General features: G+C 38.4%; 4 protein-coding genes and 1 long non-coding RNA gene across 10 annotated transcripts; 3 read left to right on the top strand and 2 right to left on the bottom strand.

The window, feature by feature from the left end:
- Positions 1–80,960: 80,960 nt before the first annotated feature.
- Positions 80,961–185,771, bottom strand: LOC128851318 (uncharacterized). Its single transcript, XR_008448656.1, has 4 exons — positions 185,685–185,771; positions 101,759–101,959; positions 100,194–100,314; positions 80,961–86,348 (listed from the first exon to the last, which is right to left on the bottom strand). It is a non-coding gene; the product is annotated as an uncharacterized LOC128851318 (long non-coding RNA).
- Positions 185,432–215,492, top strand: SNX16 (sorting nexin 16). Of its 5 annotated transcripts, none has more exons than XM_054059327.1 (8): positions 185,432–185,540; positions 190,444–190,906; positions 194,591–194,677; positions 199,193–199,341; positions 204,925–204,994; positions 209,604–209,740; positions 212,433–212,549; positions 212,834–215,492. In XM_054059327.1, the coding sequence occupies exons 2-8, from the start codon at positions 190,535–190,537 to the stop codon at positions 212,940–212,942; spliced, it is 1,041 nt and encodes a 346-aa protein (XP_053915302.1). In that variant the 5' UTR covers positions 185,432–185,540; positions 190,444–190,534; the 3' UTR covers positions 212,943–215,492. The 5 variants fall into 5 exon arrangements, with proteins under 5 accessions (XP_053915302.1, XP_053915301.1, XP_053915305.1 ...); XM_054059326.1 differs by lacking the exon at positions 185,432–185,540 and adding an exon at positions 185,548–185,755; XM_054059328.1 differs by lacking the exon at positions 185,432–185,540 and adding an exon at positions 185,554–185,703.
- An 8,930-nt stretch (positions 215,493–224,422) lies between these two features.
- On the bottom strand, positions 224,423–240,704 carry CHMP4C (charged multivesicular body protein 4C). The gene is made up of 5 exons (XM_054059897.1): positions 240,456–240,704; positions 232,978–233,155; positions 232,034–232,148; positions 229,124–229,232; positions 224,423–226,954 (listed from the first exon to the last, which is right to left on the bottom strand). The coding sequence occupies exons 1-5, from the start codon at positions 240,649–240,651 to the stop codon at positions 226,890–226,892; spliced, it is 663 nt and encodes a 220-aa protein (XP_053915872.1). The 5' UTR covers positions 240,652–240,704; the 3' UTR covers positions 224,423–226,889.
- A 968-nt stretch (positions 240,705–241,672) lies between these two features.
- On the top strand, positions 241,673–254,692 carry ZFAND1 (zinc finger AN1-type containing 1). 2 transcript variants are annotated; one of them, XM_054060081.1, is made up of 8 exons: positions 241,673–241,782; positions 244,164–244,206; positions 245,960–245,999; positions 246,359–246,486; positions 246,573–246,664; positions 247,479–247,603; positions 251,883–252,038; positions 252,185–254,664. In XM_054060081.1, exons 1-8 carry the CDS (start codon positions 241,728–241,730, stop codon positions 252,353–252,355), a joined length of 810 nt encoding a protein of 269 aa, XP_053916056.1. In that variant the 5' UTR covers positions 241,673–241,727; the 3' UTR covers positions 252,356–254,664. The 2 variants fall into 2 exon arrangements, with proteins under 2 accessions (XP_053916056.1, XP_053916057.1); XM_054060082.1 differs by lacking the exons at positions 241,673–241,782; positions 246,359–246,486 and adding an exon at positions 241,898–242,083 and having other exon boundaries at positions 252,185–254,692.
- Positions 254,693–260,887: 6,195 nt separating this feature from the next.
- IMPA1 (inositol monophosphatase 1) lies at positions 260,888–271,038 on the top strand. Its single transcript, XM_009570938.2, has 8 exons — positions 260,888–260,965; positions 261,945–262,078; positions 264,319–264,423; positions 265,723–265,768; positions 265,908–266,016; positions 266,565–266,673; positions 268,162–268,313; positions 268,721–271,038. The coding sequence occupies exons 1-8, from the start codon at positions 260,903–260,905 to the stop codon at positions 268,837–268,839; spliced, it is 837 nt and encodes a 278-aa protein (XP_009569233.1). The 5' UTR covers positions 260,888–260,902; the 3' UTR covers positions 268,840–271,038.
- The last annotated feature ends 17,320 nt before the right edge of the window (positions 271,039–288,358 follow it).

The following is a 288,358-nucleotide window of genomic DNA, read 5'->3' on the forward strand; positions in this document are numbered from 1 at the left end:
GTATAGTTAGGGTTGGAAGGGACCTTAGAGATCATCTAGTTCCAGCCCCCCTGCCATGGGCAGGGACATCCCACTATATCAGGCTGTCCAAGGCCCCATCCAGCCTGGCCTTGAACACCTCCAGGGGTGGGGCAGCCACAATCTCCCTGGACAATCTGTTCCAGTGTTTCACTGCTCTCATGGTGAAGAAATTCTTCCTAACGCCCTGTCTAAATCTGCCCCTCCCCAGTTTATACCCATTCCTCCTGGTGCTATCCCCACAAGCCTTTATGAATAGTCCCTCTCCAGCTATCCTGTAGCCCCTTCAGGTACTGGAAGGTCGCTGTAAGATCTCCTCTGAGCCTTCCCTTCTCCAGGCTGAACAGGCCCAACTCTCTCAGCCTGTCCTCATATGGGAAGTGCTCCAGCCCTCTGATCATCTTTGTAGCCCTGCTCTGGACCCATTCCAACAGCTCCATATCCTTCTTACATTGAGGATTCCCGAACTGGACATAGTATTACAGATGAGGTCTCACAAGAGAAGAATAGAGGGGCAGAATCACCTCCCTCGACCTGCTGGCCACCCTTCTTTTGATGCAGCCTAGGATACGGTTGGACTTCTGGGCTGTGAGTGCACATTGCTGGCTTGTGTGGAGCTTCTCATCGACCAGCACCCCCAAGTCCTTTTCTGCAGGGCTGCTCTCAATCACGTCATCCCCCATCATGTACTGAAAAGGGGGATTGCCCCAACCCAGGTACAAGACCTTACACTTGGCCTTGTTGAACCTCATGAGGTTCTCAGAGGCCCATTTTTCCAGCCTGTCCAGGTCCATCTGGATGACATCCCGTCCTTCCGGTATCGCAACTACACCATTCAGCTTGGTGCAAACTTGCTGAAGGTGCACTCAATCTCGCTGTCAGTATCATTGATAAAGATATTGAACAGAACCAGTCCTGGTATAGACCCCTGAAGGACACCACTCATCACAGATCTCCATCTGGACTTTGAGCCATTGACCACTACTCTCTGAATGCAACCATCCAACCAGTTTCATATCCACCTTATTATCCACCCATCAAATCCATATCTCTCTAATTTAGAGAGAAGGATGTTGTGGGGGACTGTCTCAAAGGCTTTAGGAAAGTTCAGACACTCAAAGATTACACCCATCAGTTTATCCATGTCCACTGCTGCAGTTACCCCATCATAGAAAGCCGCTATTTTGGTCAGACAGGATTTGCCCCTTGTGAAGCCATGCTGGCTGCCATTAATCACCTCCCTGTCCTCTGTGTGCTTTAGCATAGCTTCTAGGAGGATCTGTTCCATGATTTTCCCAGGCACAGAGGTGAGGCTGACAGGTAGGTAGTTTACACCCATTGAATACCTTAGCATTCTTTTATGAATTGTTTCTAAAGTAACTAAGAGTAGAATTTCCCTTAAAATATTCAGTTAACTGCCTTTACTATTGCTTTAGAAAAACAGGGGTTTGTTTTTATAACTGTAGGATTGTTTTAAATTAATATGCACAGATGCATTGGCTGATTTGCATCATTAAGTCTTGAAAATATTAATTTTTTATATCTTCTTATCTAGTCTTACTATCTTTCTCAGTAAGAAAACTTTACTTTTAGTGGATTAAGCATTTCAGCAAAATTATGGAATGAACTTTGAAACTGTAGAATAAAATTTAAATGTATAAATAATAATAGTTAACACAAGTCATTCCAGTGAGGCTGCTATACATATTGTAACATTTCACAACTGAAATGAAAAAATATGGAACACACACTGTAAAAAACATGTTTTTAATTGAGTACATTTACAGGTGATTCTGCCCTTCTATTCCTCTCTTGTGAGAGTCCACCTGGAGTATTGTGTCCAGTTCTGGAATCTTCAACATACGAAGGATATAGAACTGTTGGAACAGGTCCGGAGGAGGGCTACAAGGATGAGCAGAGGGCTGGAAGACCTTTGGTACAAGGACAGGCTGAGAGAGTTGGGGTTGTTCAGTCTGGAGAAGAGAACACTCAGCAGCCTGGAGAAGAGAAGGGTCCGATGAGACCTTACAGCAACCTTCCAGTACCCGAAGGGGCTACAGGAAAGCTGGGGAAGGACTGTTTAAAAAGACATGGAGATATAGGACTAGTGGCAATGGGTATAAACTGGAGAAGAGCAGATTTAGACTAGGTATTAGGAAGAATTTCTTCACTATGAGAGTGGTGAGGCACCAGCACAGGTTGCTCATGGAAGTTGTGGATGCCCCATCCCTGGAGGTGCTCAAGGCCAGGCTGGATGGAGCCTTGGGCAGCCTGATCTAGTGGGAGGTGTCCCTGCCCATGGCAGGGAGGTTGGAACTGAATGAACTTTAAGGTCCCTTCCAACCCAGACTATTCTATGATTCTATGATTTAGTATAACTTCCATTTGACTAATAAATATACAAACTCACCATAATGAATAGGAGTGATTGGGTCACAGTAGTGATAAATTAAACTGCAAAACTCGGTCCTGAATCTGAAAGTAGATTCTGACCTTTTCTTGAGTTCTGAGCAATGTGGCAATGTAGAGAATCACATTCACTATTCTGTGAGGACTTTCTCTCCTTATCTTCAGTAACAGCAAAGGGTGGGAGGAAACAAAAGGAAAAATACTCCAGGGTCAGTACTAAAATCGGTATATATTGGTATATATATTTTAAAATAATATGATAATCATGTTTTCTCAACAATAGAGTTAAGGATGTACAGTTTGAAAAGGAAAATGTATTTTGTAAACACCCCCAAACTGTTTAGGAGGTCTTCCTACTTTAAAAACTTCTTGGCAGAATATTAATATTTTTCCAGTAGTTTAACAGGATATGCTTCTGTAGCTTTTCTACTTGCAGAATGATACCCCTTCAGGACAATTCACCTGTTAAAATCAGAGCCTAAAGAATGCTACACCATCTAGAGCCATGGAAAGCTTCTGAGGATGTGGTAAAAATGTTTATATAGCAATTTAAAGGTTAACTCACAGTACTTTAATCTTTTGGAAGACTCTGGTTTTACTGAGTGTTTGCCACTGTATTGGTGGATAAAACTACCCAGGGAGTAAATTGTTGATCACCTTGCAGAATAATTTCATTTTGTAAAGATTGCCTCTCACTGTTTCACAGAAAATGCTATTTTAGAATAATATCTGTAAATGATTCCCAAAATGCAGCATCTCCGTGTTGGGGTACAGTAAATTTTTCCCTATCGCTGCAATAACATAGAAATAACTATATTACAGAAATGGAATAACATTCTATTGCTTGCTTTTGCTTTATGGACAGCAATTCAGCCACTGCATAGGTTCATTTTGTGACTGTTCAGCACAGTAGGTTAGATGAGGTATTAGCAGTTTAAAATAGACACGTACACTTTCAATTTCAGTGCAGCCCAATGATTTTTCCTATCTTGTCTGTTGGCATCATTATGCAATCAAAACAGCACTCTCGACATTAACCTCCTTGGAAGTTTTGTTTTGGCTCAAGGACATTTTGAGTGGCTAAACCTTGATCTTGTTCCCATTAAAATCAAAGCTTCCTTTGATTTCAACAGCATAGGCAGAGATCTTAGTGGAACAGCAGGATCTGCCTGGTAAATTACAACAATAACAAGTAGAGATACATTTATGAGACTACAAATGTCTTCTGCACTGTGCTTTGAGTGTTGTGAAAGTATACTACTTGCAAAATGTAATGACCTTACACAGATGAATTGACCCACTGTTTTATTTGAATGGCAGAATAATTCTTTTCTAAATTATTTGTTCTAGGTATAATTATATTGCTCAGTCATTCATCAGTTTGTATTCACTGCTTCTGTCTGTATTCAGTCTACAAACAGGAGTAGTCATTTCACCTTTTATAAGTGTTTCCTTCCTACTGCAAAGAAGAATTTAATAATTTATAGTAATTATCTTTTTTCTCTGTGGGGGGAAATAAGGACTTTGAAAGTTTCATGGATTTCTTTAAAAACTAATGAATCAAAACACTTTTGTCAATTGTGAATATTCACAGTTTGCACAGCGATAAGTTGCTTTAAATTGCATTATTTTTTTTTCTCTCTATTGAGCTAAGAAACTACCATTGCATGGACTCTATGTTGTGCAATCAAATACCCCATTAAAAAAAAATCTTGTTATAATTACTCAGGATTTAAGTTTTAAACTTGTTTTCCAGGGTGTATTTGTGCAAACGACATGTGATTGTGCCAGTGTTTAGAGCCAAAATGGAAAGAATGTGAATACAGATGAGTCAGGGAAGAAGAAGGAAGAAGAAATGACATTTGTCTCAAAAAATAATAAAAAAAAAGAAGTGGGAAAACATCTTAGAAAATGTTGAATTCCCTGTTCAATTCAAGGTAACCATTCTCCTTCTTTCTCTTAAAACTTTCAGCTCAGCTGGTGCCTCATCCATGCCATGCTGCTTTTGCTCCCTGCAAGATTAAAACCAGCTGGAGTTCCCTTTCTCTTTGCCAGTTTCCAGCTCCTGCTTGCCACTGGCTGCCTGAAAAAGAGGCAAGAAATGGAAATATATTCTTTTCACTACACATACAGCCAAAAATTCAGGGATCAAAGGTAACTGCTTCACTTTTTTGGAAAGTACTTGCAGTTGTGTCCTTGCAAACAGGTCCCCTGCGTGCAGTCAGTGAGGATGTTTATAGCTGCTGACACTATCACCCTAACTCTGTACACAGAGAAACAAACTAATGGGCTTTGTCAATGAAATATCTAACAGGTTCATGAACTTCACCTGCAGTTTGGGACATAAGGTTCCTTTTGGTTTCAAGCAAACATGATTATTTTCTTCAGACAGCTTAGGCTTCTGAGGATTGAATCCTCAGTAAAGGTAATGTAATTGTAATTATAATAAAATGAACATAATAAATGCTGCTGTAATACAGTGTTAAGTGACAGAAAATTGCCAAGCACTATAGATATATTTTTCCCTTTAATTAGAGAGAAGCAATCATCTCATTTATTCTAGTTAAATCAGAGATGTAATTTTTTACATTAGCATCAGAGACCTCATGATTTAACCTTACCAAGCACATTAGTAATAATAATTTTAAGTGTACTTACATTAAGCAATAATAATAATGCCTTTTCATTTTATTACAGGATAATAATTTGGTTTTAGGGTAGATAACCAGGAGATGGAAGGCCAAATCAGTGAACTGCAAGGTGCCACAATACTATTATTAGCCCTTTGCTACTCCAGTCATGGTTGAAACTGAAGTTACTGAAGAGAAAAAGAATGTACCTGTAAAGTTTTAAAAGAAATATTTCTGAGGCATAAGGGAGTGGGAGCTGAGCTTCTAATTAAATTTTCTGTATGCAGTAGTAAAACATCCAGGTTCTCTGAAAGAAGCCACTGCCACTGTAATCAGTAGGCACTTGCATGCACAGAATAATTTCCCAAAGTTAGACCATGTTTCTAAACAGATAAATTAAGCGTTACTTACTTTACTTTTCCTGATGGTACCACGATGACTCTCATGGGAGTAAGGAAAGAGGAATATGGACTTTTTCTATTTTTCCTGTGGTGGTTTGAATATAATGGCGTTGTTTCTTTGTTTATTCACTAGAAATTACAATGGACATATAAAAAGATGTGTAATATTTTCTGTCACTTGCTAACTTTGTGCTATAGTATAATAGTGCTATTCCTGGTAAATCTGATTTGAAATCACTCAAGACGTGGAGATTCCATTAAGTAAATCATATCACAATGTATTAGACTCCCTCCTGTCCATTACTAATTATTCATTTCCATTTGCTTCATACAGTGTTTCTCTGTCTGAAAATACCTTTATTCACAACCTACCATCCTCCTTAAAACATTTATTCTGTCAGTCTAGCCCTTGCATCTGTCTTTTAATCAAAGCTTTACTCCGAAGTACAAATAAAGTAAAACTTTACAATGAACTCTCATTATTACCAAGGTCTTAAAGGACTTCTACACGGCAGATGATGAAGAATCTTAGACATACATTTAACATCAGCACTCAAAGCAGTTTTCCTTTCAAGTATTCTGATCACTGTGAAAAAACGAACTATTGCTTTGTACATTATGGTACACAAATGAGCTTCAGTTCAACTCAGGCTGGTTAATCAGATCTTCCAATAGTATGTGTCTCTGCATTCTCCCTATTATTTTCCTAGATCCCCCAAGACTGAAATCTAAGCCTGAAAAATAATATGCGACAGGTTTGGTTTGGGTTGAGATTTAGGTTAGGAGCAGAGATGGAGGAGAACATTAGAGGGATAAAATCTGACATGAATGAAGTTGTGACCTCTAATCTGAGTGGAACTAACCCATGACATTCCTGGTACCTATACCTTTCTCTTTCAGAAACAAAAACACTTTTCCAGAAGTAGGAATTCTCTCAAAAAAAATCACCACTAGCAATTTTCATTTTCATTTTGTGAGTCAGCTGCCAAAAACAATGGTCATCCCAATTGTTGGGAAAGAACAGAAAATTTTTCCAATTCATGCTTTTAGTTCAATTGCTTTTCTCTGCAAAGTAAATGTTCCGTCTGGTAAGCTTCCTTCATTCCATATTATTTTACGAATATATGAATGAAAATATTATTTTATGTAGTTTTTTTTTTCTTAGGAGTAAAGAGGCAGGAATAGAAAATATGAACTTTCCAGTATTAGAACCCTTGGAAATAATGAAGAAACAAAGTAGTTTGGGCAAGAGAAAAATATTTCCATAGAAACCTCTAGATTTCTCAGAAATGCAAACTTATTTCAGAAATTAAAGCATATCTAGTTTCCAGGAACACTGGAAGGAATAGAAATTGCAAGAGAGAGTTCAACCAGTCATGACTCTGCTCTCTCGAGACAGAATGAAGTGGAGATGGTGTATACCTCTGTTATTCATGCAATCCTCATGAGAAAGAAGGAGGCAGACTTATACAAAGAGACACAACTCAGCTGAGCTGCCTACACAGGTATGTAGAGGTTGCTTGGTCACTCTCCTACTTCTCACTTGAGCCATCCAGAAGGGTGGAGATCGTCTCTCTGTTCAGTGTTGTCACATACAACAGTTCTCCAGGCTCCACTGATTCTATTAATTAGAACTCCACTAAATATAATGAGAGCTTAGACACATATGAACATAAAGATACTTGAATGTACGTGCCTACATTTTGACATCTTACTCCCAAAATAAATCCTGTGTGGAAACAAAATCAGCAGAACTAAAGATCTCAGTTTTCTACTGTTTTAGTATCCCTACGCATCCAAATGCCTGTGCTGTCCAGTCATTTCTGGCTTATTTGTACTGTTCCAATTCTATCAGATTTATTGCTTCAATTCTACTTCTTTCTACGTTTCTCTGTCCTTCTGCTTGGTTTCTTCTCTCCCTTGATCTGTCTAATCCTTTTAGCTCATAAAACCAAAAGCAGATGCTATAAGAACTTGCTACCCTTCATGGCAAGGGTACTACCTTGTTGCATGCTTTTACTATCATCCTGGAATACATGCAAGCTGCAGCACCAGAAGCATTTACCTGCTGCCTCACTCAGAAATGCACTGTACTTTGCGCTCATTTAGGGTGGGAGATCCTATGCTCATAGTTTCCTAAAGAAGCTATTTGTCATGTAACAAAGGTAAAATCAATAAATGTGCTGAACCAAATCATTCCCAGTGCATTCTTGCAAGGTACTTCACTGCAGATATCAATTCTCGCATTCATTCATATGTTTTTTTCAAAAAATGCTTTACCTAGTTTTGAATCCAGAAGGAGTCTTGCTATATATTTCTTCTGAAACTGTACATAAGGAGATACATTAATTTGTGTGAACAGAAGCAATCTATCCTAGTGTGCAGGATTTTAAAATCTGAGCTTCAGATAGAAAGTACAGTTTTCATGTTATTTATATTCCTTTTAAACGAAGATACAATATATATTGAATTCCACTCCATTACTTTGAAGGCAGTGAGTCCATGAAGTCTGCACTGGTGAACTGGTAAATTAGAAAATCAGAACACAACTATTTTTTATCTTATACTCCAACTGCATTAAATGAACTTGAGGACTGAAAAGGGAAAATGGGTGAAATAATGAGATCTAGCCCTGCCATACAAATCCTCAGGTGTTATTGCAGGAGTTTATTTTTTTATTTTAAATTACAAGCCTCATTAATTTTCTTTTTGTTTTGGTAGTAAAACACAACTCACAAATGCATGGAAGAAAAAGGCAGTATTTTTATGAAAATCACTTAAGTGACTTAGGAGCTGAATTTGCATTTAAACAAGTAGAGAGAAATTGCATTTAAACTGAGACTTACAACTTCACATAACTCAAGACAATTTTGAAACTTTTATGTAAATTCTCATTTGAGAAGGAGGAGAGGACAAATTGCCAAGACAGAAAAGTAATATGAAGTTTGAAAGCAATCTCTGCTAAAGCTATGCACGTGGTATATTTAGTAAGTTCCAGTCCAATATGCGGAGTCCTCTGTGTTCTATGTCTCTCTGGACTCACATTCCAAACATAGTGAAATATTTAATATAAAAACAATTGAATAATATATTATTAATTTAATGAGATAATGTAATAATTGAACAATCCAAATATTTAATAAAATGGGCTACCACAGTGTTGATGCTCTCTGTGGGCAATGTGAGCAGGCATGAGCTGTTGGTAGTGTCCCCCTCACCTGTTGCTGAGGAAGAACCCAGCCATCATCTGCTAGAAACACAATGAAGTAACAGTTTCTTCTGGAAGAAATAAATAATTATCTCTTGGTCAGCTAAACTTAACAGAGCAGAGGATATCTGTTTAAGATTGTGAATTGATGACAATTTTCTTACATGCAAATGCTTGCACGTACAATCAGTTTAAATTCGTAAATGCCATGAGCCAGCTGTAGCTGAACTACCAAGGGATTTTTTTTAGTTTTGTCTCCCTCAGATTCTCGTTTCCTCATATCTTTTCTATCTTGCCTCGTAACAAGGTCTCTTACTTTGGTCTGAATACCTCTTGGCACTGCATCTGAGGTTTCTTTTTTTGTTTTTCTTGCACATTAAAAGTGGCCAAAGATTACTTTCCTATACAAGAAAACTGTTTTTTAAATTGGGGTTGAATTTGTTCGATAATTTTATCTGGAGAACTGTTTTGAAAGATAAATTTGAAGAACCATAGACAAAGGTGGTGTAGGTCACTTGTATTCAGTGCCTTAGAAGTGAGCTGGTTACATAGACTTAGGCAAAATTCCACACATGCTGAAAGCGTATTCAGGCCCACACTTCAACTTTGTAGAGGATGGAGTGGTACAAATGAAAAAAGTAACGAGCTGTCCCTTTCTACAAATGGGATAGTTTGTTGAATAGAAATTCACACAGGGAAAAAAACTCACAAGGTTTAAATCCCCTGCTTGAAACAAGACCAGAATTTGAACTCTCTACTTCTTTTATGAATGTCTTAATCACTAGCTATTTAGATATTCCAAGGCAAAGCTTTCCATCCTCTGCTTTAAAATATCCTCTTTGTATAAAAATACTTAAATAGCTATTGTGCCAGATTACATAACTGATTTCACCCTAGATGTTTGGGCATTTGCCTCCTTGATGGATTCCACTTGATGTGCTAAGAAATATCTAACAATTTATCCAAAGTGTGATGGATTCTGTAGGAGGGACTGAAAGCACTTCCCTAGGATATCCCTGCCACTTAGAAATCTTGAGCACTCTGTTGAAAGAGTAATTTTTGCACCCCCATTTATGGGTTTTCTCACTAATTTCTTTAGAGATGGTTTATTTTGTGTCAGATAGAACATTTCTGAAGCAAAAGAAATATTTTTATTCATTTTTGCAATGTAGAGCATAATAAAGAATTCTAAAATTTTTTATATGTACTTTTGATTGTTTTATATTCTGAGCACAGTTCAAACAAAGAAAGAAGGAACTTCCACAGCCAGCACCCTGGTATCTTATGTCCCTTCTGCAAGGGCTCATGGTTCAAATGAAAATTTATGGGGAAAGAGCAGAGAGAAGCATTTGCAAGAAATGATGTCTTCACAGCAGACAGTTGATTTCAAACAGAAAATTTGAATTCAATAAGCATGTTGTGGAAGAAAAAAACAACAAACAAAAGACTAATCAATTTCCTTGGCTGAAGTAAGATTTTAGAAATGTGTAACATTTTCCTGAATTAATAAATGTTTTAGTAGGTTGAAAAGCCTTGGTTTACAAAGGCTTTGCACATTATCTGCAGCAACAGCAACTTTATGCATGCATGAACTTAATGAACCAACCAACAAAACCAAAGAACTAAGATTATTAATGAGACATTTGCAAAAGGCAGGATAAATGAGTTGCTTCTGCCAACATCAGAGAGAGTTCTCTAATGGCAGGCAGAGAGGCACAGCTGCTGACTTGTTTTTGTACAAAAATAGTGGTCAGTGGATTTATTGCTGGGTAACAAAAGAAAATTATTTGGTAGGAGTTTGGGTATAAATCTTGAAGTATATCATTCATCTCCTCTCTTTTTACTTTCTTTTTGTGCCCTTTCCATTCTCTTTCATTTCATTATTCATATGATTTTTCTTGGGTTTTGTTCCCTCAAATTTATTTTATTCACTCTTTCTGAAATGTTTGAACTTACTTCTTAAAAACTACTCAGTCAGTGTAATCAGAACTGAGCTCCATCCTTTTGAATCTTAGTTATCATCTTGAGCCACTTTTTTCCAAGGCTGTTCTTTGGTTTTACTGTACTTATGGGGCCATGAGTCTTCCATGTGAAGTGAAATTCCCTACCTCAGAGACAAGCAGGAAAAGACCAAACTTTAACCCTTGGGTCACCGTGTTTCACAAAAACCGTCATTTTCAATGAGACAACATTTCTTTGCAAGACATGGTGACCATGAATTTATTCCTTTTGAAGCCGACCAACATTCTTTCATGCCTGGCCTGCAGAGGTCTTATGTCACTAGTTAGGTTTAAATTAAATGTTTGCCCTCTCTTGCTCAAAAGCTTAATCTTATATAACGGTAATCTTTCAGTCCTGTAGAAAGAATCTTATATTACAGCATAAATAGATTATAAACTAGGTATACTGCACACCTAGAACTTGGAACAGAAATATTCTTCATTAAAGTTCAAAATTACTCATGCAAAATACAAAATTTTACCAGTCTAATTTTGTTCCAATGCGAAATTAAAAGTAAAGTATGCATTATCACTGATCAAAACCAATGAAAAAGAAAATCCTGAGCGAATGCTTTCCTCAGTTTTCTAGCTCAGCTATTGAATGGGCCTTAGAACAGAAAACAAATTCTCCAAAAAATTATCAAATGTCTTACATAATTTATCTGAAGAAGATTATGTGGAAGTTAGTGCAAAAGCTCTTTAAATGATGTCTGTGATAACTATGTTTAATTGTTTTCAGCAATTAAAAAGAGATAAGTATTAAGGGAAGACTCTCCCCAAAGAAATGCTTCCTGGAAGGCAAATCTCAATTGGCAAGAAATCTGAGGAAATACAGAAGAAGAAATTAAAGTGGATACTTTATGCAGATATGTATAGAAATTATTATATTAAGAAGAAAAGTCACAGTGACATTCATAGAAATTATATCCACAGAATCAGTAGCTCACTGGAAACTAAAAATTTACTTTGGAATTTATGTTATTTCAGAATCTCATGTAAATATCAGCAAACAGGAAAATCATCATAAGACCTTAGTTGCGTATGTGGAAATATAAGTCATTTTGCTTCATGACATGCTTAGTCTTCTTCAGATTGTGACCAAAATATAAAACAAATATTGACATGAAATCAAAATCCATAACTGTTTCAAGATTAGAGAGTAAAATACTTTTGTTTTTATATGACAGAGTTAGATGAGCTTGAAAGAAATCATACTATTATACCTCTGATTTGTTACTCCAGGAACTTTCTCTTAGTATTTTTAGTCACTGCACAGAGCTCGGTAATTAAGTTCTTCAGTCTCTCTACAGGTAAGTTAAACAGGTGGTTTTGTAGCTGCTGTTTATGAAAGTTTCTTTAAGGGAATAAGCTTTTGGAGTTTCCGCCACTCTTTATCTCTCTACCATGTTTTTCACTCTGCGGACATTTGGTTACTCAGAACAAGATCTGGCTTTCTACTTTACAGTTTCATCAACCCAATAGTATATCTCTCTGTAACGTGATTCCACCTGTGATTTATATCACCAGAACTAAAGCTTAACAGTCTGTGAAATTTATTACATATTGTTTGATTCATTTGTTTCAAGCTGCACAGAACACAAGTTAAACTGTAAATTTATCTCATATTGTTTTCAGACAATGATTGGTCATAGTTCACATGCAAATCTGGAGCTGCAGTGAGAATTTTAACTGCTTCATAAAAGTTAATGTCAGAGATTTTCTGATGACAGCACCCATCTTCTTTAATGGCCTTATATATATATTTATTTATATTTCTAGAACAAGCTTTGTGCACTTTATTCTTTCTTACACATTTTCTGTAGCTCTACTACAGCAGTTTATTTTTAGACCTTTTCTTCTTGTGGTTTGAGGAACTAACAATAAAAATGAGATTTTTTTTCTGCTTAATAATATTAAATATTATGCTTTAGTTTTCTGCCCATTTTGCCATCTGTATATGTCAGAGGGACTGAGAAATAAAAGGGAATAAAAGGGAAAAGAGGGAAATTAGTGTGAAGACAACCAAGAGAAACCTACCAAAACTAAGTACTTTACTTGCTGAAGCTACATATATTTGATACTGAGATATTAGAGGATAGAACTCTTGTTAATGACATGCATACAGTATTGAGCAGACACTAGTCTTTACATCCCAACATAAATGAGTTGAACTGGTTCAATCATTTCAGCTGAAGTGAAAGAACAGAGGGAAAAAAATATTCTAAATGTGTTTGTATCAATGCAAACATCATCTTTTAGGCAATTAATGTTTCTTTAACACTGGAAACATGAAGAAGGGGCCTGGCCTTAAGAGAAGGAATTAGCTGAGCTGGACTGAGCTTTTCCTCACCACACACTCTTGGGAATGTCTCTTAGGGAAAGACAAGCAAATCATATGTTGATGTCTAAAGAGAGATTTCTGTGTAATTTTGATGTTCAAGCATAAGGAGCAGAAAACTCTTTTACCCATAGCCCTTGTCCCCTGGATGTTGCTACCAAAGAGTGGAGGTCCCAAATCTCACTACATCTGAAAGATCCCTAGGACTGATATTCTACAGAGATTTATAACTAATCCCTAAATATAACTGGTAGAAATTAATGTGCAGAAAGTGTAGAAGGCTAAACTCTGCCTGCAGATTCTTAGGGATGCTCTCAGCATGCTGTAGGCTCCTTTACAGCACAAAGAGACTGCACAGATTTCCATTCCGAAAGCATAGTATCACCATAATCCATCTTCTGCACACAGGTTCTGTTAAAAATCATTTAAATTAGACACAGAACACCGAGGCTATAATGAAGCCTGAGCAGGAATACTAACTGTATACTGCTCAAATATGCAGCCAAAAAATAGTAGTCGTGGATCTGGAAGAAAATCAAATAGGCTGATACTGTAAACAGTTGTCAGGATATGCTAACCAGTTGTCAGCTATGCTAAAGCACATGGAGGACAGGGAGGTGATTAGTGGCAGCCAGCATGGCTTCACCAGGGGAAAATCCTGTCTGACCAACTTGGTGGCTTTCTATGACGGGGTAACCTCAGCAGTGGACATGAGTAAACCAACAGATATGATCTACCTGGAGTTCCGTAAAGCCTTTTTGATTGAACTATAGAGACTTGACTATGTTTTGATATTTTGATATTTCATTTGAGGGTAGCAGAAACTAAAATAAGGAAAACATTTAATTTAAAATTGTTCATTTCTAAGGGTATAGTGTGTGTTCATGAAATGAATGGATAGAGAAATTTATTAACCAAAATCAAATTGGCAACTAATGTTTGCAGTATTATTTGGTGCAAATTACCATTAATATTTTATTGAAGTAATTAAAGCTGATATTTAAGTAAATATAAACTCATTTACTTTTGTTATCATGGAAGAGAAGTTTAAGACAAAAGAGCTAATAAATTAAATAGTTGCAACAGTCTGCTATGTCTCATATAAAAACTGCTTTTTGGTTTCTAGGAGCAGGCAGAGCTGTGTTATAAAAGCCTCCTTTCAGAATTTCACTGTAGTACTGTTTGAGCATTTAAAGATGGACGAATGCTGTATGTCTTATAACATGGTTATAAATCTCTGTTCTCAAATGCATACAATTTAACTCTTGCTTTACAGAAAACTAGTTAGAAATGCTGAGAAAATTTAAGTTCACAAACACGTAGTTCTGAGACATGAAGCATCCTACTGAGTTAAAACAAAGGTACCAGAAGACCTGCAATGCAATGTAGTTCAAGGTAAGAAGTAATATCTTAATAAAACCAGTAATGTTATTTAAGAATCTTGGGAGAAAAGGAGCAGTAAATACCTTCAAAGAGTAACCAAGCCTTATGAACAAGAGGCAACTCTGTACACTAAACAGTCAAAGGAAATTTGTGACTCTAGTTGAGACAAAGAAAAAATGTACTCTCTGCTCTGTCTTAGAGTGGAGGAGGCAGCTGGGACCATTTTAGAAGAGGAAAGATTCCTTTTGAAGACTTATAGTAGCCAACTCTTAAAAGGTAATTTCAACCCTAGACCACTGTGGAGACAACTATCTACAGGAACAGATTGTTTCCTACTTCCGAAAACTACACAAGGGTACAAGGCCAATACCCAATCTTCTGGTTTAGTTTGGACAAGGAAACAACTAGGGATAATTCTTGGTGAAATATATAAAATGAAACAAGAGAGAGAGATAGACAGATACATACATACGTACACACACACGTATATACATAGACAAACCAACACCAAGATTGGCTGGGTTTGCCTTAGACTCATATTTGTACCTCTGTTCATTATAGCTATCCCAATATAACTGATTTGTATTTATCATTTGTCAGTTAAATAACCAACAATGGAATTAGAAATAGTAGCATTTTGTTTGGGCTACCTTTACAAAGCTATGCTATAACTCAAACAGTGTCACTTCCTTTCTTCCACAAAATTCCCATCATTTAGAACCAGAAAAATGACTTTTTAGGCAGGCAGAGGATAAAATGACATGCAAATCCACCGCAAATCCACCACAAATCAATACCTCCATCAAAGTCATAACTTTTGTTTTTCTCTGTGAACATCTTTGCAATATACCCTAGCCAATGGTCCCTAGCCATTTCTACTACAGAATGTATTGATTTCTGGCCAAAATACTTCAGGTTTTGACCTCTTCAGGGGACGAATCTGCCCAAGATATGCTTCAGGCAGTGTTACACACATGCACATTCTTCATGCCCTGTTAGAGGTCTGCCACTGTTTGTCTTGTTCATGCTTTTTAAAAAACATTTGGAAAGCGATCATCCATTAAAAAATGTTATCTGCAGAAACAAATTCAAATTGGCTGAAGCTTGAGTTGTACACTAAGGTCTGTGGAACTTGCGGTTTCATTTCTTTAGAAGAACAATTATGATTTTAAAAAGCATGCATTAACTTCCAAAAATGCTTTTTTATTCATTCAAATGCATCTGGATTTTAAATAACCTTCATGCAGCCATGACCTAATATGGCCCTAATGAATACTTGCATTTTCCAAACTGAATGCCCATTCTGTTTCATGATGTAGTTTTGTATTTTATAATCTTTTCTATTCCAATGAACTTCTGATGAGAAACGACTATGAGCTAGCATTTAGTTTTAGTTAATTGTGTGGGTTAATCAGATATAGCTAAATGACCGTGTGGTGTTGACAAAGTTTTTTATATATACATATATATGTGTGTGTCTCCTTTTTTGTATTCTTAAGGTGAAGTAAGTGTACAATAAACAGAAAAGGGCTCAACTCTAATAAACGGCTATGTTAGTAAAGATCTCATTAATGACCTGGTACGGAAAATAAGGCATTTATTATTCTATAGGTGACCACGTTTTTTTGATGTTTTTTACTTCAGAATGCAGCCTTCTGAAGATAGCTTAAAAACTAGCATAGCGAATTGACATAGATCTATTTCCATTTATCACATTTCAGTGAGAACAGATCTATAGGAAATCATATATCTAATTAGATTTGCTTTTGGCAACATCTGTGGTGTGTATCTAGAACATTAAATGAACTCTTGCCGTCAAGCTTCATTAACAGGACACCAGTGCTTTATTTCATGTATTTTCATGTTCGCATTTCAGCTTCAGATAAGATCAAGTTCCCTTATAAACAGATTCAGCTTAATTTAGCTCAATAGAATTGTACTAAATAATATCGCTTTGAATGTGGCCTGTTGCGCCTTTTGAGGTTAGATACTATTTTAAAGTCCAAGTATAATTTTCACTAAACAACCTTTGTAATGAATACTATGAGATATTAATTCTTATTTATAATAAATCCTCAACATTTGATCTAAACATAAAGAGACAGTATTGTTCATGGATTGTTTGAAATTCCAAGAGAGAAGGAATGAGTCTCATGGCAATGAGCAGTATGAAATAGTAATAAAAGATTTCTTAGTACCATTTTAATATATGCTAATCAAAGTGAGAGATCTGGAGAAAAGTGTCTTTAAAGCTATGAACCATATGTGGGAATTCAAAGAGAACTGATGAATGAAGGGATAATAGGAAGAGAAAATGAGGAAACTTGAAAAGAACTGAAAAATACATAATTGTGAAATACAGTAAAATCAATTAAAAAGATATAACCTAAAGTACAATAAGCTTTTCAGTTATAACATTCAAAGTTTATCTGAGATGGAAGTGTCCTGAGCTGGATAGTGGCAGAGCTAGAATATTGCATTTTATCTTAGCTCATTCAAAAAAATGTATGGAACATTACATTTGGCTTCAAAATGATAAAATGTCATAACAGAGCAGTTTATATATGCAGCCTTGTAATCAATGTGAACTGATACCAAGCTACAGGAATATAGATTTACCTGTTCCTGATTTCCTCTATTCCCTCCTGTATCCCACAGAAAAAGGAAGACATAAGTAAGTCTCCACAAGTAATACCTAATACTGTGTTCTGGAAATACTATGTCCATTTAAGACAGAAGAAATTATTTATCTGCTGATTTGATGTCACTTGAGCTGCTGAACTGGTATTTTAAGACATGAGTGTCCAATACCATGAGGAGGGCACACAGGAAATAGAATCATTGTCCTATTTCCCCAGCTAGCTGGTAATTTTTTACCAGAAACAGGTGAAAACCTCTCCTGTTTGTGACTAAAGCTAACTACAGCTGATAGTCATTTTGCAAATAACAGGTATCCCTTCAGAGTAGATTTTTAACATTCTCATTATACTTAACACTTACCATATGTATTTGTTGGGATAGGATGGAGACTTTACAATTCAGAATATATATAATGGGACTCTGCTTGAAGTGGTTTCCCAAAAATAGAGAAAATTGAAATCTGTAAGCTACAAAGAGTAATAATTTTCTCTTTTTTTTTTTTCTCTCTCTCTTCTTTTAGCAATGTATCTCTACAGGTCCACTGCTGAAAAAGTGATACAGGAAGTTTCACTGGAGATTGCCCTTGATGATAGCAAAAATGTTATTTTTATTGCCTAAAACTGTAAATCTGATATCAACATTCACAACTGAACTGAAATTTCATTACACATTTGCAGCCAATAACAAATAATGCAACTGCTTAAACATTTTGCATGAGGCCAAAGCATGTTTGAAACTAATAGCATTCTACAACTTCTCTGAGCAAAAATGCACAAGAGCAAAAGGATTGCTTGATTAAGACCATTTGATTTTAAATATATCTCTTCAATTCCTAGGTAAACTGCATTTTAAAAGCATTAGAGTATGTACACAGCAAACCATTATGGATGGTCATTTTATATCCAGAGACCATGTTACTTCATAACAGATTTCAGTGGTGGAGTTTTTGTTTCTAGAGTGGTCACGATGCTTTTCTCAAGTGGAGTAACTGAACAATGGAATCCTTTTTAACTGAAAGCAAGTGAGAAACCACAATTACAGGTAGAGTGAATTCCACAGCAGAATGTTTAAATGATCGATGTTGAGTAATTTAGCAACAGACCAAGATGTGTTGTCAGGGCTGGCCATAGCACCTTTTTTTCACTCCCATGTAAGACAAGCCTGTTATTTAAGGAAATAAATGGACAGGGAAACAGAGAGGTTATACACCTCAATTAATAATACCTTCTAGGTCCCTTGACGTATTGTGTTGCGTGCTTTTAACTTGCAGAACTTTGTGCTTTTAGGAAAAAACATTTATAATTGCAAGGCATCCTATGAGAAAAGACATTTGTGTAAATATTGAATGTGCTCCCCTACTATTGCTATGAGTAGTTTTCTGAGATATAGCTAAAACTCCTTGTTAGCTAAAAATACTGCAAAAAACTAATGTACAAAAAAATAGGATATGCTGCGGGCTACCACAACCACAATATAAATAGCAATCATCAGAGTATTCAGCAATTGATCTTTGACCATTGAGACTTACCTGGACTCCATTGTTTTGATATTTGAATAACATCCAGATATTATGTGCTTATCTTCACAATCACCCTGGAATTCTGGTATGTCTTCTCATATTCCTTTTAGAAACTGAAACACTGAAGACTGGTTCCATTATTTTAAATAGCAGAGGAAGGCAGGATTAGACCTTAGGATTCTACTTGTCGAAACACTACCCAGTCCTTAGATTCATTCTTCTTTTTAGGCAACAAAAACACCCTTATGAGTATATTCCTGCTATATTATGAGTGTTAAATGATAAAAGCCCATCTGCACACTGACAAAGGAGCACAGAGAGACAATGAGGGAGATGGGGAGACCCCAAATGATACCCTACCCCAGCTGCTCTCAGGTCCATCATAGGAGCCATAAGCCCATCAACAGCCCATCTTGACAAGCCCAGAGAAGCACAGGAGCATGATAGCAGGTAAGAACCTCAAATAAAGACCTCAAAGGAATGAATACTTTTTCTGAGCCCCTTTCAGGGCTGCCCCAGGAGATACTCAGCCCTACTGTTCATGTATAGAATCCACTACCATGAGTCATTTGGAACAGCTGCCCAGATGACCTTTCAGAACAGTGGGAGCTGCTACCTGGTGAGGGATACATGATGGGATGTAAGGGAAGAGCATTTTAGAATTGCACAGAATTCCTCATGGGATATTTTTGGGAGGAACTCAAGGCAGGAAAAGGAAGAGGTTTAGGATATTTGGGAAAGAACAAGTGTAGGAAATAGAGGGGAAAAGAAATAAAAGAAAGAGAGATTTTTTTTTTTTAGTGTGGTCTGTAATGACAGGAGTAACAGTCTTTAACTGAAAAAGGTGGATTTAGGTTGGATTTCTACAACTACCTGAAAGGATGTTGTAGCAAAGTGGGCGTCAGTCTCTTCCCCCAAGAAACAAGTGATAGTACAAGAGGAAATGATCTCAAATTGTGCCATAAAAAGTTTAGATTGGATAATAGGAATAATTTCTTCACCAAAAGGATTATCAAGCACTGGAATATGCTTCCCAGCAAAGCTGTTGAGCCACCACCTCACAAGTATTTAAAAGATGTGTAGCTGTGATGTTTCAAGACATGTTTTAGTGGTGGACTTCGCAGAGTTTGGCTAAGGGTTAGACTCGGTGATCTTTAAAGTCCTTTCCAATCTAAATAACTCTATGATTCTATAGACAGGAGGAAGAATCTTTTTGCAATAAGCAGAGTAGGACGCTGGAATGGATTGCCCAGAGAAGTTGTGGAGGGCCCAACACTGTTCAAGGTCACATTGTATGGGTCTTTGAGCAACCTGATCTAGTGAAAAGGTGCTCCTGCCCACAGCCAAGGGTGTAGATTTTTCAATGGTCTTTTCCAATTTAAACGTTCCCATGATCCTATGATTCTATGAATAAGCATATCTGCATCTGGATGGGATGGATTTTCCCAAGTAACAAGACATTATGTAAAATACTAATCACAGATGTGATATAAGAAATCTTAGTTTCCAATTAGACTAAACTTTGCAGTCTTTAAGTATAGATTGACTGATGTCTTCGTCAAAGCAGACTTCATTATAACTATACCATATTAGATATTTAAATAAGCCACGTAGTTTCTCAGTTTAGAAGTTAAAATCATTTTAGCATGCAAGTGGCAGACTTAAAAGTATATCATTAGTTTCTCCAAATAAGTAAAACTTGCTTTCATGCCTGAGATACTGAAATGAGCTCTACTACTTACAGAGCAAAAACTAATGTCAAGTAGGATCAGAATCACATCCACAATCTTCATATAAACAATGAGTCAGAGAGTATTCAGATGTCTACTTGGCACTTTCAAGCACCGTTGGCCATTTATTCCTTTTTATGAGAAATATTAATCATATGTTTTTTCTTCAGTTATTCCAGCACAACTCCCCTGAAGTAAATGCATTTGTATAGACACAATACAGATGAGAATTATGGAATGACATAAATCAAAATATGCATCACCCCACTGAGATCACCTTACTGAGATCATCAGAGACATATTGGACAGCATCATTAGCTAAGATTTTCATTTTATAGTGCCCTAGTAAATCAATATAAATAATAGTGTGATCAATAATACCCTCTGCTAATTGGTCATATTTTAATATCAAGAAGGACATCATCTGTGGCCAAACACTATGCAGTCTAAAATGTGTTTATTTAATGGTAAATTATACAAACCACAATACAACTGTCACAGTTTCATCAGCAAAGGAAGCTGCATATTGTTTGTTTCTTAAAAACTGCTGAATTATCAGGCTAGTCCAGGCAACAATATTTAAACTGGAAAAGCAAGAATATTAAACTTTAGTACTGATTCAGATGAAGAAGTACAGACTTCTTTGGGGAAATTCCCTAAATATCCCTGGGACTGGACCCTACAGGAGTTAAGATAAATTTAACAAAAATAATTAGCATATACAGAAAAAGAATTGCCAAGACTCATTTTGGATTCATATCAATTAACCATTTCACATAGACTGAAGACAGAAAAGTAAAATTCTTGTGATATGTTATGATGAGAAGCCTTGAATTACAAGCAGTACCGCATAGGGTTGCAGAGACACTGCAGTAAATCAAGGCAGCTTAATGTCATAAAAACTCCGAGGTTTATTTATAATCTTACTCTAAGTTTCTCTTTATACAAGGTAAGTTACATGAATCCTGTGAGATAGTTCTTGTTTAATTTAAAATAATAGATATTTGAGACGGGCATGAGGATCCCAACATTAAATCATGTAGTCAATGCCAATGTCAGCACAAGATTGTTTTCTGCAGTATATCCTCCAGAGTCTGAACTCCAATGGTGGGTGTCTCACTATTTTCCTGTAAAGGTTATTGTTCAGAATAATAGATCTTACAATTTGAAAATATTTTCTGGAATTATTTTGGCTGTTTTCTTTCCATTGCTTCAGGCCTGACTCTCTTTGAAAAACAGAAGCAAAACAAAACAAACCCTTAAGTTCTACATGGATTGTCTAAAGACATGTTGAGTGACATTAAATAACTCTGGAATTGCTTATAACTGCTTAAGCCGTCCTCAGCTCTAAAGAGGGGTATCTTTCTTTTTCACTTTCCCATGTTGATATCATAAGGTTTAATTCATTATAAAGGTGTTGGTGTACAAAACAGTGTTACTAATTGCTGTCTGGTGCAGTGATTTTTATACTCTTTTTGTCAGTATTAATAGTCCCTTGCATTGTTTCATGTTTTACTATCAAATTACTTGGAGACTCTTGCCTTAGCCTTCTAAATTATCTGACCAAGCTATCAACATTCAGCTCCTTTAACAACACCTTATAAGTCAATCATATAATTCAAGTGAGAAGACTCACATTAAGGGTTTATTAATCAATGATTAAATGTTTGAATAGTGTATTTCAAGAAAGTCGTACTGTTGACTTTACCAAACCATGGAAGTGGTGTTTACCAACCTGCTCTCTCCTTCAAGCTAAGAAAAATATAGAATTCAAAGAAGCACGAAAACAGAGGTTTAGGTTTACCTTCTAAGGATATTATCTGGTTCAGCTACTCACTCAAACCAAAGTTTCTTTCTTTTTGTGTTTCTTTTAATTTAAGAGTAAAAGCAATGAGCTAATACACTAGGTGATTTCATTGGACATATGTCAAGTTACACCAGTAAAGGATGTGTCCTTATTGCTGCTGATGCAGACCCTTGACAGACATCAAAGGAAGAGTTCTCATGCTATTTCCAAAATGCATAAATAGCTGAGTGAGTAGTATGCAGGCCCTGCAAGAGAGATGAAAGGTAGTTTGGGTTAGAGAACAAATGTTAAGAGAATAAACGTTTCCCTTCTGATTTTCTGTAAGGTGGTTCAAATGTCTTGTCAACACTAGGAAACACAGATCAATGAACTTTAGAATCTGTTCACTTTTGAAGAGCTAATAATGGTGATAAAAGGAGATGGATCCATCACCATCAAATGCTTAGAGCAGTACTCTGCCTTGCGTAGTTCTTTGTAAATTAAATGAGTTCTTCGATGATTTTTGCAACTTAAGTAGTAAGGCACCTTAGCAGAAGAAGAAGACTGGAAGCTTACAGTCAGCAGATCTAAGGTGAAACATTCCCTTAGTCATCTAGTGTCATTTGTGATGTAGTCCACCTGGTCAAGTTGTTGCTAGTCCAGGAGGCATAGACCCCACTACGTCCTGTGACATACGTACCAGCCCTGTTTGGATGCCTCAGATACCATACAGCATTTTAAATATCACTATTGACAATTGAATATTGTCAATATATGCAGGCAATTGAATCACCAAATGGATGGAGAACAGACCTGCAAATTGGCTTGAAGACTGCGAATATTCATGTTGCATAGAGGAATACATCATGTTCATTTAGGCAAATCAAGCTATAGTGTTCCTATTGCAGACAATCACAATGTTCCCATTGATTAAACTGGAGGAAAATCTTGCTCTCAGGTGTGCTATGAATATTTAATCAAACAAATTGAACAACAATGAACACCTTCATGCCTTTTGATCCACTCAGGAAAGATCTCCAGCTAAAGGCAGCTTCCATATTCTGTGAATTTCAAAAGAAGGCTGTCTTCCTAGCAAATCTATTTATCTTTATTATCTCCTTCTTTCTTTTCAGCTCATGGCATTTCCTACTCTTACCCTTTTAATCAGTTTTACTGGCCCTTAAGCTAAAAGCACGTACTATAGATACTCAGTCTCATTTTTCTTAGCTGCCTACTAGTAAAATGGCAAAAAGACTTTATAAAGCTCACAATTTTATCTTCTCATGATGGTTCTAGTTAAGAAAAACCTGCTGTTTGGGAGCAGTAATCTTTAGAATTCTCTGTTATTTTTCCTCACTTCTATTACTGTGTATCTGAGAGTAACAAAAATTCAGAAATAATAACAATAATAATAGTAATAGCAATGTAATAGTAGTGGTAGTAGCAGTAGTAATATCAATACTACTTCTACAAGTAATAAGTACTACTAGTAGTAATGCTAATGTTGATTTCTGTCTGCTTCTGGAATCCTGAAGAGCACATTTAGACATCATATTTGAAGAAAGCAAAAGATGTTGAACGAAGGGAAGAGGCAGAAATTATTGCCTTCTTTTTTAAGGACTGCAGTGGAACAAATTAGAAACAGTTTGGAAATACAGAGATTATTTCATCATCCAGCACTGATAAATGGGACTCGAAGTCAAAGCCAATCAAAGACAACTAGCAATGTTTAAATCGGGGTTTTGCTGACCTTTATTTTGATGTGTTATGCTCTGCTAACTTTATGGAGGAAGGGTATTTCAGACAGAATTTTCAGCAGGTTCAATGATTCATATTTTTTTTCTGGATTTATATATTACTGGCTATATTAATTGTCTAGTGCCACAAGTACGACTGTTATCTGCAAGAGCAAGAAGGTGACAACATGCAGACTAGTAAATCATTATGTGCCTTGAGGCTTAGCAATATAAAACGCTATACAATGTATTTCAGCCTTCACTTAAACCATCCTTATTTTGACCAGTATCTTCTGTTATTCTGAAGACACAAAGCACATGGAATACTTGTTTTTCATAGGATAAAGATATTGTTCATATCTCAGATCAAAATGACAACATATGGAGCTATGAGCAATGACATTATGGAGACAATTTGATGAAACTGGCAGTACTCCCACATATTGAACCTGACAATGGATAATCAGTGGGTCATTTTTTTACCATTACTCGGATTTGTCTTAGTCACTATCAAAACTCTTCCTAATGGAAACCTATTTTGTACATTTTTCTTAACCTCCTAAGCCTTTGAAATATAGCACAGATATCTGTAGAAGGAGGCACACAGAGTGAAGAGCACAGGAAGAATTTTTGTTGAGTTTATTTAACAGACAAAAGTGCTGAATTCTAAAGCTGAATCTGTTGAGATCTTTAGATTGTGATAAAACCTTGCTTATGGGAGACTCAGTGAAATAAACCTATAACTGACAGAACAACCGTTTCTGAAACTTCCACTATGGAAAAATTCTGTCTCCTGTAGTTCAAATTTCATATTTTGGAACCAGTTTTAATTATGTTTCTGCCATGTTGAATTACATGGAATAATTCAGAAAATTAAGAGTAGATTTAACACTGCACACTAGACTGAATCCATAAGTATAGTCACTCCTACAGAAGTCTATTTCTTTGCAAGACAGGTTAACCTATATTAAATTGCATAGATGAGTTAAAGCCCAAATAATTTCCAGATGTTTTTCTATTCGTGTCTAATATGAAATTGAATTGTTCAAATCATTTTACTGGCAACTGGAATTTGTATGTCTGACTGAGAGAGCAAAGTTCCCTCCCACTGTATGAGAAGATCAGGGTTGAGAGCACCTGAGGAACCTGAATATATGTAAGTCTATGGGACCTGACAAGATGCAGCCTGAGAGAACTGGCTACTCTAGTTGCCATGATACTTGAAAGGTCATAGCAGCAAAGTGAAGCCCATGGTGACCGGAAATAAGGGAAATATTTCACCCATTTTTAAAAGGAGTGGAAAGGAGGAGCGTAGGAACTACTGAGCTTTCAGCATCACTTCTCTGTCTGGGAAGATCATGGTATACATCCTCCTAGAAACTATGCTGAGGCAGATGGAGGACAGGGAGGTGATTTGAGACAGCCAGCAGCGAGGGCAAGTCCTGCCTGACCAACCTAGCCTTCTATGATGGAGTGAATATGTCAGTGGACCAGGGAAGAGATATGGATGGCATCTGTCTAAACTTTTGTAAGGCCTTTGACGTGGTCCTCCACAACATTTTTCTGTCTAAGTTGGAGAGGTATGGATTTGATGGATGGACTGTTTGGTGGATGAGGAATGAGTTGGATGCTCAGATCCAGAGGGCAGTGGTCAACAACTCAATGTCCAGATGTAGATCACCAATGAGTTGTGCCCCTCAGGTACTGGGACCAGTACTTTTTAATACCTTCATCAATAAAATAGGCAGTGGGAGTGAGTGTACCCTCAGCAAATTTTGCAGACGACACCAAGCTGAGTGGTGCGGTTGACACACTTGAGGGATGGGATGCCATTCAGATGAACCTGGACAAGATTGAGAAGTGGACTCAGGTGAATGTCATGAGGTTTGACCAAGTGCAAGGTACTGCATCTGATTTAGGGTAATCCCTGATATCAGTACAAAATAGGGGATGAAGGGATTGAGAGCCGCTCTGCAGAGAAGGACTTGAGGGTACTGGGAGATAAAAAGATTAACATGAGCTGACAATGTGTGCTTCTAGCCCAGAAGGCCAACTGCATCTTGGGCTGCACCAAAAGAAGCGTGGCCAGCTTGTTGAGGAAGATGATTCTGCCTTTCTACTTCATTTTAGTCAGTTTCCACTTGGCGTACTGCATCCCACTCTGGAGCCCTCAGCACAGGAAAGACATGGGCCTTTTGGAGCAGGTCCATGAATACGATCAGAGGGCATGAACACCTATCCTATGAAGAAAGGCTGAGAGAATTGGAGTTGTTCATACATGTACACCAACTTCAAAGGAGACATTAGTTCAAAAGTGAAGACAATTTCTGAGGTCATCTGTCATAAACCTACAGAAACATTCACATTTTTCACATTAAAGTCCTTTAATTGTCTAAGATAACTGCATATCAAAGCTCGGAGTCATATGCAAGCATTAGAAAGAAAAAAAGATGAGCCTTCAGAGGGAGATGCAGAGACAAAATTTATATTTCTAAAATTAGGTCATGTAAATGCCTCTGACAGTATTTGGTTTTTCTCTGATTTTCTTTGTCTGAACATAATGTAATGTAGAATAACCTAACAGCAAGGACTCAGGTAAGTAGGGACAAACATGACAATTATAGTTTCACCGTATCACTACAGTCAAATAAATACCAGAAGATCTCAATGTATGATACAAGATTTGGCCCGCCATCCACAGACAGCTGATGACTGGAGCCTGAGCTGACCTGGACGAACACAAGAGTATGATTCTCCATGCTGAATGAGAGACCTGCTTCTTCAAAGGTGCAGAAGTATCCTTGTATTTTGGCAAAATATCTTGCGAAAACCACAACTGTGGTGAACAGGAAAGGTAAGCACAAAACAGAATCACTCCCATGAAAATGTTTCCTGGATCATTTGTAAAAAGACAGTACAGCGATTCCGAAATTATAAATAAAAATGAAACTGACTTTTACTGGAATTAAGTTGTTCTCTTCTAACTCAAAATTGCAGCACTAATACTCATTATGTGCAGGAATATCATTACATACAAATGCCAGAAACCACAACTGCAGTATTTTTGTTAGGCTTCTTTTCTCAGCATTTCCTACAAAAAAGTTAGAATGAAGTTCTGCACTTTAACTTGGATTGTGCAAATTCCATGTGATGTGAGTATGATAACTGCTAGAAATCCTTGTTTAAAACTCGAGAAGCAAATCAAACCCAAATCCCTTTAGAGTTAAATTGTATCTAATAATATCTAATAAGGAAAAATTTAAAGTGGCTCAGGAAAGGAACAAGGATACAAAATTGGCAAGATCTTTAATCCTTTGTGTGTAGTACCATTCCAAAACAGATTTAACCCAGAGAATTAATACCATTTGGCTTCCAGCCTTTTTTTTTCTGGGTGAAACTTAGTCAGGATATTCAAAAACTGTGATATGAACCAAACACTGGAGGTCCTATTTCAAAATCAGAAGACACATGTACCTGCAGCAGGATTATTTGTGATCATCTCATAATCCCCAAAGGCAGTAATTCTCACTGAAGTATTTGTAGCCTGATCGGGGATATTGCCTCAGTGTAAAACTAACATTCAAGGAGTAAATTATATTCTGTAAATTGCTTATCCACTTTCACTCTGTAACCAGTGTCACATGGATTTTTAAAGAACTTGTTCAAGTGACCTATTCATCTATTAGCTAATAGCATTTTTGTTGTAAGAAAATTCCCTTCTCAAAAGTACCTTCACCTTTCCTACCTTTCTTATCTTTTTCGTGGTTGTTGTGGGTTTTTTTTTTCTTTAGTGCAAGGGTGTTTCAAAAACAATAAGCAGATAAACCCATTTTCTTTATTTTCTTATTGTCCAAGAAGGCATTTTAATTTGATCAACTCTTTATGCCAGTAGCCTACAGTTTCAGATCTGAAAGCTTATACAATCAAATTAAATGAGAGCATCTATCCCAACTGCCTGGGTTGCCAGCAGCATCACATCTCAACCAGTTCTCATCCTACATCACAAGTGGGGCGACATAACAGCAGCAATTAGTTTTTCTAAAGTGGAATACGCTATCTGTAAAAATATTCTTATAATATTGAGCACATATCCCTTCATATAGTCTGTATTTTCTTATCCCATCATATTATAAATGTACTTCACTCTTTCTCTTACAGAAGAGAAATGGAATGAAAGGTAATACTTCAAAACAATAGAAAATATTTTGTCTTCCTATCTTGAAAGAAATACTAGAGCTTTCTTATAGCTATAGTTTTGTTATAAAGAAGGAAGATAGTAAAAAAATATTAAAAGTCTGTCATGTGTCATTAACATTTTGCATAATATGATAATCTACTCCTTAGATTACTACAGATAAGGAACGATTGTACTTAGAGCAAAGACTTTGCAGGTCATCAGTTCTGAATTTCATTTTTCTTTATTTGTTCCTACAAATCTATTTATTTTTTTAATAAGCTTTGGAAAATTAAACTCGAAGCAGTTTCTACTATTCCTTGCTATTTTAGCCTGCAACGTAGGCCATTCCTTTCATATGCAATATGAAGGTGTCCCTACTTAATCTGTAGGTCGGGTCTTTAATCAGGTTGTAAAAGGCATGATGCCGTATTTGCATAATGCACATTGCCAAGCCATATCTAATGGCAGAGGCCGAGCTAGAGACCTTAATCTTTTTTTTGGAGCCCAAACTTCTCTCATTTTTGCCTTCTTTGCAGTTTTAAAATATACTAATGTACAACTTCATTTTTAAGAAAAACAAAACTTGAAAACCTAAAAAAATAACTATGTTTGCTGCTTTTGTTTTTAAAGAAGGAAATTTTTCTATATTCCTAATGCATTTTCATAGATTCAACTATTGAAGGAATCAATTTTCTACAGAGATGGCAACACCTTTCAATAAGAAACAAAACCTCTACATCTTTTTGCTCAGCACTTGCTTCATGCTACTGCATTTTGCACAGAGTTGACTGCAACAGCCAGCGTTTCCTTGGCCATCACTGCTCGAGGTTCATACAATTCATAACACAACAGAAATTAGCCTCAGAGCATTTCCATCACACAGAAAAATAAATCAAACCAAAACATTCTACTAATTTTGGTTTCAAAGCCTTGCCTTCCTTTTTGCCCCAGTAGAGTTGGAAGGCATGAGGCTTTCCTTCTTTTCTGGAAACCTTTTTAACAGAGGATGGTGCAGAATGTCAGTTGGTTTGCTGCTGGACAGAAGGAAGAACAGCTTCACAAGCAAGAGGGCTGCAGTTCTGAATGTAAATCTAGCTCCTAATTTTAGAGAGGAAATATGGTGCAGGAAAAAAACCCGCACAAACTCCCCACCCACTCAGCTCCACACTCACCAAAAAAGCACAAACCAATATTGTAAGAAAGAAAAAGAAGGTCCAGGGTTATGAAATGTGACACTGATGTTTTATGGTAAGATCTCCATATGGTTTCTCAAGGCAGAAATTGGTCCCACTGCAGGGATAAGTAAGAAGAGATAGTGATAGTGATAGTGATAGTGATAGTGATAGTGATAGTGATAGTGATAGTGATAGATAGTGAAGGTTGCCTTTGCCAAAATTGACAGCACTCGGGACTCTTGGGTTCTCAGACAGCCATTGTTTCTGTAGGATGAAATTATAGTCTCTTCCAATAAAAACACCCAAAAAAACACAAAGCCAAAAAAGCTTTGGTGTTGTAATCTTTCTTCCAACTCTGCCTCTCTGGTAGCACAGCTGTAGCAGTGGGGAGGGAAGGGTAAGTCCTCCCTTGCCACTTTTATCTGTATCTTATTGGGCCGGGAGGTTCTCAAAGGACACAAAGGACATCATTGGGCCAAAAGGGGGTGAAGTTATGTCATGTGTGTACTCCCCCCCTTTCCCTATTTCTGCTATGAAAAGGCAAGTGGTGGCATCACCAGGAAACATTTGTTTGTGTTCTAAGACAGGCACACAGCATCTAATAGGGCTTCTTCACCACAGGGACAGCAACTTCTCAAAGCTCAGAGCCAGAATTCAACATACTCTCCAGGGTAAGCATTTCCTTTAAGTAGCTGCTCTAATTATGTTACCATTTAGAGGAGCTGAAGCCTCGTGATGAGCACAGAGAATGCAGGCTTCTTGCCTAGGCTGCTGGATTTCACCATGTCAGCCATGTACACCAGAGATCGGTTCTGCAGCTCTGAAAGTATTTTCTGAGCTATAGTCTCAATGTCCCCATGCTTCCATTTCTTCACAGCAAAACAGAAAGCATATTCCAGTATATTTGCAAAATTTGCAACAACACTCAAGAAATTAAACAAATAGGTCTTCAAGGTGAGCTGCTGTGATAGCTTCCATAAAGAAACAATTACTCTTTTATTTGTTTTGGAGGGTCCAGTTGTGATTTATAGTAAGAATCTATGAAAGAACACCACCTCTACTACCCATTAAAGTAAATGTTTAAGATGTTACCTGAGAGAAGATGAAATTAACACAATAATGCTTTAAAAAAACAGTGATTATATTTCTTCTTGTACTTCCATGGCTGGTTTTGAACATGCAGAGTGGTTGCAAGCACATCTCAAGTGAACTTTGTCAGCCTGCATTTCAAGTGATGTAATTGTTCTCTTGAACACAGGCAGTAAGAATTCAGGTCACTGTTCTGGCCTTGAAACAGCTAATGTAGAGTCTGTCTCACAATCCAGACCAAGGAGCTATAAGGGTTTGCTGCCTCCACCTGGCCACTGATCCTTTTGTCAGATATCACAGCTCCCATTGCAGAACTGGATGGATAAGACTCCTGTTCAACCCTGACTTGCCACAACACATAAACTGCTGTATTTATAGAGACCACTAATGAGTTCAGTTTATTTGCAAGCATCCGTAATTTTGTCAGAGGTGGGGCAGGACCTTGACTCACAAGCACCCAGTAGAGCTGCCTGAGGAACTGGAAGGAGTTAATACTCCCAAGATGAGGACAGTAAAAAGTGAAGTCCATTGCAACTAAAATCAGTAGAGAATATTAATCCAACCAACTTCTCCATATCCGTTGATATTTAAGCTGAAATACTTTAAAGCAGCAAAAAGACCTAAAGGATGAAATGACTCTCTGGAAGTCTGAACCCTGGGATACCAGGAATTGTTTCATTTAAGATAAGATTTCATTTTCAATTCAGTTTAGCACAGATTTACTCCAGGTCTATAAACTGGCTTAGGACCCTAACAATAGTCTAGGTGCACTACAAAATGTATACGTCTTGTTGCTTGGATGTTTACAGAAAACTAGTCAAGTTAGTTCAAAATTCCCAAATGTAGAGATGTTTGTGACCAAGCTCATGTAGTCTTGAAGCAAACACCTGATAACTGTAGTGCTCAGAAAATGTGTGTATACAAACACGTTGGCCTGCATATGGACTACATTCCCCTGGAACTTCATACTGTAGGGGCAAGAACACTATGAACTTTGCCATGACTTTGGCTTCTTTGTGTTTGTAGCTATGCTTTGCTATCTCTGACAATTGTCTTTGATTAATCAAAGCTAACACTCCAAGCTGCTTTGTAGAAAAACAATTTCTATCAATTTGGTATCACTGCAAATTGTACTCCAGGGCCCACATTCAGCTGAAGTGGTTTGAGAGCCATCTAGTTCACCGGATTCTGTCAAAGCTCAGTATACTTCACCAGATTTATCTTTCAGGGTTTCCCTTCACCTTGGCTCTTATTACTTATCCTATTCAATCTCTCCTTTTCCAAATTTTTATTAAGTTCTTTTCAAGTTATCAGCAGAATCCACAGGAGCTTTTGAGTGAAAACAGCCAAAAAATTATTTACTTTAGTGTCCTTCTTTCCTCATTTCCAAGAATACACAGGAAAAAATAATATTTTACTCTGGTTACTGTGCAGTACAAGAATACCATATTGCAAGATGTTTACCTACTACTTGCAATAATGTGAAGATTAGTTGCTTGCCAGATTGTGCACAGACCATAAGCCATGTAATTTGAATAGTCAAGATTGCAGAGTATAAATAATTATTTATAATTTTTGCCATTCTAACTAATTAAATCCTATCTGAAAAAAACAATAGGCATATTTCAATATTGGTCTGTTCTCTGACTATAATTGTAAACAATATTATTCACTGCATACTTCCAGTTAGTGAGATTTACATCATCTGAAACCTGAAATATTTTCAGCTGTGAGTCAAAATGAATGCATAGAAGCTAAAAATAGGCAGGAGATAGTTCTGTGCCTCCTGTGATGGAGCTGGCCTTACTTGGTAAAGCACCTGAGCATAGATCAAGATGTTAGCTTAATATAGCATCCACAGCTCCCTGTTACTCTGGCAGTCCGCATTCTTGTCCTTAATATGGACTTTAAATAGTGTGATGTATCATTTCCCTATAATATGAAAATGCATCATAATACAAAACATGTCAGTGTTTCTAAGTGTTAACCACAAGTAGCTGATACATTTTCTAATATGATGTATTTTCCTCATGTATAAGAGATTCCTGACATGTAAGACCATACTGCTCTGGAAAAACTCATATCAGGGCAGTGGTTTAGGACATAAAATATTTGCAGCCTCATAAATTAACACTGCCTAAACCATTATTTTAACCACAGACCATCACCCACCAAGTTTTGGAAAATGCGCTCAGCAAGAACAATGATATGTGTTCAGATAAAATCCCCAAACAGCTAAAGTTATTGCTATAGCTGCACCATGAGTATACCATCAAAAGACCTGTCAAGGATGGAACCAGACTGTGGCTGAGGACTGAGAGAGGACTATTGTATGCACATAATTCAAAAGGACTTGTGAAGTTTGAAAGCGTATGACAGGTTTAAAAATATTTTCTCAATGGATACTCTTTGAGAAGTTAATTCTTTGGGGGAAAAAAGGGATTAGATATTGCAGTAAGCTTCAGTCTCTGTCAAGAATTACTTTACTAATCAAAAATAACTTACAAAAAAGCCTATGGGAATTGTGAACTTGCAATCTATGCTTGTGCTGCATGTGTGCGATTGACTGTCTGTAAAAGTTCGGAGGATTGTTCTTCAATGTTTTTCTAGAGCTTTACGATTCAAATGCAATCTTCATCCTCAGGCTGAGAAATCACAAAACTTTTCTCCAAAAATGCTAACATTACACTTTTTAAACATCTTGCAGTCTTCCAAACACTTTGTCATCAAGAGTCCACTGAACTATTTGTGACTTTATGCACAGCGATGTAGACTCTTGCACAGTAGCAATGTATATAACAAGGGAAGAAGAGAAATACAGCTGAAAAGGAAGTAGAGCAGTTTTTCCAATGAATTCTGCTTAAAAATACAAAATATTTGCTTAAAAATATGAAACTTGGGACAACACTTTAACATCAAAAATCTGTTTTTTCAAAAATTAAAATTGAAAATGTATTGCAAATTTTGCTGCCCTGAAAGGAGAAGCAGATCAAAAGTATTGAAAAGATTAATGGACCCAAAATACCATTAACAAGGGTTATTTCAGATAACCAGCCACTTGTACAGAAACTTAGGAAGGAGAATTTCTAAGATATGTTTCTTTCTCTTGATTTTTTACCCAATATCAAACTGAATGGGAACATCACCTCAAAGCTTGCCCAGGTGTGACAATAGGGAATTTACATAAAGCAATAGATTCTGTAGATAACTGTGAGCATCTTTGTCTTATCTGTATCTTCCTCACCAGAAGGAGTGAATAAGATGTCTCATTTCATCTTATAGGATGTGGCAACTCATGATAAGTTCCTTGTTTGTTCTTTTTTTTATGTAGTAGAAATAAAAAAGGATGAAGAGCTAGATATCTGGGTACCTATGAGGGGAATATCTGAAACTCGGCTTTAGTTTCACTTGGATAAGTGAACAGTAGTCCCCGGACCAATACCTTGAAGCATGGTGTTCACATTCTGAATTCCTATTCCTCCCTTGAGTAAAGCACAAACCTAGTCAGCAGATTAGAAAGATTTATGAAGAAAATGTATTTAATAACCATTTCTGTAGGCTTAAAACTTATCCCAGGAAACACCAGTTCCTAGGCTTTGATACTGTCATATAAATTATATAAATAACTAGTTTTGTAACATTTTAGTTAAATTTTTCTTCTCTCCAGAAGTTTTTAAAACCCATGGCAGGGCTTCACTTTGGTAATCTGCAAATTTTTCCAGCAAAACTTTTAATCTCTCTTGCCAAAGCAAGAAATAACACAATTCAAATCTGAAGAGCCGGCTTAGCAGTTTTATTAAATTTCTGGTTGTTTTTAAGTGAAAACAAAAAGTTGTGTATATTAAAGATTTAAAAGGAGATAACAATGTGAAATTCTTGCAAATCTGCACACAATTATCCTGCTGCACTGAGATAATCAAAATTTAATCATGTGGAAAGAGCTCAAGAACCATATTACAAAGTACTAATACCTAGGAAGTTTGGGAATAGGAAAGCAGGAGCAATCTTCCTAATTTGCATTTTGTTGGTTTTCTGGGGTGTGTATGTTTTACAGTTGCTTTCCTTTTGCATCTGTAACCTGTCCTTGTAGAATCTATTTTGATGATTATTATTCAGTACCTGCAAAAGGATGTGCTTTCTTATTTTTATCTTTTTTGTGTATATTCTTCTACTGCTTGCCCTCTACACTGTTATCCATGCTGAGCTGATTTACCTTCCTAGATTAATTCTGCACATAGCACTTGAGATACTGAATGTTTAATTACATCCCTACCCTGATGCTTCTCCTTATGGAGCAGCAGAAGCTATAAAGGTTGTATTTTTCTGGTGTAGATTTTCACAGTAATCATAGAATCATTGGATCACTGGATCATTGAGTCCAACCATTCCTAACACTCCCTAAACCATGCCCCTCAGCACCTCATCCACCCATCCCTTAAACACTTCCAGGGAAGGTGACTCAACCACCTCCCTGGGCAGCCTGTTCCAGTGCCCAATGACCCTTTCCGTGAAAATATTTTTCCTAATGTCCAGCCTAATAAACCCTTGCTTATGTTATACTGTGATAGCTATTTCAAAGCGCCAGAAATCACTCCAGAGCTGGGCTGGCACTTTAAAGGCAAGACTAGAATGAGTCCTGTTCCAGGAACTGAGCATAACCCAAGCTACATCTCGAGAAGCAGGTCTGAGGCAGTGACTCTCATGCTCAGTTCAAGATTTTCTTTGCTTTTGTTCATTTGTAGCTAAGTAGGTAGCATCTATTTTCTCAGGCAGAAATTTTTGTTCAATTAGCTTTGTTTAGGTGCTGGGTTTCTAAATTTTGTAATCCAAGTAGTTTCTGTAGCAAAATAAAGGAGGGAGGGGAGCCTTCTTGTTCTCACTTTCCTCTGTTTATAGGTTATAAGGCTTTCAACTTCTAAGTCACTATGAAATCTGAAGAGCTCTTGTGATGCCTATGTTGTATTTTGATTTCCTACCTCATTTAGTTTTTACCCTCCTACTTGTGTCTCCATTACATGTCCAGCTCTCAATCTTATTTGGTTTTAGTGATGTAAGAGCAGCTCTCACCTTCATTCACCTTACATATTAATTTGTTTCAGGAATTATGCGGTAGGTATTACCCTCCTTCCCTGGGTTTTACTTCAGTAAAATTGGCCAAATCAGTAAGAAAATAAAATCTAAGTCCCTAATTAGTATGTAATTTTTAAAAAAAAATATGTGAAATAACACAACTTTCACAATATGTTAAAAGTTATACTAGTTGAGAATTTATTTAATTAATTTATCCATGTTTATTATTTTGAATGTAGGCCTCACAATGAAAACTTAAAAAAATACATAATTTTAGCCTCAGAAAACAGGTGAGTTTCCTTCTGTATTATAAAGAATTTAGATTCCTCTTCAGATTGATAAAAAGCACACATGAACTGAGCAGCATGGCAGGAGGAAATTAAATTCCTTCCATGCGAATTTATTTTTGGTGACATTTTTGACAATATATTTTCTGATGCTGCCAAAAAACAGCAGGAATTAATAAGAGTGAGGTGCCCATAGGTAAAAGGTTTCTTCTTCCATTTCAGTTTTATTTGTCAGGAAGGAAATATAGTCATAAGTAACTGCTCCTGAACTAAGAGAGAAATTCCATTTTCCTATCAGATAGATATCAGGAAGGTATAGTAATGACAAGGTCATATTGCCTTCCCAAGTCCCAAATGGTTGCAATAAATTCTGTATTTTTTTAGTCCAACTTCCTGCTAGACTGCATATATTACTACTAAGCATTCATGGAATCAATTTTTATTTCCGTATTGTAAAATGCACATTGTCTAGCACATGGCATGCCTATAGCCTCTTTGTGCATTGCCAGCAATATATCTGTATCATATTTTTCCAAATAGATTTAATGTGGCTGAAAGTCTGCATAATAATATGTCCTTTACTACTCTCTTAAATGTCTGCATCTCAGAAATAAACAGCCTTCAAACAGACTGTGTGTCTCTCTGTATTTTGTGATATGCAGCACCCAGCTAGGACAGTGGCATGTGTCACTGATAAATTCAGTGGCAAAATGTACATTACCTACACTCTCATCAGCTACAAAATCATTCTAAAGTATATCTCTTTAATAGGAAAATGTATTATTCAACCAGCACACGTGTAGAAGCTAACCTTTGCCATGGGAAACTATTGAACAGCACCATTTTCACAAAGTTTTCAGATCCTTCAGGTTGAAAAAGTTTATCACCTGCTCCATGTGGTGTACCAAAAGATTATGCCTCTTTAGCTTCCAGGCAGAGCAGCAGGGTATGCAGAAAGCCTTCTTTGTCAACTCACTCCTGGTATCTGAAATGAAAATAATATTTTCTTTACAACCCATTTACCAAAGAAAGAGTAATGCTAGGGAGAAAAATATGAAACATTGATGCACACCTCACATCAGGAAAAAATATGTTATTGCCAGAGCAGCAATGTTGGACGGGGAGGGGGGAAGAAAAAGCAGTCAGATTTATATAATAAAGGGGTGGGGGAAAGATACACAAAGAGTGACAAACTGAAAAGCTAATGGCCATAAGCAAATGTTTTTACAGGTCTAAGCAGAGAAAAGAAATAATATTCTTCAACTTCCCTTAACTGTGTCTGCAGTTGTAACCACTCAGGAGACAGGAATGGGAAAAAGAAAGAAAGAAATGTCCTAGATACATGGGAAGAAATACCAGTGACAGACTTGCAGTTTAATCAGATTTTGCTAACCTGGGTCACTTGGATCATAAATTATTTTTAAAAACCTTCTCACAAGTCCTTCCTTAATTACTTTCATTTGAAGGGCTGTCCCTAATCTGCCGCCCTCCCCCACGTATTTGCTATGATGACATTTTCCCATAGCCTTTAGAGTCTAGGGAAATCGAGTTGTTGCTTTAAAGCACTAGATTTAGGACTCCCAGTCCCATTCTCAGCTCCTTCAGGAACTCTCTCTCTCTTTTGTCATTCCCAGCAATCAGACCCCCACAGAAAGAATATCTGTACTTAACAGCTGTCATTGAAAAGGAATCAACAATTACTCTACCTGAATTCCCATCACCACTAATGCCCACATCCCCTGATCTTCAATATTCCCTAACTCCACTGAAATACATTTCTAAACTCCAGCCCCTAAAACACACCACAAAGGATAATCACAGGAATGTTTCTGAGCCTCATGCAGAATAATTAGAAGTTTCCCATGGCATTTGTAAACATTATCATACAATAATTATCATTCAAACAATAATGGGAATTTGGAGTTAGATTTCTGCATGTTTCATCTCTAACGATGTAATTTATGGAGTTCCACACAAAACAGTAAAGCAACAAAACAGGTGAGGAATTTCCTCTCTCCGTGTAAATTCGGAGGATCCTTCACACAGACGTTCCAGTCATGCAGTCTCATGTCAATCCCAAACACCTGAGTCAGGAGATCAGTGTGTGTCAGCAGGGTCTTCTTTGACCACAATGGAGCATTTTAGCTACAGCAGGTGTAATTAGTTAAAATTAGTCTTGTAGTCTCTTCATTGCTATAAATACAACATATGACTACTGCATCGTAGGAGATGACATGCAATTGCCATAAACAGCCTGTTTGCTATCCTTTCAAGTTAAAGGATTCTTCTCAGAACAGTGATTTCCAGAGATGCAGAGATTTTCAACAGAGGAAAGTTGAACTGCTTTTGCATTTACTCTTTTATATTGACAGGAAGTTTAGGAAATGATGGACTCAGTTGCTCGCCCACTAAAGTTGTCCCTTTAATAGGAGATGGTATTTCAAAAAGATGAGTTCTCAGATGAATGGAGTGGAACAGAAAACATTGCAGAGTCATGGTACTAGTTTTAGAATTGAAGCATAATCTGAAATACCTTGCTTTGCACTGCCCCAAAAGATAGAATATTGTGGAATAAAAGTTGACTCAGGGAAGAATGACAGTAGTTAAGGGCACAAAAACATACAAGCAATTTCTCTGAAGAAGGATTGAAAATATGCGGATTTTTCCTTTGAAAGAAAATGTGTAAGAAATAATGGATAAAAATACCTAAAACAGTAACAGCATGTTGGAAGGTCTCTCTCCCCTAATTCTTTTCCCCATTTCTAAAATATGGTAAATATACTCAAGACAATTTATCTGGAGTATCACATCAAGAAATAAGGCATGACAAAAGCCATCAAAGCCTTCACAAATATGCTCTCTAAAAAGATTATGGATCCAGCAGAACAGTTACATTCATGACAAAGTTTTGATAACCTTTGAAATAGCCCATTGATGCTGCAAGTTAGTATACGTCTGAGTGACATAATAACAAGAAGCAAGGAAGATCTATCCATTTCTATCCACGCATTTACTTGCATCGCAGTTAGTGCAGTCATGTGCCCTGATCACCTTATTGCAGATTATCTTCAGCCAGTAAGGTGATTGTCCTTCAGGATTACACTTGTATGCCACATTAATTTCAACGGTCTTCACTATTATTAATGTTGTTATCATGGGAATGAGGAAAAAGCTGTTGCCAGTGGAGTCTGGCACACATGCAGTGTTTGTACCAGTACTATTTCTGTTAGGAATGTGATTTCCTACTGAAATAGTTACACTGTTACCCTTCTCAGTGTGAGCACAGCTGTAATACATCTATGTATGCATATCTACTGGAGAAGACTATGGTTTCCTCCCCTGTGGGGAAACAGACTAAGATGGGACCTTTATCCTTTTGTATCTACATCTCCATAAGAATGTGATCAAGCAGTGTAATCTTTCTGCAATGAATTGTATGTCAATATCTGAACTTATTAACTACTGCAGAACCAGAAAGGTGTTGTTATTATCCAACACAGGTTAACAGGCACAAATGTATTTCAACTAGAAAATAATTTAATAGTATGTCACACTGATATAAGAGCTTAGCATTAGAATTAGTGATAACATGGTACCTCATGGCACTGCATATACAATTTAGAAAGGGCTCTGAGGACTTAAATAAACAGGATTTGCATATAACATTCACTTTCCATATCCAGAATAGGAAAAAAAAAACCTACATATTAAATTTGAGTTATTTTTTTCCTTAGGGTACCAAAGTGGTTCATTTACTAATAAGGTACTTCCAGGTTTTCCCTTGCTGCTGTCAGCAACAGGCTAATAAGCTGCTCAGCATCTTAGTTTGCACCATTTATTTTGTTTGAGGTGTGCTGGCACTGCTGCTCCATATTCTTTCTAATACATGCCCTTATTTTGAAAATAATATCTACCTCAAGTGCATAGATGCCCTTGACTGACAATTAGCATTGCAGTTTGGTAGAAATATAGAAAAAAAAAAAAGAACAAATAACTGCCAACTTTCCCATTTAGGAGAAAAGTTTTAGGAAGGTAAAAACACGGTCTTATGCTTCCCACGCTGAGGCTAAAGACACCAGATATCGCTTCCTGGGTTTACAGCATTTGTTTTGCACAACCTTGAGAAAAACATTAAATCGCTTTGGTAGGTTAGTGGTCAACCTTCATGCTATTCCCTTATGAGTTACGTGGTTCAAATATCTGTTGTTCACATAGAAACAGCATGTCCTGAAATGGAAGGGCCCTAGAAGGACCATCAAGTACAACTCCCTGACTCATGGGAATAATTACAAGTCAGGCGGGTCACCAGGGCAAAACTGAAACCTTGAGACAGGATTTAACTCTTCTGTCTGGAGGGTGTGATGGTCATTTTCCCTTTTTTTTAATCCCCCATCTATAAAATTAGACAAAAATATTTTTTTTTCTGCTAACATTTGCTTGCCTTTACTAGGCCCTATTTACAGGTTCAGAGGTTAATGCTGCGGTATAAGACTTAACCCAAGATAATAGTAGTTAAAATTGTCTGAAAGCTTTATCTACGTAACACGTTGCTTCTAATTTTTATTTTTACATAGTTTGCAGCATAAGATAATCATTAACTAGTTCTGTTACTTAATCCATTTGGTACATGCAGTGCCCACCTGCAAAGGGAGTTAAACCTTTTGTATTTTCTGCACAAAGGTAAAGAGCTAATCAGCTCTTCCCTCTTCCAGATTCCATTTGCCTCATTGCTGCTTCCATAGATGAAGCCAAAACAGGTCAAAATTAAAAAGTTTGTACCATTCTAATTTAGGGAAACAAGATAAATCTTCTCAGCTTTGAATTTTAGCTCAGCCTTCATCCTCACGCCTTTGATGTTTTTTAATAGAAATAAGAAAGTACTATACCTAATCTTACTCTTTAATCTGATTGTGCAAGATTGACCACTCACCTGTTTCCTCAGCCCGCTTAAATTTGGAGGCAGCAGTACAGACTTTAACATATGAGGATTTGCGAAGGAAGTAACAATGCAACAATACTGGTATAGAAGCTCAGCTCCTTCCAAGATGTGTGACTTCAAGAAGATAACTGAGAACAGGTGACTTCTCAGTAGAATCTGAAGTATGTAAAGCAGAACTGGGAGGGAGAGAGAGGGGATTTCTATGTTGCGATAAACTTTTATTTCCGACATAACTTTCATTTCAAGAGTACCAAAAACAAACAAACAAACAAAAGTCCAATGTAATGGGGTTGAAATTCTACAGCCTTTCATTTCAGAGGAATTAAAAAACAAAACCAAAAACAAAAAAAAATCAAAAACAAAAACAAAAACAAAGAAAACAAGATGGGTTGGGGGACCCAGAACTGCTGTTGTTATGGGAGTATCACATTTGGCACCACTGAACTTGACTGACATGTTGTTTAGAGCAGCACTGTTGCCCCCAACATTGTCCAAAGATCTGCAGACTCCAATGCTGCCGCACACGACCACAAGCTGCTTGGCTTAATACAGCCCTGCCCTTTGCCTGAGCTGTGGCTCTCTGGGTTGCTAACTTTTCTGTCCTGTATCATGATGTACCATTAATATTTCACTGGTGTTGCCTTTTGTATTTAATGTTAGTCAGAAATTCTTTAAATACACACAAAAATGCAGTTATCTGAACAGTACTTTGAAAACCAATAGTGAGCTAACAGAAATATAATTGCATGAAAAAAATTAATTGCTTTAATGTTACAGTCAAAGGATTACCGTAGCAATAAGCATCAAGGTCTAAGATTTGCTGGGCAATTAGCAGTCTGGCTACATTAACCAAATTTTCCAGCTGGTCATAAAACCATAAATCCTAAGCTATGATTTCTGTTTTTCCACAGGAAATGTCTTTGGGTAATTTTCAATATAAATAGTAAAATAAAAAAAGTCTGAAGACTTTGTCTATATATCACATTGCTTTGTCACTTTAAATTTTTGTGGTTTGTAACATAAGGTAAGCATTAAACTGCCTCACATCACCTACAAATTTGAGATGACTATAGAGCTAAGGACCAAAATCTGTTTTGAGTGTTTCCCAATGGATTATACAGTTGCATATGATCTTCAATAAATATTTTTTCACATTTTAATGGCTATTTAGAATCCTCAGAAATATCAGGCATCTTACTAGTTGCCCTTCAAATAAAGACGTAAGTCCTGAGAAGTTTTACATCTGGATGCACAGACTGATAATGAATGTGGAAGTGCTCATTCTACAATTGCCAGTAATTATGTACATAAAGTCCAGTTGCAGTGTATAGAATTTTGAGTTCAACAGCTAAAAATACAGTCTGCTTGTTGACTGGCAGAGATTTTCCTGTCACTGCAGACTAGTTAATAAAGTCATCAGTTACTTGAAAGTGTAGCAGAATACTAGCAATTTCCCTCTTGTTAAAGAAGTGGGAGAAATAGGAAACACAACAGATGGCAAATTAAATAAAATAAATACCTGACATACCTCATTTGGATTATGATTTGAGATATTTTAGTCATAATTTAAAAAAATCAAGCAAACAAAAAAAAACCAACATACCACAAAGTTTGTCCGGAGGAACAATGAGCAAACTTTAATAATCCCTATTAAAATATTTAGCAGATAGGTTACATTCATAGCAAAATAATGATAAATGAAGAGATTGTTCTTTGTAAACTAGAGAGACTAGGATAGATCACTTGTCGGTTGAAACAGAAATGGGAATTAGTCAATATTGCAAAACAGAGAATATTAGACACTTCTCATAACAATTATGGAGAAACCATTTCAACTGGCTGCAATGGAATAATGAAAGAGATGACTGAAAAAAAGTCCTGACTCTGTAAATATTTACACATAGCCCAGCTTTAAGCATGACAATATTCAGTGGACTTAAAGTTCAATGGATGCCTTAGTGGCCAAATCTCGGGCCAAATATATACAAGAATAAATGAATAGGGAACTGCTTATGCAACTGAAATGTATTCAGACAACTCATAAAAGGGGTGAAGGAAATCAGCTAGAAGAAAGGGAAGTAATTCTTTCATTTGGACGTCGGAACTTGGATACAGAAGACTTCTCTTCTTCTCTCTTGTCCCCCCTACCTTCTTTCCTCAGTGCACGGTGTATTCAGGCTGCAGCCCTGTCAGGCAAGTGATCTGTCTTCTCGCTTGCAAGGCAGCAAATGTAATTTGCTGTAAATTTGTTTGCTACATAAATAACAACAGCTAAGGATTACCCAGCAGAGAAAAAGATGAATAATTAGGTGGTGACTGCTTCAGATTCACAGGGAAATTTACCTATTTCGAATAGCAGCAACTTCAGTACTGAACTGTCTATGGAAAAGAGCTATTATTATTAAGATTAGTAAACGTTTCTCCTTCGCTCTATTTTGTTGTTGTTCTATGGTATTTCTATGAAGTTTTTTGTTCTCTTTCTTGAAAGGAACAAAAGTCTAGTGTGCTACTGAATAGCACATACAAACTTGATAACTCACAGGATGTGTGTGTACAGCTTTAGGAGTGTGCATTTACAGAAAAGACCACAGTCACTGCACTTAAATGCCATTTCAAGGAGGGGCAAAGTTCACACCACAATTTCAGTGTCTCTTTTTCCATGCCTTCCTTTCAAGCCACTGACTTAGGTTCTCAGGTGGCTCTTGTTTTTTTATCGCTCTTTCTGCTATAACAGGAGATTCTGAATAGAGATGAGACTGAACTATTTTTAGATAGTAAGTAGATCTGTGCAAAACTCAGTTATTTCATGTCATAGGGTTTCATGCAGTCTTCTGGCTTTTGATTTATTTGATCTCACACATTCTGAGTTATGCTTTGAATTTATGTTCAGATAAATCCAAAAATTCAAAGCAAAATCCATCTGAAAGTGCCAACACCCTCTTGCCGTTGCAGACAGGCTGCATGAAAGAGGTAGCTGTAACTGATTTCAGCATTTGAACATAAAAGCATAGTCCAGACTTGGTTCACTATAAAATTTCACCAAATGTTACTCTAACCCATAATGTGAGGGCTTGGCTCCAGGACATATTGACCGTTGCACATAAGATACAATGTGCAGCTTTTTTGCTTACTTTAAAACCTACTGAGTTTTATAATGAAAATCCTACATTATTTAAATTCTCAAATTAAATAAAACAGAGATCATGGTTTGCACTTTTTAAGCATAAGCAGATACTTAGCAGCACACTTATGGAGGAGGTCCACATGGCTTAAAAAATTAATTATGAAAATGACATGATTGTGGAATCCTGAAGATTTCCTTTGTACTCCACACGATAACACTCTCCTTCCTCTTCCCTCTGTTGTTCTCTCCTTATTTTGTGAGATCTAATGTTACCATTTTTCTTGAGTCTCTTTGAAGAAGAGACAAGCTTTTTGCTGTTCTATCACTGCATTGTTCAGCATAAGAGGTTCGGTGTGAAAGCAGCCTTTAGCTTTCATACCACAGCACAAATAACAGACATCTCCAGAAATACATGATGGGGCTGAACCTGCTGAATGTCCTATATTTAAAAGGAAAGTATTCAAACCTGAAAAGAATTCCCTGTTTCCTTACAGAGTTTTGCACTTAACCAAGACGTGCCAGTATCTCTCTGTATTTGGCATTTCCATTTGTTTTTCCTGGCACTGCATAAAATTCAAACTCTATCCCTCAGTATTCAGCCCTAAGAAAAATCCTGAAGCAGTGAAATTACTCTGCTTGGATTCTCTAAGCAGAGCTTTTAACTGAATACCACATTTCCCTTCCAGACACCACAGCTACTCTTTGTCTTTGGCCTCAGGTGAAGTACTTATTGATTTTTTTTCATGCATGCTTGCAAGTGGGTCAGCTCCAGCTAGTCTGATGCCTTTCCATGTCTCCTCCAGTGCTACAGCTCTTATTTTGCTGTATGCTGCTTTGTCAGGCTATGGAGATTAAATACATGCTAAACAGCCAGATGTTTTGAATGCTGACAAGAGCCTTCATTTGTTTGGAAGCAATACACGCTCTCCTTTCCACACAAGTTCAGTGGCAGGCTAGTGCCAGGGGTCTCAAATGTTTCTGGAGTTCACTCTTGGCTCTGGGGACACGTTCCTAATAGCACTCTTTGGGTCTCAGGAAGTCTGAGTGTGCTGTCACAGTAAGGCAGTCATTCCCTATAGAGTACGGTGAATTACAGCAGCAGTTATTAAGTACAATTTTTGGAGTAACATCCATTTCCCAGGTCAGGGCACCAACAAATGAATGAAAATAACAGATATGAAGTAAACGTTTTTATCTGAAAGGCTGAGCTAAAGCTCAAGCCAGCTTTCCTCCTTACAGTAGATATTGTAATTTAAGAGCATAGTCCAATTATATTTTGGAAGGATTCTCTGAACAAAGGATGTTCTCCAGCAGAGCTGCCTCAGAGGCTTGGAGAGTTCAACTGAGTTTGACTCTGTTCTGTTCCCAGCACCAAATATTCTCTAGGTGCCTCATGACAAGTCAATACGATCTACAGCGCAGTGCTTGGTGACTCCTAATGGAAAAGCCCCACCCAATTCAAGTCTGTACAAACTTCCTGCAATTTAAAGAGAATATTAGGATATATTAGGATAATATAGGATAATAATAGGATAAGAATTGATAATATTACACGTTTTCATAGAAAACATTGAGTTTACAAAAAATTCTGTGCTCTTGAGAAATCAGAACTTTAAGACCAAGTGTATAACTATTCAACGTTCAGAAAGAAAAAGTCAAAATCATGCACACTCCTCAGGAAATTTGTCATTTATTTTAACCTGTAAAGATGCACTGATCATCTGTTTCATTTATCCTGCAGTAAATTCATCCTGCTGCTTAACAAACAGTGCCATATGGAGCCCCATAAAAAAAAGCAGAAAATTCTAGGCTAATATCAAATCTGTGAACCTCTATTACTTTCCAGAAATCTAGCCATAGCATGCTAGATTTTTTAAAGATAAAATTAAAGTAGACAATCCTTTGAAAATATGCATGCCTACAGATAACGCGTTACTTTAACCTTACACTTAGAGAAACACCAGCCTGCTGGTTTCTACTCTTCGCACAGGGAAAACTCACAGGAAAAAAAGTCTATTTCATTTATACATAACATAGAAATCCTCTTGGCTTGTAAGAAATTCCAGAAAAAACATCCCCAATGAAGTCTAAACTTCATGTTTCATGTAGTAAATAATACAGTTATAACTATCATATTCTATGCATACATATTCAGAATTCTGATCTTTTTCTGTGTAGATTGTCATAGTTCTAAGTAAAAAAGAAATTATCTGCTGAAGCTTCTATATTCTGCACCTAACTGGAGATAACCATAGCTACAGTGCCAAGTGCTAAGCATGAAATTGTGGGCTTTAGATGCAGCAAAAATGATGTATTGGTGCTCTGGCATACACCGACACATTGCACCAGATCCTGTATTTGTGTACTAAGAACAGACTGTTTACAAGATAAGGTGACTGACATTATTAATTACAGATGCATACTTCTAGATAAAAGAAGATTATTATTTGCATAAATTGATTGCTTACTCGAACATTATCCAGTGCTAGAGTTAATAAAAAGGCTTTAATAACTTTGAGACTTTTCTTTTGTGGAAGACATAGGATATAATTTCTTGCAAGAGGGATCTGTCCCAGTCTCTCTATACTTATATTATTTTACAATAACTGAGTATTCATATATAAACACCCACACTCTGGGAAAGGAGAAAATGCAAGACATAGTCAGGTACAGAACTTGAAGCAGAAAGGATTCTCAGATTTTTTTATCGTCACTTGAGAGAGAGACTGTCATACTGTGATTTATGATTGGTTTGTTGTCCTATCACTTACATACTAATGCTTTGCATCTGACAATTCTATATCAAAAAAAAAAAAGAGTAGGAAGATAGTACCAGGATTGGTTTAGGTTCTTTTCCCTAATTCTTTCCTGCAGCATTTTGCTAATGAGATACAAAGTAAAATTACATCACTCATGCATTATTTAACAACATGCCCCCTGGAATTTCTACAGCTTGAGCTTAGATGACTCATGAGCTTGAAATCAGGGCAGCTCTAGGCAATTTAGGTTTCAGAACACACGGAAATCATGCACATGTTTTTCTATATCCATTATTTCTCTATAACTAGATATTATTTTTTAACTTGAGATAGCTGGAGAAATTAACATGTCCTTGGAATGACAGTTGCAGAAAAGTGATATGCACATGGTGACTGATTTTCCACATTAAGATGTGGTGTTCAAGTAAACTCCTGAAAATTAGATGCAGAAATCTTCACACTGGCAACAATTACTATGATTCAATAAGTAAGAAAACTTGACAATTTAAGAGAGAAAATTTGCCCAGCTAGACTGAAAAACGACGATGTCAAACATGTATGTAATTGTGTTTACAGAATCAGAAGTCCACTTATTAGCCCCTGTCCTCCAAAATGTAGACATGTGTCAGTATTACGTTACTAGCAGCTAATGGACAAAGAGCAGTGAGTTTGCTACTGCTAGAAGTCTTTAACTCACCATTTTCCTGTTAGTTATATTCTCCAGGGCAAGCCTGAATGCTTTTTCAATGAAACTAACTATGAAAGACACATCTGAAGTAAATGTCAAATCCAGATTCTCCCAGCTGGCAGTCTTTAAGTTTGGAACCTAACAAAACTGATGATTAAATGCAGCATAACATTTAGTGAGGTCTTTGCCTCGTAATAATATCTCAGATGATTCACCAGCAAGCAGAAGGGCAGCTTGATAAAGATTAGTGACTCACAAAGAAAGCAAAAAAGATTTAAAAAAAAATAAGCACTGTAGGTTGCCCTCGCTCTGTTCAGCATCAGAGCACATTTAAAGGTCACGTTTTCTTTCCATGAACCAACCTGCAAAAGGTGATTGATCCACTACAAGGAAATTTCTTTCTGACAGTTCCGGTCATTGGGAAACCATTCAAATAGAAGGTGACAGTACCTGTGAAGGGCAAAGACCCTCATGCAAGCAGGGACAGGTTCTGCAAGGCGCAGTTTCTTTCTACTGTCTGAAGTCTGACTGTGCAGTGAGTGGGGGGAAATTGTGTAGCCTTCTTCCCTCCACTCACTACTGTTCATGTTCACCGGGAATTGTAGAGGGCAGCAATAAAATTGTCATGAACTGGTTTGACGGTTTGTTCATCCTTCGGCTCAACTAAGACTGCAAGAGGCTGTGCCCTGAATATCAACTGAAGTGTGACATTATAAGACATATATACATGCCTTTCTAATATCAGCAAGCACATTTGTGGCATTAAATACTGAGTAAATCCCTTCACCTTCAGGGACACTGATGTGACATGGAATCCACTTGATCAGCAGAGGAAGCCTTTTATGTAGGTGAGGGTCAGATGCTGGCCTCATGATAATTCAATCCAGAGATTGCTCCCTCAGCAAGCAATCTCAAATGCTGCAGTATTACACAGGAAAGGTGTCTTCTCAGATAGCTATGACCTAAACTAGACAGACCACTTGTCTTTATAGACAAACTTGAAGTGAAAAGGGAAGCAGAGAAGCCACAGAGAAGCAAGTATAACGTTTCTTCTGTTCCAAATCCCCACTGACATGGACAGCTGTGAGCTGCGCACTTGCTTTTCCAGTAATTTTAAAAGTCATGGCAGACAGCAATCATGCAACCTAGAATGCTCCAAAGTACACATGCAGGAGTTTCATGGGGATATTTTTTTTCCTGTAGAGAAAAAAAACATTTAGTATTCTCCATGATTTCATGTTTGTTTACTCAAAGATAGGCATCTCGCATAGCCAGAGGGGTTGCAGCACCAAGGCTCTCTTGACTAGGGAAACAGGGAGACATTGCCAGGGACAAGGCTCTGTGACGCAGACAGTTATCTGTAGCTCAGCACTCCTTTAATGAGGCAATGTTAAAATCTAGCTTATTTTGCTTTCTAAAGTCGTTAAAACCATTACCTTCTTAAACTCTCAACACCTCACTATGTCAGCATTGAATTTGTCTTTATTACAATAAAACCAATTGGGCTTTATCCTGCCATTTGTTTGCGTAGGGTTGTTCATCCTATTTACCTGTTCTAACAGTTGTTTTTCTGGCAGACTCTTCTCTCAGATTTTATCCATCCAGCTGGACATTTGCACGGGGTCCAGCTCGCTGGCTGAATAGTCATCACCTCGAGGCACGACTGCAATGTAAACAATACATAATCATTCATCCTACTCAAGGCCAAGGGGTGACTGTAAATACAAAATCAATACGATAAACAAAGTAGGAACAATGGAGAGTAAAGCTGCAAAGATATATGTGAATAATTGCCAGACTCTCAAACCTCAAAGCTGCCTTATGAGGCACTGAAGTTATGTGTACACAGGATGACAGACGACTGCAGGCTCTGGAACAATAAATACCTCAGAGTACCAGCAGATCAATAAGAAATAATTAGAGGGAAATATGCAAGTTAAACGGAAAAAATTCCATATTACTCCAAGTTGTGCTTACAAAGAGAAATACACATGCTTCCAGAATTTTAAATGGACATATGAAATGCCTGTTTTCCTATCATGAATTACAAAAAAAGAAATTGAAGCACTGTCTTTCTTCTCATGCTTCTGAACCCTTTGACAGAGACAGTGACAGACTAGTGACACAACTGAGATCTGGAATACAAAGATCTGGAATTGCCGCTACCTTAGCCTAGCCTAATCTAACCCCAACACTAAGTATTGGCCAGGATTCACGCTGTACCACAAACTTTCCCAAAGGCTACAACAGTACAGTGAGATCACAAAGATGAACAGATAGGCTTTTCATGTAATTGTCACTAAGGAAGACACACTTCTGACAGAGACAGAACCAGTGCAGCCAGTTCTCTGGTCCCTCTCAGGGAGCAATGCCTTAGGCATGTCAGATGCAAGCTCCAGGCAGGCAGGAAAGATTTGTCACACAAAGAGTTTAGGCTAGGACCACAATCAAGAACCACAGAAATGCCTAGACTTCTCTTCTGGGGCAGGAAGCAGATTTGCCTGTAAAAGATGTGCTTAGATAGAGGATGTCCCACAGCAGGTGGCTGAGCTGCAAGAGGTGGTGAAAGCTCTGTATAGCATCAGGGAGGTTGAGAAAGAGCAAGACAGTTGGTTCCAAGTGCTGTCTGCACTTGGACCCACAGCCCATGACCAAACAAACAAAACCTTCTCCACCATCACACACAGAAGGCTTTATGCTTCATCCTTCTGCAGACCAAAGAGGAAACACCCACCACATCAGGAGAGACGCTGGAGCCCAATAAGGCAGCACAATGTACTCCCCAGCTAACAACCAGTGCAACTAAGGATACGTGATAGGTGCTACTAGCAGGAGACTCTCTTCTAAGTGGTAGAGGCACACATTTGTCAACCTGATCCACTCTCTAGAGAGGTATGCTGCTTACCGGAGGTTTGTATTAGAGATACCACCAAGAGGCTAGCAACCCTCACCACAGGAAGGACATGGATCTGTTAGAGTCAAGAGGAGAGCCACAAAGATGACCAGAGGGCTGGAGCACCTCCCATACGAGGACAGGCTGAGAGACTTGATCTTGTTTAGCTTAGAGAAGAGAAGGCTCCAGGGAGCCCTTATAGCAGCCTTCCAGTTCTTAAAGGCGGTCTACAGGAAAAATGGGGAAGGGGTCTTTATCACAGAGTGCAGTTATAGGATAGGGGGCAACAATTTTAAGCTGAGAGAGGGTAGATATAGATTAGATATTAGGAAGAAATTTTTTACCCTGAGGGAGGTGAAGCACTGGAACAGGTTGCCCAGAGAAATTGTGCATGTCCCATCCCTGGAGGTGTTCAAGGCCAGGTTGGATGAGGCTTTGAGCAACCTAATCTAGTGGAAGGTGTCACTGCTTATGGTGAGGGGTTGGAACCAGACGATCTTTAAAGCATCTTCCAACCAAAACCACTCTATTATTCTGTGAACTGATGAATTAACATTTTGCCATTTACTTTCTTTCAGTCCTTCTCCTGTAACCATAGTTTCAGTTCTGCTGACTCTCAGATATCTTTATTGACTTCTCAAGCCATCTTACAATGAAATAAGAGCTGATCAGACTCTCGGTACCCCAAGAGTAAGTGCCCACTCCATCTCTCCTTGCAATTCATGTTTTCCTATCATCCCCACATCACTGACAAGGTCCCAGAAACACAAGCAGAGGAGTTTGCTGGAGGCATAGTCACCTTGGAAAGGAACCCACACACTAGGTTGATCTGTGGATTGCATTGTAGGAAGGGTATTTTAAAAAGGCATATTTAATACAAGCATCTCAGTGGTAACTCAGAACCTACCAACTCTGCAGTGCCAAAACGTAGCTCCGTTAACACATGCAGATCACAAAACTTGTCTTCCTTTTTCCCTTTCCATGACTATCTTCCTTTACCTCTTCCACATTCTCTTTCTCTTCTTCTGGATAACTCGACCGTGAGTAACCCAAAAATTTAGCTTTGTTGCATTTTTCATATAACATATCTCAAGACCCGTCTCCCCTTCTGATGAGTTCCTGTCTCACAATCTTCTTGCTCCTTCTCCAGCTTGTTGTTCATCATGTGTCCTCTTTCCAGCTTCATCACCTCTCTACAAAGACAACCAAGGTCCAAGCAACAGAGGATATTTTTATCTACCTGTGTTATGTTTCTCATGTGTGAACTCCAGACCATTTCTCCTTGTTTCTGCTCCTATTTCTTCTTACGCTGAGCATTATTAAGCATTGCATAAATTGCAGAGAAACTTACCTCTTTCACATGCAAATGTAAAAGAGCTGTAAATTATAGGCTCTGAGGCAAAACAGAGTTTCACTGCTATGACATAAGTGGACACAAAAAGTCTATGTCCAGTTTCTCACCCTGGCAGAGAAAGTCCCAGACTTTTCCAAGTTATATGAAAAATATCACACTTTGCTTTTCAGGTCAGCTTCTATAGTGGATGCACTGGCTCATCCTAAAAGGGAAGAAAGTAACCAGACAGGGCGGGGACATTGAGAAGACTGCAGGGAGATTGCCTTCAATTAAAGAGTGGCAAGGGGATATTTTCAAAGAGAACTATACTTCTAACAGAGTTAGTTTTTTTTTAACTATGTCACAGGACCACTATGTTTTTTCTGTCTTTTTTTCTCTCTCTTTTTTCTTCTTCTACACCATCCTTAAAGCTCATTGGTAATTATAAGTCTATTTATCATTTTAGTTTTCTTTTCACCACATTCCTGCCATGGAACAAAACATTGCTAGGCAAACACATAACAAAATTATAGTGTCTGTCTTCAGAAGCTTATCATCTTCTGCACATGTTAAAGAAAAATAGCCAATAGATACCAAAAAGGCAAAACATCTGCTGTCAATGTTTTAAGCAAAAGTCTCAGCTGAGAAGCGGACACATTTTTCACTATGTTTTCCAGGGTGTCACTGCCAGGTAACATTTAAAGATAAATTTAAAGAAGAAGCTTTTAAACTATATTTATAAGCAGCTCTTTCAAATCACAAGTAAATTAGGAGAAAGCAGGAAAATGCTTGTCTGAAAATGTAACTACTCAATGACAGTAGCTGATATCCTAGGCCAGTGAAAGGTAGGAGACGACTTCCTGGTACTACCCAGGAAGTGATAGATTGGATGTGGATAGACCATGAAGTCTTTCAGATTTGAGGATTCACGTCACATCCATCAACTAGCCTTAAAGCACTTTCCCTCTTCAGCTGTGCCTGTATACTTGACCATTTGTGCTGTTTTGTCTATTTAAATTACTTTATTAGCTCCTAAGTATCCTTCCACACATTTGCAAAGCTTTATGGATACCTCTGATGCCATATAAATAATAAATAAAAATAAAATACTAAGGTGTTTACTTTTTTAACACTACAAGTGCTTTCGTCAGGTCATATTATAAGTACTTCCATTCCACAATGCTTCATCCTGATTCCATAGTAGATCAATAAACAAAAATATTGCCTGGAATCATTTTCAGTTGAGAAAATTATCAATGTGATTAAAAGTAGTAAACTGATTTTTTCTAGCTTTCATCGTTCTGAGATGTGTTTCTTGAAAACTGAGATATTTTTTAAAAGACTTCAAACAAAGAAACAAATAAACCCTACACAAAATTCTTTTCCTGATGCCAGTTACATGTATACGTCTGTGAAAAAAAAAGCTCAGTGACAAAGCAATATTTCCTTCACTGAAGGGAGAAACTGTTTGGCTTGCTTTATATATTCAGTGATTATTCTCCATTTGTGCAGTGTTCTGTTGCAAGTGGCCCTGCAGAACACTCACATCAATACCCAGGATTTCCATTTTTTACTTCCATGAAAAAGGTTTCACTGAGTTTTATGTTTCTACTCTGTAAGGGGCATCTATTGCCACTGACTTTTCAACAAAATTCAGGATTAGTTTTCACCGTTTTTCTCTTTGATCAATGGTAGACTATGGCCATAGGTATATATATAGGATATAGGTATTGACGGGAAGCAGCTGAGCCAATTTATTGCTTCCTCATGGTCAGCGCTGTGCTGCGGAACTTCACAACCTCCACTGTTAAACCAGTTCATCCTGAAAAGGAGGATAGCTCTTCCCTCAGGAGATGAATCAGAACCATTTAGTGTAAATGGTTATTTTTCCTGTCCTCTCTGTAGAGGTGAAGTTTCACTTGTATGATATCATTATCTGTGTACTTAACCATCTTTCTTCTTCCATTTCCCCTAAGAGAGCAACATGCCCAAAAGTGTGTATAGTCTTCTTCTATGGTTCAACCAGTTACAGAAACACTGGAAAACATTGCCTTTTATGTGTTCAGTTCAGGGAAGGGAGAGGAGAGGAGAGGAGAGGAGAGGAGAGGAGAGGAGAGGAGAGGAGAGGAGAGGAGAGGAGAGGAGAGGAGAGGAGAGGAGAGGAGAGGAGAGGAGAGGAGAGGAGAGGAGAGGAGAGGAGAGGAAAGGAAAGGAAAGGAAAGGAAAGGAAAGGAAAGGAAAGGAAAGGAAAGGAAAGGAAAGGAAAGGAAAGGAAAGGAAAGGAAAGGAAAGGAAAGGAAAGGAAAGGAAAGGAAAGGAAAGGAAAGGAAAGGAAAGGAAAGGAAAGGAAAGGAAAGGAAAGGAAAGGAAAGGAAAGGAAAGGAAAAGGATTTTTATCCATGAGTTCATTTCACATCCTCTCTTCACAGCAAGTAAGTACCCGTTCATCATAAAATATTGTTCTGAATTCAGTTATGAAGTTGAGAGACATTTTGGTGCCTTAAGATAGTGTATTGAGCTTTTCTCTCTTTCCTTCTCAGTATACCCTAGTGGGCCTTAAGACTAACACACACGTACATTGATTACAAACAAATCAAAAGACTTGTGTTTTCATGGGGAAAGGTTTGCTAACCAATCAATACAGGCTTTCAGATTTATGATTCTGTTTTATACGGTAATAGAATCTTTAGCAGTCACATTAAGTAGATTCCTTTAAGTATGTACTAAAGATGTACATTAAAGTTAACAGAACAGGGTTTTCTCCAAATACAGAGGAAAAAGATCATGATAAATTGGAAAAAAAGTCAGGAAAATTTTGTTTCCTTTTATCTGTTCTGGCTTGAAGACTTTCATTATTAGTGCTCAGGCTTGACTACAATTCATATTGACTATAATATTTTTAATTATATATGTATATATATATTAATATAATATTCAAGAAGCATGTGCTATGCATGTTGGTATGTAGCTAAATTCAAATTGTTATAACAAATCAAGAATCCTGGACTTCTAGTAATCGATTTTAAAAGAACCTGGGAATATTTTTTCACTTAATTCACCAGTTACCTAATATTATTACACATAAATAACTACAGTCGAATTCTTCATTTTTTAGAAAAATATATTCTATGCAGCATACTGAAATATTTAGAGCAGTCTCTTAAATGCACTTCAGTCCTCAGCAACCTAATGTTTAATTTTCATCTCACAATGATGTAAATAAAGAGAAAATCAAGTGTAGTCAAAATGAAATTACACATAAGCATACATTATGTGTCAAGGTCACTTACAAGACTAGAAAAAAAAAAGAGAAACCTCAAAGCAATTGTCCAAAATTCTCTTGCAGAAAATTTGATAGAAATATTTCAAAGAGATGTATTCTTCTGAGTTCTTAAACTCCCTTATATTTAGGCAAATTAAAACTTACACTAAAAGAGCTTGAAATCTGTACTCCACTAAAGAAAAATTAAATACGATGCTATTGTCTGTGTTCTTCTTTATGTGAATCAATGCCAAAAGTGACCAGAAGTTCTCTCAGGTGAGCCACTGCAAACATGAAACACTGCACACAGACCTTTGGGAAGTGCATATGAAAGTTAACCAAACTGCAGACCAATAGGAACATCAGCAGAACCCTTGCTGGTTTTCAAAATGTGAAGAATAGCACTGCAATAATAAAAGTTTAAGGATAGAGTATAGGGGTTGATTTGCCACATAGCTTTTTTTGGCTATTTTACCATGAATTATGAAGTAAGGTGCTCCTTAATTCATCCAAACCATTCATGCACACACAGCATGAACTTTTTTGCTGGTACAAGCATGCAGATGTTTGAGGGGTATCCCACAGTGCTGTGTCCTGTTGGTGCAGTGATGCATTGTGGGGTGTTCTGTTAGCACACTGGTTGCGTTCATGGCAAGGACTCCTTGAAACCGTTAGAATTAAGTGATTTATTTACAAGATTCACTTTCTGAGCATGCAGACAAGATTGATCTGTCCTTTAATGCTGGCAGTCATTGATCCATGCAAGGTACGTAGCTGATGTATCAACATTGGCCGCTCTGCCTTGGTTGGCACATTCTGGCAGGTATGAAGGAACATCAAAATGAAGAGCCCATTGCAATGAAGATTTTTGTGAGGCTAAAGGAAAAGCATGCCGTGATGCAGGAGAGCTTTGAGTGGGCAGGATAGCAACTGCCTTTATACCTCTGCAGGAAAATCATTCTTACATTGGAGAACATCAGGCTGAGACAGGTGACCAGGAAACAAGGGAAGACTTATTCAAACAGGCTAAAGTCAAATCAGGAATTATCTGAAGATTAGCACTACAGTATGTTGAAAGAACAGATAAACTGTGATGCCTGTGTATTCATTGTTCTGTTTTGGAAAACCAACCCCTACCAAGCATTCTGAGCATGAATTTTATTTATGCCTTCCTGTTATAAATACACCTGGCCAGAGCTACAGCTGGCATAAATCATCTTGACTTCAATGACGCAATACGAAATTGCAGCAAGTGAGGATCTGGCCCCATGGAAATATTGTATGTCCCTTTTGTGGCATTCTGCTCCTTCCTAAATCAATACTTCATTTATCTTCTGTCCCTGGTACAATACCACTCCTGCTGTAATTGTGTTGCTTTGAGCCTGCTGGACGTAGTAGTATTATGTAACTGAGGCATACTTTCATTTGCCAGAAAGCACTCATTTTTCAAAGCACTTCTCAAAAAGCTTTTATTTGTTTCAAGCTCCACTTAATATTCTTCCAGTTTCCTCCCACAAGCAAGTTGGTCCCATTAAAGGTAGCAGAGGTCTGAGACCTGGCCCTGCTCTATTCCCTAGCTGACACATCTTCATTTTCACATGCAGAGTGTCTAATTTCAAACAGCTGTTTATCTATTCCTATGCCCTACCCTCTGTCACTGTTTCAATAGGCAAAGTCAAATGCTGTCACTTACTCTTCCCATTTATCCTGTACTAATAAGAAAAGGGATATGCACAGGATCCAGTTTGCCAATAAAAAAAGAAGCAAAAACAATCACATAAAAAAATAATGAATAATGTTTAAAGCTAGGAGCACTCTTACTCTTTGGGCTACACTGACATAATCAATGATGATACTAAGCACAAAATACAGGAAAGAGAAGTGGGAATATAAAAGCCCTAAGTAAATATTAGTAGAGTTAAAGGCATAGGAACACATTAATACTAACAAAGGAACTGACAGTGTATACTAATGAAGGAAATGGTAACGTATCATTCATCTCAGGAAAAACATCCCCACACCTCCTTTTGAAAGACACTTTAACTCTGAGGGAAGAACAACCTCTAATACCACATGAGCTCTGAGTCACCTTCCAGAATTCTACATTTACCACTTTTTAAGGGATTTAATTTCTACTTTTTTTTTTCTTATAGCTGTGTATAAGTTTAGGTGACACATGAATATTCCTTTGCAATGTTAGACTACCAGCCATAGAGAACTTAATATGTTCCTACTGCTCTTTCAATTTTTTTTAATTCTTCTTCTTAACAGGACTGCAAAGAGAAAATAAGTCATAAAGCGAGGCTAGGGTACACTTATTTGAGCAGTTTGGGAAAGAATAAGAGCTCTAGACCATCTGCATATCTACCAAAGTACTAAGTCTTGTATAGATATAAGTTGGATGTGTAGGCTTTAAGTTGGAGGGAAGAAGATTTAGACTAGATATTAGGAAGAAATTCTTCATGATGAGGGCAGTGAGACAGTAGAACAAATTGCCCAGGGAAGTTGTGGATGTCCCTCCCTGGAAGTGTTCAAGGACAGGTTGGACGGGGCCTTGAGTAGTGTGGTCTAGCGGGAGATATCCCTTCCCATGGCAGGCAGGTTGGAACTAGGTGATCTTTAAGGTCTCTTCCAACCTGAAACATTCTATAATTCTATGATTCTAAGAACATGAAATAAAATATATACATGAAATAAAATATAACCAATAAACACAGATTTTCTAAATGCTATTTATACAGAAAAATTCCATCAGAGATACAATTAAATTAGCCAGAAAGGGATCTGAATGTCCAATTTACAGCTACACTATTGATCTATTTTGTGCAAATGTCTGTGACTGTGGTGACACAAAATTACATATTAATAAATCCAACATATCTGATGCACTTCTCATATGCTACAAAGCTGTTAATGCAAACTGGAGGAAGTGTCTCCTGTTCCCTGAAATACCTTCAGGGAATTCCTCTTAGTGTTCTACAGGCAGTAATCCTAAAATATCCTAATGCTCTGAAGTGCCAGCCACTGGAAATATTAATACTTGTTTGCTTATGCTCCAGCCCAGAATACACAGTAATATAGTCTGCCTCTCAAAAAAGGAAACTAAATAATTTCTGCTAGCTGAGCCATGTTTGAAATAAAAGGGAATTTTGCTGTTCTACTTCATCTCATTTTATTTCGAGAAGCTTCCTTTTCTCATCCTTTCAGGTCCTATCTGAAACAAGATGCCAACTTATGCGCTTTCCATTCAAGACTCAGGACAATGTCCTGGGCAACTTCATCCCTGGCTGAAACTGACCCTGCTTTGAGAAGACAGTTGGATTAGAAGACATCTCTCCACTAAAGTCCCCTTCCAATCTTAATTTCCTTGATCCTATGTATGTTTTACATCAACACTATTATTTCGCAAAAGTCATGAGTACAGATGAACATAGTTGGCACAATAGCTTTTCAGAGGGTTTTGTTGATGATATACTAGTATGTCCTTTCTCTCCAGCTCTCAGATACCTTTAATTTTGGACTGAAGTATCCTAGCTTCAAGAACTCTATATTTTTGCCAGAATAGCTTCAACCAATGATTAATTTCTAAGTTAATAATTTCAAATATGTACTTGTTGCAGTCAACAGACTTTATATACCCTATGATGTGAGTAGCTATGCTAGTTTGCCTTTTCTATGATCTAGCATTTCTGTCTGAGGAATTTCTACCCTAGTAGGCCTTTGTTTAATAATATCTTGATACATGTGACAAGTAGTGTTGACCTTTTATTGAGGTAACACAGATAAATGTTAAAACTCTGCTGATGCCACAAATTTGCATGTTCATACTAGCCAACATAAATAACACCATTTATTGTTATTAAAGATCTTGGGTACTCCATGCTGAACAAATTAACTTTGCAGCAATCATTCATCAGATCTCCTTCTTTTGTGGAATATCTGCTTCCCTAGTTTATACACCAAAAACTGTTATGAAATATTTATTTCCCAGTAATTCCTGGTTAGTCTATGCCTTCATCTTTCCAAGGCCAAGCACTATAAATTCATTGGAAATATGTTGTTGATTCTGTCCTACTTTATGGACATACTGGAGAATGCAATATTTCTGGACCTTGCTGTAGTATCAGCGTGGTTTGAATGCATATGGTTTACCACTTCAAGATGCCTAGGTTTGGTATTCTTATTTCTTTCCTTATAAAAGCACTATTTCAAATATTCGTTATTTGCCTATGCACACAATATTCATAAGCAGAACTTTTCAATGTATAGTCTGAACACAAACATGCTGAAAACATAGTTTTGGAGGAACAAAACTGACGTTGATAGTATTTGACTTATAGTCTCAGGCAGAAAAAAGAGGGATTAGAAGTGGGAAAATACAAAATGTCTCATTTCAGTTTTGACAAAAGGAAAGATAGAAGCGTAATTTAAACAGACAATTAGAATTATGTTCAGTACACCCCAAGAAATTTTATGTATATGTATGTCTGAAAGGCCACTGAACCAAAAGATCTATTATTGGTACAAGTATATTCATGAATATTAAGAGTCAAATCTTCCTTTTTACTTTATCCTTTCTTTCCTTCAGATGCTTGAAGTAAGATATGTTCTTGGGTGTGTTTGTTTGTCTTTCTATTTCAAAATAATTCTGCCTGATACATTCAAGTACCTGGTGTTTTTCTTGTTCCTATACACTGAGGATTTAATAAACAGGACTTTTCAGCAGGCACTGCTACCCTAGACAAAGAGACTGGCATAGATGCCAGATATCCTCATCTTTATTACACAGACAGGTGACGTTTGGGATTTTCAACATCGCATAGCCTTTTCAAAACTTTTAACAAATACATTTTGAAAACAGATTTGACGGATGTGTTATCTATGTGAGCTGTAAGTCAAACCTGGTATTCAAAAAGGATATTCAAAAAGGATACGTAAACCCAGGTTTGCTCTACTGAAATGCCTAAAGGCAAGTGCTTAAGGCTCGCTCATCAGTAAAGCATTGTTCCCACTTCGTATTCATCAGCTTTGCAGTTTCTTCATCTTTGATGTGTTCAGTATTTCAGAACAAGGTAATGAGTCACTAATTTAGATTCCATGGAATTCCACACATGTTCAATGACAGATCCAGGCAATCCCTTGAATCCACTGCCCAGAAAAAGTTTTGACATTGAGCTACGCATAATTGATGGTTGATTCCATTTGTCCCATAGAAAGAATAAGTCTAAAATCACCCAAATTCTCTTAACATCTCATTAAAGTACTCATTTGTTAGAATCTAACTCATACAAAGCATCACACAGAGACAAGGATTTCTTTTGGATTTTGACATTTGAGAATCCTTTGAGCAGTAATATAGTATTTCATATGTAACGTGGCTTTTTGATGTGATTAGCATTAAGATGATCAAAGGAATTGCCAACATTAAGATGTTACCTGCAGTTATCCTAGCAACTTCAAATACCTTGTATAGCCAATATTCTCCTGGTTTGGAAAAAAAAAAAGTAAAAACTGACAAAAGACACCTATACCTGCTTTTTGTGTACTATCACAGAGGCAATTAAGCTTTTTTTCTAAATTTTACCTGCCAAATATGTCTTTGCCGTTAGAGTTTGGCTTCCATGTTCCTAGTAAAAATTTAGCAATTCATAAAATATAGTGTAAGAAGCCATTGGTACAGTTTACCCTTTTTTTCTTGCATACTGAATAAGACCAACAGTCAATATTGATCATAAATTCATCATAATCCAGCCAAAAGCATGGAGTTCAAACATAAGGTATCAAGTACTTCAACTGGTCCATTTCATGCTCAAAACTTCATATACATACTAAGTATATAGCAACATTAATCATGAGGAAATCCGAAGAAATTATGATTAACTTCCTGACAGTTGGCAGAGAGGTAAGTTGAATGTTTTTATCCCCTCACATTAAAAGGTTTGTCTGTGAATTTCAATTCAACAAGTTAGAGGGAAATTTGAAATCAATTACCTAATAAGAATAAAACTCAAAAGATACCTGGGCTGCCTAATATTTTTAGGTTGTCTGCACTTTGGGTAATTTCCATCACTCCAGCGAACATGATTTTTTCTACCCGTCCTTCAGTACAGCACTGACTATTCAGAGGATCTTTGTTGTATACTACAGAAAAGCTTCACAATTCTGTGTCAGAACTTCAGGGGAAAGCTTGTAAAAGGCTAAGTAGATCCTTCAAATTACTTGCTCTGGAAGTAAATCTCAAGTGAAGCAAAGGCAGATTCAGAAATTAGTATAAACACAGTTAAAATGGAAATGGAAAACAGAGCCATTTTAAATTGCCAGTTAATTAGTAAAGTCAAAAGAATTTTTTCTACTATTCTTTAAAGAACATCTGTTGCCCCTGGTTAGTTTAGATATGCCAGAATAACAATGTGTTTTCTCTGCACTCAACCACAGTCCAGGTAGCATATGTGCAGCAGAGAAAAAGGAACTGTCTTGTCAAAGATTGAACATGAGGAGGTTTGGAAACTTAAACTACAGGTGTGGAGAAGTCTTTTGACCTTGAGTTATAAAATGCAAAACAAGGAAGGTAAACAGGATACTACAAGAGCTTTCCATTTAAGTTTTTATATTAGCTGACATATTGAGGTGCATATCTAGCTGAAAGAGGCTAAAAATGAGCATCTCATTCTTTACAGTTGAGGCCAGGGAGATTGTCCATGCCATTTCTACAATCTGGCATCTGGGGACAATCCAATGCACTGCTTATTGTGCACCTTGTGAGGCTTAGACTTTGTAAGAGGTTAGCATAAACCTGAAGAGACTGTCACATTTTAGAGCACAATGGAGTCTGCAACTGAGTTTTGGAGGACACAGTAGACAGTGTGGTCATTGAGATGACTGACAAAAGTAAAATATGTGTGGACTAAGAGGCCACTAATCTTGCTTGCAGTTGTAATCAGCCAGTACCAGTGGGCAAGAATGGGGTTGAGGCTGAAGACAACGTCCTTTAAATAGATCATAAAGAGTGAAAAGGGCACGATAACCTATACTGCGTAAGTTACTGCCAGAACAGTTCCCAGACGGATGAAGTTAATAAAGTTTTAGACTAATTAAACCATATCCCCTGTGCTTTGTCATTCTTTCTGCATGTCCAGCACAATGAATAATTTAAAACAAGACTGCAATATAGTGCTGTTTAACTAGCCTTTTAATCCTTTCTCAAATTAGTAGCACCAATAGTTTTTCATTTCTCTTTATTTCCCTTCTAGCATTATTTAAAGCACATTTGTGGCTTCCAGGTAAGGTTTGCAGTTGGTGGTCAAATGAGATTGCCATTTCAGCTAATAAAGTATTAGTATCTCTCCCTAGCAGTCTGTCTTTTGATATGTGTATTCAGCAGGATGGTCATCAGGGACCATATTTGAATGAATGCTTTTCCACTATATAAATACCAAGCTGTATTTATGCACATTGATTTTTTTATCCTGTGTAGAATTCCCACCACTCATTTTACATGTTTCTCTTTCTAAAGAGACAACCAAATGTACTAAATGAACATAAAAGTCATCCATCTTACCGAAAAATCGGTTTATAAATGGAGATATTTAGGCAGATGTATCGTCTAGGAGGAAGGTTTGTATACAGAAATATCCTTTTTTCTCTAGAACCTGTATAATACAGATAACAGCAATGAAAACTCCTGCAGAGAGCTGAGACAGAAAGTTTAATGCCCACAAAGTTCTTTTTAGCCTGTGTTCCAGAGCCCTCTACCAGCTTGTGAACTATTTTTAATGAGTCCATGAAAGGTAAGCAACGAAGAAAAAGTTCTTCTTCTTATGAGACTTCAGTTCAGTCCACAGATCTGTTCTTCTGCCAGAGAACATTTATGGATCTGCAAATCAGGAAGAAAAAATAAGATCTGCTCTAGACCAATGTAATGTGTCACATGGCTGCCAGGGTGACCAAGAAAGGTGATGCTAGTGACTGCTCTTAAAATATAACACATCCTCTGAGAAAAAGACAAAGCCCACTGATCCATTTCATCTGCAGCACAAAATTACTAGGAGTCAGAATAATCATTTTTATCCACCCATATGAAAGAAACTGAGACAGATTAAATAATACTAGCTTTATTCCTACCGGTAAGAATACACAGAACAGAACAATAAAATCCAAACTAGGACATGATTTTTCAAATCACTTTAATATTATATAGAATGTTTAGATGTTCAAATATCAGTTCAGATAACTTTTAATTGCACTGGACACATTCAGCTTTGTGCATATCAGCCCTTGGAATGTAGAGTCAAATATCCAGAAACGAAAGACTACACAGCAAATGAAAAGTTTGGTTTTAATTTCTTGATTAGTTGAAAGTTTCAGTTAACAAAGCTGGGAACAAAACCCCACATTTTCAGATCATCATTCAATTGATTCAAATAACTGCTATTCCTTCTTTTTCTGCTGTGTGTTTTCTAATTTTTGAACGACTAAATGGGCTTTGAAGGTCAAAGGTGTAAAATGACCATCTGACAATACAGAATTAAATTGTCTATTAATGCTCAAGTAATGAATACAGAGGCTTTAGAGTACTTGTTTACCAAGGGTTTTGTTTATAATTGTATCCCTTATTACCTTGGTTTTACTGTAAGGAGTTTTTCAAAATAAAATTTCCTGCTTTATCAATTTATAGAAATATTATTCTTTATTAGCCGGAAAGAAAAAAAAAGAAAAATAATATTGTTGTTTCTAGAAAGGAGAAGAATAACAGACACAGAAGAGGAAAGAAATAAAGACACAAAGTGTTTTCAGTTGGAGCTGCAGACTCACCGCTAGAGAAAGGTAAACACTTCACACAGCCTTATCAGCCCCCTCAAGACCTGGCAGGTGCCAAAACCAGGTTCTTTTCATCAGTGCTGTTAGCTGCCCTTCTGGTCATGGGTCACAGTATTGTTACAAAAGATGAAATCTTAGCTAGCTAAATCAGTCTCTGTATTTAAACAGGAGGCAAAAGAATAAAATAGAAAAAAAAGAGAAACAACACTGAGAAGACAAAGGAATCATGAAAGAATCATCAAATGAAAATAAACTATTTTTTTCTTGTTCATTATTAGGTCTTATAAGAAATCTTACAATTGCTTTAGATAGATTTTTAGCTTCAGCTTCATTTTAAACAGCAGTCGTAATGTTGCCTCAGGTTTTGGATGACATTAGGAGGTATAGTTTGCTTTCAGTTTGCTACATAACTTATTTGGATTGCAAGATTCTGCACAACTTGTGCGGTATTTGTGTGTTTCCAGCTTATGCAAAAAAAAATACATAGATAAAGTCAGGAGATTACATCTTGCAAACAAGACTGTTCTTCACTGAAAGGAACTGCACAATGTCACGGAGAGATCCCTTCTGCACAATGAATGACACTGGGATGATCACTCAGCGAAACCTCACAAGACAGTGTTTATGCTGAATCCCAGTTGCCATGTTGTCAACACCATAATGAGTTTCTCAGGAATCCTCAGGCTCTTCCTATCTCAGAATTCTTGCCTAAACACCCTACTTCTCAGCTGCCTCTCTGTAAATACTTACTTAGGCAATCTCAGGTCTATTTGTCCAGGATTCTCCTTGACCCATTCCATTTCACCCCTTTCCTTAGTCCAGCTTCACACCCACACTCCTTACCAGCCTGATATACTTTTGTGGGACTCCACATTCCAAAATCTGGTAAACCTGATCCAATAGATTTCTACAGGAAGCAAAAATTCATATCTCGCATATTGCAATCTTTCCTTCTGCTTCTTCCTCATTTCTTCCTTTTCCTCCAAATAAAATGTAATTGAGTATTTTAAAGAAAACCTTTTGAATCATATGGCCAAAAAAAAAACTATTTTCTTCCAGCATTATTTTCAGAGAAGCTTGAAACATTACTATGCAAAGATTTAGCTGGAAGCAGAAATTGGCATGAAAATATTCCATCATGAACAGCTAGAGTCTGGCTGAGTTATGAGTAAGTGGGAAAAGTCATGTATCAAGGAGAATGTTTGGCAGCCTCGGTAATAGGCAAGGCTACTCAGTTTTTCCTAAAATATGAACAGTCCTGACAAAAAAAAAAAAAAAATGAAAAAAATGGTGAAAGATAACTAAGAAATTCTAAAGATGTTGGCATAAAAATGCAGAGGGGAAGAGACATTGAAAACAGCAGCTGCTGTACATTAATATGCAAAGCCACTTTTACAATATTAGATGTGGAAAAAAAACCAAAACCAAACCACCATCTGTGGTTACTCGCAAGTCTGCACACTGGAGCAATGACCGTGTTCTAACTTGGATGGAAGGGGACCTGCAGATTATAGGTGACAGGCATGCCCCCCGCACCCTCCCAATATTCAGCTTCAGATGTACCCTCTCTTTGGGTCAAGACAAAACCACAGGCAGCGATGTCCTCCCCACAAATCCCTGCTTCCAGTGGGAGGAAGGCTGGAAAGGATACTCCATGGCATTCCCTTCAATCTAGATGGTAGACATATCAGAATGGCTAAATATTACCATGAGGTATATCTGTTCACTATGCTTCACTTTTCTTAGTTTTTGCCTCCTAAACTGGCCCCAATTTCGATAACAGATATTATCACAAGCAACAAGGGTAAGTGGCAAGGAGGAAGATCGGAGCTATGACCTGCTGATGACCGAGAGGGAGGTCTACACATCAGTCTCCCCCTTTCCTAAGTCCTCAGGTCTTGGTGGTCCAAGGCCTGTTTTAGTGTGACCTTGCTGTGCGGTCTTGGCTCTGACCTCTGAGAAGACTGCTAAGTTGTGAGGGAGTGTTGTAGAGGTGCATGATGCCCAGGGCTGGGGCTGCCCCAGCTGCCCTGCTGCAGTGGTGAAAGACACTGGCCCCCACAGCACAGTAACAAGCCCAAGGACTCAAAAGGTAAAAATGTTACATGAAAAGGCAAAAAATCCTAAAAAAAAATCAGGGAATTGCAGATGGCAACTCAACAAACTCAGGGAGCAGTAGGCATGGACTCTTCCACACCCGGCTGATGATCTGGCTGGCAAAAGCACAACATGCCCCTTAGGCAGGTCGGCATCGCTTACTTTACCAGTTCACTAACTCCAGGTCTCCATGATGTGTGTTATCTGCAATATCTGCTTTATTCTTATAAACTGTGCAGAATTTCTCTGTACTTGACCAAAGTGCTCAGAAAAAACAGTCAAAGAAGGAATGGTGATAGTGTAAGTATGAAAGCAGTCACATAAATAAGAATTCATAGATCTAAATGCAGGAAAAAATATTTTGATGGCGCAGGCAAAACTTAAAATATTCATGTAAACAATGGTTAGAAGACCAGAATTTAGGATAAAATTTCACAGTTACTCAAGTGATTGCTTTTTTCCTCTTTCCTATCTCAATTTATTTACTTGGTTCTTGACAAATGGCATCCCAAAGAAACCTTGACAAAACTGAATTGTAGTATTCAAGCTGACAGAAATAGAGATAACGCAATGCATGCAGAGGTCCAGCAAATGCAGAGCTAATCAATTCAGCTGCATGATTTTTCCAGGTTAAATTAAATCAACAGTCAGTTCATAGCGCAGAAAACTGTAGTAAGATCCAACAGTGTATATTCATTTTGGGTATTGTGCATTCTCTGCATATCTGCTTGTACAGAAGTCATTAGACATTTTGGTACATAAAGAAATTGGGATTAGGTCTTCTACAAACTCCATAGGAGCAAGAATAATTAAAATTTATGACTTCACAGTCTGGCCATCCAGACAGCTGATCCAAAGAGTCACATTTCAAGCAGAAACTTTTTATTCTATCTCTGAACAAATTAACCTTGCCAATTCCTCTGTATTTTGCAACAGCAATGGTATGTTTAGGGAATCAAAATCTGCCATTGGATCCAAAAGCCATTGCTGATCCATCTCTGCATGTATTTAATCCCCTTTTCAAATCAAGTTCACATACACGTCCTCAGAAACTCCTCACCTGTTTATTAATATTTGCCCACAAGCATTTTAGGTATGCAATTTATTACACAAAGGCATGAAAATACCCTCTAAGCGACAAGTCTCTTTCTCCCAGAAAGAAAAATGAAGGACTTAAACCTTTCCAAACCTCCCTTCATCTTGATCTACTCTGACCTCCATCTACATTACTCCCATGATACTATCTAGGCCAGATTACTTGCCAGATAACTAATACTTCATTTTTCACTGGCAGAGCAGACATTGTACCTTCTGTTCTAACCTGTGGCAAAACATTGTGAAGCTGTGTTGTTCAAACACCATCTGAAATGAGAAGACCCTGAGTGCTTCGTTTGCATTTATTCATCACTGCTCCTTCACTAGATATAACAGTAAGTCTAAATAAAACCTCACACTTCACCCTGGAATCCAGAGGAAGACCAGGACTGCCATGAAATTTATAGCATTCTTATGGGGATTGAACCCATTTGCCTGCAGTGCAGGACTTCCTACATTACACGTTATCTACGATATTCACTCTCCAAAAGCTGATAACTCTGGTATTGGTCCAGTAGCACATATCTCACGGTAAAATGAAGTTTTAAGGATGAAACTAAAACCTCTTTGAACAAGTTTCTCTCTTCATATTACACAAAGCAAACCCTTTCAAACAACAGCAATAAAGACAAGGCATTTCACAGTAGCTAAGGTTTGACTCTCTGCGTTTATTTTCTGCACATACTTTGACATAAAACTTACCTTCAGAATTCACTGCCTTTGTGAATTATCAGCAAGTCTCTGATTCAGAGAAACTGCTCCCTGAACTGCAAACTCGAATCTTCCTTCTTCTATTAACATACTGCATTCTGACTGGTGTTATGTAACAGATATCCTATTTCGTAATATAACATCAATGACAAATCACAATGGAAATAGAAAAGAGCAAAAGAAACCTAAGGTTCTGCCTCACATGAGGCAAGACATAAAAATAAAGCAGCAGATAGTTCTGTGAGAATGCTTATGGGCTTTTTACAGTTTTTTAAATCAGCCCCTTTATGTTAGAGAAGAAATATCTTAAGTGCAGGTCATTTGTCAGGAGACAATACAATTGTATATACATGTATCACAGGCACATCACGACATTTCATTACACATATGTAAATGAGACACAAGATAAAGCTTTTCCAAATGTAAGCACTGGCAACAACTGTAATAACAGTGACATTGCTTTAGACAAATTCCTTTGCTATCACTGCTAAATAACTGCAAAGGACAACCAAACAACCAAACCAGACAGAATAGCATAAACCAGGAAAGTAAGGGAACACAACATGTTATTTGTGGCGTGAGATTAAATACCTCATTTTAAGGAAGTTCTAAATTATAGCTTTCAATAGCCTATATTAGAACACAATTTAAATAGGAATTGGAATGTCTGTTTAAAATATGGCAGAAAGCTAAACACTGATCTAAGGTAAACTTTTCTGTAACAAATATCTGTTGGAATTATTCGTAGAGAAAATTACACTTTTCAATATATTTGGTTACAGACAAAGGTACACTAATGTCAGTAACAGTTTGCAATAAGATAATTCTTAACACACACGGAAATATCTAGATCTTGTTTGATTATCATTTTCAGGTTCTGACTGAGGACTGTTCCACACCATTATGGAGATATTTGAAAATTGCTCTTTGTTGCATCAGCTATGGGATCTGCTTATCCTCCTCAGCTCAGCTTGAAAATAGATTATTGCTAATGAAAATGGGGCTAAATCCATTACCAGCACTACTGAAGAACCAGAATAGATGTGATTTTCCATCAAAACTCCAATGATTTTTCTATGTTATGGTTGAAAGTGGTCTATTTAAGATTCCATTGGAGAAAAATCAATTTCAGTACTAGCTGACTTGGCTCCAAGAGAAATTTCTGATGAACATCATCATCACTCAGGCATATTTCAGTGTACCATCTCAGTATTTTCCACTGGTTCTTTGTACTTCCTAATATCCTGGACACTGCGGTCTCTTCAATCTGTCAGATTTGTCTTTGTCACTTCTGTTTTCTCCCTATCGCATTTAGATTGGATGGAGTTTGAAGATCCTTATTGTCTCTAACTTACTTGGGAAAGCAGAATATTAATAGGATGCAAGAAAAGGAAATCAAATGCCAGAAAAAAAAGTGTTCCAATAAAGAAAGACAAAATCAGAAAAACACAAGGACACAAGAAATAAAGAGTAAATGAAATTCAAAACTACGAAGAATGATAGCTGGCAGAATGAGATTTGGAACATGAATCTGCAGGGAGTAGTAAACTTAATTTTCTGGATTGCGGAAGAATGAAATCTGACAGGATTTTTCAGCACTGCCAAAAGAGTAGCACCAGTACTGGGGATGGGAAACACAGCGAGGGAGATACTATGAGGCCAACAAGGACTGGAGTCCTTTCTTGGGGAAGTCAGGACTTCCAAAGACAAGTCTGAGCAAACCTGGAGGCAACACTCGTGGGAATAACTCACAAGATGCATCATTCCCAAAAGAAGCAAGACTTTCTGGTGGCAAATTTAATGGCCAAAAAAGTGGCTGCAAAGCAAACAATTAGTTTAATTAACTAGCTTCACCTAAGAATGATGTAGATCACGACAGGAACAGAAGAAAAAGAAATATCTGATGTGCTTGAGAAATGAAATTATTAGAAATGAGGAGTAAAAATATGAGGAAAAATCAAAATTTGAGAAGCTTATCTGATCTCACAACCTTTTGTCAGATCATCTTAGTTTTAAAGAGGCCTGTCTGCTCCCTATTCCTTGACATTGACCAGTAGTACTTATTGAAAATGTCAACTGAATATTAATCCGGTTATTACTGAAAGAATGAATATACATTTTCCTCTACATATCTTAATTATAGCTATATTAAAGGGTGCCTGCAGGCTTACTGCATATTTAAGTAGCCACCATTTACAGATGAACTTTCCAATTTTCTGTGGAACCTTTATTTCCCATTTAGCACAGAGGTTTGAAATGCTACCATTAGTTTTACCATTTAATCTACTTGATACATTTCTGTTTGGCTTTGGGCCAGACTAAAGCAAAATTCCTTTGGGAAACTACTCCGACAACCTACTTAATGTGCCCTGCCCTTGCTATTGATACTTTTGGACATATCTGTACGGATCAACAGCTTAGATTTTAAAATGAAGTCAACACAATGTTTTGCCAAAAGTCCTTATTTATGTAATTCTACTTCTTGGTAGAATTTATTTTTCTAAGAATATGGAATTAAAAAACTATAAAACTTAATAAATTTTATATGTCAGTTTTCAGGCTTAGCAGCCTGATTTTCACTTTTAAAATATTTATTTAAAAGAAAAGTGTCATAAATAGCAGTCATATAAAACTACCTTTCTTGACAATTTCAAATGAAAGGAAACACAGTACTAATGTTTTACTAGTACATTTCCAATTGAATTTCCTGAAGCACTTTTTTTTTAATGGAAAATGTCCAGGCATCACAGAATTAGATGTGACCTCAGCAGGCAACCTGGTGCAATAGCCCCTCACTTTTTGTAACCAGAACTCACCGCTCCTGCTTTGTTTTTTTAGCCTAAGCCTGTCTCAACTGTTGTAGCACACTGGCAGTTTCTACCTATCCTCAGGTTCACTGTGGTCTCTGTGCTTCCTCTCCTTCCCCAAGCATTACTGCAGCATCACTTAACTAACAGCCCAGCCAGTGACAGCTGAATCTGCCGAAATGTGGCCTGACTCAAAACCATATTGCTTTTCATCTTGAGCTCTACGTAGATGTAGAGCCTACACCTATATGTCATTTGGGGGAGAAAACTGCTATTTCACACCTTGTCCCCCAGTTATATACCCAACACATTCCTGAGGGACTTATATCCAGCTTGTCTCTAAAAACCTTAAACGGCAGAACATTCCACAACTTTCCCGGTCAATTTATTTTAATATTTAAGTACCTTTGTAATTTCTTAATTTATAACCTCTGTTGTGTTTTCTTAAAATTGACTATTATGTGTCCAAAGTTCTGCATGTGGAAACTTTCTTTCACTTTCATTTATTCTGCATTTACATTTGGAAAGTTGTTGCTATGCCTTCCTGACATGTTCTATGAAATGAACCATCCCATTTCTTCTAATGTGTCTTCACACACAATTTTTTGAGGCCTCAAAATTTATTTTGCAACTTGCCGAAATGGCCCACGCCTCATGGAAAAATGTGCTAAAACTGGACACATTGCCCCAGCTGTACTTGTACTAGAGCTGTCAAAAGCAGAATAATTATTGATTTTTAAGCACATGTCTGTTCCTATGCCCCGATGTGAAGGAGAATGATTGATAAATTACACTTGCCCGTGGCAGTAGAATGGGTTTTCATGTGAACTGTGGAAGTGAAGCAAACTTAACTTTAATACCGTACACTCATACCTTGAAGCCCTGAAGCCTTGATATGTATAATTTTTTTCTAAACCAAGGTACCAGTGTTGCATGATTTAGGAGGAGTTTTTAATAAGTGTGCACAGAATTCTTGATTATGCATGACAAAGCTCTGAATCCTGAAAGGTAAACATGTAGTTACATCCTTTCCTAGATGAGGTACATTGTATTTAACATAAAGACTGAAACAGAGCTCCTTTGTATTTATAAGAAAAAGGTCTTAACAGCCACATTGACATTGCTAGTGATCAGCTGCTAAATTTATGCAAAGAAGAATTCCTCCATTTAATCTCAGCAATATTTGGTGACACATGGAATAAAAATACTTACAAAACTCTATTGCTGTGACTTCTCTCAAGAGATGCTACTACTTAGCTACTATGAAAATCTTCACTTTCATTTGTCTTTCATTACTATAGCTGCAACCCCAGTGCTACTCAAAAACATTGAAGACAAAGACACAAGGTCCTCAGTAATCTTTGTCACTGGTGAGTGCAATTTAGTAGTCTTAGTAAAAATACTGAGATGCTGGATTCATTCTTCTTAAATTCAAAACCTTGGAATTACTATGATAACCATTTCCAAATCCCTTTCTTTTAAAACTGGGACATCATGCTGGTCTTTGAGCTCTAATTTAAAGTGAATTTTGTTCCGCCTATAGTGTAATTTTCTTTCATTAGAGTCACATGTAGACTATCTATAAATAATATTGTGGTTTGTGATTGTTTTTTAGGATAAGTTTAATCTCCATGAGTTTATAATGTATTATAAATCTCATCTTCTGAATTTCTGCCTAGACTGTAGATTTTCATCACATTGAAACATGGATGTGAGATACAAGATAAGTTGATGCAAGTCTGAATACTGTGGTCAGCACAGACTGTTTGCATCATCATGACAGATAGTTACAATAAAATTTTCTGCATTCTACACAAATTATCATTTTTCCTATGTTGATCACAATGAAAACCATTCCATAGTTCCACTTCTATATCTGTTTTACTTTAATCACTGTATCTGCTATGCTTTGTTTTAAACCCTGATGCAGGTCTTGTGTGATCTCAGGAAAATATGAGCTTTTGCTTAAAAAAGTTATTCAGATTATCCTAAATCAGCTGATCTCTGTCAGTTAAGTCACCTAAGTGTTCTCAGTTGCTGAACATTGAAACTGGCCTTATATATCTGTGTGCTGAGGAACTATCTTTCCTGACATATCCAAGATAGTGGTTCTGAGACATCCGAAGCAAACTGGCTAAGACGTAGCACATACCAGTCCTGGGCTTTGAGAAATGTCTACATGAAATGTTGGCCTCCAGCCTTTAAGTCATGGCATATTACTTTTTAACTTGAATACTACAGAGTACATGAGAAGGTGATGAGGGCAGAGCAGAGCTCTACCACCTGCGCAGATAGTAGCTCTGGTGCTTCCCCACAGGCATGTTAACGCTTACGAAACTGCAACATTTCCATATAGTCAGCAATCTACTTCTATTTATTAGGAATATGGAAACATACTTAGTCAATAAAGAAAGGAAACAAACAACAAAAGAAAAGGATAATTTGCAATACATGGGTTTGTTTTTCAGAATTTTTTTTCAGAAATTGTGTTACAAAAATAATTACGTTTCCTCAATACTTCAGAAAAAGATCAGAATGATATAATAGAGTTTTGTGTGTCTCCACAGTGTAAGGATGAAGAATTCTCAATCACAGCCTCAATCTACTCACCACTTTAAAAAACATCCTCAAGCTGGACAGAATTAAATAAAAAAGAAATATGAGGTCTGCTGCTTTTATTTGAAATGTTCTTAAAAATCCCATGAAGCATGAGGCAGAAAAATCTTTAAAAGTGCTTTGAAAAAAATAAAACCAACAAGGATTTCCTATATAGCATCAAAGAAAATATAGTATGGTATAAGAAGCCAAATAAAAGCTGATGTGTGCTGTACAGTAAAGGTAGTGCACATTTTAAATTTTATGTAATGAAATATTCCAGAGGCAGAAAAAGATAAAAGGAAAAAATAAGAGAAGTTAAAAAGAATACAAAACAGAACTACTAGAGTAGATTGCTCTACAAAAATCCTAAAATACTTGAGAAAAACAACTAGTTTGTTCTAATAAATATGAAACATTATTAAAAAAGTTTATGCAGTGTCTAATAAAGTTTTCAATATCATTATTGCAAATATAATAGAAAGAGTAAAGGCTGAGACAGAATATGAGCTATGAGTGCCTATGAGTTAAATGACAGAGAAAGTAGGTCACTACTAAAAGTAGAAAAACGCAAAATCCAATCTAGTTGTATTTAGCGTCTTTAGGTATTGACAGCACATACTGATATTTGGAACATCATAGAGGCTGAGTCCCTGATGTAGTTATGTATCTTTAACAAATATACCAAACTTCCTTGTCAACAGGGTGATGTTCTCTGTTTCCACATCACCATAAAGGATTTATCTCTAAAATCAATCAGAAAAAATTATATGGGAAAGCTTTTTGATAGGGTGATTCTTATCCTGTACCTAATGCTGGAAACTTACAGCATGTAGCCACAGAATTTGTGTGAAATATATACAGAAAGCAAAGGATTTGCTGCAGCATATTGAGAAAAATTAGAGCCCAATCATGATAAGGCACATTTAGATTTAATAACCTAACTAAAGCTATCATACTATGCAACTTTTAAATTACTAAACATTACAGACTGGGGTAGGTTAAAGGCACTGATACTGAGGGAAGTATAGCTTTTCTTTCAACATATGTGCTGCTATGTTCCCAGGTTTTATCCTTTTCTATTAACTCATCAATCTTCATGCATAAGTGAGCTGCAAAAAGGAAGCATTACAGTAGGAAAGCAATCAAGAAGTAAAATAAGGCTGTTCAAGAACTAATATTGTAACATGGGTGCTATTGGAATGCATTAATAACATGATGTTGCCTGATACATTGTATGATACACTAACAATGGGAAAAAAAATCAACATAGCCTTTTTATGAACATGAAATACAAAATAAATAATGTTTTGAAACAAAAATTCCACAGTAAAAAACCCTTTGGATTTAATTATTTTTGTAAGCAGCAGCTAAACCTTGACTTGCTATTTCATTTTGAACACGATCAATGCAGCTCCTTCCATTGATGGGTATTGGATCCGAACTTTTTGTTTTCCAGGGCAAAATAGTGTCCTTATAAAAAATTAATGACCAAAATCCCATTAATTTCGTTGGGACTGAGACTGTCAGCTTTCTTTGTGCCTACTATTAAATTCACTTCTAAAGCCTTTGTTTAGCGTATCTTTTGAGAGGTACATTCAATACTGCAAGGCTCTTTGAAGAGGTAGAGCAGATACAGTGAATTCATCTTCAAGATAATAGTTGATGCTTTTCTTGGAAAAGCTGCAGAGGAAATTGAGAAAGGGTAGGAAGTCCAACATGGAAAAAAAAATATCCCAACATTCATTTTAGAAAGGAACAGAATGGAAAGGAAATCAGAAAGTAAAAGTGACATTGATTGACTTTTAAAAATCCATCAAAAGACAAGAAAGACAGCAAAAGAGCAGTAAGAAATATTAAATTCAGGTTTCTAGCCAGCTAAAAAACTTATATTAACGGACCTGAGTAACAGTGTGTCAAGATGGAAAGGGCGAGTGATTTCACTTACAGTAATTGTTCAATGACTTACAAGACACTCTGTTTAGTGGAGATCATCTGTTTCTCCACCAAGTGTGTTCCTGGGATCCTTGTGTTGATGACTTATATGGATCAAAGCATTCTCTTGCTCTGTTTACTTAGTCCTTTTTTGGTGGTGTATCAGGAAACAATATGCAATCTATTGAGTGGCAGAGTGGGGCATTGGCAAAGGTTGAGAGTGGTGGGATAAGGGGAAAGAGGCAGAAAGTCTCCTGGGAAACAGGATGAGAATAGCAGGATTATCAGCTGACACAAAGCAGAATAACACTATCGCTTACTAATCATGGGGTCTTTAGGAATCCTTAGCATTTGGCACATAGTTTTGTGTCAGGATCAGATATAGAAAGAAGATGACACAATCCTCTTCCTGACAAGCCTTGTTGTGTCAAGAACGATCTACCATTGTCAGCATACCATACTCCTTGTCTCTCAGATGAGTGTACCATTACCCAAGGGCCAGGAGCACCTAGTAAACATTTATTAAGATGCAGACATTTTAATGCTTTGATTGCTCATCATATCCCAGTTTTGAAAGGCTATGAATGAGAGTTTTGTACCATTTGCAAGAGGGGGAATCTGTCCATTAAGAGAAACATATCACAAATTCAGGCTAATGCATGTCTTAGTACTAGACCACACTTAAGTACATTACACAACGACATAATAGATATTCAGAAGTGGCAGAGATGTTGAAGCAGCATGGTTAGGGGTGCTCTCGTTCTACCTACTTCAGCTGTGTTATAGTGACCTGGATGAGATCACTGAAGTGGTACATCCATGGCAGCTCAGCATTCACAGCTAGTTGCAAAGTTGACAAGGGGTGAAGTAAATCCACTGCAATATTTTCATATTCCATGCATCTGCTATCAGTGCTGAAGACTGCAGTCGCAGTGTGTCAGGAAGAGATGACAAAGCCTCAGTTAGATAATACATCACCTAAGAATTATGTCATATATTTTTTTGTCAACTCAAAGTGTTGATGGAAATAGTAAACCTTACTGCATTTTTTAAACTTAGTCTCACACAAAATGTTTCCGTGTTCTCAGCAAACTATACAAGATATAAAGAACTCATTTAAAATTAATGCTTCTGTTCCCATGAGCCCATTGTGAAAACGTTAGAGCATCTCTAGATCTTCAAGTACTCTGAAGTTATCAAAAAGCCTGATCTATTCTACTTTATGTTTGTTCTGCCTATAGGGCATTTCTATAATACTACCTGAAGCAGAGTACTTTTTCACATAGCCAGCATTTCTGTACAGTTTATTTGAAACTTTTTAAAAGAATAATGGCTGACAAAGTATGCTTATTGAATTATAATTTATGAGTAACACATTACCCAGGTGTTTTGGAAAAGATAGTGAAAGGGTAAATCAGGAAATATGACACACTGCTTTCCATTAACCCCCTGGCACTTGCAATTTGAAGATCCCTTTGCTAAAGGCTAATCCATTTTGCTGTAGTGCTTAGCATTTTAAAATCTCTGCTCCTTGTGTCAAAATATTTATATACTTTTAGATATTAGAAGGGCAGGTAGTGGGTTTGATCCCCTTACAATCTGCACATTGTCAAACCCATTGAAAACAAACAGCAATGCAAAACATACTTGCTGAAAAATACAGCTCTCTAGTCTATAAGAATGAATTCTTTTGATCCTTATTTTCAAACAAATGCTTTTGTCCACTCTCCAGAATTCTATAACAAATAATAAGTACTCACTGCAAAGCTGAAGTTTAATACATCTGAGTTCCAGCTTATACTAATAATGATGTTACTTGTGAAAATGGCTTTTCATTGTTGTTTAGAAAGCAGATTTGGTCATAGCAGAAGCAGCCTAACTATTCCTTAGTGCAGAAAATGGAAGAGGAAACACTTTGCCTATGGTATTCTGAAACATACATTCTTTTCCTGGATGAAATTTAGGTGCTTCTAGAAATGCAAAAATTAAGAAAGCGTCTATTAGCTCAGTCAGTTCAGCAAGTCTTATATTTCACAGAATCACAGAATCACAAGGTTGGAAAGGACCCATTGGATCATCGAGTCCAACCATTCCTAACACTCCCTAAACCATGTCCCTAAGTACTTCATCCACCCGTTCCTTAAACACCTCCAGGGAAGGCGACTCGACCACCTCCCTGGGCAGCCTGTTCCAGTACCCAATGACTCTTACTGTGAAGAATTTTTTTCTGATATCCAACCTGAACCTCCCCTGACGGAGCTTCAGGCCATTCCCTCCAGTCCTGTCCCCTGTCACTTGGGAGAAGAGGCCAGCTCCCTCCTCTCCACAACCTCCTTTCAGGTAGTTGTAGAGAGTAATAACGTCTCCCCTCAGCCTCCTCTTCTCAAGGCTAAACAACCCCAGCTCTCTCAGCCGCTCCTCATAAGACTTGTTCTCCAGCCCCCTCACCAGCTTTGTTGCTCTTCTCTGGACACGCTCCAGAGCCTCAACATCCTTCTTGTGGTGAGGGGCCCAGAACTGAACACAGTACTCGAGATGCGGTCTCACCAGTGCTGAGTACAGAGGGAGAATAACCTCCCTGGACCTGCTGGTGACCCCATTTCTGATACAAGCCAAGATGCCATTGGCCTTCTTGGCCACCTGGGCACACTGCTGGCTCATGTTCAGTCGGCTGTCAACCAGCACCCCCAGGTCCTTCTCTTCTGTGCAGCTCTCCAGCCATTCTTCCCCCAGTCTGTAGCGCTGCATAGGGTTGTTGCGCCCCAAGTGCAGGACCTGGCATTTGGCCTTGTTAAACCTCATCCCATTGGTCTCGGCCCAGCAGTCCAGCCTGTTCAGATCCCTTTGCAGAGTTCATTTTCATTTTCACAACAGATTATTCTGACAGGAAGAAAGAGCTAGAGTATCATTTGGATTGTTATAGCCATTTACTCCTCAATGAGCAGAATAGGGGAAATTTGCTATCATTACTATTAGGAAAATGAAGATTATAATTCAAAAATATCCTCCACAATTTAGGCAAAATCACCCTTGTTTCCAAAATATCATCAGTCTTTCGCATAGAAGCAAGAAGCAGATAAATATCTGGAGCTGATTTAGGTTTTCTCTGGAGCAATTAGCTTAGCAATCTATACTGTGATGATATGCATTTATTTCTCTTGTATTGGATGCTTTGACATCTCTCATTTAAGCTTCAGAAGATCTCATATCGCTGGCAATATGTGTGACAGTTACCTGCTTAGGAAGGAACTGTTCTTATGATGACTTTACACCAGACCTTACAGAACATAAATTATTTATTAGAAAATATAAGTGTCATTTTAGTCACCAATATGGGGAGCAGATGCTGCCTTCAAGTGCCTGCACTCGTGCTTGGAGCTGAAACAGAGCTTACTGGTATTTGTCTGTTTTCTCTTGGAGTCTCTCATGTTTAATGTTGCAGAATGCCCTTCTGTCAGTTAACATCTGTATGACTTCTAGGTACAAGCCGAGGCAAATAGGAGCTTCTGTCATTATGGCTACATAAAACATATAACTTCAAGCTCTGTTTCACTAGGAGGAATACTACATTGGTAATTACACCACTGCGTATACTATATGTAGAACATATCTGCATCGCAGTCAATTTTATAGTGCTGTCAGCAGCCCCATATCTAATTAACATGCTTATTGTCATACAAAATATAATCAATCAGTGCTTTCTGAGAAACATTAAAAAGTTTGCATATTTATTGTATGTTACCTCTCCTCAACACAAAGCAATTCAAAAGAATTTTGCACTCATTTGTATTTTGGGCTGGTTTTCACATCATGTGCTCAGAGAACGCTGATACCATTGGAAAAAAAGCAGATATAGCAGCCTGCACCTTCCTGCCACTCAAAGGATCTCACTTTTACCTGGTCTTTCTCAACAAATTTATGTAACCACATACAGAGAATGAAAAACAAAAGATATCTAAGTGTCAGAGACTTTATAAAACCTCTCTGTCAAAAGAATGTAGTGAAAAGAGCTAATGTTTATTCTTTCAGATTTCTTTTTGAGAGGATTTTTGAGAAGAAAAGAAAACTGAGGACAGAGGGGACAACTGGAAAAGTGGAAAGCATCAAAGAACAAAATCAGTAAGATGGCACATGGTAAAAAAGGTCTGAGTTCTGAATATCTCTTAAAATCTTTATAAGATAACAGAATAAAAATAGGAGGGAGTGTACAGATAGCATATACATTGATTTTGTACCTTAATAGAAAAGCCAAAATGAACATGGGTGAATGTTATAAAACCCAAAAATCATATATTGTATTAAAAACCATGCTGTTTCTGTGGATGAATGTTTGGGTACTTCTTACAGTGAGTAGTCTCAAATGTTAAATTAAGGAAATCAGGAAAGAATATTGAACCTAGTAAACTCCAAGGGAAATAAAGATTAGCCAAATGTAATTACTCAAGCTAGAACTCACATTTTTTTATATAAAGAGAAGAGTAAAATTTGCATATTTAAAAAATACGATGTACTTACTTGGTTAGAAGTAACTCCTTGACACATTTAATTTCAAGAGTAGCAGCAAGGAATTGACTAGTAGAATATTAAAAAGAGGCTTCAGAGCAGATCAGAATTTCACAATTGGATACAATTATCGTAAGTGTTCAGACATGTGACAATTAAATTTGATCACTGATTTGATTTGAATGTATAATGTTGACCGTATACCAAAGTTGGAACTGTGTTTTTTCAAATAAATAAAGAAACCTACCAACAAACCAACCAATAAATATACTGTATCTAAAGATATTAAATTATCTTTCCAATGTAAAATGGTGTTTCTATCTATTAATCAAATGTTATTCAAATTCATTTTGCCTTTATTTGTATGCAAGTTTTGTCTTTTAAAATCTTTTAAACTCTGTATGGTTCTTAGCTCTTTTCTCTTCTCACTATCTTAAGATTTGAATTTGAATGTGAATGTAAAGGTAACTGAAAGTGTGAGGAAGTGCACCTAAGAGAGAAAGAGGGAGACTTTTGTGGATGACAATGCAACAGTTAAATTTTCCAGAAAGATCTTTTCGGCGATGGAATATTTTTCCAAGAGGAACAGTTTGCATGCTATCAATGGGAATACTCAGAATTAGAAAAACCCTTGTAACTGTCAGCTTAAAAAAACAATATTGGTCTCACAAGGAAACAGATCACTGAAAGGCATTTTTCTTCTCTGATGCCTATATATTGTAATTCTGCAGAGACTGAATATTTCACTCCATATTTGAAATGTTCATCAGAAACTCAGTCAGGGATTCTGGTCCTTAATCAGCTTCTGGACCTCAGTTTTAAAACCACATCTGGAATTCAAGATGTCTCTGCAATAGGCAACAATTTGAGATAAAGATTTTTTTGCCTCTCAGCTTCACTGAGAAATATTTGGCTACATTACATTGGGGAAGATAAAATCACTTAACTCAGTTATTTCAGATTTTTTTTTAAATAAATAAAACAAATTTTTGGTCCTTTCTCAAAATAATTTAGTTTGCATCATTTAAGTAACCTGGCCTATCGTTTTCTCTTATTTTCAGTTTTTAATGATGTATGCATCTGAATACACATCAATTATACATAAATTAATCCTTTTCAAGTCAGTGAAACAGAAAAGGTTCATTTGCAAGCATTTAACTGTAGCTAGCCTAAATCCTCTTGATCCAATGTTGTTTTCCTCAAGTACTTTGCAAACGTAGAAATGGTCAGGAAAAAAAATATTTACAAGCTTTATCTAATCTACCTTCTATTTTATTTCGATGCTTTTACCTGCATTAAGTATGTGTTCTATTCCTTACTGCACATGATATCCCATTAAGATAAATCCTTTAGGATAAGACCTCTTGTACCAGCACTTCTAAAGATGTCTCAAGTAAGTAATTTCTATTTCCCTTTCTCTGACTCTTACCATTAATCTACCATTAATCCCAGAAGCAGAAAATGACCATTTTTCCCAAACAAATGAAGAAGCAAAAACCTCTAGTTTATATTCTGCTTAAATGGGATATTGGGAGAGATATAGGATATGGTACAAATATGACAGGCCTCATTAAAAAAGTAATTAAAACCCCAATTTCTCTCAAAAACTGTTTTTCAAAGACAGAGCTAGTTTTTTTAAAGAATTTTTTTTGACATTAATTGGAAAACAAAAGCTTAGATGACAAGTCCTTTGATACAATCTTTTATTACAATGTACAATGTTTTATTATTTGAGTGATTTTTTTTCATATTAGGAAACAAAGAATTTCCTAAAACCCATCTTTTTTCAAATATGGCTTAGTCACAAACAGAAATTTACTCTTGCCATCATGAAAAAATCCTACAGAACGTAGCACAACTGGTTAGCCTTTCTGTAACAGCATGATGCCACAGAAATACTAGAAACTTGCTTAATTTAAAAATATTTGAAAGCCCCACACTTCATTAAACATTGCTTAATTACAAACTTCCTTGGAAATTGGTTTTCTTGGTTTCAGGGCTGTCAAAAATCTGTTCAGCTTTACAGCTTAGGCATAAAATATTCACTTTGGGAAAACTCAAAGCAGCCTAGCCAGACCTGAGAGTTCTCTTCACAGACTTTCCTTTCATTGATTGCTTGTTGATTTATGTGACTGAGAAAGACTTTGACTTCTTCAGCTCTAGAAACAAATATGAATCCAAAGAGTCATCAAAATATGTGCTTGAAACACCAAAGTACATTGACAATGACACAAGTCAGACTCGTGCACTATGATAGCTTCCCAGGAGATCAGAAACATGGTCCTGATATTGCTGGCTCCAAGATCCTTGCAGCTTTTGAAACAGGTGAGAGCAGTTGGGAGGAACAGGCAGGATCCCAAAGAGCTGGGAAGGAACCAACAGGTTTGCAAAGGGACAAATTAAGCTGGAATTTTGAAATGGGATTGTCAGAGGCAGAGGACAAATTACAGTCTCGCTTAGCTTGCTGGAAAATAAGAAATAGGCACTGTTCCAAAGAGTTTACTACCTAGAAAACTAAGACATAAAAACAGGTAGGAAGAGCAGTCAAGGAGTTACACTCTCAGGATTACAAACATCATGAGTAGCAGGATTCATCACAGATCTTAGGTTTTGCAAGTACTTATTCAATGTCCAGTTTACCAAACAGACCATTTCTCTGATAAAAGCATGTCAATAGGCATCACCAGTTGCTGCGCTGAAGTCTTGCACTAAACTTGTTATTATTTTTAGCATTATGACGAGTTATGTTTTCACCAGCTCGATCATAGAATTCAAAATAGATTCTCCATGTCCTAAAGAAAGTAATACCCAGTTTTGGCAACAGTCCATTTAACTCAAGCTTGCTATGTACTGTAACAAATCTGTTTCAGTACATTTTAATTTTAGACTTTGTTGCACTTTTTTTTTTTCCTCTTTCAGGATATCGATTTTTCTACCCTTCAGTTCCTGTAATTTTCAGTTACATCACCTTTTCGCAAACAATGGAAAAGAGATTATTCCTCCACTGATGCTTGCTTTAGCAGCTTCAAAGACCAAAGCCAGAAAAAAAATCAGAATGTGACTTATAAGTAGTGGAAGAGAAATAATGACAAGCAATGATTTTTAAGTTATCACAGACCCAAGAAATATGATTTTCTTTAAAAGGGAAAGGGAGAGGGTATTTGTACTTAATTGTCATTGGATTTCAACTTAGTTATAGCTCCAAATATTGGAGTCATTCAACACAAAAGAGGTGTAAAGCAATTTAAAGACATTCCATTCTTCTGCAAATACAGCATGGAACTTCCCACCATTAATATTTTCTTTAAATCTCTTACTAAATACAACAGCAACCTAAATTAGGTCTACTGTGTAATGCAGCTCCATGTAGATTCATCCAAGCTGATTCTGAGAGCTTTGCACTAGCACAGCTAATCGGCCTGACCATGGTGCAATGCTAATGTGACTATATCACCTCTAGAACCAGGTTGTGTGGTGCAACAAGATATTACTGCACATAAAACTCTCTCAAATACCTTTGCATGGCACTGTGTTTTTTATATATATACACTATGAGATACGCAGTGCAGGTAATAGAACCTCAAAATATAAATTTGCTCTTAGTATCATGTCAGGTTCTGAAAGTGTGCACATGCAAAAGTAAGGTTACTTTTTCCTCTCTTCACAGTTTGATATGACTTAGGGGCATATGTAGTCTGTCTGAATAATCACTCCCTTTAGTATGTAGTTTAGTACATAATTCATTTCATGCATTCTTCGTGGGCTAGAAAGAACTCTATCGAAGTCTATCAATTGGTAGCTAAAGTGCTCTCACCATACAAAAAATTAATAATAACAATAAAGAGAAAAATTCTACAGTTACACTGAGTTGGCAAGTCAGATTTTCTTTGAAAAAAAAGAAAATGTAATGGGACTTTCTGAAGTGCAGATTTGAAGTGAAATTACATTCTTCTTGTCAAACACCTAGCATATGGTTTTATGTTAACTGTTTATTCAGAAATTTAAAACAGAGTCATTTAAAAGCAAGAAGAAATCACATTTTTACAAGCAAAGGACCAGAGCTTAGCATAAAATCTAAGTGTGGTAGTAGAGTAATTCAAATGGAAAACAAATTCAAATTTTTCAATTCAAAGCACATTAAGAATAAAGGGAAGACATAAAATTCGAAATGTGATGTTGATTTAACTTGACAGTGTCCTTTAATCTAAAGAAATCACGTAGCATTTTAAGACAGTAATGTAAATTCCACAGCATGCAATCCCCATGGTAGGTTCTCTAAGAGATAACCAGCTGACATCTCTGAGTAACAACTACACCCATGCTTAAACACTGAATAAGGATATATGCCTGTGCCACACACTGTCACGCAGCATGTACATCCTCAGGCCAGCCATAAATACATGAGCGTGAGTGCCAAAAGCTGCCAAGCAGCCTGAAAGCAGGATAGATTAATTCACAGAGCGTTCAATTCTACTGCAGCTATACTCTTGTGGGAGTGCAAACAAGTTCACTTACAGCTAGCCTCATCTGCCTCATCATATGCAGAACAGGCATAGATTGTTCCCAGATACATATGTTTTTAATACTTGCAGGAGTAAAATGCTGCTCCTTTTCAGCTGTTTGTGGGTGTTAAAACATGTATACTTTTTTCGAAAAGAGTCGGGGAAGATATTGGATATTTAGCACTTGATTTTAAGAGGAAGGTGGGCATGCGAATCTAAACTCGATCATTGTCATTTCATATCAACATTTTGACGCAAAAGATTGCTTTTGGTTTGCCTTATTTTTATCTAAAATGAAGCATAGCTCCATGCAAAACTAAATTAAGACTGTCATTCCATTTCCAAATGTCACTTCAAAGCCAAACTATTTCTTTTTACATTTCTTGTTGAAACAATCTATATTTTCATCAGATTTTACATGTTCCTGCAAGACTTTTAGTTTCAGCAAAATATTGTTGTTCAGCAGAAAAATCTTCAGCACACAAAGTCAAACTTCTAAAGTAATATCAATGGGATAGCTTCTCTTCTATGGAACCGTCAATGTAATTCGTAGCTAAATGTTTCCAGAGTTAGAGCAGGCTCTATCAATAGCTACAGTCATTATAAAGCCCCTATACTTCTGTTAATTGGTCAGCCAATGTTACATATAGAAAAAGTTTATAAAACATGTTCTGTTCATAAATTCCTCTGATGTTTTATCTTCTTCATGGTTTTTCTCCACATGCTTCTACCCAGAGTAATATAATGGGTTAACATTTAGCATGCATGTTGAGAACTTCAGTCTAAATACGTTTGCAAATATCATTATATCTGAAATACCATTTTACTAGGCAATGTAATGATGACTAATAGGTATGAAAGAGAAATCTTACTGCTTCATTTTCTAACTACAAAATACACAGGAAAATGAGGAATTTAGCTGATACATTAACATTCAGAAAACCATTTAAGGATATAATTGGTGCTTACTAAATCAATTAGTACAAAGTAATCAAGTGTCAGTGGGCATATATGATTCTATGATATATAACTCACTGTTCCCACTTAAAATGGCCAAATTCTTTGTTATTCTCAGTGAATGTGTACAAACAACTGCAAGGTAACACTATATTTAGGAGACAGTTTTCTGAGTAGGGTTATTGATGAAGTTCTGTCTGTACAAAGTCTATCAGCAGTCAACAAACAAATACCACATTGAGCAGCTCTTAACCCACATTTTTCTTTCTTTTTCTTCTGTTACCAGCCACATATACACTCTTCAAGCAGGTGTTTATTTTTGCTTCGAACATGTGCTTCTTAGCACAGCCAGCTACAAAGTTTAAAGCAGAAGCTGTACCCCTCAGGTTAGAAGCTGACCACCTTCCAAGGAGCACAGTGAGATCTATGAATGCAGAACACAGCCAGTAGCTTGGGCATCTGTTCATAACAGAGCTTGAGAAGTCCTTTTGTGGATGTCCTGAAAACAAGTGAATTTTACTTCACATGGTACCAGTTTCAGCGAAGTCCCAAGCCTTCGCACCAGTGGATGTGAGCTATCTTTCTAACCGGAATGTTGTGTGTGATGTGCCAGTCCATTTTCAGGACTCTTTCAATTAGGTAAACAAGGACTAAAAGCTCAAAAAACAGGTCACATGGAAAATACCAACCTTGCTCACTCAAGCAAGATTTTTTTTTTGTGGGTTTAGTGATCTAAAAGTAAGTAAAACCACTACTTTTTTAAAGGCCTCGTGTGTCTTCGCAGTCAGGTGATTAGAGGTGTCTTACGTGAATGGAGACACTGATAAAGTTTCTTCCTCAGCCATACAAGCTTCAAAGCCTGTAACAAAGAATATTTTGGCAGACAACAATCTAAGTAACCCCAGCCATTAGCATGTAGGTGTAGCAAGTAATTAGTCCATTTCACTCAGAGAGTACAGATGCAGATTTCTTCTTCACAAAGCCTTCTGGTCTGCCAGCAGTACTACCAGAATGTAAAACACAGACATGATCTTGAAAATTGACACCAAAGCCCAGAATCCTCTTTTCTCAGAAGGCAACACAACAGCACGTGAACCTTCATGCTCCACCGATGTCTTTCTCCTTGTGTGTGCTCTGAATCTCATTTGACCTCTTATAGCTCCCACAGCCCACTGACATGGGCTATAACCTTCAGGGAAGTGACACGGCCCCTGCACAGACACTGGTTAATGGTCTCGTGACACCTGCAGGAGACTCCAGGAACAGTTCCAGGCTTGAGGTGTTCTGAGCTGCTGGATTTTTTTTACCTTCTTCAGTGTTAAATATATTAACAGTTCAGAAAGCAGAGGTTTAAACTGTGCATTGCTTTCTGTCTTTCAAGTCTCTTAGCCATGAATGTTTGATTCTTTCCTTCTTACTGGACTCTAGTCATCTGTGAAATGTGGGAAGTCTGTATCTTTCCAATTCATCACGATGCTAAGCTACACAAAATCCAATGGTTTGAGGAAATTCTAGACTGTGGAGAACTAGAAAACCTGACATCTTTGATTAGGTCTTTTGAGACTTCTATTCAAGCAAGACATACTGTAGAAGAGCCTGGATTATAATTTTAAACAAGTACTGATGCATCTTTCATTACATGCTGTCTTACTCTTCATGCTCTCTCTCAGGCAGCTCTAGAGTACTCCACAAGTTGGAGGAAAGCAGTAAATCCAGTGCTTTATGTTACTCACACCTTCAAAAAAGAGTAAGGATGGTTTATGCTTAAGGGAACCACAGAATAGATTAGAAGTATGTTATATTTGGTCTGAAATCATTTATCTACCACACGCATTCTGGGCAATTAAGTGTCTGCTTATTGGGATCACTGCCAAAAGAACAGATTCAATTAAATGAATTGCAATGACTCCAAATAATAGTTAACTGGCCTACCTAATCCATTTAAATAGCACATCTGGTCTTTCCTGCTCACCTGTTCATGGTTCACTTGCACAGCATTTGCTAACATATATGGCCTGCAGAGAAATCCCTTTTTGCAGGTTTATTGCTGAATTCTGGCCACTGAATCAGTAGATCTAACTTGGGCTGGTGACATCTCATTTGATATTCACTTTTCTCTACCTTTGTTATCTACAGTTAGACAGTTTTGAGGAAAAAAGCAGAGGAACAGAAAAACAGTAGCTGTAAAAAATGAATTGCCAATCATTATTTCAAGAAATACAAGCAATGTCAGAACTGAATTAATAGTCTCTAAGGGGAAAAAGAATCTTTTCTAATATTATGTGAATGAAGTGACATCAACCATTTAAGAAAATGTGCTGAGTAGCAGGCTTATTCAACTTCACTTATCTGAAATCAAGACATGTAAGAATAATATAAAAAATGAAACTTTTAAATATTGTAATCTATCAAAAAATTAATTTGATAATTCTCCTCCACTGGCCTGATGAATGATGAAACAGAAAAGGCAGTCCAAAATTTCTCAAAGTTATTAAACTAAAGAGTAAATAAAATAAATTCTTGAGAAAAAAAATAAAATTAATAAACCAGAAACTTATTTTGGAGTGTTGGTTTTGGAGAGTTTTTCAGAAGCTACTTATTTTTCTAGTTCTATCAGTCATGCAAATGAGGAAAACCTGTTCCTAAATATACAAACAAAAAAAGCTAAATCTAAAATTAGTGCTGCTGGCCAATAAAATAGCCTTTTTTTTCCTCTCATCTATGAGTCCTTGGGTGAAATTATATTTTGTGTATGAGAATTTACAGAATGAGCCTAGAGTTTGTCATTCTGTGCAGCCAGACCATGCTTACATACAGTCTTGAAAATTCCTGGTGGGTCCAGGACTGTATTGAAAGCCTTAAGATGATCTTGCAATAGAAATAATTTAGAATTCTTACTACCAAAATTCCCTAACTGGAACAGGCTTATAGCAAGGCTTTCCCAGGAAGAGTTAACAGGAGCAGAACAGTGGCTGGCATCCACCTCACACTGCCGCTGCATTGTACCCAGGAAAACACCTGCCCACTCACTACAGCTGGCCCTGGCTCTGCTTTTAAGCTGTGTTTCTGCCTTGAAAATAAGTCAGTGGAACCTGATTACCCTGTAAAAAATTACATCATTAGTCAGAGAGCCCATGAGGAACTGCACAGAGGAACAAGCAGAATGTGAAAACCTCCAAAGCTACTGAGTCATAACAGAGTTAGTAGTCTTTCTGAAACAGGGTTCTTTTGGCAGAATAAATTGAAGTGAAAAGTAAGTTATAAATCATTAAAGCTCTTTACTACACAGTACCGCTATGCCACAAAACTGTTACAAACAAGGTTTCAGTGATTATCTGAATCTTATTTCATTAACTTGAATTTCTTGACTGGGTGATGTTTACTTAACTGAATACAATTCAAACTAATCAGACTAATTGTTTCCAATATTAAGTACTTAAGTCTTCAAACCCAGTGCCTAAGTCTTTTCTATGTCATTGTGTTCATAAGATTTAATAGAAATGGAAGGCAATGCTCAAATATAAAAAGAGAATCAGATATTTAAAGAAGAATGTTCCCTGTAAATATGAAAGTTGCCAGTTTCCCTCCATTAAAAATACTTTCATCAAAAATAAAGTAGTAAGTAGCTGTAAACATCTGTCATTTACAGATGAAATGTAAGTCAGCAAAATTACAGAATCACACAATCACAGAATGGTAGGAGATGGAAGGGACCTCTGGAGATCATCCAGTCCAACCTCCCTGATAAAGCCACCTCTACCTCCCGGCCACACACTTCTTAACACACCTGATAGCATTTCCCTTCTTAGACATGAGGGCACATTGCTGGCTAATGGTTACCTTGTTGTTCACCAGAACTCCCAGGTCCTTCTCCACAGAGCTGCTTTCCAGCAGGTGAATTCCTACCCTGTATTGGTGCATGGGGTTATTCCTCACAAGGTGGAGAAGCCTACACTTGCCTTTATTGAACTTAATCAGGTTCTCCTCCATCCAACTCTATGGCCTGTCCAGATCTCACTGAATGGCAGCACAGCCTTTTAGTGTATCCAAATGCTGGTGTACTAAGTTCTAATAGTACAGCAGAGAATACATGCAAGCAAAGACAAGCAAACAAAATTATTTTTCAAAATTAACTTTGATTTCATCGTCTATTAGTTCTACGCCCGCTTGCTTGGTTTTACAAAGAGAAAATTACAAATGGATCGATATATAGGTATACAGCATTTATGAGCAAGTCTGTCTGCTTACATTAGTAGGCACACACACATTACTTGTTCACACCAATGGTTGCTTTGGAGTAAAAACCTATTGCTGAACCAATAAAAAAAGCTATTTCTTCAAAGAAATAACAAACTTCTTGTCACAAACCAATATGGAGCTATTTCTTCAAAGAAATAACAAACCTTTTGTCACAAACCAATACGGAGTTTCAGATTTTCACCACCTGAGGCTTATTGTCTGAAATATTTGGAACTAAAGCTGAGTACAGGGAAGGTCTAATAATATAAATGTGTCGTACAAAGAGCTTTGTCAGAGAAGGCTAGGAATTAGCTTTTTCTGAAAAGTCACAGGTCAGTTGATGCTTAGTGATGTCAACCTTAAACACTACACACTTCTTTTAGGACCAGTGGGACAGAGTAGAGCTTCCCAGGTTGAAGACGTGAGTGTCCATTTAGCCATCTCTACATTGTATAAGAAGAGAATTAAGAAGCAACATTTATAGTTGATCTAACATTTATAGGGATCTAATAATCACTTTTAATGTCATGGCTGACTATCAACTTTTTTTGAATGTCCACATTTGAAAAATACATTGCTCATTTGAAGGAACACCTAACAGGAAAAGTTCCCTTTACTTTGTGGGATGTTTATAACAATGTTTATTTAGACAAGAGAAGGGAAACAACTCGATTACAATTTGCAATACTCTGACTATAGATTATATAGCAACTGCTATATGTATGGAACGATGCAGGGACACAACAATTTTTTATTAAGAACTAGCAGTAAAATTATGAGAAGAACAAATTTTAGAATATACTGATTTGAGAGGCTAAGTTCTAAAGAGCTACGGGTAACAGCAAGAGGCTCTAGTTATTGTAGAATTTCTATTTTTAATTAAATAGTATTTAATAAAACTGCTTATGGCCTAAATAGGAAAAAGAGGGGTAATACAACAAAGGAACCTTAGCTCTAACAGATGAAGGAGTACCATGACCAAATGGAGACTGAAGCTGGGCAAATTCAAGAAGAAGTAAGGTGCTCATTTTTAGCTGAGGGTAAATAACCTCAGGTAAATGCTATAATTTACCAAGGGTTATGGTAGATTCCTTGTCACTTGAAGTCATTAAATAAAGATTGAGAATCTTTCACAAAGACATGCTGAAGTCATAGAGCAGAAAATAATTTGTTATGTGGAGGCACAATCTGGGTTATTGCAGTAAGATTTTTCTGAGCTTAGAATCCATGAACTTCAACAGCTAAAGGATAATTTAGGCACAAATTATTTTACAAATACATAACAATGAAAAGTTATCCAAAATTCAAGAAAATGGTCCAGCAATTTCACAATGAGAAAACTTTTTTTCTCTTATATGTGTTAATGACTGAGGAAATAAGATGCATGTTTTCTCCTATCAGCTAGTGACATTTACTCTGGTCAGTACTGGATGATTAAGTTAAGCACTCTTCATTTGGAACTGTCTCCATGATTTATGGCTGTTATCACTGTGCTCTCCATGATCTTAATACCTTACAAGAAAAATGATGATGTTGGTTGAATACAATAAACTACAGATATCCAGTGAATGAAAAGATCTTGGATTGAACCAGGTAATTTTTTTTTTCCAGTTCACAGTCAGTGCTCCACAAAATAGAGTTTCGGGAAGATATTTAACTGTTGAACAAGATTAGGCGGTGTTCAAGAATATAAGAAGAGGGAGAGAGATCAAAAGCATCCAAACACCACTATTCCATCACCTCCGAAAAAAAACAGTTTGTTTCAGAAACATGCTTAGCAGTAATTTGTGGCATTGACAGTTTTCAATTCTTCATTTGGAACTGGATTTATTACATAATTTACTTAACCTAAAGAAAAATGTTCATTGAAAGAGATTCAAAATCTGAAAATAAAACAACTGAATATGAGAAAGTAATTTCAAGCAAAGCACCTGAGTTTAATCTAAAATAATTGTGGGACTGTTATATGATTTTTGAAGTATTTTTCATGCCTCCAAAATATTCTTTTTGATTCAACAAGGATCATTTTTTTAGGGGGATAAATTTATAGTTTGGGTTCAAAAAATAAAAATCCATTAAAAATCTACTTTCTCAGTATTGCTTACAGTCTTTTCTTTCATCAGCCCCAGAATGAAAATTCTCTTTTCTGTAGCCTGTGCAGATGTTATGTACAGGCAATATAAGCAATTATCTGGACTGGAAAACTGATGGGGAAGGCAGGCCTCTTGCCTTGACAAGGCTGGAGGGTGCAGGAATATTTATGTCTACAGCAGTACTGGGTTCGACACTTCATTCCTGCAAAGCCCATTGGTGCTGGGGCTGTCCAGGGAGTGGAAGGAGGTAAACAGACAATAGCAAGAGGAACCACTGACCTACTTACATCACTTCTTCCTGTCTCTCAAGCTCTCCCAGCACAAGCCATGGGTCTCCACAGCTCATGACAAAGGCCCTACTTTCTTACAGTCCTCTCATGGGGGATAGGTCTCTGCTCCCTTTACAGAACAGTTAGAACTTTGCCCAAATCCTTTGGGATAACTGCAGTGTATTGATACAAAAATCCATGCAATATATTTTCTCTAAGCAATATAGTCAAACACAAAAGACATTCCCAAGAGAGGAGGAGCAGGAAAGGCTTCTGGGATGAATCTGACAGTTTAGAGAGGACCACAAGTTTTCAGTCCTCTACTCACAAACTGATCACCCCCATTTTACAGGAGAAGTATCAAATCCTCACCAGAGATACCTAAAATCTATGCTTCGGCTGTACCATTTTTGCTAACAAAAGCAGAATTTGCAACAAGACTTTTCTTTATTGTTGAGAAAACTGATGTCTGTCTTTACTAATGCAGGGAAATTGCTGGTATCAGAAGGAGCTCAGGGTGACAGGAAGATGTGATTTAGGCCAGCCTAATCAGTTTGATGTGGAGTCCTAATTGTTTTGTTGTCATTACTTTGCTACATATATACTCTACTTCTTCATTAAGTGGTGAGGCTACATAATATGCAGGTGTAAACCCTGTCTAATAAGGAAAAATTAAAAATCCTCTGAAAAGGCTTCCCTCTTGTAGTCCACCTGCCTATGGCAAATCTTGGCAAGAGGGCTCAGCCATGCATACGTCAGTTATGAGGCTATTAACACACAGAAATATGACATGGTGATAGAGAACTAATTAATGGAGAATAAATGTGATAGAAAATGCTATCACATTCACAGCATACTTTCTTTGAGCTTAATCACAAAGTAAACATCATGTTGAAGCACTTTCTATGTACAGATTATGCTGACCATTAAATAAAAAAACCTGAAGTACTCACTTTTATAATTTGCAATGTGTTCTCTTTGTAGGGATGCCCTTTCATTTTACTTAAATAATTTTCAGTCCAGTACATAGTGGTCTATGTGAATTGCTTGTTAGCAAGCACATTCTGGGAAAAAGTAGTACTAAAATTTCTAGCAAAGGTACAATCAGACAATTGCCATTCAAAAATACTGCATAAAAAAACTCATAGATGCAATCACAAACAATTACCATACAATTACAACATGAAAAAGTACCAAGTACAGATACAATCACAAAGACAAGTAGAGCTGATGGCAAATCTAGGAGCAATTACATAAAGCCTTTGAAGAATTACGCACATTTATTTAAAGTTGATAAGTATGTCTTAGCAGTACCATAACTGAGCAGGATTATTATAGCCAGTGAGATGGGGCAATTTCATTTGCATAAGTAGTTTTGCAAATTTCTAATATTTAAAATTTGATTTTAAAATGAAGTTGCAGTTATTAGCATTAGGTTAATTACTTTTCTATCTTGCAATCATTAATTATTTCAGAGCCACCAGAAATTTGAAGAATACTTCATATATATGAGAAACTAAAATCCTTTCACGAAAGCTTTTGATATGCAATCTTGGACCCAGTTTGTAACTAAAAGGTGACAGGGAGGTAGTAAAAAGACAGGGACTTCTAGAAATTGTTAGTTCCTTGAGTCTGAATGCTTACACCAGGATCCAAAATTCTGCAAGTCAAATGACGCATTGCAGTAACTTGCAGGGATGTTGGATCAAGTCCTTTCCTAAGGAATGACTGTTTTATTTTGCTGCTCACAGCCACCACTCAAAAAATAAGACTTATTTTGTCTCGTATTTTGCAGTGCTTAGAGTGGAAATAAATCTGAGTTTAATTTGAACTAAAAAAGGATAATCATGATATTTATTCCTCAGCAAGATGCAAAAAACAATAAGCCTAGTTTTTTTCAACATGATACCCTAAGAATCCCCAATCAGAACAGCTAGCAACTCATCTTGAAATATACCAATCATTAACAATAAGGCATCTTTGAAATCATAAAGATAAGTTTTAAATTGCAAGAACCAGAATCACATACAGAGAAGAAACGTAAACCATGATAATGATACATTAGTATTGTCAAAAGAGGTGCACTAAAGCACATGATACTTGATGAGGACTTGACAGTTGTTGGCATGGATATCAGAGAAAAGATTGTCTCTGGCATCAAAATCAAATCAAAGACTCAGGGATCATTTTAGTCTGCAGATTCCAAACTACATTTGACATACTCTTTCATGGATCCTGCTCCTGCATTAAAGACATATTGCTCTATACAAGCCCCGCAGCATTTTTCAAGCCAAAAAAGTCAGCCTCCTAAGTTGTCAAGTTGTTGAATATTAAACTGTTTAAAATCAAAACCAAGCATGCCAAATGCTTCTTTAACCTTATGTACTGCCCAGCAACAGTTCTGCTGCCAGATCTTGCTTTTAATGAAGTCAGTGACAGTAGTGTTTTGCTACTACATAACAGAGCTATGAAAATGTATTAAACAATCTTATTGATTAGTTATAAGCTTATAGTCATGCATTTTCATGTCTTTCACTTCAATTTATGCTCTAAGAATCTGCTTTACATGCCAGCTATTACGTAAATTACATGTGCATCTTTGTTTTCCCAACATCAGTAATTTTAATTTTATTCTAAATGTCACATTTAAACTTGTCATTTCTGTGCACTACTTTCTATTTTCAGTTTTTAAATAAAATAGGTTTGCGGGATCACGCTCCATTATACTTCACCAAAAGTGACTTTATAATTGATGGTTCACCATGTTTACATGGCCCTGTTCTGTCTGATTTCTGCCTAGTGTTTGTGAAGCTTTGTACAGAACTTAACTCCAGATTGATGGGATGAAGCTTCAAACATGCTCCATACCTGTTCCTGCTCAGAAACAAAATAAGAAGTGTGGAAAACTGTTCAGCTGGAAAGAGGCAGAAGGATTTGCATTTTGGGGGTTGTCTTTGACTACTAATTCCAAAGAACAAAATTTGGAAGCCCTTAATTGAGACAAACTCTAACTGACGATTGCAAATATTCCCAGAGAAACACACAATTTGATCCACAGCGTTATATCGCTATTCATATTATAAGCTATTAGTAGTTTAATCATGGAACTATGAACCTTGTTGAGTCATCTGTTCTTATGCAGTCTTCTCATTACAGCTTATCCACATCTGCAAGACTGAATTCTGATCAATTAATTTATTCTCCCTTTGTTATGGAAGTTGGCCTTAACTTTATGGAATTAGTAAATATCAGGTTTCCTCAGCATATAATTTTAGTTCTTCCACTAGCACTATGAATTACAAAATAAACAACATAATGAAACAAAACGGGGCACTCAACAGTTGGTAAATATATGTAATACACTGTACTTAGTATGCATGCTACAACAGTAGAATAAGTGGAAAAGGAACTGAAACAAAATTGCTTGACCTATTTTAATATTCGATGAAGAAATACTAAGCCTAGAAATATCATGTCTTCAGGGACCTTGTAGTTGATATTATAAAAACAACATTTTAAAAAGCAGTTCCTATAGTCTGTCATAATAAGCTTTGTCTAATACTTTAAGAGTCCATTAACTTATGCTCAACTAATCTTGAATTACAACAGAAATCCTTTGAAAGCATGCATGATAGTCACACAAATACCACATAAAATCATTTCCATCCTTTTGTGAATGTTTTCCCCTAGACAATCTACAGTTTTTAATCCCTTTGTGTAATAGTCCAGAACTTGGTATTTTAACACTAACAGAAGGAGGTCTGATGAGTTCTAATTCTAAAAGAAATCAAACTCTATGCTCTTTTGAGAACTCAAATGAAAACTGCTTGTGAAAAAAATCTAATTGTTATAAGACATTTACCTATAACTTTGAAACTATAGTAGAAATGTGTTACTTAGATAAGCGTTATAATCATAATATTTACTATTCTGAATTAATATTCTCATTGTGTTTTAAATCATATAAAATTACCAATATAAGCTAAACATTTTCCACAGAATCACTCTCTGAAAAGAAGCACAGTCTTTCAAATTTGTATGGATGAAGCAAAATGTCATGAAAAGAATCAGCCATGCAAGGCTATTGAACTGAGGGGAAGAAAAATGTTTAAATGGAAAAGATCCTTGTCAGAAATTAAGAGTTTGTACTGAAACTTGGGAGATTTTATTTCCATTTTCCTCATTTCTCCAATAGCCTTCCGAAATCACTGCACTTGCTTCAAGTTTCTTTACTAGAGATTATCGTGTCATCAAAATAATACATTTTCTTGAAGTCTAAATATTTGTGGTGGCATCTTATTATTGATGAGGTCCAGTCATTTCAAAGGAAGCCAGACAGTTTCAATATCAGAAAATAAATACTTATAAATAATTCCCCCAGTAATTTTCTCTGAATATATTTGAATGCAAACAAATGCTGAAGTCACAGGCATGACAAAACAGAGCTATTGTTCCATTGTGGCTCTAACTCCTCTCTTTTTCTTACTGTTGAGGTTTTAGGTTTTTGGAAGAAAGAGAGGTTCCCATTATAGGTTGTTTCACCAAGAGACGAGCTTAGCCTATATTCTGCTGAAGCCTTATATACTACAGTAATTACTGTTGTATACTTGTTCCTTTGCACTTGGTGCTTTCAGTGTTTTGCCCAGTAAATCAGTGCAGATACTAGGCTTAGAGAAACTGCGGAACACAGATGGAGATCAGCACCAGCCTAGCGATGTAAACTCCCCAAAACCACCTGATCTTGGGCAGAGTAACTGGAAGGACTGGAAATGTCCCTAGATGACCAGGAGGTCCAGCCATAGCCACCATCCCTGGAACAGGCACATAAAAACTCACTCCCCAGTATGCACATTCTCCTACTTTAGAAACTGCCTATTTCATTCATCTTTCCAGTGTTTGAGAATTCCATCATTAGTTATGTTTCAGAGAGGAAACTGCTGCATACACAACAAGGAACAGAGATCATCACACTTTCCCATCAGCCTGTCTGAGCTACCCTCTATGTACCTGGCAGGCCAGAGCCTTGACTTATCCATGTGATAAAAGGTCATGATGATACTGCTAATTAAAAAATAAATAGCTTCCTGTAATGTTATAGAATTACTGTAGCTATCAGGCACATAAAGATAAAAGCTCACATAGATAAAGGCATATTAATTAGCTCATAAAGCCTTATTAATCAGGCTTGTAATGGTAGCAGTTTGAAACCATAAAAGAAATGTCTGAGATATTTGTCTGCAGGCTTCAAATAGAGAAAATGAAAGCCCACCCACACAGCACAATGTGGCGTTAGCATCCTGCTACCGGGAAAAAGAAGATACAGTCTAGGAGCAACAGTATATGAATGTTTTCATCACTGGCTCTGCATTAGCCAAGGACTAATAGCAAAGAGTAGAACACATTAATCTACTTCTGAAATATCTTAACTACCTTAATTCATTGCTCATGGAAGTCAGTGGGACACTGACTGCAAGTGGGATCCTATGAGATCTATTTGCAAAGTTATCCTATCTAAACTGAAGTCAATGGATGCTGATTTCAAAACCTCAGGATGCAGCTGTGTTTCCTGATCATCAAGTCCTAGGCCTCCCTCAGGCAAAATTTCCTATTCATATTGAGTCAAAGGAAATTCAAGATTCTGAAAAATGAAATATATTCTATTTTGCCATGGAAGTGGACTGTTTCCATCTTTATTTAGCACTTGACGCTTCCACCAAAGGCAGCCATTCTAATTCATTGAACTGTCAACAAAAACTAAAGATGAGAGACATTTAGAGAACTGTACTCTCTCTTATTTATTTCTCTTTCACACCCCGCTACCCCTACAAGTTTATGACAAATCTTCCTTGTTCCAAGAAAGACTTTCTGCACACAGTGCAGGCAGATATCCCATGTTATTGTAAATAATTGAGGCAACTGCAGCAATTTATGATTCTGAATATACCCATCCTTATCACTAAATCTCCATCAATTTTATAAACGTATTTCCAGAAGGTAGAACTATGTAAGAGACTATAAAAGAAGAAAGGTATGATTCTTCCCTTCCTTCTTTTTGCTCCCAATTTTGTAACAAATGCACAACAGATTTACATCGAAACAGACAACTCCACTATTCTTCTGACTAGCTATGAGCAGCAATGGTACGGCATGGTCCCTGACACTTACCACCTCCTCTATATACATTTCACCATTGCATATGACTCAAATAAATCAGTATTTATCCTTGACACGGTCTGATGTGGCCACATTAGGGACATGAAGGTTCCTGTTCCATTTTAAGCCCTTCCAAAGAAGTGTGTTTGGGTATAGAGTAGAAGCTGATTTTCATCTAGGAAGAACTGTACAACGGTGGTTTTTTTCCTTTTTACCTAATAATAAAATGAAGTAAGCTTTATTTTACATATTCAGCTGTTCATCTCTTACACTGAAATAATGGTATCTCTCAGACTGGCAATGTATTTACCCTTGCAGTTTTTAACAAGTAAGATGGTGGAGATTATACTATTTTCATTTGTTGCTTTGTCATATAACATTGTTTATATTGTTGCAAAACAACAGTGACATCCAGAGGCACAAAAGCCTAACCAGAACTGTTCATTACCCATGATAATGTGTTCAAAATCTGAGTCACTCGGGTTTTCAGAAACTTTGATTCTTTGCAACTCTGTGACTATTAGAAGCATATAGTATGTAAGGAACATATGTAAACCTTTTATTTTAAATCTGTCCCCATACAGCCTTATAAGGGTCAACAATTGTTGAAATATGGTCAACTGAGACAATACAGGCATATAAGAGCCATTATATCCCATCACTGATAGCTGTCATTGATAAGGTTCTGAGTAAAAACTTTTGGCCCATGTATATTTTAGCAGACTTTTGTTGAAAAGAGAAGAGGTACGATCACAAGAAATTCAAATACATCCAACTGAGGCACAAGAATACCTAAAAAATACAGTTAAGACACCTTGGAGAATTAATGCTGTTGATGTAGAGTAGGTTGCTAAAAGCACACCTACGATGTCAGCATGTGATAGGATATTAGGCAGATTTCAGTACACTATTTCACTTCTAGATCATGAAAGTGGAACTGTGAATCCAGTTCAGACCACTAGAAGGAGTGAGTAGCTTTAGCATATTTGCACACACAGCAAATTCTTCGTTTCCACAGAGAGTGGGTTTGCACCAAGGCTGAAAACTCCCTGAAATCTGAGTGCTGACAGATTTGCCTGAAAAACAACTCAAGGACTGACAGATTAGAAAGCTTTAAGACTTTGTTCTATTTTTTTTCATATTATAACATGCCAATTGTGCCACAGACAATATAAATATATGTGTATTACTGAAGAAAAAAATAAAATATCCATAGCATTTAACAATTACCTAATCCTAGAAGAGCTCACTTCTGAAGACAATGCACTTATTGACCAGCTCCTCTGCTGGCGTGAATCATAATAGCTCCATTTATTTCAATGGAGCTCTGTCAGGTTACATCAGCTGAGGACTGGATCCTATTGGTCTCCTTAACATTCCTGTCATTCCTCTACCAATGTAAGTGCTATATCGTTTTTCTACTATGTAGTTCCCTACATATGCTGAACCTGTGCTTGCAATACAAAGATAATTGCATATATTTACCATTTCTGTCTACAACACAGAGGAAAATGCAGGTCTATTTAACTCTAGACACTCATTTCTTTGTCAAGGAAGAGTATTTTAAAAGACGTTTTTTAAGCTATCTTTTTCTATAGTGAAGAAAATGGCTATTGTAATAACCAGAGTACCATTTTAGCTTTTAATAGAAATCATCTCTTAGAGTAGCTTCTGGCTGTAAATAATGCCTGTGAGTACTCCATTTTATGGGGTTCTCTTCATTCTCTGCCAACACAGCTTCCCCATAACATTCTGCCCAGTATTTCATTCAAAGGAATAAAGTTTTTTCAGAAAAATACTGTTCAGTTCTCTCTGTCAGACTAGAAGTTGACATACTGTTGACAAAAATGAATGCTGCATTCTGTATCCGGCTGACAGACTCCTGCAGTTGGTAATTTATTAGCTATTAGTGCTATGAAAGAGTATGTACATAAACTTTTATTGCATTTATTTCTGTAAAAAAGACAGAATAAATATAACTCTTTTATTTGTGATCGCACAACTGACATAGTTTTGTTACATAGTCATGTAATATTAAAACAAATCACTGATAAGCCTGTTAGAAATGCTATTGCATAAATAAGAATCTTTCCCTTTGACCACTGAATGATGATCAGTTGACTTAAATTCATCCTGTTTTATTATTTATGACAATATATCTGTTCCTGAATTCAGAAAATCTGAATTTCTGGAAGTAACAAAAATTATATTTAGGAGCTTTTTTAAATGGATTTAGAAGTATAGTTTATATATCATGGTTAAGAGTAAAACAAAGCTTGTTTAGAAAAATCCATGAATATACTTACCAGTGACAGAGAAAACATTTATTCTATGGATAAATATTTTTTACTGCAGGAAATAGATGTTCATCTGACATAAATTGGCAATGGCATATCTCTTATTTTCCTTAGCTAAGGATCTAGCTCATATGCTCTACTACTACTACATAATGTGGTTTTGATCCTGATGCAAGAAAGAAACAATATTTGTACTCATTTTATAAATTGAAATAACAGAGGGAAAAAATGATACTAAAGTAGTACGGCCAAGGTTGTACAAAAAGTATGCATTCAGGTCAAGACTGTCTTCACAATTTACTTGTCCCTATAACAATATTGCCCTGGCCAAAGTCACTGTATTCAAATTTTCAAAGTAGGTAGAAACTGGATTTGCCACCAAGGACTAACCTCTTAGTATCCTAAGTACCTACCTTCCACTAGTTATTTAACATGCACAGCAACTAAATAAAAAAAAAGAAAGAAATCAATCCCACCATATTTGGGGATATGAAAAATGTTTCCTTGAAAAATATCAAGTTGAACTTACCCCTAGTTATCATCATGTCACAGATGGCCAGAGAGGGCATAAAGAAGTGAAGGATTTTTTTTCAAAATTGTACAACAGATCATTTATCATCATGGTTCTTTCTGGCTTAAGGTCTGTATTCCTGTGAATTCATGGCAGAGATAATATCATGAAGGAAGGTTAATGTGGTGCTATGTACACCTGTCACCCATACTTTAAATAACAGCAACTGTCTTCCACATATCTTAATAATAAAATAGAGGAAACTGATGCAACTACAACATGTTACTTTGACCTCTGTTCTTGCACGGATATCTGGATAGGTTATCACAAATCATCACTACAGAAGATCATAGAATCATAGAATCACCAGGCTGGAAAAGACCTCTTTGATCATCTAGTCCAACCATTCCTATCAGCCACTAAACCACGTCCCTGAGCACCATGTCGACCCATCTTTTTTTTTTCCTGATGTCAAGCCTGAACCTCTCCTGGCAGAGCTTGAGGCCATTCCCTCTTGTCCTGTCCCCTGTCACTTGGGAGAAGAGGCCAGCTCCCTCCTCTCCACAACCTCCTTTCAGGTAGTTGTAGAGAGTAATAAGGTCTCCCCTCAGCCTCCTCTTCTCAAGGCTAAACAACCCCAGTCCCCTCAGCAGCTCCTCATAAGACTTGTTCTCCAGCCCCTTCACCAGCTTCGTTGCTCTTCTCTGGACACACGCCAGAGCCTCAACATCCTTCTTGTGGTGAGGGGCCCAGAACTGAACACATTATTTGAGGCATGGTCTCACCAGTGCTTAGTACAGTAGGAGAATAATCTCCCTGGACCTGCTGGTCGCACCATTTCTGATACAAGCCAAGATGTCATTGGCCTTCTTGGCCACCTGGGCACACCGCTGGCTTGTGTTCAGTCAGCTATCAATCAACACCCCCAGGTCCTTCTCCTCCCTGCTGCTTTCCAGCCACTTTTCCCCTAGTCTGTATCTAGTCTGATGTGGTACTTGGAGAGACCATGATCATCCCATCCTCCATTGAGCAAGTGAAGTGCACTTGGGAGTTTCAGATCAGTGTAGGCCGGGCAGCTGAATGCACAGTACATCCCACTTTCCCCAAAGATCCCACAATCTCTTCTGAACCCTACTTGGGTAAGTGATACTTGGGAATACTTTTTAACCTCTTCTAAAGGAAAGATGTGTACATAACAAAACACTCAACTTTTAAATGGTTCTACTGATTTCATAGCAGAGGAGTTGAGACCTCTTTCGTCTGCCTTCCCAATTCTGAAGTCTTCTTTCTTGGGAATGATTCCCACCAAAAGATTAATGTGGAATTAATATTGAAGATACATGAAGGCTTTACACCCTATTCGTCATGTGCACTGAAATCAGTTGTAATCTATTTATCTCCAGTTTTCGTGTGATTAAGCTTCAAGAGTGTTCCCTGTCTGCCTACACTGTATCTTTTTCTTCAGTGCCTATTGCCAGGCATTTTTCAGAACCGATAGTGGCTTATCACTATCAAGAAGCAGCTCAAAGTCCTTAAGAAAATCTTCAGCTTAGCAACTATCATTTTGAAATTGTAAATCGTACCTGTTTTCCTTCATCTTTGTAGCTATTAATAGGCATACTTTTCATGACAACAGGATTTGTTTGCAGGGTTATGAGATATCATCTGCTCCTTCTCTTTCCTCCTCTCTTAAGCTGTAATTTTCTGTCATATCATACTGGCTTCTCCTAGAAATCGCTTGTCACAAAATGAAATATTTGTTGCTGCTGAAAGAGCAGAAATAGCTGTAAAAGAGCAAAAGTTAGATTTTGGCCAAATGTTCTTTAAAAAAACAGGAAAAACAGAACATCATAAACAAAGCTTACTTAAGCTGGTTTGTTTCTCCTAAAAGTCTTCGTAAAATCTGGGAAGATGAATCCTGCAAATGGTTTTAGCTTCACATAGATTGTGTGGGTGGATAAACATAGGGAAGCACAGTGAGTGATGGAAATAGGATGGGCTTGGGTCTTTACTCAGAAGGAAAACAAGTTTGTTTTCTAGCAGAAAGCAATTTCCATAAATAAATAGGGTGGCTCATCATTACCTGCTTTAAGCATGATTAGGCTAAATATACTTCCAGCAGTCAAAACAAAGAGATCTCAGTTAAGTTTTCCTTTTTTCTGAAAAGGTTCTGCTGCATTCAGTTGGTGTCAGGCACGAAGATGGGAGGGGGCCAGGGGCCAGCTACCACTCTGATGTTCACTCTGGCTTTGGTCTAGGGTATAGGGGAGAGAAATTTTGCAGCTATTTCCACTGATGCTCTGATCTCCAGCTTATTCTGCCACACAGACATGCAAGAAAGCTCCATGCTAAAGCCGTAGTATGTACTCAAATATTCCAGCGTGTGCCTTTTACTGGTCCCAGCAGAAGAAGAAGGCAGCCCCATAGCCCACCAGCTCTGTGTACGTGCATGTATATGTGTGTGCACACAAGAGTCTCATGTGCTAGGGACATCCCCAAAACAGCAGTGACAAATAGCCCCTCTTTCTTCTGTACTATATGAGCAGATCAGTGGGCTGAAACCGCAGATCAGTGGGCTGAAACCACAGCTCAGCATACACAGCACACAGAAGTCTATTGAGATTTTTGCAGCTGAGCACCTCAGGAGAGAAAGGAACCCATTTTTCTAAGTTATCCTGAAGTTGAATGATTATAGCCAGTGAAATTAGAAGTATGGCCAAACCCTTCTAGCAGAAAGACAACTAAAGCCTGTAAATATTCTTAAGAAGGTGCATTTTTCAACAGTATACTCTATACAGCAGTAGTTAGGTTTTCAGTATTATCTGTTCAGCACAGGAAAGTAAACTCAAGCAACACTAACAATACATAGGTGATGTTTCGGTTATACATAGTTTTTACAAACAGAAATAAGTTTCTGATCTTGCCTCTGGACTTAAAACCCTATCTTATTTATCACCTCTAGTAAGAGGCTACATTTTTTACACTCTGAATAGTTGTTATTATTATTGTGGCTACACTGATAAATTCTGGTAGTGGGGTGTTGTCCCACCTGTAGAAGCCATTGTTACGCACTGCAAATATATGCTAAAATATTCTACCAGAGATGGGATGAGAAGAAAAATTATTATAATTTTGATTTACTTGTTCTAAAGTAAACATCTGTAAACTAATTACAAGATACACCGTTTTTTACAGATTCTGTGAATGAAAAAGACTTACTGATTACCAGTTTTGTCTTCAGTTCTATTTGATGAATCACATTTAATTACAACATAATTAGGTAGCACCTCTGGAAAAATACGCCATGTAATGGTTATAAAGAATGAAAAGATGTGATCACACTGCAATTTTGAAATACATCATAGTAATTCTTTTCATTAAACTTCTGTGAGAAAGATGTTGCTTATCTTAATTGTCAGTGTCAATACCATAGTTTTAATATTATAGTTTTAAAAAACCTAATTTCAAACCCAAAGTAAAGTCTGTGTTTACATAAGAAATCATCCCAGACCCATTTAACTTCAAACACTCAAGGAATCCCATTAGACTACTAAATATTATTGCAGTTTCCACTGACTTGAGGCAGGATCAGGGCCCCATATCATTGAAACATATCAGCATTTAAAGAAAACCAAAAAGTCTTTCCTGGATTTATGTAGAAAGAAAACAAACAAGCAAAGAGGATCTATGAGGCAGAAATCTCAACACAGCTCTTTTTGCTGATCTGATGACTCACTAGCAAAAGTGGACAGTCCAGTAATCCTATCTTCAGAGGAGCAACCTTCTCTGAAGCATCTAGGTCCACCTCTAGCTACAAACCTTGCATATTGGCAGTGCATGTGGTCTGCTAACTGGTGAGCTGCCTTTTCATTTGTGATGCATTAGGCAGTCAGTCTGTCCACCACAGCCTGGTGCCACACACGCTAAGCCCTGCTGTAGGGTCTCATGTTACACAGGTTGTCTGGAACACAGCATTAGTTCCTAAGAATCCAGATACGGGCCTGAGTCATCACTTTGTTACTCAGACTTTACCTGGTTTAATTTTACAAAAGCTTATTAGGAACCCTGTCCTGCTGGATCCTTCAGCAACATCCAGGATGCTGGGTCAGGCTAGATGAGTCATCAAGAAAACATCCTGAGTGACCAGAACACATTAGTAAGTCCTTATTTTGTGTACTGTCCTAATGATCGTGTTATTTGACTACCTGCCAGCAGCGACCTTTTAGAGGTGACCAGTCAGTTCTAAAAAATTCATGGCTTGGCTTAAAAACTTTTGAGTCTGAAAATTACATATTAAGCTTCAGCTTATTTGCACACTGGATTTTTAACTTACAGAATTGTTATCTTTATATGTTTCCCTAGCTCAAAAAGCTAAACATAAAGAAAGTTTTGAAGTCTTAGTTGTGTTTTCTGGGGTTCTTTAAGAGAAGCTTGCTTGCTTCATAGCACAGGATAGGCTGAGGTGCATTTCCAGCTAAAAATGCCAGATACCATGTGTTAGCAGTCATGGTGGTAACCAAAGTTGCAGACTGAACAGCAAGGAAGAGAAGCAAGCTGGCTGAACATTCACCCTCCCTGGCATTAAATATTTCTTTTCTGTGATGTTTTCTATACAGAGAGCAGTTGGTGTACTAGAGGAAGCCGCACCACTTTGCTGCCAGTACAGCTATAGGGACAGCTGACAACCTCCCAGGCAGCACCTGTGCCAAAACCATGCTGTCTTCTTAGGCCCTTTACAGTTCTAGAAAAACAGAAAGGCCCTCACAAGCAGGGCATTTCAAGCTATTTGGTGCTGCTACGTTTCTGGGATACCTTGGATTTCTGTAGAGAAAACATTTTTTCAGCCCAAAAAGCTTTCAGAGAAACAGGCAGTTGTAAGCAGGCAACAAGTCTGCAGTGCATTTAAGCAAGGATACAAACTCAAGGCCAGATATTCCACCTAACGCAAAGCTGCTCTTCAAGCTGTAACCTAAAGGAAAACTTAACTTAAAAAATGCAAGTTTTTTTTTTTTTAATTTTCTTTCCTTGCCCTGCAATTTGCCGTACATGCTGGTGCCAGCAGGTCAACCAGTGCCAAGAACCGTGACCAGCCCTCTGCGACCTGAGCTGTGCATCTCTGGCAAGGGCTGGGGCACAATATTATTTTCCACAAATTCACAGGTCCTGAAAAAATTCCTAAAGATTGTCTATGTGTCACAAGATGTATAAAATAAATATTTTTATGGGCTCTTGGATAAGTTCAACACATTAAAATTGTAAAGGTTCTTAGACATAAAAATAGCAAGAGTAAAAAAACAGGCATGTGTAATACTAAAATTTTTATTGCATTACAGGAAACTCAGTAGTAGGTTGACTTTAAATACCTTGGGCTCAAATGAGAATAAATGTGTAGTTTAATCTATTGCAATTGCCTGTGTTTTTAGTACTGTTTTTTTTAAGACATTTTATTGTTCATCTCCTGTCTGAAAAATGCTATCCCAAAATCAAAGAATGTTAAAATTAGGTATGATGTTCAACGAAGAGCATAACAGAGTCAATTATGAACATGAAATTGTATTTTTACAGTTTGTAACACAGATAACTATGCTAACAGGGAGAAGAAAACATAGACTTTTTAAAAATTTTCATTAAAATTCTTTTCTTCCTCATATGCCAAATCAATGGAAATTTTCTCATGTTGATCAGAGAAATCCTTGAAGAAATTATCCTAGAAGGTAACTCCAAGATAAAATGCTGAAACCTACATAGCATGGAATATAATTATGGTAGAGGAAGGGAATGATCGCAGCCATGAAAAAGAATTATTAGCTGCTTTGGAGAATTAAGTAACTTCAGCCCTAGTTCAGTACAGTTCCCATCAACATTAACAGAAGTTATACTTGCCCACAATATGAGTAAGTTTAAACAAGTTAATTTTATCCTTCTTCATCCAGGAAGCTGTTTTTAGGAAATGAAGTTTGAAGATTGCTAAGATATCCACCTCAGGATGAAGATGGCTTGCCCTTGTGTAACACCCATTAATTCCCTTTCCTGTGTTTGCTTTCTACCAAGTCAAATATTTGTGAATATCTACTCCTTGTTCCAGCATAATACTCAGAATAATAGTACAGCATAGCACAGTGTAGCATATCACAGATTTGGGTCCAAGTAAGAAGATAGTAAGTTTCCAAATCTGTCTACAAAAGACTTGGATCTGAAAATGAGCTTTGAAAGAAAGAAAAAATCATCATTTTGGGAAGACCAGCCCTAGTGATCTAATGAGATTGGTCTGAAGCAGTATTTTGCATTTCACATTTTGCACCACCTCCAGCCTCTGTCCTTTGTTAACAGCTTATCAACATCTTGGTCTGAGTTTTTATCTCTCTGTTTGTTATCAGGTCACATATAATTCTAATCAGATTTACTGTAGCCATGAAAACAAGTTATGCACAGTCCATAATCATGCTGGTGACTGCTAATTCTTTCATTCCATTTAAATGGCATTAGTCTTTCTCGTGATTACTTCTGCCAATAGCTTTAAAAAATATAAATCAACTTCTTATTGGTAAAATTTCCACAAAGCATAGGTTTCCAATTACATTACAACAGACTCCTATCTTCTCTTCAATTTTAGAATCTTCAACATATCAGTGGTGTTCAAGAAAACACCATACACACCAAACACCATACCCAAGAACTCAGAGGCAAAATACAGAATTCTGAGTGAGATATCTCCCAGGTGAAAGAAAAGTAGTGCGGGTGTTTCAGCTTTGCAGCTGTGTTCTTCAAAATTGTTATTTTCCAAAACTCTAGCTCTTTATGAGTCATACTAATCCCTGCTGCAACTTCTGTTTAGATACAAAGAAAGGTCTTGCCTTACACCATGCAAAAATCACATGCAGCCAGATTATATTCTGCAGGTGTTAAATATACATTATGACATAAATCAGTGGTGATAGACACAGAGCAATACATGTTCCCAGGGTAAGAATTTAAAATAAAGATGTCTCAGTTTAGTTTCAGGTAAGTAGTGACTATAACAGTAAATAAAATGGCCAGATAGTGCTTAACAGCACATACTCTATAAAACTGCTTACAACTTAGAATGAAACTTTAATGAGGTAAAGGTTAATTGGAAAGCATACCTTTTCTATCTAAACTCCCAAATTTAATTAAATATCAAAAAAACGGCAAAGATTCAGTATGCTTTGTTAAAGCAACACTAGTGTGATTCCAAAGAATAATTCTTGAGCTCAGTTCTGCTTTCACTTTTCTGAAGTGAGTCTTCTGTAGCCAGTTATCTCTCACTACCAATAAAATGAATATCCTTCTTCTGAAAGCTCCCAGGTACATCACCCAACTTGTCTTTACAAGAAAAGAACTGAATCTGCTCCAAGCTAGGAGTTCAAACCTGTCTGTTTGTGTCTGGAAGTGGAGTAGTCTTTGAAGTATGTCTTGGGTCCTAAGAGACAAGAAAAAAAAAAAAAACCCAAAAGAGTTTTTTACCTCCAAAGCTTCACTGTTCCTGGCTGCTGTAAGATGAGGGAAATGAGAAGACAAGTTGTGTGGGAGTGTTGATCTGCTTGGAGGAAGGAAGGATCTGCAGAGCTATTTGGACAGGCTGGGTCTATGGGCCAAGGCCAACTGTGTTGGGTTCTGCACTTGGGCCACAACAAGCCTGTGGAACACTTGGGGAAGTGTAGCTGGAAAGCTTCCTGGCAGAATAGGACCTGGGTGTATTGGTTGACAGCTGGCTAATCAAAAGCCAACTGCGTGCCCGAGTGGCCAAGGCAGCACTGGCTTGTGTAAGAAACAGTGTGGCCAGCAGGTCCAGGGAAGAGATTGTGCCCCTGTACCCAGCACTGGTGAGGCTGCACCTTGAATCCTGTGATGAGATTTGGGCCCCTCAGTACAAGAAAGAAGCTGAGCTGCTGAAGCATGTCCAAAGAATGGCAACAAAGCTGGTGAAGGGTATGGAGCACAAGCCCCAAGAGGAGCGGCTGAGGGAATGGGGGCTGTTTAGTCTGGAAAAGAGGCTGAGGGGAGAACTTATTGCTCTCTACAACTTCCTGCAAAGAGGTTGTAGTGAGAGGTGTTGGTCTTTTCTTCCACGTAACAAAAGGTAGGTTGAGAAGAAATGGCCTCAAGTTGTGCCAAGGGAAGTTTAAATTAGATATTGGGAAATATTACTTCACAGAAAGGGTTGTCAAGTGTTGGAACAGGCTGCCTAGGGAAGTGGTTGAGTCATCATTCCTGGAAATATTTAAAATACATTTAGGTGTGGACTTGGCAGTGTTATGTTTGCAGCTGGATTTGATGAAATTAAAGGTCTTTTCCAATATGAACGATTCTGTAATTCTGTGAAACAACTTGCAGCATCTAGGAGACAAATCTTTCTTTCAGTCTTTTTGTGCAGAATTTATTAAAGCTCTGCTGAAGACTGAAGCTCTATGATTTGGGAGATTTAGAGATTTCAAACTGACTTTTTAAAAATAATCTATTTAAGTAAATAATCAAATAATATAGAAAGAATTCATAATAAAAATCATGTAAAAATAAAAATTATTCAAAAAATAGTGAACAGTGAATGTTACAACACTGCTTAAGTATTTTAGTTTTTTTCAAATTCTCCAAAACAAAAAAACTGGGGAGGGACTTTTTACAAATGCTTGTAGTGACAGGACTAGGGGCGATGGCTATAAACTGGAGAGGGGCAGAATTAGACTTGACATAAGGAAAAGTTTCCTCACTATGAGAGTGGTGAGACACTGGCACAGGTTGCCCAGGGAAGCTGTAGCTGCCCCATCCCTGGAGGCATCCAAGGCCAGGTTGGATGGGGCCTTGGGCAGCCTGGTCTAGTGGGACATGTCCCTGCCTATGGCAGGGGAGTTGCAACTGGATGATCTTTAAGGTCCGTTCCAACCCAAACCATTCTATGATTCTATGATTTTGGTGTGTTCAACAGAGCTTTTGAATTTGTGAAAGCCTTGTCTTTACAAAAAGAAGGTTCCACCAAAATTTTTACCACCCTTCTTTAGCATCATTGGAGCTAAATCGTTATTTTTCAATGACCAATTAAAGCACAGCATGATTTTTACGTGTCTCTAACATTAACCTTGCAAATATTTCTGTGCAGCTTTTATGCTCATATTCCAATTTCCATCTCTCTCCTTGTCTAATTCCTGGAGAAGAATTAACTTACGGTAAGCACTTACACCAGGGCAGAACGATGTCCATATTGCTGAGATGACTGAGAATTTAGAGAAAGGACTGAGTCAAAGGTCCACTCCAGTTCTCAGTCCAGTTTAGCTGTTCCTCATTTACCATATTTGAAGAGTAAATGTGCAGCAGAAACTACCATCACTTACAGTCCAGGTAATTATCAAGTAGGGCCTATGTCCTGTATTTCTCTTCTCCATTCTTCTGCACGTCAATGACACACTGATCAGGAGAAATTGGAGGAGTCAGATCAGCAGCGTACCAGTAGATATAGAAAAACTTGATATCGACAGAAAAGTAACCTCAACATCGCACTACCACTCCATCACACTGAAACTAAATGCCGTGGATCAGCCTATGTCCATGCTACTGAATTCTCTTCCCTTGCCAAGTATGATGGCCTTTCCTAGATTGCCCGTTAGGACCCTAGCAAATGTGAGGGACCATTTGCTAACACCTGAGCAAGGCCCCAGCATGGGCTGAGAGATAACTCATGAGGGCAAAACCACCCCAGAGACCACTGTAACAAGTGACCACTGTAACTGGTCAGGTTCCAGGCTTCAGGAACATTAATTGCCACCACTTGACTTACTTGTATGGATACAGTGACAGCAGCATCCAACAAAGCAGAGACTGCTTCAAACAGGCATGCAGGTGGCCAGGCACGTTTTGAAAAAGAGTTAAGCAAAATGCAATCACAAGCAACCTCTGGGACAATTAGGTTGTTGCAGGTCCACAGCCCAGTCATGGCATAGCACAAATCTATCGTAAGTTGTCCACAAAAGGAAGTTTAGCTGAATTCATCCTTTTCTGGTTTCCCCATGTCCAGTGTAGACTACATAGATATACATACATTAAATAATTCAGACACTACCTTTTTAACTTTAAAAAGAAATTGTCATGCTTTGCTGCTCACTTATTTCACTAAGCTTCTCACAAGTTAAAAACTGAAAAAAAATTTAAAAAAACATTTCCAGTACAAGGAGTCCTGGAACTATGACAGAGCCTTTCCACCTGCCATCCCATCTCTATTCATTATTTTAACCATACACTTAATGAGACTGAGATTCACCTCAAAATTTCTCCTCAGAGCTGTCAAGCATTCCTTGCTCCTTTTCCTTAAGCTCATCTGAATTCTCCGAGCAGCACCATTTCTGCAGTGAGGTTCCCTCATGTCAGGCTGACTCTCTGATTGACAGGCAGCACACACACGCCAAGCAGAATGTCAAAGAACACAACATGATAAAACCAAACATAGCTTAATACAGTTACGATAATGCCAAACTACTTAAAATTCTCTGTACTTTTGACAGACCAGCCGAGTATTATATGTCTTTCAAAGCTGTGCATCTGCCTAGAAAAAGCTAGTTTCTCTGTCCCTTGAAGGAGATAAATACTGTTTGCATTTTAGACCAGGCTTAAACTAAAGCTAAGTAAATTGATTTTTCTTGATGAGATTAAGTTGTTTATTGTGATCTTTCAGACTTGCAAGCTTGTACTTCATTGCATATCTAATGTGTAATGTGAAGGCTGTTTGACTTAAATAGCACTCTTATTAAAGCTTGTTAAATGGTAAAGACCTGACTTACAAATATTTTCACAGTTGAAATCTTCAAGATAAGGTTACCTGTAGACATAATTGCAGAAAATAAACTCCTGCCGCTGGACACATGTGTGTTGACATTAAAGCTACACAGTGTACTATTAAATGAAACAGGGCCACAACCCTATTTAGCACTCTTACAGCCCTAGGATACACGTAATATGGGGCTTGGGAGCTTTCGCATTTCAACGTGTTTGAAATAAAGCCTGTGTTACAGCTCATCAAAGAGGTGCTTTGCAGCATGAAACTATGTGGCATGTATGGCAGCGTGGCATGAAGACATGTGAGCAGTCTGAGAAGGCAAAGGCTGCTGAGAGAGCACTGCAGGTGTGCCTGGCGGGAGCTGGACACGATGCTGTCATCGGGTATAGTGTCTCCTGTCCTCTGAGCTCTGCTCAGATAAAATGTCTCAGAAACTGCCAGCCAGCACAGAACAAAACATTTAGGGGAATATAAACAGTCTGAATTGTCAGTAGACCACTGTTGGAAATAATTCCATCTCTCTTTTATTTAGCAGTACAGAAAGAGCACAGAATGGAAATGTTTACTGGCCCTTGCAGAACAAGTAAGCACAAAAGCCTTCCACTGCTATCCATGCACAACACCCGCAGGATGAACAACCAGCATACTATCAGCACCTTGACTAGTTCTGCGATTTAACCGCTTCTATCTTTTAAAATCATTCATCCCAACCTTCATTGTTGTCAACACCTTCTTTTATGCCATAAACCTTACTTAGTCATTCATCCTTTCTCTTTTAAGATCTGAGAAACCATTTGTATGCCCAAAGCTTTTTAAATCTTACCAGCTATATAAGCTAGTAATAAACTAATTACTTCCATCTACATTCTGGCTCTGGCTTTTGCCCATAGACTATCATGGCTAAGGCAAAATATCAAGTCCAGCTAATATTATATCTTTGCTCAAAGTTCTATTTCACTTGTAATAAGTACTGCATTTTGAGCAGAGGACAGTAGAACAGCAACAAAACAGAAACAAAAAATAAAGAAAACACCAGCCTTACAGCCTACGACTTGAAAATTAATTTGTCATCCAAAATCAGCATTTTTTTATTTAAAAAGTTGAATCCAATGGTTTTCAGTCAAGTCATATTGAACTTCCTTTGGCTAAATGTAAACTTTTAGTTATGAGTGGGTTCAGAGTTCCACTATTTTTTTTTTTTATGATGCCTCAAAGGAATTTAAAGTCTCCAAAATTCTGCTGGGCAAGACATATTCAATGCAGGAGTACAGCACTGTTCCTCACTGTCTTCTCACAGCACCTCGTCCAACATGATGTCTGAGCTAGTGCCTCTCCAGGAAGTGACAGAGTAAGGGATTCTGTGACAGTTTCAGTAAACAATTAGAGGATCATTTGAATTCTGAGACAAGCCGAAAATTGAAAAATCTACTTAGCAATTAAATAAGAAAAATGTAATTTTCTTGATATAGCAAAACATTTTTATCTAGACTTTTCCGGTTTAAAGACATCCGCTAAAAGCAAATCATACATGCATATTTGCTTGTTTCACTAAGTATGACTTTTACTAAAGTAGACATTACTAAGCACGATTTTTACCCTGAGAAATTCTACTGAATCAAAAAAGAACAAGTCTTTGTTGCTAACATTGTCTAAAAAGTTGGGCCCACTAATACACAGCACTCTGCAGTGTTGTTTAGATATCATCCATCTCCCTACCACCGAGTCTATGGTTAGTTTCTCATTCCTCCCATCATACTTGCTGGTTATTGCTGCTTTTACCTTAGAAACATTTAGAAGATTAATCTTTTTTTCTTTACAAGCCTGAGCCATTTAATCAGAAAACAGCAGTTTCCAGAGCTATTCCTTAATTATACTCATTGCAAAAATAATAGCTTAATTTGATAAATACCTTTAATTTGAAACTTTCACGTCCCAGTATCTGTGCCAAAGGTAAAATGCTGAACTCCCACTGACAACCATGAAAGAAACATGTCTACCACTACTCTCTGCAATTAGGTGACTTTTTTTTTCTTTACTCATTACTAGTCTTTAATTTCTACTTTGACATATAATGCTTCTTGGATAAAAGAAAAGCAGAATAGTGCAGAGAGGTGCAATACACAGGAATTGCATGAAATCACAAACTGTGCACAGCAAATTTTCGAGACTAAAAAGTAAAATGACAGGGACAATGAGAGCACCCTCACAGATTCATTGTAGAAACGGCAGTCAGCATCTTATTCAAATGAAGACCAAGTCCAACACAAGGAAACTGCTGCCTAGGAGAGCTAGCAAAGATTAGAGCAGATCAGCTAATACTAGCTGAAATTGCAGTATTTTGAATTCAGTTGGGTTATTCTTGACTAGTCCCTTTAATGGGTTATGCTCACATTTGTTCTTTCTTGCAATGTGAGTTACATAAATTGCTATGCAAGCACAAGATAATGTTTTCAAATAGAGTTATTGATGCATTAATCTATAGCACTATAATCGGCCTGAAGATCAGAGGTTTTTTTCATTAAGCAGTGAATGTCAGCTCCTTTGGGCATAGAAGGTGTCATCAACTTTACGCCAGCTTTGCAGACTCATATAAACATCTACACTTGTAAGCATTAATTTTCTTAGAGCTACAGCACATTATGTACTAAAGGAGATCAGAAGTAAGCAAAATCATCTGGAAAATACAGTCTAAATTTATATTGCTTCTGCTGAGAGGATTAATTCAACTGGCAGGAGATGGAATATATAATATATTAAGCCACTAATATTTATAAATCTAGAGACACAAAATAACATTTTACACCAGCTATTATTACCACGCTCGTTTTGTTTGTATAGGCTGAAAGCACTCTGCTACCTGAGTACCCTGAAATTATTAAGTAGCTTTGTGTTTAAGGGCAAATGCATATAGTGAGTTTGAATTTTTTTAAGGTCTCAGTAAATCTAATGTTTTGTTTGTTAGTTTAACAGCACACGCTGACTGAAAACAAAGTGCAGCTTTACTTTCTAAGGAGTTATGCTCTTACCTTTTTTGACGGCAAGGTATATTGATAGGAATATCTGAACTTAAGCTACTATTTCAAAGTCTCAGCAGCTCAACTGCTATTTCATCACATGCTAACCGGCTCCCTCATTCACTGAATGCCTCCCAAAGATATTGCAGAAGAACAACGCTCCTTTCACTACAGCATAGCACCAGGGGCAAAGAGTATCGGTCACATTGACAGCCTCCATCTTCTTCTCAAGACACTCGGGCAGAGAAGAAACACAACAAGAGACAGTGAAACTGTACCATAATGAGAGGATCAGGAAAAAATGAAATCAGTCTTGGGAAGAGCTTTAAAATACTGAAACAGAATATTTTATAAAGAAACTTATCCTTAATAAATAATTATTCTTTCTCTGTCTTTGGAAATGGAAGTGGACAAAATTTAACACACAGATTTACCTCTGAAATCTAATTTGAGCAAACTTGAAAGTAAAGCTTTTGAATTACATACTGTCTCTTGCTGCACAAAAGCCAAACAGTAGGCCTATTTAGTTAAGTACTGAAGACAATAAGTTACTCGGCTTGCCCTGTCAGATGCAGAATAAGTTTTATTTTATTTGCTTTTGTTATTGCATCCACTTTATTCATATCTATCATTAAAAACTATCTTAGAAAAAAACATTTAGGTGGTTCAGGGAAATGATAATGGAATAGGGTGATCAGAACAAAATTGGCACGGGTTAGCCTTTGTTCCTCACAGCTATACAAATTAAGCCGACAACCTCCACCTTTTACAAGAGGACTCCCTCCTGTGAGCATCAGTAGTGAATAGAAACACATCTGGTAAGTATGAATACTGTCTCACCTGAATTCCAGCTCTTCTGGTATTCTTTCAATAGTTCTTGATTTGATAGCTTACTCTATAATTTTTTTATATTTTCAGAGCTTTATAATAGAATAAAAATATCTACATTCTCACCCCCAAGAAAATTTAAAGTGATATTAATACTTGTACTTTGCAACTCATAATGATAAGCTGACTGGAAGAGCAATCAGCACATGTATGCCTTTTTAAGAAACAGCTATTTTAGCAACAAACAGGTATCTATTAAGCATGTATTAAACTGGTTAAATGCAATTTTAAATATTTTCTGAAGAAAGGTTCTTAAGGCTACACAAGTTCAGTAAAACATATAAATTACAAAAAATACATTTTAAACTTTAAACACTATGTTAAAGAATTAAATGCACTTACAGTAAATTTCACTGCATCTGTACACCAAGCAAATAAATATGAAACCGTAAACACTGTACAAACGTCTTCGCAATTTTCTCATTTGAATCAGGCAGCTTTAACAATTTTTGAGCCTATCTGGCATTTGTATCAACTTACACTGGTGTTTGTAAATCTATGCTATGAGGAAGATATTACAGCAGCATCAGAATCCCAGTGTTTGCCCTGAGAAAAACCAACCCAGCCTTGGAAATTTTCCATTATGAATTTGGCAAAAGAGTATGATGGGATTCAGTGAATAACAGTAGTGCCATTTCCCTATCAGCATCTTGAAACAGAGTAGTTATGCCCAGTCTGTCACTGATCACATATTTGCTGTTGCAGCTCTTAGTGAAGCAGGGACCAAATGGAAATCTAAGTTGCACGGAAAACAGGGCTTGAGCTGCATTGTCTTCCAGTCTCAGTTTTACAGCTAAGCAGGGGCAAAGGCTGTTTTGACACTCAGTACCAGCTGCTGTGTTACGACCTAAGCAATCCTTTTAAAAGTCAAAGGAGAACCATTCAGTGTGAATTCCTGTGACCTCATTAAATGTTTTCTTCCTAAGAAGGGATACACAGAAATCTCAGTGCCACAAACTCAGATTTGTAATAGTCACAACTGAGATGCTTTGGACACATTACAGTCCCAGCATTCAAGGAGCCTGTTCAACACAGAAACCTACAAGATGCAGAAAAAATATTTATGAATATTTTCATCCAGAGATGTGACAGATCAAATTGCAAAGGACCCCAGCTGTTGGAAGATCCAAGTCTCCACAGACCAGATGGCATTTTATCTGGGTAATGCATCTTGTGCAGTTTCTCAAAGCTAAAGGCTATGAGGTGAAGGAAATAAAATGCATTTCCTCCTTCTTTAGGCTTTAAAGCCACACTGCAAACTGTCAGCTTGTCAGGAAAGCAGATGCATAGTTAGTGAACTCCAATACAAAGTCACCAAGGTGCAAACATTAAATTCGCAACAGTCTTAAGATTAGGCTGCTGGGGAACAGTGCTGGCAGAAATGCAACCAGAGCCCCTAAATGCTCTGAGGATTAGGCAATGACTGACCAAGGCTTTTGAAAGTCTAGCTGGAAGACTACAATGATCAGTCATTCCTGTCTAGTCCTGTCACTAATGGTGGGCTGAGCAGGAACTTTATGGACTGTTGATTCCTAAAAAACTGTAATGTTGGCTACCTGGATGAGCATGTTTGAAAATAATCTTTCAGAGTCACAAGCAAATGCTGCATAGATGGGCCTCTTTTTTCTTCATACACTCATTTAATTGAGGAATATCATCCAATTTACAACAAAGTTTGCAAATCAGTGGCTATATCAGAGACCAGTACAAGGGAATAAATAAATAAATCTAGTTCAATCTTAGGAATAAACTGAGTTATCTCTGATTTATATCAGTACCCTCAAAGGAGGGTACTTCCAGGATATCTTTGTAAGCTCCAAATACATATTAACCAGAAGAAGTAGAACACTGTAGTAAGTAACTTTGAAGGAAAAGAGAACACTTCTCCAGGCAGTTTTTTGATAGAGTGGCATTTATTTTTTTCTTCTGTTGTCTAATATTAGACTTTGAAAGAAAACTATCATTTTTGGGAAAAAAAATATTTATTTCTAACGGGGTAAACACGGGTAGTGGCAGGAGCTGATGACATAGGATTAAAAACGGACTTTTGCCTTTATGTAAACCTTCATACCCTTGGTGAGCTGTTATGTCTGTCTTCTGCCTTTTGCTGAAGCATTAGACAAAGCAACTGCTGGAAGTAGAATAATGGACCTGAAGGACCAAAATCCAATCTGGTGGAGCAGATTGTGTTTTTGTATTCAGAGCTATTTAACAAGCCACAATGTGAATCGAGTCTGAAAAATCAGTACCTTGATAACCTTTAAACAGGATTTTATATTGGCCAGATGGATCATGGCAGAGCCTAGTCAAGAATGGGGTCTCATTCTGCTAGGTAATCAACAAACATGAGAAATTAAGGCTGGGAGCAAAAACAATCACGGCATTTCCAGTGTGCTATTAAACACAGAGTAGAAGCACCTGAAAAAGCAGAGAGAAATTATCCCCACAACCTCAATTAGGTTGCCAGCTCTACAACCTAATAAGAACTTGTGCCTATAGATCTCTAATCCCTAAGGTCCAGCTCCCACTGGGCTCAGTCCACTATTACAATACATAAAAATGCTGAAGGACGTAAGAGATTGGCAAAGCTCATATGTTTTCTTAGGTAGTTCCTGAGCACCCACCACAAACAATTTCTCATAGTACTTACATATCCCTTGCTTCCTTCTTCATTGGGCATTTAATGCTCTTCTTCCAAGGCCTTTCTAGAGTAAGTTCCTGGATCAGCCAGCCAGGTGCTCTGAAAGCCCTGGCCAACAACTTGCAGGTCCCTTTGTAACATGCCTGGTTTCATTTTTTGTTCGTTTGGATGGAGATAGTGCTACGCTTCCTGCCTTGTCAATTGCTACAGCCAACAAAAAATATCGAGTGGAATATCATATGGATTTGCCGTTGCAGTCATAGAAAACCAGCATAATAAAATAGGAAAAGCATTTTGAACCAGAGTAGTAAAAAGAAACTTTAGCAATAAAAATTAACAATGTATCAGTTTACTGCCCTATGGTCCACTGCTTATTGAGTTAGTTCACTTTCCTCTTCAATGGAATCATAAAGGCTTTCAGTAGAAAAATAATTTGAAAGACATATTTGTTTATGATCTTTCACTACCAAGAGAGCAATGAAACCCACGGATTTGAAACCATGTTTCAGAAAGAAGTGCAGTGCAGGAAACAAGCTGCCTTCACTCAGCAGGGTGTGATGAGTGTATGGGAGCATTGAGGAGAAAATCCTCAGAATATGCAATTTTTCAAGGTGAAAGAAAATCCTTGTCAAATCTTCGCAGTGAAATAAAATGAGAAGTATGATTAATAGCATCATTGAAAGTAACAAAATAAACCATGAAAGCTAAACAATCTAACATCGTGCAGGGAGCCTATGAATATGAAGAATCCATTTAATTTACCTATGTTTTAGTGGTTTGCTGCATTTCTAAATTCTAAAGGTTATGCAATGCATTCCCATATTGAACAAGCAAAGTTGCCAACACTGGACTACACAAATATCCACCACCTCCCTTTTCATTCCCACTGGTACAAATAGCACATTACATGGCTACTTAAGAGTTTTCAATCCTTGTTGCTCAGATGTTTGGGGGGGGGGGTTGACTCCAGTTAGCAAGTGTGAGCAAAGCTGATATCAGATACCTTAAGGAAGTATACATAGTTTAAAGAAGAGAAAGCCTACATACAAAATTTCTTTACTTTATTTACGTCAAACTAGCTGTTCCTTCTAGTGTTTTCTTTTAGAAATAGCAAGACATAAGTTTATTAAGAAAATCAAAATAAAGCCCTTAATAATGAGTTTATTCCTTGATCCAAATAATTGCTAAAAAACCCTAAGAATGTGACCTTTTTGCTGCAACTTTGAAAAAATACATTTAATATCTTTCATATTAAATGTGCATTTCATACTGATGATCCTGCTTGAGCTGCAGCTTACAAAATAGAGGAAAACAGGAGTCACCACTATCTCTGCATTGCATTGATACACTAGGTTAGAAAAAGCCACATAAAGGATGCTCAGTGTATTGCTTTTATCACATAAAGTGATAAATCTGGGTAAACATATTAACTCCAAGAATATTCCAGGGACCTACATAACTGCTGGATGAAAGCAACTCTCTTACAACTACAACCAGCACTTCTAAATTTCTAGCCAAAACATTACCTATCTATAATCAGACTCATGCAAATACATGTTCCTCTAGCTCTGATTCAGACCCACTTTCACACCATAAAATCCTTATTTGTAATTTAATTTATACAAAATGAGAAGGGACACAAAGCATTGTTTTATAAATTATCTCTGTCCAGGCAAGATACCTTCTAGTTACACAGAACTAAGGAAGATGTAGGTCCAGGCAACCAAATCAGTCAAACTAAGATCTTGTTATAATCTCAAAATTCATTTCCCGAGACAAAAATTCCTGCCAGTTTTTACCCTCAACTGCCCAACCTCTTCTGCAGAGAAAATACTTGACACAACACCACTTGTACTATATGATGGATCTCCTGGTTTGGAGAAGGCCAGACATCCCACAGACTCTCATTTCAATTTCACAGCTTTTTCATTTCCTGATTCTGGTAATATCACAGAATTTCTCTTACTAGTAACTCGTAAGTCACTCATTTCTGTCATCATGCTGTTATGATCAATCTTACTTTACCTAAGAACTGCACACAGTAATTTCTCTTTCTACGTCCTATCCTTTTTCAACTTTATTTTCTGCTGGTTTTCCTCTGAAATTTATTGTGTCCTTTGAGTTGGTTTTACCACTGAGACTGATTGTGCTTGTGCCACCTACATGGTCATTGTTTAAGAAGATCAAGTTCCATTCCCCACTTGGTCAGCATATTAAGTAACTGTAAACTTCTGAGTGTATTTACAGCAATTAAGTCAGCAATTTAGCAAAAAAAAAATGCTCACTTTTTAGTATTTTAAAGTATTGTTATGATGAAATGTCTTTCATCAGTTAGGTCTTAAGTTGATGGAAATTAGCAATGATTAACAGATATGACTTATAACATTGTGAGTTTAAACAACCAGATCTCGTCTCAACTAGAGACTTATCTGAATCCTAACAGGCATGATTTCTTTCTAGTTTTGTTCTCACTTTTATCTTTTTGCTATAAGCACTTGGAAGAAAATAGATCTTCTAACCCCATAACCTTTGCTTGTGCTGCATCTCAAAGTATTGAATTTGAAAGATAGGCATATTTTTCAGTCTACAAACTATCCTCACATCCCCGAGATTAACCAGCTACAGTGATTCTCTCATATTCCATATTGTAAGTTTATCTCTAAATATCTGAAATTATACAATTTTATACATAGATATCATATCTGAAATGTACCTTGCAAAAGCTGATAGCAAACTTCTGGTAGGGAGGTCAGTTATATTTTCATATGCCCTGTCTTCCTGTGAAGGTCAGTTTCCTATTGGTTTGAAAATGTAAAGGTTGCTAGAGGGTATGATATATAAATCGAATACTCTTTGGACACATAGCACCATATTCTGACACTGAAGATGCCTATCTTTTTTTCACTTAGTACAAGTTATTTTAACACCCTGAAGCTGAAAATTAATAGTTCATGTTTGTCCTTATCAAATCCCTATGAGACTACACAGGATAATAAAGATGTACAAGAGGATTTTGGAAAAAATAAAGGAATTATGTAAAGGCTAGCAGGCTTAAAAATTAAGCACACCTGCTTGGCTGTTGTGAGCAACCCCCCTTCCTTACCCCACCACTCCATCTACTAGCAACACCCTTGGTGACCCAGACCGGCATGCAAATTTTTGGTCAGTCTTTCTCTGTCTTCAAAATTTATAAAAGGTGGCTGAAATTGCAAATCCTTATATTACTATTGAGTAAATTAAGATATTATTTCAATAACTGACTGTTGATACATAACTTGAAAATTTGGCTTTTCCTTGAAGTCCTGTGAATCAGTCCTTCATGACAGGTTGGGTGCACAGACTGTTTCTTGTGGGGTTTTCCATAGGCTGGCTCCAGGACACTTCATTTGATCACCAAATTCCTATGAGATTGAGTTTAGCTAGCTGTGTGTGCACACTATAAATAATACTACTTTAGCTTCTGAAACTAAAAAAGGGTATTAACGGCACTCCTGAAGCTTTACTTAATGTTTTGTAACAAATATTTGGATAGCTTCATCCTGTCCACTGGCAGATTAGCATGCAGTACTGATAACGCATCCCGTGGAGTAAAGTACTGTCGAGGCTGAATGGAGGCAACTGATCCTTCATCAAACCATCCCAAACTAAATGAATTCACCATTCCTGCACCAGAATCTGCAGAAAGGGGGTCACAAGGGGTCTGCCAAGTAACAGATCATTAAATCAAATCATAATTTATACTACTACAGCAATAACCATAAATGCACCTTAAATATAAAATCTGTTTTGTAGAATTTGTATTTGGCAGGCTATAAGCTTTCTTTTTTGCAGCTCTTTCTTCATTGGTATGTGAACTCTAGAGGTTTGTTTGAAAAAGTTGTATTAGCCTATTTCTTAATAAACTGGCTGCACACATTATCCAGGCAAGGTGCAAGACTTAAGCATGAAATGGTAGGAATGCTTACACAAGGAACGATGGTGTATGAAACTAGGTAAAAGGTGAATTACCAGCTGGAGCAGAGAGGATTTTCCCTTCCTAGCTACAATGCTCAGAGCACAGCACCTCTGTGAACTGAGCCAAAGGGTCTTTCAGACCCCCGAGCCAGTGCCACCCTAAACCAGAACACCTACATGGCAGGGTTGTAAGAAACACAGGGATCCAGGCACTTTATATCCCTAAAAATGTCTTAATGGGCACAAATTAGATTACTCTACTGAAAAGAGATAGCTATTTCCTCTGGCTCTGTGGGGGACTATGTTCTTACACAGCTGACCTACCGGACTGTATATCTGCCAACCTTTAGGTCAGTTGGGTCACCTGGGTCAGTTGGGACCCTCTGCATCATTTTCTTCTGCTGCCTAGATGTCCTACATGGAATAAACGTTCTCTATACACATAGAAAATGGAAGGACAATGGAACAAAGGAGCGCTTGGGACAAAAAGGCTTAAGATCACTAGCAGAGTCAGCAACAGAACCCTGAGCCATGAAAAGAGGGTCAGGAGATTTATCCACAAGTATACACTACCTTAACCGGGGCTATTTCCTGTATCCTGCAATCGTTTGAGGTTGTTGCCTCACAGATTCAGCTTGGTGCTGCCACAAGACCTCACACCTTCCCAGGCTTTTTCTCATGTCACATCTTTTGTAAAGGAAACAGCATCTATTTCATAACCTGGTGACAGAAAATTGATTCAGCTGAAATCTTCAAAACCTCAGAAAGATCTTGGAATACATCTTCAAAGGAATAATCTCCATCATGGCCAAATGTCCCTTTTGCTTTAGGTCAGGTTTTAATGTAAAGGTATATATGCAGGTAATGGAGAAAGAGTAGTGTCACACACTGTTGCTGAAAACATCAGCTTTAAATCACAAGCACCAAGGCATTCGAGTACTTCTGAGAAAGCTGCTCAATAATTTCTTTATCGGGAGGAATCAACCAATAATAGCCACCTCTCCAATTCAAAGAGATATAACAAGACCTAACTTCACAGACTGTATCAAAGCAGATTTCACAGGTTTAGTCTAGGCTGTACTTCAGATGCAATGCTGATGTCCCTCTGGACAGATTATTTATCACAATATATTACAGCTGATTCATGGGTACTGAATACAAATAGCTACGCTGATGTTAAGGATGTTGCAAAGCTAATAATGATAGCTATGAATCCTAGTTTACCATCACTGCTCTGCAAGCATGTAATTCATTTCAGAAAGGTGAGAAAGCTATTAAAAAGCAGCATGTGACTCATTCTGTCAGCCAGTATAAACAGTGTAGGAGAATCAGTTTGCCAGCATCTCTCCTGGTTTTGTATGTCTCTGAATGGTAGTTCTCCTCTAAGTCTCCTCTTGCTGCCTGTTCCTTAGTTCCTTAGAGAAACTACCTGATATTTTTTCAGTTATAGAAGGTTTTGGGGTTTTCTGGCTAGAGTTTTAGTATTTCATAGCAGAGGAACCAAACTTTCGTAGGAAACTTGTTTGCTACAAAAAAAAAAAAAAAAAAAAAAAACACCCTCAAAACCCCCACACCCAACTTATCAGCCTTTTTAAACTGGGCAGAAGTAGATTAAAGCAAAGGCACTATGGATCTGCCAGTGGTATTTACAACACCTGCAGATCACGTTCAACCGTCTCAAACTGTCTGAGCTGCCCTTCCTACCCTGTGTCATACATTGTGGCTGATATTGTACTTCTCACTGGGAAGCATCACTCAAAACACTTGTCTCTTCTGGACTGGTCTACACTTCTGGGCAAAGTAAAACCCACTTGACTATCCCAGCTCTGAACGCAGTAACACTAAATCATGGTCCCAGTTTCCATAAGAGAAAACATTTCTAGCCTGCATGAAGGCAAAAAAATATTGAATGTGTGAGTCCAGGCTAATAAATACCCATGTGAATCTGCCTGAAACAACAATTTTCATCTGAACCCTGAAGACTAGTATTGTCCATGGCAGTAGCAAGGATATGAAGAGGAAATTCCTCTTTTGGGATCCTTTTCTTCGGACCCTCTTTTGCCTTAAGCCCTATGAAAGCCCAGTGCTGTCCCACCTCTGCACAGTCTGCTAGATTCTGAGTTCATAATTCCTCCTAAATTGCTCCAAATCTTGCAAACAGTCCACAGAAATAGTAAAAAATAGCATGTGTTGCTTTTCATTGTGTCCCATACTCCTTCACTGGAAATCAGCTCCAGGCTGTTCTCCTCAACCTGGAGATCACAGAAAGATACATTTCCCTTCCTATTTTAAAAAGAAAGCTTTGTCGGCTCTTAAAAAATGCAAATAGTAGTCAGACAGGAAGAGAAGAAATTATGGCAGATGATAATTTTCCATAATAAAGTGTGTGAAATTAAAGTTAAATTAATTTTAGTAATTCATTTTAGGTAAGAAATAATTATTTCCAGTGGTTAATAAATTCTTCCACGTTTCTGACACAATAGTTATTAAATCTTTTCAGAAATTGTCAGTAGACTTTTAAAGCTATATTATTAGAGGCCTTTACCTTAGGAAGTATATTCAGTCTGAAATAGAACCTGTAAATGGATTTTTCTTATCATCCGTGAAGAAGTGTAAACTTAATCTAGTTGCTGGTTCTTTATCTCAATTCCTTTTTAATTGACATTCTGCTTAAACTAATGGAAAACCACCCTCCCTAAAGTCACTGCCATTAGTACCTTATTCTGGCCTTGTCAGGAATGACTGACAGAGAGGTGAAGCTTAAACACTGATAGTCGGAAATCTTTCTGTTAATCCAAAGTCATAAAAATCTTCAGAGTCTTCAGACTGAACATATAGCTATTATTCTTCGTAACGAACTTCAAGAGGATTTGAAATGATAGATAACATGCTGCAATAAGACCTTGGTACATTCTTAAAGCTCCACTTAAAAAGCCTCACTAGGTTCTTAGATATTGTGATTTATTCCAGAAAATGCTTTCAAAGAAAGCTCAGGGGGAAAAAAAAAACAAGAAACCTCTACATTTGAAACATAATCTTTCCTACTTTCCTGTAACTCAGGCTGCCAGTTCTCCTTGAATACAGTTGTTAGTCAGGGCCCAGATACAGCAGATAAAACCACAGCTGAGAGGAAGTGAGGGTTAGCCAAGAAAACCTAACCTACAATCAGTCTCATTCAGTTCCCTTGACCTCTGGCAAAATGTATATTTGCTGGACAGAAATGCAACGTGGTGACACAGGGCATTGTATCTGTCAGAAGCGGATTATTCATGTCATACTACCACACTATTACACTGTTGCGTTGGAAAAAAATTTTCCAGTGAAACAGGCTGAGGCAGAAAAATTATCCCTCCTAATGACAGCCAAGGAGTTTTGAGTTCTTGGACAAAACGTTTATTGTTTTCAAAATGTTGAGGCAAGAAGCACAAAAACTTGGTCTAATTCTTTATATTAAGGTTTTAATTTGGGGAGAAGTACATTTTGTGTTGTAATATAGCCACTCTCTAATCAACACTATTCATCATTTAGATAAGTAAGTTCAACATTGTTAATAAATTAAATACTAGCTGAGCAGAAGGTCTGCATTTTCATCTTCTTGAAAGTTTTATAAGTGTTTACATGCATTTGTTTTCTGTATTAATGTTTTGCTTTTCAAGCCATCCTGGGGTTGGTTTTTGCTGTAATCATTTGAGCTACAACTATCAATGTACTTCTTGGAAAGCAGGACTGTAATTCATTCTTGTCAGAAACAGATGGCTGAGAAAATGAAAGCAACAACAGCAGCGAAAGACAAGGCCACCTGGGTCCATCAAGCTGATGAGAAAAGCCTGTGAAGCTAATGCCAGTGGTATCTGGAGCCAACACAAGTAGGCTTTTGAAGTAAGAAGAACAAGGAGTCAGTCAATAATAAATTAAAAAAATAAAAGAAGAAAACTCTTATGAAGCAGGAGGGGAAGCAATCCTGGGAATTTCAGGCATAGTCAACATCATGAAACATCCCAACTTTGAACTGAGTTAAAGAGGGAAAAAGTGAACAGTTAAGCACTGTCATGAGATTGTTTGGGACCATGTTTCTAAGTAAGGTCAACTCAATCCGGTATTTTTGCTCGAGAATACAGTTAAACAGATATTAAAACTCCTGTTAAACTCCTTGGCCTCCTTCCCCTGACAAGGCAGGGTGATTTCTCCACTCCAGAGATCCTTGAAATATTTCATTAACCATCATAGAGCACACCTTGGAAATAGTCACAGAGCCACATAAATCTGTCCTCCTTTTACTACTTCAAGCTCCTGAATTGGGTGCCACTACTTCTACCAGACAAACACAAGTCAGCGTTTGTAAGTTATGCTGGAAGAAACTGAAAACCTAGAATTTGCAATGAATGCTTGTGAAATTATAGCAAGAATTCTTCCTGGTTGAGGTCCTATTGTCATCTCTCTGTATGTGCCCTTGGAGCTGGGAATGAAGCATAGCCGGGCCACCAGTGCCGTTCAGTGATGGTCCAGGCATTATTTCTGTCAGTGCTGCTGTGCAGCACCATTAAGCACAAAGTTTCGCTCTTTTTAACAACTTCAGACTCGCCATCTGCTTCTTTATTTTCTTATTTTTGCTTCCTTTTCTTTCTGTGGTTTACTGTGATTTAATGACTTCTCTAAATCTACAGGTACCTCCTGCCATAGAGAAGTGAATGCTAGGTTGAACTTGGCAAAAGAAACCCATTAACAACACAGCCAATTTTAAAATTACTGTGCTTTAACCATGATCATGCCCCATTCATGCAGCTCACATACCACTGGAAACAAGTGCTACTTTCCATAAGTTCTGCACCAAAAGCAGAACAGCAAAAATTTCAGTGATTCCTCTAAAGAACATCAACAGCATCAAGTACTTCCAAGACTTTTACACTTCTCCTTGATTACATCTATGGATGAACCCTGAAGACAGATATCATGATGTACAAGATTGAATTCATGTATTTTCTCATTGGCCTTTCTGAGGAAGAAAAGCCACATATATAAAGATTATAAATTGCTACATAAAATGAAGCCACCAAGCTGGCCTAAATAATTACACATAATGGATAAAATAAAGGTATTTGGCTGGAAAAATCTTTTTTTTAGTTTGGTGCTTTCTCTTTTCACTGAACTACAAAACCCCATGAATCCATAGGGAAACTGGTTGATCAGAAATTGTTACTGCTGTTATTTCTGCTTACAGATATAATGTGGTGTGATGCTGAGGGGCACATACACATAGCAACCTACAGAGACTTGAGTCCCTGTGCTGCACTTAGCAAAATTTGCAAGGATGCTTATATTTCACAAGCAAACAATTGCTCTGTGAGACTTAAAGGTACAGTACTTTTGAAAGATGTGGAGGTACAATCATAAACCACAATATTTATTGCAGCAAAACAAAAGCCTTGTTCAAATGGAATTGCTAGTCATGGGTTGCAGTAGCAGTTATCTGCAACTGCAGCCACTTTGAGCTTTTGGTTTTTATTTAAAAAGCTTAATTGGAATTTTTATTACTCCCAATTAAGCTTTTTAATTAAAAAGAAAGTTGAAAGAGGCTGGAGGCAAGTATTGCTGAGACTCATATCTGCATAGACTCTGAGGGGGGAAGAAAGGGAGTTTTGTAAAACTGCAACTGTCAGCTAGCTGCAGCTTTCGGTAACACTTACTGCTGATCCCATTTACCTTGCCAGTGGCACACTGCAAATGCGGATACATACGTCTAATTGGAAAAGCAGGCTTTCAGCTTTATATAGCACTGTAAGAAAATGAATCCTGCTTTATTCCTGCAAAGGACACATGACATGAGTGAAAAATCCTACCTATTCCCCTATCCCCACTTTATTTCTTCCATTAGCAATCTAAGCCTGGTAGATATTTTCCTCTTCCAAGACCACAGTAGATTTACCGCATAATGAACTTAACAATATTCTTACAGACATAGAAGTATCTGCTCATTTCTCTCCAGAACTCTACACATACAGACAGATAACATGTTCGGAAAACAGGGACTCTTCTGATCTTTTCTCATAGAACCCAATCAATATTTTTTGCCCAAAATGGATTTAAATTTTTCTTTCCAACTCAGTTATTCCATGTAGCCTTTAATGCTTTCTTTAGATTAAGGAAAAATTTATTTAAAAAAGGAGTGAGAACTACCATGGAGATACTACTAAGGAAACAATCATATCTAGACAACTAGTACTTTTTTTAGATAATGAAGATCTTGGGTCAAATCTCAAAAAAATCTATATAATTCATTCTTGCACATTAACTTTTCCACTGTTTGGAAGCAAAGATACATTATTTTTAGCCCTGGTGGAGGTTTGTTCAAAGAGTAAGATAATAGTCTAACTAACAGGGATATTGGATTAGCCCTCGGAATTTATTCTATTGTTTCTAGATAATATCGAGTGAAAATACTTTCAAAATATACCCAGTGACAAAGAATATATTTTTATTTTAATGTACATATTAATGAAGTGCAGCATAGTTAGAAAATGGATTCTTAGTGAACTGACTTTAAAAGTGAAATTTTGGATAGGTTTTCCAGATATAGATCTCAACAGAGCTGCTTCTTACCCCACCTTTGCCTTCATTAACAATCTTGCTGTGAATTGCTCTTAGAGAATAGATGTGCTTTGCAGAGGGCTTAGAGTACAAAGTTGTAGAAGAGAGTGAAGATTAGTATTGTGTGTATATTTTCTTACATAGTTAAAGAGTGAAAAGTGAAGGGATTATCCAACCTGAAAGCTACTACATTTTTCTCAAGGGAAAGAGGCATTTAATTCCACAGGAAAATAAGGATTCAAGAAAGGCTGATTTCCTCTTTGTTATTGCAGCTAAAGCTGCATTTTAAGCAAAGACTAGAAGGTGAAGTGCATGGGTAAACACGTATTGTTTTTCTCAGAATGACAGAATAGAAAGAATTAGGGATGTTCACTTACTTAGATACAGTCCAGACAGTGTTTTGATATTTTTAATAGAAATTATAAATCATGCTGGGTAACTCTTGAAACAGATAATAGAATCATCTGAGTACATAAATCTTAGAACTTTTATGTCTTCTGTGTTCTTTATCATTTTACCCCTTCAGATTTAATTCTAAATATTTGCCTTGTTTGTACATCAAGGTCATTATTGTATATCTCACTAATTTAAAGTGAATATGCTTCACAGACATTAGTAGTCTGAGGATCAGAGATTAAATTATACTGCTTCAGTTTTAAAAATCTTAGTAGGACTGATCTTACTTGTGTCAGAGCTCAATAATTAACCCCATACAACATGGTTAGATATCGAAGGCTTTGTACTGAAAATACACTGCATTTATTTTCTCTCTGTGGCTTCTTAAGCCAAAATTTGTCTACTGATCTCACACAGCATTTCTGATAAGCAGTGAATTCCCATTCTAGAAAGGGCACAAACAGCACCTCCCTCTCATATGAATTGTGAATGAGGTTAGATTTTGCAGGCTGCTCACCCCAAGGTCCCCATAGAAGCCATGGAAGAAACAGCCACCTCTAAGCATCATTATTCTTTGCTCTATTATTCACACACATAAGGTCCAAAGGCAAGAAAAGGAGGGAGCTTGGGCTCCACCTCCCAAGCATAAATTCGAATCATAGAATCATGGAATCATTAAGGTCAGAAAAGACCTCTAAGATCATCAAGTCCAACCATCAGCCCGATACCACTATGCCACATCTGCACATTTTTTGAACACCTTCAGGGATGATGATTCCACCACTTCCCTAGGCAACCTGTTTCAATTACCATGGGTCAGCCTCACAGACAAAAAGAGCTCTGCTACTGGTCTGCACTGAGGATACACATCTACCCTGGAGCTGTACAGCTGCTATACTGACTATAGTTCAGGAGAGACTATGATATTGCTATTTACATCAAATGTTCTAACTAATAATAGCCATTCCAGACTACATAAAGATGACAGTCATTCTGTAATCTTTAAAACAAAGAGGCCAACACATAGCATTGTATCTCTGATGTTCAGAGCTTCCTTACGAACAAGATTTTCTTTTAAAAAACACTACCAGTAATATTGTAAACACATTTACTCTGATTCACCAGTGAGCCCTGGGATGTTTTTTCCTGTTTATGGATATATATTTTCTCATGAATATGCCTCATATATAGGCTGGTAACATTTTTATATGAATCATTAAATGTATTTTAGCAGGGATTACAATGAGTTTATTTGTTTCCATATAGAAATGAGGTTATATTGTTTGTTTTGCAAAATATTACTATTACTTGATAAGATTATGCTTTGGTCATACTGCTAAGATGGACAAAAAGATTTCAAAGGCATTTTCACTTGTTTTAAACAGGTTGTGTCATGTGGTATACACCAGCAAATGTCTTTAGCAACTGAGAAACCAAGGCAAATAAATCAGATTTAAATCTAAATTGCTGGCTTTACTGTAAAAACAACGGCATTATTTTCTCTGAGAAATTTAGTAGAATTTCTTCTTTAAGAAGTTAGCCCTCCTATGGAGTGTGATAACAGCTGCAGGAGTGATACCAGCACGGCTCCAGCGCCATCGAGGAGCGGCTGGAGGGGTGCTTTCTTCTGCTCCAACCAAATGAGCTTGGCTCTGACCTAAATACATAACTTTGGATAACATTCAGGATGCATCCTCAACACAGTGGCCAGAGCAAGAAAGGAAAAACTCACCCTTATTTAAATGAGTCTGCATTTTTCCGTTCTTCTTACCAGGCTGGCTATAAATGTCTGCCTTGCCTAATCTTTCAATCAGTCAATCTCAGTCAGGGAAGCCAGGGCACTTAAGAGCTGCTGCGGTTCCGAGTAATTACCTGAACAAAAGACCGTCTGGGATTGGACTAACTATTGGCTCATCTGTATTCAGCAGTGTTTTCAGATCACAAAAGGAGAAACTTGGAAACTACAAGGGAGAAGATGCAAAAAATGAGATAAATGAAAAAGGAAAAAATATACTGTAATTGTACACCATAAGAAAAAAGGTAGAGATGTATTTTTGTTGATTGATCAAAGAAAAGATTCCCATAAGAATATAGAGGCTACAGGAAAAGAATAGTTAAGGAGGCTTCTCTGCTTCAGCATTAAATTTCAGCTGAAGTTAAGAAATAAGGAAACAATGGACACTTGAACTACAAATAACCAAACACTCATTTGGGCTGTCTGAAGCCGAGAGTTAGCTGCTATTTCAAATCACAATGGAAACCTAATCTTTAGTCTCTTGCATAACTCTACTGATCAACAAGTCATTAATAAACTGCAGAATTTCTTTTTTCTTCCCCCTGAATCTCTTTGAGAAGTCTCTGATTCATCGTCATGTAAGGTGGAAAATATTAGAAGATAAAACTCTGAAAATTCTCTGTAATAAAGAAATTGTTTGCTACCCAGAAGTAGCCGAAGCTGAGCCGTGAGCCAAACTGTGTTCACATATACTGTGTCTAGTGCTTCACTCAGAAAAACTCCAGCGGACAGTGACCTTGTTTTAAATGTTTTTTAGGGACTGTAAAGATGGTGATTTTTACCAACATTCTCAGGTGGAAACATTTTCACCTTATTATGTGGGTACAGGCAATTCCATACAGCAATAAGCTTCTTTAGGAAGACATTTTATCCAAAGACTCATAAAATTTACTATTAGATCACCTTACCTAAAAACTCAAGCCACAGAAGCTGTCCTAATTAAGCTGAGCTTTACCTTCATGTCTTTCCCACATTTTTCTCTTGTTTGAATCACTTTTTATTGTAATACATTCAAAGCTACGCTCCCAGCTCCTAAATTGGTTAGTGGTCTCACGACTGGCAGTAATTGGAAGCCTTGGTTGCAGCCTCACAGACCAACTATTGATTAAAGTCGGAGTCAGAGCTCATAATCTTTCACTAACTAGCAGGTGGTCTTCGCAGAAGAAGGAAGAGATTTGCAGTGGATGTCTCAGAAGACACAATGACACAAATGTTAATTATTAGCTTTTTAACTTATCCATGTAACACCTTGGCTGAAGCTAACCTTGCAATAGAAAGCAAGAGCTCCTGTTACTTCTACATAGTTTCAGCCTGGTTTTCAGTTGGGGTTAAGACATTCATATTATGTCAATCACCACCTCTCTTGGTCTTGTAACTCTTTGACGATGATGCCTAAACAGATTTTTAACTCTACAGAAGCCCAAATGTCAAAAAAAGTAGTAGAGTTGCTCAGAAGCAAGACAATATGTGGAATGTGAGGTTATCAGTACATTGAGTAACATAAAATTTGCCTACAATTGGAATGACCATCAAAGCAGCAATGGTATGGCAGTTATGACAGATGTTTCATAAATATATGTGTAGCATTGAACTATATGCAAAAAGGTCAAAATTCCTAAAGTCAGACAAAGCCAGGCTCCTAGTAATAAAAAACTATTTGTTTAAAACTATAACAAATTATAGCAATAAGAAAAGGAAGAGCAACAGTGGTGATTGTGACCCACAGACCCTCTCATAGCAGATGTATAAAGTAAAGCAGGAAGGATGTTGGCAGTTTCATGAAAACTCTGAAAGCAACTTTTGGAGAAAAAGTGCCTGGATGAGGATGAATAACAGTATGGGCAGAACCTATAAACACCTGCAAAATAGGAAGTTTCCTAGAAATCACCTGTGGTACTCAAGAAAACATCGCACTAAAGACCTTTCCTTTGCTGACTCGCCTTATATTTCTGTAACGGTAGCAATAATTAACTTACTTGGAAATTCTCAAAAAAGATTTAGAACCATGTATTTTTAAATCTTTCATCATTATCTCCATCTGTTGGGCCTGGAGATTGTATGAAATTGTATTATTTTAGTGCCCAAATCAAGAGACAATTAGTCCTAAACACCAGGAGAAATTGCTGCCCATAATACAAGCATGGTTAGTGGTTCCTACATAGCTTTGAAAACACAGGGTGGGGTGCAGGCCGTACGCTGCTCTCATGTTATAGCTAAAGTATGTCTGTCTATAAAATGAATAAACGCTAAAAGATTTCTGCCAGCTGTGGAGTTACTTAGATACTGTTCTGAAAATCACCTTAATAGACGAGGCCACAAATGGACCAAAACTGCCTATAGCTCTCAACTGACGTGTGTCTGTCAGCACAGAGGGTGTTTAGCTATCTCTTTATAATATTCTGGCACTTTCTAACACAGTTTAAGATTCTTCTTTTCATGCACATGACTTTTCCTGCCTTCATTTTAATTCCTCTCAAAAATTAAGGCTGTGAAGTGTTTATGCAGATCCACTGATACCTTGAGCTTGAGTTTGCATTTCAAAAACAACCGTGATTTACTAAGAAGTAGTGATACAGTACACAAAGTGGGAAGTGATTCTTATTATAGCTGGTGAATATCACAACAGGTAAGACAAAACAGAACAGACAACTGCAGCACCTAAATCATAGCAAAACAGAGAGGAACCTGTACTCTGAATGACAGAATAGCAAGAACAAGCCTGTGATGTGTTGTGTTCAGTGCTGTGAACAAATTACAGTATTCGGGATTTGGAGGATTCTAGCACAGGCTAAAATTATAAAGGAAGGAGAACCTTCAAAACCAGCAAACTGTGACAAAAAAAAAAAAAAAGTACTAGCCTTCTCTTTATTTGTCCTGTCAAAACTAACAGATAGTTTCTTTAGAATCAGACACTGAAATCACTGCAAATGTAACCATAACCCTCCACCTCCACTAGACACCAGGGAATTACAGAACTGTACCAGTTGTGACATATCCCAGGATAAAAATATGTCAGTCAGCTTTAAAGTACTGTCTTAGATTCAACCCTGCTGGCACAGAGGGTTGCCCGAAGCACAGCAAAGAGGCACGTTAGGGTAACGGGGCAGTTTGAGCAGCAGTTCTAGCAGGGAGTAGGCACAGAGAGGGGCTGGAGGCTGGCCAGAAGGACCGTGGACCATGGTGGCAACCCGGCAGAAGACTAAAACTGCTGCAGGTGCTGCAGCAAGCAGGATAGATGTTGTCACCCAACCAGAGCCTCAGTGGGTCCATGCAGCTCCTCAGACCCTGGGCTGTAGGCAGTGCCCCCCTCCTACACCAGCTCATGCCTCTGGCACTGGCTCCATTAGTGGAAGCTGTACTCTCATAGGGGAACTACTTCGCATGGTGGCAGAGTTGAGGGAGGAGGTGAATAGACTAAGGACCATCAGGGAATGTGAGAGGGAGATAGATCACTAGAGCAGCGCCCTCTCAAAAACTCAGCAGGCTGCTGGAGTTAGTGCAGCTGAGCAACACTCACCTGCAAACTGCAAGGTTGGGGGAACAAGAGATGGGGAATGGCAGCAAGTTCCTGCTCAGTGCTGGAAACCTGCTCCCCCCACCCAGACAACAAACCCCCAGATCCCACTGAAGAACAAATATGAAGCGCTGCAGGTGGAACCCATCCCCAAGGATGAAGAAGATGGCTCCCACAGCCTAGAAACATTCCCTAGGCTGTGCCATCCTCAGACGACCATAAAAACATCCTCCATAAATAAGAAGAGGAGAGTGATCGTCTTAGGGGATTCCTTTCTAAAAGGAACAGAGGCACCCATCTGCAGACCAGACCCACTCCACAGGGAGGTCTGCTGCTTACCGGGGGCATCAGTGAAGAATGTAACTAGAAAACTTCCTTTCTTGCTTAAAGAGACAGATTATTACCCTCTGGTAGTATTTCAGATCGGCAATGATGACTTACAGGGCAGAAAGCTGAAAGCCATTAAGAGAGACTTCAGGACTCTGGGGAGAATGATGGAGGGCTCTGGGGCACAAGTAGTGTTTAATTCCATTCCAACACTAAGGAATGAGGAGCAGGAGGTCAAAGAGAAGCACTTGATTAATGCCTGGCTTCAAGTTTGGTGTGAGGAGAGGGGCTTTAGGTTCTTTGATCATGGGGTGGCCCGCGCACCCCCAGGCTTTCTTACCAGGGATGGGACATGCTTGTCTCCTAGGGGGACTAAAGTCCTTACTAAAAATCTAGCTAGGCTCTTAAATAGAGCTTTAAATTAGATGTGAAAGGGGAGGGGAACGAGACCAGGCTACACAGGAATAAACCTAGAAGTGAGACTCCAGTGACTGAGAGATGGTGTGCTGGCGAGGACCACCAGTACACCACCACAGAGCAAGTGGGGACAATTACACCTGGGGATAGTAAGGATGAAACTGGCATTAGTTATTCCAAGGACCAGTCAATTGGGAATGAACTCTATTCCCTTTATTAGGGCTGAAGGCTCACCAGCCCAACTGAAGTGCATTTACACCAATGCACACAGCATGGGCAATAAGAAGGAGGAGTTGGAAGCTGTTGTAGGGCAAAGAGACTACGATGTCCTTGCCATCACGGAAATGTGGTGGGATGACTCGTATAACTGGAGTACAGCTTTGGGGGGGAGGGGGCCGTATAAACCCTTCAGGCGGGACAGGAAAGGTAGGAGAGGAGGCAGGGTAGCCCTCTGTGTTAGAGAGTGCTTTGATACCCTTGAGCTGGGTTATGGTGAGGAAGGGACTGAGTGCCTGTGGGTTAAAATCAGAGAAGCCCACAAGAAGGCAGATATTGTGATGGGAGTCTGCTATAGACCACCCAGCCAAGAAGAAGCAGCTAATGAGCTCTTCTATAAATAGCTGGGGATAGTCTCTAGATCTCTACCTCTTGTCCTCATGGGAGACTTCAATCTTCCGGATACCTCCTGGAAGTACAATACAGCAGAAAGGAAGCAGTCTAGGAGGTTCCTGGAGTGCTTGGAAAACAACTTCCTCACACAACTGGTGAGTGAGCCGACAAGGGAGGGTGCCCTCCTGGACCTGCTGTTGGTGAACAGAGAAGGCCTTGTGGCGGATGTGACAGTTGGAGGACGCCTGGGACAAAGCCATCATGAAATAGGGTTTTCAGTTCTGGGTGATATGAAGAGCAGGATTAGCAGAACAATCACATTAAACTTCCAGAGGGCAGACTTTGGACTGTTCAGAAGACTGGTTGGCAAAGTCCCATGGGAGACAGTCCTTAAGGGCAAGGGACCCACGAGTGCCGGGTGCTCTTCAAAAATGAAATCCTAGCAGCTCGGGAGCAACGCATCCCCATGATTCGGAAAAGGAGCTGGTGAAGGAAAAAAAACCCTGCTTGGCCGAGTAGGGAGAACTTGAGAGGCATCAAAAAGAAGAGGAATGTCTATGAGATTTGGAAGAAGGGACAGGCATCTTGGGTGGACTACAGGGAGGAAGTGAGATTGCGCGGGATAAAAATCAGGAGGGCTAAGGTCCAACTAGAAATCAAATTGGCTAAGTCTGTGAAAGATAGTAAAAAATCTTTCTATAAATACATTAACAATAAAAGGAGGACTAGGGAGAATATTCAGTCCCTATTGGATGCAGAAGGAACAACAGTGACAGGGGATGAGGACAAGGCTGAGGTACTTAATGCCTTCTTTGCTTCAGTCTTTAACAGTAAGAAAAGTTGTTCCCTCTGTGTACAAACCCAGGAGTTAGAGGAACAGAATAAGGTTCCCATGATCCAAGAGGAGGCAGTTAGAGACTTGCTTGCCCAGCTAGACACCCACAAGTCTATGGGGCCAAATGGGATCCACCCAAGACTATTAAAGGAGATGACAAATGTGCTTTCCAAACCCCTTTCCATCATCTTCCAGCAGTCCTGGCTGACTGGGGAAGTTCCGCTGGACTGGAGGCTGGCTGATGTTGTGCCCATCTACAAGAAGGGTTGCAGGGAGGATCCAGGGAACTACAGGCCTGTCAGTCTGACCTCAGTGCCGGGGAAAGTCATGGAGCAGGTAATCTTGAGTGCATGAAGCACGTGCAAGAGAACCGGGTGATCAGGCCCAGTCAACACAGGTTCATGAAAGGCAGATCTTGCCAAACTGACTTGATCACCTTCTATGACAAAGTGACTCGACTACTGGATGAGGGAAAGGCTGTGGATGTAGTCTTCTTGGACTTCAGTAAAGCCTTTGATACAGTTTCTCACAGCATTCTGCTTCAGAAACTGTCAGCCTCTGGCCTGGACAGGCGCACACTCTTCTGGGTTGAAAGCTGGTTGGATGGTTGAGCCCAGAGAGTGGTGGTAAATGGAGTTAACTCCAGCTGGAGGCCAGTTACAAGTGGGGTTCCTCAGGGCTTGGTATTGGGTCCAGCCCTGTTCAATGTCTTTATGACCTGGATGAAGGCATTGAGTGCACCCTTAGCAAGTTTGCGGATGACACTAAGCTGGATGGAAGCGTGGATCTGATGGAGGGTAGGGAGGCTCTGCAAAGGGATCTGAACAGGCTGGACTGATGGGCCGAGACCAATGGGATGAGGTTTAACAAGGCCAAATGCCGGGTTCTACACTTGGGGCACAACAACCCTATGCAGTGCTACAGACTAGGAAAAGTCTGGCTAGAAAGCCACATGGAGGAGAAGGACCTGGGGTGTTGGTTGACAGCCAACTGAACATGAGCCAGCAGTGTGCCCAGGTGGTGAAGAAAGCCAATGGCATCTTGGCTTGTATCAGAAACGGTGTGACCAGCAGGTCCAGGGAGGTTATTCTCCCTCTGTACTCGGCACTGGTGAGACCGCACCTTGAGTATTGTGTTCAGTTCTGGGCCCCTCACTACAAGAAGGATGTTGAGGCTCTGGAGCGTGTCCAGAGAAGAGCAATGAAGCTGGTGAGGGGGCTGGAGAACAAGTCCTAAGAGGAGCAGCTGAGAGAGCTGGGGTTGTTTAGCCTGGAGAAGAGGAGACTGAGGGGAGACCTTATTGCTCTCCACAACTACCTGAAAGGAAGTTGTGGAGAGGAGGGAGCTGGCCTCTTCTCCCAAGTGACAGGGGACAGGACAAGAGGGAATGGCTTCAAGCTCCACCAGGGGAGGTTCAGGCTTGACATCAGGAAAAAAATTTTCATGGAAAGAGTCATTGGGCACTGGAACAGGCTGTCCAGGGAGGTGGTCGAGTCACCTTCCCTGGAGGTGTTTAAAGGACTGGTGGAAGAAGTGCTAAGGGGCATGGTTGAGGGGCATGGTTTAGGGATTGTTAGGAATGGTTGGACTGGATCGATGATCCAGTGGGTCCTTTCTAACCTGGTGTTTCTATGATTCTGTGAAATAATTTGAAAAATTGCTGCAGAGTGCAGATGGTAGAAATACTCCACTAGAAGAGTTCCAAATATAGCTTTATTCAACAAGGTGAGTGTGAAAAGTAGAGAAAAAGTTCAAAGGAAATCTGGCATCATCATCATCATCAAATTAATATTAATAATGAATAGCAATAATAATAAATTTGAAGCGGAAATGAATGGGGGGAAAAAAGGATGCCAAAATTACTATTTTGGGCTATTGCACTCTAAAGAATGCCACCAGACAAGAGCAGTCTGGTTTGCACCACCACCATTTCAGAGAGTACCACTACAGCTGGATATCACCAGTCTGGTGCCAAATTACATTATTTCTGGCTTTAGCCAGAGCACTGAATCAAAGGGATCTCCTGGGTTTCCCAAATCTTCTGCACATCATTATTGGATGCTTGGGTGCCTCTCAAGGATGAGAAATACTCAGCTTCTTTCAATGCAGTAATCTCTTTGTTCAATGTCTTGCCCCAGGGCAAAGATCCATGTGACACAGGGTTGAATTGAGTTCCTCATCTTTCCACTCCTCTTTCCAACAATAAAACAGCAAGACAGCGTGCCCTGCAACACCTGGGAATCATAGACAGATCACAACAGCAGAAATGGGTCACAGAGCCAGTACTATAAAATAATAAATCATCCAAGCTGCAGTTCTCAGGTGAAACTTTGCTTTTGTAAAATCAGGGATTTGAAATTGAGTGAACCTTGCTGAATAACCTTTCTCAGTGCTGCCATGAATTACATTTGTTGGATTAACAAATTACAGTAAGAGAGCAGAAGAATACACGCCTGTTAAGGATACTATAAATACATTTTGATACAAATGATAAAAATATACTGTATGATGAAGAACAATTTGGTTGAATTCTTTATATACTACTGATTATTAATTTGAACTTTTTTTCTGCTACTCTAAAAAATATGAAAAAGACACACAGCTTAATGCAGTCATCACCTCATATGATCTTGAAAAAAAAAGCATAAATAGGATCCAAATGTGGCAAAGGAAGCTGACAGTGGCTAAAATATGTGGCATTTTGTAGTCACATAACAAGTCAATGAAGTAAAAGTCAACAAACAAGGCTTTGTACAAAGAAACAAAAGGAAAGACATACAATGGAACAAAAAACACGTATTTTGAGAGTTCCCTCAAATTCTGGGTTTCACCATCCTAATTATAGGATATCATAGAAAATCATTTAAAATACCTCACAGCAATTTAGAGTTGAGTGTTTTAGATCCTTTAAAGGCAATAATGGGAATAATGGGTGTATATTGATATGGAGGAAAATAAAAATAAATAAATTGGAAATGTTGCCAACTACATCAGAAACTATTTGAACCTCCTACTTACATCTGCAAAATTTAAGTCACTACCATAGCTTAAAACACAGATACACAAATTACAGCACTTAAAGAACCAAACCTGCCTTTCTTGCATTCGGATCTCTTTGGATATAATAATTCTGTACAGGTAACTTTTTCATTTGTGTGCAAAAGACATCATTTCAGACACTTCGCACTGTGAGAGCTATGCATGTCCATTACCACAGTGCATACTCACTACCATCTCTTGCCATACAAAGGTCTTTTAAGATCCACAGATAAAAACCAGCAGAAAACAATACAGGCTAAAATAATCCAGGGGGGTTCTGTATTTCCTTAAGCATCGAAGAAGGCTTAAAGAAGATCAAGCACTTCAAATACTGCAGTCTGCTTCACTGGAAATATTTCTAATCAAATAAAAAATGGACAGAATAAAATTACATGAAGACTGATGAAGTCTATGATCAACATTGCCAGATCTCAGTGAGTGCTCTGCTACAGCTTCCCTAGCTTCTCTTTTGTAAATGTCACCATTAGCTGCAAAAGTAGCTCAATTAGAAAAAAAATATCTTCTGTCAGAAAAAAAGAAAAGGCAGTGACTGTTTAAAGCTGAACATATCCACATTTTACAAAGAAAATGCATTGCAGAATACTCTTACAGTATTGAAAGCATACATATGAGTCGCAAAATAATGATGAAGGGAACATCCGCATATGAAATATAGTGGTAGCCAGTCTGGACAATGTGGTCAGTGTCTGAGTGTGTAGTGAAACAGCTCTAACGATCTGGCAGCAAAGCACCCACCAGAAACAGTTAGAGTGATACTGCAAGAAACCCTCTAGTGCACATACAGAAACTGAAGCTATAAATTGGCTTGCAGGTACTTTAGAGCCTTCCTCTTATACCGATGATTCTGTACATAGCACAAACAAAGGGGAAAAAAAATGAGAAATGGAAAAAGGGAGGGGAAAAAGATCATAAATGCCTACTGCCTACCGAGCCCAGAAAGTGACTTGCAAACATGCAGTGATTCCAACGATTCCAGCACTCGTTTCTGCAAGGACTCAGGTTTATTATTGGTTCTAGCAAAAGAAGTGGGTGCACTAGTCGGAAGCACAAGGAGGCATTCTGGCACACATTTGAGAAGCAAGTTAATCCTACCTTTGTGCTTTCTTTGCCCACCGAGCTGTCTGCTTGCTGTGCATTGCCACCTGCAGGACAGCCAGTTACGGTGAACAGCACTGCTGCTTCTGAAAAAACAGGCTTGAAATGCTGCTCTCCTTGCAGCTTCGAACAACTATTTGTTTTCACGAAGCAGTTAAAATCAGGAATCCATGTGCATATACGTAAACACGTGCTGTACTGCTGAGAAGAGCCAGGGCTGCAGTCAACACTGTTGCTGCCCAACATAAAGCATAAAACGCCGCAGAGGGTGAATGTTTATGGTCAACACAATTTCTCGCCATGGGATGTGGCTGCAGTGGGTGAGTCCCAGGCAAAGCTAGGTAAATAAAGCATTTCACAAATTAAAATCCTCCTTTTCATTTAATGACTGTGGAAGGGGAGAGAGGAGAAGGAGGAGATACTTCCATTTAAAAATGGATACAGGAAATAGAGTATTTAAAGGAAAAACCATATTAGTTGGCTTTCAAAAAGGCTGATTCACCAGGATGACTTAACTGATCCTCCCAATCAACTTCATGTCACTTGGACACACCAGATACCTTTTCAGTACTTGCTTAACATAGGGGGAAGCAGAATCAGTGAATACAAAAACGTACTTTATGACATACCATGTGGAATCTCAGCCCTATTGATCATCAAGGCAAAGCTTTAAGCTTTCACTGACCCATGTTGACTGTCCTGTGATATCCACAGTCTGGATATAATGACTATGTAATTTTTTTTCCTATCTGAGACTTTGTAAATGTCAAGGGCAAAAATGAATGTTGCAGAAAGCAACTCTAACAGTTTCGCTCTGCACACAGGGTGAAAACACTACCTTCTGAGGACATGCTGGATAAAAACAGCACAAATTTCCTTGCACGCATTCTCCAGAGAACTACTCCTTTCAGCCAGCTACAGTTAACTACAGGAACAGAAGGAGATTTAGCATAATACAAGTCATTCAAACAATGAGGAAGCTGAGCTTCAAGCAGTAGACATGAGACAGAGTCTCAGCTGAGCAGAATAAGCCGTGAGGACTGTACAGCAAGGAGCCACCTCTAGGGACAGCACTGCCAGGGTTTGAGAAGGCGGCAGGGTCTGCCTGGAGGCAAAGCTGTCTGGCATGCTCTTCTCCTAGGGCACCTGACACAGTCAGGTCCTCTTCTTGACAAAAGACCAATTGGTAAAAAAAAAATCAAGCAAAAGGGGACCAGGGAGCTATAAACTGCACTTGTGCAAAGCTGATGCTAAAAAGGCAAACACAAATCTCAGATGTACAGGTGTGGATGCTGTTCATCAGACACGGAAATGGCAATTTAGGAAATTAAGTTCAGCAGAATCAGCAAGATTGATAAACACAAATTTATGAGTTGAGAGTATAAAGCAAAGGGACTGACAGGGTTAGTTTCAAAAACAGAAGACACATAATGAGAATACGTGAAATATTGTAATAAACAAGGCAGTGATGAATTGTTTTCTGCATACTCTGTGTAAAAAAAATTGCCAATGCTGGTTAAAAAAAAAAAAAAAAGATTTATGCAAGGTATAGGGAAAATCTGTCTGTTTATAAGGAAAGTTAAGTCCTGAGGCAGTTGGAAGAAATCCTTGCATTCATAAATTTTTAAGAACAGATGAAGCATTATTTCGACTCTTGGCATTTGGGCTTCTTACAGTCTCAGCCTAAGAGATTCAATGATATCACAGATTTCTCTTGCTTATTTCTTATCAGTCTCTCTTCAGTCAGGGGTACATTAAAAATCGTGACCATAATGTAACTACAAATGGAATACAGAAGAGAACACACATGAATTATTTCTCTTTCACATTTCATGAAGCCAAAGCTAGTTCAATGTCTTCCAGATTGACTCATGATTTTCAATACTGAGACCAACTACACTAGAATCAAGACAAATACTAAATATCAACATCAGCAAAAATTTTTTAACGGGCAAACATACACGAAATCAAGACATACGTACTGTTAAGAATGTGTTGTATTTCTACAACTGTATCTTTCAAAGTATTTTATAAATCTGAGTAACATGGTAATGGACTTTTATAAATTCTCGAGGACATTCAGAGACCTATGCATTTTATTACAAACATATAGCTTGTAATAGACAATTTTATAGAATGTTTGTATGATTTATTCACAAGATGAAGCAGTAGAGGTCAGTGAAGAAACCAAAAATAGAAACCACATCACATCACAATTCGTTCTGAAGAGTGTAGAGCAGCCCATGGATGTCTTCTGCATTGGACACCTTAAATTTGACATGACTACAGAAAACGGATGTGCATATATTTAAATCATGAAATCCAGCATTTTGTGCTATTTCTAGCTATTGGAAAGGTACCAGGAATTTATCTGAATATGAACTATTATATTATATAAGAGATGTTATTATTAATACCCAGAAATAAAGAACACTAAAAGTGGTGATTCAAGGACTAGGTAGTTCTAGCAAAAGATTAGGAAGTGACTTATATATGAAGACTGTATGAAAATATGTACTTAGAACATTTTCTTACATGCAAATTTTGGGTTCCGATACCCCTGCTGAGGTCTAGGATCTGATTCAAACTAACCCTTCATTTTTCTTTGAAAGTAGGAATTCATTTTTACTGACTCAAGTGATCTGCAAGTCAGATGTGTAGTCTAATCAAGTCATCTAAGCTGCCTGTAAAAGCAATGAAAACTGACAGGCATTTGCAGGCACAAGTTCATCTTACCTTAAATTGTTAAATTATGATTAATTTTAACTATACCCCCAGATGAGCTGTGTCCCGGAGAGACGTACTGATTTCCTCAAGTTATAGAATCACCACAACGTTGAGGCTCATCCAGCTCATCTCTGCTTCTAAACTGGCAGGTGATTTAAATGCCAAAAATTTTGTGTTTGCTTCCTGGACCTAAACAATTGCACGGGTTATGTAGACATCCTGGTAGGCAATTGGTTTCCCTTCAGGAACACCACGGCCTCTCCATTGCTGTCCTACAGAACTGACAGTCAGAAAATGGAAGATGCATTTCTGATTTGCAGACTGACTATTTAGGGCCTGGTGTGGTAATGGATATTGAAATACTTTACTGCCACTTGAGACACACTAGAGCCTCTGACAAATCCCTGCAGAGCTGGTATATATTTCACAAGACCTCTTTGAGACCCATTCCCTTCGGAAGGGGTGCTAAAGAGATCTCCTTGGATAGCTCAGACAGCACTAGATGTTCATGCATAAGCAAATGAATCAAGTCCAAGGACACCAAATTTGGACTTCAGCCCTCTTGACTTATCTACCAGTCTAGCAATGTTCAAACCATAAGAGGAAATGCTGACATAAATAACTCTGTAGCTCCCTGTTAAATCCTCTCACGGAGCAGTAAGAGGCATAAAAAGGAATCAGGGATGAGGGAGGCAAGTCAGCGTTATACAGCACAATCTGTTGCTTGGGTAGAAATACATGGTTTGAATGACAAAACACAACATAACATGGACCTCCTTCGGTGAAGCCTTTTGAGGATAATAATGTGATCACCTTTCACTTATTATTATAAATAGGTTATTACACATCCCTGACTTCTCTAACCTCTAGCAGTATTACTCCACTAGGAAAATAATAACCCAATGGTAAATTATATTATTTCTACAAATAGTGTAAGAAAATATGGATAACCAGAAAGGTTAATCCCTGTTTAATCTTCAGTTGCTGTGCTAGTGTGGTATAAATCTAACGGTAACGGGGGCAGGAGAGCAAAATAGAGCCCTTGCCTCCTACACACAATACATAGTAATCTGAAAGTTTGTCTAGTACTTTGTTTTAGCATAATAATTTCTCACAAAAGGCTTGTGAACTAACAATAATTGGAAAACAGCTACTAAAAAGAATGGCATTCATCTGCCCTTTCTGGCATATTCACTTTGGATGCAAGAGCCTAGGGAAAGAAAGAAACAGTGCAGAAAAAAAGGTTCCTCACGGAGTGATTAGAATACTCAAAGGATATTTTCCATACATCAAAAAAACCCCATCAAATAACTGCAGAACTGTGATACCAGGTAAGGAAGCCACTGAAAACAAATATTTATTCTCTGCAGGGTATTTTTTTGTTCCCCCTTCCCCGCTGCTAATATTATTCTGATGACACCAGACACTGCATAATATGACTTTTCAAATGTATGGCACTGTGACAATGATGTATGAGGAAACATTTACAGAGCCTGGCACAAGAAGCAAAATTAATACTGAAAAGCAAATTGCTGGCTTAGTTTGGCTGCTGTTTCTCAGTTTGCAGGGTAAATATTCAGTGTAACAGTTAAACTTAGGAACACAAATAATTGATAGCATTCAAGCAATGACCATAGATATTTACAGCTTACCTGCTTAACTATCTGTTTTCTGCCAGCACCAATGTTATTTTACTGCAGGCATGTCTGGCTATATGCCCAAATGTGGCTGAAAATAATCATACAATATGAATCCATTATGTTTATTGTTGAAAGAAATTTTCTTTAAGATTTCAAAGAGTAAATGTTGCAAAAACACAATTGAAAAGAATACCCTATGGAGGACACTCAAAAGAAACTCCAAAATATGGAACTTAATAAAGTAGTATTCCTCATCCAATGTATTTGGCCATCTTCTTGTGGACAATTTTTAAAACCAATTCTGAAAGGAAATTTAAGAAATATACTGAATTTTTTTTCTAGGTTCCCTTTCCCCTCTGCTCTTCCCTCTCCTTTGGGTAGTACTTCCTGCTCATTCAGGACACATCCTCACCCTTGGTTTGCCTTAAGCTCAATCATCTTTAAAGTGTTTTCCTGAAGGTCAAGAAGAAACAAAAGGCATATATCAACACGAAGGAAAGGGGATAACTCTTAGTGTGGGTGCCAAGAAAGAATCAGAAAGAAACTTATCATGTCCTGGGAAGCAGAAGTAGGACAGAGAAAAGAAAAACATCACTCTCTAAATTCCAACCCTCAACCAATCCTTTGGTTATAATAAAAATTGGCAGAACAGATTATCCAAAAATTGTGAAACCACCAGTAATAAATCCTATGATCTCACCACAACTAATGGTTCGTTAGTACAATGAACGCTTCAGTCTATGCTTTCAAGTAAAATGGATAGCTATGTTGCCAGAGTCTAAGTATAAATGGGTCTTTCTCAGATCTGTTTTCTAGGGTGACAAGACAAAAGCAAGACTCCTATGGCCTTTAGCACTGCTAGTTTAACCTTTTGCAGGTGATAGAAAGTCTGTCATCCCCACAGAGAGCAGCTGACTCAGCATTACTACAGCACACTCTTGCCACAGTCACAGCTAGGACTTTTAAATAGCTAGAAGGTTATTAGCCAAGATCTCCATTTGTACAAATATGTTGTATATATGTATATATGCTTGGTTGCAAAAAGCTTTGAGAAGCTTTTGACCACACGTGAACCTAAATGCAGACTTCAACTGAAGGAGACCAGAAAGCAAGGACTGCATACTCTGTTCCTATTTAAGTCAATTCCAAATTAACAAAATCCTGATGTCCAGGATGGATAAACATTTTTTGTTATTCTCTAGACACTCGTAACAAACATCAGATATCAGACTGGGGTTTAAAATTTTGATAAAGAAGATAAACTTTCCTTTAAATCAGGTCCTTTAATGTCCTTTAATAAGTTCTATAAGTTCTTAATTGATATTTTTAATAACTGTTAAAGAGCTCATTAACTGATCAGTTCACTGTATAATGGCAATTACAATTTATTTCTAAATTGGAATCTGGAAGCAGAGTAAATCTCAGCCACGAATTCCTATTAAGCCCTAATCCTGAAAATGAAACCATATGGAGAAAAACTGGTTTTAAGTGAATAAGAAGAAACACGGTTTATGTCCCACAGAGGAACACAGCTATTTAACAAGGTCTCCTTTTGAAGAGCCTTTTGTGAAGTCTCTACACAATGTCTTTTTCCTCCTGTAAAAGGAATGATCAATATGTGTCAATTTGCTTTAAAAAAATCTCTTGTCTATAAGTGATTTCTCACTAAGCTGACAGCTCCTTTTTTAAAAGTGCCAAATCAGCACTATTAGGCTGCATTTTGTTGAGAGCTGTGTCCTCCGGGAACACTTTCACAGTCAAATCATCTCTCATCTCCCAAGTTCCATCTAGAACTGGGATTGAAGGAATTTAAGTTGGTTGTAAAGGCGAGCATCCTAAGTTTGGTTCTGCATCATGGATGGTTCCAGCAAGTTCCTGCCGCAGCCCCTTACTGAAACATGTCAAGACAGCATCTGTTCTCTTCTTAAACAGCTTCCAATTCAGGTCATCAGCAGGTCAGATTCCAGCTCAGAAGCTTGAGATTGGCATGTCTTTTGAGATAACCAAAAGAAGCAGAAGAATGAATTTATTATATATATGGAGGGAAGAGGGTAGCAGGTTGACAGTGTTTGGCACTGAAAAATATGAGTGGTGTGGGAGGGAAAAACAAGACTTGTTTTCTTTGCTTTTAAAACCCTATGGTGTCTTATGGGACCTCATGACCACAACAGAGTTTATTGCATGAGAGATCCTAAGAAAATTGTCATAACTCAAACAAAGTTATGGTTTTGGTACAAAATTTTCTGGTGTAAGTAAACAGCTTGTATTTTGCTGTGAGATCATCTCATCATAACAGGCTTTTCAGGATATGGAAAGCAAAACCAGCAGTCAGCAACAAAGTAAGAAATTAGTACTGTTTACCGTGAAAGAATTCAGAATTTTCCAGGAGAGAAGTAACGTGCTCCCATTCCTAGCTCCGAAATAAGATGGTGAAACTCTGCAGTTTCTAAGGTAATATCAGGAGCCTAATATTTTGCATGTCTTTTGCAATCAATCACTCCCTTAAAAAAAAAGCAAAATAACTATGTAAGTGAATACAGGCAAAACTTGTACTTGTGTTTGCACTTGGAATTGTAACAATTAACAGCTTTCATCATAATCTCAAAGAATAATAAATTCTTTAACAGGCATGAAGTAAGACTTATTTGTTCAGCATAACTTGCTTGATGCTGTTAAAGCCAAGCCGCGTGGAAAAAAAGAGAGATTTATGTATTCTTCGGTATGAAAAATGTCAAAAAGTATAGGGGGAAAAAAGCTACGCTCAGTCTCACAGGAGGATGATTCACTATCCGTCGCTTCTAGTCACTGAAGTCAGACACATTTATTGCCCATTATGCTGAGGACTTTTATTTTTCTTCTTTTAGTGAATAAGTACTGAATTACCCATATCACCGGGCCATCTCACTAAGCATGACAGCTGCTGCTCACCAAAATAATCATTAAAAGTTTATCTGTGAGGGATTCCAGGCATTTAAATATGTGGAAGCTGCCTTTGCTAATAGAGATTTATATTCCATTCTGAGAGGAGTGTACACAAACTCTAAAAACCACCAGTCAATACCACATGCGAATATACACTCTCAGTGAATGCTTGTGGTTTAAGACTTCTCTTCATAGAAGAGAAGCACTTAGCAATCTTCAGGGGCAGGTTCAATGAAACCATGAAAAGAAATCACTATGTGGGGACTAATATTTTAAATTCTCAAGGCCCCGTGTTCCATACAGATTGGAGTTTGGAACAACAAGATGCTGTTCTAAATATAAAATTTACTGGTTTTATGTAAACTTTCATTTCACTTTTTCTGTAGCTTCACTTTATTCATTTTTTTAGTCTATTTATCATCTATTTATTCTTTTTTCAGTCTATTTGCTCAACAGTAATAGAACGCAATCAGTAGGGTGGATTTTTGCCAGTCTTTGGATGCAAGTAACTTGATGCCACCTATGTATTATTGTGTTCCTATTATGAAATCTACTTAAAACAGACAATAATCATTTAATTAAAATGTAGTGCTGCCATCACCGAACTGTATACTCCACTGTGTCACACAGATCTGCTTATTGATGTATTCATGGACCTTGGGAATAAACCAATTTACATTACATGGATGTTATAGAACTGTACAGAAGGATCCTCCAAGCTACTACATAAAACATTTTTCATTTATTTTATCTGGTGTTCATACGTAAAGTTAACTGCTTAAGAGTTCACAGAAACATGGACGATGAGACCGGCTATTAAAATAATGGAATAAGAACCATTTGAAGTCACAAAATTTGACCCATTTAGGACTTTCAATTATTGGACACGCAATTTGCTATCTCTTGTTCTGGTTTTGAACACAAAATTATTAATCATGCACATGTTTGAGCTTTGATAAACATAGCCAAGAAAGAAACTCACCAATTCAAAGTTTTTTTCAATTGTCCTCCACATTGTTGGCCAACTATTTTAAAGTTCTATGTGGCTTTATCTCTGCTTAAAACCAGAGCTCTATGCACCCATCCAAAGCATGCTGGGATACATGAACAGGCAGTGGCTGGGCCTTCCAACCAAGTTAGAAGCATTCATGGAAATCAAAGCTAACTCATGTCATCTGAACTCAAGAAAACAAATCACCTAAAAGCCCACATTAAGTTGTATGACAACAGCCTAGCTCTTAATGTTTTCTTTTTTTCCTCCTAAAAAAATAACCAGACACCTAACAAATTCAATACATCTATACAAACTACTCAAAGTGTGTAAATATTGCAAATACAGATATTGCAAATACAGATGGTATCCATAAATACAGGAATGACACTGTCCACATTAAATAGATGAGGAAAAAAAATTTGTTTGGTCAGAAAACTAATATTTATGGACATATTTGTATACTGATTTACAAAATAATATATAATAATTATATATAATAATAATATAATATAATATAATATAATATATATATTATATATAATTATTGTTATATAATAATATATAATAATAATTGTATATAATAATTTACGATATAAATTCAAGGAGTTCCAGAATTAGATGAGAGCATCATTATTCAGACTGCCCTACACTTTAAGGAGCACACAGAGCTTTTTCTGCCATTGACACTACAGTGTAGAAACCGAATGCAGTGTTTGATTACTGTAAAACAAACACACACTTCATGTTTCACAAAAATTTTAATATAGTTTGATTCATGTCAGTAAACTACAAAGTCATGTATTCGGTATTTTTAAGAACAGCAGAAAAAGCTAGCCCAAATGACTTACTCATATGCTTGGCAACCAGAATGAGGATGAGACACAGAGGCAGGTCAGACCTTCACACAGTGAATCTCAGTCTTGAGACCAGACTTACTGTCTTGCTGCAAATTAACCTGCTGTTTGCTTTGGCCTTCAGACAGTTTAAGGCTAAGCAGCAGAAATGTAGATTTCAGTCATTTGCCTGACACCTTTATTGAACTCCATCAACTGTCAGTAGAGAACAATTCAAGAATACCTCAATCGCTTCCACTCGATTCAATTTTGTTATTCTTTATTGTGGTGGAATTGCTTGCCAGGTAAAGGACTCCATCATATATGGCATTTTTCTCCTTACAACTCATGTACAATCTGAATATAAAGAGAACATTAATAGTCAAGCTATAAGTATAACATCTCAGCTTTTAATTCACTGGTGCAATAAATATATAATGGACTGCAACAATAGATAAATGTATTAAAATCAAAATAGAAATGCTGAGGAAGTTACCTTTATTTTAAATCTTTTCATCTTGTCCTATTCTACCGACTATTTTGCATATTTTCAGAATACAGACATAGGTGAAGATTCTCATAACTGTTCCAGTGATATGAAAGACAACCGACTTCTGATAACCAAAGGAGTTGCGTAGAAGTGAGGTGCTTGCACACAGCATGCTGCACAAGAAAAATGCTGTGCAGGAATCTCAGACTACTATAAGTAAGTAGCAATTTTAATTCTGAGCATATCGAAAGACTTACAGCAGATTTAAATGGCCTATACAAAAGGTAACAGTAAAGAAATTAGTCATATTGAAATGTTTAAGTTAGAAGTTTAGGTGGAATAAATGTACAGCACAACTTAAGAATGATAATATGCATTTCCCTATTTCATAATTTGTTTTTCCTGCCCTCCAGTGATCTGCCTGTCCTCTGGTAAAGCTGTCATTTTTTTCTCAGCATTTTCCAAAAAAAATTTCTCAATCTATTCAAAACATGTTCAGAAAAAAAAGTGAGAGCACACCGAGGCTCCCACCTGGTCCATACACCCACAATCACTTCAGGAGATACCTGGCAGATTCATGACCACATACACACTCCAATTCAGTAGCCAGAAACTGTCACACTGTCACAGCCAGGGCATGCACCAAACTCGGGAACTCTGAAGAACTTAACAAACTTAACAAACCAGATATGGTCTATGGAACCATTTCAAGTCATTGATGCTTCTAGCTCCTAAAATAACTTTTGAGTTGACTTAATTAAGCTTCTGAGGAAAATGCACTTTATTGTGCTCTGTGAAATAATGGATTTAACCTAACTTTAATTTACAAAAATTGACCAAGAATACACCTGTTTTCCTTTTCTTTTCCTTTTATTCTTCGGTGTTGTGAATTAAAGTGGTTTTAATTGGTTTGGTCTCAAGATAAATTCAACTCGTCAACAACATTCCTCACAAATTAGCTATGGTGACAAGACCAGCATGTATTGCATGCATTAGAATTATACAGAACTTTGAGTGAAAAGGAGACATTTTAAGGCCTTCTTTGATTCACCGGTACATTCACTGGGAAAAAAAAATTTAAAAAAGAAAACACTCCTTGTGAACTGCTGCTATTTATTGGAAATTAAATAGAAAGACATTTGTTGTCTATATGGCTAGATTAGGAGCCAAACCAATGAAAATAAAGCAGCATACTCCCTAGAATACTACTCATAAAACATGTCCTGCTAACTTCATCTAATAAGGTGCTAGTTTTAGCTACTCATGCAATTGCTCCAACTAGATTCATATACTGATTTGGATTAATTCTTAGGCTTTATGGGATTTTTTAGCTTGTCTTTTTTGTAAATAATCTCAGATGGTCCATTCCCACATACCACCTTCTCATCACTTTAAACAAGCTGTCATTTATGTTACGTAGTTCAGAACCTCTGGCTAGGAACATGCTGTTTCTCTTATTATACCCTGAACAACAAATGCTCCAGCACATGGCTTACGTGCAGCTTCAAATACTGAAAGATGCATCTCAAATTTTAGTTGTCTAAAAGACCAGCATCAAGTTCAATGTCTTCAAAGCTTCTATATAGTCAATGGAAGACAAATACCTCCAGAGTGTGATTCATCTCATCTGTTCCAGGATAAGATAAAGCATCCACTAGAAGTACCTGCCTGTCTCCTTTTGAGGCAACCTGCAAAACCAGTCCAGAACCGATAGCTATATTTCCAACACTTCCAGTCAGAAGAGATGAATCCCACCCATTCTGCTTAAGGCTGTACCTAATTACCAAGAAAAAACACAGCATGCTCCAGGATTTTGATTACCCAGCAGGGATCCTGCTGGGGCTTGCCTGGCTTTCCTTTCTACAGAAATCAAAGCAATGGGATGCAATGAGGAAGCAGCCTTGTGCACTCCAGGGTCATAGCCTGAAAAGGAGCCAGGAATGCAGCCTCAGACAGCACCTCAATGAGATTAGTAACGGCAGCTGACAGCTGTACAGCCTTTCATTGCTGGAGATGTGCCCACTCAGAGTGGTGCAGTGCTGCAGAGAGATCCTGGAAGCTCCTTGGAACAACCTAGTCCAGAAGTAAGGTAGCTGCCTTGACCTAGCCCTGTGTATCAGGTTTTCATCACAGCTAATTAGCCACTTTAATTCAGCACAGTCCTTGTTATTTGCAAGCTACACGGTTCAAAGCCAGCTTGGTTATAACTTCACTTTAGACATAGTCAGAATGCCTGGAAACTCAGACAGGCTTTACTAATTTGTACTTTAAAAGTTGCCTCTGCAACTAAAAGATTGGAAATACCTTTTCCCCACATGAAAACTTATTTTCTGGAGCACAGTTCAGGCTCCGAGGAGATAAGGGAAGAGAACTGTACTAGGACAAGCCTTGAACTACAGGAGACAGTATACCAAACCACAACAAACAAAAAGTATTTCCATATTGAAGAACCTACTATTGACTCCAAGATCAACCTGTTCCCAGTGCTTATATGCTCGGATAAGCTGGTAAAGTAGAGCTGGAAAACAAACATCCCTTTCCATTCCTTCAAAAATTTTGAACGCTAAGATTTTCAATCATGTGTTATAACCGGGTATTATGCAAACACTTAAACATTTTGATCTATGTTCCATTAAAGGATTTTCAGCAGGGCAGTCAATTTGTGACCTCCAGCAATGACAGAGCTGCCCTTGGGGACGGCTCCACACCTGGGTCTGGGCTAGCTGAGGCCTGGGCATAGAGTCACCAGAATGTGACTGTCCCATCTGCACTGCTTGATTTCTTCCAAAAAGTGGTACAAATAGTAAAACTAACTACGAGTTCATTCAACAGTCAGTGAATACAGTGCTCAGTGATGAGCAGGCTGAAGCCTTCGGCAAAGCCAGATCCATCATCAGTGAGAGTCTGCCTGCTCCTACCTGGAAGATTACACTTCTATTTAGTAAAAAGAACATTTGTTTGCAACTACCTCATCACCTTTATTTATCCTAGGCTCCCAAGATTAAATCAGCAGGCAAGAAAGGAGCTGAAAATAATGTATCTTCTTTGCTGCTTTTTACCTACTTTTCTTGTTGTCCACACATACATTCACTGGAGAGCAATGGCCTTGACCTTCTCATAGGATCAAGGCCAAAGTGAGGAGCTCCTACCACAAAGTCCTTTCCTCCCAGCAGCATACCTACACCACAGCCTTCAGTCCTGACACAAAACAGACATCAAGCTCACACTTCTGTTGCAGCCACACTTCAAAGTAACAGCAGGTGCATATGGGACAAGCTACAAGTAGCTGAACATCTCAGCAGGTCATCCGGCAAAAAAAAGATTTCCAAATGCAAAGGGACATGTTTCCATACCACACAATCTCACTGAAATAATGATTGAAATTTGCTGCCTTTTGGTTTCTTGAGGTCTGAAGAATGGCAAGTTTTAATTAATTCATATTTGTACAAGTAATACTGAGGAAGAATGGGAACTAACATCACCATATGTCTATGGTCAAGCTGTCTGCTTGGTATTTGTATAATATATGTCTTTTCTGCACATCTTCATCTCCTCCTTTTGTTGGATTTGGCTTGTACCTTGTTTGGGAAGGAGTGTCGGGGCAAAAGCAGAGTCACTTGGGAGACTTCTGACTCACACTTTACACAGAAAGCCAATGGTACAATGGCTTTTTTGGGTATTCACAGGCAGACGTCAGAATGGCGTGGAATTTAACTTTGATATATATATATTGGCAGTATCTACAGCAAGATGCACCTTAATACAACTACAGCGCATAAGGCCAAGTGCTGTACTTCTTAAGTGCTGCTCAGTGTGCAGAAAGACCAGAAATGAGGTCTATATTCCCCTTCTGGTAATTCCCCAAGCACAGGAAGCTTTCAGCACAGACTCTCAGCATCAAGTTTCCAAAAAGCTCTAGAAATAGTTATGGGAATTGACAGGACCACTATGCTTTCTGGCAGTCTCCAGCTGGCATGGAAGCTATTGCAAATAGACAAAACTCTTGTCTAAGCTTTAACCTTCATACTGTGCCACCATCAATAATGGCAGCTAGCAATCCTCCTTTTTTTCCCTTTCCCTACAGCAGAAGAGAATCTGTACCAGAAGGATTTGATCCTTCATCAATCAAGAACAATAACAAAGTTGTCTCAAGGTAGGTGTGATGATTCACTGACGTTATATCTGTGCAACAGAACTAACTAACTTTTAGTTTTGTATTTTAAATATGATTTGATATTAAATAAAAAGGAACCATTATTTTTCTATGGGCTTCTGAACACAGTAACTTCCTGGCACTTCCTAAGATCTTCAATTTTTACTACCATAATACATATATTAGTCCACTCACTGACCTCCATTACTGAATATGTGTAAGTCCTTAACAAAATTTACCTTACTGAAGCACAACACACTATGTCAGTGAAATCCCAGTGTTTATTTAGGACCTATAAGAAAAGATTCTCTGGTACATTAGCATGTTGCTGCCTTTCAGCATGAACACAAAACTCAGCCACTGAGCAGAGTTGCCCTGTTTCCCTGTCTTGGAAACAAATGTCTTGGAAGTATGTGTCAGGCTTGCTTTCACCTGTCCTCAAATCTGAATCAAGTTGTCTGAAGGGACAACATACCCTTTCACATATCCGTTCACCTGGAATAAAACACTTTCTACTTGGTACATGACACTGGGGATAAAAACATGAAGAAATGAATTCCAGATCTGAGAGCAGATTTTCTTTTATTTGTGGATATGCACACATTACTCTCTCTGCCTTGTTTTAAATGCCTGATGGAAACTCGCTTCACAGTTGATGCCATATCTTGGTCTCATGGGACACAAGGCAAGAACAGCTTGATCTACAAATGGAAGTGCAATTAAAGTTAGTTACATCATGCTTTAAATTTTTAGTAACACAGGAGGGTCAATCACACAGTTTACACTGAAAAAGAAACACTATTGAATACAGATGAAAAATTATGCAACTAAAAAGAAATAAAAGGAAGCCTCAGAACCTTTCTAACCATTTTGGGGGAGAGGGAAGGAGCAGGTTGTGATTCACAGTAAGGTAGATAAAGAAGGCTTATGCATTGTCTTCAAGAAGGATGCCTGCCTGCATGCAGAGCTGATATAAACCAGGTTCAATATGTACAGTCCCTGAAGCAAACACCCAGCTGCACCAACTATAACTCAAATTTTTTAAAATACAAATACTAATAAGACTTTTTCAGAAGGGATAGGCAGTTCTCTTCCCTTTATAATTAATACATTAGCAGATTTTTCTTTTTAATTCTTTTGCAAGTGGGAAAATTCTAATCCTTGCTATCCTCATGTGGCTTCTACTAAACATATGTTAAGGAAATATATGTTTATCAATTCATTCAGCTTATCAATGTATTTCTTGCAAAATTATAGGAATGCTAACTCTTCAACATTCAGGAGATATGCCTAAGAGCAAGCAGTTTGTTTATACACAACTTGATTAAAACAAATATAATGCAATTGCTCACAGGTGATGAGACAGCTAAAACAATCTCCAGATCCCTTCTGAGTACTGGGGGGAGAAAGAGGATTTAAAATGCAAAAAGACTTTCAGACTTGAAAATGAAATTATGTGAAGCATTCAGACCAAGTGTAAATGCCACTGAATGTTAAGCCAAACTGATAATCTCCCCCCAAGGAAAAAAAAAAAAAAGTTTAAATTACTATCCAAGTATGGAATTAATTCCATAAAAATACAGTCAAACCTCTCTTCCACCAACTCCAATCATAACCAGCCCAATACTGCTAAAGACCAAATATCTTCCTTTCACACTGAATGCCAATAATGCTTGTCAGGATTGCATCTAGAGTTGTTATTTACACTATATTTTAAAATAAGAAAATAGTCATACTCATAATCAAATACAGAATCAAAATATAATTATTTTCCATTTCAGGGCTAAACACTGTAAAAAATCTCTGTTCAGCACAGCTTTTTCTAAAATAGTGAGAATTTTGGTTAAACAACAGCACTTCTCACAGCATTCATAGTCACCGCTGACTGGCAAAGAGATCAGATCAGACCTGACTCTTAACTAGGCTGTTCAGTTTACCATTAGCTTAGCAAGACTGAAATAGCCAAGAATTCACTGTCCCAGTTTCTCAGATGGTCTGACAGCAGCTGCTGACTCCTCCGTTGCAGGACAGTTTCACAAAGTCATTCCCATTTTAACAGGATCGCAGAGCAGTTTCACATGCAGCCCTGGTACAATCATGCTAAATCAAATAAATAGACCATAAATGAATCCTTCAGTGTGAGAAACAGCAACTTCAGCCCATCCTCGATACACACTGTGGTAGTACATCTGATGCAGGTCCAGTGTGCAAGGGAACAGCCCAGAGAGTGACACCAATCTGTGAAAGCATTTGTGTAGACATGAAAAGCCTCTTCTCTGAAAAGAACCCACGCCAAAACAAAATGTTCTTGCTGCAGGTGATTATCAAACTGACCTTATACAAAGCACCCTTTACAACCATTTGTACCACTCAGGCCTTCTGAGCTTCTCTCCCTGGCAGATGCTCCTACATAAGGTACAAACACAAGCACACTCTCAAGGCTGCTTCCTATCTTGAACCACCTTCAGTCCATGATCCTGGTTCAGAAAGGATTTAATGGCATTTAAGCAAACCTGGAAACACGTATCTAAAATACTGATACAGAGCTATCTAAGATTTGTTTAAACATGCTCCAGAATAAGTTTTTTCTACAATGATGGGGGAAAGAATGAACCATCTACCCTCCTCTATCCTTTAACAGACAATGAAGGAGGCTCAGAGAGATAAGGCAACTTGCCAAGAATTAGTCAAGAAGTGTGTGGCAGAACTGGGCACTAACAGTAGCCCTTAGTAATTTAATGCTGAAAGATTTTTTCTACTAGAAGATTAATCAAAAATTACATAGACTGTTTAGTATGTAACTGGATAGAAGAGAGGACAGTCAGGTGAAAGCTATGCAATACTCTAAAACCAAGAAAGCATCCTTCCATCACTGAAAAAATTGTGAAAGCCAATGTGAGTGGGTTACTATGGCATCCCTGTTTTATAATGTTCGGTCCACTGATCACATAGGAAAAAAAAACACTACAAAATCATTTAACAGAGCAAGACTGTAAGAATTCAGAATCACCATTAGGATCTGCAAAGTATCACTAAATATATTGCTATTTGAAAATTTATGAAGTATAATATTAAACATTTGTACTACGGTTGTATCAAGAATCTGAAGCATTCTTACCAGATCACCAGAAGTAACTGACAAAACCTTCCAAGTACACAATTTAGTCCACAGATGTGCTTTTACTATTTTTTGTTCCTTGCAACCCATTAGTAAGTTTTTTATTTCAAAATACTTTGCTTCAGATCTTGACTCCATCCTTTCACTTCAAGAAAAATGGATAAGATTGGCTTCAGAAAAAAATCTTTTCCCTATCTAATAGATAACTTCCCCTTCAGCTAGGAGTAAAAGGATGTTTTCCTTATGCCAAATTTTGCCACCAAAAAAAAAAAAAAATGTAACTCTGGCTTGATTATTCAATTATTTTTTTTTCTCTTCTCACTTACTTGACAAGTTCAAGTTAATACAACTGGCAAAACTAGGAGTCTTGTTACCTGAGCTGCAGCTCAATTAGTTCAAAAGCAGCTGGGAGCAATAGGTACCTTCCAGGACATGTCCAGAAAAGCAGAGAAACCTTCACATTTTTCATGGAAGGTCAGTCTATAAAAGTTTCGGAGAGAATTAAAAGGAATAACATTCCATTCCATCAGATGCATTGAACATTTTTAAACTGATTGGGAGAGATGCAAGATCAGGGTTTCCTCCTTGCTTCCTGCCAATCAGACCTTCAGCCCTTTCTTTCGCTTCAGTCTACTTAATGAATGGCAACATCATACAAAATCTCTGAACCATCAGCCCAAGAAAGAGAGCAGATCATGAGTTTTTTGCTAATAAACAAAGCTCAAAATAAGCCCATCCTTGTCTTTGACACACAGATATTTTCCTAGGGTAAATACAATGGAAAGCTTTTTTCACAACTGGGAAAGCTGCAATGAGTTCCTACCTCCATATCAAGAAATCTAAACCTCTATGTAGATATCCATACTAAAACTTCCAACTTTTAAAATCATGAGTTAACTCTTTTTCACCTCCAAAGAGTCATTAAATGCCTAACACAAAAACTGGTTGATTTTAAGACAAAGACCAGATTGCTGGTTGAAGATCAGGCTAGGCCACATCCTCAGGTAGAAGGATGCACTAAAGAGCTAGGGAAAAAATATTAAGTCTAGCTTAGTTTCTGAGAAAAGTTTATTTCATGCAAACGTTTCCACAATGACGTATTTGTAACTTCTGTGCTGGAAACATATCTTAGTTATGTTTGCCATTTCAGAGGACAAGTGAAGAATAAGAGCCAAATAGAAAATTATCTATCAAATGGCCTCTGAGAAGGGGTACAACTATGTTTAAGTCCTTACTCTAAGCGAGATAAAGCAGAGATTCAAGTCTTTATGTACCTCATGATGCACTTTTAGTGCCCTGAATACATGAATAGTTTGTGTTCCAAAATAGCAGGTCTCCATTTTTGCTCTTGTTTTTTCTTGCAAATATCAGAATATCTGAAACTTTCCCTACATCAGACCAAGACCATCAAGAAAAGCTCACGTCAAATGGCATTTTGTGCTCCCAGAAATCTTCACAAACCCAGTTGGTAGCTCACTATGTCACATTCAGCCCTGGCATAAGTGATTTCAAACTGTGCAGATTTGTACCTAGCTCCACAAGGTCTGCTTTAACCGTGATCTCTAAACTGCTCTTGGACAGCTCTCAGAGCTGCTTCCATTTATTAATTTTTAGGACAAGCAACTATTCCACTATTCAGCATCAATTTAAAATGAGTTGCACAGCACCACAGTCAGCCAGCTATCTAAATATACCTCAGATCAGTAAGGCTCAATTACACTGGAGGAGTGAAGAATGTATAGAAGAAATTCATCACCAACTCAGATGGATATCAATAAAAGATGTAATCAGTAGGGGACTGGATGGAATCTAAGAACGTGGACAGATTTTGTGAGCTAATTCTCCTGTTTTTCATTAAAAATGACTTTTAATCTTTTCTTCACTTTTTCATATTGGTGAATTGGATGGAGTGAATAAGACTTTAAGCAGTATAAGTCTGCACAGAGCCCACGGTCTGGCCCACAATAATCAGTGAATGGGCTCGCCTTGTTCTTGGCAGAGTTATTATAATGATAGATTCTAGCCAACACCCAGACAACTGGAAGTTTTGTTTTGGACAGGCCTAGGTGTGGATTTCATTGGTGAACTTCTCTGCATGGATTTCTCTTGTTCTTGAGGTTGGTTTTTTTGTTCGTCTGGTGGCTTTGGGTTCTTGTTTGGTTTTTTTATGAGCAATAAAATGTTTTTCTTCTAGATTCAATAATATGGAAACATTTGGAGCTCTGCATCCAAACATGTTTTTAGCAGTGCAAGCATATGTTCATCTTTTATTATTGCTGTTATAACTGTCACTATTACTATTGTGGTCTTTTTTTCCCAAAGCTTTGTTATCTGTGCGAGTTATACCCTTATCTGTCATGGAATAATTTATGCAGTCTCCTGTCCATGGGAAAAAGAAAGGTTTCCTTTCTTTCTTCCTTGAATGTTATCTGCCCCAAGACAAAACATAACACCTGCTGTTTTCTATCAATTACTTATGAATAGCAAAAAATAACACTATATTTGATAACATATCTCTTTGTGAATAAGTCAGCCAGTGGTATTTTTCCATGGAATATAGAATTAGTATATACACAATAGAACTGAAACAAAATACAGACTGAGATAAATCTGCTTTTGTAAACAAAAGGAGTAGCAAATGTGAAAATAGGCCACTTTATTATGGAGTCTCCTAACCCTAGAGATCTGCAGACAGCTTCTGACAGGTGCTAGAAGCAGTGCTGGGGGTAAAAGGCAGAAGTAGGGACTGTTGGAGCACCTACTGCCCAACCCACCCCATGCTGGGGACCATAGCCCTGCAGCACCCACACGCGAGCCCACCTTTGGGCTAACGCACCCTCAAGACTGCTCACTGCTTGGGATGCTCACCTCTGTATATGGGTGATTATGTTGTCTCCAGCACCCTCTGTACCATGAAAAGGGGGAAACAACAGATTTAATAAGCAAACTGCAGGAAGACCGGCATCATTCATGAGCTGCAAAAGAATCTTGACACATTCTGCATCTCATTTTGTCAGAGAAAAGGTGCCGGGCTTAGCTGGGGATGTAAGTCTGTGCCTCTGTGCACATGCTGCTTTCTTCAACATGCACACAAACACTCTGGTGTCCTACGAAGATTTACTGGCACAGTAATATAAGAGTCTTTGTGACCAACATATCAGTGCCAGTGAAGTCCTTGCACAGATGCTTTTACTCCAGAAAAAAAGTGCATTTTTGCAGAGGGCTGAAAGCATACCATAATATTTCCGTTACAAAATGTACCCTCAGCAAGAGCACTTTGATAGCAGAGATCAGCACCAGTATACTAGCACTACGTCTGCCCTAAGGCCCTGCTGCTTGACCCCTCTTTCCTTTTCAGCTTTTACCTGTCTCTTTCACAACTTTTCACTTTCTGTTACAGCTTTCTACTTCAGCCTTGATCTTCAATTCTCCTGCTGCACAAAGGATGCTGAGGCAAGATTTATTAGCAGGATCCACTGCTGATGACATGCAATGACTTTAACAGACAAAGTAATATTGGGGGAAAAACATAAAACAAAAGCAGAGGAGAACAACAATGAAGAGAGGACAGAAGAGGAGAAAATAGGGAGAGGAGGAAGAAAAACTCCACAGAGGCCAACTAGTAAGGGTAACCATGGGGTCCCAGGTAAGCATGATCCTCTGGATAGTGTCTTCTTCAGTGATGGAGGCAGATGGTGATGATGAAGAGGATAAGGACTTTTCCCATCCTCTTAAGCTTTTCACTGAGACCCATACAAACTCCCTGTGGGTTGGTCCTACAACAACCACAACAGCAACACCAGAACTGGGCATGGGTCTCCAAATTAACAGAGAATTCAGCTTTCTGAATTCCAAAGAGTGTGAACAGAATTTTTACCATCCTATCCTTGAGTTAAACTAGTAGGCTCACTATGTTTCTGGTTATCGCAGACAGGACAGGTTTATGTCAGAAAACAGAATCCAAACCAGCAGGGGATTCTCAGCGAGGAGGCTGAGGACTGAATGCACATGGTGAGTAAATTATCCTCTCATCTTCCAAACTGCTCCCTCTGGATCACATTAATGACATGCATTAGTTGTGTGCACCGGCACAGAAAAGAACTGAGCCATATTTCTGAATGATAAATGATCTCTTTATCAAGAAGGGATAGGTGGACTATATAGACTGTACTAGCTAGATAAATAAACTAAGTCATCAAATAAACAATTTGTGGACTTCATTTTACTTTCAAGGATTAACTCTAATCTCTCCATTTGGATTCCGTCCTCAGCTTCTGTTACAGGCAAGGAAAATTACAAGTGTTAGTGATAAGTGCAGCCTTGCTGGACCACTGCCCATGTTTCTCTGAATAAAGAAGGAATTTCAGTTATTAGCTTTCCCAGGTTAAGGAAAGAAGAAAGAGGACAGGGAAATATTTGGAAAGCTCCAGAAAACCCACTGAATGTCGAGACAGCACTCCAATCAGTTACTTTCTAGCATGATTAAGTGACTATGATTAAGTGAGTAAGTACATTTACCAATATTGCAGGCTGCTAAATAAACTGGGAACACACTACTGAACCTGAAAGTGAAAGTGAAGATCAAGGGCAAAGCAAGACAAGACAGACAAGCATGAGAACTCCACTTCTGCCCCTGAATAAGTTACAAATGATTTTACGACCATTGACATGAGAGGGAAGACAGCCAGCTGTCCTGTATCAGAGCAGCTGGCGAGCCTGTAGGGTACATTTCAAGGAAGGGTGAGCCCTGCTGCCAGGCAGCAGGATTTCCTAGATGTCAACATATCCTATAGAAGAAGGGAACTGGGGTCAGCAAAGTGCATGTTCTAGGAATCATGTTTGTGCTTATCTGGTGATCCAGCCATACAAAGCACATGCCACTCCCAAGGAGGCGGGGCTGTAATGTCAGGTTTCACCCAGGGTGATCCTTGCATCTTGTGTAAAAGGCAACACCAACACCAGGCTGGTGAGTAGGACCACCTTGTGTTCTAATGGTTTTCCTATATTCCCAGATTAAGTGTCCCAGTTTAACTGAACTCCAACACACACTGGAGGTGAGAAGACACTCAAATTAGGAAGACTAGGTCCTCATTGAATGCTGGTGGTTTATCTTTTACCAGTTTAAAGACATTTGCAGACTTACTCAGCATACTCAATGTTTATTTCCAAAACGGTGATACTTGTCTTTCTCCTGAGTTTCTTCTGCAACTTTAACTGTGGCTGGTATTCTAGCAGATGAAAATGTTTACCAGCTGATATCTTTTTTTCATAAACAATTTATGAACTTCATTTAGAAAAGGAATGAAAACAAGAGAAAAAATAGGGCAGAAGTATAATTTCAGAAAGTTGGTTACAAAAAGCAAGTCTTTTAGCTCCGACAAAGCCCCATACATACAAAAGCATTAGAACACACACTAAGGCATACCCATCATTTGCCCTCTCAATATTTATCAGTTGTCGATAATTATTTTGGGTACTTCTATACACTCAGATTTTTAACAATTTGGACAATATAATATGTTGTTAACTCAGAAGATTACTTCTGCCATATCTTTAGGGGCTGGGGGAACCACAAAACTGGCATTCATTAGAACAATAGTAAAGAGAACAGGACAATAGGTTTACAATCCCTGAGGCTGCAGTTGCAGTTATGCGTAGGATGATAATCCTGTAACCTTAAGTTGCACCATTACAAAAGTTTGGTATAATCTAGGAAGTGTCACCCAGTTAGGAACTTTTACCATGAGTCTTGAAAAAAAAAAAAAAAGGTAAAACCATTTGCAGCAAGCCTCCACATCTTACTTAGATGTGCGCTCAGCTTTAGGAATCAATCTATATATAGTCCTTGGCCAAACTGTGCTACTGCTTAAAACTAACAGACCCTTGCTAAAACTCTGATTCAAATTGTCTTTGGTTATCCTAAACTTTTCAGATGACCACCTACTGCACAGCACCACAGGCGTGAATTGGTTTAAAGAACATGACATCCTCCAAGAAGTACAAAGTTACTATCAGAGCCTTGTTTCTGACCCAGAAACTAAGAGACTGCCTTTTTGTCACAGAGCAGATGGTAGCAGGAAATCAGCATTAAAGGATGCATCTTACAATTGGCATTTAGCACCACTTCCAGATTTTAAATATGCTTTTTCCCTAAAAAAATGTAACCAAGGTATTTTGAGAATTGCATTCTTGTCTTCTCTCATAGATGTGCAGGCTAAATGTCTTAATATACCAATTAAATGTCTTTTTCTTCTAAATCTTAGGCCTACAAATTCTCTATGGAATTGGAACTCAGGACTGGTTGTTTGTCTTGAACATTAACGCCAGCAATAAAGGCTTCACACGCCAAATTTAACTCTCAGTTGTGCTTCTGTAAATTCCCTACTTTCAAATCAAGCTTTTAGTTTTGAATGCCACATCAGGGTAATTGTCTTACATGGTTCACAGGGGAACTATTTAAGGTTGCTGGAGCTGATTGGAGGTGCTACAGGTTTACCTGAGCACTACTGATGCAGGGACTTGGGACCTTGATGAGTATTGCCCTGCCACGGGTCTCTGCCACTGGTCGTCCCCACTCTGCACACTGTAGTTTGAGTTTCCGAGCAGCAGCTGCTGCAATGTCTGCTTAATAGTCTCCAAATTCCTTTGGCCTTCAAACTGCTGACTCAGACACCTCTTCTCCACATTTTTCCCTGAGGAATAACTTGAATGATCTTTTTAGCAAGCAAGATTTCCTCTGAAGGTAGTTAGCAACTGAGTTAAGTGGGGACCTGAATAATCTTTTCTGTCGAAAGAGGCAAGCAGCAGTGGTTCTGTGCCCCATATCACAGAGCAGCTGGTGGAGAGGCAGCGCAGCGATGACCTGCAGCCTTGCTCACCCTGCTAAGTGCCTGATGAACCAGAGTGGGCAAAGCACAGCGCAGTCCCCAGGCCACGCTATGCACCTCCACATCACCTAGGTCACTTGGGCCACAGGCATCAGTCTCCCACAAGGGCATGCTGACTATAATACCAGTCTTTCTGACCCATGTATGGCTATACTATATGACTGCAAGGCACTGCGGCACTTACGGCAGGGAACAGAGGCTAAGCAAGAGCAGGCACACCTATGCTTAGCTCTCCCTTCTCATACTAAACACACACTTCGCTCACACTAAAAATGTGCACAGGCTAAGTTATTACTCTCCTGCACTTTTCAGGCCTTGCAGAAAGCTGCTTGGGTATTGGCTTGGGTTCAGAAAATTTGGACAAGGTGGTTTGGGATCCAGTGCAAGCTCAGGTCTGTGCTAGCAATACAGTCTAACTGATGCATACAGCTGCATAACGAATGAACTCATTCCACGGGTAAACAAGGGAAACTATTGCCAGATCTGCCAGTCAGGGGCATTTCATTAAAATTAATTTCACCTTTAAGTCCTGTCACCAAGTGTTTTGCAAGCCCATTATTTTCAAATCAATTCTAAAACACAGCAGCAGAAATTCCAGAAAAAACAGAAATTTCTGCAATGCAGTATTGTTACCTGTTTGTGAAGTATTTCCTAGTAAAGCTGACAACGTCTTGACTGAAGGAAGCCCCAGAGAAATCTGGTGGATCTCTTTGCTTATTTGGATGCACAAAACTCCATAGCAATACTGGTACATTTCCGGAATAGCTGAAGGCAAGCCATGCTTATTTATTTGTTCAGGTCTACAGGTTCAAATTGCCTCAGCTAACTTACTTGGAACTAATGCCATTATAAATGTTTGTAAATGTCAGAGATTATCCTCTTGGTTGATTTCATATTACTTACTCTTCAGTGCTTTAAAATGATACAGTGCTACCCTATTTAAAAGCAGACTTTTCCTAAGTGCATGCAAATGCACCAAATTCAGAAGTTTCCTATTATTCTGAAGTTTTTTGAATAGCAGAAAAAATCATCATCCTGTTTCCAGGAGAGAAGCTTTATAGTACTTCCATTGCATTTACTTAGGAAAAAAGATCTGCTACAAGTGATAACTCTAGATTGCATACCTAGAAATGTTAAAGTCCTTACCTATCAAGCAGGGAACAGGCATAATTAAATATATAATTAACAGCATGCACTAAGGTTCACTGCAATTTAACTTCTTTTCCCTGGAGTAATCAAGAAATGAAGATAGAGATACCAGTAGCACATCCTAAGAGTGAAGCCAGGGTGTTTGATTTAAAAGGAAAATATTCCACCTACTATTTTCTGTCTAAAATCCCTTTTAGAAGAATACTTAAATGGGAAAGCTTATGAAAATTAATACAGGAATTATAGAAAAAGTAGTCTAGATAAAGTAATAACGCAATCACTCTTGCCATAAGCAACACCTACCATCACATAATGGATTCAGACTCAATGCATATTATGCTCTGATTTTATTTCTGAATTTCGGATGCACTTATAATATGCTTTGCTTGAAATGTAAAACAATGGCTAAGAAGAAACAGGCAAGAGCTGTCAAAAGACACAAAACCAAACCATATTTTAAGCACTAAAAATTACACAGCTTTTCTGTACTTACAATCAGCATGAGCCTTACTACTTAGAGAACAGGGCTATAGCTAAAATACAACAATAGGAATTCATTTATTCAAAATTTGTGCAATTCTCTGCTTCTCCATCCTTTTATATTCTTTTAAAAAAAGTTCTTCTCTCCCCTAAAGTCATTGTAAATACTCAGTAATTCACTACAGCACAACAATACAATTTCTAATCCTAAAATAATGTCAGCAGTAATCTAAACAGCAGCACATGTATTTTTCTGTCAGACCACTTAAAGAAAATTAGGTTGTACAAAAGCAAAAAGTAGCCCTGGAACAAAGGAGCAAAGAAATTACTTTGAAAGCACATACAGAAAAGCACTTCTACCATTTTTCAATGGTCAAAAATTTGCATTTATGTTCAGATCTATCACCTACAGACTAACATTGGTGATAACAATAGATATATTCTAGAAACAGGAGCCTCACTGTTCAGAGAGGGGGGAATGAGGTAACAAACAGAGACAAATCAAGGGAACTTTGAAATTATGTATTCACCGAGAGCACTGAGTGTTCTCACATTTGAGCAAAACATCCTACTAAACCAATCTCACTGCAACACATACTTCTTCCTAACTAGGTACAGCTTATAAAAATCTTGAGGCTCATATACTTTATTACACTCAGTAAGCCACTACATAGTCCAAAGTAATTCCACATTTACAAGTTTTTACTATATGGAAATTCTGTTTATAGAATAGTTAGGGTTGGAAGGGACCTTAAAGATCATCTAGTTCTGATGGCAGTATCTAGATACTAAGATATCAAAACCACTCCTTTGTGAATACAGTTAATTTCATTCTAAAATACAGCTTCAATTATGATAGCAAAAGAACTTTTCCTGGTATAGTAATCTTCCTTGGAAGACATGAGGGGTTCACCAGAAAAGTTTTTTAAATGATTACAGAAAGCAATACTTCTGACATCCATGATAAATATGCGAGACAAAATAAATTCTTTATTGTTGCCTTGTGTATGAATGAGAACATGAGGGGGTTTTACATGCTGGATGAGTTTATAATATCTCCCTTACGGTTCATCTGAATTTTTCCAGAGAAAAAGAGTGATTTGCCTGGCCAAATTTTTTACTTATAGCACAGATTAGAAGGAATATTCCTTCCTCCCTGAGACATACTGCAGGTCGCTGTCTATGTCTCCTGAACACCCTTTTGTGGGAGTTTTTCTTTAAAAAATGGGAAAGGTGACACCATGCAGATGAGGGATGACATGCAACAAAAAAACTTAAGCATCATTAACTATGGAGATCACACTGTTTCAGGCAAACTACCAAAGACAAGTGAGCAGTCTGCTGGAATGTTCAATGTACTCTCACTAAATGTAAGTGCATTAGGAAAATGGCTATAAGAAATGTACATTGCAGGATCAGCACAAACGCATACCACGCATATCAATTCAAAATGCCTTCCTAAGCTCATGGAAAAGCACCTTCTTCATTTGTTTCTCTAAACAAAAATTGTTGTATACAGGCAATAACTGATACTAAGAAGCATCCTAGGGACTGCTAGATTCAACATATCTAACTGACAGAATTCATGACTTTTAGCCATCTAAAATGTAATTATAACTCTTCTCTGCCATACAGCCACAGACAATCCTTCTCTGCAAGGAGACAATCCTAATCAGGTTAACCTCAATTTTGACATTGATTTGCATAGGAAAAATATTTGGACCCTGACTACTTATGCATAAGACAGCAGTTATCTGCCTCTAAGACATTTCCTCTATCAGTACCGATCTGTCACCTTGCATGAATCTCCCAGCTTCTAAATTGAGCTTCTGAAGTGGTCTGATTTTCAAATCACTGTTCTAAAGTCAGCAGCTATTACCCATAGCTAATATAATATGACAACACTCCTCAATGTCCCACTCTTCATATGCCCTTAGTAATTGTCATCATTCAATACTTAGAATTATGCATGCTGGGAAAATGTAGTTCATAAGCACAGTCTGTTATGTACAGAGATTCCTCTCAAACCTTTACTCTTGAGCTCTCCGAGGTAATGAGCACTGTGAATGTGCTTCAAAACAAATACATTTCAAAGCAACGTTTTCTTCTACAGAGAACACCCTTGAAAATAAAATAGAAGGAATTCTGACCAAATTGCCTTCTGTTTGCCTGCTGCCAATAAAGGTGGATTACACTCAGTTCACATTACTTAAGTCTTTCAGGTATGCCTACATCCCACTAGTTACTCCCAAACTCTGCAGCTAACTTTGCCAAGGCCACTCTAGATTACAGAAGAGGAATACTGACAAATAACAACATATAATCACCACTTGTGTTCTTCAAGGTGCGTTATCCTGCCGACCTGTTCTTCCTTTCTTATTGTCAAACACTGTTTTACAGTTCTTCTGTGACAGAGTCAGTTAATACCCTATTTCCCACTGGGCTTGAGTGCAAGCAGTCCAATTTTGCTGCTGTTTCTCACATGAACAGCACTTTGTCACACAAACAGATTTACTGAATCTAGTAGTACCTATACAATGAGGTATTATGTGAAATGGAGTCAGGGTGGCAGAATTGAGCCCTTTGTGGTAAATAGGGCTTAATACACAAGTACAAACAACTACTGCCTGTTTACACGGGTTTGGCAACATAAAAGGACCTTGAAATCGGTGCAAATACAAATGTTAGCTCAAAGCCAGGCCTATCCCACACATTTCTGCGTATGCATACTGCAACGCCATTAGCAAGATGCAGTGTGAAAGATGGAGATACAGGCGGTAGTCCCATGCACAGAAGACAATGAGTGGCTTAATGCATGTTTGTGACCGAATGTCATCAGGAGTAAAAGCAATACAACAGTCAGTGCTCCACTCCTTTGTCAGAGGTTCAAATGACCGGCCACGGATCCTTGCATAGAAAAGGGGGGAAATGAAATGCCCTACAACAGCAGCAGTGGCCATTGCAGTCCTTAGACAACCAGTGGATGTCTCTGAGACCATAAGACCTTTCCTAATGCTTTCTATTACAAATTTTACAAAAAGTCATGTTGGTCTATCACAAATATTGAGACATAACTAGGGTCCAAAGAACCACGGCTCAAAACTCAGTAAGAGGAAGGCATCACTGAAAAGAAAGAAGCATCACCTGAGAAGATTGTCTTTGAAGGAAATGAAATCATTTTCTACTGATACTTACTTAGATGAAGGCTGGATTTAAACATGAACCAACTGTAAGGGAGAAATGTAAAAGTGTCTTCAGGCCAGCTTCTCTCCTATAAAAGACTGACTTCAACTCAGATGACTTCTCAGCACCTTGAGGTGAGAGAAAACTTTAACAAAAGCAGTATTTTTACCTCTACCCTGAAATCTTGAGACCGCGACTTAGTCAGTCATCCAAGTGAGCTACTCACTATACCTCCACCATCAAATATTTGACAAGGTGTAATCTTATCAGCACTAAGAAGCACTATGTCTCAATTCATTGCGGAGAGTTTCTGAGGGTAGAAGGCTTCTTTTCAGGCTGCAGACCTCAAGAAATAGAGTATCTAAAGAAATTTCTTAAAATTATTACAGAGGAAAACAGTCAATTTCCATATATGGTCAGTGTCCTTGGAAACCTCTTCTGTTGGCATGAAGGGGGAAAAATAGAAGACATTAGGTTGTATTACATGCAATATTATATGTATCAGTGTCTTTATCCTGCATTAAACTATGTATTTTTTATATTCTCTAGTAGACATGGACTCATAATGAAATAGGTCAAACAGGAACAGAAGAGCGTTTAGCAAGAAATAACATCGCTCCTTTTACTTAATAAGGCCACTTCGGTTTTTGGGATGTTAATCTATCTAAAGATCAGGCTAATTTGGTTTACTTTTGTTTTGAAGGGTTTTTAAAGAAAAAAAAAACAGTGGGCAGTAATAAAAATGTTAATTGTTTAAATGTCTTGGGAAATGGCCAGATTTTCAGACAGTACTTAAGTGGAAGTACAGCAAATAATGATAGAGAACACAGAACTAAATCCTCAAGCAAGCATGCAGTTAAATAGGGACAAATTTAGAATGAGACTGATGGAAAAAAAACCACCAAACTCAAAATTTTTCCTGTTAAACAGAAAACACTAAGCTAGGAAAATAGGGAGAAAGTGATTAAAGGCTTATTGAGAGCAAATGTACATACTAACAACCAATATGTCCACGTTTTTTGTTGCAAAATTTTTTCTCTGTAAGTGGGACTACATATTCGAGATTCGAATTCTGCTTGCTCACATAAAGTTATAGTTCATAACAGGATATGTCATCTCCACTTCTTAAGCAAAAAAGTGATTTTGGAGAACAGTGGACATACTGCAGATGAGATAGAAATCAAGAAAGTGTTAAAGAAGAATAGCTATGAATAGGATTTAAAGTTCTTGAACAATAGCCAGATTTTCCCAGTGTGATTAGATCCATTTAGCATTAACTTTCATTAGAAACACATTTTTAAATAAATTATGGGTAATTTATTAGATACTGTCCCTTTTTTATGATACCTTTATAGAACAGCAGAGTGCTTTAAATTTATTGCCTTTTATTAAATAATTCCTCTCAAAAATATATGAGCTAGCTTGTTACACCTTTCAGCACTAACTCAGCTACAGGAAGACAACAATTTTGTCACCGAAGAGAAGTGCTTATTATTCTGCTCTCAGTGTGATTGATCCTGTGTCTAAGCAAATCTCACAGGATTCATCAGCAAATTGCACAGCACAGTCTATTCAGTACCTACCATGAAATTATCTTTTTGGGACCCACATTGAGATTTTATTATTTTCAACTTTTAAAAGTTACATGCAGAGATTGTTTGAATCTTTTTTTTCCTTTATGGGTTTCTCAAATTCAGACATGAAACTTAAAGGAAAGCTCAAGTACATTACAGAACATCTGAGGGAAGATGACAGGTGAGATGCTTCATCCTCTTCTTTCACCATACTGACTAAAATCGTACATAACAATAGGGAGTTAGCACAGAAAAAGATAGTCTTCTAATTTAGCATAGCTTTGTGAGGGCATTATTCTTTCACTGTTGGAAAGCAGAGGGAAATGCCGCCCATCCTGTATCACCCCTGAAGATGTTCCTGAGATATCTGCAGAGATTCACACAATGAGACCGATGTTGTCAATTAAAAAACAGTACCTCACTGAAAAACGTGAAGAGGTATTTCTGGAAGCAAAAGTGAGAACAAACAGTCTTTCACTGCATTTATCTGAGCTATGACAATTCAAGGTAAGAGAAACAGTAAAGTAAGTACAATAAAAGAAATTCACTTGCTACTTGTCTAGATGCTTTCAATAAATAATGTCAGGGCCTTTTTTTCTAGATAAAGCACTGAGCTGTTGGTCTTTGACAATGTATTTTCTTTCTTAACTCCTGGCAGTGAACAGGCTATATAATATTCTCTGCAATACAGGAAATGTTTTGTTTTATACAAACGCTTGCTAGGGTTAGAGGCAAAGATGGACCTTCACCCAGAAATTAATCATGTTATGGTTAGTTACCCTTTTCCTCGTTAGCAGAACTGGCTGTAGAGCAAACATCTGGTCCAGACACATGGATCTTTAATAAGACATGGCAATAATTTGTTTTCCAATTTTCCATAGCATTCAAATAAATCACCATGAGCATAACTTAGAGAAACTCTTTTGCTCTGTATTTTCCCTCTGGAAAAAAAATAAATAAAAGCATTTAAGGCCACAATGAAAAAGAAAACACAAGGGAGAGCTCAGAAGCTGCAGGTGAAAAATTTATGTACAGCTTATAACTGTTTGCTAATAGACACATTTAAGTCTGTACCATCCACATCAACAGATCTTGATGCTAGTCCAGGCCTTTGAGCATATACAGCACACATCTACCACTGTTCACCTATAATTCAACACTGAATTCTTAAGCAACATTCTTCAAGGGAGATACATAGTACTGTTGACATAGAAACTGAAATAGAAATCTAAGTAATGAATTTGAGGCCCCAGAAAGAAGACCTATCAAAGACAAGATTACAGTGCAGGAATTTGTGGAAAGTCTCTGCTCTGAGTAACAGGAAACACTGCTTTCTGCCTTCAGACTAATTTTCATCATTAGCATTTCTGGTGTGAATGTTCAAGACCTACTAAACATTACATTCTCCTCTGATTTTTTTTTTATAAGAAGAGCTTCCCAGAACACATATTTTGTCTTCTGTTCATCTCATCTCTGCTCTTAATCTTGCAACCATCAAGGAAGAGTTAACCCACATGTAATTTAATTAAGAGGTTTTACATTCTTTTCTTCTCTAGGCATATGAATAAACCCAAGACCCAGCCATTTCTGTAGGAGGGGATGACCTGGAGTTCAACATTTCTGAACAGTGTTACATGGGAAACTCACACAAAGTGATCCAAAACAGTTATCTCAGAAAAACTGAAGTCCTCTCAAAATGCTTTCATCTCTCTATGGGCTATGAAGGATCCTAGACAACCACCTCAAACATAAATTTAGATGACTAAACACAGGCAAGAAAAAGCCATGTCTGTAAGTGGACACAGAAAGACACTCCACTGAAGTGAGACTAGACTAGATCACAGTCAGCAAAAAGGACAAGTTTCCCTGACATGCTATATCACTCACCTAGCCCTTTCCTAAAAGGATCATCTATCATGTTAACTACGGTTTTCCCTCTGCAGTGAATTCAACCACTGCTTAGTCTCTGGTATCAGTTGGGTAGTATTGATCCTAGCAATCTTTTTCTGTGATGTAAATTTCTAACAAGAACGAGAACGAAACAATCAATTCTTATTTCACATAGACTACTAAAAAGTCATCTGGCAATAATGACTTCAACCCACTATTGACATTGCTGGAAAAGGACTAATGACTTTGGTAAGAAAGACTCTCTATGATTGTCTGAAAAACACATTGTTAACTTTCAGAAAATGAAGTCACTTAGAAGGGGCTAAGCTGAAAAGTTAGAGATTTGGTTTTGCTTTAGCTCAAACCAGAACAATGACACTGGCAATCCTTTTGCCCTCTACTTGCCCCCACTACAATCTTTCTAAAACTTTAAATCAGGGAAGGATGCTCAGAGAGGATGACTTTTAATCTAGTATTGGATACAGTGTTTAAAAAATTTCAGCTTTTAACCACATTTCATTTTTAATAGTCATATACCAGATTATTTATTTTTTAGACAGCAGCTTAAGTCACTTGAACAACTTTGTGAGCAATTTCCTTTACCCCATTTCTTCAGACATTTGCAGTAATTTCATAGGTACCAGCTCTTTACATTATTTTCTAGCTCATCACTTCTACCATCATTTTGACTCAGAGCTCATTTCTTTGACATATAATAATTTGTTGTAAGAACACAGGATATCAAAGGACAGAAATATCTTCATCATATAATGTGCAGCATGATCTGCATGTCAGAAATAAATGGTAAGGTCTTATTTATGCTTCCTCTCAACCATCTCTCTTGCACAGAAGTAAGATTGCTACCATTCAAATTACAGAACACAATTCATTGCACACCAAAGAAACTCCATTTAATACCAAGCAAGGATAATTCACACACCGAGCATTGTGGTGTAAAATTCTATATTCTACATTGTACAAAGTAAGAAATCCAGCTCCTTTTGTCACATAATTTTTCACCTTTGACACCTTTTCTCAGAGTATTCTGCTTGAGTAACTGGCTTCCACTGGCATGAACAGACATACCCTCTGCTGGGTGAAAAACTGTTTGGATGGCCAGAAACAAAGAGTCTTGGTAAATGGAGTTAAATCCAGCTGGAGACCCATCACAAGTGGTGTTTCCCAGGGCTCAGTGCTGGGTCCAGTCCTGTTCAATATCTTTATCAATTACCTGGATGAAGGGATTGAGTGTACCCTTAGTAAGCTCACTATCTGCTTGAAGGTAGGGAGGCTCTACAAAGCACATTTTTCTTCTTCCAAAAAGACATTTGATTAAGTCTTTATTACTAGCTATAATGTAGTTTTACAGGAGGAAGAACTAAAATCTATATAGAAAGCAAGGCAGTTATGGGATGTTGGCGAAATGCAAACTTTTTACCTTTTATTGTATTACGTGTTTTTATAGTTACAGGTTTTATTACAAAATGTATATTTCAAATACATACTGAATTACATTTTAAATTATCTAACTACTCTTCCTTTTTTAATATCTATTAAAAGATTTTTAAAAAATTTCAGTGGCAACTGTGGACACAGTGTACCTAATAGACCAAGGTCTTCCTGCTGAAACTTCAAGTCCTTAGTATCGCACAGTAAGCTGTAGTCCCCTGTACTCAGGGTAACACATCAGGTGACTTAGGAATACTTACTCCATTGAAGTTAACACCATCAAAATTAAATTGATGGCATTCTTAATTATGCAGGTAGTATGCACTTGTGGGGATGTGGGTATTCGTGCCTCGTGATGAAATATGATATTGATTTCTTATTAAAACCTGACCATTTTAATAGTGATTTTGTTCGATCACATACTATATCTCCTTAGAAATGCCTGGACAGTTCTGACAGCAAAACTCCATCTGATATTTGTTTAACTTTCTTACAACCACCCTCATAGGTTTCACCGTCTCACTCTGCAGTTACAATGTCTGCTGTTTCCATTACATCCAGTCAGAGCAATGTATTCATTCAAAAGGTATCCTAAAGGATGCTTCCTCCTCAGCACAGAAAATATATTATTCACTCATTCAACTGTCCCATTTTCTCCTTCATTTAAAACTGAGTTTTTGGGAATGATACAATATGCTATTTACATCTGTGTTTCTGAGTGAAATGACATGTCAAGTACCTATTCCTATATTTAAGCTATGGTTCCCAGAAGCTCTTCCCCAGTCTTGGGTCAGGTCGGGAGATGTGGCTGTGTCCTACCAGCATGCTGGGACCATCTGACTCTCTGCTTCCCTCGTATACTTTTATATTCACTGGGAAATAAGACGCGGGCAGTTCAGAAGGAAGAGATTGGCCTTCCAGCCACTAGGACCATGCCTGGATGACGAGACAAGTAGTGCAGAACACACTTCTCAGTTTCTGCAGTTTTGGGGATTTCCTACCATACTCATTCAGTGAGGATTCAGTGACTGAATCTTTCCAACTAGAGCTCATCTCTCCTGAAAGATTCTTTGGTCCATGTAATCATCCATCACAATAAATACTGGATGATAATAAAAAATGCTATGTCAAGGCCTAAAATGAGGAAGTGATTGATTCTCATGTGATAACTCTTGTACTCTCTTATCAACTTCTGCCTGAAATATTTGTTATCATCACTTGTTTCAATAGAAGGTTACAAATCCATGCAGAAAATAATGATTTTTTTCTGTGCATCCTGAAATGTTTAGCACAATTCTAGGCTCTGGAAGATAGCAATAACAATCACTGAACAGCAGCCTCTGGCCTTAGAATAGCCTTCAAATGTTAATGCTAAATTAACATATCAATATGCAACATACTCTTGAATTGCAATTCACAAGGTGGAGCTGAAATAGGAAAAGACTGAAAAAACAGAATGCACTAGGTAAGAGTCCTTCTGAAGGACCGATTTTTCTTTTTTAACCCCAAAAGCCAAAATCACCTGGTGTTTTTAGCATGAATGAAATATATTACTGTATAGCATTCATCTAAAAATAACTACCTACGTGTCTCTACATCACAAGAAAAGCGTAAAACTGTGACTCTATCCAACTTTACATGCAAGGATGTCAACTATAGCAGTATTTCAAAGTCTGCCCCTAACAGAGAGGGAAACACTGCTAGAATTTTGGCTAGCTGAGCACAACTTAGCACAATACAAAAGCTCACTTAAGTGTGGCAGTTCTAAACACTGCCACCTTGGCACTTACCGAAGCACAGGGTGTGCTCATTTACATATCAATGTGCCACATGTTTCTCCAAGACAAAGCTGTTTCACACCATTGCTGCTATTCCAGCTTCGGAAATAAATGGAAAGGTTTCTGTATTATTGTTACAAACAAAGAAACTCTCACCCTTTGTGCATAGGATACAGTTAAAGAACATTGCCCTTTATAGGGCTGTATTAGTGATAGTGTGCAGGAGCTTGTTGTAACAGAGCTGTGTAGTGCAGGAAAGATAAGCATCACTTTAAATTCAGAACACAAGGTTGTGCAAGTAATTGTGATGCCTTCCAGATTCAGATTATATTCACTGTGACTTTGTTAGCATGCTTAATGACCCTACAGCAAAACCTAGGAACTGACAGTAAAATGAAATCAAAGTGACTTGTCCAAGCTCACACAGAATCCCATGAAAGAGTTAACAGAGTCTGTCCCATTTGTGTGTCTGTTCAAGACCAAGTTTCTTCTTTACTCCGTGGAGAAGGAAATACTTTTGCCACCTCTTATAAATCGATACTAAAATACATTGTGCCATATGAAACAGTAAGCTTTAGAGCATTAGGAGGGAAAACCAAAGCCTTCTACAAAGGCCGTATCAAAGGACCAGAAACTTTGCCATGTTAAATTACAGTGCATGGTACCATAGTGTCCAAAAAAGTGTTACTGGGAAAGAATCACCTCTTCTGTTCAAGGAAAGTAAGTCAATGTTTCAATGGTGTAAAACAAAGAATATTTAAAATCTCTTGCAGCTAAGAGCAAACTAATCATTTTTTAAACTTGAAGCTTCAAACACATGTAATGAAGTCATTATTGCACATTAATATGACTCCTCAATCAAAATGCCTAAGATCTCTGCCATAATAATTTTATTTAGATTGAAAGGAAGCCATGTAGTCTACTATTCAATTAACAATAATTCTTTATGCTCTGCTCCCTGGGTTTTCCTGACACTGTTCTTTTCACATTGATTACAGGGAGGAAAAAAGAAGGAAAGGAAAAAAACGACCTCATTCAGAGAAAAAGTATCAAAAAGTACATTCAAAGATTACCTGTCAACTTGGAACAAGTCGAATTTTATTTCATTTCATCATACAACAGCAAATAAGGAGAACAAATTTTGCTACTATACACTTCAGAGAGTAGATGCTTGTAGATGCTTTTAAGAAAACAGGAATAGAAACTGTGTCTGATATCTTTTTGTTCTGCAGCAACAGCAGGACAGCAGGCCTCTAAGCTCACAGAAGGGTTGATGTTGCAAGGGACCTCTCAAGATTGTCTAGTTCATCCCCCAATTAAAGCAGGGTCAGCTAGAGCTAGTTGCTCAGGGCTGTGTCCAGTCAGGTTCCAAGTTCCATCAAGCAACAACCTCTCTAGGCAACCTATTCCAGTGTTTGATCACCCTTATAATAAAATGTGCTTTTTCATTGTCAGACGGAATTTTCTGTGTTTCCCTTGTGCCCTCTGGCTCTCATCCTGTCACTGAGCACCACCGAGGAAAGTCTGGCTCAAACTTCTTTGCACCCTCCCAACAGGCATTTCTGCACAAGAACAAGACACTCTCTGAGCCTTCTCTTATGTAGGCTAAACAGTCCCAGCTCTCTCAGCTTCTCCTCATTGTCAGATGCTCCAAGCCCACAATCATCATCATGGCACTTTGCTGTACTTGCTCCAGTATGTCTGTATCTGTCTTGTAGTGGGGAGCCCGGAATTGGACACAGATCTCCAGATACTATTCACCAGCGCTAAGCAGAGAAGAATCTCTTCCCTTAGCCTGCTGGCAACACTTCTCCTAATGCAGCCCAGGATACTGTTAGCCACCTTTGCCGTAACGGCACATTGCTGGTTCATGCTCAGTTTGGTGTCTAGCAGGACCTCCAGAACCCCTTCTGCAAAGCTGATTTCCAGCTGGTTGGTTCCCAACCTATACTTCTTATCCCATGGGATCATGTCTTCTCAGGGGCAGATCTTTTACACTTCCCTTTATTGAACTTCATGAGACTCCTAACAGCCCATTTCTCCAGCCTGTCAAGATCCCTCTGAACAGCAGCACAGCTATCTGATATATCAATAACTCCTCATAGTTTTGTGTTGTCCACAAACCTGATGAAGGTGTACTCTCAGCAAGGTCGTTAATGAAGATGTTACTTCATCGGTTTATCTGTAAGGATGTTACGTGAGACAGTGCCAAAAATCTTAATTACATCAAGAAACCACTTCCACTGTTCTTCCCTCACCCACCAGGCTAGTCATCTCATTACATTATCATGTTGGTCAGACATGATTTTCCCTTCTTAGCTACTACTCTTTATCACCTTTTTGTTCTTCATGTTCAGAAAGCGTTTCCCAAGTTATTTGCTCCATCACCTTCTCATTAAGGCTGTAGCTCCCCAGATCACCTTCTTGTCATTCTTGAAATAAGTGACATTTGCTTTCTGCCAGTCCTTGGGAACCTCCCCCAACCTCCACAACCCTTCAAAGATAATTGAGTGGCCTTGCACTGATATTAGGCCACCCCCTCAACATTTATGGGCATATCCTACCAGGCTGCTGAACTTTCGTAAGTCCGGTTTGTTTAAATGTTCCCCAAAATAATCCTCTTTCACCAAGATAAATCTGCCTTGCTCCAAACCTTCCCACTGATCACAGGACACTGAGAATCCCTGAAAGTTCATTTTACCTATAAAGACCAAGGCAAAGAAGGCAGGGAAAGCTGGACTCAAGTGGAATATTATAAAGTCTGCCTATTGTCAAAATTAAGTATTTTGTGAATTTTCCCAGAGAGTTAGACAGATGTCAATGAGTCTTTAGTTGTCAATTTCTAGGACAATTTTGCCCAAGCATCAATGTGATAAATTATCGGAATACTTCTGTATATTCTTATTTATTGATGATACGTCATTTGTAGCAGTTGGTGATCATAATTACTTTTGTATTTTAAAGCCAAAGCAAGATATAACCAGCTAAAACAAGGGCTGAAAATGCTGACAGTGAGGTTAAAAATGAAGGAAGAAAGAAAGAAACAATTTGCTAGAAATCTCAATACCTGCCACAGGGCAGAAGCAAACGTTATTAACTCTCATATTATTTCAAAATCCACACTGACAGTTGATTCATCTGAAAATACTGGCCATAACACCTGCAAGCTTCTCTACCCAGAAGAAAGCTGTGAGAGAGAAAAATTTCCTGTAAGTCAAAGTAGACCTAGCCTCTGACAAGCAGAAATTTTTTAACTTTTTAGAGGCTGCTGCTTCTGCTTTCTTACTTGAGGAATCCCACCTAAGAAAGAAGCACAACAGGCATAGCTGAATAGAAAGCTGGTAAGTCACACTTGTAGCTCAGTGAACTGCCAGAATAATACACAGCAGCTGGACTGTGAATCCAGAATTCCACAAAAGGTCTATTTTTATTCCATAAAAAGTTTATTATCAGGATACCACCTTGAAATCAATCTAGGTATAGAACCATATTACAAGCTAAGTTTATGGCAAGCATCAGAAGATAATATATAATGTTACTAGGCTGAAAGTAATCAATCAGGAGACAAAGGAGCAATCAGCATCCCATTTCTGAGTGTTCTGGATAAGGGTCAAGTCTGAAATTCAAAACCTGAGCAAAAACAAAGTGTCACATCCATTTTCTGACCTGCTTCATGAGAATGGGCAAATATGTTCTGCTGCTGACTCAGGAAACAGAGTGGACAAAGGAAACTTTTTGAATGCTCTGAAGGGAACCACCCAGGGCTGAGCAAGGCTGCCACATAGGAGCCCAGAGGATGTGAAACAATAATAATTTTATTAAAACTTCAGAAGGCACCACCAGCAACCAAAAGACCAACAAACAATTGCAACAGTCACCCTCAAAGGACTCAGAAAGTAGAGGCAACTTTACCAGCTTCAGAGCCACAGGAAACGTGGTTTCACTTGTTAGAGACCAGCAGAGATGAACCTTCAGTTCATGTGGGACTGAATCATGGATAAGAGTGGGAAAGAGAAAAGAGGGGAAAAGAACTAAAAGAACAGAAAGAGAGTAGGAAAAGTATAGGAAAGGTAAGATTTTTCTCACCTCCCTTAGAGCCAGCGAACTCTTGATCTATAGGTACCCACACCCAACGTTTGTGGGTGGACGGGTAACCTATGCCAGTCTGTCTTTTACATCTTTCAGGCTACTTGGGTTCCATCCCTGTCCACCCGTGAGACAGTGATTGACAAGAGACCGTATGCATGTACTGTGAGTTGTTCTGGAAAGTTCTCTGCAGCACATGCTTTCTTGTTGCTTGTGCAGGGGACACCTAGAATGAGTCATCCAGAACATGCTCAGCCTCCGCTTTGTGCAACTGGAGCTTCCCAATCCAGGTCCACACGTGCTCTTTCGGTCACTCAGATCCCCTGCTCTCTGCTGAGGCATTGCAGAGGGACGGTACCCTCGGCCAGTCAGGAGTTGTCCTTGGGAGACACCAAGCTGTACATCAATCACAGTTTTGCACCACTCCACTCAGCAAACAATGTTAGGAAAAGAAATGTTGGTTTTGCCATTTAGGCACTGAATTTTTTCCTGATAATGACCAGGGACAAAGACACTCAAAACTTTGTGCCTCACATAAGTTAGGTCTGCAGTTAAAGATTAAAACACAGAATGATGCTATCTACCAAAATCTTTGTGCTTCACTTAAGTTAGGTCTGCAGCCAAAGACTAAAATACGGAATGACACTATCTTTGTATAACACATGGTAATACCAGTGCAAACTGATATGGTGGTTAAAGGCGCAAGCCTAAAGAATTCAAAGAATCCAAAAACAATGGAAGGGTCTAGGAAAGGGAAGGGTGGGGCTGGGGAGATATGATGGGAGATGTGAACAAGAGCAGGAGACTTGACAGGCTAATTAGAAGTGTCGGATAGGCTGTAAACCATAAAGTACCCAGCCAATGGGGAAATAAGGGAGAGATGATTGGTCAGGGGTTTAAGGATAAAAAAATGTGCTATGTGTATACCAGTGTGTGCCTTCTTAGTGGGGTACCCATACATGCATTAATGTGAATAAAGTGTGCTTCTCTAAGGAATCTGTCTGAGCCTGTTTCGATTGGCTACGAGGACGTTTCTCATAACCAATAACTCTCACCATTGCAATTGTCTGACACAAAAGTCCAAGCTGAAGCAGGCTCTGACACAAAGTCCTAGAAACCATAGAAGATCTAGAGCCAACAAAGAACTGGACTTTTGGAGAGACTAGTCATCAGCATAGATACTTCAAATTCTGAACAAGGAATGCAAGCTTCCAGGAGCCTATACTGCACAAGCAAGATGCCTCATGCTGACTTCAAGGTAAACTTGCACACAGGCACAGAGCAGTGAATCATAGAAAGTCAGACCAAATCTGCAAAGAGCCAGCCAGCAACAGAGTTTAAATCCCATCTCTTACCTTTCCTTCAGTCTTTTTTGACCACTGGCTATCTGAAGCTGTATAGTACAACCTCTCAAGCTTCCAAACTGTATGTATAAAAGGTCTTTTTTTTTCAGCCCTTTAAAAGCCAAAGCCCTCTGGACATGTGCTGAACTAGCATCTCACAGACATAGGAAGTGTTAAAATACAACATGCACACACATAGAAGCTGATACACACATAGAAGCTGAATCTAATGTGCCTTCACTTCACAAAGTGAAGGCACATTAGAATGACATAGTAATGGCTTAAAGTATTACAGGATCAAAACTCAGGATCTGAATGCCTGCATTTTACGAAATTCCCAGTTCCAATTCTTATGTCTACTCAAAATATGCAGCTGTACTCCCTTAAAGATGTGTAGGTTTTGCACCAGGATGGAATTACAGAAATAATTGCTTTTAGGAGAAACTCATCACTTCTAATGGTGAAGGCTCTACAGCTGAGGAAGAAAAGTGACTATTTTTTCATAAAACAAATGTCCTCCAAGTCATAGATTTCACAGTATCCTGAGAAAGGCCCAAATCCTATTCAAATATAATTGATTGAACGCCTGAATTATTTTAAAACACAATGGAATTTGAGTGCCTATCTCCAATTGAAATGTAATGAGATTTGAGTGCCTAAATCCCATAACTTGATTGAAAATCTGTCCTCAGTGTTTCACACGATCATGAGGACAGGTGGGACTTTGAAAACGTAAACTAGCACAGAAGAAGCCACATTTAATTCAACAAGATTATCCCAGAGTTCTTACCTATAGGATTATCTGTATTTTTATCGCAACAGAAGATGGAATTGCTGGCACACTAGTGTTATACAATTAGCAGTTCCTGCTTTCTTTTTCCCAGCAGAGAAAGTGCTGGGAAGTTCACAGTGATTGCATAAAGTTCTTTTACATTAATAGGCTTTTCTGATTCTGCAATCCCTATCCTCTAAACAAGGTTAAATTAAGCTAGCTAACCAGCTAGCATTAGCAAAAATCATGTCCTTAGTGCAAAGGATTATGATGGTCTGGCAGATTTTAAACAGGTCTATAACATATATACACCGATCCCCTGGAAAGAACAAATAACCAGTGGATGGAGGCAGAACATGGGTGGCATCTAATACTAATATGTGCAGGAAAAAAAACAGCAAATACTTTCCTACACACATTTAGCAACCGCTTATGTTGTTCTTTTGACTTAATAAAGGTGAAATGCGCGGTATTGCCACATGGTGGCTCAGTCTCGCCTGCAATGAAAGCGACGTATTTTCTGCTTACACGAGCAGCTGGAGCGAGGCAGCCTCAAAGCTTCACCGGTTTCTACAGCCGAAATACACGGGGAAGACCTACTATAAAGAGAAAAGGCATAGACTCAATTTTAATTCATCTTCATCCTGCATAGTTTCTCTCATCCCAGTGAAGCAGCAGTCAGTTCGTGATGACTTTGTGGGTGAATAGCATCTTGTGATGTCAAGGCACTGAGCCCACATTCCTCATCAGCCAAAAGTTCCACTGACTTCCTTGGAACTTCCAGATGACCAAAGAAATAGAGCCCTGTTCATATAGCTGCTCATGGTGATGAAAAATGTCCTGTTCTTCTCAGAGGATCTGGGATAGGACCCATGCTTGATCAACAGTGTCATAGTGGAAACTGACCTTACTATTCCCAAGGGCACTGTTAGAAATTTCATGTGAACCTGTACAATAAATGTCATGTCACAAGCTGTTAGGATAGCTGACTAAAAGACTGAAAAACGTGCATTTATAACTATCCAATGTATCTGGTTGTGAAAAAGAAAGGTCTCATTTATTTTTATAAAGTAGCTTGGTATAGGTAGAAAAACTTTAAAAATAAAAAAACCACAGAATATACAACTACATTTTTGCAATGCTCAGACATGTTCAACTACTATGGAAAGAAAGTGTTCTGAACAACTAGAAGTTGGAATTCTCTTCTTTCTAATAGTTTTTTCTCCTCTGTTACTATATGTTAGAGGGTATTTCATCTTGAGTGAGACAAAGTTTAAATAAAGTTCGTAATAGTTATATACTCAGCCTATCAGGTTCAGCAATGCCATTTTCAAAAAGCCATTGATTAAAATTTCCTCTGATTTAATACTCACATTAACATAACATGTGTCAAAAAAATACTGTGTTATCTCTTCTGACTACTACATATTTAAAACAGAACTGGGAATTTAAAGAGAGAAATAGATCCAAAAAAAGTTCCCCATGGCATGACTCCAGAATTAATCATTCACAAATGCTTTTCAAATCTATTAATTCTACTCATCATGAATGCTAGCAGCCCTGCCAAATGTGAGGAAATTACTGCTTAAACAATATGAAAGGGGGGGGGAATAAAGGGGAAAAAAAATCCCTAAGAATTTAATTCCAGCAGAAGAATTACCACTCCAGTGGTTACAGTAGCCCCTAGAACAGTATATATTGTCATGAATACTGCAACCAGCTTATAGTACTGTTTGCAATCACAGATCAGATCACTTTACCAGCATAGTTTTGCTACACTATTTCTGTGCCCATGCCCTGCAGAATGTATCAAATTTATTATAAACAAGCAGATCAGTTGTGCAGCATTTGAACAAGAGGTGCAGCGTGTTCAGGAAGCTTCTAACAGCTTCCAGACCCATAAACATAAGGCAGATGTTGAGCAGCAGTAACAGCTATTGTTCAAGCAGGCTCCTGGCACCCTAAAATCCCAGAGTTCTTAAGTACCTTCCAGATAAAAAGATCCAAAGCTGGGAAGAGGCAATCTCAGAAACCCAGGCATATGGTAACTTCCAGATGAAAACTCAACAGAAGGACTTTCTCAGATGTTCTAGATATCACATTTTTACCTGATGTACAAAGAATACGAAATATATAAAGAAAGTGTATGTTTAGGAAGTGTACGCTTTAACCCAAACTGTGCTGTTTTCATTTTCTCCAATGTACATAATTTACATAAATTATGTAAATTACATTTACATAAACAGGCCACTATGAGACAGCAAGACACCGTTTTATATCCACCACTAAAGAACAACGATTCCCTCTCTCCACATGCACAGAGCAAATTCACTGATCACTCTTACCTGTGAAATTTAACATGGCACTTCACTGCTACACTTCCTATGCTGCCACATGAAAACACCTGGTGCTACAGCAGAGCTCTGTGGTGGTGGTATATGACACCATGTTACCACCCCACACTTGACATAGTTCCTGGTGTTCCCACACCCAGTGACACTGAAAAATAAAACTCTCCAAGACTTGTTTTGGTGTTTTAGAAAATAAGCGTCCTTTATCAGGCCTGGGCAACACAAGGGAGTGATCCCCATCAATAATGTGCAACGAGACAAAAGCTGTTACAGAATGTATTTCCCACTTAAATGAATATGTATAAAATTTCCCAGAAATCTTACACATATTCTATTATTTTCCAAGGACTAATTTTAACGTTATGATGAAACTTCGCTACAGTCAAAACTCTTGCTCATTTGGAGCAGCTCTCTGCCTGACCTTGCATTTGAGATGGGGAGAGACGGGAAACAAAGGTGATTACAGAAGAAGATGTGTCTGCTCAGAACAGATCGCAGTTCACACAAGACTTTATCATCCCAAAAGAATGAACAGTGTCTGGAAAAATGCTGTCTGAAAGAAAACACACTGTCATAGGGACATTCTGTCTAACTTTCATGCTTTACCTTAGTCCCAATTAATCTTCTATATATTTGGTGTTGGAAACCAAACTTGTAAAAAAATAGTCCTTTTCTACTAGCACAGCAACGTGGCGCCCCTACTTCCTTTCTTATCTTAAAGATTGTCCCGTTCAACCCCCCTGCCATGGGCAGGGACACCTCCCACTAGATCAGGCTGCCCAAGGCCCCATCCAACCCGCCTTGAACACCTCCAGGGATGGGGCTTCCACAACTTCCCTGGGCAGTCTGTGCCTCACCACTATCATGGTGAAGAAATTCTTCCTTATGTCCAGTCTAAATCTGCCCCTCTCCAATTTATACCCATTGCCCCCAGTCCTATCACAAGCAGCCTTCGCAAATAGTCCCTCCTCAGCTTTCCTATAGCCCTTTCAGGTACTGGGAGGTCACTATGAGATCTCTTGTGAGCCTTCTCCAGGCTGAACAACCCCAGCTCTCTCAGCCTGTCCTCGTATCGGAGGTGCTCCAGCCCTCTGATCATCCTTGTAGCCCTCCTCTGGACCCGTCCCAACAGCTCCATATCCTTCTTATGTTGAGGATTCCAGAACTGGACACAATACTCCAGGTGAGTTCTCACAAGAGAGGAATAGAGATAATTATCATAGAATCATAGAATAGTTTGGGTTGGAAGGGACCTTAAAGATTTTCTAGTTCTAACCTCCAAATTAAAATAGAGGAGAGAGATAGAATCATAGAATCATAGAATCGCTAGGTTGGGATAGACCTCTTAGATCATCGAGTCCAACGACTCAATAAACAGATAAACAGTTACTTCAGCTAAAAGCTTCTATTACTTTAAGACACAAACGAGCCTCCACGGCCCCCGAGGAACTACAACTCCCAGGATGCCCCGCGCCTCCCAGGAACTACCACACCCGGCATGCCCGGCGGCTTTGCCCTTGGGGCGGGGCCGCACGTTACAGGCGTGCCCTGCCCCGCCCTTCCTCCTCCTCTCCCGCCACGCGCAGCAGCTCCCCTCCCACCCCCTCTCCGCGCGGGGGCGGGGCGGCAGCAGGTGAGGGACGGGGCGGCGGGGGCTCCCGGGGCCGCGGGTGGCGCTGGGGGGGGGCGGGACCCCCCCGTCCCCGGGCGCGGCCAGGAAGCGCTCCACAGGCCGTGTGGCTGCCGGAGCGCGGCCACGGGCCGGGAGCCGACTCACCGCCGTCAGGGCTCGGCCGGTAAGCGCGAGGACTGCCTGGTGTTGGCCTCTTTGGGAGCCGAACAGCGGAGGTAGGCGGTGTGAACGCGTCCTGCGGCGCAGTTTGAGAAGGAGTTGCCTTCGCTTGTTCCTATTTTTGTTAACAGTCGTTGGGGCGGGAATTGCCAGCCTCTGTGTGCGCGAGGTGCGGTAGATAATAAATAAGCATTTTGAGTTCGTAAACTGGTGAGATATCATAGAGTCGTAGAATGGTTTGGGTTGGAAGGGGCCTTAAAGATCCTCCAGTTTCAACCACCCTGCTATGGGCAGGGACACCTCCCACCAGACCATTCCTCTATTCCTCTCTTGTGAGACCTCATCTGGGATACTGTGTCCAGTTCTGGGATCCTCAACGTAAGAAGGATATTGGAGCTGTTGAAACGGGTCCAGAGGAGGGCTATAAAGATGATCGGGGGCTGGAGCACCTCTGCTATGAGGACAAGCTGAGAGAGTTGGGGTTGTTTAGCCTGGAGAAGAGAAGGCTCACAGGAGATCTCATAGCGACCTTCCAGTACCTGAAGTGGGCCTGCAGGAAAGCTGGAGGGGGGCTATTCATAAAGGCTTCTGATGGTGGGATGATGGGGAACGGGTATAAACTCGAGAGGGGCAGATTTACACAGGACATTAGGAAGAATTTCTTCACCGTGAGAGTGGTGAGACACTGGAACAGGTAGCCAAATGAAGTTGTGAATGCCCCATCCCTGGAGGTGTTCAAGGCGGGTTGGATAGGGCCTTGGGCAGCCTGATCTAGTGGGATGTCCCTGCCCACAGCAGAGGGGTTGGAACTAGATGATCTTTAAGGTCCCTTCCAACCCTAAGCATTCTACGGTTCTGTGAGCAGGCTACTGAAAGCCCCATCCAGCCTGGCCTTGTACACCTCCAGGGATGGGGCATCCACAGCTTCCCTGGGCAACCTGGACCAGTGCCTCACCACCCTCATAGTGAAGAAATTCCTCCTTATTTCACAAAGTTATTTGATTGAGAGCCAGACAAAATGATTATTTTTAAAGAACTTTATAAAACCTAACTCAGCAGGTTGTCTCTCCAGATGTTCCAACTGGTTTTTCAGCTGGCTTTCCATGGTAGTATTTAATTCCTAAACAGAGGTCAGCCTGACTGCCCTGTCCAAACAGAGCCTTGATGTATGTAACCGGATCGCAAATAGTGTTGCATAGCTGAAAGTCTTCTAAATCCAATTAGAACTGTTAAATAAGGATTGTTTTGTTTCTAATCTATTATCCTTGAATTGCATGGCTTATATGTTTCTGAATGAACATACAAGCCATTAGCTTAAAAGGGTTTGGCATTGCGATAGCTGCAAGCCAGAGGCAAACCCTTTTAAAGTGGTTTTATTATAGCCTGTTGCTTCACCCGCAAAAAGGGAGGTGGCTGTTTTCAGCACCCAGCAGAGTAAGCTGCTCTCATGCTGGTTTGTAGCATGTGATGATAGGAGGGTTCTTGGGGACTCTATCCTGTTTCAGATTTCAGATCTAGCAGTTCAGTACTTCCAGGAAATGTTCCCTTCTTTTTATTTCATTTTTAACTTACAGTTGGGAATCAGTCTGAACCACATACAAATTCTGAACAGGAAATAAATTTCTTACAGAAAGTAAAGTAAGTATCCGTACAAGACAGTTTAGTGGTTGGATTATCTCTTGGGCGTTGTGAGCAATCTGTTTGTTCTGGAAGTTGGTGTGGTGCAAGGATTCTGTTGGTTCACTACAGTGACATGTGACTGACATAAACAAGGAGCAATGTGATTTGTCAAAAGTGTTTTATCAGATGATTTTCTGTTCCTTTTTTGCATTAATTGTTTTCTGTATTCATAGGAAAGGCTGCAGTCATAAGGTTGTGATACCCATTTGAGCACTGTGTTCTTTTGCTAATGTTTAACTTCCATGAAGTGCAAAATGGTGCTATTTTAAGCCCTATTGCGATTCATAGGATCTAAATATTTTACGTACTTGGAAATTTAGGTACTTTTATAGTTTAAGATGGACTTACACATGTATTTTTTTATTGGAGTCTGGTAAGTTCAGATGTAGTATCTTTGTATGTATGTTTTTCTGCTTTCCTGACAAAATAGATTAAATGACATGGTGTGCCCTTTGCTCACTTGACCTGATGCTTTTATTACTCAAAGAATACTCTTCTGAGTTTTGGGAATCAGCGGGTTTCTCATAGTCAGCCCCTTTTATTTATTTATGTATGTGTTTACCATGTTAGTTTGAGTAAAGAATGTCCTTCAGAAGCAAATATTGTGGTCATCACAGTTTAATATGCAGTGGCTACCAACTTGGGCTGGTCTTGCAGTGCACAAAAGAGAAACTAAGCCAGAAAATGCACCCTGGGAGCAGACTTAATGGAGTCCAGCTGCTCATAAGTGTTCAATGGTACCAAATTATAGACAGTCAGACTGAAAGCTGTTAAGCTTGCATAGTGTAGGTGATGGATTCTTAACGCCAAGTGCTTGGCCGTACAGGTCTGTTCGTGTTAAGCTGCGCTGCTTGCCAGTATCGGTACAGTCTTTCAGTAAAACACACATTTAAGAGTAGTAGTAGTAAGTATGTAAGTTCTTGACTGCCACTTCACATTAAAGAAATAAGTTCTTCTAGAAAAGGCTTTGTTCATAAATACCACAACTGGTGAAAATGTTTCTTTTTTTCTCCTGTGTGAACTATACTGGTTTTCCTGAGGTGTAGGCATATTTTCCTTTCCTAGTTCAGATTTATAAAATCGTGTAACAGTAAATCACCTTTTTTTATTCACAGATCCTTTGCTTTGTTGCAGCCTGGACTCAATTGGGTTCTTCTGTTCATAGCTATTTAATCACACATCCCAGGAACACGGCAGGTTGGGGCATTTTTTAAGGAGATGCTCGCAATTTCTTAATGCTGGTAGCAGGGAAGAGAAGTGGCAAGTGAAAAAGGAATTCCTTGTTCAGAATATTGTACAGACTGTAATATTGCTACCAGAAAATCTGTCAGAGCATACTTCATGTCTTGATATTTCTGTCTATATTAAAAGTATTTATCACAGAGTTTATTGTTTGGGGCACAAATCATTCACTTATTCAGCTACAGATGGAAAAGGGGATTTAAATCTTAATCTAGCTATAGGAAACTGTCTCCAAGACAGGTGTGACTTGCTTCTTTCAAATGTAATGAGGCTGAAGCAGGTCAGCTGTCTGAGACGTGGAGTTAAGGCACACAGCCAGTCACATGACTGTGCTGCAATAGAAGCTGCTGGATAGTCCAAATCCTGCACCTGACAAGCAAAGTCAATCAGCATGAGTTTGTTGCTGACATTTCTGCTCCCTTGCATGCTGCCGAATATCCAGGCCCATTCCACAGGAAAGCAGAGATGCTCGCAAGGAGACACAGCCAATTTGAAATTGTTCTTTATGATCAAGTTCCCTGAGCTGTCTGACCTGTGAAGATTTCCCTAGGTGTAGCCAAAAGGATGAGGAAGTTTGGTTTATTTCCTTCACTCAAGGAAAAAGCATTTTTCAGTCTTTCTTGTTGATTCTGGTTCGTTTCATATTTATTTCGTAACTCATGTTCTCTAAAATTTATTTAGAGCAAGAGAATGAAAACATCACTTTACCCTAGCAATTAGGAAACTCATTTGGGTTCTGCTCCAGTAGGTGATTGATTATATATGACGTGAATCAGGTTGATGGTTTCCCATTTTGCAGCCGTCTGTAGCCTTGTGGCTGATTGGTATAATATTATCTTGGGTGAAATGGGTGGTGACTAATCGTATGAATCCAAAGAGGTGGCATCTGATATGAGTGTTGTAAGGGCTCTTATTTGAGTATTTTGTTTAAAATGAGGAGATGGTGCTTCTTTGCCAGTTTGAGACTGCCAAAATGTATCTGCATCTACACAAAAGATAAATTTTAGCTTGAAATGGTGTTCTTGAAGGAAAGATACCAAATCCTTTATTTTTATTTTTTTTTTCCTGAACTTGTTTTTTACATTTTGATCCTCTGGAATGGAAAACTAGCTGCTATTACTAGGCTGCTTTGATGTGCAGGCTTGTAAAATGTAATTGCTTCAATTCAAGCTACAGAAAATGTGGCCAGTTAACATTGTTACAAATGATCGTGGCATTACACGCAACAGAGTTGTTCTGAAAAAATGTTTTGCTTTGAAAACAGATTCCTCATACTTCAGGAAATATGTAATATATGCAAATGAATGTAATATATGCAAATAGTTTTTCACCTAAGCTGCTTAGTGTTGCCTTTTGATCCATGTAATGTGTGTTATTGTTTGGCTATTTGACTTATGTAGTCTGCTCCAGAAATCTAACAGAAGCAATTCTAAGAAAAGCTTTTGTACTGTTTTACTAAGCAGTCACTAAAACTACACCGACTTCTTAAACTATGCCTAAAATTAACTCTTTCAATAAAACAAAATAGCATTTAAATCATAAAGGACAAAGATTTCTCTTTTGTAATCTTACTTTAACTTTCTATCCTTTTTATTTTAATATCCAGAAAAGACAGATAGCTGTAAAGCTATTTGTCAAGTTGCAGAAATGTAATTTGAAAACAGCATTTTATATGAAGCCATATTCCTTTTGAAAATGTTTAACAATCAGTACTGCTGTGTACCATCTCAATGCTGATATAGATTCTTCCAAAGTGTTACCTTAGTGCTGCTTTCACTTAAAAATTACTTCAATGTTGATTTCTTTTTGTCCTTCACTGCAGGTACTGATTTTGAAAAGAGGAGAAAATATGGCTTATACAGTGAATGAATCTTAAATTTCTGGACCAAAACCTGAGTTCTTTTTCATGAAGAATGGCAACACCATACGTTCCTGTTCCTATTCCTATTGGAAGTACATCATCCAGCTTTACAAACAGAAACCAAAGAAGATCTTCTTTCGGGAGCATCTCAACAAGTTCCAGCTCCTCTAAAGGACAGCTGGAGGACTCTACAATTGGTAGTTTTAAAAAGATGAGCGTGCCTGACCAGATTGATTCTACGTCATCTGTGTGTAGTAGTCCACTTGTTAGGACTAGATTTACAGGTATGGACACATCCATAGAATACTGTACTCAGCCCGTAGAAGAAATAGAGCAGAATACAGATTCCAGGAGCTGGGAAGATCGACCATCCACGCCTACTATACTGGGTTATGAGGTGATGGAGGAAAGGGCAAAATTCACTGTAAGTTTTGGGGATGGTATAGTTCATCCTGAACTATAAGGATTGAATGTACTTTGTATCCTCTTTCAGTAATTAATCTTGCAGTTCAGGGATGTTGGAGTAGTTTACAAATACCAGTTTAGCTTCAAAGTACTGCCTTCTGACAGGAAAATACCATTCCCATTCTACAGGTGGGAAAACTGAGACACAGAATTCATTCGTGCATTTGTGTGCCTGGAATAGAAGGGATTCACTCTACTTCAGCTATCAATTTCTGCTTAATTCCTTGCAAAGTTTTTTAATTTTTTGTGAAACTGAACTTCTGGAAGTTCTGAATAGTTAAAACATCTTAAATAAAATGTAGTCTTTTATTGGAAATTAATGGTAAAACACCCTGATTGCCTTTTACAGTTGTTAGTAACATACAACATTTGAATTAAAGTGCAAATGTTTATTTACGGTTTCTTAAATTGCTAGGTTTAGTTTCTAATAAGAGGAAGTCTTCTGAAAACATCGGAGTGAGATGTCACATACACATATCTCATGGCAGAACACTGGCTTAACCAATTTGTATTGATTTTTCTCAGAATGTATTGTAGCTGGCAATAGAATTTTTTTTTACATGCTATAAAGATATTAAGGTATTTGTGAATTTGTTTTTGTGGATGTGGTTGTTATATTTCTTTGAGGTCATCAGTCCCACAGGCATTGCTGAATTGAAGTTGCTTGTTACTAATTATTCATTAATTATGGTACTTCAGGAGAGCAACATTAATCACGGTAGGTAAGAATGTGGAAATAGCATACAGTTTTTTTTCCTTCTTTCCTTTACATTAGTAAAGTGTGAAAGCTGATATCCTTAAGACAGTTCAAATTACTAGTAAAACCATCAAGTTTTTTTGAAAAAAAATAAATATTGTTGCTTTTTAATTGAGAATGATACCTCGTCATAAGTTTTTCAGTTCATCTTCATGCATGGTAGCCTAAGAGAAGTGCCAGCATTTTTTTACATGTAAATTAAAAGATTCCTTTTAAATAATATCTTCAAAACTATTGTAAAACAATTATTGATATAGCCGTATTGACATAGGTGAGTCTGAAAATACGCCAAGGCATGTTCCAATGTGTGTGTAAGATGTTCTGTAACTGTGTTTAAAATAAGGAGTCAAAGTTGTCATTGTAGGTGGAAGACTAGGTTACAGTACGAATGAAACTTTCTTGGTCATTAAAATGCTTGGTTGCATTTTTGCTCTTCCTGAATTTGCTTCTGTTGCTGTTTTTGTTTCTGAAAGCACATAATTAACTGATTGTTTTTAGTTGTGTGTTGAAAATAAGCTTGCTGTTGTGCATTAAAACCAGCAAGTAATTAGCCCTAGAAGTTTTGGTTGCTTCTGCAGTGCAAAATCAATGAGATGGATGACAGTGTAAATTTAAATTAAAATCATCTTAAAACAGAGGAGACTCAATTGCTGAAGTCTTTTACTGCTTGTTAGCATCTCATCGTTGCCAAAAATACCAATCTGAATTACTTAATCCGAGTGATGTACTAACATCAAGAGCTAAATATTAGTGCATGCTGCAGTATGTAGCTGCTGAAGCTTATAGGAGAAAAAGACTAGGCTGAAAAATGTCTCTGTAAGCAACTGGCCACAAATGAGTTGGCAGATCTGGAATGTTCAATTAGCACTCTTTTTTTGTAAGAAATGGTAATGAGATACTGAATCAGACAGAGACTCTTGCTAAATATTGGCATATTTTCATTGAATATTTTGTATTTGTGGAATAAGTCAATTCAGGATTGACTGAAATTACTTGAATTTGTTGATGCATTTGTAGTTTTTTCATAAAACCTTGTGTGAAGAAATTGACAGTTGGTTTTGTAATCTGTTTTTTTTCTTGTTTATAATAAACCCTAAAAAGAATAAAGGGAAAACCCCACTCTTTTTCAACTTTGGCAAGAAGATCAAAGATTTTTTCTTCCAGGTTGACCATATTATATTTTATTTTGGCCAGTACTCACAAGGTGATTGCAATCCGCAAGACCATATATTGTGAAGATTTTTAAAGTTGTGTAATATTTACTTGGAAACCACTCAAAATGACGGTCAGACTACCTATTTGTTTTTCACATGTGAATTTTAGTAGAATAAAAGAGTAGACTAGAATGCTGATCAGCAAGTAAATCAACAAGCGTATTCCAAAGCTGTTCGTTCCGCTTTGCTGTGTACTAGCAAAGAATCTTCACGATTTTATGTAGCAGTTTTGCTTTATGAAACTTTTTGTGAAATAAAACTCTGCTTATACTTTTGGTATGCCAAGAAAGATAAAACATTTGGACAAACAGTTACACAGAATATGCAAGACAGAAGAATTGCACTTTAATGCTGGCTTCACAGGTATGTCTTGCAGCATGAATTTTAAAAACTAATAGTTTATATTGGTCACAGAAATATTGCCACTATCACAGTACAACTTCCACAGTACAACTCCACAGGAGTTTCTGTTTTGAAAAAATAGATAAATACCTGCCAAAAACCAGCTTTTAATTTACACCATAGTTGTGTAGTTTGTGTAACTATCTGTAACTTAATACATTGTTTTTATCAGTTTTTTTTATTCTGTAATCTTATACATGTACATACCTGGCTAGCACTGCAGTTACCACGTAGTGAAACTGCAACAGGAGAAATACATATATAGGCTAAGACAACCTGTTGTGCAAACATGAAATATTGGAAAAGATTTTACTGTGTAACAGATTAGAAAATGTTTTAAATAAAATTTATTTAAATGCCAGTAAGTATATGTGATTCCAAAATTTTTTTTTTCCTTGTATTTTATTATTTTTGACTAGAGAACACCTAGACTGGGAAAGCTAACCCAGTACAATTGCAGAGCCTTTTTCCTTGCATTGGAGAAAGTAAGGTTGTGACATGAGAACCTTCCTTTCCTAGACACTATTTAGTATTTTCTAGTTGAAGTTGTGTGTTGTTAGATTGATACTCAACTAGCTTAACGCAGTCTTCCTAAAAGGTAGTTGTTTGGGTTTTTATTATCATTACTGTTCTATTTATCCATTTGATTTCAAGTAGGATAATGATACTGCTATGCTGTCACGTGGCTAAATCTGATTCAAAGGGTCTATTATTTCAGTTCTGTAGTGCTAGCATAATCATTCTGATGCAGTTATCTAGGGAAATAACACTCTGCCTGGAAAGACAAACGGAACCAAAGCAGGATGTTGTGTTTATACAGCATCGCCTTTCCTTGTGAACGAAGTCAGATGAGACACCTCAAGCAAAATAACACTCAGTAACTGCTTATTAGTAATCTTAAAATGAGATTGATCTCAAAGATTAAGTAAAATAATTCAGCAAAGGATAAATTAGATCACTTAATCATATTTCACTTCCCTGTTTGATAGCAGAGGCTTGTTTTTTTTCCTGGGGGATAAATCTGGATACAGTTTCGTAAACTTTCTTACATACAGAAAATAGTTAAATTTAGGAATTATACAAAATCTTCCTTAAATTCTGAAATGAAGCTATACAGTTTGTACTAATAACTAAGTTAAAGAAAAATCCAATGAAGGACTTTTTTATTCATGAGTTGTGTTTCATTAGGAACTAAAGGATAATATCAGCCTTCTAGCCAATGCAGCTTGAAGTTCTGCATGTTTTTCTGATGTTCTGTTTTTCCACGTAGGTATACAAAATATTAGTAAAAAGAAGTCCTGAGGAAAGTTGGGTGGTTTTCAGAAGGTACACTGACTTCTCCAGGCTTAATGACAAGGTGAGTGTTATACACTGATAAATTATCTGCTAACTTGACTTACTCTTCTTTCATGTCTCTTTCTTTGTCTCATGTTTTTGCCACTTTTTTCTTTTCTTGCTTTTTTTTTACTGCAGATAAAACATTATGTAAATGAGTGAAAAACGTAGGATTCCTCATTTTTTTTGAAGATATGTCAGATAACTACAGCTAATGTAAAGAAGATATTTCTTCATCTGAAGCTTACTGTGCTTCATACTTACGTTTATTCCTAACCTATGTCATGAAGGAAATTCTTCAATATTTGTATCCCCTGCATGGCAGTAGAATTAGGAGTGTGTATTCTTTTGCAGGAATGATCCAATAATTACTCAGTGCTTTACAGTGCAGCAAACTCTTGCTTTTTTCATGATAAAGTTGAAGTTTCACAAACACAAGAAGTTTTTTATATATTGGGCAGTCTTCAGTTTTCTTCAGCATCGTTGAAGTTTTGTGGAATATTGTATCAGATCTTTAAAGCTGAAGACAGACGCCAGGTAAATAGGCGTTCTGGGTCAGGAACTTAATATTTTTAGAATGGGTGAAAGCAAAAAAATATTTGTCTAAAAAGCACAGAGTTTCTGAATTGGTAAATAGTGTTTGGCTATCCCATTTACCATTATTTCTATAGAAGCATAAAAGTAGAAAAACAGAATTACACTTTTCTTTGTCCTACTGTCCACTCTAATCTTTCATTGGAAATGTAACACACTTGACACAGTTTGTGTTTTGGTCAGCTATGTCAAATATAGGCCAAGAACTTGCTTACATCCATAAACTTGTAGTTGTGGCTATCAGTAGTTCGAAAAATTAAAATGCCACAAGCATTTGTTTTAGAATAGGTATTTAGATTTTACAATTGAAGTCCTTAGTCTTTACAGTCAAATCTTTCACAAATACGTTTGGCTTCTAGCATGATGTTAGCATTATAGCATATGATATTAGCATGTTATTGTCTGCTTAGAGGAACTTTATTTCCCTTGTGTCACTGAAGATTTTTCATCTTTCAGTGAAACATATAAACATCGTACATCTAGGCTTTTATTTTGTTGCAATTCTGTAATTCTCTAGAAGTTTGAGTTATGGTACATTTCAGCTCCTGGAGCTGTCATTTCTGCATTGTAAAAAGCATGATCTCTTACAGAAGTCAGTGGTTGTATGCACAGATCAGTGATTCAAAAAGCGCAGTTCAACACTTGGAATTCCTTGATCTCTAATGACAAATATAGACATGAACTTGCCTGCATGTATACTTCCAGGATTTTCTACACCCCGTCTCCTAGAAATCCAATATGAAAAAGAGAGATATGCTGTCTTAAATCCTTTTCCTTACCATCCTTCTTGAATTTGATGGCTAATTAACCATTCTCTAAAATTGTATTAGAAACTTGGCATTAAATGCCAGCCAAATAGAATAATCGATCACTGTGAATCAGTTTGAAGTGTTAACGGCGGAGGGAATGGCTGTTCAGGAAGGCCAGGTAAAGACAAAAGAGCAATATGTTTTGTATGTGTCAGACGCATACTCAAGTCCAAACTGAACTGAGAGTTGGACTTTGGCAATGGCTAAAGATGGAGAAGATATGAGAATAGTGACAGTGTCACAATGGGGACGTGCATAGATAATATAAGGACTGGATGGATGAATGAATGCAGCACGGCTAACTGATAGAAGCAGCTAGTAAGCCTTGATCTCTCAAAGGAAACAGAAAAGGCAGAATAGGTAGCAAGTAGGATCCTAGAAAGTGTTTTGTACCTCCACTAGTTTGAAATATTTTCAGTAAGGAACAGCTAATAGAATAGAAATGAATGGGAGTAAAAAAGCTCGAAACCATGGACTCTTCTTTTATGAACGAAACACGTAAGTGCAGCAGCAGGTTAAGACTTGGACAGTGCAAGCAATAAGTTCTTTGAGTGTCAAATCAGTCTTATTTTCCAGGCAATGAAAAGATTAGGAAAACTCCATACCTACTGAAAGAAGAGAAATGGAAGATGATGACAAAGTAATCCATTGTAAAGGAAGGATTAGATATTGCCAGTATGGGCACATAAGAAACCACATAGTGATCTCGAAGTCATAAGTAATTAAAAAAAAATACAAATAGAAGTCGGTACAAGGAAAGTAGTACAGGCAGAAATGCTGAGGTGCAAGATGAGCTGTTGCAGGATGCTAAGAGCAATAGCTGAAGTTCTGTAAATCCGTAGAGATAGAAATAAGGGCAGGAGGCAATAATTAACAGATCCATTGCTTGAGACCCAACTATGAGAAGCAAATAGTGAATGGTACAGTAAAGACTGAAATACTGTCTCTTGTTATTAACAAGAAATTAATCTTGGTGAATGTTGGAACATGACAGAATTTGAGGAGTTAAGAGCAAAGGATAAAATATCAGAGATTTGGATAGGTGCTTGGATTTTGTTTGTTAACACTTAGTGGATTGGAGAAGTATGTGAAGATACTCTTCTGTCCCCCAAAAAATGGTGGGAAAAAACCTTTGTAAAGTTTATTACTTTGCTGGTACAGATGTTGAACAAATAATGAAATGGCCAGTCTTAAGAACCAATATATTATCTATTTCTCCCTGAGACCGTGCCTCATGCGATATGCATTATCTATCACTTGATGTTCCAGGGAGAGGTATCCAAAAAAGGTGCTGGATCCAAGTAAGCAATCACAGCTAGCACAACTTGTCTGACCCACAGTTTTTCCTGCTGTGTCTGAGGAGTGCTCAAGAAAGAGTGTCCCAGGACTGTGCTGTTGAAAATTAGTCTACTGACAGCAGCTAGCTTTCTCATACTCCCTTCATCCGCAAAAGGAGTACTCTGTGAGTAGGCATACTCTTCCCTTAGAACTAAGTTACATGATCTACATAAACAGGCAAGTGGAATTACCATTAAGCAGAAATCCGTGTGGTTGAAAAGCTTTCCCAGCAATGAATATCTGTGGCGCTCTCTACAATTATCACAGGAACTCATTTTGTTATCTTCTAGTTTTAGTTCTATTCAGTATTTTATTAACTTGAGGTTATGGAGCATGGGGGATACTTACATATACAGTATTGATGATAACTTGGTAAGAGATGAAGGAACTTTAGATGACCAAAGATAAACTTCAAAATGTCAAGAGGACTCTAATATAAATATGAAATTCAGTAAGGGAAGAGGAAAACATTCTTAAATAATTAAACAGAAACAAAGAGCAAAGATATGACAATAAACCATTTTGTATGAATAAGAAAGTAGTACTTATCATGGGCTATTTACATATAGAGTGCTTGTGATGTTAAAAACACACCTTTCCTGTGCTTTGAAATGGTACTTGCATAAGCAAGGTTCCATTAAACTGTGTAGAGATATTATAGGTGAAATATAGTACCTGTTTTATTTTTTAAAAACAGTCTGCTGAAAGAGCTGTCCATTAGCATTTTCAAAGAGTCCACAAAGAGCAGCTAAATAAACTTTTTTCAGGACAGATTCTGGAATCTCTCACTGGAACATTCATACGAATATATGACATTTATGCAGTACATCCCTGACAAAAGCTATCTGGACCCTATTTTCAGAAAAAGATTAAACAGTTCTTGTGGCAGTTGGAGAAACTTTAGATTTTGTAAAACCTGTTTGCTTTTTCCTGTTGGTTTTAAATGCTTTTTGAGATTTTTCCATCAAGCATCCTATCTAAGAAAAGGCATCTGAAATTTTTTTTTTGTGAAAGCATTAATGTTTTTTATCTTCATGCGTATTAGAAAAATAATAACTTGGCATCCTTTGACAGGTCTATCGTTATATAATTTTATGCTTCCATTCACTTGCATGTTTCTTTTCTGAATTAAAGAAAAATTCTAGGTATTTTTGACATTGAGTACACTCCATTACTATTTAAGTAACTCAAAAATAGTTTTGCATGTTAGCACTAGGGTTTGAGACACATCCATGCATATTGGAGTTTTAATATTCTGGGTGCACAAGGAGCCACTCTTTACTAGAAGTATCTCATGCCTGTGTTGTAATCAATTCTGCTAGCCTTGCCAGAAACAGACAGTTGTAAGTCTGTGATGGAGTTTCATATGTTTTATTTATATAGTACTTAAATTTATTATCCCGGAGGTGCTTTAGAAAAAACACCATTGAAATGCTTACTCATCTGACAGTGTTTATTTACATATGATTTTCTTATATTTGCTGACTCAAAGGCATTAAATAGCAGACTTAGAAACATTAAATAACAAAGCAAAACTTTCCATTCCTGTTTTTATACAGGAAATTTGAGAGGTCATTTGATTGCAAAGCGCAACACAGAAAGTAACAGAACTGTGCCCAAAGTTCTTGATGTAATTCGGATTATAATAATGGTTGAGATTTACCTTCTGCTTAAATTTAACAGTAGATGGAACAATCCTGTAATACAGAGTAAAGTCGGTGCCTATGTCAAACTCAGTATTTCATCAGGACTTTTTTTTCTTGGTTTTCTTCATTTGCCTTTGATTTTAATTTCAGCTAAAAGATATGTTTCCGGGTTTTCGGTTGGCCCTTCCACCAAAGCGATGGTTCAAGGATAATTACAATCCTGACTTCTTGGAAGATCGACAATTGGGACTACAAGCATTTCTCCAGAACCTAGTAGCTCACAAAGATATTGCTAACTGGTACGTGATTAAACTTTGCTTGTGGGTTGGGATTCTTTTTGTGTTCAAAGCTTCTATTCTCTAGCAGTGTATCTTTGAGCAACATAGTAAGGGATTTAATGAATGTTCATGTTGTGCATTTGGTCATTGTATGAATTACTTAGTGTCCTGTTACTTAATCCCACCTTAAGCCAAAAAGGGAAGTTGCAGTATTTGAATTGTACATCATCAACTACTAACTAAAAGCTTTAATCATTAATACTAATTCTGTGTTTACTCATAAAGCAGTACTTCTGTGTGCTGAATGCGGAATTGGTATATTGTTAATTCATATTGAGATTAAATTAATTAATTAAATTAAATTAATTAATTAAATTAAGTTTCATAATGGAAAGTACCTATTCTATATGGTAAGTTCTTAAAATGTGTCTCAAACTAGAGGTTTTTAACTTGCATGACATGATAGTAGTGTAAGTACCTTTATAGAGTGCTTTATATAAGTAAATGTAAACAATAAATCAAAAAAGGCTCAAGAGTTATCTAAAAAACGTAATATACTTAAGCAGTAAAGTTTAGAAGCCTCTTAGAACAGTATCTTTTTGCTTACAAAGTGGAAGATTGTTTCAAAGCTGGGAGAGGAGTAGAACGTAATTCTAGCAAATGAAATGTAAAATCATTTTAATATAGGTCAAAAGAGAATTTTAGTAAGCAAGTTGCTTCAGGCAGAGCAGTTTCTTCTAGAAACCTTTTCCAACAGCAGAAATAAAGTTGCGAGGGTGCTGACCAGAGATTTTTTGAGGAATGCATCTGAGGAACTGTCTTCATCTGCAGCGTCATTAAAAGCAGAGTAAGAAGTTCTCTAGAGCAAACAGCATTCCCTCAAGAATTTTAAAGCTACTAAAATGTAGAATTGCTGAGCTGTGGTATGAGACCATATAATGCTCATATCTACTTTACTGTATAGTAGAATAACTCTTAATACATTTGGCACATTTTTATAATGCGTTTGACTGAGTCTGGGAACTAGCAATCAGTATTTTTTGGTACTGCTTGTAATAAAAAACCTGAAATGGTAAGCAGGTAAATAAAAATAATACTTGGGAAAGCAACGGTGATGTTTGCAGATAGAAGTTTACTTTCAAGAAGTTATGAGGGAGATGATTTAAAATAGTGGAAAGGCGAGGGGAAAAGAATTTTGGAAATTTAGGAATTATGTATGGAATGCTAAGTCACAGATCTGAACACTGATGTTCAGAGTACTGGAAGTTACCTGGAAAAAGGAGTGAACAATAAGATCGTGAACTACTGTAGAAGGATCCTGAGGCACTGAGTGACTAACTTGCTTGTCATGAAGTGCAAAATGACAGTACATACATACAGAGTCTTAAACTCGTTTGTTTTTTACAACCTGGAAAACAGCTATTGGTATTGATAGTTTTCTGAATCAGTTCAGTATTCAGCGATAGTTAAAAAGTTACATTGAAATTGTTGAAGAGGAACTTGAAATTCAAAAAAAATACTGCTGTGGGGATCTGAACTGCACTTCCACATAGTCTCATGTTAAAACACAAGATTCCGTTTCAAAAGATGGTCTGCTAGAAGTACAGAGAAGGCAAGCAAGAACAGATGAAGCCACAGACAAACTTCCCTGCCAGAAGAGTTCTGTTCTCTTTAGTCTGTCGTCTTGGGAAAGGGCTGGCTAAACAGGGCATATGAAATCATCCAGAGGATAGGGAAGGTGAGTAAAGAGTGTTAATGTTTTGGATGATTCATAATCATCTCTCAGTACGTCACACTGTGTTGTGAAGCTTTGTTGTGAGATGTCAGAGACAGAAAGGTTCCAGAAAGAAACTGGGTTCAACCTGTGAGTTTCTCTGTCATCGCTATTAAGCATGATCATACAGGTGAAATATGTGGCTGAGAAGTTTAAGAACTTCCTGATTATTAAATTACACAATAATATGTGTGCAAAAAACCCAAAAAGGAATTACTCTAAATATCACTTATGCTGCAAGAGACCAACTAGTCAGCTGGTGGATAGACTTTTAGTCTGCTTGCATAGAACTTTAAGCTTCACGGTGTTACAGCTAGTTTGTTAATTCAGCTAGTTTTTTTGCATTTTGATGATGGTCCATCCAAATTGGAGGAAATAAACTTTTGTCATAATTTAAGGCAGAAAAACCTCAAAACACAACTTTTAGACTGCATTGCTGAACAGATAAAGAAGGGAATTTAAATGTTTGTGGGATCAGTTTGTATTTTGGTTAATGAACAGATAGTTAACTGAAATGTAGTTTGGAGGAGAACTCTGATCTTGGCTCTGTAAGGCTCTGCATGAAGATGTCATTTTTTTAACTAACTTTATAACTTGTTGGTACAGCTTATGTTCTAACGTTTGGATCTGTAGAAGATCTGAATTCCTCAGGAAGTGATTAAAACTAAGGAAGCTTGATCCATCTGATTTATTTTTTTTGCTCATTTATCAGTAAACAGAAGTTACAGTTAATGGAAGTTAATATTTGCAGCTTACATGAGCAGTAGTGAGCATCTGACTCCGCATTCTCCTGAAGAGCTCACCATTTATTTCTACAGTTTTGCAAATAATCAAACTACTTGGATTGCACCAAAGAGAATGAGCTTTTTTTTTTTTTGTAGAGAGGTCTTTTGTTTCTCCTTATGCACTGTATCGTCATTGAGACGTATTGATAGTGGGAAATCTGCTCTTCAGGGATAGAAGACCTCATTTGGTATACTAGTTTTTTAATAAAAATAGATTCACAAAGTAGTTTAAAGATAAAATGTAGGATAGCATAGAGGTAACTAAATTTAAGAGTGTTTTATGGATTTCTTCTCATATTTTGCCTTGTATTGAAGATTCAGTGAAAGATCAAATTGAAATCCACCCACAGAGTTTAATGTGTTCAAGAAAGTTGTATATAACCCACAATGCGGGAGAAAGAAGTTTAAACTGCTAAACAGAAGTGTCATCTGGCTTTATATAGATGACGCAGCTCTCTTCTGCCTCCACTCTGTATCAGAAGCAGCTTTAAAGGCAGGAACTCCGTTGTTTTGAGTCTTGCCAGGAATCCCACGTGTGGCACTGCCCCTTGCTGCCCTTCTTAATGCTGACATATGATGGCTTTGCTGCTTCTCTTGAGAAGGATGTCAACTAGTATAGGAAGCAATCTGTTACATGATGTAGAAGACATTTCTGTGACACTTTTAAGGCAGAATTTTATCCTATTTTTTGAATGAAAGAGATGTAATGCATAGACGGGAGAACAGAGGCAAGGCAGACTCCGGAGTACAGCTAGGCTGCGAATGAATGTTTATGCCCTCAGGTGCATATTTTAGATAAACAATGTTTTCAGTGAGCTGTGGCTTTAAGTTTCTTGACCTCCTCATGTAAAATAATAAATCCAAAGCTTTCAGTCTCAAGAAGTTTTGAAAACTACAGAAAGACTGTTTTCTGTCAGCAGCTGTAGAGAAAACAAATAAATGAGTTTGTCTTGATGTAAGTAATGTTGTATGCAGATTGGATGATTTTGCTATTTATTTTTCCGGATGTTTCTTTTTTCACTCATAAGCATTACTGCATGTTATGTCATTTTAATGTTACCCCTTATCAGAAGAAAACTACTACCAAAATATAGAAAAATACTTTAAAAGTATGTTTGAACTGAGCTATGTGAATAAGGATGAAGATATTGAGGAAAAATAGTGAGCACAAGTGTTTACACTTAATGAATTCTTACGCATTAGACATATGTGACTTCATTCAGCATCTTTATGAAAAGAACAATTCAACCGTTAACAAAATGGACTTGAGCATTATGTTGGAAAAAGGTCACTTCAAACAGATTAAACTGCTTGGAGAGGAAAGTAACAGCCTGCTCTTCTCCTTATAAATGTACTTTTACGTGCCTGAACAAATTCTAATTTGGTTTGAGGTTATATTTCCTAACAACTTCAACTAATTAGTTGTTACCATCTATCATTTTTTATGCTGATCAAGTGATAATCTTGGCTTCAGTACCAAGAATTTTTTCATTATTTGAGTATGTGGGAGATGGTGTTTTAATAGTATAGATTTAGGCCATGACTTGGACAAATTATGGATTGATTAATGTAAAATGGTGGAGAGGGGTTGAAAAAGGAAGATTTTATTAGATTTGTCACAGATTATGTGGGAAGAGGAATGATGATGATTTTAGGAGAATTTTTTTAAGCTTGGTGTTAGGGGCTGGTGAGGTGAAACTGGGTACAAAGGCAAGAATTCTCACCAACTGTTGGCCCAAGAAGACCACATTTGTCTTCACATGTGAAATAAGCTTTTGAAAGCAGGCATACAAAAATCTAACAGCATACTTTGAAGTTCAAGGTATTTTAGATAAATGTGCTTCAAAGCCTTTTAAAAGTGATGGTACAATCAATGATGAGTGTTAGCTGAAGAAATTTCTCTCCTCATTTTGCTTGCCTGAAGCTGTTGGATAAACAGTAGCTGGATAAAAGTTTCCTTTCTTGTATTTGTACTTTTGCACCTACCTCAAATACAGGGAATGAGTGGAAGACAGAAAATGGCTTCCTTTGCCCTCATCTTCCTACAGGACTTAGGTGGGAGGAAGAGATGGGAAATTAATTTGGACTCGCATCTTCCATTTTTTGTGCGTTCATTGCACTAGGAGATGATTTAAAGATTCATGGTAGTGAGTGCATTACTCCTCGCTAATTAATTGTGAATACGGTTGTCTAATTGGAGGTTATATGGAAAAGAATGAACACATCAGCAGAAAAGTCTTAGAAATCTGGGTGAAGGGACATGATTTGAGATACTGGAGAATTCTGTGAAAATTAATCTAAATTCAGAAGATTGAATGAGCAAGATGCTCAAAATACTGTATAGTAAACCACGTCCTTCTTCTGGCCTTTGCAAAACAATGCACAGAGGAGAGGGAGTGACAACTGCTATGGAATTGTACACAATTTTAAGTTGAATACGTTAATTTCAGATGTGTGTTTAGAGATTGTGTAGTACATCCATGCACATTAACATTGTCACTTCTTGTATGATGTATTATATACTGTACGTAGGAAAATTAAATACTGTATGTCGATGTATTATGGTCTTAGCAAAATGGAGACACATAAGCATGCTTCAGTACCCATGCTTAGTTCCACTGGTATTTCCTGAAGGGATCTGTGAAGGAACTTAGCAGCATACTTTTTCATCCATCTTTTAATATTTATTTTTTCATCAGGAGACTTTTTCAAAATTTTTCCATACCAAAGTGATAAACTTGCTTGTCAGGTGTCACATAGCAACAAATTCTATGAATATTTGAATAATCATGTTCTGAATTTATTTACTCTGTCTGAAATCTCCTAAGTGTATTTGTGCAACTTCTTACGTCACATTTAAAGTACTGTCCCTGGTTAACACATACAACTGAGACTTAATAGTTTGTTAACATTATTTTAAATGCTTTGGAGCAAATTTGAGGAGAGATGTTTGCGTCCCTTAAAGAAATAATGCCCCTGTATCATCATATTTAAGTATTGTTGCTTTTCTCTACACCAAGTAATTAGTTCTGTTTTTTGGTATAGCCTTGCAGTGAGAGAATTTCTTTGTCTGGATGATCCTCCGGGTCCTTTTGACAGTCTAGAAGAGAGCAGGGTAAGTACTATCTAAAATGTGATAAAAGCAGTATACAGAAGGCAGTATTTGTAGTTAGAATATTGTAAAATCTGCTGAGTGGTATGGAATGAAATGTTTTTATTTCTATGTTCTTTCACAAAAATTTGCAAATTATGTATTTCTAAAACTGACAAACTGACGCAGTCTTATTGGTGCTCATTGATAATCTTTGAGTGCTGTACTTGATTCCTGTCCCAAGATATAATCTCTTCCTTTTTGCCTTTTATGATAAGTGGATGAAATCTGTTTTTAGGGCAACTACTTACATAAGGCTACTACTGAATATAACAAGAGGTTTTGTAGGTTTCTGTTCAACATACTGTTACAATACATGTACCTTAGACTTCAGATTTTGAAGTAAAATGTTCTTGCTATGGAATGTAATGAAAGGGTTAATTCTGACCACCAAAAATAGCGGTCTCTCAGATAATTGAGTGATGTTAACTAGTGTTGTAAAACAGCAGCCTTTCATGTTGCATGTGAGCACATTGAACAAATGTATGCTGCAGCCTGTTTTATTAGAAGTATGTTTCGCTGGCATGCAGAGCTATATCAAGTCTGTCTAGAATGGCTTATTTTAGTTTTCTGGCTTTATAGAGTAACAGTGCGTTTTACAATTGCACATTTGTTGTTAGTGGTGTAGACATTAAGGATGTTAAAGTGATGCTCTTTCAACTAAATTTATATTTACCACTTTAGTGTGCACTTAAGTGGGAGTGCCCTGGCTCTTGTTAAATTACTGAAAAGTTATCTGAAAAGTTACTGTTAAATTTTCTGAATGATGTGGTATGTCATTTTGTGTTAAGAGCTCAGAACATCAATTCAGTCATTTTTCATCATAGCTATTTAAATTGATGAAAATTAATAAAAGTACAGGAATTATTTGTTAAGATAATTAAGAAATTTAAGTGCCTTCACAGACATTTTCATCATGCATACTGTGGTGAAGTCTAAAGGTTATTCTTACACCATAGGATTTTAGGCAAACTATTAAAATAGCTGTGCTGTTGCAGCTTCAGCTATTAACAATTTCTATAAAATTGTCACACATATTTGTCACACAGTTGTCATAAAATTATGGTCTCTGGGGAATACCTCACTTTATTACAGAGTGGTTGATGTTGGAAGGGACACCTAGCCAAACTCTCAAACAGGGTCAGATATTGCAGATTGCCCAGGACTATATCCAGTCAGCCTTTGAATATTCTCTGGATGAGACTTCACAACTTTACTTTGCAGCCTGCTCCAGCGTTCGATCACCATCACAGTAAAAATGTTTTCATGTGTTTGGATTGATTTTCCTGAGTTTTAATATGTGCCCATTGTCTTTTGTCCTGCCAGCGGGCACTGTTGAGAAGAGTCTGGCTCCATTTTCTTCATTCCCTCCCACCGGGTATTTATACCCATTGACCAGATCACCCCACACCTTCTTTTCTCCAGCCTGAAGTCCCAGTGTGCTCATCCTTTTATCACATGGAAGATGTTCAAGTCCCTTAATTATCTTTGATTATGATCTTTGAATCATAAGCGCTGGGGTCCTGGTGTACAACAAGCTGATGAGCAGCCAGCTCCCTTAGCTTTCATAGGTGCAACCTGTCAGCCCCTCATGGACTTGTATCAAACTTGTTTAAGTTTTCCCTGACCTGATCCTCCTCCAGTGAGGTTAAGTTTGTCTTGCCCTTCCTTGTATTTTCCTCTGGTTGCAGAGATCTGGGATTCCTGAAGGCCAGTCTTGCCTGTCAAGACAGGCAAAGACAATATCAAGTACATCACATTTTCAGTGTAATTTGTCGCAAGTTCCGCTGCTTCGTTCAGCAGCAGGTCCATGGTTTCCCTAGTCATCTTCTTGCTGATGATATACTTGTATAATAGAATCCTTCCATGTTTCCTTTCAACATGCCTGGCTAGATTCAGCTCCAGGTTTGCCTTCGCTTTTTTAACTCTCTTCCGGTCAACCAGGCAGCAGCTCTGTACTCCTCCTGAGTCACCTCTCCATGCTTTCACCGCTAGTACACTTTATGTCTGAGTTCGGTTAGGAGTTCTTTGCACAGGCCTCCTGCAACCGTTGCTTGATTTCCTACTTGTTGGAATGGACTCTCCTTGAGCTTGGAGGCAATTAATCTTTTAATATCATGTATGGGCTGCTTTTCCCTTCAGGGTCTTTTCCCATGGATTCTTTCTTCCACACAGACTTCTGAAGAAATTGAAGTCTGCTCACCCAAAATCTGCAGTTATGGTCCTGCTTTTTGCCCTGCTCCTGCCTGCTAACATCCTAGACCTCTGCATACCAGAGAGCATCTATATCAATCTTTGCTTTTTTTAACAATGCCCAGCTACAGGACAAGCACATAATTATGGTTCACATAATTATTCTGGAGTTCATTTTTAAATTCATGCAAATGAATCACTCAAAAATCACTTCTGTTTCACCTTTCTGCTGTTACGGTTGTCATAACAAAGCGTAGCAAAAAAAATAATCTATTACTGTTTTCCTGATAATGGAAAAAATGGGTATCCTCTTTGTTTTATGTCTGTTGTATTTTTCCAGTTAAAGAAGGACTTGCGAAAACATGTTTATTTTTTGGGAGGGGTACAGGGTCCTCCTCCATTAAAAATCAATTGGGCGTTACAGAAATCTAATCACAGAAATGTGGGCTGAATAGTCACTAAAGCAATTTTTTTGTCATATCCATGGTAATTGTTTCCACAGGTCCTTTTTCCAGACATCTGTGTTTCATGATCCAGTGAAAAAGAAAGCAAAGCTCTCTTCAGATGGCTTAGCTCTGTTGCCCTTTCAGAATTTACAGGGAACATTTGTCCCACGTGGGTATTAGAACTGTACTAGACTCAGGTGTCCAGCTCCTCAAGGCACACGATGTCCTGTTACGCACAATTCCCTGATAGGCCTTTCTCCGCTTCAGTTCACTTTTTTGCTGTTATATTCTTCAGAATATGTTGTTTACTTATTCAGTTGTGAAGAGTGACTGCCTTTCCTTGGGCAGCTGATACACAGATTACAGCTAGAGAAGTTTTCTCAAAAAGCCTTGTTTCTCTATTAGAACGATCAAACAATTCACAGAAACCTGTGGAATATTTTTAGTTATTCTGTGAATAGAGAGACTTGCATGTGTATAAATCATAAAGGTAGAAATAATAGAACTTAATTATATTCTTAAGGAAATAATTGCCATTTTTCAGTCAAGGCAGTAGCAACCCTGGACAGTTTTACAAAATACACTACGATTCACTTAGCTGCCTTGAGTGAAATAGGGTGACTGAATAACTAGAATGGTAGCTAAAGTAATCACTAAAAATGCTGTGTGAGGAATGAATTGCATGATGTGGCTTCTCAGCTCTAGTAAATGTGAATAAAGCTGTGACTTAACTATGATTGGTCTTGAGTGCCTATCAACCAAGATAAAATTGCTATCTGAGTCAATAAAATAAATTATTAAAAAAAAAAACAAAAAATGGTTATTGGATTGAAAAACACTACATTTGCTTGAATTGTATAATTGCATTTTAAAGAAGTTGAGTCTGCTTCAATTGAAGCGAAGTATAGTAGATTTTTGATGTTTGTAGCCCATTTTAAAACTCTGGGAAAACAGTGTCTTGGCAGTATTGCTTTTAGCTGAGCTTATATAAATGCTTATGTTCAGTGGATTCCATGAATGAGCAGTTAGCTGTGTGTAATGTTAAGCCAAGGAAGTCTCCTATGTGGGTTTCTTATTTAGCAAGAACATGTAAATTATTAAATTGGTGTTGTACATTACTGTTGCTATACTTGCTCTTCCCTGGAATAGATCAGCAGGCTCTGTGCTGGCCTGTCACTTCCTGCATTCAGTGGATATTGCATTATACATTGGCTCTTCACATTAAGTTTTGAGATTGCTCACTGTCAAACTCATCAGGGTGTACTGTGTGTACATGTCCTGCTCAGCAGAGTAGCACAACGTACGTATCATGGCTGAGTAGTTACTGTTCTCAGCTTTTCGTTAAACTTTTTCAGAATATTTTTGTGTTGGTCTTCTGGGTCTGGTGATTGTCCTATTTGTAACAGCTGCAGGGTACAAGAACTGCACTACTTTGCCTTTGTCCTGGGTAAGGGAATCGCATACACTTTAGATAAATTTTCCTAGCATCTCAGGAATAATTAGATACTTCAAAATTCGCATCCAAGTCATGTGAAAGCAAAGCTTATGTGACGGGGAAAGGAAGTAGGGAGTTCAGCTAATGTTCTACGTAGGCAGAAAAGTTAAAAATTAGGGATTTGGGTGTCAAAGGAGAGAAGCCTCTTCCTAAAGTCTCTTGCAAGGAGAAAAATGATGTGATAAAGTATTTGTGCTGCAGTTTAGCATAATAAATTCATTGTTCAAAGCAAAGCAGCATTTGTTTTATTAAGGACAGAACTTTAAAAAAATTTTTAAATATACTTTCTTAACATGTATTTTTTTAACAGAGCTCTTTAGGGTAATTAATACAAAGAAAAATACCTACAATTCTGTTGGATTGATATTTCTAAAAGGAAAAAAACAATAAAGCAGTCCACTGAAGTAAAATGGAAAATGTTATTAAATTTGTCTTTTAGGCTTTCTGTGAAACTCTGGAGGAAACAAATTACCGTCTACAAAAAGAACTGCTTGAAAAACAAAGGGAGGTTGAATCACTGAAGAAATTGTTGAGTGAAAAGCAACTTCATATAGACACCATTGAAAGAAGAATTAGGTATGTAGAAATTTTATGGGCCTTGTTTCCAAGAGGGCATGCATTTGCTCTGTATAGTCACAAGCACCAGCTTCAAAAGTATTCTTGGAAACAATTTTCCTCACATAACCACATACAAAGGACTATTTCCAGTAGACTCTTTCTCATATGCTGGCTAACAAACTGTTGTTTAGAAGAAATAAGTGAGTGTTGTCCCATCTTTTTTTCTATCTAAAGTAACTGGAATTGTTTCCTAATCCTTTTAGTCCTGCAAAGATTCCATGCTGCTTTTGAAGTGGTGGATATGTGAAATGCCCTGCTAGAGATGAGGGCATTGTGTTGAATTGTAAATTCAAATTGTAAATTGTAAATTGTAAAATTCCACTACCAAGCTTTGACAGAACATAGCGATCAAGCAATTATGCATCTGTATTAGTGTCTTCAGGTTTGTTCTGAATTGCCTGGCACTATACTGCAGATAGATTTAAATCGATGATCTTCAGTGTTGTTTAAATGTTAAGGAAAAGAATAGAGTTTTATAATAGCACTTTATCGTGCCTGTCTGCTAACTTTTGTATTAGGCCCAAAGGAGTTGATGTGAGGCTATTCAGTGTCCTGATACACCTGCCGAGTCAGTCATTGTGGGGTTTCCTTAGCAAAGGAGTAAGTTCCCATATTCCCTTTAGAAATCATTCTAAAATTTCTGCTTCAGTTGTTGAGTCTAGCAGATCCAGGTTGACTAACAAGTCTCGTCTTTATATATAAGGTTTAAGTGAACTACATTTGGAAAAGGATTTAAATTGAATTGCTGTGACTTATTGAAAATCATGATCTGAATAGTATATTCAGTTTGTCACTTACTCCTGAAGGCAAGTGATTACATTTAAAAAATATTTTCACTCTTTGAAAAGAAATTTGTGGCTTAAATGCTACTTTAAATGGTGAAATAGCTATAAAAATTAAATCACTTGCATTTGGCTAAAATATCATGATAGGAAATTCTGTGTGACTAAAAATAAAGTAAAAAAGCATGAGTAACAAAAAAGGGATTTTTTTTTTTTATCACAGCCTTGAAGATAGAGGTTTTTCTAAACGTACGACCACCCTACCATTTTCTGAGACATATAAAATTATTGAAAGTCAGCCAAGTAGAAGCTGAAGTCTTGATAGAAAATAACTCCTGTAGTTTTCAGTTGTAAAAGTTAAACAAGGTTGCAGGTTTACTTGTTAAGAAATTCATCTTGTCTGATGGGACTTGAACCCAGAAGAAACAGGTCTGCCTTTGGCCCTGTTGAAGTGACGTTTTAATCTGATAGCCCAACAAGAATTAAGCATCTTCTGCCTCTACACTTTAAAGGCCAAGTGCCTAAAATGTGTGTGAGGTAGGAGGAGGGGCAACTGGACAAGGCATCAGACTTGTAGGACTTTACATATCATGCTGGGTTTGGTCCAGACATAGGGCAGTATTCATAGAATACTGCTGAGGTATAGGCCAAGAATGCCAATGGTATCCTGGAGTGCATTAACGATAGTGTGGCCAGCGGGTCAGGTTGATGAGGGGATTAGAGCATTTCTTTTGAGGAAAGGCTGAGAGACCTGGGTTTGTTTAGCCTGGAGAAGAGAAGACTGAGAGAGGCTCTTGCCAATGCTTATAAATATCTAAGGGATGAGTGTTAAGAGGATGGGGCCAGATTCTTTTCAGTGGTGCCCAGGGACAAGACAAGGGGCAATGAACACAAACTGGAGCACAGTAAATTCCACCTTTACTGTGAGGTTGACAGCACACTGGAATAGGCTATCCAGAGAGGTTATAAAGTCTTCTTCTCTAGAGATATCCAAAACCCACCTGGATGTGCTCCTGTGCACCTGCTGTAGGTGGACCTGCTTTAGCAGAGGGATTGGACCAGATGATCTTCAGAGGTCGGATCTTCCAACTCTTACCACTCTGTGATTACTTGAATGGCGTGCAATAAAATGAAACTATGGAAACAGTACTAGTTGAAAGAAAATTTAAAAAGGGGGTGAAATATGGTAGTATCACTGTCAACACAAAATTGCTCCCAAGCTTTCCTCCACAATTCAAGTGGCAGCTTTCAACACTAAACTGATGTGTTTTCCATGCAGAGAAATATTTTGGAAATATTTTTTTTTTTATTTTACATGGCCATATCCCCAGTTGTTGCCAGAGTAGTTGGATTGCCAACTTGTGTTGCTGTTAAAGAAAAAAATTACCTGTCTCTTATTAATGAAAAAATGTATTGCTTTGAAACATAATATGTGACACTAAAGTTACAATGAGAAACTTGGGAAACTGTTGGAGTCATTTTATCATCCTGCTTGTCTTTTCTGACTATGTTGAGGATATAACCCTTCTGTCATTTAGGCAAGATGTGTGTGGCTTTGATCATCTGCTTGTAATTTCTTACCTGAAGTCATAATTGCTGGTCCGAGACTTGAATTTTGTAAAGCTGTGAAATTGTGATGCAACCAGATGATTAAATTTAGTTTAGGAATAAGCAGCTGGAGCAAATAAACTGTTTAAATGGCTGTTTGCTGTAAGGCCTGCACCTCTGTAGTAATAAAAGAAATGGGGCATGTAGGAGTGAGATTGATAGGTTCCCAGAAACTGCAAAGTTTAAAATGAAACAAACAGCTCTTCAGTGATGAATTTTCACTATATAGATTGGTGGTACTTTGTTCTTATTTGTTGTAGGGATTTATCTTTAGGAAAAATGACTCGACAAATGTCAGGAGAAGGAAGTGAGTGCAGTGGTGAGGTGGAGTCTTCTGCAGTAGAAGCAGACCAGGGTACCCTGGGTGAGGACAGCTGGTAAATACAATTTTACTTACATGTTATGTTTTAGTTTTTCTTTAAGTATGTTTTTAACTGCTTGGTTTTGTATGAATTCTGCACAGCTGAGGAATTCAGCGTTTTATTGCACCTCTCTGTAGCTATCCCACGTTTCATGAAAACCCTCAGGTTAGATAAAATTAGATTTGGAATAAATGATAAGTTGAACAAGCTTTACATGTTTTGTGGATCATAGGCATAAAATGACTATGGAGAATCCTGTTAGTTTCCATTTGACAAAGCTTATTGATCTCTTTTTGCAGCTCAGATAAAGAGAACCATGAAGCATGCTGGAGTGGCCCTGTGGCTGAAAATTCTGTACCAGAAATTGAAGTTGCTGAAGTAGCGTACACAGCTGATGAAGAACAGTAGGTAGCTGCTGCTGCCTCTGAGAGGTTCAAGCTTGGGACAGGGCATAGAGTAGCTGTGAAGAATTTACAGGAAAGAGTGAGAATGCACATACTGAATGTTTACAGAAATCCTTAAAAAATTATTAACGTAAGAAATATACCCAGTGCTGCTTTGATTTCAGTTTTTATCTAGCCTGTATATATTTAATATATTCAAGTCTAATAAGGGCTAAAATCAGCTAAAGTTTAGATAGTGTACATACACAATTTGGCTGACTTTCCTAGCAGAATGATGAAAGCGTCATATTAAATCAACAAACGCATCTAATGAGCATGTCATATGTTGCACTGGTGTGACACGTTTGATGTGTTCATCTGTTTTCTATTTGTGTTTTTGTATTCTTATAGCCATAAATGCTTGTTGCAGTAAAAATGGACTCATGATTAATACAAATGTAGAATGTGTTGGTTTTAAATTCTAAAGTTGAAGAATATTTCTCTGGAAATTTTAATGCAATGCAATAGGAAAACTTACAGTACCAAGAGAAAAGTACTTATGAAATGGAATTGTAGTTGGACATTTTAAAACAAACTGGTCATTTTTGCTGAACAACCTAATATGAGACCCCAAAACACTGTGTATTTTCATCCCAAGATAGCATGCTGTAATACTTTTTGTTCGGTAATGCTGCTTTGAAAATCTGGGATACCTTTGCTATGTACCCACGTAACAATAGAATTGGTGAGTTTGCCTTTTACTTGGAACACTACCTCTTACCACCTTGCTAATGCATTCATGTTTGTTTAAAAATATTCCGGGATTATACGGAGGTTATTGAAAGAGTTGTAAAGAAGCCATATTTTTTTCCTGCACAGTTCATAACTAGATTGAATCTAGTTGCAATGTATTTTTTGTTTCAATATACTGTACACATGGGGATGTTGCTCCATGTGTTCTATAGCCTGTTTTTCAAAATGTATTAAGACAGGAGATGCACTTTATAATTAAGACTCCATTGTGCCAAGTTCAGTTGGCTAATTGGTTGAGAAAGGAGAGTTGCAGGGAGAGGATTATGCAGTGCCTTTTTTGTATTTTACTTGTTCATTACTGCAGAATTTTTTTACAGTGCTCTGGGTCAGCTCTGTGGAATCTTTGATACAGCTTGTTTCTGTTCTTCACTTATTTACTGAAAGTGCCTTGTTTTGTTCTGTTTTGTTCTGCTTTTCCAACAGGAAGAATGCTGTTTTGTTTTAATCTTTTTTTTTTTTTGCCCTATCCCACCCACAACGTCGTGTAATGTTGTCAATATGCAGTGTCTTTGTGCTGGAGATATCAAAGGGAGCTTTGTACTTCAAGCTGTGCATACAGTGGCCTTTGTGCAGAACTGTATAAACCTTCCTGGTGAAATAAAACTATGGGCAAGACACCTCTGTTTTCTTCTTCGTTGTAGAAAAAATGTTCAATGCCTTATTTAGTAGAAGGATAAAAATAGTATGAGAGAAATTTCCTACCTCAGGATTTCCTACAGTTACTCAACTTTTGGCCTGAGTTTTGTTTGTCTTTGTACCAAAAATTGTCTGCATGCGAACGAATGTGTATGCTGTAGCAGGACACCAGAAAACTTGCTGTACTTCTGCTGAAGAAAAAAAAATCAGTTCCTTTTTTATTTTATTCTGCATGAATCCTCATAGATATTGAGTGAACTCAATAAAGTTTTGACACCTTATTGAAAATATACATGTAATCTTTTGTCAGATGTCACTCTCATATTTGTAAAGAAGGTTGAACTGTGTATTTTAAAGAAGTGTAAGCTTTACAACTGTAGATGTTTTTAAGCTCTGGAAAAGGTGCTTAGGTCATACATGCTAGGCATTTCTTAATACTTCGGGTAAATCTGCAAATCTGGTCACTAAAGAAAGCGTTAATATAATTTACAGTTCAGTCATGAGAGGGCAAAGGAATGGAAATTTTGTTGTGCTCTGTCTTTAAGTTTTGTAAGATATTTTGCTGACCCAAAGGACTTAGAATCACATGAATAGACTTTTTTTTTTAGGGGGGGGCCTTGATTTTTTTTTAACAAGACTGAGCTGAAAAACATGAATTTTGTTCAGCAGCCATGTGGTATCACTTGGTCTATGTTGTTGGCTAGTGAATGATTGCCCTCTCTGAGGGACATGCAGAATTGGAGGTGTGGTACGTGTGCTGGCCTTGAACATCCGGATTGAGGTGGTTTCCAAGTCTGTTATATATTGCTTTTGGGGTTTTTTCTGGTGTGGTGCACTTGCTTCCATTCTGGCACTATTTTCCACCCGTTTCCTTCTCATTTCACTCACTGCTGCAATTTGAGAAATGAACTTTCAATTATTTCATAAGAATTTCACAGTGGAATTCTGTGGTCTTCACAATGAGCAGAGGAATATTCAAACTGGAATTGTAGCAGAGTGAATTGCAACCAGCAGCACCTTGTTCTTTTCTGTTGTAGTTAAATCTTTCCAAAGGTTACTGTCTTAATAGTTCAGCCACTGATCTGCAATGGGTTTTTCTTCCCTTGGTTTTAGATTTTGATACATTGTACTCAGATTAATCTTCCTGGGGTTTTGCTTTTTTTTTTTTTTTTTTCCATATACTACATCTTCAGTTTAATAATCCTGCAAGGCACTTGCAGACTGCCCCGCCACTTCTGTGCTGTTGATTTGTATGCTTCTAAATCAATTAAAATGCTGACTCATAATGAAGCAAGAATGAATCCATATGAAACTCCCACTTCATACCTTTCCCACTGTGACAACCATTGGTTGCTATAACAGTCCCATTGAACCAGCTAAAGGAAGGGAGCAAATACACTGATTCACAAAACTGTACCTGATCGTTGTAGGAGAGAAAAGCTGATGCGGTGTCTCTTGTGGTAGGCTGCTGTCCTCACCTCTGTGTCAGGCATCTCTGTTGCTCTGTGCTGATACTGTCATGGAGAAAAGGGACGTGGAAAGCTCCTGTTCTAGGTTGTATGTCTGTCCTAAATTGTTTTAATCTGTGCATCTCCTCAGACCACTAACTAGTTTGATTTTTCTTTCTGTAGTTTCTGTTCCTTCATTGAAATGTAGCTGTGAAGCAGTAGCAATTATCCTGCCAGAAATTTGCATTTCTAGTAGAAATGATAATAAATGCAACTTCTTCGTAAAGGAAGTTTTACATGGTTTTGTTTGTAAGGGCTTTTTTTTTTTCTTTCTATGCTACAGCAGCTCTAATAAGCACTGGGGGAGGAATTCTGAGGAGTTACACTGTGAAGTTGATGCTGCTACAATCAAATTGGTTAAGAAATGTCAAATAACACAAGTAAATAGTCCAAGGTCATGAATTGTGAAGGAAGGAAAGAATCCTGTGGGAAACACTCCCTTTGTGGAATACTAGGTGTGGGGGGAATTTTTCTCCCATCATTCGTTTTTGTGTTTCAATTAAATCTTTGTCCCAGAGGACAGTACATGCAGATTTCTGGACAGATCCAACATTCAGAACAAGACGTGTACTTTTCCTATAAAATACAGGGCTTGGTTTAAGGGATGCTAGGGTAACTGAACTATATCCTCGCATCCCTGCTTGTTTGTTCAAATGTCTCAAGAAGAGATTGCCCTCTTGGACGATTTGTATTCTAGGTGAGCAGCCAATGTGCTGACCAGTGGAGGGGTTCTACATTTTTTTTAATTATCTTTGTCACACTTTTAATACATAGGATCTTAACCTCCTAGCTGAAAGAAAAGATGACATTGGAAAAGGCAGAGGAGAAAGAGGGGATTTCTTGTCTATAGGTTACACTTCGGGATTTTTCCCCTTTATTGATAACCCAAATCATTTCTCCACTAAATGTTAGTTTCTGTGTTACAAGTGGTTTAGGTTCTGTGTTACCTTAACTCATTCACAAAACTCTGCCTAAGGTTTCTTCTTCCCTTGTGCTAACCTTTTTCCCAGTCTTGTTTTCAAGGGCAACCTTTTGTATTTGGTCCTTCTCAGGTTGTGCATTGCAAGGAAAACAAACTGAGCTAGTGAAATACTTTAAATCTTCTTCCAAAGGTTGACGTATCTCTTGTTATCTGATGCAACTGCACAGATTTGGAAGAAAGGAGAGGTGGGAGCATGCAGGCCTTTATTCTGAACAATGAAAGATTAATGTTTCTTAACTTGTAATAGATATAGATTACAGACTTAAGTCATTCCCACTTATGAGTAATAGTGACTGTTAGTCATTTCTATCCTGCTGCTGCTTTACAGATTATTCTCCAGTTGGATAGCTTGATTGTTATACTGGAATAGGAAATACTTCTCTGAATTTCTTGGGCTGATGAATTCAGAACTATTTTGATGGTTGTTGCAGAGGGAGAAGGCTGCTGTTTTGAGATGTGTCTAAGCATAAACACTTTTGTCACATAAAACCCATCTTTTTTTTGTTCTGATGGGCATAATTTAAAGTGCAAAACAGCTATTTTTCTTTTTCTTTTTTTTAATTCAATATAATCAAAATAAAGGAATAGTAGTATTGGAGGATCTTGTTTAACAAGTTACATTTAGTCTGCCCAGAGCAGAGTATGCATACAGACAGGTTGTTTCTGAAAAACAGGCATTTTTTCACTATCATTTAGAAGTAAAAGGAATGCTGAAGGAGCTATAATAATGGCCAAAGTTACTGAGTCTTCACATATAATTGTGTAGCTGGGTAAGTCAGAGAGCCTAATGCATTATATAAGCCATTCTTACTTAACAGATAATGACAATTTTTAGCATGAAGTCTTTCTGCAATGGAACAGCACCTGATGCTAAAATTAGAATTCAGGGAAACTAATGATGTTCTAGCTGAACTGGCAAAACTTCTCTTTCTTTTTTTATACTTTAACCTCCAACTGACAGGCAAAAAAAGGTAGCCTGCAACTCGTTTGCCTCATGTAAACTATATTCTTATGCTCTGGCTGTTGCTGTTGGTGGGATTTGTGCCTTTTCTGTCTCATCAAGGATATTACAGGGAGACACCCAGGGACCACGCTGAAGTTCTAGTATTGCTGGTAAAGACCCCAAACTGCAAACAGGGCAGTGTGGCTCTGAAAAAAGAGGAGACTTGGAAGTAGGAGTGGTAAACCTGAGTAATAATTCCAGTCCTCAGAAGTGCTGTCGCTGCTAAGCTAGAGCTGAACCCTTCGGCTTCAGGAGATGGGACCTTGTGTCATCAGAGAAGACATTCACTCCCAGTGCAGAAACCGCTAGCACAAGGGTCTTGCCTGCCAGTGGGTGTTGTGTCTCATCTGATTAAAGCACTGACCTAATAAATGGGATTCTGGGCTCAACTACCCGCGCTGGCTGAGTCTCATCTGTCTTAAGGGCAGTTACCAGATTCTGCGCAACCCTTTGTTAAGCTTTCAGGAGTAGTGCTCTGACCTAGATTTTCATGGTTTTCAACACAGTCTTCATGGAAACCCTTTTACCCCATTTAAGCTCTTCGTGGAGGTCTTCAACGCTTGCTGCGACTCATGGATCAGCAGTACTCCTGTGACTCATGGATCAGCAAGGTACTCTGCAAGTAATGAGTTTGTTCCCACTTCATATCTGAGAGATGGATATTATATTTCCCTCTGCTTTGCAAACAGGGAGAATAAGGAAGAAACTAATTATGTGATTCACCCTAATTGCACAGTAAGTCAGTTGATGTAGTCCTAGTGTTACTGCTGATCCCATAGACTTGTCAGCAGGTTAAAATTAGATGATTTGCTGATCCGGTGAGACTGCTGTCTGCATAATACGTGTCTTGGGATATCTCAGCTGGGTTTCAAGTACATCTAGATATCTTTGCTCATAAATTATTAGCTTTTTCTATATTTTATAATATTCCTTTCTTCTTCCAGTTCAAACTGAAAAAGCTAGGATGTTTGCATTAATGTGGTGGAGAAACAAGCTTCGGCTCTCAGAAACCCCTGTGGATTAATGCTTTTCTTCTAGAAGACACCACAGCAGTCACAGTTGTTTTATGGAAATGTTGAGGATGACTATGAAATGCTGCTCGTAAGTTTGTTTGGCACTTAATGTGTGTTTGTCAAGCATTGCTCATCTGGTGAGTGCCTAATGGGAGAAGGTTGCGCATTGACCTTTCAAGATCTCATTACTGCTTTGCGTGTTCGAGAAATAGATAGATAAATGTAGTTTAGGAAGCAGTTGCAGCATATAGCAAAGCTACAGAACACATCCTCATGGATTTCCCGTAGCTCTTTCCTGATGTTCTCAGTGTTTCTGATAAACTACCCACCCCATGACCTAGTTATGTGAAGGGGTCTCTTGTTTCCCCTCATTCTGTATTATGAATGTGCCAGTTACAGGGATAAGCAGAGGCATTGGGTGAGAGATCTACCCTATTATGGCAGCTGCTTTGTACATTTTGAGAAAGTAAGTCTTGTCCTGAGAAGTTTAGGTTTTGTATGTTGATGTACAGTGTAAATTTAGAAAACTTGCAGCATAGCTTGTAGGATAATGTAAGCTTAACAGAATCATCATGTGATTCCTGTTAGAGTCAGGCAAGGAGATAATGACTTGTGTGGGAAGAGGCAAGTGAGAGAACTGTCTCCTCCTACGAAATCTTTCAAAAAGCTTTAAAAACAGCTACTCAGTAAGATGATGTTGTGCCTATAGAGATGTTATGTCTGCTTAAATGTACAAAATGAGCCTAGATAAGCCAGCTTCTCGTGGAGATTGCTGCTTTTTAATTTCACACACCAGTCAGAAATGACCCAATCATCCCTCCTTAAATAGGCAATTAAAAAATAGGTTAAGAGTGTTCCAAAATTACTGTGCAAACTAATATGTTGTGAAGGAGTATCAAACAAGGAAGAATTAAGCTGAACCTTGCTGTGAGTTAACCTGAGAAACAGAATGTGCAAATTCTTTTATCTACCTTTGTTGTTGGCATGCTGTTGCCAGCTACTGGCATCCTCTGTGTGGTATTTCATTTCAGTTCTGAATCTAGCAAACCACAGAAAGAGCAACATCTTTCACTTCTCAAATGATGTGAGTTACACAAGATTCATGATCGTCCAAAGGTCAGAGCACGAGATCTTCTCTCTCAACAAAGAGGCTTCTCTGTTCTGCTCTGGTGAAGCAGCTGTTGGTTCAGATTTCAATTTATTCAGACACATTATGTGCTCTAGACAAATTCTCAGTCTACATAAATTAATGTTTCAACTATTTATCATTTTCCCCTACCATCTTTTTTCTCCTATTGTCTTCTTCATAAAATAAAACCCTTTGTGTTCAAACACAAATGTCTGATACAATATATAGATAAAATCTGTTGTCAGGTTAATGCTATTACATACCTCTTTCAGGATTTCTTTATCTGTGCAGGAGGGTTGTTTTTTTCTCCCTGTCTTGGGAAACTAAATGATTAGACACATTTTGCTGACAGAGCTTGCAAAGCATTGGGAGCTGAAGGGTTTAACCTGGAAAGTGTGAAGTGGTGACTGATACCCATGTTCAGCTAATAACTTCTGAAACTTTGCATTACAGCCCCTGGAAGGTCAGTAGTAACTGACCACCTCCATTTTATTTGCATATTCATACACAATTTCAACTGTGTTCTTGTTTTACCAGAAATTAGCTGAGCCAAAGGCAGCTTTTATTCAAAGTACTCCCACTCTTTGTCCTGGTGGTAGAATGAGGAAAACTGACAGTGGGATTAAGGTAAGCAGGTTGGTCTCGGAGAAGCTATATGCTCTTGCCATCAAATCTGGTATTTGCCCCTGCCACCATTTCTAGCTCAGCCAAGACACTCAGCCTCTTGTTGCAGATCTAAAGCACTTTTTCTCTCCAGCTCTTGCTGTGCAGTGCAAAAAAGTGTGTTTGAAAACCCTGGTGAAAGAATCAAAGCTTTATCTATATGTTTTATTCTCCTGTTATGGTTTTCTCTTTCCAGCCTATTATCATCCTTCGGGAGGAATATTTTGTAGTGTGTTACCTCAGGTACTCTTGTACCTGGAGGGGGATACACAAGGTGCTCTGGGGCATAGTGATATGTCAAGTGTGGGAAATCTTTTTCTGGAGAGTTCAGCAAACTACTCCAGTTACCCATAGGCAATGCCCGAGAACAGCTAACAGAGCTGCAGAATTTGTTCCTTAGTAGTCAAAGGGCCCAAACCAAATTCAGTTCTATTGTGTGGTCACTCCTGAAAATGGAACCAGTCTTCTAAGTGTATCAGAATTTCCTTTGACAAATAAGACCTTGCCTTCTTGGTAAAATTACCTGCAGGATCCAAATCTGTAATAAAAGTGATTCAATTCTGCACTTGAACATCCTCAACAGCCTCAAAACCAACAGCTGCAATTGCTATAGGCATGTTCCGTGTGTTCTTACCTAACCTAATGTAGCACTGTCGTTACCCCACAGCTATGGAAGTGCTCAGCAAGGGCTGCGACACAATCTTGACCTAGAAATCCCTCTTCTCAGTTCAGTGTCCTCAATGTGCCACAATGACATCCAGCTTGCAACGGTTCACTGCAAAGCACTATTAGCTGAACCAGCATTAAAGAGGTTAACCCTCTTCATCATGCTGGGCTGAATTTACTCTTCAAAATGGGTACTTTCAACTGATTTAATCTCTGTCGCGGTGTGAGTGCATAAGGAGGTGTCTGGTAAACTTTTGCTTGAAGGTCTGCTGCTGAGGTCGTGCTGTTCTGTGTTTGCGAGTCCAGAGCAGGAACCCAGGCTGGTACCGAGGCAGCCACGGATAGGAGAAGGTAAAAAGACAGAAGCCAGAAGAGCAGCAGAGAAGGTGAGTTCGTATTTAAAGGAGCATTTCAGCTTTGAAAACATGGGGATTTGGTGGGGGAGGAAGGGTTCCCCCCTGCTTTTTGAGTAGCACTTCTAAGTAGGTCCTTTTCCCTCCAGTGAAAGTAATAAGAGACTGAAACTGGGTCCTGTGTGAAAATCGCAGCCTTGCCAACCCGTTAGTTTCTCGCTGTACGCTGAACCCAGAGCTCCTCCTGGAGGTCTGCAGAGTCCTCCTGCTGACAGAGCTCTTCGCTGCTGTCTGGTGCAAACCGCAGCGCTTCAGGGTCTCCACAAACCTATGTGCACACAGGGCACAGACAGCAGGTGGGTACCGGGCAATAGAGTGACCCTACGCATGGGCAGTCACTGCTGACTTCTGTTTAGTTCAGCTGCTGCACGAAGCTGCTTTGGTTGACTCCAATCACAAAAGTAACTATAATACACCTGAATATATTTACATATTAAATACATCTGAAGTTTTACGTTCCTCCTAAAGTTTACATATTTATTTTTTTTCTGAGGCAAGGGTGCTGCATTCAAGGTGGAGGGAAGTCCACGTAAATCCCGTTTGAAGACACGAAACGCTCCTTGCCCACGCTTGAAAGCTGATGCCATGCAATCAATGGAGACTTGGTACCTTCATGGGGTGAGACAGTGAGCTCAGACCAATTAACCCTCGCTTATTTTATTAAATTTAGCTCACTTACAAACCACAGAGCCTCAATTTAGAAACACCCTGCCACGCAAGTCTAGGAGAATCTGATGCCCAAACTGTCAGAGAGGTCACTTGCCCATATCTCATTGTGGTAAAGGGGAAGACAATGACCAGCTGTATTAAAACAGCAACCAGGGAATTACCAAGAGACTTTGTGAGTGAAGAGGAGGAAGTCAGCTAAGCAGACGTACAAGCAAAACATGAGGAGTTGTAACATGCAGCAGAGGGGAAGCCATGCAGCCGAGGGACCGGCATGGCTGTGCCAGACACAGCCATCCTAGTTGTGCAAAGAGGTTTAGAAGTTTAAGCACATATTAACTTTTCATTATTATATTGTCTAGTTTTATCTGTTGCACTGCAGATATTGATCCCAAGTGTATAGTTCAGCAATGACCAAGTAATTACATGTTGGTAACAAAACAATAAACCACTTAAACTGTGATCAAAATCACACGAACCAGTTTTCCTTACAGTATATCTGCCTGAGCACAGCTACGCTGGTGGGTCTTGCAATGGGGACACATGTGAGAAAATAATGACAGCTCCCTAACGTTAGACTTATTTCTTAAGATGTTCAAGCTAGTCCCTGCTGTTCAGCCATTTTTGAGACTAAAGAGCTTCCTCCTTATGTTTAAAATAAATAAATAAATTACATCAATAAAATAATTAAGGCTCTCCATCACGAAAACCTGTGATTTTTCCACTGGAATGTTCCCCATACATGACCCCCCCACCCAGTTCTTCCACTCCCTACAGCTGCATACACAGCAGGTTCGCATATGGTACTAGAACAGTTCCTTGACAGTTTTAGGCCTTACGGTAGGGCAAAAGGCACGCTGCCCAAGCAATCCAACCCTTTCCACACCAGAGTGTGAATGATGGTCTTCAGTCACTGTTCTGACACTTTATACAGATGTGTAAATATACATGTGTTTGTGTACATAAAATGTGAGATGTTACACACACAGTTTCAGGAGATTCTAATGAGATACATAAAACAAAAGCATTATTTTATTGGTTTCAATTCATCCTTGCATTTAGCAATTTTTCTTTTTCACCTTTAAAAGACCTGGCCATTCCTCCTTTTAACCAAGACCTGGAATGTGAAATACACGCAGTTCTGAAACAATGAAGAAGTCTTCGAGGGAGGGTGAGGTAGGTATTTCAGGCACATTAAAATAAAAGAATCTCTTGCAACACAACCGTTGTGTGAAGGAATGCAGCCCATACAGAGGGCTGGAGGGTTTGTTTGCTCGTTGTTTTTTGAAGAATTCTTGAATTCTAACATGATACTGAAAGATTAATACATCAAAATACATTTCCAAATATCCTCTAAAGAGCACTGTATCCTAATGACAGTGTAAGGAGAGTACTTGAAGTTTTGTCTGATAGGAAAATAAATTTAATACAACCAGTAACACAAATACGACACCAAAATTTTTATTCACAGCATATATATATTAAATCTTTTTACATTTTATTCATATATTTTCCCCCTTTTAAAGCTATCCAGATTTAAGATGTCCAACCCTGTTAAGAGAAGAAAACGTTCTGAAAATAAATAAGAAACAAGAAAGGAAGTCAGCTGTAGTATACCATCTGGTGCCACAGCCCTCTTGTAAAATATGTTCCGGTTAATAGAGGATAAATTTACAATAACACGTTGACACTATTCACTCCCATCTGCTTACATACTAAACAAATACCATTGTGGCATGAAGAGACATATGTTCAAAAAAGGAAAAACCATTTGTGCCAGTGTCTTCTGAATTTACGCAGGAGTCACCGCCTCAGCTGAACTGAATCCCTAGAACCTCTTTGCTTTTGAAGAAAACTGGTTCTCATCTGTCTCCCAAACAAATATGGCAACCAGCACTCTAATTCTGGAGATCAATACTGTATTTTGGTTTCCGTACACGACTATATGATCTCCAAGTACAGCTTCACCAACCACAGACGTTCTAGCCAGTGAACTGTTACGTGACTCACACACAAGTTTTTAGAGAAGCTCACCCGAATGATCACAGTTTCATCTCTTCACCATTCACAAATTTTGTTCCTGAAGTGCCTGGTCTGAAATTAATTAGCTGAAGACACCTGAGGCTTCCCAGGATCCACACTAGGCCAAAGCATTGCTGGAGGTCAGCAGTCAGGTACTAGCTTGCAGAGACCTTCTCTAGGATTTCTTCTCCCCTACAGGGTGTTCCCACGGGAAGTTCTTACAGAGAAAGAGCAGGTCCACATTTTCCAAAACAGATTGAAAATCACTTTAGTTACAAACTGGAAACTTAGAGATCTATTTTGGTTAGGTTACAGTGCACTTTAAATAAGCTGCTGTGTAAGTGCCAAGTACTGGAAATCTACTAATTCAACCAAGAACAGATGCTACAAGCCAGCTTTTCCAGGCTAAGTGGGACTATGTTGGCATGGCCTTGCATTTAAAAATACCAGATGCATCCATGGCCAACCTCACACAGTGATGCCATCAGTGTACACTATTACTTTCTGTACCCAATTCAGATACTTGCATAGACTGCACACTTTGAAAACAGGATTCCAGCCAAAAAGATTAGCAAATGGATTCTAAATAACACAGAATATTTGTTCTGAATTTCAGTAAGCATGAAAACTGAGTAACATTTTGTTAGTGTTTCATTTTCTGCCAGGAGTTTAAAATATATTTTTAAATTTAAGGCAGTTCTTTAATTTTTTGTTTGTTTGTTTTTAAAACAGAATTTGAATAGTTCTAGGTTTTCTCTACTCTCAACAGAAAGGGACAATTTTCCTGGTGCCTCCAAACTTTGGGACAGAATTAACATAATACATTTCCAGTAGGAAATTAATTTGAAGTAAAATGGCAAGGCTTGATTCTCCTTTCATCTGGACGCAAACCAAAACCAATTCCACTACAGAAAATGAAAGAGCCCTGAACAAATGGAATTTCTCCACAGGATTTGTAAATTTTGGGGTTTGTCCACAGAAATCAACTGAAAATTTTCTGAGCACGCCATGTCCAGAAACACACATTAGCTTATGCTTAACCTAAAATCCAGTAAAGTGAAGTCTATTGTGGCCTATCAAAGGTAAACACTCAGGAAATCACAGGCTGAAGTCCACAGGAAAAAAAGTCAGTCCTCTGTTGCTACAGATATACAGAAACCAAGTCTCCCACTATTCCCCAAGTGGTTCAATCTTGAGTACGCTTAATTTGAAAACAAGAAACCTAAATCAATGCCATTCTGCTTCCCACTTCCCTGGTAAATCCACAGTGGCTTACTATTTGTAATTAACAGCTGGCTGCTAGCATAGAGCTTAAGTCTTATTTAATAAAATTCGTTAGTACAAAGCAGCTCATTTAATTTTTGGTTTGTATTTGAACAGTGATTGTGTTGTATACGTAGTAGTTTAGCAATCAGAGTGGCATTTGTTCCTTAAGCTAAAAAGTTGTCAGATAATAACACATCAACTTTACAAATAATTCAGAATCATCTTCTAACCAGGGTTAGAAACACATTTCAAATACAGCATGCTGGTGTTACTACTCAGTTTCTGAATGGAAAGAGAGAAGAACTAAATGCTCAGGAACTGCAATCATTTTGAAACTGTATAATTAAACAAAGAAATGCGTTACTAACTTCTTTGTGGATGGGTATTATCACACAACACAGTGGAGGAGAACAACACAGGAAGGTCGAACCTCTTCTGGATTTTTTTGACAGGGTTAGCAGCAATCAGTTTTGTTTGGCAGGGATATATAAGAACTTGGACATTTCATTTTCCCCAGTCACTGTAAAATAGTTTTTAAAACTGAATTTGAAATAGTTCAAAATATGATTCAAGTTGACCTTTAGAAGTACATGGAATATTATGGCCAAAGTTTAAAACAAAATTAAAAAAGCTATCCCACTTCAAAAAAATCTACAGAACCGTCTCCTCTTAATATCTAGGACACCAGAATTTGCTCCAAACAGTTTAAATCTCCATTCCCAAATGAACAGCTATTAACACTTGGGCTCCAAGAAAATTGCAAGCAGAGACATGTACAAAGCTGTTTTGCCGATATTCAAATGATCTGAACCAAATAACCCTCTAGGATAGGGCCTTGATGACTTATTTAACTTTTTCTTTTCCACAATTAATCCAGCTGTGTGCATCAGTGAGGCGCACAGGTTTTACAAACCAGCAAGATATAGTAAGACTTTACCTAATAAAAACTGTTGCTCAAAGCAAAAATCCCTGGCCAACCTTTAATACTTGGTGACTTTGGCAACTACTGCATTTCATGTTTTTCTTTTTAAACTAGTTTTGTAATATGACACTACCACTATTCTTAGCAAGATTGTCCATAACAACCCCAGCCTGTACAAAATGCAACCACACTGAATCAGTAGTTATAAAAAGGCATCACAGCTCTTTACACCTGCACTGTGATGTTCAGCGTTATAAAAAACCCATTCTGTTATGAAGCCCAGGCAGCCAGCTGCTTCATTTCATCTTCATCCTCTGCTCTCTTCCTAGTCGATGCTGCAGAAAAAAAGAGATCAACAATAACCATCAATTAATGTAACAGTCAGAAACATTTTATTTGTTAGCACGAGGACTCTCAGTGCTTTCCAGTTTGAAGACCTCGGATCAATTTACTAAGCTGCAAGCTAAACACAGGTAATGCAGTAATGAAGCTGACGAGAAATGCAACTATTTTGCCTCACCATTATACAACCCTTGAGGTTAACAATATAGGTCTGATGTAACTCCTACCACAGAGAGCAAACATGCACAAGAATGCAGCTAGTTCTCTCATGGTCACTTCAGCAGGCAAGAGTGACCTACCCTTGGCCGGCTGTACATCCTGCCACCTTTCTAAACAATGCTGAAGGGTTCTGCATGTGCAGGTCCAGTCTCCAAATGGGCTCATCCCATTTTAATGAGAGGTGTCATTTATTAAAAGGGAGAAAAATTCCCCAACTTACTTTGCTCAGGTGGCATCGCTTAACTGCTGTGGTCACAACAGCAGCAATTCCCAACTCTGTACCAGGTCCTCCCAACGCCTCCTCTTTCTTTCTTGTTTTTTTACCCAAATCTCCTATCACACATCTTTCACATTACCTGAAGTAAAGCCTCACCCAAATAGTTTAATTCATCTACCTACAAACTGGATGCCCAACAGCCCAGGTTCAGCCACAGACTGTCTCCATCTGTGCATGTCAGGATTTGCATTCCTCCAATCGTCAATGGGACTCTGTTAGTGGGTGCAATGCTCTGGTAACTTTACCTCTCATCTGTGGTAGCCATAATGCTGGGAGCCACCAGCCTGAGAGGGGCTGAAGTGACCACCTTTGAGGACTAAAGCTGAGAGAAGGACGTGGAAGACCAGGGGTCCAGTCCCTACTCTGCGAGTGCCACTGGCTCACTGTGCAAGTGGGGAAGGTCACTACGCCTTGTTCCATCTCAGTTTCCTCATCTCTCAAATCAGGAGGGTAACATGCATCTCCAATTAGAAGCATTATAGAACCATTAACTGTTGTTCTTATTTTGCCATTGCTGTGTAATAGTAAGCAGCCAGTTTCAGAAAAGAGAAGCCGGTTTCACAAGGCCTTAAACTAATTATAACCACCTAATTTTGCCTGAAGTAGCCATAAAGACAGATGAAGGAGCAAATTAAGATAGTGAGAAGCACATGGACATGGCATGGGTTTAATGAAAACATCAGCTAGCACAGCTGGATCTGGAAGAGGATGTAAGAACAAGCCATAAATGCCCAGACTGCAATTTGCACTGGGTTTTCCTAAATTCATTTTTTTACTAGCAATTTGTTCTGCAATTTCCTTACGTTGGTGAGGCCACAATCCCAGTTTGAACATTTTAAACTGCTTCTCAGGGATTTAAGTGCCGTCTGCCAAAACACACAAAAGACTCTTTGTGCTGAGCTTGTCCAGGTAACATGTTCTGCAGCAGAAGGTAATGTAAGCAACCTGTGCCACATCTGAGCTGTCCCTGCCACCAAATATACATATTCTTACTAGCATCAGTACATAGTAAGTCTTTCAGCTGATAGAGGACCACAGGGACACTGTGAAAGGTGTAGTTAAAAGCTGACCGTCTCTGGCTTAGTTAAAAATGAACAGGGCAGAACTACAGAAAGACTACTGCTTAATTCCAGGAATAAGTCTGTTCTGTACAAAGAAAGCAAAAGAATGACAATATTTCTCTGAACACGTACTTCCTGATTATCTCCTTAATTTCTAACTAAAATACCAGTGGCAAATATCAAACCACTACCCTACAAAGCTGGATCGTCATGACACAAGCATTTTGAATCTAGGTCAGACTCTAATTAAAAAAGACTAAAGATTAACTGCCAAAAAAAAAACCAAAACAAAACCCAGCTTCCCAGTCCCCGGTGATCTCATTACATTTCAGTAGGAGATGCGTCAGTTTTTGTGCAAGGTCAAGCTCCCCAAGACTGTCTCCTCAATTCTACTGAGAATTTGATCCCAAATGCTTTCATACAGTAAACCAGAACTCCATTCTGTTTTTTCTGCTAAATACATAAAAAAAAATAGGAAAAGGAATCTATAATACTTTAAAATTTAAAGCAGAGTTACACAGGTATCTGAAACTCTCTCTTCCTCTCCTCCTACTTGTAGCATAGCTTAATCATAAGAAATATAAAATGGCAAGCAGGCAGTTTACCAGGGCGTGAAGGCAGCGATGTGGACGGAACACTTGGCAACCTGACATCTCTCATTCCCTTGTTCAGTTCTTCTTGCTCCAGTTCTTCTAATTCTGCCATCAACTCATCCTAAATTCAAGGAAAACATAATTTACAAATTCATTGTCCTGACAGTGATCTCAGGCAAGGGCACATTTAAACACCACGAAGCAAAGCACTACTGAAGAAACAGTTTACACCTGAAAACAAATACAAAAAACCAGCATATCACAAGTATAATTTTTAGTAAAAGTGGGCAATAATAATAAACCTTAATTGAACGTTGAAAGAAGTATGATAGATATTAGAAACAAGACAAGGAATAAAATTAGAAAAAAAGCTGATGGCAGTGTAATGGTTATCAAAAGGGCAAACACATTAAAAATAAAAGGTCCTTGGCCATTCTCAGGTTTCTTCAAAAATCTAGAGCCTGTACTGTTTAGCAGATTTAAGTTTTAATGTGCATTTTCTCTCGTTTTTAAAAAGAAACAGCTCCCACTGGTTATATGGTAGGCTGTCACTAAACATTATGCTTCAGCCCTATCACACAAGTCGAGGATTACATATGATTTCAAAGCAACCCTGGCATCAGAGCTGTCCTCGTGGGTCCTGTTATTCGCTACTGAAGCATGTAACATTCTTGGGCTTTTAGCTGCAGAAGCTGATTTGGACAGATGATCTAATTCACTTGTATAATATTAAAAATAAAAAGACTATCAACTTTTTTCTAAAAAGCAAATACTTATTCCTTGCCTGGACTTTCCCTAAGGAAGCTAGATATTACATATTTGTAGAGAAATTGACCTTTGCCAGATTGATAAAATGGTTTAAAAACTAACAATTTGCTACAGCCACTTTTGCCCAGTGTTATCTACTAGGTAATGGAATGGGCTTTGCCTACCCATTTACACCTAACTTAACATCAATATGGAAGTTGAAATGACAATTACATATCCACCACAGGCATTCCCAGACTTACTTTTTCATGTTTTTACATTCTAAGACCAAAAAAAAAAAAAAAAAAGCTACAGTTTGTTTGGGATTTGCAGTGTGAACTATCTAAAAGTTTCAGCATCAGGTCCACACCTGATGTTCGGTTCACAGCTGATCTCTCAAAGAAATGTGCAAGCTGGGGCCCCGTGTCTAACTAAGGCATTTAGCTGTGGTGCAGATATTTGTACTTTAGGTGCCTCAGTCAGTGCTGTGAATACAAGCTTCTTAAAGTTGAGTGTTCAAGTTGTTGGATAGCCAATGGAAACAGGTATTTCTGAAGACCTCTAGATGGTCATCTCTCTCCCACACCAAATCAGTCCTTATCAGCCTCTGCTGAACAACTAAACAATTAAGAGGCAGTGTCAGCCAGAACAGGCTCTCCTTAAGGAGAAAAAAAGAAACAAAACAGAACGAAAAACAAAATACAGAGTGAGAAAGAAAAGAAACAAACAAAAGAAAAAGGTAAAACAAACCCTGATCATGACCCCTATGCCTTTCACATCGTAACGTTATGACTAGAACACATGCTTTCAAAGTGGGAGACTCAAGCCTTAGGTTTTTCTCATCCTCAAGCATCTATATAACTTATATTTCCCACAACTGAGGAATTGCTGTACAACCAGGCTGTGGAATACTGTAATAGCTATAACAAACCCTTTTTTTCTTCTCTTGAACTTTGACTAAAAAGAGAACAGAGGGAAGATATCATGTGAACTCTCAGGTTCCAGTACTTTTCTCAGTTGTTTGAAGCCCAGTTTACACAGGCCAAATCCTATTCTTTAATGCCAATATTGATAATATGTTTCTTGGAAAAATCTATCTACACAAAAAAACAGTAAAGCACATAATGGGAACAACAGACAGAGAATAGTTACTTAATTACAAAAATTATAACTTGAATGAAACCTTTCCCTCTGTCAAGTAAATATGATATAGAGCAAGTATTTTTCCATGCTGCCCATTTGGGCACACAGAGCAAATTAGTTGGGGACAGACTGAATTGTTTGATTCTTTAGGACATCCTTCAAATGATCCCTAGTGCTTGGTCATTTTAAAACATAGTTAAAAACCAAAACCAAACCAGTTATGATACTGAGCATGATACTCAGCTCTGCGTTCCACGGGTTGCAGGAATTTTGAGTATACCTGACCCCTGAGTATCCAGTCATGCTTGGCTCAGAAGTAAGTAATGTCCTGCTTAGATATACAAAATCAAGGCCAGGGACACAAGATTAAAGCTACTGCAACAAATTTTCAGAAGGTCCCAAGCACCTTGTGGGGGTTGCAGAAGAACAAGAGCTCAAGGAATAAACCTCATTGCCTCCAACAGGAATTACTTCTACCTAATGGATCTACTTCTGTAGAAAATCTGGAAAACTGGGAAAGTACCTGCACCTCCAAACACCAAAAAAAGACCTTAAAAAAACAAATGGTCCAAATATTCAGAATTGCGAATAGCAGCCTGTTCATGGCAAAGGAATATGCACTTAGTCAAACAGATGTCTATTTGGAGCTCAAAAAATTACACGTTTCAGTGTCCACTTGGAGCAGTACAAATTACATGTTTCAGTGACCTCCTCCTTCCATGGTACAAATGAGAATAACAACCAACAGGAGTGCAACTGAAGTTGCCTTTTAAAGAAAACTATATTAAAACCCTGTAATTTACATACTTGTATTCATACGTATATTGTATTATAAACTTTATTTATTTATGTATATGTGATTGTTTGTATATATGCAAAAAATTATAAAAATGTCCTAGATAGGGTAAGCTAGAACCAAGGAATTTCATATCCACACCTTTTGAGAAACACACCGCTGGAAGCCACTACACAACAAAATAACTATGGAGTCATTTAACAGCTAAAACTAACAGGCTTTACTGAAGTACTAACCTCATCAAACTCATCAGCAAAACCAGCTCGGTTTGAGATAGCATCTGAAATTTCCTGGGCAACATCTTGCTGTTCAGTGATATCTTGCATCAAATCATCAATTTTGTTCAAGTCCCTGGAGAGAGAACATGGAAATATTTTTCAAACATCTTCCAAATCCTACAAAGAGACTCAAAGAAACTTGAACAGACCCTAGTTTCTTTTTACACCCATGGATGTATAGACAGCAGAACTCACAGGGAATAATTTCCTTCACCTACATCTTATTGTTTCTTGGCAAGCTTCTGCATGGTTTAGATAGTCAAATTTCTTCCACTTTGGGTTTATAACAAAGGTCAACGTCTTAATAGACGGATCTTTTTTGATGTTAAGCTTTAACCAGAACTGGGCAAACTTAACAGGACTATACTCCTTTTAGTTTCCCTTTATTGTTAACTTCATTATTGTTTCAGTTCCTGTTTACTTCTCCCAGAACAACCTTTCTGATTTAACAATGTTTATTCAGGCAGGGGAACACCTCTTGAAACAATATAGGACATACAAAAATACTACACACGCACAAAAAAAAAAGTAAAAAATCATTCTCTCTTTTATTCGGATCTAATTACTACTTAGAATCATACAGTCCAGCTTATGGACTTTGAGGAAAAGTTTACAGTTTCTTAAACTAAGTTTTCTTCTGGAAAAAAACAAGGGCAGAGGCCAGTGTCTGCTAACAAGGCAGACTTGAAAAAAACAGGTGCCACACGGATGTCTCTGGTTAACTGGACTTCCTTCTAGACTTGCTGTTAAGAATTTTTTCCGCCAAATGTAACATTACAGTACCAACAGTTTTCCTGACATTAAATGCCTGAACCCAAAATCACACCAAAACTGCCTGACTTGATGAAATAGTCTGAAAGTGGTTAGTAAGCTCAACTTGAAAGCTATTAGAACACACTTACATGTTTTCATGCACTTTTTTCATAGCTTGTGCAGCATAACCCATATTCTTGAGCACTTCTGTGTTGGTGTGGGAATTTTCCAGTGCCTCTCTCTGGAACTCAATGGTTGAAAGCGTTCCATCAATTTGACTCAACTGTTTCTCATACCTCTTTTTTCTCTTCAGTGCTTGTAAGGCAGCTGGAAAGCAAAGAGGCAAAGTGCACTGCGTATTTATATGGCAAAATGCAAGATCAAGTAGTTCAGCACCGAGACGACCTGCAAAATTTATAAATCTCACTCTCCTACCTTACTAGTAGGGAGACAAACTTTGACCACACCAGATCAGCAGCCTGTTTATGACCAACATGCTGTTGCATGAAAATGCTGGGAAGCCTCTTTTAGATAAACTCCTTTTAGCACCACATCAAAGAGCAGCTTCTTCCTCCACTGCGAGAGATCTTGAACTCCATCCTGTGCACACAGGCAAAGCAGGGAAGAGGGGAAGGAAAAAGGAAAACATCAGAGAGAACCCAGAAAGAAGGAAACAGAAGAAAGTAACAGAAGAGAAAGCAATACTTAAGTAAAAATAGGGGAAGACAGAATAAGATCTGTCACAATAATCACATCACCACCAATGCTACTTTCCAAACTTTGTCCCAGCAGCAGAAACCATCAAGTCCAATGGAAAGCCCAAATGGCCTAACCATATATGTGGACTAGATCAGAGAAGGACTCACATTTCTCTGGCTTTCACCCTGCATCTATTTCTAACAATCACTTAGAAGCATGACCTTTAAACCTTAGAACGTGAAAACATGCAGAACTTTGTAGACACAGCCACAGTCAAATCCAGCTACTCTCCATTATCATTGTAAATTGTTGAGATTAGTCTTGTCTATTTGCCAAGTTATGAGCAGCATACTTTGCCCAGAGTAAATCGCTACCAGAATAAACATGTGACAAGCAAGAGGAGAAAACCACTTTCTCTTGGCCTCTGGGTGTGGAATACAGATAATCTTGCCATAAGCATTTCCTGACCACTGTCCTTTCCAAAACTACACATGTGCCAGGCAAGAGAAAAAAAAATAAAAACACGAAACCAAAAGAGGCTGAGTTAACCCCTTGCTTTTTCAATGCTGTTAATACCCATGTCCTTTCCCCCGTCTCATATATTTAATTTTTATATTAGGCTCAGAGCCAGCAAGCAACAACAGCTCAGCAGCCCCTTAAACTCAAACAGCCAATAGCAGCAATTACTGTTGCTGTCCTATTCAGATAATTACCCAAATGCAATAACAATGAGCTTTGATGTTGAGGTACACAACTTTTTGAATGAAGTTAGGATGCCTCCAAGAATATAGATTTACGGTGTGCAATAACACACTAAGAATCTAGTGCTATGTTGACAAATACTTGAATCAACATGGTCAAAACTGCCCATCATTAGCTGTGCAAGCACAAGCATTCACACAGCCTAAAATACACATCACCTTCTGGTACGTGCAGTAAAACAGCTTCAGGACAGCAAATCTCAATCAGAACAGATTAATCACAGTATTCAAATCCAGTATTTTCCTAGGTTTTGGAGTATGGTCCAAAGAGCACAGAATCATAGAATTGTTTAGGTTGGAAAAGATCTTTCAGGTCACCAAGTCCAACCCTTAATGTAGCACTGCCAAGCTACCACTAAATGTCCTTAAGCTACACGTCTACATGTCTTTCAAACACCTCCCCTGGGTAGCAAGTATGAACCCTAGAACAACGTCATGCAAATGGCAAATGTGAGAATTGTAAAATTCTTATTGGCAATTCCAAAATACATCAGTCTGACTTAATGTCAGATATTATTTTTACCTACTTATTACTTTCACCTACTTTTTTATGCTTATTATTGGTAGCAGTAGGACACCAGCCACTCTCTTCCTCAGCTCCAGCTGAATCAACATCTGACCCTGGATTCTGACGTTAAGAAGCCAGAGATTCCCAGTAAATTCAGTAGTCTGAAACCATGTATAACATCAGCTGCGCCAAAGACTAAAGCTCTTTGGACTGTGGAGCTCTAACTGGCTGGTGCAGAAAGGCTTCAGCCGGAATATGCAGCTACCACAGTGAAATACTTCCAGTCAGTGTTCTTCAGAAATGGGACTCTATAACAATGCTGTTATTGACTGCTCTGAGGGAAAATGGGATTTCCTCAGTTACACACAAAGCAGTTGTTTCCAAAAGCTTAAGGTCCATATAATAAAATTTAATTAAACCACACCCAAATTAAGAAAAAACACAGATGCTAGACTCGGTGACTTCACCCATTCATAAGCAGCTTTTCCTAATTATTGTAGTGCAAGGTTTCTTTACTCTCTTTAGTTTTACCAGTGACTTACAGAACAGAGCACTTCATGAACTTTGAAGTGCTTTTCAAATGCACATCCAAATACTTTAAAATTTGTACACAGCTCTTAGAAATAGAGGATAAAGATGCTTCACTGAAACACTACTGCATTATAATAATCAGACTGAAGAACATGTGGATCAAAAAATAAACAAACTGAGCAGAGGACAAGCTTACTCCACTGAAGGTCTAAGAATGGCACTGAAAAAGGGTGTTGCCCATTCCAAAGATTTCCAAGGAGAAAGAGAGTCCAGAGAGGACTAAGCATGTGTACAGTCTGAGGAAGTAGATGTAATTAATTCCAATTCAACCAGGAAGAGGTTGAGGTCTTCTCCAGGAAAAAAACCAAACTCATACATTGTCTCTGTCGTGCTTCAAAGAAGCAGATTCAACTCCTGCATTTCCTAATGAAGCAGTTCGCAGTTGGCTCGGCTTTAGCACGTTTCCTACACTCTGCCTCTGAGTCCAGCAAGCAGGATGCAGCTCATAGACAAGGAAACACTGCTTTTAATCTGAGTTTTTATTTTCAAGATAAGTGGCTGGGACAACAGTAGACTACCATTTTAGTTTAAGTATGCATATAAAGAACTCCTGTTACTGACATACGGAATATCCATGTTCCTAAATGAAAGAACAAAAGTAGTAACATAGAAAGAGTTGTGCGACCCTCCTCACAGTTTCAGGACAGATCAGAACAAAAAGAGATAGTACAGTGATAACAACACTTTTACCTGTCAAACCCACCACCAACACCCATCAGTATAGGGATTACTAACAGCCTTATCTTCTTAATGAGAAATAAAAGCATTGTTTAGTAATCCTTAAAATTCCTGGGGGGGAAGCTGGTGAAAAAGGAAAAGGGTGTTTCTTCAGAAGATATAACACCACTGTGTAAATACTGGATATTATTCTTGGACACAATTCATACACTTTCACAAGGCTAGTCCTGCAAGGCACTGTTGGATCACAACTTATGATCTCCCTTGTACCAGTGACAACCTAAAGAAATGCTGCTGAGGCCATAAAAATCATACCAACTTAAGAAACCTCATTATCAGCATTCATAAACCTTAAAACCTTGTGAGGGAATCCACATACCATTACAGCTGAGGTGCTAACTGAAGAACAATAATGCACTTGACTCATTACAGCCATTCCAGTTCATGACAAGACACTTCAAGCATATCACAAAGAGCAGAGAACAACAGCTGTAATTCACAGAACAAAGATACACTGAAGGCTTGCTCATATCACCTCACCAGAAACCCTCAATCCCAACCTGCCATACACGCTGCTATAGGTATGATGGACCTGGACTCGTCCATGTTAACACGTAACTACTACATTGCTGTTTGGTTTCAACAGCTCTCTGCTTACAACTCACTCATTGAAAAGGAATGCCATACGACTACATAAGCCCTACCCAGATGTACCACACCACATATTTAGTAGTATTTACTTGTAAAAACCTACCTGTTCTTCCAACTTTCTAGATCAGTTTTGTTCTGAGAAGTACTATGCAGCTCTGTAGTAGTACCACGGTTAAGATTTAATCCTATTTCGGATTACTTTTTTTAATTTAATTCTTTTAATGTAGCTATTTTTTAGGATCGATGAAAGACTCCAGGCTGAAACAACACTCATTCATGTGTTATTTTCAGGGGCACACTTCAGAAAACACATTTCATTTTTCAAACACATGTTCTTTAAATTTGCCTGCATGATCTTTGAAATACTGACAATGAAAGGTCAGTCTGAACATGGAGCTGGCAGCTGCACACTAGCTAGAAGAGATATTAAAAAAAATACAACAAGAGATACAAAGAAAAAATCTTGAGGTTTTATCTGGAATGGGGGGAGATGAACAGTGCTAACTGGCAAAAGAAATACTGTTTATAAGCTTTGCGGGAGGAATTCCACCACACTGTTCCAAAAACCCTCAAGTGGTCTACCTACAGCAAAATATTAATGTGGAATGCTGGAAATATATTACCCCAAAAGCGTAGCTTATTTCAGATTAGGTACAGGAACTGCAAAGATAATCAATCCATAAAGGAGAAGCCAAATATATTTAAGTGATGTTTCACACCTATTTGCATAGCTAATGTGTTACGGCTTTTAAATCACGTTAAGCCTACTGATGTCACATGCACTCATCAGAGAATCATCTGAACTCATGAAAAACTGCTGGTGCTTGAATCTGCTCTCTTGTGTCAATGTAACTGACTCAGACTCACGTGCCTGAAACACAAATGAGATCATGCTAATTTGGTGCATTTCCTATAGCTAGATACATCTTCCTCCACTCTCACAGACACTCCTGTTTTAGCTTCCACAGGCTTCTCCACAGATGCAATTAAGAAAAAAAACAACACCAAAAATTACCTGCAAGGTCTCTTTGAAACATTCACCTTAACAAGGAAACATAGATCAAAACTTTTATTCTCTCACTCATGTCTTTATTTAGATAATGCTACAGTAGATGCTGGTCAGCACAGATTTCCTCTGAACTATATAGTACAGCATACCAGCTCACGTGCTGTTATATGTAAATCAACAGCAATACAACTGTAAAGCAATGGACGTATCAAATGAAGGGGTATTCTTGGGTATTTAAGTTCACTCAATAGCCTGCTAAATTCAAGCACTTCAGCACCACAAGCTTAGTTTCTCCTCTGACTGTAGTTAAGACTATCCCATTTTGGCTTCGGAGCCATTTCTGGCATGAAAAAAATTCCCACTCTGTACTCCTTGCCCTACTTCAACCTCTCTCCTATCCTTAATTGCAGGTTCCTGAGTAAACAACAAGATAAAAATGAGTTATTTTTAACCACAATCAGCTCAACAATCCAGTTTGTAGCACAACTCCACAAATGCCGGCATGGATAAAACTACAGGAACTGCATACTGAGCACTGCAATGGGAGAAAAGCTTCAAATGTTGCACACCTGAAGCACAAGGCCATAGCTTGATGAATACCTGGAACCAGCACAAACCAGCCTAGTTAAAGGATAAGCATATCCACCTTCTCCCAACAAGTATTCATCCGTGCCTGTGCACCACCCTCTTCTTCATGTATGCAGCCTGCATAGTCAGCTAGGTAAGTGCAGCTCAACCTACCCTGGGTAAAAAAAAATAGAAAAAACCCCCCATGATATCCTACAGCGGCATCCAGCTTTCTGAAACATACCCTTCAGGGAGCTCTGCCAAGGAAAGGAAGGGAGCAGCACAGGGGCAGAAGCAAGGCAGGAAGCATTCCTTCTTCTTACAGTCACACCAGCTTAAAGCCAAGGCTGGGGATGAAGTTCCACAGTAACATGTCTGGATCTAAACAGGACTTGCTACAGGCATAGGAGCAGGTCTATTTTCTTATGTCAGCTCTGCTGCTCAGGCAATTGCACAGTGAACCAGTTCTGGGAGCCATCCGGTCACTCTGTCTCACAGCAAATTAGTTTTCAGCTAAATCACCTCCCCAAAGTAACTCACTGTGCCAGTACAGAGGTGCCAGTATCTGCATAATGGGACAAAACAGACACTCCAGTAGGAGCCAAGGGAGTAGAAAGTTTGGAACCAGGACAACCCCAACAGTCTGGGATTGTTGCACAGCAGCAGGCTCAGTTTTGCTGCTGAACTGGCTTTACTCACTGTTTGTGACTTCAAATCTGTCCTGTCTCGACAGATGCTTTTAAATCCTTTCTAAATGAAAGCTTTCTGCTAATGATTATTAAATGATAAAATATTACAAATACCTTAAAGGGTTAACCACGTTGTCTTTAACATGTAAGTCCTTACAATTTCGAAGCTACATGGCATTAATTTTTTAAATTATCCAGCAGCAGAAAGAGCAGATGAACGAGCTACTTTCTCATTGTACCACGGATCTTTAATTTGAAATGCCTTGCTTCTGTTTTGAAGTATTTAGAGAAAAATAAAGCTCAGAGTGGACAAGCACAACTCCAGGTAACTTTAGGAATTAATTAACTTGTTTCTTGAAGGTTTCCCAGACACACTAGATACCATAATTTTCTTCCCCGAGATGACATCAAGCGTATAAGAAATATCCAGACCTTATTATTCCTTAGTATCCTCTCCTTTGCTGCTAACAACAACCCAGACCAGTAAATCAGCAATGCTCTGACCAATCACTCACATTTTACTGGTATCACATACTTCTCACATGATTTGAGGCCAATCATTGAATCGCTATGTTCCTTAGTTACCAGAAGTATATTCGCCAGCCCTCACAGTGGGGGCAACATGAATTCATCCCTGAATATACAGGAAATCCTCAAATGCTTCCTCCCCCTCTGCCATCTGTACAGCCAGCACATGACACCCAAGCTGTGACCTTCATCCACACGAAGTAACTGGGCTGCATCGAAAGAAGCGTGGCCAGCAGGGCGAGGGAGGTGATTCTGCCCCTCTATTCCTCTCTTGTGAGACCTCATCTGGAATAATGTGTCCATTCTGGAGTGCTCAACAGAAGAATATGGAGCTGTTGGAACGGGTCCAGAGCAGGGCTGCAAAGACGATCAGAGGGCTGGAGCACCTTCCATACAAGGACAGGCTGAGAGAGTTGGGGTTTTTCAGCCTGGAGAAGAGAAGGCTCCAGGGAGACCTTATAGTGACCTTCCAGTACCTGAAAGGGCTACAAGAAAGCTGGACAGGGACTGTTTACAAAGGCATAGAGTGATAGAACAAGGGGCAATGGGTATAAACTGGAGAGGGGCAGAGTTAGACTAGACATAAGGAAGAATTTCTTCACGATGACAGTGGTGAGGCACTGGCACAGGCACATCCCTGGAGATGTTCAAGGCCAGGTTGTATGGGGCCTTGGGCAGCCTGATCTAGTGGCATGTCCCTGCCCATCGCAGGGGGGGTTGGAACTGGATGATGCTTAAGATCCCTTCCAACCCAAACCATTCTATGATTCTACGAACACGACTTTGCAGCACCACTTACCGTCTGGGGTGCACAGCACCAACAAAAGCACCGCACAGGGAACCACAGGTATCAAGTTACGAACAAAGCACCCCGTTATCAGCCCTGCATAACCAGCGCACTGCACACCTGGACCCCGCGGACCCGCAGCGGGCTGCTCGGACTCACCGCGTTTGTTCCTGGTGCCGTGCAGCCGCGCCGCCGCCAGCTCCCTCTCGATCCTCGTCTCCAGGTACTCCTGCTTCTTGCCCAGCATCTCCTCCGTCTCCCGCAGCCGGGCCAGAGCCTCCTGCGCGGAGGGCGCCCCGCGGCCCTTGGCGGCGGCCGAGCCGCCCCCCTTGAACAGCTTGGAGATCTTGCTCATGGCGGCGGCGGCGGCGCGAGGACACGGAAACCGCCCCGCACAGCGCCCTCCGCACCTGGCGGCGGGAGAGGAGAGGGGGGCGGGAGGGGCCGGGAGGGGCGGGGCCGGGGCCGGGAGGGGCGGGGCCAGGGGTGGGGGGGCGGGGCCGGGGCGGGAGGGGCGGGGCCAGGGGCGGGAGGGGCGGGGCTGGGGAGCGCCCGTGGGACCCCGCGCTGCTGGGGCGGGAGCTTCGTTTGTGCTAAGTAGTAAATGACATTTATCAGAGGCTGGAGCATCTCTGCACGAGGGAGGGCTGAGAGTTGGGGCTGTTCAGCCTGAAGAGAAGAAGGCTCTGGGGGAATATTATAGCGACCTTCCAGTACCCGGAGGGGCTACAGGAAAGCTGGGGAGGGACTGTTCACAAAGGCTTGTAGGGATAGGACTGGGGGCAACGGGTATGACCCTCTATTCCTCTCTTGTGAGACCGCATCTGGAATAATGTGTCCATTCTGGAGTGCTCAACAGTAGAATATGGAGCTGTTGGAACGGGTCCAGAGCAGGGCTGCAAAGACTATCAGAGGGCTGGAGCACCTTCCATACGAGGACAGGCTGAGAGAGTTGGGGTTTTTCAGCCTGGAGAAGAGAAGGCTCCAGGGAGACCTTATAGTGACCTTCCAGTACCTGAAAGGGCTACAAGAAAGCTGGACAGGGACTGTTTACAAAGGCATAGAGTGATAGAACTAGGGGCAATGGGTATAAACTGGAGAGGAGCAGATTTAGACTAGACATGAGGAGGAATTTCTTCATTATGAGAACACTTCTTCACTATGGCACAGGTTGCCCAGGGAAGCTGTGGCTGCCCCATCCCTGGAGGTGTTCAAGGCCAGGTTGGATGGGACTTTGAGCAGCCTGATCTAGTGGGAGGTGTCCCTGCCCCCGGCAGGAGGGTGGAACTGGATGATGTTTACTGTCCCAACTCAAATCATTCTACGGTGACCGCGGTGGCAGCGGCTCAGGCCGGGCGGCCCCGCCTCTCCGCCAGTATCCCGGCAGCCCGTGCGCGCCGCTCCCCGCCCTGAGCCCTGAGCTGCGTTGGGATGGCGGAGCTGGAGCTGGGGCAGCACTGCGGGGTGCCGGGCTGCCGCCGGCTCGGTACGGGGCGTCGAGGGGCCCAGCGGAAAAGGGGAGGGAGCGAGAGGCGGTGCCCGGGGCCAAGTGGGCGGGGCCGGGGCGAGAGGTGGTTGCCGGGGGCGGCGCCCCCCGGGGCGCGGGTTCAGCCTTGCTTTGGGTGTGGTTTGTTTTTCTCCACGCGCGCCGCCTGGTCCTGTCACTGGTTACGGCAGCCGAGGGTCGGTGCCGGCCGGCAGCTCCGAGTGGCGCCTCGTGAACAGGGACCGCCAGAAAGACAAGATGCGTGATGAGAGAACTCCAGCTGATTCTTAGCAAAGGGCAGGTGTCTGTCCTGGGTCGGCTGGGGTAGGATACAGTATGCTGAGTATTTCAAAGTGGAATATTTTGATTTAAGCTAAAGTTCATTTATGTTTCATCTAAGTGGTGGGTTTTGAAAGTTAGATAAAATGTCCCTCAGACAGTGTGTTTTCTTTGCAGCGATGTTTTCTAGATATCGTTTGTTCCTTGAAGATGATATTGCCTTTAGTTCAGTGTCATCTGTGCTGAACAGATGTCTCTTCTGTAATCACCTCTGTTTGGAGTTTCTACGTATCTTAAAACCCAAGGTCAAGCAGAGAGCTGGAGCCAGCACCAAATTAGCAGGAGTTTTGACTGTTGCAGAGTTTCGTAACGTTAAAATTAGGCCTTGGAAAGTAAAAGAATATGCATAAGATTTCTGGGAAAATTTATACATATGCATGTAAGTGGGAAATATATTCTGAAACCAGCCTTTGTCTCGTTGCACATGATTGACGGAGGTCATTCCCGCATGTTTCCTAGGCCTGATAAAGAATGCTTGCTTTCTAAAACTCCAAAACAGATCTTAGAGATTTTTATTTGCTGGCATTTTTGGTATGAGGTAGAGTTAATTTTCTTTCTGGTAGCTGATGTAGTGTTGTGGTTTGGATTTGGGATGAAAATAGTGTGGATAACACACTGGTGTTTGTAGTTGTTGCTGAGCAGTCAGGACTTTTAAGCTTCTCTTGCTGCCCTGCCACCAAAGAGGCTGGGGATGTACAGAAACCAGGGAGAGGACGCAGCCGGGACAGTTGACTGACCAAAGGGGTATTCCATGCTGTATAACATCATGCTCAGTATATAAACTGGAGGAGTTGGCCATGGGACAGCGACTACTGCTCAGGGATGGGATAGCATCGGTCATGGGGTGGTGAGCAATTGTGTTGTGCGTCACTTGTTTTGCATGTTCTATTATTGTATCCATTTTGCTGTCCTATTAAACTCAACCCACGAGTTTTTCTTTTTTTCTTCCCCTATTCTCCTCCCCATCCCAGAGAAGGTGGGAGTGAGCAAGCAGCTGTGTGATGTTTAGTGCTGGCTGGGGTTAAACCACAGCAAAGTCCCAGAGCCAGGTCTTGTTGGCGTAACATACAGCAGCACTGCACAATGCATTATCAAGCCCTGTTGTTTAACTTGTGCCAGTAGGTGTTTGCTGTTAATGCCCTGTTTTTCCATTCTTCAGCCTTGCTTGCCTTCACTGATCTCAGGAAATGAACATAGTGAAAATGTAACCTTTCAGAAAGAGGCAGCAAAAACACTTGTGCTGAAAGCTCTCTGATGGGAGTGCTCAGTCTTATAGATGAAGTGGCTAAGATCTTTGTGCTCTGAAGTGTGTAGTCCAGTTGCATGGCAGTCCATTAAGACAAAATCTGAAGGATGGAGAAATGGAATAATGGCCTGGAGGTGGACATTTGCTGCCACTGATGAAGTGATCAAATTCAGCAGACAGTGAAGTGATTTTATCTGTAAGCATTGATGCAGGAGGTGAGGGATGTGTGAAGAGACTTGAGAAGTTTGGGCAATTTAAATTACACAAGGAAGGTATGTATGATATAAAGGATAGAGAAGAAGGAGTAAGATTGTCAGGACTGTCAAATGCAGGAGATGCTGGCTTTTTGGAAGGGATGGCATTTCCTCCAGTTGGCAATCGATGTAATAAAAATGTAAATTGTCCAATGTTCCAGAAGTCATAGTATAGTATTCTGAGTGGTCTTACAATAAATTCAGTATTTAGCATAATGGTAAGTTTGGTGGCTAGCCAAATGTTTTAGTTTCCAAGTTTGATGCTGGACAAAATTGAATTTAAAGCATAATTCCAACTTTTGGAATGTAAGTATGATTTACCTGCACCTATGTTTTTCAGTAATACTAACTAGAGGAGTTAACAATGTGTGTTAAAAAAGCCACTTCTAGGCAGTATATAGATGAAGTTGTTAAATGTTGTTGTAAAGATACCTACCCCGTGATATAGGTAAGCAAAAGTTAATCATGTAAAAACTAAGCTAGGAACTATTAGCAAAACAACCACTGTGTTGCCTAACTGAAAACAAACCTCTCTCTTTCAGATTTTCTTCCCTTTGTATGTGATGGCTGTTCAGGTGTCTTTTGGTAAGTTCATAGAATTGTAGACTATCTTATGGTGGAAGGGATCCATAAGGATCATTGAGACCACCTCCCTGCTCCGCACTAAAACTAAGCCATGTGGCTAAGAGTGTCGCCCAGGTGCTTCTTGAACCGTGACAGGCTTGGTGCCCTGACTACCCCCTATGGAGCCTGTTTCAGTGACTGACCATCCTCTCAGTGAAAAACCTTTTTCCTAATGTCCTATCTGAACTTCCCCTAATGCAGTATTATTCCATTTCCCCGTGTCCTATTGCTGGTCACCAGAGAGAGGAGATCAGCAGCTCCTCCTCTGCTGCTCACCTTGAGGAAGGTGTAGACTGTGATGAGGCCATCTCTCCTGAGTCTTCTCTTCTCCAAGCTGAACAGACCAAGTGACCTCAGCCATTCCTCCCTAACTCTTGCCCTTGAAGCCTTTCACTGTCTTGGTCACCCTCCACTGGACACACTCTTAATAGTTTGATGCCCTTGTCATACTAAGGCACCCAAAACTGCACACAGTACTCAAGGTGTGGCCACGCCAGTGCAGTGTAGAGTCAGACAGTCACTTCTCAGTTAGCTAGCTATGCTGTGCTTGAGGTACCCCAGGATGTGGTTGACCCTTTTGGCTGCCAGGGCACGCTATTGACTCATACTCAACTTTCCATCAACCCAAATCCCCAGTTCTCTTATCATGGGGCTGTTCTGTAGTCTCTATCCGGAGTCTATCTGGATCTCTCTGTAAGGCCTCTCTGCCCCTAAGGGAGTCCACAGTTCCTCCTAGTTTAATATTGTTGACTGACTGCCAGCCTGATGTAACTCCATTTACTATAACCCTTAGAGCCCAACCGGTCAGCCAGTTGCTCACCCAGTGTATTACGGACTGTGTGCTGGACATTTTATCCAGAAGGATACTGTAAGAGATAATATCAAAAGCTTTGCTGAAATCCAAACCCACCATATCTACTGGGTTTCCTAGGCGAGCTAGATGGGTGACCTTGTTACAAAAGGAAATAAAACTGTTTTTCCTATATAAGAGCTCAGTGTGGCAGTTGTATAGACCTAAATGCTGTGTGAAACACTCTGTGACTCTTCAGATTAATTTAGTTAAAAAATATTTGTTTCATTGCTCTTGACACATTTTTCCCTAGCGGCTGTTGGGGAACTTTGAAATCAGTGGAAATATCTCTAGAATACAGGTGGATTAATTTGAAAGGCATCTAGCTTAGACTCTGTTTTATACTGATTTCTTTTTTGGAGGGGGGATTTCTTTTCTTGTAGGAAAAAAGATGAAATTTCTTCCAAGGTTCAGATCAGGGTTGCACTTTGGTTTACACTTCAGATTAGCAGAAGACAGCTGAGATAAGCTCAGGTAAACTTGAGGGGAGATTTCACTTTAATGTGTTAGAAGCTTCAAGGGATTTCAGCTGTTTTGGAAGGTAATTAAAAATCCTTTAGAACAGACAAACTCCAGTTGCTTTGAGCTGAATTCTTAAGCATGCTAATGTTCTCATTCTCTTGAAATGGTTTGCTATCTTAGGGCGTAAGTTCTGAGTGCTAGATGGTTTACATACTCGGGAAGAATATGATCAACCCGTTAAATATATGAAATGCATAGGTTAGAACGAATTTTGGAAAAGATTCAGCTTTTAATTGAAGCCTTCCCATGACAAAACTTGTCAGATCACTCTTTAAACACTTAAATGTTTTCACATGCAGTTTTGTTGATAACAGTGTGATATTTTCTTCTTTTTCCAAAAAGCCTTCAGCACAGGAGCCGGGATGCTCATGGGTGTTCTGAGGTAATCTGATAATGTATGACTAACTTAATATTAAAATTCCATGCAACATAACTGTCTATTTTCACATTAGATATCTACACATAGTATATAATTATGAATCATTTAACTGAGAATGTGACAAGCTTAAACAAATGAATCTATTATTTTTCTGCTTGCAGAATTAAATTGGGTTTGAATAATTTGATGGTTCTTTTTCTAACTCTGAGCTAAACTTAACCAGGATGAAAGTAGGAGAAATCACTGGACTAGTTTTGCCCATAGAATGAAGAACTATAAGAATTCTTTTGTGAAAGCTGGGGTGGTGATTTGTATCTATAGTATCTGTTTGCTTACACAAAATATTTTGTACTACTGCATAGGTAAATATAAGAAACAATTCAGTGAAACCAGATCAGCACAGATCTTACCCTTGTTCATACAAGGGCTGCAATGCAAAGGAGCTTTTGCCAGTTTTATGTCCCTACTGTGAAAAACATTTTTGTCTGAGGTGAGTGGAACAGAGTGATTAGACATCAATGCTCACTCAATTCATGTATGGAAAAGGTAATAAAAGTTTTACACTGTTGTTTACAGACACCGCCATCAATCAGACCATGAATGTGAGAAACTGGACACACCAAAACCTCGAATGGCTGCCACCCAGCAGCTAGTTAAAGATATTATAGGCAAGTATAGTGGGACATATATCCTACAGTTTTTTTTCAGAAGGCCATTTGAACTTGTGACCTCCCCTGAAGGTTCAGGTTTGACCAAATAAAAAGAAAGGATGGGGTTCCTTGCTTAAATAGTCCTAAACTTACATGTCAGTATGTAATACTGTGCATCTAGACTGACACAACAGTAGCATATGTCTATAAAAAGAATCTTTAAAGATTAAATAGAGCTCAGATTTCTTTCAGTTATTGTGTTATTATCATTCTACAAGTACAATAACATAATAAATTGTACCTAGGCATTATTATTTGCATATTAATTCATGTGCAAATGATGCAGTTGTGTTGTATTGGATGCACATGCCAGTCTGCTGGGATTACCAAGCTGGCAAAAAAATGCGACTCTGCAAAGTAATGTTTTGCAGCTTTTAGACAAGCTCTGGGACAGGAAAGAGAATAAAGAGCACTGCCTAACTGGACAGTGGCATTATGTTTATAAAGGAGGACCTGAAACTGTTGCCATATGAATGCTGTGATGGAAATGGCTGTAGAGACTTAAGGATTTGTATCTATTCCTCTTTTGCAACCTATGTTTACCTCATGATAGTGTTCACCTACTTTTCACTGTATAGGAGTTATGTTTGGACTGTAGCAATTGCTAATATTCTTGAAGAAAAATACCTGATACCATGGCCTCAGAAGGGCATGAAAGAGACATGGGAGGAATGGGAAGTTTGAACGTATAATGAGGCCCAGTAGGCTAATTCCAAGATATCCTCAGGAGACAGTCTGAGTTATATACTAACAGGAATAATACTGCTTTCAGATTCTAAAAAAAGCGAGGAGGCAAAAGCAAAAAAACGTAAAGGAGCAAAAAACACTGAGACAGCAGCAAAAGTGGCATTAATGAAGCTGAAAATGCATGCATGTGGGGACAAGTCCTTGCCTCAGGTAAGTTATGTTTGTTTTCATTAATTGAATTCTCAAAGGAAATGGGAAGTGTTCTAAATCTCTTGTTATTTGTGTGATTTACTATATATAGACACCTCCTTGTGGCACTAGAAAATGCCACAAAGATAAAGCTCAATGATTTTGAATAGCTAGTTGTGAAAGTGAACTAATTTCTGATTGCAGACATTCTTCACAGGATCTATAGTAACATTTTGGACAATTTCAGGCATAGCAGAAATATTTATGTACATAAATAGGTAAATATAAGGAACAATTCAGTGAAACCAGATCAGCATAGATCTTACCCTTGCTCATACAAGGACTGCCATGCAAAGGAGCTTTTGCCAGTTTTATGTCCCTACTGTCCCTAGGCTGACAGTGGGGTGTTTAGATCTTTTATATATTGGAGAGCAGGAATACGTGCTTGTTCCATCTCTGCCAGTTATTTAGATATCAAGCAGCCTGTACCCTATTTTCCTGTGTATAAGCTTTACCCTACACCTCATTTTAGTAGACCCTTGTGCATCTTGGCTGTACCATTACTTTGTGGTCAGTAGGGCAGGTGGAACACCAAGGCAACTCCGTGATGTTGACACCATTCCTGGATAAGGTTTTTTTTTAAATGAGTGCCATTGTCAGACTGCACAGCAGAGGGCATGGGAGTGTCAGCAAGCCACTGATTAACTCCTGTCATGGTGGTAAGACCATCAGCTTCCTGGCAAGCAAAAACTTTACCTAAGCGTGATATTATTGCAGCTCCAGTAAGGATATAATGCCACCTCTCGAGTGTTCAAGGGAGAGGTCCAACATAATCCATTTGCCAAGTGGACCAGGGAATTATTTATTAATGCTTATCCATTTGGTCCCCAAAAAGATGACCTCCTGGCGGGGGCCCTGTCATTGTTTCTTCATCAATTGTTTCAATAGCCCCAGTTAGTGTTGTCCGTGTCCAGCTCACAGAATATCCATGCGGAATATATTTAGTTTTCCTAGTTGTGTTTGCTATTTTCAGTGTGTCAGAGGAAGCAAAAGGGAAGTTCCTATTTTACCTTAACAATTCATTAAGGCACCACTGCTCCCTTTACTCTGATTACAAGTATTTTCTGATGTTTCAGAGAGAGAGCTCCAGGACATGATTCTGCTTTAATCATGAATAGTTGTGCTCCAGTATCTACGAGGAAATCGGTCTTTAATTTATTGTTCACTGTGTCCCAAAGGGTGGGACTTAGTTTTCAAGTAGCAGAGGGTATGGCCACTTGTACCTCCACTAGTCTGAGCCCCTTGTCTAGTTTCCCTGATACAGCTTTGTGATAAGAGGTAAGTCAGGATATTTTTGTGGTTTAAAAGTGTTTCCATTTATGGGAATGGGATTAGGTAGAGATGTGGATAGCTTTCCCTCTTTTGCTCTTCCTTCACTAGCAATTGTAGTTTCTCAGTAGGCAAGCCATGGAGCAAGTCACCAGTGTACCCCTGATTTATGCAGGGTCACCACCACTTGTTTCACTTTAACTGCACACTTTCAGTTTGATTTAGAAGTCTCCTGATGGTACAATATTATTACTGGTCACACATGGCAAACCCATCCCAAAGGGATGCTTTTCATGCTGGGTAGTTGAGAGGCTTCTGACACAGACAGGAAACAGTTTGCACAACTCTGTACCAGTAATATTGAACCTATCTCATACAGAACTGAGCTTTGCATTCTCTAGATCTCCATTCTTATTTCTGCTACTCAGATATAATAGACATTTATTACATTTCTGGATGATGTATGAGGGTCCTGAGGTCAATTGTTCCTGACTTTGGGGTGGAAGAAGGTTTTAACAGTTGCTTTGTCTCTTTCAGCCTTTAATTTCTTTGATTTCAGATTCCTTTATTGTATTTCACTACCGTGGCCAGTCAAACCTGGTGTTCAAGTCTTTGTCCACACATCAGGATTATACCGGGTTTGGAAACAACTTGATTCTTTCATCTAGGGTTTCACTTTACATCTGTACTCTTATAAGAACTGTATTTAAATTAATTTTCACCACATTGTTATGTTGGAGCACCAAGTTTAAATTGTTATATTGATTTTATAATACTGAAAACATTCTCTGTGATAGTCTTATTGTTAGGCCTTATCTTAGTACATTTAATTATTGTTTTTAAAACAACTACAGCTATTCCATTACTTAGTCCTTTTATGAATTTCTTTTTTTATACTTTGTCATACTTAATAATTAGATCACTGCTTAGGCAGAAGCCATAATGCAAAGACCTGCTTCTAGCATTCTTCACAGATAGTACCACTTTAATAATAATGTGCCGGAGGGAAAGTAATTAATTTCAAATATTGCAGAACATAATTTAAAAAATCCATCCTCAATATCTATAAGAAAATTTTAAAAGTTGCTTCCCAATTTCAAAACCAGTAACTTTAAAAGTGCAGCACAGATTAATGTATGCTGATTTATCTTACTATGCATTTTCTAATTTGGATATTAATTGCTTAATCATCTACAGTAGCAATAATTCTTAACATGATAAATTAAGCCTGTTAACCTTCAGCACCTCTTTCTGTTTAAATTGCTGGTCTCTGGACTCTTTCTAGCAGCCTTCTCCCCAGCTTATTCCAGTTTGATGACAGATTTTTTGAATGTGAAGTTTCTGGAGTGCTTCTCAGGCACTTAGTTCTCTCATCACTGTCTAGAGAAGATTGACACATTTTTCTTGGAGGCTCACAGCAAAAAGACAGGGTACAATGGGCACAAGCTGCAACATGTGAAATTCCAGTTAGATAATAGGAAGAAAAATTACAGTGAAGGTGATCAGACTTTGCAAGGAGCTGCTCTGAAGATTTGTGGAATCTACACTTTAGCATGTTCAAAACTTCATTCATTCTGACATGGAGCAACCTGATCTACCTTTATAGTTAGGGCCAGCTTTGAAGTTCCCCCTGCTTTGAGCATGATTTAGGACCATGTGACACCAGAGGTTCTTCCTGACCTTTCTTATTCTATGATCAGGAAAATCAGGCTATCTGAGAAATATCTTTTCTCTGGCCTCTTTGTTCAGATTAGCTTTCTGCAGATGATTGCGTTTTTTGGTGTCAGACCTAATAGGAGTTGCCCCTCTTGAGACTGACCAGCTCAAAACAGGAAGGCCGTGCTGCAAAATTTTATTAGTTATTGTGTTCCTGGCTGATGGGTATTTTCTGGGATATGACACAGAAATTACAGGAGGCATATCGCCTTGTTAGTTATGCAGCAGTAGAATGAGCTGTTCTGGGAGTAAAATTCCAGTGAGCTGTGGGAGACTGTCTCATCATCCTTAGAACCGGAGGAGCAACTGTAGGAAGATGCCAGAGCACTGATACAAGTTTCAGGTCCTGCTTCCCTCGCTGCTTTTTAGTACTCCTGGATGGCAAAGATTTTCTCATGTGTGGAGAGCACTCAAGTTTTGAGGAAAGCGCACGGGTTGAAATTCAGACTCGGTTTTATGAACACAGCTGGGGAAAGGGTAGTTCTGTATTTTTCTAGGGAAGGCATAAGTAAATCCTTTAAAAAGAAGACTTCTGTCTTGTTTAATAGTGTCTGGCTTGGACCCAGCAAGGGCAGTCTTAGCTGATGAATATACTAGTAATGCTTGCTTGATGTCTTCTGTTGAATGTCAAGAAGAAATGAACCTGAAAGGTATTGTCCCAATCCTGTTCAAAATCTGTCCCTCTTGAAATTTCTTAAACAAATGTTTCCGTCTAGTAGATATTGGAAGAGTGTTTAGCAGGTAAAAGGAGGAAAAACAGGTTAAAGGATTAGCTGGCCATGACTGGAATGTTGGTTTGTGAAGCAGGCATTTCTAGTACAGTGAATTGTTCTGTTTTACCCACCTTTGCGTTCCAATTTGAGACATGCCAAAAGCCAGCACCGCTTGTTTAAACTCACCTTTTTTCTCCCCAGAGCAGTCACTATTGTCTAGTAAACCCAAGCCAGACACTTTTCGATGCCTGTGTATATATATGGCAGTCTAGCTGTTAGCCTCTGGCAAAAGATGTTTTCTTCACCTTTCTGTGCTTACTGTCCATCATATATGTGCCTGCAGTTGGAGGGGAGTGGACTTGATGATCTGAGTCCTGTATATTCTGCAGTAAAATGGGGCCTTGGACCTGATGGAACAGAACAAGTTTCAGTTGGTCATTTTTGGGTTGAAGTTTGTTTTTTACTGAAAAACTAGTAGATGTCTATAACTCGAATTATGTGTTGTGAGTAATTTTTTGAAATTACTTTTTATGTTTTTGTAGGCAGAAAGAATTTACTTTCAAGTATTTTTACCAAAGGAGAACAAAGAGAAATGCAAGCCCATGTTCTTTTGCAGAAAGTGGAGTATTGGCAAAGCAGTAGATTTTGCAGCTTCCTTAGCAGGCCTTAAAAATGACAACAACAAATCAACATCCCAGGTAAATCAGTACTAATAACAAACATTTTCCAGGTTGCTGAGCTTTGATTATGTTTTTTTTTCACCCTTTTGTGCCTCCTCTGCCCTGCTTCTTGGACCTCGGATAGATATATCTTGATGTTGATTTCTGAACTATTTGTCTTACAGAAATTGAGATTATGCCATACTGCCTCTGGAGAAGCCTTGCCGTTTGAGCAGACTTTGGAAGCATGCCTGTCTCATAAAGAATATCCCTTGTACAATGGTGGAAATGTAATTTTGGAGTATCTTGATAATGATATTCTATTTATAGAAGATACAGAGTCATACTTCAGTTAATCAGTAAATTGTCACAGGCAAAAAAATCAAATTTTTAGAATTGTGGTATTCAAACCAAGTCCAGCTTTCTTTTAAAATCACCGGTATGCCAGAGCCTGGCCATAGTTGTGAAGATACAATTCCCATCTATTTCTCAATTGCTTGGCTGACAGAAGAAATGTGTCCTGAAGGGTTATTCACTTTCTAGAATAACTTCTTGCTTTATTTGGCTGTATAATGTCAGTAATTCTTACTTTTTTAAATTTATTTTTCTGTAAATTATGGAAAAAATATGTCTTAAAAAAAATAAATAATGAAAATGTAAACTTGCAGTGTATCAGTTCTCCGAAGGAAAGAAAGATGGTACCATGTTACAGCATATTTTCTACATCTATAACAACACCTTTCATTGGGAATGGAATTCAGCACTGTCCATACCCCAGGTCCATGCTTTCTTCTCTCCTTCTAATAGCATAAGAACATTTAGAAGGAAAGCTTTCTGAAGCAAAAGTAAATTCAGACAAATGTCTGTCTCGTGTTTGTAAATCTCAGCATTACCTTGTGATTTGGTGGGGGATAAAAAGAGAACTTGAAATTATCCTTTTCTAATTCCTGTGTAAAATAGGAAGAAATATGGTAAGAGAGGATGAAATATAGTTCAACTAGAGGCCACAGGGAGACTGAATGTCTGCATTGTTTAAAAATGCCAGTGTGATGCATTTCAGGGACATAGTCCTGCCATTGCAGGACGTATATAGAAGTGGGGAGACTCTGTGGGGAGGGCAGGGTACATAAAGCTAAGGAATATTGCTAGTCCTGTGAGAAATGGAGTTTTTTAAGGTATTCTCCATTGCCAGAACAGTAATGTGGTTGTTTTCAAGTGGCTACCTTTATAACAATCTAGAATATCTGTAGGATTGTTATGTATTGATAGGATTTGCATAAACAACCAAAACATCTCAGTAAATGTGTCACTGTTAATTGTTCTTCTTTTGATTTACAGTACTCTTTACTGTCGTTTTGACATGACTTGGGTATTGATAAATTATTTTACTAGGTGTGATGTGGATGTCACAAAAAGGAGAATGCTTCTAGTTTCCATGAAGGAAAGGGTCTTCAGTGGCGGAATGTCTTGGAAATTTTGTTTCTTGGCAGTGGGAAGTACATGCATATCTTCACTTTTTCTCACCTGTCTTTCAAGGTGTTTTGTCATCTGTCTTTCCAGCACAAGATGACCGTTTCCCCTTTTCCCTTGTTATTCTTTCCCTCTGCAGTTCTCTAGTCACCTCTCTTTGCACCTTAGATTGCTGTGGTACGAAATATGCAGTAAGAGGACAGTCATCATAGTGGGACAAGTGAGTTAGGGAAGAGCCCCAAACTGAACTTGCTCCCTCTGCTGTTGTTACCAAAACCAGTGGAAAACGTTGCTATAGAACAGGGTCATGTTTTTTTGGGGGCAGAAAATCCTCATTCTCTCCTTATATCCTTCCTCCTGCCATTCATTTTTCTGCCCAAACAGTTGGCAAAATAATTAAAATAACATTGGTTGTGGATAGAGAGAAGATAGACTTGGCATGCAGGAAGTAAATCTTTGGGGAGATCTCAAATGTTTTACCAGGAAGCTTGCTTTCATCAATCGCCAGTTATTGCTAAGAGCTAGCAGCCTGTAAATGTCAGTACAAATACAGCAAGTCACAGTTGATAAGACTTCAAAAAGTTTTCACATTCACTTTCATCTTATTCCAGGAATGTGTCCGAGATTGTTTATAGAAGCTCATTCCACTTAGTTTTCAAAAACTGAGAAGCAAAACCAAATTAAGCTAGGCTGACAGATAAATAACTGAGGAGAGGTGAAAACTCTGTCCTAATCATCAGCTCTAGGAACAAAAGCAGAAGCTTTCCCAGAGCTTTAGTGTCTTGCCCCTAGAGCTAGAACTGCTCAGACTTCGGCTGTTTAGACTCTAGCGTATCTTTACTTAGCATGTACGACTTTTGTTCTCCTAAAGCTTGTTATCTTAGGATAGTTTGACAGGGAAAGTTAAAGAAGTGGATTTGAAAAAAAGATAAAGCCAATGCCACTTTGGAAGACACATTTGGCATTTTAAATCATTGTTAATTTTACAGGCTTGTGTTTAGAAGTTGCTGAACTGCTTAACTTCAAAGTGAAATGAAATGTTAGACTTTTATTGGATGCAAAGAAAATGTATGCAAAGTTACTTAAATGAGAAGAGGAATTTGTCAGAAGTAAACCTTTGTGATTTTATAATAAACAATACTTTCAGCCAAACAATTTATACAAATTAATATCAAGACTTTTGGTTGTTATATCTGTGTAGTCATTTTAGAGAATACAGCAGGTCAAGGCTTTGCAAATATTTTACAGCTGAGAATGTTCTTGCTAGTAGCTCCTGGCCTTGTTCCAGTTCAGATACTGCTACAAAATTGCCTGACATGTATTTGTGATACAGGTAACACAGTTTGGAAAGGGTTCTATTAACATCAAAAGCTCAGTTTTGCTTGGATATTGTGACCTGTTAGATCAGCTGTGCAACGCTGTAGGAAAAAGAAATAATACATCACACTAAGAAAACAAGTAGTAATCTCTCATAGTTTTATTTTCATCAGTTTCCTTTTGTGTGTCTGTTTAAGAAAAGCTTATGCCCTGGAGTGTGATCGGTCTGGACTGAAGACTTTTAGCAATAGATCATTTCTGTTCATGTTGCTTATCAGGTTCACATAAAAATACACCTCCTTGTAGCTCTGTTCTCCGCAAGGTTGTGGATGTAGTCTTCTTGGACTTCAGTAAAGCCTTTGACACAGTTTCTCACAGCATTCTGCTTCAGAAACTGTCAGCCTCTGGACTGGACAGGTGCACACTCTCCTGGGTTGAAAACTGGTTGGATGTTCGGGCCCAGAGAGTGGTGGTAAATGGAGTTAACTCCAGCTGGAGGCCAGTTAAAAGTGGGGTTCCCCAGGGCTCGGTACTGGGTCCAGCCCTGTTCAATTTCTTTATCAATGACCTGGATGAAGGCATTGAGTGCACCCTTAGCAAGTTTGCAGATGACGCTAAGCTGGGTGGAAGCGTGGATCTGCTGGAGGGTACGGAGGCTCTGCAAAGTGATCTGAACAGGCTGAACCAATGGACTGAGACCTATGGCATGAGGTTTAACAAGGGCAAATGCTGGGTTCTGCACTTGGGGCACAACAACCCTATGCAGTGCTACAGACTGGGGGAAGAGTGGCTAGAAAGCTGCCTGGAGGAGAAGGACCTGGGGGTGTTGGTTGACAGCCGACTGAACATGAGCCAACAGTGTGCCCAGGTGGCCAAGAAGGCCAATGGCATCTTGGCTTGTATCAGAAACGGTGTGACCAGCAGGTCCAGGGAGGTTATTCTCCTTCTGTTCTCGGCACTGGTGAGACCGCACCTTGAGTACTGTGTTCAGTTCTTGGCCCCTCACCACAAGAAGAGTGTTGAGGCTCTGAAGCGTGTCCAGAGAAGAGCAATGAAGATGGTGAGGGGCTGGAGAACAAGTCTTATGAGGAGTGGCTGAGAGAGCTGGGGTTGTTTAGCCTGGAGAAGAGGAGGCTGAGGGGAGACCTTATTGCTCTCTACAACTACCTGAAAGGAGGTTGTGGAGAGGAGGGAGCTGGCCTCTTCTCCCAAGTGACAGAGGACAGGACAAGGGGGAATGGCCTCAAGCTCCACCAGGGGAGGTTCAGGCTGGATATCAGAAAAAAATTTTTCACGGAAAGAGTCCTTGGGCACTGGAACAGGCTGCCCAGGCAAGTGGTTGAGTCACCTTCCCTGGAGGTGTTTAAGGAAGGGGTGGATGAAGTGCTTAGGGACATGGTTTAGGGATTGTTAGGAATGGTTGGACTCAATGATCCAATCTCAATGATCTCAATGATCTAGGCCTAGCCTAGCCTAGCCTAGCCTAGCCTAAGGTAACCTCTATACATGAAATACAAAATTTCCTTTCAGCTGGAACAAATTTATCATTTGAATTAGGGAAATTATTACACTTATGAGGAAGGAATTTCAGGCATTTCTGTTTGTTTCATTTCTGCTGATTTTAGGATCAATACAGAATTTGAAATCCCTTTATAAAGCCTGTAAAAAAAAGTGCCGTAATGTTAGGTATACTATTAATGATGTCAAAGAAGCCATTTTCTGTCAGACTGGTGCAGTCCAATATAGCTTGTACTGGGACATGTTTGGCAGCTTTCCTCAACAAAAGATGAATCAAAGTGCTTCTTTCAGTTGCTTTTAGTATAACCTTGTAAAGAATGACTTGGAAAATAATTTAAAAAACACACCTCCACATCTCTGCAGTTCTTTAATGACTGTGAGGACTTATCAATATAACTATCCCTGTTTACAAAATGGGAAGTAGGAAGCATGAAAAGGCACAGTGACACATCCCACACAACAGCACCACTGGGAATGGAAACTGTGTCTTCATTGATGTGGAAAGGATAAAACTACTCCTGTCTGGCTTTGAACAAGTGGCTAGATGTGAGTTAGACTGGCTTTGGGGAAATGGGATAAGGCTGCTTCTTTTGATGATGGAGACATTTTATGATCATTTAAAGTCATAGAGAGAACTACAACCCTTGTCCTGTTCACAGTAGATCACCATTTACATCTGACAGTAAGCAACGTGAGTTGCAATCTGTGAACACAAGACAACACCTCAGTGTTTACTTGGTGAAAGATAATAGAGTAAAAAGACCACAGAAAAATGATGACACTGGTATAAGTTGGTCTTGGAAAGGAGAGCTTTTTTCCCTCCTTAAAACTTTGATTATAGAAATCTTGAAAAATGCTTTATTTGAATGGCAAATTGTTTTTAAAAAATCTTTCTTTGAAAGTTAGGGAGTTTTCTGGAAAATGTGTTTACTGTATATTTTTAAAATACCAGTTGTCCCTTGGTGCCGTGAAAAGCCAGACTCAATAATCAATGCCTATTTGATAACTAAGTAAGGTATTCTTCAATGTGACGCAGGGCATGCAGGAGAGAGCTCCACCTAATGCGTGTGCAGCATTAGGTACAATTAGCTTCCAGTACAATTCACAAAGGCTCTATACAGTCAAAGCATACATATTCATCACTTTTCCTGGAACAGGTGTGTCTATTATAATCGGCTCCTGGAATTTATTTACAGAAGTTTCCTCCCCTTGGTGCACACGCTCTGCCCTCTGGGTGTCTTCTTCAGCGGCCTCTGGATGTAGACCTTCGTCATAGTTAAACTTTTCAACTGTCCTTCTTGTGCATGCCATTAGGATTCTTGGGTACCTTTTCAAGGTTGCGTCTGGTCCTAGCTGGTTCTTCTTTCTCTTATCATTGTGCTAGTCCTTGTTATCTGGCTTAATTAGATACAGTCACGTTCTTTGCCATTCTTTCTAACTGCTGCCTTGTTAAAAGTCCTTAGTTAAGCATAAATATCCAGGCACAGGCTAGGTAAAAGTTATTATTAAAGCTAATCCTACATTTTGGAAGGAAGCTTCTTTCTGGGTGTTGTGTTTTTAAGGGAATAATCAAGACGTAATGGAGAAGAACCACATCTGTAAGAGACTTACCCAGAGTGAGAAACACTTATTCACTGGTAAAATATTGGAAAGGACAAAGTCTTTGAAGCAAAGGCAATAATATTTTTATTTTACAATTCAGCACTGAATTGGATGCCTTTCTAAAAAAAAGGCATTCCATCTTACAAAAGCAGTGGGTATATATACTAGTTTTAGACAAAAAAAGTGGAAGTCCTCAAAGAATGTTTATTTTATTTTTAGGTTATCCAACCACGTCTGGAGACTTCCTTCAGGTTATCTCCTGACCCTAGACAACTACATCTCACAAATCAATTAAGCACACCAATAAATTCTTGTAGCCCCAAGACAGGTTATCTCTTGCACTCCCATATGAGGACAGGCTGCGAGAGTTGAGGTTGTTGAGCCTGAGGAAGAGAAGGCTCTGAGCTTATAGCGACCTTCCAGTACCTGAAGGAGCTACAAGAAAGCTGGGGACTGACTGTTTACAAAGGCTTGCGGTGATAGGATGAGGGGCAATGAGTATAAACTAGAGAGAAGATTTAGGCTGGACATAAGGAGGAAATTCTTCACTATGAGGGTGGTGAGGCATTGGCACAGGTTGCCCAGGGGAAGCTGTGGCTGCCCCATCCCTGGAGGTGTTCAAGGCCAGGTTGGATGGGCCCTTGGGCAGCCTGATCTACTGGGAGGTGTCCCTGCCCATCGCAGGGGGGGTTGGAACGGGATGATCTTTAAGGTCCCTTCCAACCCAACCCATTCTATGATTCTATGGCCACACGGTCAAAAACGCGCCAAAGCACGACCCCTCCAGAGTGGTTTCCCCGCCCCCTGCGCGCGCCCAACGATGCCCACGCCCCCCACCCCGCCCCGTTCCCAGAGCGGGGCGGGACTTAGCGGCCGCGGTTGCGCGCCTCGAGCGCTGGGAGTGACGGCGGTGGCTGCGGCGGCGAGGTGAGCGCCTTTCTCCTTCCTTGTCAGGCGCCATTTCGGGGTGCCGTGAGGGCAATGCGATGCTGTAACGGGTTGTGCGCGGCCCCGCCGTCGCTCAGGACGGGCTTCGCCCCGGGAGGAACTTGTTGGTTCAACAGCTGGGTCGGGGCAATCCCCGTTTTCAATACAGGCTGGGGATGATGTGATTAGAGCAGCCCTGCAGAGAAGGACTTGGGGGGTGCTGGTCGATGAGAAGCCAGCAATGTGCGCTTGCAGCCCAGAAGGCCAACAGTATCCTGGGCTGCATTAAAAGAAGCGTGGCCAGCAGGGCGAGGGAGGTGATTCTGCCCCTTTATTCCTCTCTTGTGAGACCTCATCTGGAGTATTGTGTCCCATTCTGGAATGCTCAACGTAAGAAGGAGATGGAGCTGTTGGGACGGGTCCAGAGGAGGGCTACAAGGATGATCAGAGGGCTGGAGCACCTCCGATACGAGGACAGGCTGAGAGAGTTGGGGTTGTTCAGCCTGGAGAAGAGAAAGCTCTGAGCAAACCTTAAAGCGACCTTCCAGTACTTGAAGGGGCTACAAGAAAGATGGGGAAGGACAGTTTACGAAGGCTTGTGGTGATAGGACTAGTGATAGTGGGTGTAAACTAGAGAGGGGCAGATTTAGACTAGACATAAGGAGTTTCTTCACTCTTACGGTGGTGAGGCACTGGCACAGGTTGCTCAGGGAAGCTGTGGGCAAGGACCATTAGATCAGGAAGATTGGTCTGGGGGCTCCTGGATCATGTTAATTGCACAGTTTTTTTGATACTGTTGCAGTATTGCCTATTTTATGATCATTTATTTATTTTTTGTGACTTGCAAATGTTACAAAGTGTTACCCAGGTGACTTGAATCACTTAAGCAGGAAATGACCAGAAGACTTCTGAAAGGCCTAGGTCTCAAGAATGAATCACACTTCCAAAGTTCAGAATACCCTTGTGTCATTGGATGGATTTGTGGTGTCTTGGGATGTGTCAGAAATAATGCATGATGTGCTGATTTCTGTTGCACATTGCTCATGAAAGTAGAGGTGTAGAAGATAAAGTAGCTTGTGTGGCTTCATAATATTCAAGAATACAGAAGATACTTATAAAAGACTGTGGTATCTTATGACTTGCTTGTGTGGAGTAAACCACTAGAAGAGCACAGAGAACTAAAATATAGAAAGGATAGATTTAGGCTTTAAGATTCTAGTATCTTGCATCTTTCAGGACTGATGCTCTGAACTTGTTTACATTTTTACATTACGTCTTTTTGGTAATCACAAAACATGGGGGGAAAGAAAGGTAACCTAGACTAAGTTTTTAACATTTTTTTAGTTATTTCTTTCAAGAGAAAAGGATAGGACAAACTTAACATATTCCTGCAAAGACAAAACTGTGCAGTCCAGAACAGAGGGAATTGTTGGGAAATGGTTAAGTGAAAAAGGACATGAGAATGTTGAAAAATGGATTGAGGAATGGTTAAGTGAACAAGGACATGATTTAACAGAAAGGCTTTGTGAGACACGTATTGTGTAAAGTGGAAACCTTGTTAAACTCTGAGTGTAGATATGGACTGAAAGAACAAGAAGGCATACAAGAAGGAATCTCTAAGAAGAAACTTCTGAAGGACAAGTGAGTCTTTCCCAGGGGAACAGGATGGAGCACTGAGCCCAGCTGTAACTGTAATATACCTGCAAGAAGATACACGAAACTCGAAGTAGCAATATAGTAATAATGAATTAACAAAGGACAATGAATCAATAATGAATTAACAAAAGACAATGAATCAATAAAGAGCAAATAGTTTTAAGTAACTAATCATGTATAAGTTGTAACAAAGCATAAGACATAAAGCACAAAGCATCTTTTGAATGTTAGGGTATATAATCCGGGCTGATTTTGAATAAAGAAGAAGCTTGCTTTATCACTCACACTGAGTTGTCCGCTTGCTTCCCTCGCCGTCGACAAGAGGGAATAGAAAATTAGAATTTATAAAAAAAATAGCCATACTAATTCTTGTGTTACTCTGTCCTTTTGGTAGGTTGTCTATCTAAGAAAAGATGGCAGATCCTTGGCAAGAATGTATGGATTATGCAGTTGCTTTAGCAAGAAAAGCTGGGGAGGCAAGTATAAACTTTTTGTAGATAACAACATAACTTACCGGGCCTAGTATGTATATAGCTTTTGAAGGAGCTTTGATGTTGGATATTCTTCTGAAGAGTATTTTGTGAAAAACATAGATTAGGAGAATCATTCAGTGATGTTCAAGTTCAAGACTTAAAATGTCTGTGATGCTTACATCTCTGTTAGTGTAAGAAAACAGCTTTGCACTTTTCTTTGGACCAGGGTCTGATGAAAAACTGAGGAGAATATTTTGTACCTTAGATTTGATTAAAAAAAAGAAATCTGAATTGTGGTAAACAGCATCTCTGGGTTTCCCCTTAAACTGCATTTGTCTACCTTACCATTTTGCCACCATTTGTGATCTAAGATGGCTTAGAATAAGAAAGAGTATGCACATCTTGGCAGAGCCTGAGCATAAGTGTGGTTACCAAATATTCAGTTGTTGGTAGGTCTGTTTGGTACATTTGAATGCTGTTGCAGTCAGACAAGATAGCACATGTACTAATTCTGTCCCCTGGAGCTGCAGAATCTGCAGAACATTGTCCCTGCAACAACCTCATTAAAGTCTTCCCTCAGAAAATCTTTTAATTGTGTGGGCTGTGAGGCACTGGTTCTTGCTTAAGCTGATTCTGATAGTTTTCAGATCTGGCTGAAAAGAGCCAATTTAAGTGTTTCATTCAACTTTGATATTTAAACTTAAAAATCTCAAAATTGTCTTAACAAAAGGAGCTCAATTTCATGTACCAGTGGATCTTCTCGTGCTACTTAAGATTTAAGGTCATGTTAAAATTTGTGCTGAGTAGGCACTGGAGATATGGTAAGCTTCAGCTCCTGCAGTTAAATCCGAATTTAGTCACTGCTTGTGTTTTTTATATGCAGTATAGAAATTACAGTGAAAATGATGCATAGATTTTTTTGAAAACTAATATTTTCCATACTGTTAATTTAGAAAGCTTTATTTATTTATTTTGTTAACAGATAATCCGTGGAGCGCTCAAAGAAGAAATATCTGTTATGACTAAAAGTTCACCAGTAGATCTAGTGACAGAAACCGATCAAAAAGTAGAGAACTTCATTATTTCTTCTATAAAAGAAAAGTATCCTTCTCACAGGTATGGTTTCTTAGCAGTATACTTCTGATGAAAGAAGGGGAGACGGTAACTGGATGAAGAAAAGGGAAAGTTTATGATTTTGCTTGGTAAAATTTCATTTCGATTGGCATGCTGGAAAGTTACAGAATTTTAAGTATCTCATAGTAGTGGTGGTTACTGAGGTGAGTTTAGCCTTGCTTAAGACTTTTGCTGAAAATTACTTCCTGTTGAGCCAGCAGTAAATAACATCCTAGTTATTTGTGATGGAGAATCGAAGGTGGCCCCAGGGTACTCAGAACTCAAATTTCTTGTCTGCTCTTGCTTCTGGAACCAGCATGCCTCTGCTGTCTGCTGGATGGGTCTCATGGTACTGAGCATGCCTTTGCAAATCTCAAACTTTATAAGAGCATGTAAAAGAAGATAGGACCTTCTGATTCTGCATAGCTGAACTACAAAATACTATTTTTTTTTTTTTGCTTTTCCTTTTTTCCCCCCATCTCTTCTCCCACTCAAAATATATTTATTCTGAAGGGTGAATTGTATGTGTTTTACTTACATGAGACTTTCTTTCCCATTTTGATATAATGACTCAAGTATAATACAGTTTCCTTAAAATGGGTTTTCTAATTTTTCTTGCATTTTTTTGGCAATTTTGTTGTTATAGCTGTATACATGACACGTAGTAACTATGCACAGAATTGGAACAACTGAGGTGATGCAAAATGTCACTAACCTAACCAAATCTGTGTAAGTATACAGACTTGTGGAATGACCTTGAAATAAGAGCTTCTGTAATATTGATAAACATTTTAGAATGGTTTAGCTACTTTTTCTATTAGATGATTGATATCATATTAATCACACTGCTGTCGAGTTTTTAGGACCCTAACTAGAAGAAAGACATTGAGATGCTGGAGCACTTCCGGAGGAAGCTGCTGAAAGGTCTGGAGCACAAGTCTTATGAGGAGTGGCTGAAGGGACTGGGGCTGTTGTCTGCCCCTCGGCTTCCTTTTCTCCAGACTTTATTGCTCTTTACAACTACCTGAAAGGAGATTGTAGTGAGGAAGCTGTTAGTCTGTTTTCCCAAGTAACAGGCAATAGGATAAAAGGAAGTGGCCTCAGGTTGCAGCAGGAGAAGCTTAGACTGGGTATTAGGAAAAAATTCTTCACTGAAAGGGTTATTAAGCACTGGAACAGGCTGCCCACAGCTGTGACGGATCCCTGTAGGTGTTCAAAAAACATGTGGGTATGCTGCTGAGAGATGTGGCTTAGGTGTGGACCTTTACTAATCCACCGAAATAATTATTTGGACTCTCTCTTCTCCTTGTGAAGATGTACTGTGTTTTGGAAACTCGCTGCTTCTTTCTAAGCAATCATCTTCACTTCTATAGTTAATCATTAAACTCCTAATCAATATTAAAGGGACCTTATTTGTATACTCGCAGCAGTTCTCATTTTGTATGTTTATGGAGGAAAGCATGTTTCATGTATACTTTTCATAGGCTGAGTAATATGTGATAAATGTGGCAACATGCAAAAGGCATAGAAGACAATTCTGCCCACTTACACTCGTCCCAGTAATTTTCCAGTTAAAACCAAATACTTCCACGAGTAAAAATAGTGAGATTTGGGTTCCTGTGGCACTGTGCCTTGTATATCCTTTGGGTTTAGTATTACGGATAAGCAGGCACTCTGCCATCTTCTCCAGGAGAAGCTCTGTTTTGGACTTCCCCATGTTATGATTTTTATAGTGCGTGTAAAAGCAAACAGTTTTGAGACAACCTTCTGTCCTACTGGGGTTGAAAGCAGACTACAAATGTAAACTGCAGTTGTCCAACCAGATGCATGTGATCACTAAGGCTTCTTTCAGTTAAAACACAAGCTAAAAATAATGGTTTATAGCATGAATACACTGAAAAGTATAGATACCTACCAGTGTTCTGACCAAAATTTAGTTACTGCAAAAAATTGTGAAAACTTCAATGTTCTAAACACTAAATTCCAGTAATAGATATTAAAATGTAAAGTTCTTTTCCCCACGTTTTGTGCTTATCTCTGTCATCATAAATATCAGTGCAAGCTTGGTCAAATGCTGTTGGTGCTTTCCAAATGAATTCTGTATTTCTCAACTTTTTCTCTGTGAACACTGACGGTACAAAGACTTGAATCTTGGTTTAAGAATTTTAATTTGAAGAACAGTGTTGTAATTCAGACCTTTTAAGCAATTTCTTTGTATCTTTTAAATTTGTTTGCTATTCCAGCTTCATTGGAGAAGAATCTGTGGCAGCTGGAGAGGGCAGCATTTTGACAGATAACCCCACATGGATTATAGACCCTATTGACGGAACTACCAACTTTGTACACAGGTCCTCTTTTCATTTTTTTATGTTAGCAGCTTCAACCAGTTACCTTTTTGCTTTCTCCAGTTCCATGAAAGGAATGTTTTATCACTTTTAAATTGCTTTAAAAGAGATACTGTGTACTGGGTAATAGTTACAAATTGTTATTTGCTTTTATTTATAGCCATTGGATGGGTTTTGTAATTGTTTTAGTATTTCTGTAAAAATTATAGTAGTCTTACTCTGTAAAGAAGAGTAGTTGTTCCATGAAAGGCCCATACTATAATGCAGGAGTCAGCAGCCTTTGAAACAGGTGCTTTACTTTTAGCAGTAAAGCAACAGGACTCAGAATTAAGGAGTTGGGGCATATTCTGAGAGGCTTTGGTGAGAAGCGATAACAGCTTCCAGTGCTGATTTCAAAGAAGTTTTAAAGTCACTGAGATTTAGGAGCTATTACCATGAAAGAAAGTAGAATATCACCAGTGATTGTCTAGTGGTATTTTGCACCAGAATGAAGAGGAGATTTTCAGTGTAATGCTGACTGTCTATTCCTTCCATTTTTGAAACATGATAGATTTTCGCCCTGATGAGCTTTTCTGTGCATACTTGATTCCAGTTTTGAAATTACTGCTGCTGTGTGTGCTATGACTTTAAACAGCTGCTGAATCTTGCTAAATTACACGTTCAAAAAGCTATAAGAACACATTCTGCTAGATTTACAGACTTAAAATCTGTATTTTTGCTGATGGTAATTAAAGTGAATGTTTTGGAAGCGCAAATTTTGAAGAGTTAAAAAAAATAAATTAATTGGTTCTTTGTTAAAAATTAAGACCAGTATGCAGCTCATCATGTCCTGTATAATCCCAGACCCTTCATTCTTCTTCCTGCATTCTTCCTTCTCGCTTCAATATCTGCTTTGTTGGAGAAAGTGGAGGTGGGGGGAGAGGTGACTTGCTTCTTTTAATGAGACTGTTTGGGCCAGCTTGTTTCTTCTGAGAAAGGCTAGTAGCATAGCTTGCTTGTATTCTTTGGCTGTAAAATGACAGTGCCTAAGTAGTAACAGCTGTAACAGGCTATAACAGGGATGACAGTCCCTAAGCCGTAACTGAGTTTCAGTGGGTGGAAAATCTTTGATTTTAAATAGCAATTGCTGTTGTTGTATCTGTTTTCATAGTGAAGTTCCAGAAAACTAGTATTCCCTATGTAGTCCAAGTTTCTTTTTGAAATATGCATTACGTTTAACTGGATTTTGTTTTAATTAAGGGAAAGCATGGTAATGAAAGAAGCATATCTCACTATAAATTAGTGAAATGTTTTGTTTTGTAGGTTTCCATTTGTGGCAGTTTCAGTTGGCTTTGTTGTAAACAAAAAGGTATACTTTTTATTGCTTAATATGTAATCAAGAAAAAACAAACTAATTCCTTGTTGATAGTTATAATTAAGAGCTGTGTTTTCACAGTAAGAAAGAAAAATGGGAAAAACCCTCAAGGTATCTTTACTTTTCCTTGCAGATGGAGTTCGGCATTGTGTACAGTTGTGTAGAAGACAAGATGTATACTGCCAGAAAAGGAAGAGGTGCATTTTGCAACGGTCAGAAACTTCAAGTATCAGGCCAAGAAGGTAAGCTGAACTGATAGAATATTTCTAGTAATTTCATTTATTTTGCAATTGAGGAATCTACAACTGATCGGGTGTTTTTTCCCCCCTGTATCTCTGTAATCCACCAGTGATTGTTCTTTAGAGTCTGTAATAAATCTACCAAAAAATTCAGCTTCTTCTAGTTTAAATCAGTATTGGTCTTGTATACTTACTCCCCTGTGCAAAGTAAAATCCACACTTAAAGTAGGACCTTTAGAAATGTGACAGGTCATGTTAGAGATCTAAAGACTGTACTAATTTTTATAGCAATAGAATTTTATTTACTAATGACGTCAATTAATGTGTCTGTACAATTGAACCAGATCATGCTTTGTTTGCTGTATTTTGCTTTTTCCTGCCATTTTCATTATCAGAATAGATTTTTAGGCATTCAATATATGTAATATTTATATTAAAACACCTTACTTTTATTCACCTTACATGTGAGAAAGCAGTGAAGTAAGCTCTGCTAATTACTTCTATTATATAAGTTGTACTGTTGGATAAGTGAGGTTTTGTTTCTTTTCCAGATATTACAAAATCCCTTCTAGTGACAGAACTGGGATCAAATCGTGATCCAGACACTATAAAAATAATTCTTTCCAACATGGAAAGACTTCTCAGTATTCCTATCCATGGGTAAGACACTTCCTGATTTTTATATTTACTGATAGTGTTAATATTGTAAATATGATAATTTTTGGGAAGGATTGATTGCATAACATTTGACACCTTAAATGTGAAATGTGTTTGAAATATTTTTGCCTAGTAGCTTCTGCAGAGAAACTCTGAGGGTGGTCAGGTTTTTCAAGCTGCATAAGACAACTTTGATAATCAGTATTGAGTAGTGAAGCACATTTGATATTTTGAAGACTAAAACTTATTCTATTTACTAGTTAAAAAATGAAATACAATGTTGTGCTTTTTTTTTCCGGAAACATACAAGATATAAAACTGGATAAACAGAAACTATACTACATTTCTTAGTTTCCTTTTCCTGTAGTACTGAAAATCATTGTTGTCTGTCTTATACACATTAGAAGTCAAAAGTAGATTTCCTTTTCTTCTTTCAGTGCTGTACAATTTTTTTGAGATTGTCCATAAACTGCCCTGCTTCCTCTCCTCTGGTTAAGCCAAAGCCTACAAACCATTTTATGTCTAACCATTTCTGCAAACTATTTTACATCTAAAGGTGGTTTCAGTAGACAGTTTTTTGTTACTGAACCCTATTCATGTTTCTTATCTCAAAGAGAATTATGGTTTTTTTGCTGAGATTCTCAAGGTTCTTGTTTTGACACTTAACTTGTAGGGTTTTTTGTACTTTCAAAAAGTCTTCTGATACTATTAAAGAATATATGCTAAAATGTAAGTAGGGAATACATTTAGATATGCTATAAGTTCAGCTTTGGTATTTTGTTTGTAAACAATAAAAATTGAGACAGGAGTTGATGTAAGCTGCTTTTTGCTGTAACTTTGCTGCTATAATTTACAATTTAATGTATATTTTACAGATAATTGAAATAACTGCAAATATTTGTATGAGTCACGCTTACTTACTAAGTGCATCAGCGTATCCAAAAGAAACTGGAGTTTATAACACAAGGGTTTTTGGTGAAGTTATCCAGATCAGATTTATGCTGTATAATTATTTTTCGTGACTACTGCTGTTAAGATTTTCTGTATGTCAGAACTGCTTACTGAGCACCATAAGGGAAACTGAAGTAATATTTTTTCAGTGCAGAGAACTGCATGCACTCTAATTGAAATTTTGTCTTCAAAAAGCAGAGTGGAGTATCTGTTATTGTTTCACAGGTAGATAGATGCCTTCCCTTACATGTTTTATGTTTAGAAGTTGTTTCAGATGTGTTTCAATACAAAACAAAATTGCTTAATAGAATTCAAAGGTTTTATTTCTGGAAATGTGCTGTGTTTGGAGAGCTCTTCAAAATATTTAAACAAAACTTCATTTCCAATTTTTTATTTGTTTCACTGCAGCATTTCATCACATTTTCTCTAGTTCGATTCTCTTTGCATGGGATGCTTTTGTGTTCTTTGTGCAGTGTACACAGACACTGTGGCTTTCTTACAAACTGTTCTCAATTAATAAAACAACCATGTCTCCTTTAGGATTAGAGCCGTTGGTACAGCAGCTGTGAACATGTGCCTTGTGGCAACAGGCGGAGCTGATGCCTATTATGAAATGGGGATTCACTGTTGGGATATGGCAGGGGCTGGAATCATTGTTACTGAAGCAGGTGGAGTACTGCTAGATGTATCAGGTAAATACACAGATGTGCATTATACTCTCTTGTCCTTTTAAATAGCTAATTTGGAACAAAACATAGCTGCAACGAGAAGGCAAAGAGGTTTTTCAAGCCTCTTTCCAAGTTACCACTACTGAACAGAGTTCCCGTCCAATTAGCAAGCAAAGAGAGCGTCAATTGTATGTTCTTAAGTTACAAGACAATCTTTACTCTCTTCACTGAGCACCTGGAAGAGTGAAAAAAGACAGAAAACATATCTCATATGAGATACCTGTTGTGTTAAATGCATCTTTATCCAGGACAAAACTTCCTCCTATATAGTAGTGTATCGTTTGTACTCAATTTTTTCAATGCTCATTTTCTTAACAAATCTTAATTTCCTGCAGATTTAAGCTTGTTTCTTTTCTTGCTTTGATTTCTAGGTGGACCATTTGATTTGATGTCTCGAAGAATAATTGCAGCAAGTAGTCAAGCTATAGGAGACAGAATAGCCAAAGCACTACAAATAATTCCACTAAAAAGGGATGATGCAACTAACTGAATACCAAAAGTACACCTTAAATAAGATAACATAATGTTGTGTCGTACTCCCGTGTAGTGGTTGTTATACACCTTGAACCTGGTAAAAAGATAGTTAAATAAATGGTAGTCTTTCTGTACTGGTGTGACTGCTAAGTAGTGTTTTGAGATTGGACCAATGTTCTAAGCAATCTTTTAAAATTAAGAGTTTTATTTAACATCACGCTTACGTTAAAATCTATAGGAAGAAGCAGATATGTTCAACTAATATTTTCAAGTTGTATACTGCACTGGAAGTCATAGCAAGACGTTCTGATGTATAGATAAATAAAAATCTAGTTCAGTAAGTGGAAAAGCAGAATTCACTGTCTTAACACCATATCATCACATCTGATCCTGAACCCAAAAGGGTGGAAGAATTGTTGTTTATCCAGTCTTTCTGTATCTCCTCTTTTTGTTTTCTTCAGTGTTATCAATGCATCCATTCCTTTACCTTGTTACTGTTACACCTTTCCAAACCTTTTTTTGTTGCTCTTCATTTTGGCTCTGATTTAAAGGCTTTATTACTTAGCTGTTATTGTTTTCGTAGTCATTGTTTTACCTTACAGTAGATAAACACAATCTCTTTAGTCTTTTATGTGGCCAATATGCTTGCAAATTCATTACATTTGCAAAAATAATAGTTATTGTGCTGGACAAGCTGTGCATCTCCCAGAAATAACTTATAAGCATACCTTCTGTCACCAAATGGATTTACTCTAAATTAAGATGAAATATGATTTGCATTTTACCATTGGAATCGGCTGATACTTGGTCCTCTGTCTTATTATTGGCAGTTATAATTCCTGTTAATTTTACTCGTCTTTCTCCGTGGCTGACTGTTTCAAAGTCTGAGGAATCGTTAAAATCCAGGAAAGTTTTCAGTAACTCAAATGGCAAAAAAAAAAGGCCACCACCCAGACTTTTTACATTGTTTTCTGTAAGTTATCAAAGCAGTGACCAACCAGAATCAGGTTTCTATTGTGTTCTAGAGTGTACAGACACAAAAGAAGATAATATCTAAACCTAAAGGGTTTGCAAATCTTAAGAAATATTAGTAATTGCGTTCTTGGTGTGAGTTGTTCTAAACTTCGAAAACTATACTGGTTCTTTGAAGTTTTTGTGTTTAAGATTATGAAAGGTATGATTGCACTGTTCAAATAATTAATGCACTTTAAAAAGAAGATTTAACTTGGATCAGTTTTGAGACTGATTTTTTTGTGTCTGAAGTTTCCTGAAAAAAAGTTGTCTCGCTGGTTGTCCAGTTGAGAGACTGCAATGCTTTGGAAAGCCTGAATTTTTGTACTCCCACTGGTTTTATTTTGAAAAATGGTGTTCTCTCTCTTTGAAGTTGCAACAGATCTTTTGTGATAAATTTCAGTCTTTTATTTCAGTTGATTTTTGCAGATTTTACAGAAATATTTAATTTGAAGTTGTATCAAATGCGAGATGATTAATGTTAATGAAATCAGCCTGCCATTTAAATGTCAAAAAGCCAGGCTTAATGTTAATTTTACTTTTTATATTCCCATTGACAAGGATAGAAAATTTTGAGCATTTCACTGTAACTTTATTGCTGTAAATGATGTGGGATGGGATCATCATTACTTTATAAGTTTGTCTACTATACCATTTCCATGGCTTTTGTATAACAAATCCTACGTAACTTAAAAACTGATTTATTTGTGAAATGGAGACATGTCTAAAGAATACTTAATATGGGAGAACACATTTGAAATAAATAAGCTTTAGCAGCAGAGGCTTTAGATGTGCTTCCGTTCTTAACATTCAAGTACAGTGCTGGGTACCAACAAGCTGCATTTGTGGACTTGACTGCCCCCAAGTTGAACACTTTATTTTCTTAGTCTCTGATGTACACAAATCATAAACTGTTGTGCCTTTAAAGAAGTGAGTTTATATATACAACTGTAGTAGGTTTTTAGAGTGAATATTCCAACACCTTGCAGTGAGATCATGGTGTGTTAATCTTCTCCAACCTCAGAGCTCAAGCTTTACAGATTATGTTGCCCGTGATTTGTTTTGGAGGCCCTCAGGTGATTGAAGGATGTAGCTTTCTCACTGTTAACTTTTCTAATAATGCTCTTCAAGTCAAAATTTATGTGGATTTTCCATCTTGGCCCTCTCACTCTGTGTTGAAGACCAGCCTAATTTTTTTGTGTGCTACAAATGGCAGCTTTTATCAATCATCTGCTTTTTAACTGCAGTCTCCCTTTCAAGGGGATCAGAAATCCCTGTGGTTTGCTACTTTGCTAAGCATTATCTTCTCATAAGACTCTTAATCTAATATGCGGCCACTTCTTTCATCATGTGAAAGGACACCAAAATGTAATAATTAAGTTTAAAGGCATTTTCTTTTTGTTCTGTGCTAGCCCGCAATTTTGGCAAATTTTTGTAGTGTTATTTGTATTATGGTCAAACAGAACTTGTGATTGCTGTGTAATTAAAATGTTTTAGAGAGATTATATATAGATAGAGGTAGTCCCTGAATGTTCGAAACAATGCAATAACTGATTTTATTGCTTTGAAGGATGGAGTGACAGAGGTAATCAGATTATTTTTAATAATTTAAGATAAAGTTGTATATTTACAAGATAGCTTTTGCTGGGCAATGAGACAAACATAAAGGAAAACCAGTTACCACAGATTGAATAGATAGACTGTCAAATTAAGACCATGAATATTCCTCATGAAGACCAGTCCAGTACTCGGGAAGCTTTCTTACATAGCTTTTCAGTGAACAACTAGTGACCTCAGCTGGCAAATTCTGCTATAGTTTGTTTGGATCTTAGCTCTGAGTGAAGAACACTCAAAGCTCACAAATGCAAGGAGGAGATCAGGTGACAGATTCAGCACCTGGAGCCAGTGAAAAATTCCAAGAAATACTACTGGAAACTAAAGGACCTTATGGGCAAATTTAACCAATCCCTTCACCATTACTTTGACAGTTTTGATGGCGAACATCATCACTATAGTAGCTGCAGAGCCTCCTGCTATTCTTAACAAAGGTCTTTGGAGTAGAGGTACTGACTTTTAGCCCAACACTAAAACTATCAGAACTACAAAAAAGGTAGAACATGTATGAAAAAGGGGCGGTAGCCTTAGCCCACCATCCTCGTTATCATCCCTGTTCTCTAGCCCTCTCCATTTATTGATTTGCTAATAGTTTGTGTTTGCTTTCTATGAAAGCTTGCTAAGCTTTCCTCCTTCTTCAAAGCAGGGTGTTGCAGTAGATTCAGACCTTAAGAGCTTTTCCCAGAGTGAAGTATTGCCAAAGACAAAGTCATGAAAGTCTACAGGCTCTCGTCCAGTCCTATTAAGCAGCCCTGCAGAAAATCTCTCCCCTACCCCTCACACCCTCCAATGAAATATGGACTATACTTCATAATATCTGTGACCCAAAGCTATGGTTTTAATTCTGCGTAATCTAATGCCTAGGTATGACCTAGACATTCTGGCTACATAGATAATGTCAACCTGTGATGTCTATATGAAGCAATTTAGATAAAGGAGATCTCTTTCTTACCCTGGTCTTCCCATGCTCTCAAAGCCAGCTGCTGATTCAGCTCTGTCAATTATCTTTGAGTGAAATAACTGCTTCACAACTGTGATCCTGTTGCTAAAGTGCTGACAGGCAACTTTCCAACAGCACATTATTTTTGTATCTACAGCAGCTCACATGGCTTCCTTTGTTTGCACAAACTCCAGCCATCAGAGGATATTGTCAGTGATACGACACCTCAAGAGTCTCTGCTAGTGCCAGGGTCAGCCAGATCTCCTGGACAACATAATTCATTGAAGCTCTGGATTACTGCTTGTCTTGCACCAAAAGTGGCAGCAAGCATAGTGTGCCCCATCGTTCTTCGGTTTGTATAATCTTCTTATAAAGGTCGATGCCTTCTCAATGATCAGGAGCTTCTGAAATCTCCATTCCCACTGTCTGCTATCTGCCTGCTACAACAGCAGGACAAACAAAATCTGCCGCATTCCAAAGCCACCCACAGCATCTGGAACAAGTAGTTTGTGTTTTAATGTCTGCCCTTAGCTCAGTAGAGACCGCACTTAAAACCTTGTGAAGCCGTTAATGCAGTCAAAGTGATGCTACCTCAAACACTTGAAAACTAATTTCATAGGAACTTGCTGTGTTAAATCTCCTGTCCCTTGGAGAGGTGATTCTGTGCTATTTATCCTGGCTGTGTACACAGATGGACCTCAGTCTCTCGAGAAGGTTCACCCAGACCGGACAGAGCCGTGTACCTCCCGTGTGCCTCGCTGCACACTAGATGGCAGCCGAAGCCAGGAAAACACCCGAAGTCAGGCTTCCTTTTTAATAGCCAAGATTTCTTTTCCCACTCCTCCCTCCCACCCTCCTTCTGCTCTCTGTAATTGTGTCAGCAGCGTTAAAGTTTCCTCTTTTTCAATGTAAGTGTATTGAAGATTGTGGTACCTGTCACAAGTTTGTGGATGTGAATTCTAAAATAAGGTAAAATCTATACAAATGATCAGCTTAATATGCATTTAAGACTGTAGTAACTTCCCCTAGATTTTTGCTGTCATGTATTAGGACATGACTTTTAGAAATCTTTCTTTTTTTTTTTTAAACTCACTGCTTAGTCTTTTGGGCAAGCATACATCAATCTGTATGCAGATACAACAGCCCTGGGGCCACAAACCCAGGTGCAAATGAGCAGCTTTTTATGATCTTGGAAGTGCAACTGTTTTCTATTCCATAGAGAACACAAGCCCAGTAACAACTTTTTTGCCTCCAAATGTGTCATAATGATATAAAGAAGCTTCACCAGCTATGTCTGCGTTGTTACTACATAGTGCATTGCGGCTGTATTTTTCAGAACCTATTCAAGTGAGGATCATTAACTCATCCCCTTAGTTCATTATTTCATGTGTCCATGTGCTGCATCCTATAAGAGAAAAGACTTTTTTCTCAGGAAAAGACTTTCATGTTCTCCCTGTAATATGTCTGGAGATGCCTTGCTAGAGAAAACCATCTAGACCGTGCTCAGCCTTAGCATGCTGCCAAACACATCTGCATAGGCTATTGGGCAAGCTCCAAGGTGCTCTGCTTCCTAATAGCGAGGAGCAAAAGGAGATATGTCCCGGAGTGTCTGCAAAGGTGAGAGTAACACCAAACGAGACAGTTACTCTAGTGTGGATCAGCACAACACAACCCTCTTCTTCTATGACTCTCCTTCTTCCAGCTATCCTCAGTTGTAAATTCCCCTTTGGGCAAGAGAAGTCACAGGTGCTGTTTCTGGCAGTGGGGACCCTGGCTGAGGACACATAGCTGCAGAAGGAGAGTCCCAGCTGAGGAGATGTGTCAACTTGGAGAATGCATGGAGTGTGTGATCCTAGGGAAGGTAGGAGAGGGGCTGGTCAGACAAGGCCAGTAGTGGCAGGTAGCTAATAAATGGGCAAGAGGTTCTGGTTTGAGACCAGCTTGTATTACTACATGCAGGGAATTTTTCTAATTTTAGGAAGGTCATTCTTTTCCAGCTCTCACGACAAACAAGCAGAGAGACATCCGTATAGTTTTTCTATATAGCCATAGAGAAAGCCTCTGTGGAGATTTTCAATTTTCTATAGCTTTTCCAGAATTAAAAAAAAAATAATTAAGGTCTATGAGTTCATCAGGATGATTTTATTTATTATTAATGGCAGAAACCTCCACATTTCTGGATGTTTGCACTGGCTTCTTGTAGGCAAACAGCTAAAAAAGACTTCTTATTTTACCTCACTACTGAAAGATAAAAATAATAAAAGCTCCCTTTATTTCTGCTTCATTATACTTGAAATTGTGATTATGGTTCTGAACAGTCCTTCAGCAAAACGTGTTTAAAAGAAAGTAATGGCTAATGTTATTAGAAATTCTTGTTTCAACATTTATTTAGGTATAATTAGCAATGTATTAGGTGTGTCAAAGTAAACTGTATCCCACTTCATCTGTGAGCCTTGCTCAGCTCACTATGCTGAAATGGCATTCATAATGATAAACTGTAATAGCAGGGAGAGGTTAAAAGCTTTACTTCTGTAGGCACTTAGATCTTAATAGCAGTTTCCAACTGAAAGGAAGTGTAATCCCAGACATAATGATTCCCATTAACAGTCACTTGCTTATCTGACACTGGAAAATACTGCTACTCAGTCAACTGAATCATTTAAGAGAAAAAAATGTTTTCCACTAGTGCACACTCCTATTTGGTTAATTTCTCCTATCTTTTATCTAAATATCATGAAAAATTAATAACTAGTAGACTCTATCAGAAGTATTTCTTTCTGCCCCTTGTGTACTGCCAACTGCTTAACCCTAATACTTCACATTTTAGGAAAACCAGCCCAACTCTATACTCAAGTTAGTTCTTCCAGTTTAGCAGGCTCTGTTACTAGTATTTCTTTCTTCTTCTTACTCTTTCTACTAGTATTTATTTCTTCTTTCATTGCGATCTTCAATGCAACTCTACAGAAGTCGTGTTGATTATGCCTCCTCGGGAATCCAGGACAGAGAACTGATTGAGAAGTTTTCCCATGCAGTTTTCAGCTGGGAGTTCTTGAAATTAATCACTAGACAAAGCTGAAGAATGGCAATTTGTCTTGAATCCTTTTCCTAGCAGAAATTTAAAACCAGACTCAAAAGAGGATTTAGTGGAGACTGCAGTTGCCAGTGGAATGAAAATCACTGAGAGTTATTAAATATAAATCACATTTGTCTCAGGAAGTTCTTGAGGTGAAAGTGGCTGATAGCTAGGAGTGTAGCTAGAGTGGGTGGGGTTTTTTGTGATTCTTGTATTCTTGCTATGTTATTGGAGCAGAAACTTCTTTTTTTTCACATGACTGGGTACAAAGGCATCTACCTTGCGCAGGAGGCAGAGCACGCTCACAGCTCACAGGAGTCAACGTTTAGTTCCTTCTCTGATTGAGGAGAATTTGAGGTTCACCAGACTAGAAGGGAAGCAAGAGTTTAGGGGTGTAGTTTGCTAGGTAGCCTACACAGCTGGACATGAAATGGAGAGTCTTGGTTCTAGTTCCTGGTCCAAGAACTGCCTTGCATTTTAAATGAAAGATTACGGACAAAATGTACAAACAATGGGAAGCAAAGACCCTCCCTCCCTCTTCTAGGTAAGTGTGGTCTTCACTAGAGTGGTGATTTCTTTACACTAGGACAGCCTCCTGCCTTCCCCCTCAGAGTGACACTACTTCAAGAAGTGGCAAAAAAAGGCCATAGAAGTACATCCTGATCGTTAAACCTCAAAAGAAGATGGTGGCCACAACTGCATTTTCTGATCCTGGTGCTGCCAGGGTAGTATGCTATGAGAGCTTCTGGAGAGAGTTCCTCAGGAGGTGAGTCTGATTTTTGGTCTCAGGTAGGTAAAAGATTTGCCAAATTGGAGTCTCCAGGATGTTCAGCACTGGCACTACCGGGCCATCCTGTGCATTTGCAGGGTTGCACACTCTGGGCACCTGGGGAATTCTCAAGACAAATGATGTGGTAATAACAAAGATTAGGTTCCTCCAGTGGGAACTAGATCTGATAATGAATGTGGAGACTTACACACCTACATTTCACTGTGCTACAGATGCTTCAGCACCTTCTCTGCCTGTGGTCGTCTCTGCTGGGTGTCTGGTACCAGAAGAGGGGCTTTAGCCCCCACGTTTGGATGGGACATGGTCCAACCACAGCCAGTATCACAGTTTAGCCCTGACCCAGCTAATTTCGGCAGCTAAAACCATGCAGTCGGAGTCTAAATTCCCTTTCCTGTACACCCAGAGAATGGGAAAAGGAAAATGAGAGGAAGAAGACTTGCAGTTTGGAAACTAAAACTGCAGTTTTAATGAAATGAAAATAATACGAATACAAATACTAATGATGATGATGATGATGATAGAATCATAGAATCACAAGGTTGGAAGGGACCCACCGGGTCATCGAGTCCAACCATTCCTAACACTCCCTAAACCATGCCCCTCAGCACCTCCTCCATTCGTCCCCTCCAGGGAAGGTGACTCAACCACCTCCCTGGGGCAGCCTGTTCCAGTGCTCAATGACCCTTTCCACGAAAAATTTTTTCCTGATGTCAAGCCTGAACCTCCCCTGGCAGAGCTTCAGGCCATTCCCCCTTGTCCTGTCCTCTGTCACTTGGGAGAAGAGGCCAGCTCCCTCCTCTCCACAACCTCCTTTTAGGTAGTTGTAGAGAGCAATAAGGTCTCCCCTCAGCCTCCTCTTCTCCAGGCTAAACAACCCCAGCTCTCTCAACCACTCCTTGTAAGACTTGTTCTCCAGCCCCCTCACCAGCTTTGTTGCTCTTCTCTGGACACACTCCAGAGCCTCAACATCCTTCTTGTGGTGAGAGGCCCAGAACTGAACACAGTACTCAAGGTGCGGTCTCACCAGTGCTGAGTACAGAGGGAGAATAACCTCCCTGGACCTGCTGGTCACACTGTTTCTGATACAAGCCAAGATGCCATTGGCCTTCTTGGCCACCTGGGTACACTGCTGGCTCATGTTCAGTCGGCTGTCAACCATTACCCCCAGGTCCTTCTCCTCCGTGCAGCTTTCTAGCCAGACTTCTCCTAGTCTGTAGCGCTGCATAGGGTTGTTATGCCCCAAACATGATGATGATGATGGTGATGATGATGAAAATAATTATAAAGTAATAAAATATATACAGATGTATGAGATCATGCTCCCACTCCTCGATGACTACACATCACCACAAATACTGTACAGCAGATACAAGGGAATGGGTCCATAGCTAGGAGGGAGATAAGCTCAGGAACTGGATTCAGGAATGCATGGATTTGGGATCAAGACCAACAGACAGACAAGGTCCTCGCTGGGCGTTGGCCATTGCAGAAGAGGGATGAGACCCTCATGATGTCTCAATTTCATATCCAGTATGACGTGTATGGGATGAAATACTCTGTTGGTCAGTTTAGGGTCACCTGTCCTGTCCACCCCTCCTTGCAGGTGTGGCTCTTTTTCACCAGCTCCAGGATGGGCTTGGTTACTACAGCAATAAGTATAAGCATTGGCCTTTCTGCTTACCAATGCCCTGTGTTCCCACTGCCAGAGAGAAACTGTCCGGGAAACATGCAGTTAGCTTTCAGAAAATGAGGTTACTTAGGTGAGACTGAGTTAGAGTCACAAAACTGACTCTAATTTAGCTCAAACCACAACACCCAGTCCAGTCAGTGCCTCCTTGATGCCGTTCTGTCATCCTGACTCCCAGAAAACAGACGCTATACGAAAGTTCAGTAATTATATTGTTCTTGGAAACTTGAAAGCCAAGACAGACTTCTTTACTTCTACTTACAAGGAAAATAAAATACAATGTAATGAACAAGCATACAAAAGGTGGCATTTCCTAGTCACTGGCATGCAAGTAATGCAAGATACAGACTTATTATAGAGAGTTCAGTATTACCTTCGCTGTTGTGTGGAGTTGTTTGAGGGTCTTCTTTTTTCTTATTTCTCTATTCTCTTGTGTTTACCTGTTAACTGAAAGTTAGAAAGAAGCTGTTTCTGGAATAATCCTGATTTAATGGTAGGTGTGGCACCCACTTCAGCAGCATAGGGTCAGATCTACAGTCTGATCGAGCAAACACATCTGTACATATTAAACTGAAGAATGTACTCCCTGGTTCCAGTGAGAAGCTTCAACCGCTTGAGCTTGCACATGTACATGCAACTCACTATCCATATGAAATCTGTCACATGTTTTATTTAGCTTATATTCTGTGGAAACAAATCTGAGTGAATACCTGGAAAATGAAATGAACACTAAAACCAGTTACTTGCAGCTTCACGCATGGTTCTGCACCAGAAGGGTCAGTAGCCATGTGGAGCTCTGCAGTTCTGATGTAATCCAGAACAAAGCTGTTCGAGTTCACTCTCTGAAAAAAAAGAGAAGTTTGCATCTATTAAAAGAATAATTTATTTTAGCACAACAGCTAGGGAAAAAAATTAATTGGTCAGTTTTTCCACAAATATTTAAAACTATTATGTTGACTTAACCTTCACAAGAAAAAGCACAAGAAAAAGCACAATCTGCATATACGATGGAACAGAAGATAAAAAAACAGAAAAGACCCAGTTATGGTTTTAACCTATAAAGAGGCTAATAATTTTATAAAGGACACATCAGTTACAATAAAAAGCCTCCCAAATCACATTACATCTGTTGAGATAATGTAAGCACCAAAAATAAAACAAATGAGATTTGCAAATACATTCATAATATTGTTTGGATTATGGAGGTGAGGCTCAAAGACTAGATGCTACTGGGGGCAGATTAATAATAGTCTTTCTTGCAGCCTAATTTCTCTTGGAGGGGAAATTTTCCGCTGTATTCATCATTCTCTCAGTATATTCATTAAATATTTGTTTCATTTGAGAACTTTTTTTTTCCCACACCTGCTTCATATTTTCCGAGATATGCAGGATGATATGTGGAGGCGGTGTCTTGGATGTGTGACTCTTCCATTACAGTCTGTGAAAATTTGTCCTTGGCATTTCCAAACACAGTACAGTAGCTGTAAATCCACTCCCACCCTGCCTGTTGTAATGTCTTCTATCAATGACTTCAGAGACGACGTGAACTTAATGAACTCAGACTGAAATACCATCAAAGAGAAGATGTATTTATTTTTGAAAATGGTGTGGAAGGCCGGGCTGTTTTATGGTGGCAGGAATCTCACAAGCTAGTGGTAGAGAAGATGTTTTGCAGTATCTTTCCACTGCAAGGAGGTTGTTTGCATAAACTGAAGCATCATGCAATGGAATATGTTTGTTTTGGTTTCTTTTTGGCTCGTCTCTTTCTTGCTTTTTAAAGCAGACACATTCACAGCAGGTACGTAGGTGGGCAGGAACTTTGTCATACTAAATTAGATCTTAGTTAATGCAATTTTAGCTATTTAGGTGTCTGAAAGTAGGGGAAGAAACCTAAACAGGAAAGTAGTTCTATGTGTAACTTCATTGATTTCATGCTAGAAATGTAAGTCATGTATTCATGACCTACGTAAGTGATTCCTGGTAGCATCGTGAGAAAATGTTATGTTATTCTGCCAAAATCCATATACATCTATATTATACAGATTACCTAGCCAATGTCCACATACATCAAAATAAAAGTGATTTGGATAAGCTAAAATTAAAGTACAAATTTATGTAAAATGAAGTTTAACATTTTGAAATCTAATTTGGTAAATACTTATTTAGATTTTACCCACCAATTTTCTTTCTTCATGGCCAGGCTAGGAGTCCTGGTGCCAAATATTTTCTGCTCAACACCACCTGAATGCTTTACATCGCTACACCCCCACCTTTAACAGTGACCAATTAACATCATCACTGAGAAAAGCAAGCAGCAGTAGTGAGCAGTCTCTTTCCCCCATCTTATAAGGCACAAGTGTTCAGGTCACTGGTTGCTTCCTCAGCTGCAGCTGGTTTTGGGGAGTAGCCATGTGCTCAGCTGCCTGATCCTGCAACACAGGAGATCTGAATGAAGGGAGCAGTCTAGTCTGAAACACCGTTAGTGGATGACAAGCCACTTGACTATTCATAGAATCATAGAGTACTTTGGGTTGGAAGATACCTTAAAGATCGTGTAGTTCCAATCCCCGTGCCATGGGCAGGGACAACCCACTAGATCAGGCTGCCCGTATGCAGGTATATTTTCCCTTCTCTGAACCTCCAACATGATCCTGTCTGTTGGTGGGATGCTATTGATTTTTACAGTTCATCTACATCCAGCAAAACATTCCATCGCATGACCTTTGGGTTCACTTGTATTTCCAACAGCATCACGGATTACAGAGGGAAACTAAGCACACGCCTGGGAATATGTCATGACCTAAAGGGCCACCCAGCCTGTGGGTGGGTAGGGGTTACAACCATGGGTTCACTGGAGTCCATAATACACAGAGGCTTTTATCCTCTAAATTTCTTTACTTTATTACAGATTACCACAAATACCACGATAATCACCAACAGCAAGTTTACCTATGGTCAAGAAAGTGACTATATACATATATAAAGCTATTACAAATTATGATCAGCCATCAATAGTATAGTATCAATCTCTAGAGTGACAGCAGTCAATGACAGCAGCGACCAATTGTACAGTAAGAACCATCCCTGCTATGAAGTGAATTAGACAGATTTCAGAAAGGGAACCATCCCAAAGGAGAGGACAAATTGATCATAGAGAGAGATCCAACCATCCCACAGGTAGGAGGACAATCCCAAAACCTGGGCCAAAAGGGGACCCAATGAAATAAACAGACAGAATCTCACTTCAGAGATGTTCATTGTAGCTGAGTCAGCCAGATATCCCTGCTGAGCATCTGAGAGCTCATAGTCAGCTTGTGCAGGATTCAACCTGTTCAGGAAAGGAAAAGTACATGCATATAGTATGAGAAGTTCTCTGAGAGAGAGTCTTCATTTTGGAGAAAAAAGTAAATTTATATCATAGAGGCATAGGAGGGTGTTGGACATCAATACATTGAGCAGCCAAGAGATGCTGTTAATTTCAACGTGTCACATGTAACAGCCAATAGATGATGGTGTTTTCTGTTCTTTTAGGATAGTTTTATTCTCTCAGACTGTTTCAATTTTTTTTTTCCAGATGATAAGTTGCCAAAGACGCCAGCTGCACTTCTCAAAGGTGTTTCTGGTTCTCAGGCCTCACCCCCAGCTCACAATTCGAGGCTGGCAGACCTTTATCTGTCAGTATTTTTCAGCAGAACATTTCGTTTTTCTTGGTAATTTTCACCCTTACAACCAGGCCTTCTTTCTGGCTGTTCACATCAGGACACGCCAAGACTTCAGGGTTTTGCTGGAGCAGAGCCCCACACTTAGCAGGCAGCAGAGCACACGCTGAGCCTGAGGAGGCAACACTGGCATTTCTTTTTAATAGTTGCATTTGCTGGAGCTTTCTTTTTTCTTGTTTATGGAATTGGAATTATTTTGCTTGTGTTGCTACTGCTTCTTTTGTTAGATACCTGCATTTCCATTTAGCACTTAGTCTCCCACAACAAACACATTTTTTTATAGTTCTCTGCTGTGAATGTTTGTCCTTTAATTAGCAGATCCAGAGACTGATCACTGTCTCAGCTATGCCACTGCAAAGCAAGAAACTTTAACATGAACCACAACAGCAATGTTGGAATTTAATTATGATTACAGCTGTTAGAAACAAAGATAAAAGATACAGATAAATAGTGATCTTCACAAATATCACTAACATTTGATGCAATAGAGACTTTGATTCTCAAAACTACATAAATGCCTAACTTCAGAAACCAATGGAAGGGTTCTTTTTTTTAAAGTCAGGCAAAACAAGGGGGTTTATTCCATTTGCAGACAAAATGGCTTTCTTTGAATGCCTTTAGTTACAGCAAAAAAGGAGGGAGAGAAGAATTGGGGTCAACTGCAATTGTTCATCCCTTACAAATGTTTAAGTTCTTATTAACGACCTCCATGATGGACACTCTGCAGTTGTCACTTTCTCCTTGTGCCCCTTATGGTTAGAAATGTTTTTGCTAATATCTAAAATGAATCTTGCTAAAACTTAAGCTCGATACTTCTTGTTCCATCCTGTGTGAGCATTTGAAACAAAAATAATTCTTGTATTGAGTAGAAAACTTTAACAGAGTTGAGCATAAGTAAGGATCTTACGGAAACCCCAGTCCTTCCTTTTTTACAGCAAATCACTGAAAAATGCAGTTTTCTTTGTAATTTTGTACTAATTTAATCTTACCTATGCCTCCCTAACACCATTATAAGAGCATACAAAGAGGGTGTCAAAAGCCTCTGTTAAATTCTGGTCAGATGGCGTATTACTTCTTCCCTAACCATAAGTCCAATTAGCTTTTTGAAGAAGAAAATACAGTTGAATTAACATAATTTGCTCTTGATATCTAGTTTGGCAAGTAGCAGAAATTTTCCATCATCCAGATATCTATAATTAGCTTTTTAATTATTACTGGTAAGGCCTGTTTATTCCCTATTTCTTCTCTAATTCTTTCTCCTAAGGGCAGGTGTTTTTCCCGAATTCTTCTCCCTGCTGCCATGCGTTTTCCATTGAGGTTGCTTCAGCCTGTCTTTAAATATCACACCTGGCATTTTATCAGCCATGCTGAAACATCAAATATCTAGGAATTTTACCTTCTAACAACTTCTTAGGCCATCCTTCCTCTATTCCAAGCTGAAATCTTACACTTTATTTTGGCTGGTAGTAATTATTATAGATAATAATTAATATAGATAATTGAACTTTTTATTGAAAACTGAGCAAAAGAAAGAACTGATTGTTTTGACTTTCTCCTCATCAGGCTCTTTAGTGAGTGAAGCAGGGGCCTTCCTCTTGCCTGACTCTTCCCTTACTAAGGCCAGTTGTATCCAAATTCCTTCTTATTCACCATCTTCTTTAAGTTGCATCTTCCTTTATGTTTTGGTCTTTTGGATCCTGCCCCTAATTGATGATGCTCATTCTTCTCTTCTTGTAACTGATAATACGACCTCCTTTCCTTTTTTTTCTCTCTTGCATTTGAGGACGGTGATGAACTCACAAAGAGGGAAGCTACCTCTGTGTCCTGTCTGAACTTATTTATATCTGTCCTTCATATGGCTCCTTTCTGAGTTATAGCCATTGTCCTTAACTTGCCTTTCCTTCTCTCCTGCTTCCCATGCAATTTTAGTGATGCACTACCTGAATTTAGTAAAATCTACTTTCTTGAGGTCTATTTTTTTTTTTTTTAAGTCTCCCTTTTTCTTTACCTTTTAATTGAGAATTCTTTCTTTCGGACACATTCATGCAAGCTGCTTTCAACCTCAGAGTCTCTTTGCTGGTTGCTAATTAATTTTCCAGAATAAACCTAACCACATCTGAAATTAAAACAAAAGATATGAGAAACTTTGTGGGAATTAGCCACTAAAATACTCCTAAATGGCTGATTTATAAATGTTCATCCTTGACTTGTTCAACGCACCTAGCAATACCAGTCTGAAAGTCCCTGGGGAAAGTTCATAGTAAACTACTATAACTAGATAAAAATTCTTTGATGAATAGTAGCAAGAAGGTTATGTTAATTAATTAGTGCCCTGTTCTATAAGATACAGCATAACAATTTTAAAAGCAGTCAACATGCCTTAACATGTTATCGATATAAGAGTAATAAGTTTCATTCGGCAGCTAGCTCAGAGCACAAGAACATGGGAGTTTTTCAGATTTGTAGCTTTCTTGCATGTTTTTAGGAAAGCAACTTAAATATAAATCCAGATGTTTGTTCAAGATCTTGGTTGGTTAGTACTTCACCCTGAAGAGTGGGAGGTTTTGGGCACAATCTCCCTTCTTTCAGCAGCAGCAGCTCCATTTCTGAACCCATTGTGATGGCAGTGTGCAGCTCAACCCCTGCCCCCGCTTGTCTAACTCCCTCCCAGACAAGACTCCCCATTCTGCCTTGCGGGCAGGCAAGGCCACTCTGAGCTCCCAAGTTTGGACCCAGGTGAAGTCCATTGGAAGCTACTGCTTTCATTCAAAATGCAGCTGGCTGGAAAATGTTGAATAGTCTACAGCAGCCACCAAGAAGTGGGCTACAGGATTCATTCTTCTTTTTGTGGGAAAGGATTCAAACCACCATTGCTCACCTTTCAAAGGGTGCATAACTGAGGGCAGGGTAGGCTCTGCTTCACCTGCTGAACTTGTTCCACTGTTTGGAAAAGTGAAACGTTCAGTGAGTCACAGAAAGTAAGCTCGATACCTAAGAAAAGTGGTTGGAGGTGGAGGCTACTGCCTGCTCTTTCAGCCAAAGTTTGTGTATGTCTTTTGCATGAAGCAAATATTGCATAAAATATTTATGCAACCCCTATGGCCAGGCCCAAACCCACTGTTCCCAGCTTAAATGTGAGCATCTAACTGCAAGGCTAAAACCCACAGTCTTACTTTCCAGTGCAATAAAACTATTTTCATACCAAACATGGCATTGTCATAGGAGAAAACTGAGAGTGATCTGCAGGCGAGGCACATCAGTGCAAGTTATGAGCCTTGACTCATTAAGCAGAAAAGGACATTGAACTCAATTTTCTTCATTTTGCATGAGTATTTCATAACTGAGTGATTTAAAAGGAGAGTTTGCTCCTCCTGCCAATCTATGTAGGAGAAAGGGAGCGAGCTCTGTCTGCACTACCAGAAGAGATGCTCCAGGTGACGACTCAGAGCTGTGAAACCTGCATGGAGGAAAGCATCGCTTCGTAGCACTGACTAAGACACCTATGGCCCAGAGAGGGAGAAACTCAATAAAAAAGTCAGACCTCAGCACTTCCAGCCACCTAATTTACATAGCTCCCCAACAAGTTTGCTGCTGCCATGCTCAAATCCACGTATGTATATATACAGGTCTCTCTGGGTTAGCTCTTTCAAGATATTTAAGTGTGTTAGTCCTTTATTGCAGTCCTACTGGAGAGAGGTAGAAATTTTACCTTTCTCTTATCATACCGCTTTCTTGTCTAAAGATAAGTTACATATTAGTCCTGTCTAAATTATACATCAGGAAAATAAGTGAGTATAGTACTGGAATAAATTGCCTCAGGAAATCTGTGAAAAGCTTTATCATGGGAAACTTTTAACAAGACATAAGACAAATATCTGCCAGGGAAGTAGTAGGTAGAGTTTATCCAGTGTTTGGGCGGGCGGCAGAATGGCTGATCTGTGGAAGCCCTTGCCAGACATAATTTTCTATGATTCAGACACCTCTGACAGTAAAGATTGCTTCACACCACATGTGCATAATAGTCTCTTGATCTCGATAACAGCACAAGATCCAAACCTATTATGTCACTTGCAGCTTCACACTTCATAAAAGTTTATTTAGTGAAAACAGTATCTAAAACCTCCATGACCCAATGATGTTACCCCTGTGTCCAGGCAGCAGGTAAGGCACACTGACAAAGACGGACATCTGCTGAGTTCTCAGCAATAAAAGCTGTCAGCATGGGCAGAGGAATGCGGGTGATAAGCAAATGCTTACAGGGAAGAAACACCATGAAACAGAACCTGGGGATGCTCTTAGCATTTCTCCCAAGCGATTGTTTTAGTTAAGGTCTCACCCTGCCTCAACCCTCACCAAGTGCATTGCGTGTCAGGAGCACAGGCATGGAGCCAGCAGAAGCCTCTGCTTTGCTCTCTGGTGACAAAAGGAAATAGTCTGGTCACAGAGAAAATGTTCCAGATAGCATTTGAGCATTTTTAACCAGCTGAGGTTAGACTGAGCATCCAGCATTTGCCTGTTCATATAGCGTCAAAGCAACAGCTTGCATGCCTGTGTGCTGCAACCCCCATGTCTCTCTAGTTAGGACTGAATCTCTCTGGTTAGGACTGAATCTCTCTGGTTAGGACCATTAATGCTTCACTTGGAAACACAGCTCTCCAAGTATTCCTCAATTACCTCAAAAACAACCTGTTTCTCCTTCTACAAATAGATGGGTCGTTATTTGCCTTTCCCTCTACTTGCAGGTCTGTACATGGAAGACTTTTGGAGCTGTTTATGTACAGATGTCACAGTATGTGAATATAAAAACAGACAAACATGGAAGCAGAAATCACAATTTTACTTAAATGACAAAAAAATGGAAACAGGATCCACTTTCATTATTCTTGGGCTTGCTACTGAGCAGGAAGTTGTATAAATATTTACACCAACAGGCAATAGTAGGCTTCTCATTATCTGCATTGACACCAGGAGGGAATGGAGAAGTCCTCTAATCGTTAGTATGCATCTTCACTACAGCAGTCAAGTGAGTCCAACAGCTGTAAGGGCAGCACCATCAGGACTTTAGATATTAATTATGGAGTTAGCTGAACTTTTAACAAAGTGGTAGAATTGAGGCCACATATATAAAATCCTGATCATTAGGAGATACCAAATATATTGATTCGGTTTTTGTCCAGCAGAAGGTGGAGAAAAATCAGGTTTAGACTTTTATGAAGAGAGCTAAAGGTGTTTTACTTGTTTCTGCAGATTTCAGTCAAGCAGGTTAAGTCATTCTGAGCAATCAGATGTGAGCCTCTAGGGAAGAGCTAAGAGCAGTTACACCACTTGAGCACTGAAGTTTTTTCTGCTTTGTTTCGGCTTGCATGAGTAGCAAAAAGTCTGCAATGAATTAAACGGGCTTGTTCAAACAAGACCTGCTGATTTCTGATCTCAGATTTTTGACGTTCTTCCCCCACACTTAGCCATGTTTGCAGCAAAATGCAAGTGGCCCAGCCCAGGTATTTCATAATGCAACCAAACATTCTGCCTATTATGCAATACAGGAAAAGAATAAAAAGATGTTTCTGTAAAAAAAAACCCACAACACCGCATTTTGACTAGGTTCATGCTCAGTTGAAAAATTCTTGAAACTGGAGTTTTACGAGTATTCTGGGACAGCTGGATTCCACAGCTAGTAGACTGAGAGGGCTTGAGGATGCTCAGGGAACAAATGGAGAAATACAATCCAAGTTACAAGGTAGGAACTGGCATATATGGAGGTACGAGTGCACACCTTTGGCAGAGCGATCAATGCACACCCCAGGAGGCTCCAAGGAGCCTGACCCTGGCTGCCCAGAGTACTTTGTGTCTTTTCTCCAGGTGTCCTTCCTCTATGAGGGAACTGAGAGTGACAGGAGCAAAAAGTGGGAGGAAAGGTAGGCCCATGGGAGTGGCACCCACAAAAGCCAACCCAGGGAGAGAATAGTAATGAAGCATGGTTGGAAGAAACTCAAAGTAGTCAAGGAGTGGAAGAAGCCTCACACAGCACAGATTTACCTGATTTTTACCCATGTCAGGGAAAGGCTCATCCATCCAGTCAAAGACCAGTTCTTTTCTTAGAGACAGATCATTTTTCCCTTGTGCCAGAAAAACTTCTAGTGAGGAATCTAGAATCCCAATAACTGGAATAGTTTGAAATGGGAAACCCATGTTAAATTACTTTCTACCCCTAAATTACTTTCTACCCCTAATTTAGCATATCAAGACCTCCTCCTTTGAAGACTAACTTAGTTGAAAAGCTGCAGGGCATTGTGGAAACCAGCTGTCTCACCCTACCTGTCTGACGATGTTCTACCTGTATAAACCATATTTTGGAGCCAAAAAGGAAAGAGGAAGATCAGTGGGTAAGATCTTTGGGCTTCTGTTATTTTTAGAAAAAGATTTCCCCAAAAATGCTATTCAAATCTATTGCTCCTGGCTACAAACTGGCCAATTGTCAGTAATGCTGAGTGTGATGAATACTCAGTCCTATTAGTGTGTAAAATGAAGGCAGAGGTACTGGTGTATGGGAGCCCTCTGAGTTTAGACCTTTTGCCACTTGGGTCTTTTAGGTACTCTTAAGACTAACTGACATCATTTTCCAAGGTCACTTTTAGATGTATGTGCTCTACCTAGACTGGGCAGACCTCATTCAGCATGATGGCTGTTGTTCACGTTGCTTC

Source organism: Cuculus canorus, chromosome 2 (genome assembly GCF_017976375.1).
Source record: "Cuculus canorus isolate bCucCan1 chromosome 2, bCucCan1.pri, whole genome shotgun sequence".
In the NCBI taxonomy this organism is placed as follows: domain Eukaryota; kingdom Metazoa; phylum Chordata; class Aves; order Cuculiformes; family Cuculidae; genus Cuculus; species Cuculus canorus.

What these genes read in the sequence shown, in the direction of transcription:
- SNX16 (XM_054059327.1), top strand. Translation starts at nt 190,535, where the DNA reads ATGGCAACACCATACGTTCCTGTTCCTATTCCTATTGGAAGTACATCA. An exon ending in AGGAAAGGGCAAAATTCACT is followed by an intron (nt 190,907 to 194,590) that starts GTAAGTTTTGGG and finishes TTTTCCACGTAG; the next exon opens with GTATACAAAATATTAGTAAA. An exon ending in ACAGTCTAGAAGAGAGCAGG is followed by an intron (nt 204,995 to 209,603) that starts GTAAGTACTATC and finishes TTTGTCTTTTAG; the next exon opens with GCTTTCTGTGAAACTCTGGA.
- CHMP4C (XM_054059897.1), bottom strand. Translation starts at nt 240,651, where the DNA reads ATGAGCAAGATCTCCAAGCTGTTCAAGGGGGGCGGCTCGGCCGCCGCC. An exon ending in TTGCTGATGAGTTTGATGAG is followed by an intron (nt 229,233 to 232,033) that starts GTTAGTACTTCA and finishes CCTTGAATTTAG; the next exon opens with GATGAGTTGATGGCAGAATT. An exon ending in ATCGCTGCCTTCACGCCCTG is followed by an intron (nt 226,955 to 229,123) that starts GTAAACTGCCTG and finishes TTTTTTCTGCAG; the next exon opens with CATCGACTAGGAAGAGAGCA.
- ZFAND1 (XM_054060081.1), top strand. Translation starts at nt 241,728, where the DNA reads ATGGCGGAGCTGGAGCTGGGGCAGCACTGCGGGGTGCCGGGCTGCCGC. An exon ending in GGCTGTTCAGGTGTCTTTTG is followed by an intron (nt 244,207 to 245,959) that starts GTAAGTTCATAG and finishes TTTTCCAAAAAG; the next exon opens with CCTTCAGCACAGGAGCCGGG. An exon ending in GCTAGTTAAAGATATTATAG is followed by an intron (nt 246,665 to 247,478) that starts GCAAGTATAGTG and finishes TACTGCTTTCAG; the next exon opens with ATTCTAAAAAAAGCGAGGAG.
- IMPA1 (XM_009570938.2), top strand. Translation starts at nt 260,903, where the DNA reads ATGGCAGATCCTTGGCAAGAATGTATGGATTATGCAGTTGCTTTAGCA. An exon ending in ACTACCAACTTTGTACACAG is followed by an intron (nt 264,424 to 265,722) that starts GTCCTCTTTTCA and finishes TTTGTTTTGTAG; the next exon opens with GTTTCCATTTGTGGCAGTTT. An exon ending in TCAAGTATCAGGCCAAGAAG is followed by an intron (nt 266,017 to 266,564) that starts GTAAGCTGAACT and finishes TTTCTTTTCCAG; the next exon opens with ATATTACAAAATCCCTTCTA.